At 49.9% G+C, this 287,078-nt stretch overlaps 2 protein-coding genes across 29 annotated transcripts; one reads left to right on the plus strand and one right to left on the minus strand.

Annotated features, from left to right (window-relative positions):
• Nucleotides 1-13,030: 13,030 nt before the first annotated feature.
• LOC146335856 (cholesterol 7-desaturase nvd-like) lies at nucleotides 13,031-41,274 on the plus strand. The gene is made up of 7 exons (XM_084821502.1): nucleotides 13,031-13,416; nucleotides 31,738-31,926; nucleotides 33,641-33,819; nucleotides 34,355-34,480; nucleotides 35,468-35,587; nucleotides 36,212-36,388; nucleotides 37,362-41,274. The coding sequence occupies exons 1-7, from the start codon at nucleotides 13,047-13,049 to the stop codon at nucleotides 37,521-37,523; spliced, it is 1,323 nt and encodes a 440-aa protein (XP_084677628.1). The 5' UTR covers nucleotides 13,031-13,046; the 3' UTR covers nucleotides 37,524-41,274.
• Nucleotides 41,275-41,374: 100 nt separating this feature from the next.
• On the minus strand, nucleotides 41,375-187,186 carry ZNF618 (zinc finger protein 618). 28 transcript variants are annotated; one of them, XM_084821494.1, is made up of 17 exons: nucleotides 186,758-186,838; nucleotides 132,610-132,777; nucleotides 115,438-115,477; nucleotides 99,647-99,918; nucleotides 90,876-90,953; nucleotides 89,298-89,336; nucleotides 85,263-85,352; nucleotides 82,921-82,956; nucleotides 79,278-79,382; nucleotides 76,708-76,894; nucleotides 76,456-76,545; nucleotides 70,607-70,824; nucleotides 65,669-65,752; nucleotides 59,885-59,929; nucleotides 52,636-52,713; nucleotides 48,480-48,581; nucleotides 41,375-47,043 (listed from the first exon to the last, which is right to left on the minus strand). In XM_084821494.1, exons 4-17 carry the CDS (start codon nucleotides 99,888-99,890, stop codon nucleotides 45,530-45,532), a joined length of 2,910 nt encoding a protein of 969 aa, XP_084677620.1. In that variant the 5' UTR covers nucleotides 99,891-99,918; nucleotides 115,438-115,477; nucleotides 132,610-132,777; nucleotides 186,758-186,838; the 3' UTR covers nucleotides 41,375-45,529. The 28 variants fall into 28 exon arrangements, with proteins under 28 accessions (XP_084677620.1, XP_084677619.1, XP_084677600.1 ...); XM_084821493.1 differs by having other exon boundaries at nucleotides 115,434-115,477; XM_084821474.1 differs by lacking the exon at nucleotides 132,610-132,777 and having other exon boundaries at nucleotides 99,656-99,918; nucleotides 115,434-115,477; nucleotides 186,758-187,186.
• Nucleotides 187,187-287,078: the final 99,892 nt, after the last annotated feature.

The raw sequence follows: 287,078 nt of genomic DNA on the forward strand, positions 1-287,078 counted from the left end.
GCAGGCAGTACAAATGCCCTGGCTTGGCCAGGCCTGGTGTCAGTAGCAGGCACATGGCTTTTACTCTTGTATGCTCAACAGAGTGGTGCGTTTCTGCCCACTGTGCCTCAGGCTCTGGGCCTTGTGACTGACCCAAGGGGCCTGGGTTGAAGAGCACCTCCTGCAGGCCACCCACAGCCCTGGCCTGCCCTGACAGGGCACCGCATGTGTGTTGCATGGACTCATTGCCAGTGGTCTTGCACATACTCAGTGGGTTTTGCATAACTAGGTTGTTCTTTGATAGAAGAGTGGGAAATCAAGCTAATGAACAAAAGGCAGAAGTCAACTGAAGAAGCCAATGTGGCTTCACAAAAAGCTTAGGGATGACCTGAAAACAAAAAAGGACACATAGGAATGCAGCTTGAGATCGATAGGCATATGGTCAAGGAACACCTAATTACTTTGAATGAGTTCAGATGTCCAGGGCCAGATGAACTACATCCTACAGTAAGAAAGGAACTGGCAGAAGAACTCTCAGAACCGCTGTCTATTCTCTTTGAGAAATCACGGAGGACGGGGGAAGTGCCAGATGACTGGAGGAGGGCGAATGTTGTCCCCATCTTCAAAAAGGGTAAAAAGGAGGAACCTGGGAACTACAGACCAGTCAGTCTGACATGTATCCCTGGGAAAATTCTGGAGCAGATGATAAAGCAATCCATCTGGAAGCACCTTGAAAACAATGCCATGATTACTCGAAGCCAACATGGATTTGTCAAGAACAAGTCCTGCCAGACGAATCTGATCTCATTTTTTGATCAAGAAACCTCCCTTGTGGACTGTGGGAATGCTGTGGACATCATATACCTCGACTTCAGCAAAGCTTTTGACAAAGCGCCCCATGATACCTTGATGAGCAAACTAGCTCAAAGTGGGCTAGATGAAACAACGACCTGGTGGATCCACAGTTGGCTACAGAATCGGACTCAAAGAGTGCTTATCAATGGGACCTTCTCAAGCTGGGGAGAGGTAACGAGTGGGGTACCGCAGGGCTCAGTCCTGGGCCCAGTGCTCTTCAACATTTTTATGAATGAGTTGGAGGAGGAGGTGCAGGGAATGCTGATCAAATTTGCAGATGACACAAAATTGGGCGGGATAGCTAATACTTTGGGAGACAGAAATAGAATTCAAAGTGATCTTGATAGACTGGAGTGCTGGGCAGAAAACACCAGAATGACATTTAATAGGGATAAATGCCAAGTTCTGCACCTAGGAAAAAGAAACCAAATGCACAGTTAGAAGATGGGGGATACGTGGTTCAACAACACTACAAGTGAGAAGGATCTTGTAATTGTTGTCGATCACAAGCTGAATATGAGCCAACAATGGGATGTGGCTGCAAAAAAGGCAAATGCTCTTTTGAGCTGCATTAATAGAAGCATAGCTTCCAAATCCCAGGAAGTACTAGTTCCCCTCTACTCAGCACTGGTTAGGCCTCACCTGGAGTACTGTGTCCAGTTCTGGGCACCACACTTTAAGAAGGATGCAGACAAACTGGAGAGGGTTCAGAGGAGGGCAACAAAGATGATGAGAGGGCTGGAAACAAAGCCCCTGAGGACAGACTGAAAGAACTGGGCATGTTTAGCCTTGAGAAGACTGAGGGGAGATAAGGTAGCGCTCTTCAAGTACTTGAAAGGTTGTCCCAGAGAGGAAGGCCAGGATCTCTTCTCAATCATCCCAGAGTGCAGGACATGGAATAATGGGCTCAGGTGACAGGAAGCCAGATTCCGGCTGAACATCAGGAAAAACGTCCCGACTGTCAGAGCAATACGACAATGGAACCCATGACCTAGGGAGGTGGAGGGCTCTCCCACACTGGAGGCCTTCAAGATGAGGCTGGACAGCCATCTGTCAGGGATGCTCTGACTTGGATTCCTGCATTGAGCAGGGGGTTGGACTCGATGGCCTTGTAGGCACCTTCCAACCCTTCTATTCTATTCTATTCTATTCTAATTCTAAGGATCATGCAGAGAACCCTTGGGCAGGCAAAGAAAACCTGCTGAGATCCCCACAATATTATCTCACTGACACCCATTTAATTTCATATTGATCTGTAGCTCTTTCTAACAGAAAATGTCAGCTGCATTGTAAAAAACAGCCATTCTGCCCATCCCCTATTAAGAGGTTCACTAGGAGCAGGAAGGTGGGATTGGGGGGGGGGGGCGGAATCCATTCAGTCTTTCTTTGAAGCAAGAAGTGGGCCACAAGGCTTAGCCCCAGAACCTATTTCCTATGCTAAACCTCAGACCTGGAAAATAAGTAGTGATAAAAATGGAGAGCTTACCAGAGTCTACAGAGTAGGGGGGATTGATTTAAATCAAGTTTCCCATTTGTACTTCATGTATTTTCTAAACACTGGTGCAAATCTGACCAGTAAACCACGTTAATGCATAACTGTTATTGAACACTGATACTTGTTTTATTCTTTCAACCAGACCTTGTGTCTGCTTGTCACACTGTGTCTGTTTTGCACACTTTCCTTTTAAACATCTGTCTGGGGAGTGCCTTTAAAATACTTCCATAGGGTCTCCTTACAACCAGCGCCTGTGTCCACGTTTGTTTGGCAGGCGAGAGTGTTAACATTGGTACCTTATAAGTATCACAGTGGTCCTCCATGCACATCAGGGGTGGGGAACCTCACGCCTCGGGGCCCAATCTGCCTGCCCCCCCAGGTCCCAATCTGGGCTTCCCCTTCCCTTTCCCACAACCACCCATTGCTTGGTGGTTTCCTGGCTTTTTGTGCAGGTTTCCCCAGTTCTAAACGTTTGACATGCACCCCTGAGCCTTGGGCAATGAGAGCTTTAAGCTACAATATACTCGCATTTTTTGTATGTTTGGCCCCGCCCTGTTTGCCTTCGGCCCCGCCCACCACTGGAATGTGGCCCCCAAGAGCTTCTTGGAAGAGGAAGTCGGCCCTCAGCCAGACAGAGATCCCCCCCCCAATGTGCATAGCAAGACCTCCTTTGACTCAGTCCATCTGGTAGGGGCATTGGTTCCATTTAGATATTCACTGTAGAGTTAACATGCTTATATCCAGATTATGAAATACTAAACTTATTATTTAAGGGAAATGTAATATTTACTGTTTTTTAAAATATAAATCTGATTTTAAAAATCAGATTTTAATGAATTAAGGGAGCAATCCTATGGCCACTGCCATAGGATTTTTCAGTTTCTGGGAACTGAGGTCAGAGCTAGGGCTCCAAACACAGTTCCCCCAATCTGCGCCCCTCGCTCCCTCCCCTGCAGCCAGCACTGTTCTCTCCACACCGGCTATGACTCTGTGCTCAGAAAGGGGGTGTGAAGATGAGGAAAGGGGGCTAGTTCCAGTGGCAAGGAGGCAAGGTGGCTGTGGAAGCCACGTTATGCAGCTTCCTATGTGCCACAGGCCTCCCTCCCTCCCCTTTGCCAGAGCTGTGGCAAGATGGCCAAAATCAGCTGTCTAGCCAAAATATTCAGCAGCCTCTGACTTTGGAGGCTACCAACAATCTCAATAGGATTGTGCTCTAAATCTGATTTTTGAGAAGTATTCATTTTAAATCACTGATATGTTTTTTTTTAAAAACCCAGCCTGGTGCAGACTGCATTTCAGTTCTCACTCCCGAGGACCTAGCCAAGGGACAGTCATGGGTCTGAGAGCATGGCACAGACCTGCTGGTGTGACTGAGGCTGGGTTATTTCCAGACTGGAAATATTTCCCCTGTGTGTGTAGGATCTGGTGCTTTTATCCAAATGTAGACAAATCCATTGATGTGTCTTTCAAGTGGAGCTGAAACAAAGTAGCTTCTTCGAACCCTGTGGATTTCGGTATGAAATATTTTCTCAGATGATGTTTGAGTGCTTGAATATTTGCAGAATATTCACTCACTATTTGATATCAGTGTTAGATGATACCGCTTTTTGATATTTGGTTACGATATTGGTTACAATATTTGGTTACAATATTCACCATTTGATATCTGATATGCAATTTCAGTATTTGATTTTTATGGTTCACTTAGGTAACTGTTTTCAATCAATCTGAATGTGACTTTGATGTTTAAATTATTACACAAATGTGGTTTTTGATTTAGAGATTAGATAGTATTGGATTTCTGGCACATATCAGATGGTGCCAATAACGAAAAATGTTGCAGTGGATCTCCAGCCTGGAAGACACACAGTTTGAACCTGGCTGTTTGCCCCAAACCTCTCTACTTTACTACATAAAATGAGTTTGCAATAAAGTAATTTTCAAAGCATGAAAAACCGCTCTTGCTATGGAGAGGGGCGTGCATCACGTTCCACAATCATCGTGGGGGCACAGTAGAACCAGAGTAAATGCCCCATGTAGAGGGGGTACTAGTGTGTGTGTGGGGCACGGGGAGGCAGTGGTTTCTGGTGAGTGGAAAAAGGAGTGGCTCCCCCCAAGCCCCCATTTAGTACAGCCTTGAGCCCTCCTCCAACAGCCTGTACACTGTTAGGGGTTCAAGCAGGTTAAATCCTCCTCCCCGCTTCTTTCTTTTTTTCAGTGGAGACTCTCAGCATCCCATGCCTCCAGGAGTCACAGAGTGCGCTTAGGTATCTGCATGCTGTTTTCTTCTTCTAATTCAAAACTTGCATTTAGCATCCAATGACAGTTGGCAATATTGTCACCAAAACAGGTATGGCAGGGTCTCAAATATTCGGTGAACACTGGCAAATATTTGAAAATATTCAACATCAAAATTTGCAGAGGATTTTTTCTGTGGGGGTGGGGGAATTGTTTCAGTTCTATTACTTGCTTAAGCCCCCTCCCCGTAAGTTTATTTCTCTGCTTGGGAGCCATAATTCCAATCTGGGCATTCCAGCGCATTCCCGTTGAACGTTTTCATCACCAGCAGTAAATTAAAAGGTTTTGTAAATGAGGCACAGAGAATGGAAGGTCTTCTAAAAGCCTGACAAACGCTGCTAAGTGGCTGGTGGGCGGACTGCTATAAATACCTTTTGCCATTCCCAAATTTTGACAGAACCCACACCATTCCCCTTGTTTGAAACAAAAGAACTGCAGGAGATTATTCCACCCCCTCCCAGAATCCATCCATGCAAATGTGTCTTGCTGACGTCTTTCGAAAGTGCATGTCACTATGGCAACGGTGCAGTGTCCCACATTCTCCAAATGTGCTGTGAGAACAAAAAATGGAAGTGGAAAAAGCGCCCCAAACCTCGGAGGGCCCTTGGTGGTAGAGCAGAGGGGCTCCTCTGCTCAGCAGCAAGCCAGAGCGCCCGAGGCCCTGAAAGCTAGCGTGAGCAGCAGCAGCATGAAACAAGGCAGCTCTCCGCCATTCTCCCTTCACCTTGCAACGATGTTAGCACGTTACCAAAACTGATTGCAAAACAGGGAGAGCCCAGATCCTATTCGCCCTCCCTGCTGGAGAGTGCCCCCCCCCGCAGGCATCCCTCTCCGTGAAAATTGAAGGATGCCTCAGAATGGGCTGGATGAGGGCCAATAAACTGAGGCGGAGGTGCTTGTTGAGGGACTTTGTGTGTCCGGCAAAGTGGCATTCAGCCTGTTCTGGAGAGGGTAGCACGAGGAGCAGCCTTGCAGTTTGGGGTGCTCTTGGATCCAGCATTGTCACTAGAAGCTCAGGTGGCCTCAGTGGCTTGGAGCACCGTTTATCTGCTTAGGCCAATATACCAGCAAAGACCCTGCCTGGACAGAGAAAGCCTTGCGACAGTTAATGGCGGTTTGAATTACTGCAGCACTGGGCTGCCTTGAAAATGGTCTGGAAACTTTAGCCCAAAATACAGCAGCTAGACTGCTAAGCAGGACTGGCCAATGGGGTCACATTATACAAGTACTTTATCTGCACTGGCTGCCAGTCTGTTTCGGGGCCCAATTCGAAGTGCTGGTTTTAACCTTTATGCCCTGGGGCCTGGTTACCTGGAGGAACATCTCCTCCCATATTTACCTACCTAGACATTGAGATCATCAGCTGAGGCTCTCCTCCAGGTGCCTCCGCCAAATGAGGCAAGGCAGATGGCTACTAAGGACAGGGCCTTTTCAGTGGTGGCACCTGGTGGTGGAATGCTCTCCCCAGAGAGGCTCTCTTGGCACCTACAATATGAACTTTCCAGCACCAGGTGAAGACATTTTCATTCTCCCTCACTTAAAAAAAAACTGTTTTTAGTGCTTTTAGAACTTTATCCTGCTGCTGGTTTTAATTGTGTGTGTGTGTGTTGGAATGGTTTTATTCTTTGCTGGTGGTTTTCTCTTAGTTTTATTCCATGCTGTTTTCATTCCTTGTTTCAATGTTTGGATTCTATATTTTCAATATATTGTACACAGCCCAGAGAACTTTGGTTATTGGGTGGTTTAAAAATGACAGGGAGAGAAAGGAATGTCCCCCCCACCCCAAGCTACTCAGGGCTCACAATATTCCCTCCTTCCACTCCCCCAAAACTGGCATTCCAGCAAAATATGAGCAGGCACACGGTGGATCTGGAGGTGTTTTCTCATATTGCACTGGGAAGATGCCAAGTTCTTCACCCTGGGGGGGGACTAATCTCTGTGTCTGGGGGGCACCATCTGAGCTGTAGCACTAGCCTTGCTGGGCCTCAAGCGCCAAGTGCTGTCTCCTGGGTGCTATAAAGGCTTGGCCTCCAGAACTGGCTCCTTAGTTTGAGCTCCCTGCTTTGATCCCTGCTCCTTTTTCTGGCTGCCTTGGATTGTTATATTGACCTGACTGACTACACGTCTGCTTCTGGCCCCTTGAATCTCTGTGTAGGAGCTTGATTTTTGCCCAGCTTTGCCAGTGCACCTGTCTCTGACCCCTGGCATGCTGGTCTGCCTTCTGTCCTGCTACAGACAGTGCTTCGTGGGGCAAAGCCACACCACAAGGTCAAAAACAGGCCACAGTCAGAAACACAGCGCGGCGGCCCCCAAAGCAAGGTCTTCAGTGGAGCTGGGGCCAAAGCACAGTGAAGCAGCCGGAGGCAAGCAGAGTCTGAAGAGGGGTCCAGGAGTCAGCAGCAAGGACGCCAGTCCACAGCCAGCCAGCTTGCAAGAGCCTGGGACCTGGCGACGTGGGCCGCTTCAGCCGCTGAGGGCTTGTGCAGCTGGTCTCCTGGGCCCTGCCCAGGTCTAGCTGCAAGCACTTTGGTCTGCTCTCAAGGAGCCCCTTCCTCACAAGGAGCTCTGTTCCTTTGGGCTTTCAGGCACATCTGCTCCCCACCCCCACTAGGGAGCCACTGAGCCTGCTCTTTCTGATGCCTACACTCTCTGGGGCTGGGAGGCAGTTCAGCCGCCTCCTCTGGCTTGGAGGAAGGGGTTCCTGTAGTGTAGGTGAGCCGGGGACCTGCCTCAAGGGCCCTTCCAGGGCATCCTGTGGAGCCCTGCCTGATGCGGTCTCTCCCTTGATACGTCTGGTCACTGCCAGAGTTGAGGGCTCAGTCCGCCTCCCTGGCAGAGTCTCCTGGCTCTGCTGGAGGAGCAGTCATCCTGGGCACAGCCAGAGTTCTTCGGAACTCGAGCCCGAGGCGCAACAAACAGAGTTTCCCGGCTGGTGCCTGTGCGAGTCTCGCCTTCTTGGCCTCTGGACGAGTCTAAAGACTCTGGATGCAGTCTAACACCAGAACTTGCCCCAGACAAGGTGCCCTCCTCAGTTCCACCCACAGAAGCTGACCAGCACCTCCTCGCTGCTCCTCACCCCTCCACATCTGCTGCCTGGGAGGGCCGGCCCTGTGCAGCAGCAACACAAAGCCACTGAGGCAGCAGGCCATCTGGGGATTTGGGGCCAAGAAATGGTGAACAGGTGCCTGGACTCAATTGTGGGGAAGTGTCCACAACATGAGGTCCATTCCTGAGGCCTTCCTCCTATCCAAGATGGGGCAGGTGGTGACCAGATCCAAAACCAGTGGGTTTGGGTGGGGGAAGGGGTGTGAGGCACGCACAGACCCTAGGCAGGTGTGTGTGTGTGTGTGCATGCTCTAGCACCAGTGTGGAGAAGCACGGCACGCCTTGGAAGGGCCCTTGCTGAGAGAGCTGGCGTCATGGAGTGGCTCAGAGGGTGAGGTGGGAGCCACCGGCTCAGCCACCCCTCAGACCTTATTATTCATCTTTCTAGAGTGCCATCCACGGCTGTGGTGCTTTACAGTAACATAAGCGAGAGAGACAGGCCCCTGCCCTAGCTGACTCACAACCGAAGCCACGGGGGCAAAGCTGTTGCCCTCCCACACACTCCATCAGCAAGGTGGGGCCAGTTGTGCAGGGCTGTTGGGAACATTCCTGCGACAGGGGATGTGAAGCGTTAGGAACTCTCCAAATGTGATGGGAAAAGCCTTGTCAGGATGGATACTGAGCCCATAGAGCCCCAGAGTAGTTCTGATTCTGAGGAGGACCAACCACCCGTGGGAGAGGAGATCGCTCATCTCTCACAGGCACAGCGGCAGGGAGATTCCTCCTGCCTGCATTCCTGAGATAGATAGTGACCCAAGCAGTGAGAAAGCGGGGGATGGGATTTTGCTGGACGCTCGGCGGAGACGGAGGAGGGCCTGATGGAGGGCACCGAGAGGCGGCGCTCTGCCAGCTTGGCGCTAAAACAACGGTTGCATCCTGAGGATCCCCGGGTGAGAGGGAGGACCTCTCCATAGCCCATAAGTTCAGAGTTTTCCCACTCTTCCCCTTCAAACGGGGACCAACTGCCTTACCCCTACTCTGCTAAGTACCCCAGTGCGTTTCCTCGCTTAGTCGCTGGTGATGAGCATCTGAAAGAGTCATTAAGTTGTAATGGAATACAGCCTTGGAAAGAATCCCTTTCGTCTGTGTCTTGAGTTGGCTATTAGAGGGGACTTAAAGAGGCAGCTAGGGTGCTCCTGACAGACCTTTCTTCTGCACATGCTGGCCTTCTCCTTCTCCTTCTGCTCCTCTTCCTCCTTCTCCTCCTCCTCTTCCTCCCTTGCCAGCAGCAGTTTCCGGTTGGCCATTCCTGGAGGGGGCTGGATCAGGCCAATATAAGTCATGATCCAGGAAGCGACGATGCAGGACTTCTTCCCTGCTGCTCTGAGCCTGGCCTTCAGCAAAGCAGAGCGTCCGCAGCATCAGAGCTGGGCGAGAGAACGGGCAGCACACGGCGCAACACGCACTGAAGTGAGCCATCACAGCACCATGGCTGGCCCTCAGTGCTCTTGGTCCTGGGAAGGGCATGCTGGCAAAGTCCTCCCACGGGGATGCTGGCCTTCATGGCCACCTCCCACAAGCCTCCCTCAGGGCTTCCATGGGGGAGCCAGGGCTTAGTCCGGAATAGACATGTAACTTTGGAATGCGCAAAATCACCAGAAAGAGTGCTTCTGACCATGTACAGAGCTCCTTCCTTTCCCTCCCACCCCAAGGTGGATGTTTTCATGCTGTGGTTGTTGTGTTAATAGTATCCTGGTGTGGGAGGGCGGCTGAGAGGAAAGCCCCGTGCCTCAGTTCATGGCTTCTGCTGTTGGCTCCTCAGGCGAGGTCCCTCAGTCTTCCGCTGACCTGATTCTGTCACTGCGCTGTCATCCGTTTTAGAAGATGAAAGCAATGGCTGATTTGAGCTGGGTGTTTCCTGCCTCCCCCTCTCAGCGACTCCACAAAGCCATCTCCTGTTGCTCATGACATGACTTAACAGAAGCATTTCCAAACAGAAGCCTCATCAGAGGGTGCAACAGCGGCACCTGTCAGAAGATAAGCCATTATTGAACAAAGAGATTAAAGCTTCCCCAAAGTCCCAGGGCATAGCCCCATGCATCTTTGGCTGGAGAATGCTGGGGGGTGTGTGCGCCAGATTTTCGCCGTCTGAGCATGCCTAGGATTGTGCCTTACCAATGCTAACATCTGTGGCCAGGCTGGTGAACTTGCTGGAGCTGCAGGGCCTGGAGTCCAGAGTATGGGAAACAAACAGAACGAACTTGAACTCTTAACACAGGAGGGAAATTATGACTTGATAGGTGTAACTGAGACTTGGTGGGATGAATCTCATGACTGGAATACAGCAATTGAAGGATATAACTTGTTCCAAAAGAACAGGAGGAACAGAAAGGGAGGTGGGGTTGCACTGTATGTGAAAAATACATATCTCTGCACAGAAATACAGGAGGAGGAGCCTGGTAGCCCCATCGAGAGCATCTGGATCAAAATAAATGCAGTAAAGAATAAAAGGAACCTGGTGGTCGGAGTCTACTACTGCGCACCCAACCAAGGAGAAGATGAGGATGAAACTTTTGGAATGCAAATTTATTTATTTATTGCATTTATACCCCGCCTTTTTTCCTCTTGCAAGGAACCCAAGGTGGCTTACATTATCCTCCTCCTCTCCATTTTATCCTCACAACAACAACCCTGTGAGGTGGGTTGGGCTGAGAGTGTGTGACTGGCCCAAAGTCACCCAGTGAGCTTCCATGGCCAAGTGGGGACTAGAACCCGGATCTCCCAGCTCCTAGTCCAACACTCTTGCCACTACACCACACTGGCTCATCCAGTGTGCAAACTGCAGTGTGCAAACTGCCAGTGTTTCAAGGAAGCATGATGTAGTAGTAATGGGGGACTTCGATTTCCCTGATATTTGCTGGGAAACAAATTCTGCAAAACATGGCCCCTCCAGGAAATTCCTGACTTGTGTGGTGGACAGCTTCCTCCTACAGACAGTAGAGGAAGGAACTAGACTAGAAGGAACTAGGAACTAGGCTGATCCTAACCAACAGAGATGACTTAGAGTTCTTGGTTCTAAAGGAAGCAAAAGCAGAGTGTAGCCAAACGCATACCCTGGATTTTAGGAAAGCCGATTTTAATAAACTCAGAACAATGATACATAAGGTCCCATGGCAAGCGACTCTAACAAGAAAAGGAGTCCAAGATGGGTGGGAGTTTTCAAAAATTCTAAAGGCACAATTACAAACAATTCCAACAAGAAAAAAAGGCGGAAGACAACAGAAGAAGCCAATGTGGCTTCACAAAAAGCTTAGAAATGACCTGAAAACAAAAAAGGACACATACAGGAAGTGGAAAGAAGGCCAAGTAACAAAGGAAGAGTACAGGCAGGTAGCACAGAATTGCAGGGATGGCGTCAGGAAGGCTAAAGCTGAGAACGAGCTGAGGTTAGCGAGGGATGCTCAAAGCAACACAAAGGCTTTCTTCAGCTACATCCATAGTAAAAGACAAAGGAAAGAAATGGTTGTTCAGTTATTAAATGAGGATGGCAAAATGATAACAGATGACACAGAAAAGGCAGAAGTGCTCAATCCCTACTTTGGCTCAGACTTCTCCCACAGGATGGCCCATGAACCCCCTGGCAAAGGCAAAGTACAGGTTGAAGGGGCAGGAGTGCAGCTTGAGATCAATAGGCATGTGGTCAAGGAACACCTAATTACTCTGAATGAGTTCAGATCTCCAGGGCCAGATGAACTGCATCCTAGAGTAACAAAGGAACTGGCAGAAGAACTCTCAGAACCGCTGTCTATTTTCTTGGAGCAATCATGGAGGACGGGGGAAGTGCCAGATGATTGGAGGAGGGCTAATGTTGTCCCTATCTTCAAAAAGGGCAAAAAGGAGGAACCTGGGATCTACAGATCAGTCACCCTGACATGTATCCCTGGGAAAATTCTGGAGCAGATTATAAAGCAATCATTCTGTAAGCACCTTGAAAACAATGCAGTGATGACTCAAAGCCAACATGGATTTGTCAAGAACAAATCCTGCCAGATGAATCTGATCTCATTTTTTTTTATCAGGTAACCTCCCTTGTGGACTGTGGGAATGCTGTGGACATAATATACCTCGACTTCAGCAAAGCTTTCAACAAAGTGCCCCATGATACCCTGATGAGCAAAGTAGCTCAAAGTGGGCTAGATAAAACAACCATCAGGTAGATCCACAGCTGGCTACAGAATCGGACTCAAAGAGTGCTTCTCAATGGGATCTTCTCAAACTGGGGAGAGGTAACAAGCGGGGTACCGCATGGCTCAGTCCTGGGCCCAGTGCTCTTCAACATTTTTATGAATGACTTGGAGGAGGAGGTACAGGGAATGCTGATCAAATTTGCAGATGATACAAAATTGGACGGGATAGCTAATACCCTGGAAGACAGAAACAAAATTCAAAGTGATCTTGATAGACTGGAGCGCTGGGGAGAAAACAATTGAATTTAAATTGAATTTAATAGGGATAAATGCCAAGTTCTGCACCTAGGAAAAAGAAACCAAATGCACAGTTACAAGATGGGGGATACTTGGCTCAACAATACTACAAGTGAGAAGGATCTTGGAATTGTCGTCGATCACAAGCTCAATATGAGCCAACAATGTGATCATAGAATCATAGAATAGTAGGGTTGGAAGGGGCCTACAAGGCCATCGAGTCCAACCCCCTGCTCAATGCAGGAATCCAAGTCAGAGCATCCCTGACAGGCGGCTGTCCAGCCTCGTCTTGAAGGCCTCCAGTGTGGGAGAGCCCACCGCCTCCCTAGGGAATGGGTTCCACTGTGGTATTGCTCTAACAGTCAGGAAGTTTTTCCTGATGTTCAGCCGGAATCTGGCTTCCTGTAACTTGAGCCCATGATTCCGTGTCCTGCACTCTGGGATACCAAGAAGAGATCCTGGTCTTCCTCTCTGGGACAACCTTTCAAGTCCTTGAAGAGCGCTATCCTGTCTCCCCTCAGTCTTCTCCCCTCAAGGCTAAACATGCCCAGTTCCTTCAGTCTCTCCTCCTAGGGCTTTGTTTCCAGTCCCTTGATGTGGCTGCAAATAAGGCCAATGCTCTTTTGGGCTGCATTAAGAGAAGCATCGCTTCCAAATCCCAGAAAGTACCAGTTGGGCCTCATCTGGAGTACTGGGTCCAGTTCTGGGCACCGCACTTACGAAGGACGCGGAGGGTTCAGAGGCGGCTGCGGCTCCCTGCCGCGCGGAAGGGTGCGGCGGGCGAGCTCCGCTGCGTCCTCCCGGAGGAGCCGCCCCGCCCCGCCCCGCCCCCCGCCAGGCGACGCCTATAACCGCGGCCAGGCCGGGGCGGGGCGGGAGTCGCGAGCGCGATGGGGCTGGACGCGCTCCTGGCCCTCGCCGCCGCCGCCGCGCTGCTGTCGCTGGCCGTCCCGCTCCCGGAGGCAGCGCGCTGGGCGGCGGCGATGCTGCCTCCGCCGCTCTTGGCCCCGCAGCTGCTGCTCCTGGTGGCGGCCGCCGCGGCGGGCCTCTGGCTGGCGCTGCGGCCGCTGCGGCTGCTCCGGACCGCGGACCAGGTGGGCTACTTGCCCGAGGCCGGCCGGAGCCGCGCACAGGCCGCCCGCCGGATGCGCAGGAGCCGGCGCGCCGGGCTGCTGCCGCCCGCCTACCCCAACGGCTGGTTCCGCCTCCTGGACTCGGCCCAGCTGCCCCGCGGGGAGGTCCGCAGCGTGGCGGCGCTGGGTGAGTAGCGGCAGCGGCGGCCGGGCGCCGGCGAGCGTGTGCGCAGCGCCGCGGGCGTCCCGCGCCCACCCGCGCGGCGGCGTGAGCAAGCGGCGCCGGGCGGGGCGCGGAGGCCCGAGCCGCCGGCGCCGCTCCCCGGACTGCCCGGCGCGAGCGGCGGCGCGCCCGGCCCCGGCCCGGCCCGGCCCCGGGCAGCGGCGAGGCGAGGCGAGGCGAGGCGAGGCGAGGCGAGGCGGCCTGGCGGGCCAAGCCGCGCGCCGGGCTCGAGGCGCTGCGGGGCGGAGCTCGCGGCGCCGTTCGCGGCCTGGGCGCGGGCTGCCCGGGGCGGGCGGGGCGGGCGGGCGGCCTTCTGCCTCCGCCGCAGCCGCGCGATGCGCGCAGGCTTCCCGGGGGCGAGTCCCGCCGGCCTCGGGGGCGCGCAGTCCGGCAGACGCGCTGGCGCGGCCGGGCTGCCGGCGGGCGACGCAGCGGCCGCTGCGCTGCGCTGCGCTGCGCGAGGCGGGCGGGGCCGTGGCGGGCTGCCGGGGTCCGGCATGCGGCCGAGCGTCGCGTCGCGTCGCGGGCTCCGCTCGAGCGTCGCCGCGCGGCCGCAGCCGCAAGTCAACGCAGCGGGGGGGGGGGGGTTGCGGTGTGCGCGCAGCGCGGCCCCGCGTGTGCCGTAAGGGTGCGGACGTCCTGGTACCTCGAGATCTTCAGTTTGGCTGCAGAGATGTGCATGTGATCCTCAGAATTCAAAATCTTGACCCCCCCCACACATTGGACGTGATGGAAACAAGCTGCGGGATGGTGCATCTGACCAGTTAACATAATGCACTAGTTTGTGAAGGGCTGTTTTCAAAGCTAAATTCAAAATGTGCACTTTTGAAAGCGACATGCAAGCTCTACTGAGTCTTGAGCTTGTGCACTTAAAAAAAAGGCGTAACTGCATGTGCCTCACCCGTGTGCACACCTTCCCTGAATATCGCCAGCAGCCATTTGCCTCATCCCTGTGGTGCTGCCACGTGGTGAGAAGCCTGCCTGCTTCTGCCCTCCAGGCCCCCAAAGCAGAGAGGTGCTGCTGGCATGATTGGCAGGCGCTTGGCGCATAGCAGAGTGCTTCTTGCAGCCTTGTTGCATTCTGAGCCAAGCAGCTTCTGCCCCGGTTCTGGGGGTGCCTCAGGTTGCACTCAGCAAAGAGGAAGCCAGAACCCACCAACAGGGGCCCTGGCCCAGTGCAGGACCAGCCCATCACTGCTCCCCCGGACTGTCCCCAGCTTGCCAAAGCAGTCGACTGCCTCAGCGTGGCCATCGCTGTGCCTCGTGACCGTGAGCTCCATGGCTCAATCACAGCTCCACCAAATGCATACTCCAGTCAGCCCTGGACAACTGCCTGCCACCTTCCTTGGGCAACCCCCAGGCCTCGCACTGTGGTGGGGGAGTTGGGGATCTCTCTCTCCACCCCATTCATGATCTGACTGGATTCCTGCACTGAGCAGGGGGTTGTACTCAATGGTCTTGGAGGCCCCTTCCAGCCCTCCTATGATTCTCTGGCTGTTTTGTTACGTCCTCTTCTGCACCCCGCAGTTACACTTCTCTAAACTGAGGACCCTTCAGCCTTTCTTTAGAGGAAAGATGCTTCTGTCTGATTTGCTTACCCTTTTCTGATACTGCTTTTTAGAAACTAGAGGCAACCAGAACAGTACCTGCCAGCATTATAAATGTGGGAGTTTCTTCTGTTGACTTTGCCTTTTCTTTGTCTGCCTGTCTTTTTCTTCAGGCCTGATTTACAGACCTGTAAGTGAAAAGGCAAATCTGCTTTTGCCTTTTGGCAACCCTGTTCCACCTCTTCGCTGCTGTCAAAGTCTTGTATGGGCTTCTTGATGTGCTCAAACAGAGTGTGTGTGTGTGTGTGTGTGTGTGAAACTGACAAATGGCCCACCATGGCCAAAATAAAAAAAAATAAATGTGCTCTGCTCTTGGCTGAACCACAGGCATCCCTTTGCAATCAAAGGGATAATCTGCCCTATGCTATAAACTCTACAGCAGTCTCAAAGTGGCTTAGCACCATATCCTGGGTCCTAGGCTGCCTCCACAATGTTAGGGTTTAGGAATGCCCTGTTGCTTGGAGGAGGGGAGTCCTAGGGCAGCCTCCCCAATCTGGACTCCTCCAGATGTCTTGAACTATAACGCCTATCTTCCCCAGCCAGCAGAACCATCCATGATGGCTGGGGGTGATACGAGTTGCAGGTCAACACCTCTGGAGGGCCCCCGGGTAGGGAAGGCTGTAGGGGCAGAGGGAGGAAGGGTAGCTGCTGGGAGGGGCAGTATTGCACCCGCTGCTGGGGTAAGTTTTGCCCCACCCCCAATATAACCAAAGTGTTTTTATATTAAGATTTTAGAACTCTTAACACTGAATTTTTAGAATTAGAATTTCTAATTCTAATTCTTTAACAGAAGCAAAGCTCAAGAGTCCCAGCCTCTCTTCCTAAAAATTGGGTACTCCCCCTTCAGTTCCCTTGACATTCTGAGGATAGAGTAAAAATGCCTCTCTTTGCTGCTTCTGCAACTTGTTCTTGGTTATATCCCTGGGCCTTGCTGAATTTCACACCAATCCTGACTGTCTTATGTTGTATTTGCCAGCTGGCCTGCTCCCTCTGGCTAGGCTGAGTTGACCACCCAGAAGTCTGATGTGTTTTCTGATCTGTCTCTTTTGCCCATTGTAGCAGAAATCTGCAAACCAGTTTGGCTACCAGGAACTCCGCATCTTTTCTTCCGGGGGTGGCCTTGGAGATACTTTGGCCTTGGAGATACTTTGAAAGGTCAAACAAGTGCAGCCATTGTTTTTAGTGCCTGTGCGCGCGTGCGTTTGTGTAAGAATAGCCTAGGTTTGCCTACAATTAAATAGGCCCTTTGAAAACTATTACTGAAATTAATAGGCTCCCTTTTTCTAGTGAGTTTCTTCATTAAACAGAGGAGCCATTTGGGAAGACTCACCAGGAGCCTCCACGAGCTGCCCCTCCGCTGGCCAAGGGGCGCGGGGCTGCATGCAAGTGCGGGCCAGTTGTGCTGCTCCAGCCGAGGACCTCTTGGCTCTCGGAGCGCCTTCCTGCTCGCGGCCGCTGGCTCTCCAGCCAGGAGGGGCACCCAAGCCAGCGTCCATGCAGGAGGCGGGGGAGCAGAGAGGGCAGCTCCTCTCTAGGCAGGTCAGTTCTTATAACCCAACGTGCACCTCCAGCTGTTGAGGCCGAGGTGTTTCCGCTTTCCAGGTCCCTGTCTTGGTTTCCCCAAGCTGTGCCTCTGATCTGGTCCAGCTGCCTTGGGAGAACCAGAAAACAGAACCCTGCAGCAAATGGCCAACCTGTCTAGGAAGCGGGATTGAAATGCAAGAGGCCAACGTGGCAAGGAGAGGAGCTGAACTCCTGGAGAGAGGTCTGGATAGGAGTGGTGCAAACAAGCCGCTGTGGGCTTGTTTGGTGGCAGCGGTGTGGCAGCTGTTGCCAGTGCGGAGCGCAGCCCAGAGCTGGTCTGTAGGGGGGTGAGGGACAGCCCCTGGCTTGCCCTGTCCTCTCCCTGCCTCCATCTCCCCTCTGCCGCCCTCTTAAGAACATCTCAGTGGATTGATCAGATGGCTCTCATCACTTTGATTAAATCTCTGTAAGCTTGCCTATAGATGGAAACACCAAGTTCTGAAGAGAGAGTTTCTGTCTGGGGGGATGCAAGCACCTCTCATGGCAGGCAGGCATCACTTTAAAAGAGGCCTTCCTCCCCCCCCCACCACACAAAGGAGGGAATGCCTCTTCTAATGCAACACACGCTAAATTGATTAAGCATCACAGCCCTCATATTGGTGCAGGCAGAGTTTCTGGCCTGCTTAGGAGCTTTGCTGCATTGCAGAATGAGTCCTGGGTTTATGAAATTAAGGTTTTTAAAGTCTCTTTTTAGGGCTACACCTTCACAAAGCACTGTACAACCAAGAGGAAATGTTTGTAAGTGTATGGGCATACCTGCAGTTCATGATCACACACCTTATCCTGGTAACACTTAACAGCAGTCCAGTAAGGTAGGCCTGTGGTTCGGTCCTGATACTGTAGCTAGTGGTGGGCCTAAGGCCACTTACAGCATGGCCCTGTGGCTGTTGGCCTGATGTGAAGTCCTGCTTATTCCCAGCTATGCTGAGCAAGACTGCAGCCGTGGTGAGTTGATGGGTCAAATCTCACCTTGGCCAGGAACTTCAGTTTCTGCTACATTGCCTCTCACGCCTCTCAAATGTCCCTGTTTTTCAGTTGCATATGCAGAAATATGCAACTGAATTTTTGGTGACATTGAATAATGTCTGCTCTCTTGTGCTCCTATACAGGGGTTGATGTAGGTGAGAAATGCAATGCCAGGGCAGCATTTCAGGCTTGGCATTGCTATTGTAAACCAGTGTAGGGACAAACTGGCTTACGCCTTGGGCATGAAAATGAAATCCTGGGTTGCGGGTTTGTTGAAGAGGCTGAGCTTTCCAAAGTGGTTCTGCTACCTGGTGCAGCCCCTGGACTCTGCTTCCTTTTCTCCGGCTACTGTTGACTGGTCAGTGGCACTCCCTAGAGCGGCAGCCTCCTCCTGCCACTCCCTGGGGAGGTGCTCACAGCAGCTTCCTCGGTGACCCTTTCTCCAATTCCTTGCCCCATGTGGCAGGGCAAGAAAAGCTGGTTGCAGAGAAAAACAGTGCGCCAAAGAAGGACACAGGACCCTAGAGGGCCTCCTCTGTCACTCTTGTTTTCCCTTTAGCACAGATCAGGTCCCAGTACTGAGGGCTCCACCCTTAAAGGCTACCCCAAAGTATGTTGGAGTGAATGAGTGAATGCCAGCCTGCTTGGACAGTGAGGCCTGGGCAAAATGTCCTGAGATCCCTTGCCCAGCATTCTTCTCTTTTTACAGTTGGCTCCATGTTGCCAGCAACTCTGGTAGCTACCTGAAGGGCAAAACTGATGCCTCATTGCTTTCTCCTGAAGCTTCTCCCATGAGGAACAGTGAAACGCACCGCGTGTTCTTTAGGGTAGGAATAAGTAAGTGGTGGTGACCTACAGGCCTAGGCATGGTATGGAGAAGGTGGAGAGGGTTTGCTCTTCCTCTCTCAGGGTTTGGGGCAAAATAGACAAGATGTGCAAATAGGTTCTGCTGTGGGTTTTTAATGCGGGGGAGATCCAATCCAGATTGGGACTGCAGTGCTGCGTGTATGTTAACCTGCCCCCCCCCCCACAACTCTCCCTGTCCGATTAAAGGCACATGGAGCTGCTCACGAAACCTGCCTTGCTATCAGGACAGCTGGCGGCGCAGCTGTTGGAGGGCAGCATGGCAGAGCAGCCAGAGCTAAGTCCTCCCATCTCGTCTCTGCCGTGGCCGTACTTCGTGGCCACAGGGGAGTGGCTGCACTTCCAGCGCTTACAGGGAGCGTGCCCAGAGGTCCTGGAATCACTGCAACCTGCTGCAGCTGGGGGTGGGCTGAGAGCAGAGAGCCCCAGGGAAGGCTTGCCCAAGACGGCTGCTTGTGTTTGTGGCGAGGAGCAGATGGGCCTGGGGACATTCTGGCGCATGCTTTGGCTCCCTGCCCCTCTGTGGTGCACTGAGGGTCCTGAGGAAAGCATTTTGTGACCATGGGCGTGAAACACTTGCGGCAGCTATGCAAAGAACCCTCCACCCCATAGTCAGAACTAGGCTTTCTATGGATAAGATCTGTCTTCTGAAATCATTTCCCCTGCTTACCTCTTCTTCCCTCACTCTTTAAAAACTATTATTTGTGCTAAGCTTATCAATACGCAGTACCTGAATTAGAGTGGCCACATATTTATTTATATTTATTTATTTATTTCATTTCTATACCGCCCAATAGCTGAAGCTCTCTGGGCGGTTCACAAAAATTAAAACCAAACAACACACAATAAAACAATGTAAAATATATAGAACATTAAAACCACAATATAACAATACAACCACAATAAAACCTAGCAGCAGTGTAGGAGTTTAAAATACAGATTTAAAACAGCAAAGATAAAAATTTAGAAAGCTAAAATGCTAAAATGCCTGGGAAAATAAAAAGGTCTTCACCTGGCGCCGAAAGGAATACAATGTAGGCGCCAGGCGAACCTCACTAGGGAGCTCGTTCCAGAGCCGGGGTGCCACAGCAGAAAAAGCCCTCCTCCTAATAGCCACCCGCCTCATTTCCTTTGGCAGGGGCTCATGGAGAAGGGCCGCTGACGATGATCTTAAGGTCCGGGCAGGCACATATGGGAGGAGGTGATCCTTCAGGTAACCTGGCCCCAAGCCGTTAAGGGCTTTGAATGTTAACACCAGCGCTTTGAATCGGGCCCGGAAATGGACTGGCAGCCAGTGCAGCTGGAAAAGTACTGGCGTAATATGAGCTCACAGGCCAGTCCCTGTTAACAATCTTGCTGCCCTATTTTGGACCAGCTGAAGTTTCCAGACCGTTTTCAAAGGCAGCCCCACGTATAACGCATTGCAGTAATCCAGACGAGAAGTTATCAGGGCATGGATAACTGTAGCTAGGCTATCTCTGTCCAGATAAGGACGTAGTTGGTATACCAGCCTAAGCTGATAAAAAGTGCTCCGTGCCACTGAGTTCACCTGTGCCTCAAGTGACAGTTCTGGATCCAAGAGCACCCCCAAACTACGAACTTGATCCTTTAGGGGGAGTGCAACCCCCTCCAGAACAGGTTGAATATCACCTAGCCAGGCAGACAAACCACCCACTAACAGTACCTCTGTCTTGTCTGGATTGAGTTTCAGTTTATTAGCCCTCATCCAGTCCATTACCGTGCCCAGGCACTGATTCAGAACAGCCACTGCCTCACCTGGTTTTGATGAGAAAGAGAGGTAGAGCTGGGTGTCATCTGCATATTGATGGCACCTCAGCCCACACCTCCGGATAACCTCCCCCAGCGGTTTCATGTAGATGTTAAACAGCATGGGGGATAGAATAGAGCCCTGTGGAACCCCATGGCACAATTGCCATGGCACAGAGCAATAATCCCCCAGCACCACCTTCTGGAATCGGCCATCCAAGTAGGACTGCAACCACTGTAGTGCACTGCCTCCAACTCCTAACCCAGACAACCTATCCAGAAGGATACCATGGTTGATGGTATCAAAAGCTGCTGAGAAGTCCAGGAGAATCAACAGGGTCGCACTCCCCCTGTCCCTCTCCCGGCAGAGGTCATCCCACAGGGCAACCAAGGCAGTTTCCGTTCCAAAACCAGGCCTGAAGCCCGATTGAAATGGATCTAGATAATCCGTTTCATTCAAGAGTGCCTGGAGCTGTCCTACAACCACCCGCTCAAGCACCTTGCCCAGGAAGGGGATGTTGGCCACTGGCCTATAATTGTTAACATCCTCTGGGTCCAGGTCAGGCTTTTTCAGGAGTGGTCTAATTACTGCCTCTTTTAAAGCGGCAGGCACCACTCCCTCTCTCAAGGAGGAATTTACAACCTCCTGGACCCAGCCAGACAACCCCTCCTTGTTTGACAGGTCCCTGTCTGTAAGGAGACCACAATCTAAAATAAGCAACAAGGAAACAATGTAGGGTGAGGCCAGGATCCAGAGGGAAGAATATGGCCAAGAGTATCCGCTACGCACCCTGCAAACTTTGTTACCCTTGGGAACGGAGGCTAAGAGGATGAGGAGAGGCCAGGTGGGTGTTTTGAGGACGGGAGAGAACCTGCCTTGCTCCAGGTTCATCATAAGTAGTCTTTATAGTGCAAGCTTAAATTTATTAATAATCCCCTCTACAGTGCCTTTATAGGTAATCCTTAACAACAATCCTGTAAGGTAGGCCAGTATTCTCACTTTGCAGATGGCAGGCTGAGAGGACAGTGGTTTAGGCCATCAGCTAAGTTTGGGGCTGAAGTGCAATTTAAACTACAGACTTCTGCATCCTTAAGCATCCATTTACAGAACTCTAAAGCCTATAGCCTGCCCAGAGCCTGCAATATAGGCTGGGACATAAAATGGGACACTAGAGTTTATAAAAAAAAGCTACAGGAGGCTGGAGCATTCTAGGTGGGGACAGGCAGTGAATGCCATGAGCTCCACTGAATGGAAAAGAGGCCTGTGTGCTGATCACCGCGTTGCATCCCAGGAAACATGCTTGGATCGGGTGGCTGGCTGAGGGGCTGGGCTTGAAGTGGGAAAGCAGCTTGGGTGAAGGGAGCCCAGTGGAGGAGATTCGCCACAGCCCAGTTTAGCCAGTCCTGTTTTCCCCGCTTGTAAATCCAGCAGCATTGGTGGATGTCATGAAGGCGCTGCATTCCTAAGGCTGCCAGAGATGTCTCTCGCTGCTTCTCTGATCTGGCAGCACGGTGGCTTTCTAACTGTATGGCACCTCGGAACTCTGTCCTGGGCTTGGTGATAGTGCATCTTTTTATCAGTGACTTAGATAAAAGGGATGGGGGGCGGCGGAGAGTTATCAGTTTTGCAGCTGACACAGAACTGGGAGGGATAGCAGCAAACACCTCAGAAGATTGGAACAATGTTCACATTGACCCTGAGAGAATGGAAAGTTGAGCCGAAATGAACAAAACGAAATTCAACAGACAAATGCAAAGTTCTGCAATTGGGAGTGGAAGTCCCAAAAGCACTGGTATAGGATCGGGGAAGCCCGGCTTGGCAGGAGTACGTGTGAGAAGGATCTCAGGATTGCAGTGGAACTTGAGTCAGCCATGTGCTGTGGCTGCAAAAAACCCTACTGCAATTTTAGGCAGCATTGATAGAATCCTAGTTCCCAAGTCGCAGGAAGTCAGAGTTCCACTTCATTCCACACTGGGCAGGCCTTTTCTGGAGCCTGTGTCCAGGTGTGGGTGCCACCCTTTAAGAAGGCTGGGGACCGAATGGAATAGTCTTCGGAGGAGGGCAGTGAAGATGGTCTGGGGAATGAGGGAAGCGGCTGGGGTGGTTTAGCCTGGAAAAGCAAAGACTCGGGCAGGACACGCTCCCCGAAGGGCTGACACAGACAAGAGGGCAAAGACTCGCTGTTTGCTGCCCTAGAGCAGGACTAGATCAAGTGCGGGTCTTGGCTGAACATTGGGAGAAACTTCTCAGCAGTAGGAGCAGTTTGACCATGGAATCGGTTGCCTGGACAGTGGACTCTCCCTCACTGGAGGTCTTCCAGGTGGCCATCGCGCCACAGCAGCCTCCCCAACCTGGGGCCCTCCAGATGTGGTGCTCCACATGGACCAAGTACAGCCAGAGTGGGCAGTGGGCACATGCAGATGGACCCCAGTTCACATCACATCACTAGTCATTGATAACATTACACATTTTTCTTTTCCATAAGGAAAAGAAAGCTTATTGCTCAGAGGCTTGGTAAGGGCAGTAGGCCGGACAGAGGAGCACAGCTGCAACTACTCATTGGTCGCTCTGCAGCTTAATGCAGTAAAATGCTTAACCACGATTGAAAACAGCTGGGATGAAAATTAACGTATTGCACAGGAAAGCAGAAGCCAGGCTTTTAAATTTGCGTAACTTTCATTTGCATACCCATAAGGGCGAGAAATAATTGTGTGTGTTTTTTTTTAAACACCACTAGCAAGCCCAATTCTCTCGGCCAGTCCCACTTTCTATGGCATTTCTGCCTGCCTGTGCAGCCACGATAGACATGCCCACTGCTGCCTTGGTGCGTCTTTCTGCTTGCCCTGAAAGAAGAGCTGTCATTTGTAGCCATACCTTTCTGCAGCAGCTGGAATTGCAGCTGGGCTGGGAGGATGGTAAGGATGTGGCCTGGGCACGCTGAGCAGGCTGGGCCTAGGGCCCTGGGCCCACCGTCCAGGATCCACCAGAGCTGGCAAGATATGCAACAGGCGAGGCGAGCTGGACTTAACCCACAGGCAGTCTCTCGTTTAAATTGGGTGTTTATCCAAATTGTGGCTGTGGGCAGAAATACTGTTTTGCATTCCTTGGGGCTTCTCCTTAAGTCACCCTTTCAAACAGATTTCATAGATCATAGAATAGTAGGGTTGGAAGGGGCCTACAACGCCATCGAGTCCAACCCCCTGCTCAACGCAGGAAGCCCGATTCCCAGGCGGTCTCCCATCCAAGTACCAATCAGGGCTGACCCTGCTTAGCTTCCGAGATGGGGTGCATCCAGCCCTTTTTCATATTCCATCCTGTGTTGCCCGGCTGCTGGTATCTTGCTAGTCTGAGCAGTAAATCCTGGTTTTGCTGGATAACCAGGTTGGAGGTTTTGCAAAGCTAATAATGGCCAGACGTCGCTTCACCCAGCCCTGTCCATGGGGCCTGTATCTCCTAAATAAGCATTCTCTCATCCTGTTGGTGCCAGTATGGAAGTATTCCACAGTTCTGGCAATGGGAGCACGTCACAAGGCCTGGCCACACATTCTTCCTAGCCCGCCCGCCCGCCCATACAGAACCCTTTTAAAATCCTTTGTAACCCGAAAGGAGAGGAAGAACCCACTTCTTTCCACTTTCTGCTTGGGCAGTCATGAGTGTTTATTGTGAAGACGCCTGCCGTGGTGGTGGTTAGTGTGAGGGTGTGTAATAATTGTGTTTGTGTGTGGTGTGTGAGAATGGCAGCAAGATTAAATCTGAGCCTTCTGGTATCCAAGAGCTGAGTTACAGTTGGCAAAGCTGAATGGGTTAGACTGGGGGTGGGGGATGTGTTGCCTTCCAAATGTTGTTGGACTCCAGCTCCCATCAGCTCTAGCCAGCATAGCCAATGGTGAGGGCTCCGTGGTGGAGTTGCAGTCCAACATCTGGGGGGCCACATGTTTGCCACCCACGGTTTAAACCTTACAGGACTGTATCAGTTGCAGGGCAGGGGGGATGGCATTCTTCTTCAGGCTCTGCCACATTTCACAGACCGCACATGACAACTAGCATGTTGGGGAGAGATCTATCTTGTGAGCCTGATGTCTGCAAGCAGGGGGTTCATATATGTAAAAACGTGCGTGCTCCAGTAGGTCAATGACAAGGGTGCAAGCCAAGAATTCCACATTTCAAGTCCCTCCCCAGCCATGAACTTGCAAGGTTGCCCGGGGGAAGCAACTATTCTGTTGGCCTCCCTGCCCCTTTTTGCAGTATGGAGGCAGTACCGACCTGCCCTATGGTTTGCCGAGATTTTGAGCTCTCGAAAGCGCTCAATGTACAAATATATTAAAACTTCTAAAATCTTAGTGGAAAATGCACAATTGTTCTGTGAAACAGAGGAAAAAACCAACACTATTATTTAATATATTTCTGTGCTGCTGGCCTATTAGATTTCCTTCTCCCAATTGTCTTAATTATAGCAGCAGATAAAAAGCTCCCCACCTCCAAATGGTCCTGAAAAACTACCAGAGTGTGTGTGTGGAACCAGGAGTGGGTTTTTGTACTTGTGTGCTTGGTTCTTGTTCCAACCCCAAATTCCTGGGCTTAGCACCAGGAATTTGCTCCTTCCCTCTCCCCAGCTTGAGAAGGTCCCATGGATAAGCACTCTTTGAGTCCGATTCTGTAGCCAACTGTGGATCCCCCGGATCGTTGTTTCCTCTAGCCCACTTCGAGCTAGTTTGCTCATCAGGATATCATGGGGCACTTGGTCGAAAGCTTTGCTGAAGTCGAGGTATATGATGTCTACAGCATTCCCACGGTCCACAAGGGAGGTTCCCTGATCAAAAAATGAGATCGAATTTGTCTGGCAGGATTTGTTCTTGACAAATCCATGTTGGCTTTGAGTCATCACTGCATTGTTTTCAAGGTGTTTTCAATGTCAGAGATCTAGTCCAACCCCTTGCTCAACACAGGGTCTACAATGCAGGCGCAGCTACAGCATCCCTGACAGGCAGCCGCCCAACCTCTTCCTCAATCCCCCCAGCGAAGGACAGCCCACCTCCTCCTGAGGCAGAGTTCGTTCCATTGCGGAACAGCTTCCCTCCCAGGACGTTTCTCTTGATGCTCTGCTGAAATCTGCTTCTCTGCAATTTCCACCCGTTGGCTCCAGTCCGGCCCTCAGGAGCTACAGAGAACAAGTCTGCTCCATCTTCTGCATGGCAGCCTTTCAGATATTTGAAAAACTCTATCATGTCTCTACTTAATCTTCTCCTGCCTGGGCTAAACATACTCCGCTCTTTCAACCATTCCTTATAGGACTTGGTTTCCCAGACCCCTCACCATCCTGGGCTCCACCTACATGGAGACAGAATGAGAAGCGCTTTCTGGTTATATCCAGATTTTCATGAAATCACTTTGGTCTGTCAGGGGCAGACGAAGCAAGAAAAGTGGAGTATACACCACCTAAACCCCGCTTTTGCAGGTCACACAGCACTTGCAATCCCCATACTTCGGGGCTGGGTGGGCGGAGCAGAACCGAATATCATCAACCCTGTAAGTGCTGCTCAGCGAACGAGAGGGGCTTGTTCCCCACCCGTCCATGCTCCCCTGCTCAGGGAAGTTTACTGGAAGTGCTGAATTAAGCCCCTGTAGTTTCCCCACACCTCTCCCCTCGCATCCAGCATTGGGATATTGTGAAAGATTAAAAGATACCGCGCTATTGTGAATGGGAAAACTGGCTGCATAATCTCAATGGGTGAAGCACCTACTGCCCTATTGTGAATGCTTGAAACAGTGCGACTGCACTATTCTGAATGGGAAATGGAGGCTACATACTGTAAATGGGGAAAGCAGCTACTGTGCTGTTGCAAATGCCCCAAACAGTGCTACTGCAGTACTGCGAATGGGGAAAAGAGGCTAGATACCGTGAATGGGAAAGCAGCCCTACTGTGAAGGGGGGGAGGGAATGGGAGGAGAAAAGGGGGCAGCCTCACCCCTTGCCCAGGTCACTGCCAGGTCACAGAAATAGGCATGCCCAGGAGTTAATGCGAGGGGATGGGGCACACTGCAGCAGAACTGCACAGGAGCTGCATTTACGGAAAAAAGACTCACTCAAAGGACTTGACGAAAATGTGCCTTTTCCAGAGGGAAGCTGTGGGGTTGTTGTGGATTGGCGACAGCATCTTCTGTCACGCAGCTACCCTGATAGCTGTCACGCCACACTAAATTGGCCGTGTAGATTGGGCCTTGGTCACTCTTCTCTGCATGTGCTCTAGTTTGTCTTTCTTAAATTATGGCGCTCAGAACTGGACACATTACTCTAAATGTGGCCTAACACAGAATAGAGCAGAACTATTACTTCAGATGGCCTGGATACTACACTTCTGTTTATGCAATCCAAGATTGCATTAGCTTTTTTAGCAGCTGCATCACACTGCTGGCTCATATTCATCTTGAATATCACAGGGCCTAGGGCAGAGCCCTGTGGCATCCTATAAACCTCCCTCCAGGAGGATGGCGAGCTATTAGTGTTTGTTGAGTACAGTTGCTCAACTAACTGTGGATCCACCTAAACGTAGTATTGTGCAATCCACATTTTATCATCTTGTCAACAAGGATATCATGGGAAAACTTGTCAGATGCTTTGCTGAAATTAAGATATTCTATGTCCACAACGTTCCCACAATCTACCAAACTAGTAACTGCTCTCCGAAAAGACAGAAGCCAACGAGTTCTCCACTGGGACAATGTTGCAGAACTGCAGTGCCACCACTGAGAAGGCCCTGATTGCAATTCAAACATGTTTTCCTACTACTGTCTGGAAGCGATGAGATCACCTCTGTATTTGGGTGGCTCTACTGCTGTAACAACTCTAGACATACTAAAGTAGGTGCCTTGTCAATCTCTACTCCTTTCAGTGCTTTCCTTGTCCATTCAATAAATGCAGGAATTTGAGGTGGAATTTGCATTCCAAGCAATCTCCATTTTGGCATTGAGCACCCTTGTCCCGATTCTGCACAGGGTCCATCCTGGGCTTGGCTTGGAGGCTGCACACAGGTGTGTTGTGGGTTGGTCCACAAGAACCACAATCCAGTATTTGGTCCACAAGAACCACAATCCAGTATTGGCTGGTTACTGGGCAGAGCCGCTAGGTGCAAGGGTGCACGTACGTGCACCTTTACAGGAAATGTCGCAGGATGGCGGCTGCTTTTCAGTGTTTGGGGAGAAGCTTTTGTGGATCCGGAGTTGTGGCAGGTCTTCCAGTGTGCGCTGTGTGATAAACTGGATTTTTAAATGAGCTGGGTCATGTGCAGGAGCAGCTTCCAGTCCCTGCACAGGGGTCTCCTCCTCTCCCCATGTCCAGTGCAACTGCCTGCACCTTGTCTGGGTCTGGACAGAAGCTCTGGGCAGCAAGAGCAGAACTTGATGGGAGGCTCTGGTGGCTCTGTGGCCTGGCCGCTCCATGTGTCTCGGCCCCTGGGTCTTTTTGACCACCCCTGTGACAGTGAGATTTCTGCCCCGGCTGCTCCTTAAGAGTGCAACTCCCTTACAGGGGCCTATCAGACCCCAGTGCAATGCTCCCCCCACCCTTCCCCTTAATCCTCCTCCCCAAATAGGCATAACTCGCCCACGTCTGCATCCCCACTGGCCAAACCTCGCACTTGGTAAGCTCTCTGGGGCAGAGACTGTTCCTGCTTGCCCTGGCCCCACTTTTTCAGCTCCCTGCCAGTGGAGTTCCGCTGCGCCCTCTCTGTGTGGCCAGCCAAGGCCTTCTTGCTTGCATCCCGGACTTGAACCAGGAGAGAATGGGCCAGCAGGTTCTGGGTGGCCCTTGAGCAAGATGCCCTCTTAAGTGCCCCCACCAACCAGGAGGCCCAGCTCCTCACTGCTGCTGCCCACGCGCTTCCCCGGCCTCCAGCCAGCCAGGAGGAGCGGCAAGCGGAAGCCCAGCGGCGCGCTCCTGCGTGGAGGAGCCGGCGGGCAGCGGCCCCCGCTGGGATGTGGCCTCGCGGGTGCCTGCTGTGGGCAGGCCCAGGAAGGGCGCGGGCCCTCGGCCGGCCGGCCCGGGGCCCGAGCGCGAGGCCCGAGCGCGGTCTGCCCAGCCCAAGCCTGGCCGGGCAGCTGGAGCCGGCCCGCCCTTGGCGGAGCGGCGGCTCCCGCTCGGCGAACTTCGCTCCCGGCGCTCTGGCTGCTTTGCGCACGCGTCCCCTGGCCCGGGAGCGCGCAGACCGGCCGGAGTTCTCGGCCCCGGCCGGGCAGTCCCGGCGCCTCGGCTGGGCCGGCTTCCCAAGGCCGGGGCGCGCGGCGCGGTGGCGCAGCCTGGGACCAGCGGGGCCGGCCGGCCGGCCGCGCGCGGCGCCTCCCCGCGCGACCGCCAAGCCCGCACCGGCGCGGGGCGCGCCGCCGGTGCGGGAGGCGGGGAGGCGGCTCGGGGGCCTCCCGCGCGGGCGCTCCCCCTCGGGGGCCGGCGGAGGCAGCGCGGCGCGAGCTCGCGGGCCGCGTCCCTCGGGGAGGCCGGATGCCCCAGGACGGCGGACGGCGGTGCCGGCCTGCAGGCAGCGGCTGTCAGCGCCGCGCTCAAGGCTTCTCCGTGCTGGCGCGCCGCCGCCCGCAAACGAAGCGTCAGCTCGGAGCAGCGGCGGGGAGCTGCTCCGAGAGGGGCGCCTGTCGGCCCACGCGGCCGCTAGGTTGGCTCGCCGGGAAGCCGCGCCTGTCGCCCCCGGAGCTAGTTCCGTCAGCGACAGCCCCCGATGCCTTTGTTTCCTCGCCGTCGCCGGCCAGGGCCGCCGCTTTGCCTGGGGAAATGCCCCAAGAACATCTTCGAGCTATCTCCGGATGGAGAGCAAATCCTGATTATAATCCACAGGTGCTCCTTTGAAGTGTTGTTAGGATTTTTATGTTGCTCTCTGTTATATTTTTAAAGGAGTGGTATTGTTATTCATTGCTTTGTTTCAGTTTTTTGTAGCATCCTGTCTCATTTCAAAAAGGGAGATCTAAATAAGACAGATAGTCAGGCTAAGGCTTGTCTTAGCCCCACATTTTTGAGTCAATATTCTCAGGCCTGCCTGCCCCTCTGAGATCTGAGTTGCTGGGTGGGGAGGCAGGGAGAGGTAAAACACAAAAGGGGGAAGGGCCTTGGCCCAGTGGTGGAGCAGCTGCCTTGTGTGCAGGAGCTCCCAGGGTCAGTCCTTGGCAATTCCTGATGGGCTGGGAAAGGCCCTTCTCTGGCTGGACCTCTGGGGACTCACTTCTGCCGTGTGTGTGTGTGGGGGGGCAGTCCTGAGGTAGAGAGACCACAGGGATGACTCAGGGATGGCAGCTTTTTATATCACTATTTAAACCAGCCCGTTATTCAGAACCATGAGGACTGGGATCTTGTTTTGTTTTTAAGGGAAATACCATAGCTCATAGTAGAGCACCTCCTTTCCATGCAGAAAGTGCCAGGGACCAATCCTTGGCAGCACCTCTAGATAGGGCTGGGAAAGACCCACCACCACTACATCAGCCCTGGAACCCCAAGTAGCCACTGCCAGTCAGTATGCGGACAACATTGGGCCAGATGGACGAAGGCTCTGACTTGGTAGTGTTGAGGGAATGTCCAAGGCGGGGTGGGTTGAACAGTCAGACATCTGTAAAGCACATCACGGCCGTGGGAGAGACAGGCGGAACGGTGTCTCTCCCCGCAAAAGAAAACAGGATGCATTTATACAGACCGAAAGTTGGAGAACAAAGAAAAACGCACTACGCCTGCTCAGAAACCAGTCAGTACTCCGCACAGTCTTAGCAGCACAGAAGCCTTCTTGTCTTTAGGGGTGAGTTACTTTGGTGGATAGGAATGTCTTGCTCATGAGCAAGTTACAATTACCTCCTCCTGGTCACACACACGCACTCTCAATCCCATCAGGCACCTCGCCTGAACCAAGCTACTTACACGGCCTGGCCAGGCCCACCTTCACAGTAGAAGCCAACTGCCTGTGTTCCTCTTTAAATCCACTGTTCATTCAGGACTGGGACCTTCGTCTGTTTTTAGGGTAACAGACATAGCTGAAGCCCTGGAGAGCCACTGCTTCCAGTCAGCGTAGGCAATACTTCTCCAGCTGCACTGGCTGCCAGTCCATTTCCGGGCCCGATTCAAAGTGCTGGTGTTAACATTCAAAGCCCTGAACGGCTTGGGGCCAGGTTACCTGAAGGATCGCCTCCTCCCATATGCGCCTGCCCGGACCTTAAGTTCATCCTCAGCGGCCCTTCTCCGTGAGCCCCTGCCAAAGGAAGTGAGGCGGGTGGCTACTAGGAGGAGGGCTTTTTCTGCTGTGGCACCCCGGCTCTGGAATGAGCTCCCTAGTGAGGTTCGCCTGGCGCCTACATTGTACTCCTTTCGGCGCCAGGTGAAGACCTTTTTATTTTCCCAGGCATTTTAGCTTTCTAAATTTTTATCTTTGCTGTTTTAAATCTGTATTTTAACCTCCTGCACTGCTGCTAGGTTTTACTGTGGTTGTATTGTTATATTGTGGTTTTGATGTTCTGTATATTTTAAATTGTTTTATTGTGTGCTGTTTGGTTTTAGTTTTTGTGAACCGCCCAGAGAGCTTCGGCCATTGGGCGGTATAGAAATGAAATGAATGAATGAATAATAAATGAATCGTGCCGAGCTAGAGGGGACGGCAGTCTGACCCGGCGCAAGGCGGCTTCCCCGTGTACCCCCCCCCCCCAGCTGGGAAGTCCGTCAGAGACCTCGGCCCAGTCTCTGGCTGACCTTCCCCGCAGGGCCGGGATGCTTCCTTGGGGCAGGTCTGGAAAGCGCTGTCTGGTGCTCTCGGCCCTGAAGGCACCCTTGTGCCCCCCGCCCCATACGCCTTCCTTGGGGCCCGCCGGGGACCCCCACTCCCCCCGATCTTTGTTGCGAATCGTTCCCCGGTTTTCTTTCTGGCGGCTGGGATCGCTTTGGAGCAAAGCGGGAGCCTCTAGCTGCGGGCGCCGCGGCCCCCGGGCAGGCGGCCAGTCCCTGGGGCCGAGGCGCGCCCCCCAGGGCGAGGGCGCCCTCCGCGCGGTTGCGGCGGGGCGCCACCTGGGGGCTGCCGCTGCCTCGGCCGGCGCGGCTGCTCCGCCCCTCGGGCGCTGCCCCGCGCTGCTCCAAGGCCCGGGCGCCCGTCCTCGCCGCCGCGCCGAGCCCGCTGCGGGACCGGCCCTGCTGGCGGGCCGGGAGGGGCGCTGGAGCTCAGCGGCGGAGCGTGGGCTGGCGAGGCCGCCGCTCCCCCGCCCTGGCCACGGGGCTGTCTGCGCGTGAGAGCCGTTTAAGCCGGGGTGCCCCGCCTCTGCCGGCATCGGGGCCCGCAAGTAGCGCGCGTGTGTGCGGGGGCGCTTTTTGCCCCCGTGCTCCCCTGGGCATGTGATGAAGAGTGATGCTCCTCACCCGTGACTCGCAGATGCCGCTTCAGACCAGCGCAGTAGCTGTCCCTTAGTGGAGCGAATCCATCCGCGCGTCGACTTCTGCTGGCCTAATTCCGCCCTTTCTCCACACTACAGGGGAGCAATTTGCTGTGTTCCGGGGCTCAGATGGGAAAGTCCACGTGGTCGAGGCCTACTGCCCACACCTTGGGGCCAACCTTGCTGTTGGTGGCCAGGTGGTGGGTAGTTGCATTGAGTGCCCCTTCCACGGCTGGCAGTTCCACGGAGAGGACGGCAAGTGTGTCCGGATCCCATATGCGGAAAAAGGTGACTGGCTTTGCCATTCTATTTCCCCGTAGGAGGATCTAGAGGCTGTGTGGATGCGGTTCCTGCCATGTGAGAGCTGTTGGGGTTTAGGAGCTGGGCTGGAATCTTGGCAGGCACTTAAACTGGCCTTTGGTCACAGCCCATCACTGGGAAGCAAGAAGCAAATGTTGGCCATGCGTCATCCAACATCTTCTTCCACCTGTTGGAGAGAGATGATTGCCAGCCTTTCTAGATGGCACATGACACCTGCAGTCTAAGCACTGACGTGGTTTCTTTAAAACTCTGGTGTCTGACTGGGGGCACTTTTCCTGTTGGCTAAAAGCCAGGCTGGGCCCCCACCATGTGCTGATTAAAGTGCGGATTTGACCTTTTAAAGCCGTAATACTTTGAGACCAAATTACTTGTCTTCACCCGTATCAGCCTGCCTGCACTTTAAGATCAGTAACAGATGCCCTTCTCACTTGAAAGTATGAGAGAACTGGAAGGCATCCACAGTAGATCCAAAAAGAGAGAGCTACTCTCAAGATGCTGAAGAAATAGTCTTTAAGAAGCCCAATGTGTTTTGGCCCAATGTATTAGTAAGGACTTCCTCAGAGGCTATAAAAAGAGATAATACATTTGTTTAGTATGTCATCTAGAACATTACAGAGATGGCATAATACAATACATATTGCAAAAATTGCCTGCGTATCCTTACAATTCTTTAAGAAGCCTTCGGAGAACTCCGTCAGGACTGTCTCATGCGTCTGAGGAGAGGCAGGTCAAAAGATGGTTGAAGGCATTTTATACCATACAGTAGAGATGATCAATCTACTACACAGGTATTAGTCATATCTCTCATGATTAAATGCCAGGGACAAACAGGGTGCATTGCTACCTAGAGGGGCATGTATCTTGACGCAAGGTCTTAGTTACACAGGAGGAAAAATATCTTCCTCCTCATTGAGGCCTTGTGGAGCCAAGGGTTTAAGTCTCACATTTCCTTTCGGCTCAAGATCTTACCATTATCTGTGTTTATCATGGCTACTGGTCAGAATTTATTTTTATTTATCCCGCTTATATCTCACCCTTCTTCCACTGTGGAACTCAGATTTAATGTCTGTTTCTATTCTGCAAAGTGACTGACTCATGGGATGCCTATCCTGCTATTCCTGATACTGCAAAGGTTCTCCCCAATTCTCCTTTTGAGAGCCTGAGATGCCCGCATAGAATTTTTTACATGGGCACTGGATAACATGCACCACATTTCTCACTTGCCCACCTTTGAGGGCTGTTAGGTAGGCTTCCCTTGACTTTGTTGTACTGGACTGTTCTGGTTGGTTGATGCAACTACGTTGTAGGTTTTCAATACTGTCTAGGGTAAACGTTTTAACACCAGCAATTTTAATGAATTTTTACTGTTTTATTAGAGTATCTGTTTGCATTCTATTGGATTTTATTGTTGCGAGTGGCCTTGGGGGGGCTCCCGCCCTGAAAGGCGGCCTAGAAATATTTTAAATAAAATAAAGCCCCCCCCATTTTGTAGATAACCCAGTTAAGCAGCGCAGCTCTCTTTCAATGAAAACATCTGTGCCAACGTAATGAGGTTATTTCAAGCTGTGGGCCAGCGTGGTCATGAGGGGCTGTTGGTGCGCCCTGCGCCTTCCGGGACTGCGCAGCTGTGGAGTGCCTGGGCCCTCTTCCGCCTGGGCCTCACCCATGCTCCCTCTTCCAGCGCCCGACTTCGCAAAGGTCAAGGTTTGGCCCTCCTGTGAGCTTGGCGGCATGATCATTGTCTGGTACCACTGTGATGGCGCCAGCCCCACGTGGCAGGTTCCCGAGCAAGAGGAGATCTCGTCCCACACATGGGTCTTCCGCGGCATCACCGAACACTTTGTCAGTGCGCACATTGAGGTAGGAGCTGGGCTGCAGCTGGCGCTTTGTTGACTTAAGTTGGCTCCTTGGGGCACTAACTGTGGGGTTGGGGTGGTGGGAGAAACCTGCGGAGATGGGGGATGGTGGCCAGGGAGGGAGGTGGCCAGAGGCCATTGTGTGGTCTCTGGGCTTTGCTAGGCCAAGAGCCAGTTTGGTGCAGGGCATGAGGCAACTGTGGTCCTTGCAGGTGGGAAAGTATTGGGTGTGGACTGCAGTGGTTTCTTGGAATGCCCCTTGGTCGCAGATGCCCCAGTATCTTCCCGTTGGCCCCTTGTTCCTGCCCTGCGGTTTTGTCTCTCCTGCTTCCTCTTGCCTCATCTGTCCTCAGGCTGCTTGGGATTACTGGGGACGTCCTGTTGGCCTGGGGAGAGCTCACAGCTGGGTGGTGAAGCCCCCGCTTGGCCCCAGGTCCAGTCCCTAGGGGCAGCTGAACGGGTCTTTCACAGCGGGGCTGGGCAGGGACTGGTCGGGCAGCAGCCTTGTAACAAACACACCCCTTTCCCTGCGGTGGCAGGAGATCCCGGAGAACGCTGCTGACATGGCCCACCTCACCTTCCTCCACGGCCCCTCGATCCTAAGCGGAATGGACCTGCGCTACATCAAGTCGTCACTCTGGGCGTTCTTCAAGCACCACTGGCAGGTAACGGGGCTCTTCCGGGACCCTGGCACCACACGTGCAGCCTGCCGGCGAGTTGTCCTGAATCTGCCCTCGTGGCTGCAGTGGGACTGGCCAGCCACCCTGGGCATTTCTGCAGCCTCCTGGCTGCCCCGAGCCACCGCCGTTGAATTGGCTTTAAATGGATGCACTCTTATGCGTAGTCTGTGATGGCTGAGAGCAGGAAGCAAGCCAGTGTAAGGGGCAGGGGCCTTGCTAATCTAAGGGCTGACAGGACAAGAAGCCAGTGGGTGCTTCTGGCCAGGGGAGCAAGGGTTGATTGTGGGACTGGAGCTGCACATGCCAAGACTGGTTTCAGCTGGCTGTGAGGATGAACAGGATTTGCAGCAAAGGAGGGTTCACACCGGAATTCTGGGAAGGAAGCAGTCGAAGGGTGCTAAAAACTAAAGCTCCGCAGAGCGCTCCAAGAGGCCGGGGGCTGGTATGAAGAGCTGCCTCTGTAGCTCTGTGGCAGCAGCCCTGCTTCGCCCACCAAAGGTCCCCGAGTGAGTCCCCCTCCAGGAGCAGGCGATGGGGAGACCGCCCCACACGCTGTCTCGGCCTGAGACCTGGGGGAGCTGGTGCAGGGCAGGAGGATGACCCTGGGCTGGAGGGGCCTTGGCGCTCTCGCTTCTCCATGTGCTTCTCTCATCTGGCGCTCTTGCACTGAGTCCTGGGATCTGTAGCGTGGCAAGGCCGCTCTGAATTCCTTTGGAGACTTCTAGGAGGATGCCGGGGCCCTTCAGCAGTGCCCCGGCCCTCCAGAGCTGCAGGTCTGGCCTCATTTTGTTTTCCCTGCAGAGGGGTGCGCTTGGGCTGAGAAGCAGGGCTGGTGCCTCTTGGGCAGCTCCCAGACCCCAGTGTCCCCAGAGACCAGCTAATTCCCCTGTTGTTTTTTCTTGGGGGTGGGGGGGTCTTTGACCCAAGAACCCGAGGGGACATTGCCTGTGCATTTCCTCTTCTCTCTCCTAGGCAGAATGGCACCCGGAGGCAGAGCCCCACGCACACTGTTCCTGCATGCACGTGCACCATAGTGTAACTGTGTTTGGCAAACGTTTCTCTTTGCTGGATCTGACCGTCTCAGCCAGGCAGGTATGCTGTCCTGGTTGCAGGGCTCTGCCGCCGATGGCTGACCAGAAAAGCACGCGGGAAAGGGGAGCTCAGCTGCTCGAAAAGGCTTGTTCGGCGTAAGGCCGCAACTCGGTGGGAGCAGCGTCTGTTTTGCGTGCAGACGGGCCCCGACCCCAGCCTCCCTCTCCGGGGGTCCCTGGTTTGGAGGGCTGCCCTGCTGCCGTTTGGGGAGATGGTTATGGGGCAGATGGACCGATGGCTTGACTCAGCCTCAGGCAACCTCATCGGTTCGATGGGATTTCCCCCGTCGCACCCTGCCACGACCCATTGCCGGGCGGCGAGCACCAGCTTTGCCCGCAGAGGCTCCATCCCGGCGTCTGCAGCTGAGCGTATCTCTTGCCAGATGCTTTCCTGCCAGGGCACCTGGAGAGCTCCTGTGGGCCAGTAAAGGGCTCAGTGGGCCGATGGTTCGACTCGGGCCACAGCAGCTTTGTAGGGTCACCGCGCGGCGCCCCCTTCGGCTACAGAGGGTCGTTCTGCCTCTGGACAGGGCGGTCCCCGCAGCGGAATGCATGCACATGCTCTTCCCTCGTGGGGCCTCGTCGGCACTGGCTGACCGTGACCCCCGTCCCACATGTGTGCCAGGTTGGGCCGGGGTTGGTCTTCCTGGCCCTCGAGCACCCGTTCCTGGGCCGCGGGGTCATCATCCACACCGTCACGCCCGTGGAGCCTCTTCTGCAGCACGTGGTCCACCAGATGTACTACCAGAGGAACGTGCCGGCCTTGATTCCGAAGCTCATCCTGTGGGCCGAAAGTGTCCAGGTGAGGGAGGCGGAGACCTGTCTCTGGGGCGCCAGTGGCCGGACATCATGTTGTGGAGGGGCAGGATGTGTCTGGACAGGTGTTTTCCTGCATGCAGTGGGCAGTCGGCAAGTCAACGCATGCCCCACCCCACGCCCAGGGTGCCCCTTTCCAGTTCCCCAGCGTTGCTCTGTTAAGCGTGGGGGGGGGGGGAGGCGTGTGCACACCAGCTCCGCCTTCTGGGGCCCCTCAGTCCTGCTTCATCCATGTGGGGTGGGGTGCCTGCACTTGCAGGCCCCTGGGAAAGGCACTGTGGAGTCCAAAGGCACTGAGCATTCACAGGGCTCTGGATGCTCCAGTGCTGTGGAACCACAGCATGAGCCCTGGAGGGTGAACCCCAGCGTCCTGTAAATCCTTTTTAAAAGAAGAAAAAGAAACAAGCGCGAGAAAGCGGGAACTCCCATTGAAATCTCAGAAGGCAGAGGAAGGGCTGAGCCGGTTTTCCCGTCCCCAGCTGGTTAAACATGTTGTTGTTGTTGTTCAGTCGTGTCCGACTCTTTGTGACCCCATGGACCAGAGCACACCAGGCCTTCCTGTCCTCCGCTCTCTCCCGGAGTGTGCTCAAGTTCATATTCATTCATATTCATATTCATCCCCTTCATGGATCACTGCCTTGTTGTGGCGAAGGGGCTTGCGTAACTCAGTGAAGCCATAAGCTGTGCTGTGCAGGGCCACCCAAGACGGACAGGTCATGGCAGAGAGTTCTGACAAAATGTGGTCCACTGGAGAAGGAAATGGCAACCCACTCCGGTATTCTTGCCAAGAAAACCCCATGGTTAAACATATCGTCATGTAAACATGTTCTGGTTTTTATAGTGTGTTTTACTGTTTCTTGATACTCGGTTCTTGGGATGTTAGTTGCTTGGTCCTTGGGGAAGTGTGCTGCACAATAGCCCTGGTCTTCTGTGCTTGAGTTTCCCCCTTTCTCCCCCAGTTTGAGCGGGATGTTATGATCTGGAACAACAAGCAGTACCTCTCCAGGCCGCTGCTGGTGAAAGAGGACGCTGCTGTCCAGAGGCACCGGCGCTGGTATTCCCAGTTCTACAGCAAGGGCAGCGTGAGATGTGCGAGCCAGAAGGATGGTCTAGACTGGTGACTGACCCCCTCCCGCCACTGGTGCTCTTTCCTCTAGCTTGGGGTGATCACAGCATGGGGGGGGGGACATTTAAGCAGTGCTGTATTGCTTTTTGCATGGGAGCAAGATCTGTTGCTGGCCAGCTGAAGCAAAGGCGGACGGTGCTTTCACAAGCGCAGTGACAGAACACGGAGCACGCGCACGGGCTCGCCCTCTCCCTGCCCTAACTTGACCGTGCGGGAACTTGGATGGTGGTGTGCAAATCCTGTTGTTCCTAGAAGGGCTTTCCTTCTCCCCACACCCTTTGCTTAAACCACTAGGAGATCCCAAGGGGTAGCACCACTGCACCTTTTCGGGGAACCCAGTCTGGCCCCTCAACCCATTTTGGCTTTTGCCCATATGCTGTTAAAAAACCTAGGCTGAGTGGCTGTGGACTGGGATGCGTGCCCTGGAGCCCGTGCAACAACGCAAAGCACTTCCAGCCTTTTGCGGCATGTGGGGCAGGCGTTCTGCTCCAGGGCCACGGCGCTTCTTCCCTGGCAAGCTGCCCCTGCAGCTGCTGAGAGCAACGCATACCAGCTCCTTTACTTAAGCTCTTGCGGTAGTGTCTTTGCTAGGTGACCGTTAATGACTTGCAGTTGTAGACGTGCCCCTCGGACTCCAAGTGCAGCGCCATGGGGCGATGGTGATCTGGTGCGCCTCTGCAGTCTCTGTGTTACAACACTCTCCTGCGCCAATGGAGGCAAAGCTCTTAAGTTTCAATAGGGGCACTCAACAAACTCCTGGTTCAAGAGGTGCTCAAAAGATGCCTCCAGAGGAGGGGTGTTTGCACCCCCATGGGTTTTGCAGGATGGGGGGTGTGTGGACAAAGCACTGTATTTCCCCCCAGGACTGCCTCTTGAGCACAGTGTCTCTCTGGTCCCTCTAAGCAAGAGTCCTGTGGATATGCTGCTCCCCAACATTCAAAACGCTCCTCTTTTGCTAGAGCCAGGCAGAGGGCTTTTATTTGGTAGGGTGGCTTTATCTACCCGTGAATACCTGTGCGGGGTGTTGCACCAGCTGAAAGTAGAGAAGGCACCCAGCTCACCTCCTTGCCATCCTGGCAGAGACCGCAAGATCTCTCCGGTGCCTTCAGACCAGAGCACACCCAGAGCTGCCACTGGGGATAGAGTCTCAGGCCAGCTGGCTCTAGCCTTGCCAAGGACACTTTTAAACATTTGTGTGTGTCTTTTGTATCTTGTGTGGCTAAATAAATAAATGTCAGAAGTAATTTTGCTCTTTGCTTTGATGACTTAAAGCTTCCAGGGCTGAAAATGGGCAAAGGAGACACATGCTGTTTTCCAAAGGCAGTTTCCTTGTAAAATCCAGCCCCCACAACGACGCCCCCTCTTGTGGGTGCTTCCAGACAGAGGGCTCTTAGCGCTAGCAAGCAGAAGGCTCTGTGCAGCTGTTGTCTTTTTCTTAATAGATTTTCTGCATTACAGGAAAAGATGGAAGAAGCTGCAAGAAAACATGGTAAAGTCACAAGCAGATGTTACCTGGACTCTCCATCCTGGGCCTCATTTATGATGGTACCTCCAGGTCTCTGCCTCATTGTGTGTGTCTGTGCCTCTTAAGACGGGCTCGTTACACACACACACACACACACACACACACACACACACAGGTTGGTGAGTGAGTGGGGACTGGACAATCAGTTTGGGGGCCACGTGCCAGTTCCCCCTGCCCCTGGGCATGTGGCCCCTGACATGCTTGCCCAGTCAGTCCACTCAAGTGAAGATGGTTCTGCACCTGTTATACGGGAACTTCAGATCAGAGGTGTGTCTGCTCTGCACTAGCCCAGGCAAATTCTGGCCCAAGTTAAGTCTTTCTGGGGGGAAAAATGAGGATTACGTTTGTATACATTATCCAAGCTTGACATAAATTTCTCCTTTTTTGTGTAATTCAGGTTCTGCTAGTTATGGGAGGAGCAATGACACTCGAGCCCTATCCCTCAGCCACCTGAACTCTTATTCAGCCCAAATTAAAGTGTAGCAACAAAACAAATCTGAAAGCTCAGTGTCAAGAATTGCTGTGAATCTGTTCAGGAATCCCACCAAACTGCAGATATGGGGGCCCTTACAGCTCTGCGCTAGTTTCTATGCCACATGGGGAATTGAGGACTCTCTACTTCAGAGGGGGACAACTGTCAGAGGTCTGGGGGCCATTCCCCCCCCCCCCCGGGCCACACTGTGGGAGGTACCCCGAGTCTACTTGGATTTTGAGTACCTCCAACCAGATACCAAAGGGTTGGCTAGAAACAGCAAAGATTATGAAAATGGCCATATGGTGCCTAAATCTCTTCTTGACAGAAGCCAGCCAAACTTCTGAAGCACTATGAACTTGTATTCTGAAATTGAAAGCATATTCCTATGCAGGGTTACTCAGAAGTAAGTCCAACGGCGTTCAGCGGTGCTTGCTCCCGGATGAGTGTGCATTGGTCTGCATCTGCAGCCTCTGCTCTCCCATGACCTGCAAAGGCTGAGAATGCACAGTGATGTTTCTTTGAAGGAAAGAAAACACTAGTGGTGAATGTTGTCAACACCAACACAGAACACTCCAAACAAGAGTTTTTCTTTCTTTCTTGTTTATTAACACACAGCAAGCGTGACAGTAGATAACTTTTTTCTCTTTTTAAATACAGTACGTGGTTCAGCAGGAGGCGCCCTCACACAATCCCCCCCCCCCCATCATGAAGACAAGCCAGTGGTGGCATTTTTATAAAAATAGTGTGTCGCTACAAAAGTATAAATTAATGCTACCGGTATTAAGAAATATTAAACACAGTAAAACTTATAAGGATTAAGAAAAATATTCATTAATACCTGTAGAAAACTCTGGCCTAAAAAATATTTTTGTATATATTTTTTAAACTTTTTTTCTGTAATCTTTTCTTTAAAGATGCCGTTTAGATTTCTGTAACTCTCTCAGGTAGAGAGATGCAACCTCGTGCATCTCTTGGTATTGCCTGGAACACTGAACTGTGACGCAGGTAATGCACATGTCTCTGCAGGGGGAGACGGGCGACTGGTTCTTCCAAAAAGCAGGCTCCTCTTTCCTCCCCCCACCCCCAAGCTGAGGAGGAGGAGGAAGGGGTGGCGGCTGCAGGGCAGGGTTGCCAACTTTTTTGCAGACTTTGGCTCCTATGCCTTAAAGCATCTCTACACAAGCTGTATCTCCACACCTGAAGCTTCAGCTGCTAACATCTGAACTCAAGCGGCTGCTGAAGGCACAAGGACAAACAAACCCATTTTCTGCAAGACAGCTGGCACCCGGGGGGCAGGGGAAGCAGCCGAGGGAGGGGAAGGGGCCACGTGCCCAGGCGGCCAGCATCTACCTTTGATGCGCTCCGGGGCTAGTCGTGGTGGAGGCAGGCAAGGCCGTCCGCCGAGAGCTGACATCCAGGGGCTGCTTCAGCAGAGGCTGGCCGTGCAGAGACGGTGCTGCTGCTGCTCCTGGTCTGCGTGGCCGCCCGCTCCCTGCGGGGTCTTGGGCCTCAGCACAAGATGGACACAGGGGAGTAAGAACTGGCCCTAGCACCACGCCTCACCACCTCCCCCCATGGGGCTGCAGCGGGGCCCTCTTGCGGGAAGGCTGGCTAGAGGGGCCTTTGGCATGCGGGAGGACGACGCATCCTGCTGGTCATCCACCATCCCACACCGCCGCCACAGCCCCGGGGGCCACGCAACGGTCAGTGGGCTGATGGCTTAGGTGAATAAATCTGATTCCTCGTCGTTTTTTTCAAAAAGGTGCCCCAACCAATCAAAAAATGTTCCTCAAAGTTTTTTTTAACATTTCAACTAAGTACTTACAAAACACTGGCCAAGCGCTTCTTCCTATGGGCGAGAGAAGGGGGGGTGTGGCGCGGGCAAATGCCTGCTGCAATTTGTGCATCACCTGAACCCATGCAGGATGCCTCCTTCCAGCTCGGAACCATTTTCTTGAGCTGCAGACTGACGCACCCAATCGCCTGAATGTGTTCCAAAGGCACGGTAGCCCTCAACCCTGTTAGCCTCATGGCTGCCCTCCAGCTCTGGTCAGGTTGCAGAGGCCAATCTCCCTATGGGGCCTCAAAATATTTGCGCTGAGCTGCAACGGGACAAGAGCAGAAGAGCTGCACCCATTCTCCTCGCAGGGTGGAATGGCAGGGCAAGAGCTGCTCCGGAGGCGCGCCCCCACAGCCAGCCACAGCATTTGTTCTGAAGCTGCCGGGAACCAGGGCCAGGTCTGGAGGGCAGCTGATACAGTCAAGCAGTCGCATGGTGCAAGGGGGGGGGGCTCCCGGTGCAGCGTCCAGTGGAGAGAGGATCGTTCTCAGCTGCGTGGGCCAGCCATGTGGTCCTAACCCTGTGATTAAACATCACAGCCTAGCCTCATCCATGCTCCATTGCCAGTGGGTTGGGTCCAGATTTATGCCGCGCCTGGGGAAGTGGACTTCCCTCCTTCCTTCCCACGGAAGCCCCTCCAGCCCCCTAAAAATGCTACACAGACTTAGGAGGCCCTACTGAATGGAGTGCACCGCAGTGTGTGGGCGAGGGGGGCATCCCCCCAAATTGGAGCCCTCCAACCTGGCCTCTCTGATGCCTTGGTGGGCTAGGTCATTCTTCAGCGCAATCTGTAGCTATCACTCCTTGCTGGTGCCTCTGAAGGCAAGGCAAAGGGGGTGGTCTTTAAGATGAGTCCGAGGGTCCCTCTCCTTGTGCTCTGCCCAAAGCCACCGCTGGAAGGAGCTTGCGGGGGGGCGGGACTGGTTTTGCCCTGGTTTCAGAAACCTGCCCACAGTAGAACCGCCTCCCCACACCTGGGGTCCCCCAGATATGTTGGCCTACAACTCCCATCATCCCCAGCCAACATAGCTATTGGCTAGGGAAAGGCTGAAGCAGAAATTGGTTCCACTCAAGCTGCCACAGCCACAGCAATTGGGCATGGCACACTGGACCTCAGAACCGATACGGTTAAGGGCCTGTAAAGGTGCAACCTCGAAACTGGTTCTCTAGCAGCCTGCTCCCACCTCTCTTCACACACGTTCCCCACGCGGGCAGATCCTTGGTTGCTGTGAGCTGTTGAGACAGCCCACAAAGGCCTTCTGCTCTTCAGGGCGGAAGCTCTCCTACTGCCTTGGTGGGCAAGCAAGGAAGCCGCTTTCACGAGAAGCTCCTGCCCTTAAAGAGCTCCCCCTTCTGACGGGGCAGCGGCCATGATGGGCAGATGGGGCCCTGTGGCCCAGCCTGGTGGCGCCTTGGCTGGAATTGAAATGCTGCTCAGCAGACTGGCAGCCCCGCGGGTCCTGGCACCTCTGCTGGGCAGAGCCACCACGGTGCGCCAGGATGCTGGCACACGCCTGGGGCAGCAGCTCGCCCGCTCCCGGGTGCAGCACTACACAGCCCATGGGGAGGGACCCAGCACACAGGGCAGGAGGCCCGCGGCCCTCTCCTGCTCTGGCTCCCCAGCAACGGCCTCTATGCCGCTTGCTTCACGACCAGAAGCTGCTGACCGCCACGTCCTCCAAGACGCTCCAAGGATGAGATGCCGTGCTGGAAGGTGCCCCCACCCGCCTCTGCTCAGTCTGCCGCACTCAGCTGCAGGGGGTGGCGACTGTTCCCCAGTGCAGATGCAGAAGCATTCCACCTCGCCCCAAACACTGCAGGCCTCATTTCCAGCCACTTCCAAACCGCCTTCAAACCGCTCCTGCCCTGAGGGGGTGCGGGGAGAGGATACACGGCAACCCCTCTCCCACCATACACGGGGAAGGGCTCTGCTCTGTGCACCTCCGCCGACGGCCAAGCTAGCCGCGCAGAACGGGTGGCGAGAGTGACCGCTGCGGTGCTCCTGCTCCTGGAGCAGCGGCAGGCACACGAGGGGGAAAGGGAGCTCTGGCCCACGGAGGGGCCTCTCTGCCTTCTCCTCACGCCACCCCCCCCAGCTGGGGGCGGACCAGTCTGCCTGTGGCAGATGGCGTTTCTTGCAGGCAGTGCAGCGAAGGGAGGAGAGAGAACTGCAGCGAGAGGCGAACAGGGAGGAGGACAGGCTTTGCACTCTGGGCTTCGAATGCTTCTGGGGGGCAGGAGCCTACACCTTGGCATCAAGCCACGAGGCCCTCAGGAACAGGTAGGCAACCTTTTGGGCCTGTGGGCACTTTTGGAAATATAAAACACTGTCCTTGGGCACAGCTCTAAAATGGCTGCCATGGGTGGGCTCCTCACAAGGGTCAAGTCACCCGCACAGAGGCTTTCCTGGGAAGTTAAAATGGCAGCAGCTAGAGGTTCCCATTTCTCCTTGAAGCAATGCCAGCTGCCAGAAAGAACATCTAAAAATATCTTAACATAAAATGGGGAGGAGCAAGGGGTCTTGGTGGGTACCAAGGAAGGTGTATGGGGGGCACAGTGGTGCCCGCAGGCACGGTGTTGCCTGCCCCTGCGCTAGAGCCAATAGCTGGTCATCTTTCAAAACTAAACACAATACCCAGAGCACCCCCTGCCTGGCTGCAGAGAGCCAAGGACCACTCCAAACCACCCCCGCCATGACGTTCCAGCAACAGCCATGAGCTTTGAGCTGCCTTGCCAGAATTGTGGCCGCATGCTGCGAAACAGCCACACGCAGCATAAAGGGAGACCGCTGGAGCTAGCTGGCAGGACCGAACCACCTGCCCACGCGGCCTCTCCCAGGTGAGGGCTCTCGGGCCACCATGCTCACCTTCCCTTCTGCCACCTCCCCAGGAAGAGGGAAGCCAGGAATGGGTTTGCTTGAAGAACAACGGCCTTGAGGTCAACTATTGCTTTGAATGTGGATATTGTATAGGAATACAGAAGTAAAAGTTCTTACGTTGCAACGTGTTTCTTGGAGGTCATAAGGAGGAAGGTGCTGCTGTGAGGGCAGCTCAATGGTAAGATTCCTGACAAGGTTTCACCACTGGAATCACGTTCCCTGTGAGCAAGAAGCCCAGGAGCCCCTTCCCACAAGGCCCCTCTGTGTCGTGAGGGTGGAGTCCACATGCTCAAGACCAAATGGCGGCCATCTGCGAGACACAAGGAGTGGAGAGAGCCTGCCATGGATCCTGACAAGATGAGGGAGGGGAGGGAACAGCGGGCAAGGTGTGGAGGGGTAAAACCTACAAAAGAGCCCAGAGTAGTTACAGACACTCTTTGCTGCAATACATTCTCAGGGCTAAATCATCCCCCCTTTTTTTAGAAAGGTAAAGGTCACTCATTATCAAACTCAAAGACAAGAGACAGACAGACCAACAGGCATAAAAAGGGATTTCTCTTGGAAAAAAAACAACGAAAACAAAACAAAAATGCTTATTTTAAAAAATCCTTCAAGTCTCTGTTTCTGATTTCTAAGAGACACTGGTGTTTCTGAAACACAGCTGCCTGCAAACTTGCAACATTTTAGATTCTGAAGGCCAAGATGAAAATGCGCTTGTGGCATACAGTTTACTCTCAGGAGCAAAGTCCAGTGTGGATCAGGGGCTGCAGAAGGCAGGGTTGATTGTCCCTGGCAAGAGGGCCCAGGAAAGGGGGCAGGTAAAACAGAAGGGTGGAGGGGGAAGGAAGGAGAGAGAGAATATTTTAAAAAAGGATAATAATAATAATAAAAACCACCATTCAAGTCAAGTGAGAAACTGAGCTGCCTGAAGACATCAGAATGTACGCATCCCATCGGTCTGCACTCATGAAAAATATCAGTACGTTTTGTCAAGTTCACACACTAGAGAAAGGAGTTGCATCCCTAGCAGAGATCCTTGCACACCCCCAGCATATTCCCTTCAAATGTAGCTTTTTATATACATATTAATATATATCTATATATCTATAAAAAGCACTTTTTTGTTTCCCAGGGCGTTCAGAATGAGGTCCACAGTGTTTAGAACTTAAATTGGATCCTTGGTTTGGAACAGTGTTTTGTGAGTGGTGGGGGCTTGTTTTGGAGGGACATCGTTTCCCTGCCAGTTCCCACCCCCCACCCCTCTCCCACCCCCACCCCGAGTTTTAAAGCATGTTGGACTTCAAGAACATGAGTTTGTTCATATCCTCCGGACTCAGCAGCCGCCGCCTCTTGATTAAGAGCGCTTGTTCACACATATTTACACAATTGCTCCTGGCTCCCACGGCAGGCACCGCCAGGAGCCAGAAGGCCAGCTTGGCGAGCTTGGTATGCTTCTGTGTCACACAGGACCAGTACTGAAAGAGGTCAGGGGGCGCTTGGAAGAGGGGCTCCTGCAGGTAGTCATAGACTTCGTTTTTACCGGAACGGTCTTCCTCCTGAGTCGGCGAGCTCTCGCTCGACGTCCGTGGCTTTTTGGGGGAAGGCTCAAACTCTGGCTCCTCTGCCCAAGACTCCTTCACCTCATTGATCAACTCGCACACCTTGCCAATGATCTCCTCGTGCTGGTATGGCGGGACTGGGCGCAGCTTCTGCTGAGGGTCCAGGATCATGGCCACCTTGTGCGCCGAGTGGACCTTGAAGTTCTCCTTCAGCGCTTCCAAGAAAAGGTGGCACAGCTTGCTGACAATGCCCGCGTCATTGGCCTTGGAGGTGAAGAGCTTCTCCAGCTTCACGTATGTGGGCAGCACCAGCTGCAGGGTGGGCCGGCTCTCGCTGCTCAGCTCGACGACGGCTTGCTTCACGGGGGCCAAGATGGCTGCCAGGTTGCTCAGCAGGTGCTTGTTGAGGTTCTGGATGAGGCTTGTCTTCCTGGCCCGGCTGTAGAACTCACAGATCTGCTCGTAGCGCTCGTGGACCAGCAGCAGGGAGTCTGTGACGGAGTTCCAGCAGGGCGGGGGCGACATCTCCTCCAGGGAGCCAAAGGTCTCCTTCGAGATCCCCGCTGAGCCTGCCAGGTCCTCGCAGACGTTGAGCAGCTCCGTGACCTCATGCATGCTGCGTGCCTGCAGGGTCCGCTTGTTGAGCACGCTCTGCACAACCGAGCTCAAGGCACATGCCGAGCAGCGCAAGCACATGCCCGCCTTGGAGAAGGCGGAGGAGTTCACTTTGCAGTCCGTCACGTACACCGTCCGGATCTCCGGCATCACAAACTCGGACAGCACATTCTGCACCCAGTGGTGGACCAGGTCCCCGCTGTCGCGGACGTCCACTCCCTTGATGCCCAGGACGTAGCTCTTGATGCTGTTGCCTTCTGCCTGGTAGGCCGTCAGGATGTAGCACGAATCGGGACCAACGCTCTGCGAGTGGCAGGTGACCCCAATCCCCAGGCAGGCGTTGCTACCAAGGGCACAGGTCACCTTCACCTTCACCTGGTTGTACATCCGGGGCAAATGCTTGAGGGCCAGCGTGTTGAAGTTGCCGAGGATTTCAGTGACCGAGAAGGCACCGTAACGGGCGCCGCTGTCAACAAGGGTCTGCGCCAGCTTGAGGAATTCTTTGCCACTCACTACGCTCAGCGTCCCCAGGTCGGCACACATCACCCGCAGCAGCCTCTCTGCGATGTTCTGCCGCTCCTTCTCAGGGATGGCACTATTGGCTAGTGAGCTGCTGGCCGATGCTGTAGGAAAGGGCGGGGAAAGTGTCTGTATTAGTTTTTAACATTACTTTCTCTCTTCATGAGGGGTGAGAGGGAATGCCTCTTCAGTGGATGCAGTTGCTATCTGCAGAGATCTTATTTAAAAGATTTTATTTAAAAATATTCTTAAATCTGTTTCCCAATTAATAAGGGCACCTTATTAGTCAAGTATATATATTTATGTGTATATACACACGTAAATATATCAAGTGTCTTAATATATTAATCTAACCGTGTAACCAATTAAATGTGATAGCCCAAATTTTTATCCCACCTTTCCTCCAAGGAATTCAGGGCACCTGCCCATTTGATCCTCACATTCCCCTGAGAAGCAACTTAGGGTGAGAGCGAGTGAGCAAGAGAGGACTGGCCAAGGGCCACACTACGCTTTGTGCCAAGTGGTCACTTGAACCCAAAAGAGGAATATTGGAGACTGGCAGATAATTTGCTAGGGTGGTGAGATGCTGTGATCGCTTTTTCAACAGAGGCCTTACCACAGCTTTGAGAAGAGGGGTGGGGACACAGCCCTCCCTTACAGAAGCATCTACAACCCCACTGGTCAACTGGGCAGTCCCCCTCAGACAGCTTTTACTACCCAGGATGGATATGGGTTCAAGACGCATGGGGCTGCCCCCACCTCTCCAAGCAGTGTGTCCTCATCTTCAGGCTGAACAGGAGGAAACACATCCCTCCAGACTGTACAAGCAGCTGCCTCCATCACTACTCCACAACCTGATCTCAACACAGAGTCCAAGTCAGAGTGGGTATGAGGGATTTTATCAGGAAAGTGTTTTGCAGACTTATCACAGCAGGTTGCCAAGAACTCCCTCTCACTACTCTGGGACCCAGAAGGCCATAGCCCCTTTACAACAGTGGCAGAGAAGGACAGCGTCTAAGCTGCCATCACCACCACAGAATGGACCTTAAAATGGGCTCTAGCCCGTGTTTAGTTGGATTTGTCCTGAGCCTCCTTCCACAGATGCTGTAGTCGGCGACTCAATTGCTTCCTTGTCCTAAAACCAGTGGCTCCGAGGGGGCCCTTAGAAATGATTGTGTCAACCACCTGGGTCATCACCTCCCCGTTCCACAGATTGACCAGGGCTTTGGCAGGATCGCCAGCTCTAGCAGCTGGAAAATCCTCCAGAGCATTCGGGAATCCTTCTAGGTTGGCCAGTCTCCTGACAGGGACCATTTTATGTGTGAGAGTGAGCAGCCAAGGGCCACAGGGCGCGCTGTTCACTTTAGGTTGCACAAGAGCCCCGTGGCCTGTCTGGCTGGTCCACGGTGAAGCGGAGAGCCCTCGCAGCACCTCGTAGGGACAGCCCTTGGGCTAGTAGGTCAGCCTGGAGCCAGACGGAGCGGAGCCTCTGGGCCACCTGTTCCCTATTCCTCCCCTGGAGGTGCTTATAGGTACCCACTGTTGTTGGTGTTGTTCCTGTGGGGCTGTGGCTTCCACTTTTCTTCCACCACTGCTGGAGGTGACCTGGGTTGGTTTGAGGCCATGCTGTTCTCATTGTCAGCTGAGGGCATGAAATAGAAACGCTTTAGGAGGTTAAAGGATGTGCTATTTACACTCATTGCTTCATTTACTTTAAAGGCATTTCTACTGGTAAGAGACTGAAAAGGTGGCAGGAATCCCCCCTTCTCCAGCTTCCAACATTCCGGGGATGGATCTGTGGAGTAACAACAATCCCAACATTTTGAGTTCTGCTCTGGTAAACATATCCACTACAAGGCAACCACAATCCCTGGAAGGAGACTGGCACTATAGACCACCCTACGGATCTGCCGTGGAGTTCTGCAGCTCCCGTTCCATAGCTCAGCCTCCCACCAACACCCTCATCACTTCTCCGCATTGCACAACTCTCCCATTGGCCTGCTCGGTGTTCCTAATTACCTGGTTCCCTCCAGGCAAAAAACTGAGCACTAGCTGGGCTCTGCCCATGCCTTCATGGGGCTCTAGCAGCCCCAATTCCCGTAACTCACACAGAACAACCTGGGGAAACTAATTTCCTGACCAAGCAAGGGCCAACCTGCATATTCCATGGAATGGTGGGAGCAAAGCAAAACCCACCGGGGGTGCGGGCTAAGCAGCTCTGCCTGCCCACAACTTCTCCACTCACAATCGCTCTGTTAAAAATCAGCTTCTCCTCTCCAGAAAGGGACATTGGGCTCTTTGTTTATTATTATTTTAAAATTTAAAAATTGTAACAAATAATATTTTTTGCAATTACAAAACAACATCAACACTAACAAAAAAGTTACAAAAAGTGTATCCATTCACAGTAACTTTTCAAAACACCATTAATTAAAACAAGATAAAAATGTATATACTTCTGTTTCAAATATATACATCAATATAAGCAGTCCATATATCTAAATAAACATCCAGAGGAAATTAACGACTGTAAGATATATATTCAAATGCAGCAAGAGTAGTAAGATCTTCTGTACTGGATTTGGTTCCAGAATAATGGTGGGCAGTCAGGTGTGCCCAGAGATATGCAGTATATAATGCAGTAATTAACAGCATACATACACTAATCTGCTAGGGCAGTTGGCAATTTTCTTGGCTTTAGAGTCAGTTCTCATAGCTGTATTCCCAAACAGTGAAGGCCATGCTTTTTGCTACAAACAGAAGCTAAAACAGTTCACAGTAGTCGCTCTTCCCACTGTGTACTTCTAGCTGATAAAGGATGCTCTTTCTGTACTGTGAGAAACTTATTTTGCTGCCAAGAGAGAAAGGCCTTGGTAAAGGGAGGGATGTGTGTGTGTGTGTTTTCTGACAGTCTGAACTAAACGATGAGAGCCCTATAAAATCCTGAGCATATTGGCCTGGTATCTGTTCTCGTCTGAGATGGGGCAGGCACACCACGTGCTCAGATAACTAGCCTCATGGGATGCTGCCCGTCGCTCCCCTGGGAACCACACAGCGACTGAACAGAGAGTTAAGGGTGTGTGTACGCTCTCTTTGCTTTTGCTTTCTCTGCATCCATTCTCCATCAATAAACTGTGTCATTCTTCCACACAAGTGGACTTGAGTCATACTGATATCCTGAAATATGGTTAATGTGGGTCCTGAGTGCGCCAAGCCCCAGTTTAAGACATCGTCATTCCATTGAATGAAAGGTGGTAGGTGTTTATCCTTCCAGACTTGGAGCAGAAGTTTTGCTGCAATTGTTAGGGCTCTCAAGAGTCCACTGTTAATCCCCACATCACAGGAATAGAATTTAATAGCACATGAGCATCCACAATTATCACAGATTTTTCAAAAACAAAAGCTATGTAGGTAGTAATTTCCGTCCAAAAAGAAGCCACCACAGGGCATGCCCACAATGTATGCCTCAGCGATGCATTATCTGCATTGCGATGCCAGCATCTACCAGGTTCTTCTTAACCAGCCTCTGTGGTGTCCAATATATATGAAACATCAATTTTTGTTGAATCAGCCTCAGTTTCAAATCTACAGAAAGAGTACATTAGGAAGCTAGGGCAACTTTCCATTGATTGGCTGCATAGAGCATTCCAATTCCCTATTCCATTCCTCTCTAACATGCTGCATATCCACTTTATTACCTTCCAAAAGACGTTTATAAACAACTATTTAATTTTTGTGAACCACCCAGACAGCTTCAGCTATATGGCGGGATAGAAATGAAATAAATAAATACGTAATACTGTAGGCTTAGCTTTCTGTCAAGACTGAGTTAATTCCTCCAACAGTACAGGAGGTGCTGAGGCACTCAGTGCTGCTGGCACGTATGCAGACACCAGAAGGCGCTGTAACTGAATATACCGCCAACCAGCACTAGATGGCAAGTGACATCTAGGTCAAAATACTGAAAATCATGGACACTCGTCGTCTGATCCTATCAACTGATTAAAAGCACAGAATACACTGTCAACCCAGTTCCTCCACACAAAGGGCTGCGTCTCTATTTTCAAAGCCGGATTCCCCCATAACGTTAATTTATTGCATGAGATATGGATCAAACTGTGGTGGCGACACATCACGCGCCATGACTGTCTAGCTGCTGAAATCGTAGGTAGAACCATTCCTCTCTGTTTAATATGCCTGGGTCCTAACACCATCCAGCTGGAAAGAGATGTGAAATAAATTGACGCCAAAACAACCGACAGAAGAGTATTAAAGGAAAAAGTTATCTTCCAATCATTGGCATGAGATAAGAGATAAGCCTCATGAGATAAACTAAGATCTGGAAAATTAAATCCTCCTTCCCTGATTACCAACTGCATCCTCTTAAGCGAAAACTGGGGAGGAACCCCGCCCCCATAAATTTCCAAAATGCTGCATAGAATTTTTTAAAATACGTTTGGGGAATCTCCCACACTGGAGGCATTCAAGATGAGGCTGGACAGAGTCCTGCATTGAGCAGGGGGTTGGACTCGATGACCTTGTAGGCCCCTTCCAACCCTACTATTCAATGATTCTACAGCCATAAATTTATCTGCTCTGCCTAGCTGCATACGCTAAGTGTTCCAAGCACAAATCAAATTATCAATGGAGAAAGAGAACAGCCCTGCCTTGTGCCCCTCTCTAAACAAAAGAGACTGGAAAGAACTCCATTTGTCATCATTTGTTACACAAGAGAGAGATATAGACTGGTTTATTTAACCCATCATGGGTTATTGTGTCGTCTGTCGGGATTTTTTAAATCCACGATGGCTTCTTTGCCCAAAATAACCCACTGTGATAACCCATGGTCTACTGTAAGGGTTATTTAACCCATCATGAGTTATCATGTTGTTTAGCGCTCCACCATGGCTGAAGGGCATCGGAAAAACAGAAAAAAACAGATTTCTGGGAAAACAGAAGAAAAAAAAGGGCAGACCCTTACTTCCCCAATGCAAGTCAGTGGAGATCACCTCCACTGACTTGCATCAGGGATTCAGAGGTGCCTCGTGAGGAAAATCAAGGGAGGGGCAAAATCCCAAGTGCCTCCCCACCTGGGCATGAAGTGGGAAACTGCTGGGAAGGGGGTGTTTCAGAGTGGAGTGGAAGGAAACCAAAGGGGCTGTCCACCACCCCACTTTGAAACCCCCCTTCCCAGCAGGATCCCCCTTCATGCAGGGTGGGTCAGCAGCACCCTAAGGAGCTGCCCCAAGTGGGGATCCACTCACCCCCTGCCCCCAATTTTGAAGTGCTTTCTCTCAGTTCCCATAAGGGACCACCATCCTCACACCATGCTTGGGAAGCCTCCAGGAATGCTGGACCAGGGAAGCCAGCTCAGATAAGGCTGTTAGGTGGGTCTGACTTCCATCAGTGAGCTACATTCAAAGGCATATGAGCATAGCCCTCTTGGAAGTGGACCCACAGTGGAATTCCATCTCCTCTTTGAAAAGGGGACACAGGTATTTTCAACGGAAAAGAGCCACAGATGAAGACCCCAAATCCCTGCCATGGAACCTTCCAGGAGAACTCACATGGATCGCTCTGTCGCAACAAACACTCCCTAAACACTCCCAAAGGGAAGCATGAAATCTGACGCATCCAACGTGCACTATTGAATCAGAGCTCATTGCTGGGTTTGTAAGAGCAACCAATTGATTTACCTGCATGGGACTGCATGTGTTCCAGTAGATTGTTGTAGAACTGGAACTGGATGCCGCAGGCCCCACAGGTGTATGGTTCTGAAAGAAAGAGGGGGGGGGGGTCAGACACTGCCAGAAAGCAACCTGCCCACACAGTGGCTAAGTCCAAAGAGATGGGTAGCTGGAGCCTGCAACCTTCAGTGCCTTTACTTGCTGAAGTCAACTGGGCAACAGTGATCTGGATTTGCTGTTCTAACCACAAAGTCGTTTATGAACAAAAGTATAGTTGAAGTTCTCCTGTTTATCCTGAGTTGCAGACTGGGGATTGCCTTTCCCAGGCTCACAGAGAAATCTAGAAGCTGAGAAGGGAAGGAATTGTGAGGAATAATGCCCCCCCCCCCCCCGCCGGTTTAAGAAACTAGAACTTCCTGCAAGGATGAGAAAGGGTGTGTGTGTGTGTGTGTGTGTGTGTGAAAGAGAGAGAGAGAGAGAAAACAAGGGCAAGAGAAGGTTGTGCTGTCTGCAAAGCTTCCTCATTAGCACAGTGATGGCGGAGGTGGGATGACCTTTCCTCATTGCTGGCCCTTATGCCTGGAGCTCCCTCCAGAATTCCCATGCGATTCTCTCTCTCCTGCTTCCTTCACCCCCCAGCTCATAACTTGCCTTTTCTATGATGCCTTTAATCCACCCTCCCCCACTGAAAGGCAGCCTTGATGGATCAAGCGAAAGATCCAGAGTCCAGCATTTCCATTTCCTGCAGTGACCAGTGGCCCAGCAGTGCAGCACGGAGGCCTGAACCTTTACCTGATGTTACCCTCCAGCCAGCAACTGGTATTCAGAGGTACACTGCCTCTGAGCCAGGAGGCTTCATTTAGCTAACATGCTAACAGCCACTGACAGCTACATGTGCTCTGCAGGAACAAGGCCTATGAGGCCTTAATAAAGAGTACTCATAAAACCAAGAGGCTGCAGCCTGAGGCAAGCAAGGAAACCCACCCAAGACAGAGAAATAAACTCATATGACAAGAAGGTGCCATAAAATGCCGGTTGGAGCCATGTTGTCCTGGCAGTGACTTGTGGAGCTCCGCAGGTTGCTTATCTCAAACAGCTATGAAAAGGTTGAGAAACCTTTTTAACTTCCCCTGGAATTAAAAGGGGAAGCTTACAGTACCATCCCGATGAAATCTGGGAAGAACAGCTGCTTTTGCAGAGGAGCAGAAGGGCTGGAATCTAAGGTTAGTAGCCAGAGTATCATCTACTGAATGCTGTTTGAAACTCCTAAGCAATTAGGAGACTCAAGGACAGACGAGCTCCAATTTTAGCTAGTATTTGTGAATTTAAACTACCAGCAATATCCGAGGACTTGCAATTAAATCTGCCTAAGTGTTTGTTTTTCTGTTTCTGCAATTATACTGGCTTGTGCTTTGGAGAGTGGAGGATGGCAATACCAAAGGGAAAAAAGAAAGGTCTGGGAACGCCACCTACTCCCCCAATTGCTCTCCCAGCAAAGGTTTCTAGAAATGCCGGAGATGAAGAGGAGTTGCTTGCTTTGATAAAAACTATGTCTTCTCAGATATCAGTGCAGTCAAAGAAGCTTGAAACAATTCAGGACTCAATCACTGTCCTTCATATTAATTAATATCTCTTTTCAAAAGATGGAATCGAAGGTTAATGTTCTCGAAGATCAGGTTACTGCTCATGAAACTGCTATGGAAGCTTCTCATAATATTTTGTCTGCTCGAATTTCTCAACTGGAGGCCTTCACACGCAGAGTGAATCTTCGTATCCTTGGTATTAAAGATATGGCTACTGATATATGTCTGGCTGAATTTATGGATAAACTTTTGCATGAGCTATTGGTTTTACCATCTGATTTTCTACTTGATATTGAGCATGCATATCGTGTTCATGGTTTAATACGTGGCACTAAAGGGACTTTTGGGACTGTTATTGTTCAATTTTCATGAGTCTCTACAAAAAATTATCTTATGCAACTGGCAAGAGAACGAGGTGAGCTTCGGTGGGGACGAGTAAATGACAAGGTTATGCTCTTTCCTGATTATACTAAAGAAATCGCTGACAAAAGACAGCAATTTACCAAGGCGAGAAGTTTGGCAAAGCAAATTAACTTGCAATATCATATTAAATATCCGGCTACATTTTGCATTCTTTTTGAAGGCCAGATGAAAAGGTTATTAAATCCTGATGCTGCAGAGTCATTCCTCACTGGTATTAAAATTAAAACAAGGGAACCAACTCTCTCAGTCTCCTGAGTTGGAATTTAGCCATTTTTTACTATTTTTCCGAAGTGCTGTTTGGGTGATAGTTGATAAAATGTCTAGGCAGTATGCCAGAGTAAATGTCTGCATATTTCTGTTTTCTTTCTCCTTTTTTATGTTATACTGTAATAAAATTCTTGTTTGTGTGTGTATGTGTGTGTACACATATAAATATATTTTCAGATACGATATTACTTAAAATATACAAATGGTTTTTTTGCTTTTTATCTTTTTCTTAATTTTTTTCTTTTTATCATCATCATCATCATCATCATCATCATGGGATTATGATTATGACTATTCCTTGCTGGTTAAACCTTTAATATTTATTAATACATGTTAATTGAATGGTAATATATGGCCAATGGAAATGGATTGTTTGCTCCCGTTCCTTTGATATAAGACTGAGGTTATGACACTGAAAGGTAAGGCTCACCGTTTATGGTGCAGCAGATTGAAGATTTAATAATACCTGCAATGTTTGGAAGAGTGCTGTATAGGTATAATCTGCAACTGGATGGGTATTTGGTTTGCTTTTATTGAAGTTTAGATATAATCCCCCCCCCTTTTGCTTTCCTCCCTTTTTCTTCCTCAGAATACTGTAATGCTGGAGACTGAAGATTTTGATTATGTTGCTGGTATTGTCTATTTCATTTATATCAAAAAAAGAAAAATAGATTAAAAAAAGAAGAAAAAAAGAAGGTGCCATAAAATGCCATCCCATCAGGATAGAATATTCTGGAAGCCACAGAACTCCAAGCTAATGGCAAAAAGGGACATATTTGGATCATAGGATGCAGTGCATTTTAGGGGTTAACAGCCCATTTGAAAGGCAGTATATCCCTGATGAATATACAGTGGAGGTGAGGAATAGATTTCAGGGATTAGACCTGATAGACAGAGTGCCTGAGGAACTATGGACAGAGGTCCGTAACATTGTTCAGGAGGCAGCAACGAAATCCATCCCAAAGAAAAAGAAACGCAAGAAAGCAAAGTGGCTGTCTGATGAGGCTTTACAAGTAGCTCACGAAAGAAGGGAAGTGAAAAGCAAGGGAGAAAGGGGAAGATATACCCAACTGAATGCAGAGTTCCAGAGAATAGCAAGGAGAGACAAGAAGGCCTTCTTAAATGAACAATGCAAAGAAATGGAGGAAAACAACAGAATGGGAAAGACTAGAGATCTCTTCAAGAAAATTGGAGATCTCAAGGGAACGTTTTGTGCAAAGACGGGCATGATAAAGGACAAAGAAGGCAGGGACCTCACAGAAGCAGATGAGATTAAGAAGAGGTGGCAAGAATACACAGAAGAACTATACAGGAAAGATCTGAATGTCCCTGATAGCCATGATAGTGCGGTCACTGAACTTGAGCCGGACATCCTAGAGAGTGAAGTCAAGTGGGCCTTAGGAAGCATTACTAACAACAAAGCTAGTGGAGATGACAGTATTCCAGCCGAGCTATTTAAAATCCTAAAAGATGATGCCGTTAAAGTGCTGCATTCAATATGCCAACAAATCTGGAACACTCAACAGTGGCCACAAGACTGGAAAAGGTCAGTTTACATTCCAATTCCAAAGAAGGGCAACGCCAAAGAGTGTTCAAACTACCGCACCATTGCGCTCATTTCACATGCCAGCAAGGTGATGCGCAAAATCCTACAAGCTAGGCTTCAGCAGTATGCGAACCGAGAACTACCGGAAGTACAAGCTGGGTTTCGAAGAGGCAGAGGAACTAGAGATCAAATCGCCAACATTCGCTGCATCATGGAGAAAGCAAGAGAATTCCAGAAAAACGTCTATTTCTGCTTCATTGACTACGCTAAAGCCTTTGATTGTGTGGATCACAACAAACTGTGGCAAATTCTGAAAGTGATGGGAGTACCAGACCACCTTACCTGTCTCCTGAGAAACCTGTACGAGGGTCAAGAAGCAACAGTAAGAACCAGACATGGAACAACCGAGTGGTTCAAAATTGGGAAAGGAGTACGACAAGGCTGCATATTGTCACCCTGCTTATTTAACTTATATGCAGAGTACATCATGAGAAATGCCGGGTTGGATGAATCAGAGGTCGGAATTAAGATTGCTGGGAGAATTATCAACAACCTCCGATATGCAGACGATACCACCCTAATGGCAGAAAGCGAAGAGGATCTCAAGAGCCTCTTGTTGAGGGTGAAAGAGGAGAGTGCAAAAGCTGGTTTGAAACTCAACATTAAAAAAACTAAGATCATGGCATCTGGCCCCATCACTTCCTGGCATATAGAAGGGGAAGAAATGGAAGCAGTGACAGATTTTACTTTCTTGGGCTCCAAGATCACCGCAGACGGTGACTGTAGCCATGAAATTAAAAGACGCTTGCTCCTTGGGAGGAAAGCTATGGCCAACCTAGACAGCATAGTAAGAAGCAGAGACATCACCTTGCCGACAAAGGTCCGTCTAATCAAAGCTATGGTTTTCCCAGTAGTAATGTATGGCTGTGAGAGCTGGACTGTAAGGAAGGCTGAGCGCCGAAGAATTGATGCTTTCGAACTGTGGTGCTGGAGAAGACTCTTACGAGTCCCCTGGACTGCAAGGAGGTCAAATCAGTCCATCCTAAAGGAAATCAACCCTGAGTGCTCATTGGAAGGACAGATGCTGAAGCTGAAGCTCCAATATTTTGGCCACCTAATGCGAAGAGAAAACTCCCTGGAAAAGACCCTGATGCTGGGAAAGACTGAAGGCAAAAGGAGAAGGGGACGGCAGAGGATGAGATGGCTAGATAGCATCACGGATGCAATGAATATGAACTTGAGCATGCTCCGGGAGAGAGCGGAGGACAGGAAGGCCTGGCGTGCTATGGTCCATGGGGTCACGAAGAGTCGGACACGACTGAACGACTGAACAACAAACTGGAAGACAAGATAAAACATTGCAAATATTTTAGCTATTTAAATTGCTTTAAAATGTGTATGTTAGAGATTTTATATTATGTTTTTATTTTCTTGTATTATGATGTGTTTTGTTTTGTGAACTGCCCGGGCAGCTTTGGCTGTTGGGCAGTATAGTAATGTAATACACCATAACAACAACAAACCCCAAGCAGGTCTTGGTAGCATCAAGTCCTGGGTCCAGCATGGATTCAACTGAAGTGTGTGTGTGGGGGTGTTGGCAAAGACATTTGGGAAGAGGAATTTAGCATTCAATCTCAACAGCATGGGGGCCAGATTAATCATCATAATAAAGAAACCCAACAAGGGGAAATGTAAACCGCTACACAAAAGGAAGCCCAAAGTGTGCGAGTATAAGACTGGGGTAAGCGGGTGGGCAGTTGCATTGCTGAGAAGGATTTTGGAGGCCGAGAGAGCAGGGCCTTCGCATCCAGGGCCAAGCGGCACACATGCCCCAGTCACTACACCTGAATCTGTTCAGCAGTGATCAGACCTCACCGGGAGGAGGAGGAGCAGTGTGATTTGTTGCCAGTTCCCTAATTCAAGAGCAAAGACCGCAAAGCTGAGAGAAAGCTTCAAATGCGATGGTGCACCTAGGAGTGAGGAAGCCCCACATGGACCGGCTGAAGTCTCTTCACCCTGGGGAGAAGCTGATCGAGGGGAAGCCAGCACTTGGTGCAAGCCTTCACGTGGAAGGGAGCACCCAGGGGAAACCACCAACAGAGGAATGTGTGGCCAGTCAACCCACGGAGGCCTCCACGGCGTGGGGCCCCCTGCATGCTTTCACGCCCTGCAGATGTCCTCCTACTGGCACAAGGGTGCCCAGCAAAACTGGGGTCGTGCTTGGGGAACTGATGCAACTAAGCGAGGTGGATACTTCTGAGAAATGCTGGACATATGCAAGCAATAGCACCTGCACATTGCTTCTTACTGGGGTGTTTTAGCTCCAGCAACATTCCCCTATTTCAGTGTAAGCCACTTTGAAACCAGAGAAGTTTAAAAAAGCGGCTCGTGGGAATGACAAAGGAACCACTGGAGGAACAGCACCAGGCTCGCGGTGCACGTGTTGCAAGTGCACAACAAAGCGCACCACTGGATTGTGGCCATTAGCTAACGGAGAGAACGCTCATCTCCCTCATCAGTAACTAGGTGATTATGCACACCTTCTGCTTCAGAACTACGCAACTGAGTTAACACTGTGCGTGTTTATTCGCTCAGTCGCTTCCGACTCTTTGCGATTGCACGGACCGGCCCGTGCCAGAGCTTCCTGTCGGCCGTCGCCACCCCCAGCTCCCCCAAGGTCGAGCCCAGCACCTCCAGAACATCCTCCATCCACCTTGCCCTCGGTCGGCCCCTCTTCCTTTGGCCCTCCGCTTCCCCTAGCACCAGCATCTTCTCCAGGGTGTCCTGTCTTCTCGTTACGTGGCCAAAGTGCTTCGGTTTTGCCTTCCACACTACCACTTAGTCAAGGGTTGGTGTTTTTCGGTCTCAGAACCCTAAGCCCTGCGGAGCACCATGATGGCTCCTCATCATGCTGACTCTCCAAGGGACGCTTCCAGCGATGAGCAGGCACAGGTCAGGCGCAGAGAACACCCCGCAAGGAAGTTCAGCAGCAGGTAAGAATACTGGCCTCCCTTAAAGGGTGTTGTAAGGATCGCAACAAGAACACGCACGTGCGGCACTTTGAAATTCAAGACCACCGTTGTAAAATGCTGCTTCTGAAGACTGCCACGCGGCCTATCGGGGTGGAGTTCAGTGGTTTCTTTAAGAGGAAAAAAAGGGGCGCCGCCAACAGTTCAAGGCACAGTACGAAAGGGGGATAACTAAAGTAGAGCGGGGGGGAGGGTACAATACTGACAAAAGCAGCGGCAAGAGATTTCTTTTCTACTTACACCCCTGCTAACAATACAATACAAGTGGAATCGGTCCTTTAAGGTGCATAACTGTGGAGTGGCCAAACATCTGTGGGCGGGGTGGGTGGGAGTCTAGCTGGGTGGGATTTAAAAGAGGCTGGAAAGAAGCAGCCCCCAGGCGCAGCAGTACAGACATCCATCACACTTACTTTGCAAAAGCGGTAAAGGATTTGAAACCAGGGGACTGGCCGTTTCTGCAAAAAAGAAAGAGATGCAGACATTGAGACCAAGGAGAGTATCCGTGCCACCCACAAGCGCTCGGGGGCCTGCTCATCTGCTCAGCCAGGCTGGCCTTGAGACACGTGGGTGCAGAAAGACAGCGCCCGCAGGAGCGCGTGCCCAGGGCCCTTCAGCTAAGCCCCTGTGGCTGTGGCGCAGCAGCCAATGTCATGGGTGTCTGGGGAAGTATTTCTGTCCTGGCTTAGGCTGCGCTCCTAGGGCTGCGTTCGTTTTACTGTTATCGTAAGCTGCTTGGAAGTCACTTGGTGAGAAGTGGTACATCAGTCCAGTAAATAAGCAGGAAAAGAAACACTGCCGCTGCTGGCTGTCCACACAGTTGCTGCCACAACGATGGGAGAGGAAGCCACCTTGGCAGCACAAAAAAAGATGTATTTAGCCCAGTGCACTTTGGACCGCATTTCATGATTCTGGAATCCCTTTGTGAGAGAGTGTTGCTTTTTTCCTTTTTACCAGCGCCCCTGACAAACAGTATTCAAAAACCGCTGGACTGAATCCATGGTATTTCTGTATACTTCAGTGGCTCTCTCTTCTCATAGCACCTTCTCTCCTTCTTCACTCCCGTGGGGGAACTAACGGCACTCAGTTGGTTGCCCAAGATCAGGGTGTGGATTGCTGGGAGACCGGGGTGATGCTCCCCTTACTACTCTTTGTGGAGGGACGCCGGGCTCGTGGTGCTACTTTGGCTAAACTCGGGGGGAGCCAGGCAGTGGGCCACGAGGACCTCATTAAGGAAATCCCTCTCCCCTTTCGCCTCCTCCGTGTTCGATCTCAGGCTGAGAGGGAGGAGTCTGCATCTCTTCCATCTCAGAGGCTGGCATGGAGGTGAGTGCCAGACATGGGAGGTGCACGACCTTGTCCCACGCTGAGAAACTGGCCGCCGGGTGCTTCAGTCCCCGGGAAGGGGAGGTGGCGCCAGCAACAGCAGCCAGAGAAGATCCCAGTGTGGGATCTGCTGGTGGGCCACAGCCACGTGTAAGTTCGAAAGAAGCCCCTTGCCCCATGGGAGCCCTCTGGAGCTCACCTGCCCCATCTCGTCTGCACGCAACCCTGCAGGACCAAGTGCCAAGAAGAATGCCAAGATGCTGGAAGGCTGCTCTGAAACACTGCCACTGGGGAGAACAGAGAGCAGCTGCTCAGGGGGGGCCTTGTCCTGAGGCAGACTGAACAGTCTGTCTGGGCTGTCTCGGGGGGTGGGGGGGCTGCCCCAGTCCTGCTCCCTGGAGCAGCTGGGACCAGACCTGGATCTGCCGCTTGCAAAGCATGCCCTTGCCCAAGAAACGAAGACTTCTTGCCCACAGGCCTGCCGAGACCAACGTGAAGCTTAGAAGGCTTAGCTACCAGACAGACAGAATATAATCAGAGGAAAACCTCCAACGGGATCAGTTTTTAGTGGCACGGACTTTAAGGCCCACGTTGAGAAAAGGCAATGTTTGAAGCATCCTTTGGGAACTTGGAAAGAATCCACCCTGAAATTAACTGCATTCTCTCTTCCACTACTACAGGAAGAAGGACACAATTACCATGGAGGCCATACTCCTTCATGTGTGTGTGTCTGTGTGTTTTGTGGGTGGAGGGAGACATGTTTACAGCCGGATTAGCCTAAAGGCTTTACTTGGCGCAACATGGAAAAGGGGAGGTATTTTCATTGGATGGGGTGGGACAGCTGAAAGGAACCTCCCTGCTCAGAGGCTGCCTACCTGCGAATTCCAGGGCCTGGGAACAGACCCAGTGAGGAGAGGCTGCTGCTCCTGCCTTGCTTGTGGGGTTTCCAGGAGTCCCTGACTGGAGGCGGCTGCATGGATCTAGAGCCTGACTGAGACGGGCTATTTCTCTCCCTCGGTCGTCTGCCTTTCTCTGCTGGCCTTCTATGAAGGAGAGGGCTCTGCACATCTTGTGGCAGCACATTCCATCCATGAATGCCTACGTATTACTGTCCACCTACTTGATTCTCTAGATCCCCACAACTATCTGTAAGTTAGTCCCAATCTCAGAGAGCGGCCATCAATACGGAGTCTTCTGCTTCAGAACTGTCGTGAGTTTTGGGGGCTTAGTTATCACAAGCAGGAGAGCAAAGCTGGCAAGGAGGAGGAAAAAGTACGACTTTCAGTAGTCATGGAGGTCACCGCTACACACTTGAAGAAGTCAACTAGTGGGTGTGCTTTTTATCTGGAGAGATTCACAGCCGTCACAGCTATGACGGAAATGGATGGGCAGATGGAGGAGCAGCACAAGCTAGCCTGCTGGCCCCCTGCACCCCCGCCAAGCCATGACTAATGCTGGGTCCCAGAAAGGAGCCCTTTCAGCCTGCTGCAGTCCATAGAAGACGACAAGAGTCCTCCTCTCACGCATCTGGCCAAGGCTCCATCGAGCTACTCTCAACTGGCTGCAATGGTTCTCCAGGGTCTCAGGCGGAGCGGGGGGGGTGTGTGCTCCCCCATCAGTCTCTACCTGGAATACTGTTTTACCTGGAGATGCTCTCAGGGACTGAACCAGGGACATTCTGTGTGCCAAGCAGACGCTCCCCCACAGGGTGAGGGATGGTGCTCCTGATGAACACAGAAGCTCCCCTAGGCGGTGGCTCATCGGCACCTTGGCCCATCTCACCCAGCGCTATCTACTCTGACTGGCAGCCCGAGAGAGAGGTCCTTCTCAGCCCTGCCACCAGAGACTGGGCCTGGGGCCTCCCCCATTTGAGACCTCCAGAGATTTGGGGGCTTAGATGAACATCCAGCAATCAGGAGGAGGCAGTGAACTGTCACCCCCTGGCGGTCTTTACCTATGGCTTTTGGTCACCCTCACCAAGTCCTATGAATGATCAATTCAGAGTTTGCCTACTCATAGGGAGACATGGCACGGAAGCCTCAATCTCTTCTCTAAGTCCTATCCACCCTACCCTCTGGCTTCTTGGCAGCTCACCTGGCCCTGTCCACCCAACTTTCAAGCCTCTCTTTGCATTTGTTAAGGTGCAGAAATGTGCTTAAAAGAAAACTGAAATTCTCAGGATGTCAGGTGTGATTGCACAATACACAGACATGAATATACACGTGTGTGTACCATGAGCACCAATGCTTTCAAGCTTGTTTATAGAAATGCAAAGGGAAAAAAATGTCATTTTCTGCATTTAGGTTCTAACTGGTATAACTGGACATTGGTTTCATTTTTTGTTTCAATTCTGCTACAACCTTAGTCCCCAATTCCTGCCACCCCCAAGACTAAGTCAAAAAAACAAATGAACCAACCCAAACCATTAGCAGCCTAGAATGTCACTGAGAAAGCGGTGTGGCAAGTTTTGGGAATGTCCTCTAGCTCACGTTGTGGTGCACAGAGGTTTCTGCAGAAGTCTGAGACGTCAGAAGGCATGCTAAGTAGGTAGAGGGAGTAGCTTGAGAGAGACTTTTAAGGTGGTTCTTACTGCATACATTATTTAGAACCAGGGCTGCAATGTTTAGCTCATTAACCAGTTAGATTTTTAAAAAATTGTGAATTAACTAACTCAAAAGATGCTCTTGTAATTTAAAAACAAAACAAAACCCAACTGGTAGAGTGCAATCCTATACATGTCTATTCAGAAGCAATTGTTTTCAATGAGGTTTACTCCCAGGGAATTAACTGTGCATAGGGCGACAGCCTTCATTATTCCAACAGCAGAACATCTAAAACCTGCAGGTAGCAACAGGCATCCCCCCGCCCCTCTCGCACACTGCCCGGCAGCCTGCTGCAACACAAACAGCACACTTGTGCTCATCTCAAAGCAAGGAAAGCGCACTCTCTGGCTGGAAAGGGCTGTTTTATTTGCAGGCAAATTTACAGTGATCCATCACCTAAAAGCCAGGAAGATCTGTAAAAATCAGGCAAGTGCCTTGTTTAAGACCACAGAAAGAACATCACAGAATGCAGAAAGACCCATTCTCCCTTGTATTTTAGCTTACATTCTGTCAAGCTCCTTTGCTTGCATGCTATGGTTCCCCCCAGCCCCATACATCAGAACAGTCCCCACGATGCACCCCCTTCCTTCTCACGGGCGAGGGCTCTTTCCTCTCTTCCTCTCCCCAACAACTGGCACTCACCCAGCGCCTCTTACTCTACACTGACTGAGCGGGGAGGGCGGTCTGAGGTCAACCGGCTTCTCCAACTCTTTGTCTGCCACGAACCAGCACAGGGAAGATGGACAATTGGCCAGGGGTGTATCGAACAGCCCAGCCCATGCCGGTCCTCACACGGTGAGGGGGTGCTGGCACGGGTGAAGGGGGTGTGTGTCGAAACTATATGAGTGAGAAGCAGGACAGCTTCTGCTTCCCGAAAAGTATCTCCACCCACCACACCCCCACTTCTGCTGTGGTCCGAAAGCATCAATGTCCAGGGATGATCTACACATTCAGAGCAGGTGTGTGGTACAGCTGGTCCTCCTGGGACTACATCACTTTAAAATGTAGGTGAAATGAATGACTGAATGCTTCTCCATGCTAGTAAACACCTTACCTGTGGAAAGCTCGCATGTCAGGGAGAAGCGTGCTAGTCTTCAGTCATGGGCTGGTCGTCCCCCCCCCCCCCCCGCACACACATTCTGAAACGGGGATATAGCGTGGGCTTTTTCTGAGTGGGTCCCCATGGGACTCTGTTACGGCGAAGCGTACCTCTGACCCATCTTGCCTGCTGAACAGGCAGGAGCTCAATCCAGGAACATCCACAAAGAAGGGAAATCCCTCTATGGAAACCATGACACAAGTATCATGGAATCATAGAATAGTAGGGGTGGAAGGGGCCTACAAGGCCATCGAGTCCAACCCCCTGCTCAATGCAGGAATCCAAGTCAGAGCATCCCTGGCAGGTGGCTGTCCAGCCTCGTCTTGAAGGCCTCCAGTGTGGGAGAGCCCACCACCTCCCTAGGAAATGGGTTCCACTGTCGCATTGCTCTAACAGTCAGGAAGTTTCTCCTGAAGTTCACCCAGAATCTGGCTTCCTGTCACTTGAGCCCATTCTTCCGTGTCCTGCACTCTGGGATGACCAAGAAGAGATCCTGGCCTTCCTCTCTGTGACAGCCTTTGAGGTACTTGAAGAGCGCTCTCCTATCTCCCCTCAGTCTTCTCTTCTCAAGGCTAAACATGCCCAGTTCTTTCAGTCTCTCCTCATAGGGCTTTGTTTCCAGTCCCCTGATCATCTTCGTTGCCTTCATCTGAACCCTCTCCAGCTTGTCTGCATCCTTCTTAAAGTGCGGTGCCCAGAACTGGACACAGTACTCCAGATGAGGCCTAACCAGTGCTGAGCAGAGGGGAACTAGTACTTCCGGGAATTTGGAAGCTGTGCTTCTATTAACGCAGCCCAAAACAGCATTGGCCTTTTTTGCAGCCACATCACATTGTTGGCTCATATTCAAGTAGCCTTTATGATGCCCAACAAATGCTGTGCCACCTCCCATTGGCTATCTTCCTGTAGAGATATGTGTGTTGGGCCTGATGAAGAGGTAAGACCTCTGACACTAGGCCAGTCCGCAAAGTGGAAAGGAAGCCAGGATGTTTGGGAAATGGCAGCATGACAGGAAACCGGCCAGAGCTTGTCTCCCCCACCCCGCTGCCCCCAGATTACTGCTCCAAGCCCAATTTAACCACAGCCCCTCCTCCTCTTGCTCACACTTTGGAAAAAAGGGACCACTGCAAGATAACAGCAGCAGCATCCACATATGTACAAGTACTTACCACTAGAGTTTTGAGAGCTGCTGTTAGTTTCTTCGAAGTTGTTTTGCAATTTGCTTTCCACTCTCCGACTGAAAGCGCTTTCTGCTGGGTGGGAGAATAAGGAAAGACACAGAGGGGCTTGTGAGTGCTGATCCAAGACAGGTTTTCACCAGGGGATGGGGAAGGTGGGGGAGAAAGCAAAGGTTCTCTCTCTTTGGCCACTGAAATGCATGCTGAGCGATGCTTCCCCGCACGCTGGGGAACAGAGTTGCTTCCAGGGCTTTAAGAGGCAGAGGATTCCCACTCCTGGGTCAAAAGACCCACAAGGGCTGGATCTACTTGAACAGCAAAGCAAACTAGCCAAGGTCTGCCATGGCAGAGCTGATCACATCACTTTCAAATGGCAGAGGGCTGCATTTTTAAACAATCCCTTATGGTTTCTTTGTTTGTTTTCAGTTCCCCAAAAGGAGAAGATCCAGCCTATCCCCTCCTTGCTGGCTACTTTTCTCCTTGAAGACCATTTCCCTCTCCACCACCTCATTTTGCTGGGTGCCTAAAAAGTACAGGTCACTGAGCTCTGGCAAGAGAACTGCTAGGCCCCGCTGCCCCACGCCATGTGGACTGGAGTGCAAGCCAAGGCAAGGCCAGCCCCCCCCCCCCCCTTTCCATACTGTCTCTGTCCGAAGAGCAGATCCCACTGGGGCGGGGCCTGAAAGGAGGGTGGCCTGGCACCACCCATAGTCCTGTCCTCAGGACGAGCCAGGAGGCCTCCCCTGCCATCCTCCAAAGATGAGCACGCCCTCCACAGGCCCTCGAGGGAGTCCCCCTGAGGCACTCCTGGCGTTTAAAGCAGCACCTCCAACACTCAGGGCCAGAAAGGTCTCCGCTCCCTGTTTGCGCTTAAGACCAAGCCATGTTGAGACAACCTTAAGTCCCCTGTGAGAGGCGAACTCACTTCGGCTAGTTTCTCCACTGATGCTACCGGCCGTCTTAGAAGTTCGATGATGCCAGGTTTCCCTGCTACACATGTCTCTGTTATGGTGAGACTGACTCCACTGAGGATCTTCCTCATGATTTCATTGTCCACAGACACAGGGTGATATCAAAAAGAGCCACCATTAAAAAAAAATTGTACTAGTGGAATTAACAAGCTAAATGTGATTCATTGTGTCTGTTCTTAATGAACGTTCTTAAAACTGTGAATGTTCTTAAAACAAGCTTACTGTTGGATTCCTTTTTTAAAATGTTTTTTCTGAGGTTACTGCAATGGCCAGACACACAGAGCCAGAACTGGCAGCTCAAGCAAAGCAACCCCTTTGCCCCCCACTTCTAAGGCAGCAGACAGCACAGCGCGCGCACATGCTAGAAGCCCCAGACACCGACTCGAGAAGACAGGCCAAGGAGCAGGCCCCCGCAGCAGCCCTAGAATCTTTCACGGTGCTTCTTTTAACGGATTCGATGGGCCCATGCAAGGCAGGTTCTGCAGCATCTGCTCCACACAACGCCCCTTTCCCCAAAAGCAGCTTACATCCAGTGGCCAGATGCTGGGGGGCTCATGACCAAGGGATGGCTCTCTCCCACCCTGTCCAGCTTGTGAGCATCCGGATGGTCACTGACTGGGGGAGGGTCTTCTCTCTCCTGCTTCCCTCTGAGGGATCATCCAGGATTCAAGGCCACCAGAAGCTTGGAAAGAAACAGAGTTTCCTTTCCATAACTATGTCCAAGCTGCCCACCCCTCCTTAAAAAGCTTTACCCCTCCCTCCTCGTTCCTTTATATTTCCAGTTTGTTGCATCCTCATCTCCTTCCTCTCTGCCTAGCATTCCGCAATCCCTCCACTATTTCCTGCAGTCTTTCCAAGACCAGGTTGAGCACAGAAAGGTAAAAGACCCCCCCCCCCCCACGCACACACTGCTGAAAGTGCTCTGGCTCCTGCAGCAAAGCAGCCTTCAAGACTCTGCCTCCCACCGAGACTGATCCGTAGGAGGCTCCTGAGGAGGAACGAGGCTCACAGCTCCACCGGTGAACACAGAGGCACCAGACGCTTCTGTCCATCTCCAGAGAGAAGCCTCCCTACCAGGAGCCAGGCTCCCGCAGGAGGCCAAGGATCACGGTTTCCAGCCACTGTGAGTGTGAAACTGCATGAGATCAGCCAGGTTACAGCCATTCTGAATGGATCAGGGACTTACATTTGTGCCCAGAGCCGTTTTGCTGATGGAAGCTAGCCTCTCCTCCAAGTCCCAGGGGTCAGCATCCATCTGCCCAGTGCCCCATAATGAGGGATGTGGGGTGGAAATGCTTCCAGAAAGTGGATGCTATGCCATGTCTTAAAATATTGATGCAGCTTCCAATAAAACTAATTTCCAAGTAAACAACTTTCCAGAAATTTATACAGCTCGTCAAATTAACATGGAACACCTCTTTAGCTTTGTTTGCTAAATTAAATCAAGCTAAATTGGGTAAGAACATTTCCCAAGTGAAAATTTTCCTGACACGTCCCCCCCGCCCCCCGGTCGCTGTCATTAATGACTATTAACCTTCCTATTCCCCAGATATTCTGTGTCTGCTCACTCATCCGCATGTTGCAATACTGACTGAAGACTCTGAGGCCCAAAAGGATGAATCCCACCCCAGGCGTGTTTTGGGGTGGGGGGTGGGGAGATGAGACAATTTCTTTCTGAAACCTTTCGAAAAGCCACAGGCACAAAATGACAAGTAAGCTTTTCTTTCTCTTCATCTGTGCAAGGTTATCAGTTGATTGCTGTGATGAAATTGAAAGTCTGAATTTTTGTGTCTACTCTGCAAGGCCCTTGTGGATTTCCTTATGACCGAGAATCATAATGTGTGACAAAACGTCACAAGAGCTGGGTGAAGGGGCTGATGCCAGGACGTTCGGCCCCCAGCTTCTGGAGCGCTTTTAGGGCTCCCTGTGTGCCCCAGGGAGATGGAGGCAGCCTCATCTCAGCATGTTGCCATACCAGGCTGAAGGCTGCCAGCTCTGTTCTGGCTTGTCTTGTCTGGAGAATAAATCAAGATGGTGGAGATGGCTCTTGACTTTAAAAGGGGGTTCAACAGACCTCCACACCCTCCATGGATTGATCAGTGGCTACTGGCGCTAAATGAAGCTCCCAGGTTCAGAGGAAGATGCTGGGGGAGACCCCAGGGGGACAGCTCTTGCCTTCAAGCTTCTGGGAAGCATCTGGCTGACCACTGTGGGAGCTGGGGTCTGGGCTGGATCTGGCCACAAGGCTCTTCCCATGACACATGGGTCCCATGAGAGCTGTCAGGCCCCAGCAACAGCCTGATCCTGCCACCCTCAACGCCAGCTGTGAACGCAATGCAGGTGCCTTCTACACATGAATAACAAAACACCTTTCAGAAAATCACGAATACACGCCAGGATTCAAGACATCGTTCTAGAATTCACACTGGCCTCATCCTCTCCATCCAGCATTTTCCCATTACCTTGGGGGACACCTGAGCATCTTTAAAAAGTAACCCAGGAAGAGGCCTTGAACCACCCAACAAAGCCATGCAGAGATTTCTCCCCAACATGCACAGCAGTCCTGTCCCCGCACTTTTTTTGTCGCCCCCCCCCAGCCCCCATGCTGCCACCTACTCATGCGAACCACTGCCCTGCACCAGACACAACTGAAGGGGCAGTCAAGGAAGCACCTCACATCCTCCAGAGCTGGGAAAAGCACCTTTCCCAGCCCCAGGAAAGCCTGGCACGTGGGAACTGAAAGTGAGCAAATGTACTCCCCCCCTCCCCCAGCATAGTTGTTTTATATTTAGACACACTTAGAAGAGAGGTAGAGAAGGAAGCTGCAAGCAAAATGTTCTCTCTCACACATATACCACTATGCTCCTAGTCCTGATGGAGGAGGATCTCCTGGAGGCCTAAATAAACTGAATTCCACACTATTATTTATTTATTTGATTCATACCCTGCCTTTCTACCAAAAAATGGCACTCAAGGAGGCTTACAGGCACAATTAAAACTGATTAAAACAATAAAGTAAAATGCAATAAAATACAACAATTACAAATAAAAAATAAGAAAATAAAAAACAGCACACAACTGAACAGACCCACTTAGGCCAAAGGCCTTCTTGAATAAAGTGGTCTTTGCCTGCCTGTGGAAAGACAGCAGAGAGGGCATGATCTAGCCTCCCTTGGAGGGAGTTCCACAGCCTGGGAGCAGCCACCAAAAACGCCCTCTCTTGTGTTACTACCAAACACACCTCTGAAGGCGGGGCTCTCAAAAGAAGGGTCTCTCCAGAGGATCTTAAGGCAGGCTCGTGTGGGAGAAGGCGGTCTTTTAGGTAGCCTGGTCCTGAGCCGTGCAGGGCTTTAGGTCATAACCAGCACTTTGAATTCTGCCCAGAAACAGACCAGTAGCCAGTGATGCCAGTAACAGTCTGACCACAGCATTCTGGACCAGCTGAAGTTTCTGAAGAATTTCCTAAGGGAGCCTCACACACAGCATGTCACAGTAGTCCAAATTAGATGTAACGAGGCATGCGTGACTGTGGCCAGATCAGACATCCCCAGGAACAGCTGCAGTTGGCGCACTAGCCTCAGCTGCGCAAATGCACTCCTAGCCACTGCCAAGACCTGGGCATCCAGGCTCAGGGCCGGGTCCAGAAGTACCCCCAGATGGCGAGACTGAGTCTCCAGTGTAACCCCATCCAGCACAGGCTGAATCCCTATTCCCTGATCAGCCTTTCAACTGACCAGGAGCTGGTCAGCTTCCATTTGTTTGCCCTCATCCGAGGGATTTACTGGACTCTGCTTATCCCTGTCAAAAGGTCACGCCCCCCTCCCCTCACTCCCTCGCGGTGATGGCACAGCCACAGGTGGCAAACAACCCAGGAGAGGGAGAGTCTTTTGGGCACGGGAGGGCTCCAGGGCAGGGGTCAAACTCATAAAAAATGGACGGAAGAAAGTGCAATTGGTACCTGTGGTGGCCTTGCTTCCCGGGGATCCAGAATTTGGAGCGCGGAACATCTGGGCCTGGGATGCCGGTGGGACACCGGAGGGAGTGCGATGGAGGAGGGTGGAACACCGGATTATGGACGCCGCCGGCGTTTTTTTGCCCGACTGGCTCGCTTGGGTCTTCACAGCCACGAAGAGTGGAGATCGAGAGTACTCTGGATATGAACACTCAGAACTAGTGCTGGGATAGACAAGTCAATGCCCAGAATCTGTGCCTGCTGGGAGCTCTTCCCCTCTCTATGCACTGTGCATGGTCCCCATTAAAAACTGGGAGCCTCACTTTGGTCAACGTAAACTCTTGGCCTTCCCCCAACACAGCAGAATCTCTCACTTGCTCTAGGGGGGCAACTCCTCAGAGAACGCTTGCGTCCCCCTCAGTCCTCCTCGACAGCCCGATCCATGTGTGCAAGAGGGCTGGACAGCTGGAAAACTTTAATCAGCTTTGGGGTGGGCTGACTAACAGCCCCTGAGCCCAGAGGAAGGCTCCCTAATGGGCCACGCCCAGGGCAGTTCCACCTGCTCTTATCTGATGCCTCTAAAGAAGCTAATTTTGGGATTTCTTTTTAAATAACTAGGGCGTCCCCCTTTAATCAACTCATTGATTAGATAAACAGATCAAAAGCCTTCTTCACAGACATGCACCATCTAAAAAACAAAGGAGTCATATGCAAATATATGCAGTTTTAACCAATTGATTCATCAATATGATTGAACAACTAAGAATTCTTTAACTAGGTGAGAGCCCTAAAAATAAACTGGGCCACCCTTATTTAGCCTTCAAATAAAGGAGGAAGGGGGAAGAGCGAGAGAGAGGTGCAGGTCCCCCACCTCACAGTCTTGGTAAGAATAACTTCACATGGCATCTTGTGTACTTTTAGGTCTTGTAAAAGTGAGTCACACAAGCTGCAGAGGACAGAACTTATCCAGGGAGGGGCAGGGGGGGAGCACAGAAGATCATCAGTAGCTCCCAAAGCCAATTTTGGGGGGAGGCAGCTACACATAAGGTTGTATTAATCCATTTCCCCTTCTTTACTTTCAACTGAGCCACCTTTCGGACACAGCCCTTCTGAAGGAAAATATCCATGCGTGCCTAGGAATTCTCAAGGGAAAGATTCTATCTAGTTCAGAGTCTGCGCAATAAGCCATGTCTAACTGTGAGCTGGTACTATTTATTTTTACAGCAAAAGACCACTTCATGATGACATTTCCTCGCTCATCTTTCCATCTTTAATGATATTTTCAGCTCGCACCCACATGATGAAAAACAAGGTAATAAACATGTAAAATTCAACCCGTGAACATCTAAGTTATGCCTTCCATTTTGTCACCCTCTAAATACCTGCCGCCGCCATTATCCTCATCTTGTAAGTGGCACTGCAGTTGTGGAACTTTCCAGCCTCACCTCTCAGATACCTGCCCTTGTTTGGGGTAAGACCTGTTCAGTCACAACGCAGAAGAGCAGCCGGGCGGGTGTGATGTTGGCAGCCTGGCTCAGCTCCCCCACCCCCTCCCCAGCACTCAGAGCTTCTGTCCAGCATGGCCTCATCCATTTCCACTGCTCACCCTTCTCCCATCACCACCATTACGCCTGACCACCAAATCATCACCGTGGCCGTGCTGCTGTTGCACAAAAAGACCCACCTGTGCAAAGGACAAAGAAATCTTTCAGGTGTGCAACATGGCTCATGAAAGTGCTGCTCCCCAATCCTACAGCTAAACCATTCGGGGATTTTTAATTTTTGAAAAAGGTCAACTTAAGGAGTAATCCTATGCATGTTGAGGCAGAAAAAAGTCCTACAATGTCTAAACATGCGTAGGATTGCCTCTTTAGGCTGCAAACCTATCCCTGCTTCCCTAGGAGTAAGCCCTGCTGAACACCATTGGGCTTCCTTTTGGGTAGACATGTAGAGGATGGCACCATGAAGGGGGAAGAGCAGAGGTGAATAAATCAGGCACAGCATGGAGAATAGAAAGTATTTTTCTCTCTCATAACATTAGAATGTGGGGTCTCCCAAGAAAACCTGACAGGAGATTCAGGACACATATGAGAAAGGACTTCATACAATGTGCCTGTGATTTATGGAATTTGCTGCCACAAGGTGCCCCCCCCCCTTTAAAAGGGTACGAGACACATTCATGGAGGCAGAAAATTCCGTCGGTGGCTACTGGCCATGGTAAGGGCTATGCGGAACCTCCAGCTTCAAAGGCAGTCCACCTCTGATTCCAGGAGCTGGGGGCGGGGTGATGACAGCAGCAGAGAGGTGGTCTTGCCTTCATGCCTGCCTTGTGACCCTCCCAGGCCAGTGTTGGAAACAGAGGCTGGGCGACATGGGCCTCCAGTCTGATGCGGCACAGGCTCTTCTCACACAAGCAGAACAAACACACAGTCCTAGTCTCCAAAGCACCAGTGACTCTCTTGGCCTCCCTCCCTGACTGGCCTCCCTCACTTGCAGCTCAGAAAATGGTAAACTCCGCCCCAAATCAAACTACTGGATTCACAGCCCCCCCTTGCCCCGACCCTCCTGCTCAAGCACAAAGACACCCTCATGTCTGAAGAACCCACACGGTAATCTCCCTCCACCACACACACGCAGGTTTTTAAACCTCCTCCAACAAACCCACGCAGGCAATCCGCACAACCCCCCACCCCAGACAAACAATCCCACAAGCGATCATTTTATTGCCCCCCGCCCCCCAATCTGGCTTTGCTACTGCCTGAATGGACCAGTTCACACTTCAAGGCAGCAAATTGTGGGTTAATTAATTAATTAACCCACGATTTGCTGAGATGTGCATGAACCGCTTCTGCTTTGCATAAATAACCTACGAACGCCCCTTTCATAGATTGTTGTGTGACATGCGAACCTGGACACAATGGGTTGTTCATGGGTAAAACAATCCAAAGTTAACCTATGATTTGTTTTTAGGATATGTTTTTAGGATTTGTTTTAGGCATTTGTAGTTTGTTTTTCAAACCAGAAACATCTCTGCGCATCCCCAGCAAATTATGGGTTAATTATCCCATGGTTTGCTGATGTGATGTGTGAACCAGGTCAATGCCTGTGGGTCTCTTTGTGGAGTTCAGAGGAGAAGGTTTCAAATGGGCTTTGCCCAACATGTCTCCTTGCCTATTCCTTCCCCCTCCTGCTACCCTTCCCCCAGTCCACTGGCTCTGACATGTGCCTAGAGACGATTTGGATCTGCACGCCTGACCCTGGAGGGTGCTCTGCTCAACTTCCCCTCTCACAAGATGATCTAGGAAGCTCGGACCCACCTAGCCAAGTGTCATCTCTTCTGATTGACAGCGGCTGACCCAGGTCTCAGGCAGAGAGCGCGCGCGCGCGTGTGTCTCTCTCCAACCCAGATCCTTTCAAGATGGAAGTTGGACAGCCATCTGTCAGGGATGCTCTGACTTGGATTCCTGCATTGAGCAGGGGGCTGGACTCGATGGTCTTATAGGCCCCCTCCAACCCTACTATTCTATGATTCTATGATTCAGCGGAGATGTTGCATTTCAAGACAAGTGATGCACACTGGGGCAAAAAATCCTAACTTCACATATATATGCTGATGGAGTCTGAGCTGGCAGTGAGTGACCAGGAAAGAGATCTGAGGCTGTTGTGGATGGCAAGATGACATTGCTGACCCAGGGTGAAAAAGGTGAATTCCATGTGAAGAACTCAGGAAGCTGCCTGGTTCCCCACCAGACACTGACTGGCAGCAATGGCTCTCCAAGGTTTCAGGCAGGAATTTTTCCCAGCCCTGCCTGAAGATGCTGCTGGGATTTGAACCTGGGACTTTCTGCAGGCAAAGCAGGGGCTCCACCACCGAGCCATGGCACCTTCCCAGTGATACTGGGGTTTGTCAGGAATCAAAAATAAAACAGCCAATAACATACTGCCCTTATACAAATCTATGATATAACCACACTTGGAATACTGTATACAGTTCTAGTCACCGCACCTCAAAATCACCTTGGCACACTGCCTTGAGTGCTATTTTTCTTGGTCGAAAGGCAGGATACAAATCAAATCAATCAATCAATCAATCAATCAATAAATGGGTATTTCAGAGCTGGAGAAGGTGCAGGAAAGGACAACCAAAATTATCAAGGGCTTGGAGCAACTCTCCCAGGAGGAATGGTTACATTTGAGGCTGGTTAGTTTTTTTAAAAAGGTGAGAAAGTTAAAACAATGGATTTTGCTACCTGAAGATGTAGTGTTGGCCATGAACTCTGACAGCTTGAAAAGGAGATTAGAAAAATTCACGGAGGATAAAGCTGTCGATAGCTACTAGTCATGTTGATGGATATATATTACCTCCAGTATCAGATCCAGTGTGCCTCTGAACACCACTTGCTGGGGAACATGAGTGAGAGGGTGCTACTGCACTCATGTCCCTCTTTCTTTCTTTCTTTCTTTCTTTCTTTCTTTCTTTCTTTCTTTCAATCAATTAATTTAATTTAATTTAATTTAATTTAATTTATTATTAACATTTATATAGTGCTTTATCTGCTAAAAGCCATCAAGGCGGCGTACAACTGCCTCTTCTTGTGGGTTTCCCAGAAGCAGCTGGTTGGCTGGTGTGTGAACAAAATGCTGGACTAGAGAGGCCTTTGGTCCAGCCCAGCATGGCTCTTCTCATGATCTAGGAGGCAACAGTTCTCCAAGGCCCCGTGCAAAGAGAGGGTTTTCTGACTGTGCTACTTGAGACCCTTTTAACCAGAGATGCTGGAACTGAACTGGACCTTCTGCATACAAAACAGAGGTTCTGCCACTGAGGAACGGGGCCCGAGGCCCTTCGGTTGCTTACATAGAATATCTGACTGGCCCACAGCAACCACTATTGGCAGTCAGCCTTGATCCACCCCTTCATGCATGCACATGCACAAAGGGGTGGAGGGAGAGCAAGAAACCAGCCACAGGAAGGATGAGGAGACAAGGGGTCCCACACTCCCTGGGAGACTGCCTCTGTGGAGGTGACCAAGTCCAACAGAAGCTTCTTTACTGTCAAACACATCTAGGAGTTAACTGCTTGCAGAAGTGATGCCCAAGTACATGGCTTCCCCCTCTCTGTTGTCCCCCCACCCCGAGCCAATTTAGATGGCAAGCTGCTCAGGGCAGGGATCTCTCTTTTTGCTCATTTTACTATGAAAGAGCACTGGGGAAACCGGGGTGGGGAACCACAGGCTTGGGAGCCAAATCCAGTCCTCCTGGATCCCACATCTTCCACACAAGGCCCCACCTCTTTCCCCCAACCACCAATTTGTGTGGTGGCATCCTGGCTCTTGTGGGGTCTCCCCATTCGGAAAGGGTGGAATGCTGCTCCCGAGGCTGCGCTTCTGGCAGGAAGGGCTGTGAGCAAAAATACGCTGGCCGTTTTGGCCCCGCCCCTTATGTGCTTGGCCCCGCCCACCACTGGACCGTGGTCCTCAAGAGCTTCTCCAAAATGGAATTTGGCCCTCAGGCTGAAAGAGGTTCCAGGCGGAGCAATAACAGTTACGGAATGGTAGTAACATGAATGGCCACAGCCCAGCCAGCAGGGGCAGGCCGACACTTGCATTTAAACACACGCCAGCACATGGTGTCCGAATGCACAACGGGTTGAGCCGGGCACTTGCAAAACGCAAAGCGGAAAGGCAAATGCCAGCCTTCTGAGACGGCACCCGCTTGGCCTTTCCAAGCCTCCTCTGTCGCCTCTCTGCATTGCCTGGCCAGCAACTCCTTGCTGTGAGTGGCCTTTGCTTCCAATCCCACAAAGAGGCTGGATCCCAGGCCCTCCCCCACATGTTTTGTTGTGGCCGGGTACTCACTGATGGGGGCGTGAAGCGCCACGTGCTCCTGGTAGGGAGTGTAGTACTTGTACTGCTTGCCACAGAACTCGCAGGTGTAGTTGCCCGTTTCTGCAATGAAAAAAGACTCTCTTGAGACTCTCTGAGGAGGGAGGGAGGGAGGCCAGCCCCCACACTGGGACCCCCCCCCCCAGCTTCTGCACCCAAACATGGACTTCACTTGATAACATGGATGTGGGGTAGAAAACCTTCCACCATGTTTCGTAAAATTACCTCAGGGGCTTGTTGCTGGAAAGAGCCTGTGGGTGCCGTCTAAAGGCAGAGCACCTTTGTCTATTTGACCCACTCCTCTTTCCTGGAGAGCAAAAGAAGAGGCTGCCAAAGCGACCCCTTTGCAGGGGGCCCTTCAGGGGGAGCCAAGGCCCAGAAACGCGGCTTGCCTGTTGGTGCATCATGGATTCTAAGTTGGAAGCAAGATCGGGTATGTGTGTGTGATACACGCCCTGGTAAAAATGGTGCTCACAAGGAGCAGCTATCATATCTTGGGGCCTTCACCAAAGACGACACTTGTTCAGGCTCAGTTTGCATTTTATCCCCAATCAAAAATGGCAACTTTTTCTCCTATACTGGAAGACAAGGTAATTAGTAGCATAATAAATGCATAGAATACCAGTCAAATCAGGCCACTGCACAGCTGTAATTTACTTTTTTTCAGATGGCGTTCTCTCTCTCTCTCTAATGTACAGCTCTTTGGAGCGTACTAAGATCAGCATGTTGTTGTTTTCAGTGCCTTTGTGCTATTCTTAAAATTAAAGAATGATTCAGTTCACACATCACGGCAGCAATTCCTGGGCTGTTTAACCCTAGGAAAAAGAAACCAAATGCACAGTTACAAGATGGGGGATACGTGGCACAACAACACTACAAGCGAGAAGGATCTTGGAATTGTTGTCGATCACAAGCTGAAGATGAGCCAACAATGGGATGTGGCTGCAAAAAAGGCAAATGCTCTTTTGGGCTGCATTCATAGAAGCATCGCTTCCAAATCCCGAGAAGTACTAGTTCCCCTCTACTCAGCACTGGTTAGGCCTCATCTGGAGTACTGTGTCCAGTTCTGGGCATCACACTTTAAGAAGGATGCAGACAAACTGGAGGGGGTTCAGAGGAGGGCAACAAAGATGATCAGCGGACTGGAAACAAAGCCCTATGAAGAGAGACTGAAAGAACTGGGCATGTTTAGTCTTGAGAAGAGAAGACTGAGGGGAGATATGATAGCACTCTTCAAGTCCTTGAAAGGTTGTCCCAGAGAGGAAGGCTAGGATCTCTTCTCGATCATCCCAGAGTGCAGGACATGGAATAATGGGCTCAAATGACAGGAAGTAGATTCCGGCTGAACATCAGGAAAAACTTCCTCACTGTTAGAGCAATACGACAATGGAACCAATTACCTGGGGAGGTGGTGGGCTCTCCCACACGGGAGGCCTTCAAGACAAGGCTGGACAGCCATCTGTCAGGGATGCTCTGACTTGGATTCCTGCATTGAGCAGGAGGTTGGGCTCGATGGCCTTGTAGGCCCCTTCCAACCCTACTAGTCTTATGATTCTATAACCCAGGAATTCTGGGGACAAGCAGGGCGCACGAGTTGCACACATGCCATTTAATTAACAATGCAAGAACACCCCAGTCCTGGGTTGTTTCATGACTTGCAAACCCAGAAACTCTGGGTTGTTTATGAGTTAAACAACCCAGAGTTAACCCAACAACAAACCATGGGCAGTTGTGTGCTCATGGGGCGTTCCCTGAAAGTGGAAATGACACTCGTGCACTCTGCTTGTCTCCGAAATTTCTGGGTTAAACAACCCGGGAATTGCCATCATGATGTGTCAGCTGAGTCATGTCTTAAATATTTACAATTAATCCAATAAAAATAACCTCCAAATAAATTTAGAATGTGTTTGAACAATTAAACAACATTCGGCGTGCTTGACTGATTCCCCACTCCGCCCCTAATTAAACATTTCAGTTCAAAATACACTTTCAGAGATATTTATATGAGCACATACAATTAATATAGAATCTCTGGTTGCTGTTGCTCTATTTCTGCTTACAAAATATTGGTCGAACCAATGGGGCAGATGAGATCCTAATTGCCTGAGGGCACCAGAAAGTCTTCTAATGGAGAACACCCACATCAGAGGCACCAAGATTATGGAATTCCTTCCTCGGCGCTTCAAAGACGTTTCTATTCAGGAAGGCCCTTCATGATGAGTTGGCCTTGGGTATGCTGACCAGCCATCGCCTCATGGCCGAGCGTGTGCAGAGGTCCCCGACAGCATCTCCAGGGAGGGCTGGGGAAGACCTCCTTCCACCAGAAGAGCCGTGACTGCCGGTCTGATGCCATGTAGGTCAGCGTCCTATGCTGTGTTTAGCTTTGATGTGCTATTCTGTGCTTTTTAGTGTGGTTTTGTTGTCATGTTTATTCTAAGTTCTTTTGTGAGCCAGTTTGTGAGGAAGGGTTTTTTTCCCTGAAGTGTGGGGGATCAGTAACTTTATAAATTAGAGGAACGTCTTTCCCAGTCATGAAACTGGAGATCAGCCCTGGGACCTCCTGCATGCGAAGTGTCTGCTCTCCCTTGGGGCTGTGGTCCCCCCTCTGCTAAACGATCTTATTCTGCTTGGGCTTGCAACAGATAGAAGCATCCATTCATTCAGGCTGCCCATGGGGAATTGAATGCACAGCCCAACCTCAGCCACAGCTTCTAGATTTCTAAACAGCTCAATCCCTTTCTAAAACCCAGCAGGTAACTTTGGCACACAGTATACATCGAAACCTGGTTATTTACTTAAGTTGCAAACTCGGTAAGTCATACTTGGACCAATCTTCTGAAACGGCTCTGGCTCCTCTTCCTTCACTTCTTCCTTCGCGATCATTGCTTGGTCATAAGGGTCTGCGAGAGGAGAGGAGAGAAGAGAAACAGGACAGAGCTGATGACAACAGCAACCACCCCGTGATCAACCTCCAAGGGTAGTCTGAGTTTGAGCTGAGAACTTTGAAATCTGCCCCTTCTCGCTTATTCAAAGCAGGACCCACTCCCATACTCTGGCACAGATTAAATCTGGAGTAGAAGTGGTTAAGGAAAAGAACGAACCTGGAAAACAAACTTCTCGCAGTCCATTTTCCCTTGCATCGTTTTTTTAGCTTGTTTGAACTTGGGCCATCAACAGATAAAAAGCAAAAAAGGAAACTCTTGAAATCTAGACCATTTATTGCAGTATTTGTCTCTTCTGCAGACTTCATCCCACTTCATCAGACACAAAGTATTTTATGCTGATTAACTAAAGACCTATTTGTTCAGCCAAGCTTCTGACTGAATTTGTTTTGATGCATTGTCATTTATCTGTTCTCTTGTTTGATTGGGGTTTTTTGGTCTATGCTGTATGCTTTTATTGTGTTTTTTTATTGGTTGCACCTCATTTTGGGATTATTTTATAATGAAAAATGTGTAATAAATTTCACAAATAAGGTATTTTTAGCTGATCATTCATCTACCTGCTAATCAATTAACTGACCAATTTAAATGTAAATAAAACCTGCATATTAACAGTGCAGGATAGATAGATAGATAGATAGATAGATAGATAGATAGATAGATATAAATTAATTACATTTATATCTCGTTTTTTCCTCCAAGGCAGCGTACATGATCCTCCTCCTCTGCATTTTATCCTCACAACAACCTATTATTATTATTATTATTAAATTTATTAATTGCCTATCTGGCTGGGGACCTAGCCACTCTGGGTGACGGACAAAGCGTATAATAGAACAATTAAAAAAAATAAAATTCTACAGTAAAAACGTATTTCTAAAAATACCCTAACCCACCCCAAATGCCTGCCTGAACAACCACGTTTTTAATGCGCGGCGGAAGCTCATTAAAGAGGGGGCATGGCGGAGTTCCCTAAGGAGGGAGTTCCACAGAGTGGAGGCCACCACAGAGAAGGCCCTCTCCCTCGTCCCCACCAGTCTAGCTGTCCTGGCTGATGGGACAGAGAGAAGGCCATCCGAGGCTGATCTTGTTAAGCCTGGTGTTGCTGGAGGCACTCCTTAAGATAGGCTGGGCCGGAACCATATAGGGTTTTAAAGGTCAAGACCAACAACTTGAATTTGGTCTGGAAAACAAATGGTAACCAGTGCAACTCCTTCAACACTGGAGTGATATGATCTCGCCGGCAGCTGCCTTTAATCAGGCAAGCCGCCATGTTCTGTACCAGCTGCAGCTTCCAAACTGCCTTCAAGGGTAACCCCACGTAGAGTGCATTACAGTAGTCTAAACGAGAGGAGACCAGGGCATGTACTACCAAATAAACAGGTTCAAAATACATAACAAGTTTAAAATACATACAAGGAGTAGGAAATGAGAACTATGGTCGGGAAGGGAGATGGTCAGGAAGGGAGGGGCGCAGCCGCCGTATCAGATGGAGTTGGTACAGCGCTGTCCAGCTCACAGCTGACACCTGAGCCTCCAGCTGGGAGTCCAAAATGCCCCCCCGGCTGCAGACCTGGTCTTTCAAGGGTAGCCGTACCCCATTCAACACCAGGTCAACATCCCCCAGCCTCCTCTTGTCTCCCACCAAAAGTACCTCGGGCTTGTCAGGGTTCAGCTTCAGCTCATTCCTCCCCATCCAGCCACTCACCGTCTCCAGACATTTGGACAGGGATTCTACGGCCAACCTTGGTGAAGATTTGAACGAGAGGTAGAGCTGCGTGTCATCCGCATATTGATCACACCGCACCCCAAACCTCCTGATGATAGCCCCCAGCGGCTTCACATAGATGTTAAATAGCACCGGGGAGAGGATGGAACCCTGTGGCACCCCAGAAGTGAGTGGCCACGGGTCTGACATCTCCTCTCCCAGTGCTACCCTCTGGTACCTGCCGGAGAGGAAGGACTGGAACCACCACAATATGGTGTCTCCAATGCCCAACCCCTCCAGGCAGTCCAGGAGGATACCGTGGTCAATGGTATCAAACACCGCTGAGAGGTCGAGAAGAACAAGGAAGGAGCATTCACCCCTACCCAGAGCACTCCTCATATCATCCACCAAGACGACCTAGTGAGGGAGGTTAGGCTGAAAGCCAGTAATTGTCCCAGTGACACCCAGTGAGCTTCATGGCTGAGTGGGGACTTGAACCTGGGTTGCCCCAGTTGCAGCCCACTAAACCACACTAGGTCTCATTACCATATTAACATGGATTAAAGACATTTGGTGTTTTTTAAAAAAAAGATATCAAAGAAAGAATGAGATACCTTGAAACCTAATACGCAAAACCTACCAGTCATGGTTAGAAAGTCAAACTTTTAGTGTTTTCCTCTCATTTCCTAGCACAATAACTCCCCGGAATCAAAGAAACTTCAAAAAACAAACAAAGCAAGCCCCTAATTCTGTGTCCCATCAATTAAAATTTCTCCCTAACAATTAAACTGATTAAAGCTTGCAAGTACAAATTTGCCCCAAATTCCAGTAATGGAGGGCTTCCAGCCAGGCAAAGCTGCTGCAGCTGTGACTGAATGAGAGCTCTCTATCCTTCCTGACACCCACAAAACCCACAACAGAAGCCAGGCATCACGTTACTCATCATATGCAGGTTACCCAAGGGTGGGCATCTGTACAGGGCTTTTTCAGGGGCCTGCTGTGCTGATTTGGTACATGCAGCCCTGCCTGTGCTCAGCCAATATGGAGAGAGAGACCTGGAGCAAGAGCAGTGGGTGACACGGCCCACCCAGGAGAAGGAGCAATGCTGATCCAGGAAAATGTTCGGTTGCGTTGTGCTTTCTCTTTTACTCTTAAAATACTGCTTCGTGTACTTTAGGATTTTTGCTGAAGAGCCAGGCTCAAATCACAGGTTGTCCTGATGTACATCACAGACATTCGGCAGAGACCTGGATCTATGAACTGAGATCGCCATCCAACATCTAAAGAGCAGGGTGCAATGCAGGGAGAAGCAGCAGCCAGTTGCTTCTCCCGCCACATCAGCTGGTTTTCTCCCAGCCACAGCACGCACGCACACCTGGGAATTCTGCTGGGGAAAGCGCTGGGGGTGGGGGGAGAGGAGGAGTAGCCAGCAGGGGAAGGATCACACACCCCTCGCCAGGCCATAGCTTCTCTCGCACTCCCCTCCCCCAGCCAATTCTCTTGTCAACTGTGGCAAAAACGGACCTGGGAATCCTGCTATGTGGGGGAACAAGAGGCAGAGCGAACAACTCATCCGGCTTCCCCTCTCCACATTGTGCTCTCCCTTGTTTTTCAATTCTTGGCAGAGAAACTTTTCCTGGACTCTGAATTTCAGTCCCCTCCTGAGTGAAGGCCATGCCATAACACCATGCGCCCTGTGGGCAAGTCTCCTGGATGCCAGGCTAAAAAAAGGAAAGGGCTATGCGTGTGAGTGTGAAGACGAAGGACACAAAAGGGTCTCAAGCTTACCTGCCCGGCCGTCTGGGGCCCCATCCACACTAAAAACTAACATGGAATAGAAGAGGGTTGGGGGAGAAAGAAGAGAGAAATTACGTTCCCGCTGATGGCTTTGCAGAAACTCCTCACACACCACTGGGTCAAAATTTCTCCCTTCTCTCACAGGCAGCGGTGATGTGGTAGTGGTGGTGATGTTGGGAAACAATACATGAGCTAAGCATGTCCAGCCCTGAAGAACCGAGATCCTCAAAAGGCCTCTGCCGCTGCCCTGGTGCCCCAGGCACCACGACATGGTTCAGCGGCTGCGTCAGATGCCCCACGACTCTCCAGCGGGCGCGAAGCTCCACGCCTGGCTCGGCCGTTCAAGGGGCACTCAGGAGCTGCCTGTCCTCCAAAGCAAAACCACCACTGGCCTTACGCAGAAGCAGAGGTGCGACCTTCCACTCCTCCCAACTCCAGTAACTATACGCAAGGAAGGCGGTATTCCATTTCTGGTGAGGTTGGAACCCGGTCACCTGGGAACATGCGCTGGAGCAAACCTTTACACAGCCTTCCCCAATCAGATGTTGTGGACTACAACTCCCAGCATTCCAGACCACTGGCCATGCTGGCTAGGGCTGATGGAAGTTGAAGTCCCAAACATCTGGAGGGTACCAGACTGGGGAAGGCTGTTTTACAGTCAACACTGGGCCAGGGTCCAACTGAACACGGCCTTGGCTATTGAAGCAAGATCTCCATGTCCCGTAGCTGATCACCAGGATATGTACGTCGGATGGGCCGGAACATCTGTGCAAAGGCAACTGCTCCACACGCAGGAAGGCTGCTGACAAGGGGTCACTGCTGACCCCTTTCCAAAGGCAGCCCAGGCATTTCCCGGCTAGTCCAAGCCACTGCCAGGAACTCAAGCACACTCTGCCTGCCTGAGTTTCCACTCTCCTGGCTGACTTTTCCTATTTGCCTAGATGACTTATTTGGCTAAGAGCAGCTAGGGAAGAAATAGTTTATTTAAAGCAGTAGGTACAAATGGATGCTAACAATTACATTTACCACATATTTCCTACATGATCTTGAAAGGAAGAGAAAGAATCTAGCCTGAAGTGTCTGTTGCCTTCTGCTAGAATTCACACCAGGGGGAAAAAATCCACAGGGCTTCTCCACATGGGGCTTTTATCCTGAAATTGAGAGCGGTTACTCATGGAAGTTTGCAGGTTCTTTACATGTCAGTCATCAACCTCCAGCACTTCTCTCGTGGTTTCCGACCATTTCCGTGGCTTAATTTGAAACAGAAATAATGAGCTAATAAAAAGAAGCGGCTTGAATCACTTTGAATTTGTCCATGTAAATAGGAAGAAGTGCTGTAACAGTGCCATCTAGTGGCTGTATAATGAAACATATAGAACTTGCAGATAAAGCCAATCCTCCGGAAAAAACAGGAAGTGTGTGTGAAGGAGCTGATCTTAATCCCACATAGAATCTGGAAGCAGAAGCCCTGGTAAAGTTGTGGGACAAAAAACTTGATGTGGAGAAGCCCACATTTGCATTGTAAGTGCTTTTCACACCTACTGGGCTCAGATATCCTTCCCAAACTCTCTTCAGCCAATGTTCTTCCTGGATTATGTAGGTTCTAGTTACTTGGTCTTGTTTGTGAAGTGGAACCAATACTGTAAGAATTCCAGTGTTTAATTTCTGGATTGTGTACAGAGTACCGTGCATTTGCAGTTTACTGCACCTTCAGTTCTGTCATGTCTTTCCCCCTCCTTTACATTAATGAGGTACACCAATAAAACTCTACAAAGTGATTCTGATGGGATCATATGTCAGACTGCATCAAGGTTCTTTTCCTGTGGGGTTTTACCAAAGCTCAAGAGCAGACATGGAAATCAGTAAACAGCGTCACTGCACAAAACAGTGATCCCAGCTTATGCCAAATGCTGGTTCAGTTTGGACACTCACATTGAATCAATGAGCTAATGAGCCTGGCTGAGCCAGGGACTCATGTGATCCCCCCTGCCCTCTCCTGGTGCAACCACAAGGAGAGTGGAAGCACTCAGTGGTTTAGAACAACTGCTGTTTGTGATTACGTCCAAACTGGGCCGCACCATGTTCTGTTTAAGCTATGGTTTTATTGAAACAGGCCAAGATCAGACTATGGTTTCTGATCCTGATCTGTTTCAAGTCATAGTTTAAACTAACCATGAATGCTTCCAATCTCCTCCACGCTGAAGGAGGAGAGGGGAGAGCACAGCGTGCAAGCCAAAGTCATGTAGCCCTAAACTCCCATTTGGCATTATGTCTGAACCGGGCCATGACCTTTGCCCCATTACTGCTCAGCGGCCCAAGACAACAATACTCACCATCCACAGCATGCAGATCTCTGTGCTCTTGGAAACAACTGTAGTATTTGTACTTCTTCCCACAAATGTCACATGTGTACCTAAAATTGTCTGTAAGGAAGAGAGAATGTAGGGATTGAGAAACTCCATGAAAAAGCCAGTCCTTCCCCAACGTGTCCCCATAGCACAGGCACTCTTGTAGTGTCTGTACTTTCAACACATCACACAGATCTGTCCAGGCACATTTTACCTCAACCACAGTAGCAAGATGGTCACCAGTTCTAATCAGAAGCAGGGGCAGGAAATAGCCCGGGGGCAAAACATCTCTTTCCAGCACCTACAGACTTTGACTTCTCCCCTAACCTTGTGGGGGCAGGTGGAATCTGACAGTCTTAATACTCAAGAACTGCGGGGGGGGGGGGCAGCCCCAAATCAAGAAAACTAGTTGTGGGCACTTTTTCTTCTGTTTTGTTATTGTTGGGGATGGAGTTAACGGGAAATCTATTTTTATAAGGCTAGAAAGCCCTCACTGCCCCTGTTTATGAGAAGAACGCCACTATTTTCTGATAACCCACCCTGGTGGGAATTTTTTCCATGTTTTGCTTTTAAAAATATGTTTTTCTTAGCACACACAAGACGGCATTAGCTTCACTTCAGTCCTCCCCCCGCCCCCCTGCCCCAACAGAACTGCCTATCCAGACAAGGTAAATTGCTGGATGTGTTTTGAGTGGCCTAATAAGGACAATAAGGGCTAATAAGGATAATAAGATCAATTGACAGGTTTAACTAGGGATGACCAGAAAGTTCAGGGGCAATTTGGGAGGTGTCTGAGAGCAAGATCTCCCCTGATTTACTTCCTAAGCGCCAGTTCAGTTTCCTCTGTGACATTTTGCAGCCACCTTGCTAGAAGACCAGAAAGGATGCCTGGTTGTTGAAGTGGAAAGACCACAATGGCCATAATCACTGTGGCTGGGAACAGCCACCAAAGAAGTAAATATGAAGGGAAAGGCAGGCAGCTACCCAAAAGGGGGCCTTCTTAGTGGGAGTGCCCAAATCCCTCTCGTCAAGCATACAAGAAAAGGTGGAAGACAACAGAAGAAGCCAATGTGGCTTCACAAAAAGCTTAGAGATGACCTGAAAACAAAAAAAGACACATATAGGAAGTGGAAAGGAGGCAAAGTAACAAAGGAAGAGTACAGGCAGATAGCACAGAATTGCAGGGATGGCGTCAGGAGGGCTAAAGCTGAGAACGAGCTGAGGTTAGCGAGGGATGCTCAAAGCAACACAAAGGCTTTATTCAGCTACGTGCATAGTAAAAGACAGAGGAAAGGGTTGTTCAGCTATTAAATAAGGATGGCATAACAATAACAGATGACAAAGAAAAGGCAGAGGTGCTCAATTCCTACTTTGGCTCAGTCTTCTCCCAAAAGAGGGTCTATGACCCCCCTGGCAAAGGCGAAGTACAGGCTGAAGGGGCAGGATTGCAGCTTGAGATCGATAGGCATATGGTCAAGGAACACCTAATTACTTTGAATGAGTTCACATCTCCAGGGCCAGATGAACTGCATCCTAAAGTAATAAAGGAACTGGCAGAAGAACTCTCAGAACCGCTGTCTATTTACTTTGAGAAATCATGGAGGACGGGGGAAGTGCCGGATGACTGGAGGAGGGCTAATGTTGTCCCTATCTTCAAAAAGGGTAAGAAGGAGGAACCTGGGAACTACAGACCAGTCAGTCTGACATCAATCCCTGGGAAAATTCTGGAGCAGATCATAAAGGAATCCATCTGGAAGCACCTGGACAACAATGCCGTGATTATTCGAAGCCAACATGGATTTGTCAAAAACAAGTCCTGCCAGACAAATCTGATCTCATTTTTGATCAAGTAACCTCCCTTGTAGACCGTGGGCATGCTGTAGACATCATATACCTCGACTTCAGCAAAGCTTTCGACAAAGTGCCCCATGATATCCTGAGGAGCAAACTAGCTCAAAGTGGGCTAGATGAAACAACGATCCGGTGGATCCACAGTTGGCTACAGAATCGGACTCAGAGAGTGCTTATCAATGGGATCTTCTCAAACTGGGGAGAGGTAACGAGTGGGGTACTGCAGGGCTCAGTCCTGGGCCCAGTGCTCTTCCACAGTTTTATGAATGACTTGGAGGAGGAGGTGCAGGGAATGCTGATCAAATTTGCAGATGACACAAAATTGGGCGGGATAGCTAAGACTTTGGAAGACAGAAACAAAATTCAAAGTGATCTGGATAGACTGGAGCGCTGGGCAGAAAACAACAGAATGACATTTAATAGGGATAAATGTCAAGTTCTGCACCTAGGAAAAAGAAACCAAATGTGCAGTTACAAGATGGGGGATACATGGCTCAACAACACTACAAGCGAGAAGGATCTTGGAATTGTTGTCGATCACAAGCTGAAGATGAGCAAACAATGGGATGTGGCTGCAAAAAAGGCAAATGCTCTTTTGGGCTGCATTAAGAGAAGCATGGCTTCCAAATCCTGGGATGTACTAGTTCCCCTCTACTCAGCACTGGTTAGACCTCATCTGGAGTACTGTGTCCAGTTCTGGGCACCACACTTTAAGAAGGATGCAGACAAACTGGAGAGGGTTCAGAGGAGGGCAAGAAGGATGATCAGGGAACTGGAAACAAAGCCCTATGAAGAGAGACTGAAAGAACTGGGCATGTTGAGCCTTGAGAAGAGAAGACTGAGGGGAGATAGGATAGCGCTCTTCAAGTACTTGAAAGGTTGTCACAGAGAAGAAGGCCAGGATCTCTTCTTGATCATCCCAGAGTGCAGGACATGGAATCATGGGCTCAAGTTACAGGAAGCCAGATTCCGGCTGAACATCAGGAAAAACTTCCTGACTGTCAGAGCAATACGACCATGGAACCAATTACCTGGGGAGGTGGTGGGCTCTCCCACACTGGAGGTGTTCAAGACGAGGCTGGACAGCCATCTGTCAGGGATACTCTGACCTGGATTCCTGCATTGAGCAGGGGGCTGGACTCGATGGCCTCGTAGGCCCCTTCCAACCCTACTATTCTATGATTCATGCTGGGCACCCTCTTAGCATTCTTTTAGGACACATGCGAACGCCACCCAGGTCTCCCACACTCTTAATCCTACCAGAGAGCCTTTTATGCTGCCTTTATTGGGCTATTAACTGCTGGGTCTGTTGGTTTTATCTGCTGTTTTTATTTACAGATTTTCATTGGCATGGTTGTGTATTCCGTATATTTTTAACTTCATATTGTAAAACCATCTGGTGGAAAGTGAGATAGAAATACAATACATAAATGATTATAAATCACATCCCACTTTTCCTCCAAGGAACTCAAAGTGGTTCCTTACATGGTTCTCCCCCATCCATTTTTATCCTTATCCTTTTATCCCTTGAGGTCAATTAGACGGAGAGGTGGTGACTGGACCATGGTCACCCAGGCAGCATCATGGCTGAGCAGGGATTTGAGCCTGGGTCTCCAAGGCCCTAGCCTGTAACTACTGCACCAAACTGGTAAAGTATACATCTTGCTTTCTATGGACTCTTTTTATGTAGGCCGCTTCAATCATCATTGTGGTGGAAAGGCAGAATATGTATCGTTTTCAATCAATCAGTAGTGAGGGAGGAGGGAGAGAGAGAGAGAGAGGAAGAGAGAGAAAGGGCACTAGTGCAACCATGTCTTTCCCGGATGAAGAACGGCCGCTGCAATGGGTTGGTCATCACTGTGGTTGGTGACGCACTTGACCGCTGCTCAGCCAGAGGCTCAGGCTGGGCACGTTCCCTGTGGAGGACTTGGGGCACAGGGAACCCTTCTTTCTTCAGAGCATGGAACAGCACTGCCTTCTTTGTCCACCCAGCCCAGCACCGTGTGCTCTGACCGGCAGCAACAGCTCTCCAGGTTCCCTGGCAGACACTTTTCTTCCCCTTTGCTGGGGGCTGAATCTGGGGCCTTCGGCACGCAAAGCATGTCCTCTGCTGTGACGGAGCTATGGACCCCTCCCCTACACACATACAGGGAGTTTGTTTGTACTTACTGCCTTGGGAGACTCCTTCGCCCGACGCAGCTTCCGTGTCTACGCAGAGAGAAAGCCTGACTTTAGAAACTACATCAAACCTCTGAACAGCACATTACTAGGAGACAAGGCCCTCAATCGCTGCCTTTTCTCACGTGCTACTGGCAAGGAGGCTCCTTCCCCAGGACCAAGGCCAAAATGTGGCTGGAAGGATTCTTCCTCTGTCTGGGCTGAACTGGGCACAGGCCTTGCAGGGTTCCCGTACAGCCGGGGTGGGCAACTTGTGGCCCTCCAGATGTTATTGGCTTACAGCTCCCATCAGCCCTAGCCAGCATAGCCGATGGTGGGGGATGGGAACGGTAGGCCAAAACAAATACAGGGCCACAAGTTGCCCACGTCCTACAGCATGTGGCTTGGCTTTGTATCCCGAGTCGCCTGGAGGCAAAGTTCAAATGGCAGTTCCTAAATCATCCCTGCACAAAATGACCACATGCCCTGGCAAGATGAGGGGTTCTTCACTAGATTTGTGTTTATGCCATGATTCTGTTGCAATACAGAAAACATGGAGGAGGTGCTATATCAGGCCCAGAACTGAGCCTCCTGAGGATCTCTGCTTTCTTTTTCTTTTTAAGGAGGTTTCTAGACCTTAAGATTGCAAAGATATGCTTGAAATGGAGGGCAACGCTTGCTGACATCTCTAGAAGCCAGAGAAGCAGCTGGCAAAGATCTGCAATGACTAAGGGTGGGACTGCAGCATCCTTGCCCCCAAACCAAAATGAAATTATGCAACAGCATAAGAGTGGCAGATCATGCAACATTTTAATGTCCCTTTTGGCATTTGAATTACATGCAGCCCTGATCCCTCTATTTTGGGCTATGGAATCATGCACAAAGAAGGAAGGCTGCTCTTTGGGGTGCAGCATGCAACATCCCAGAGGAAAACAGCAACCTGACCAAGTGATCAGCAAACAGGGTGCCACAGAAGTCGCTCGCCAGCTTTGCTGACCAAGTGATCAGCAAAGAGGGGCCACCACCACAATTCTCTTGACCTCTCTTGCTCTCTGCCTGCCTGACAAGGGAGTGGCGTGTTCCAATCAGTGCTGGAGATAGATCCAACGAATGGCAGGCTTTGGTATTTTGAAAGATGGGAGGAACGCCCTGATGGCCTTTTGTCTTTGTAGTGCTTGGTGCAACCGGAACTGCACCCACAGCCTAGTCTAATTCCGTAAGGTCTGCCTTGCACCTTCTGCACTCCATCTCCAGGCCATTACAAATTGCAGACCTTGGAGCTTTTCTACAATGCCCAGCTTTGTCTCTCTCTTCTCTCCCCCACCCCCTTTGGCAATTTAGCATCCATCATGACGAAGCATTCTGTCAAATTCAAAAATGTGCTCACTGTTTTGCAATATGTTTACTTGACCTTAACAAAAGTATTCGCCCTGCCATGGTTTCTGAGCAAGGGTGTGTGGCTGGAGGAACATCCTGAGACCCCCCCCCCGAACATGAACACAAATCCTCTCTTAGCATAACAGCAGAATCCTTAGAAAAAAATCACTATGATCATTTGAGCTGCACAAGGGGAGAACAGGAGACCAGTACCTCGGTGCGCTCGCACATGGGTCTGGAAACAGTTGTAGTACTTATATTTCTTTCCACATATCCCACACTCGTAGGATCCTGAAAAACAAACACATGGCCATATGAGATTAGATACAAGCAGACAGAACTCTAGGACTCCCAAGTCACCCAAACCTAAACCCAGGAGCCCTGAGAAAATTAACACTGTTAAATGCTTGGGTGTCTGCAGCCCTATGAAGAAGGGCTGGAGCAAGCTTCCCCAACTCAATGCTCTCCAGATGTGCTGATACTACAACTCCCATCATCTCTAACCAGCATGGACAATTAGTGTGTTTGGAGCTTTATAGACAACTGAGGGGAGAACATGGGAAGAGGTGGATAAGACTGCGCAGCAGGTGGCGAAAGCAGAAAGACAGATGAGGTCTTCTTCCCCTCGCGTAATACCAGAACTTGGGGCCATCCGATTAAACTGGGTGGCTGCAGTTTCAGGACAGACAAGAGAAAGGGCTCCTTTACAATAAAAATATTTGCATTTTCAAGACATAACAATACAACAAACATTAAATAACTTGAACACAACAAATGTGAGTCATGTGATTCTTGAGTTAACAACTAATTTCATATAGCCAAAGAAAAAAATCCTCTTCACACAACACAGATTTATGGAACTCACTGCTACAAGATGTGGCAAGGGCTACTGGCTTAGCTAGCTTTAAAAGCGGTGGGGTGGGGGTGGGGGATGAAAAGTCCACCAATGGCTATTAGCCATGGTGGCTACATAGAGCCTCCATGTTCAGAGGTAGTATGCCAGAGATAGGGCATCTCTGGCCCGCAGCTGGACTGGTTCCCCATCCAGCCCACAGAGCCCTCTTGGATTCCTCTGGGGTGTCCAAGGGACATCCTCCCAGAACGCCCCCGGAGGAGTCCTGGCTGTCACCTCTGATCTCTCGGGCTGCTCCTCCCAGTGCTGGCCACGTCCGCTTGCACACCAGCCCTCGGGAGCGACGTGCACGGGTGAGGCCAGGGACTTGCCTGCACCGCACATTTCCCACAGCGGAGAGGACGCAGCACGGGCGAAGCCCCCTGACCTAGGTGGCTTCACCGCACGCAAGCTTTCCCCAGCGGGAGCTCGCTCCTCAGCCAAAGTGCCGGCCTCCCCGTCATCACCTGGCCTGCGAAGATCCATCCCCCCAATCCGAATGTGTCCCCCACCCCTGCAGCATGGCACTGCATTCTGGTTGTGGGAGGGCAACAGCAGGGGACGGCCACCGAAAGTCCACCAGGATGACCAGGGCTGTTCTGTCCCCAGATTAGCCCTATTAACGATTAGGCTGTCAAACGGATTGATTTTTTTTTTTTAAGTGAGAAGCCATCTGGCTTTTAACTGTTTCAATATAAAATACACTGGCGTATCACCAACTGATGATGATAATACTAACAACAACAACATTTCTTGGTCGTCTTTCAAGGCAGGAGCCCTCCAGGATGGCGCACAACAATAGAACACACAATAAAAACTGATGGAGTAACAAAAACAGTAAAACCACAATAAAAACAGTGACAGTGACAAACATCTAAAACAACCAACACCATTTATATCCCACCATTTTTCCTCTTGCAAAGAACCCAAGGCAGCACTCACATGGTCCTCTCCACTTTATCCTCACAACAACCCTGTGAGGTAGGTTAGGCTGAGAGTCTGGGACTGCCCCGAAGTCACACAGGGAGCGTCATGGCTGAGCGGGGACTGGAACCCGGCTCTCCCCAGTCCCAGCCCAGCACTCTCGCCGCTACACCACACCGGCTCTCACTTGGTGGACAAAAGGACGTCCCAGTTGTTGCAATGCAGAATGAGAACTTATAGCATCTGTTGCCACACATTGCTGTAATTGTTAGTGGTGAAGATGGCTAAATGGATAAGATGACTACTAGCCATTCATGGAGCACCAGCCCACTGATGGCTCTCAGCAGATGGATCCTGCAGGAAAAAGAACGCAGGGCTAAAAAGGTCCATTGGTCTGATCCAGCAGGGCTCCGAGTTTCTGACTTTTAAGAAACACAGAACCAAATTTCTCCCGACTTGTGCAGATGTCACAAAACTGTTTAGACTGCTCCACAGCAACTGTGAAAAAGGAAGGGCTAGGCCTGCCACGTCTTTGGCCCACAGCAAGCCGTCAAGTCCCAGCCAACCCATCCCTCAAGCACCTGTACTTGCCGCGCCTGGGCATTGCAGCGATGCCCTAACGTCTCGCAAATTTCTTCAGGAAGAGAAGACCCGAGGTTGTTCAGGGCCGGCCTGCCCCATCGCACGACGAGCCTTCGCGGCGCAGGCGCCTGCACTGGACCACTTGCAGACCAAACCCAGAAGGACAAGGCGTAGTGGGGGGGGGGGGGGAGAAGTGCCTCAGAGAGGAGACCCCAGCAGAGCACCGGCTGGCTTGCGGAGGTTCCAATTTCCATGCCTGTCACATGCAGGTAAAGGGCCAGGCAGCAGCTGATGGGAAGACGCCCCTGCCCCCTCTGCCTGAGAGGCAGCAGCCCTGGGTTAGATGGACTGAGGGCCAGGTACGACGTGTCTCAGTATGTTTAGAAAGACAGTGTGGCCTGGTGGTCAGATTAGTACAGTGAGACCCAGGTTCAAATACCCACTCAGCCCTGAAGCTGACAGGGTGACCTTGGGCCAGTCTCCTTCTCTCTCTCTCTCTCTCTCTCTCTCTCTCAGCCTAACCTACCTCACAGGGTTGTTGGGAGGGTAAAAAGGAAAATCTGACCGTACAGTGGATTTGCATTTCCCAGGGGCAGGGCAGCCTTGACTTTCAGGGAGCTCCTTCTCTGGGGTGACAGTCAGAGCTTGCAGTGAGAAGGGCGCGCCGGGGAGGAAGGGGCATCCCCTCATCCCCCAGACCATGCCCAGAGCTGGGAAGAAAGCCCCTTAGTCCTAATACGCACAAAGGATAGATAAATATACAAGGGGAAAAAGCATTCCATTGTGTAAGTCCATTCAACTAAGAGGCACACCCTGAAGACAAAAGAAACATTAGGAGATGCTACTGGACTCCAAGTTGGAGGCTGGTAATTCAGACCTCCAAAAACAAACCCTCAGAGGCTACTGGCTGAGGGCTCTGCCTCAGACTGTCAGCTTCTCTCTCACACTTCTAAACAAAAGACAAGGGTAGGAAAGCTGCCCCACTCCAGACCCCCTGAGAATGGGCATTTATGGTAAGCGCGAATGTTCTGTTCTCTGGACGTTCCAGGTGGGGCTGGCAAGTCGAAAAACAGATCACCTCCAGGGTGGGACTGCGACACACAGCCTTTCGGGGGACACATCAGCCAAAGGCTGATGTGGGAAGGGAAGTGGACTGAGGCGACAGGGGCCCAATGAACGGAAAGGCAGCTTCAGAGCACTAATGCAGGTGCTGCAAACTGTGGAACGGGTGAAAAGCCTCAAGGAATGCACTGTCGTACCTTCTGGTGGGATTGATATGCCGGGCAAATACAATCTTACCCCATTTATCACTATGGAAGTGGAAATCCTGGAACTGAAGGAAAGTTGTACAACAGGTATGGACAAGATTCAGACTTTTTCTAGAACCCTAGGTCTGGAAAAGCAGAAAACCAAGAGCTCTTCTAACATCCACATACTGCAAGCCTTTCTCCTCTGGATGAGGGAGATTTAGGCAAGTCCATCTCCTCAGACTTGTAGAATGCATTGGACTCGCTCTGATGCGGGGGGTGCTTGAAAGTCACCCTCTCCTTGTCAGGTACCAGGCTGGCAGCTAAGGCAGACACCTAGCACTCTCAGGTGCTTGTGCTGAGCCCTTATTTCTTTATTCTTGAACTCAGCACTTACTGAACCACACTTCAGTTTTTGAATTCACCCTTTTCCCATGACACCAGTCTTCACAGAACGGACAATCACTTCGTGGATCCTGAGTGGAACAGCTCACTCAGATGTCTTTGGCACACGCAGCACTACACTGCAGTATAACAACATATCTTACACTGGCTGGGGCATAGTGGGAATCCGCCACTCAGCCAAAAGAAAAGAAAAGAAAAGAAAAGAAAAGAAAAGAAAAGAAAAGAAAAGAAAAGAGCTTCTCTAACAGGAGGTGGGTTTTTTGGTGGTGGGGAATGGGATTACGAAAAAGCTGGGGACGCTGTCTGGTCCCAAGAATTCTAGTTCTAAGGTCTCATTCATTTTACCCAAGTGCTTGAAAAACTTGGTCCCTGGGCCTGAGAGCATGCCATTCTCTAATTCTCTGAGGAGAAATCGGAGTAAACTTTCTTTGAAACTGCTTTGTTGTGGAAGTTCTATAGGACCATTTTCCTTTCTTGACAGACCTATACTAGGTCTACTAGTCAGGTCTACTCTAGGCTGCTAACTTGTCCTCCATTTCTCAGGAGATTTGTGAAGAGAAGGGAAGGGAAGGCAGAGGATCCTGCCCAGTCTCTGTGGGGGGCTAGAGAGAGAGACCAGCCTGCAGGCCTGGGAAAACCTTTCCCAGGGCGGGAGGGAGCCTCTCTGCTTGGACCCTTCCCAGCAGGATGTGCCTCAGCTCCTCCTGGGCAGCAGGCAGTCAGCCACCAGCAGCACAACCAAGCTGAATATGAGTCGACAATGTATTGTGGCTGCAAAAAAGGCAAATGCTCTTTTGGGCTGCATTAATAGAAGCGTAGCTTCCAAATCTTGGGAAGTACTAATTCCCCACTACTCAGCACTAGTCAGGCCTCATCTGGAGTACTGTGTCTTCTATTAATCCAGCCCAAAAGAGCATTTGCCTTTTTTGCAGCCAGATCACACTGTTGGCTCATATTCAGCTTGTGATTGACAACAATTCCAAGATCCTTCTTGCTTGTAGTGTTGCTGAGCCACGTATCCCCCATCTTGTAACTGTGCATTTTGGTTCTTTTTCCAAGGTGCAGAACTTGGCATTTATCCCTATTAAATGTCATTCTGTTGTTCTCTGCCCAGCGCTCCACTCTATCAAGGTCACTTTGAATTCTGTTTCTGTCTTCCAGGGTATTAGCTATCCCACCCACTTTTGTGTCATCTGAAAATTTGATAGGCATCCCCTGCACCTCCTCCTCCAAGTCATTCATAAAAATGTTGAAGAGCACTGGGCCCAGGACTGAGCCCGCTCGTTACCTCTCCCCAGTTTGAGAAGGTCCCATTGATAAGCACTCTTTGAGTCCAATTCTGTAGCCAACTGTGGATCCACCGGATCGTTGCTTCATCTAGCCCACTTTGAGCTAGTTTGCTCATCAGGATATCATGGGGCACTTTGTCGAAAGCTTTGCTGAAGTCGAGGTACATGATGTCCACAGCATTCCCACAGTCCACAAGGGAGGTGACCGGATCAAAAACTGGGATCAGATTTGTCTGGCAGGACTTGCTCTTGACAAATCCATGTTGGCTTCGAGTAATCACTGCATTGTTGTCAAGGTGCTTACAGATGGATTGCTTTATCATCTGCTCCAGAATTTTCTCAGGCATTGATGTCAGACTGACTGGTCTGTAGTTCCCAGGTTCCTCCTTTTTACCCTTTTTGAAGATAGGAACAACATTAGCCCTCCTCCAGTCATCTGGCACCGTCCTCCATGATTGCTCAAACAGCAATCCAGCATTCTGTTCTCACAGTGGCTATCCGGATGCGCCCATGGGAAGCCCGCAAGCAGAACATTGACGCCACAGCACCCTCCTGCTCCCGTTCCCCTGCAACTGGCATACTGCCCCTGACAACAGAGGCATCATATAGCCGCCAGGACTAGTAGCCATCAACAGCCTCATCCTCCTCCATGAATTTGTCTGACCCCCTTTTAAAGTCATCCATGTCTACTGTAGGAAGCCGCATGCTACCCTCCTCACCCCAAATATCTGGACTGGTCATTTTGAGGCATGGTCAAATTCAGTGGAATGTACTCATGTGCGCGCAGACGCACCCCCGCCCTCCATTTTCCCTCTGACATGCTAGAATCCCTACAATGTCCATAAGATCTCTGTTATCTCCAGCTCTGGGCCTCTGGAGTTGGGCCAGAAGAGGGAGCTCACGTACAGCTTTGAGGCAAACAACGCTGTCTCACCACATGACTTTCCCTACAGGAAGCGGGACTTCGGCACCCACGCACCCACATTTCTTTCTCTCCAAGCTTTGAAATCGAGCTTGAGAAAGGCCGCCATGGCTGAAAGTGGTGCAGCCAGAGAGAGATGGATTCACGTGGCCTCAGCGATCGCTGCTGAGCTAAACTGCTGCCAGCATCTTCAGGTGCTCACCAGAACATACATACGTTGCAGGGCTGGGAAGTTATCTCAGATTTCTAGTTGCCAGCATCAGAAAACCCTACGCAGCAGTGAGCAGAAGGGAGACTTGGATCTGCTAGTAGATCTCTGAGAGATCTGCAGTAGATTGGCAAGGATTTCTGACCCCCTTCACAATATCAGCAACAAAATTACTCTGCTCCCCCCCGCCCCCGTGCATACCAAATTATACTGCTGAAGTGAAGGAAGCTTGGAGCTGTGTGGCAGTGAGTGCCGGATGTTAATTGTGTGAAGCGTATTTTCTTTTCCTTGGCCTGAACCTCCATTTGCCTGAATCCATGGGAGGGAGATAAGGGGAGAACTAGCAGGGCCTCTGTAGCTGTTTGCGCGCACGTGTATGTGTGTGCATGGGCGGAGGGGGAAAGGTGGCAGCATTAAAGGGCTCCCTGCCTTGGAAGCAGGGTTATTTTTAGAGCCAGCTGGGAAGCCCCTGGGGGCCGGGTGAGGCTCCAGGACCGCCCCACATCGCCTACTGTCTACTCTATGCTTTTCCTCAGCAGATATTAAAGCAAAGGAGGTTCACAAAAAGTGGCACATATCAAGATACACATAAATCAATTCTTTCCACTCCCCCGGACCCCAGTGCTTTCTGCAGTTGATTATAGACTGAGCTGGAGACTGCGGGGAGGGAGGAAAAAGGGGCTGCTAAACCCTTTCCTTCTGAGCCATATGCCCACTCCAGATCCATGGGCGCATACGCACACATCGCTCCCCCCGTTTTTCTTCCAAAGAGAGAAAAGGTGGTGGTCTTTGTGAGTTTTTCTGCAAAAGGCTGTTATTCCACTGTATCTACTTTCAGTTTCATTGCAGAATTGAGATCCGAGCACTACACAAGAGCATTTCCATTTCTGCTTTTCCACTACATAACCTCTAGGTGGCACTGTGGTATAGGGGAACAGCACAAATGCAAAAGTGAAAGAAGTGGTTTCTTTAGCTTTCACAATTAAACGCTTCATTTTCCTTGCTCTAAAAAAACTAGATGAAAGAGCTGGTTAGACACAGAGGCGAAACAGGAGGGTCATGTTGTCTAAAGAACCCGTAAAGAACCCATAGGGAATTATGAGTGCACAATAAATGCCTCGTGTAGAAAAGCCCTGTATCTTTTCTCTCTCCAAATGAAAATCAGCTGGGGATGAGGAGAGATTTTCAGCAGACAAATGGATCGAATGGAAAAGGATTCAGCTGTTTCCACAGACACATGCTGGTCCTCTGCTCACTCCAAACTCACCTGCAGCTGCTTCACTTGAGATAAGGGGGGAGCTTCAGAAGGTGGGGGGAAGAATCAGGGAACGACAAGTAAAGTGCAATTCCACCCTCACGGAGGAATCTGTCCTTTTAGGTATCTTAATAAAAAGCATACACACTGAAAACTAAAGTGGTAACCTGCAACTTGATTAATTTAATCAATGTAAAATCTTTTTAAATCAACTACAAAGGAATCTCCAATTAATTGGGCAACACACACACACACGCATATGAAGTATGTGTGTGTATGTGTGTGTGTGTGTTAAAAGCACAGCTACCGATGAGGGTGGAAGCCGAAAAATTTAGCTTAAAATTATATATTTTTAATAGGGGTGTGCAAGATTCTGAAGCGTGGCACTTCATGGTGGTTATTCAGTAACAAAGAGCGTCGAATGAAATTTTCCCATGCTCCTGACTGCCCCCTTGTGGCCAGGATGAGTCATGACAGCCCCTCCAGAATCTGAGTCCCCAGCCAGCACTGACTTCCCAGCAAGCATTACAAAAGGGAGCATGCACTGCTAGGGGGAGCTTCCTCCTTGGAGCGTCACAAAGCGGGGGAAGTTCACAAAATAGCTGCCATGCTTCGGAAATCCAAATCCGAAGCTTGCACACACCTAATTTTTAATATTCTGTTGTTAGTCTTTCTATCTTTCTTATACATTTTACCTTAAGACTAACCACATCCATAGTGGATCCAGAGCCCCCTTGTTGCTTTGCTGTTGTGCCGCTTTACACCAACACACACACACACACAATAAATGTTCATATAAGTACTTAACAAAAACTGCCAGTGGCAGGCACTGTCTTAGAAGAGGCATTCCGCTTTCTCTCTCATTTAGGAAGGGTTGCCTCTTCTAAAATGGTTCCTTCTGCACCATAGATAAGAGCCCATCAGATAAAGGAAGGATGCTTCCTCCCCGCCACACCTGCTTCTAAACCTATGCAAGACTATACTAATTTGACTGACAGTTAGATCCAAACTCGTTCGATGAATCAACTAAGATTTCCTTAGTCAAGGAACATCCATACTCAAAACATGCTGGGAGGGGCTGGTTCCCTTCTTTCAAACAGTCTTGGACCCACTTTTCCACTTGGCTCCTCTCTGCAGTGGCAATGAGACGCCCCATTTCCAAAACTATGCTGACACAGCCTACAAGAGGGCAAGCTTCCCCTCCGCACCCCAGCCAGCCCCCTTTCCCTGAAAAGGAAAAGCCAAGCAGCGACCACCGACCTAGCTTACCGAGCGTCTGCTGGTTGCGGACACCGCCGATCACCACGCAGATCTCTGCCGGCACCTCTCCTGCCCCATCTTTCACGTTCTTCTTGGAATCTTTGGCATCGTCCTGCCAGATCACTTCCTGAATGTAGTCATCCGGTATCTCTGTCTTCACCTTCACCTCGGCCATTGTTGCCATTGTCGCCTCCTCACTGGGCGAGCACGGGGACGCCGCTGAATCGGAGCCTTCTGCCTTCATGCTCTTCTGGGATCTCTTCAGGCGTTCCCTTGGTTGGGGAAGGAGTGGCAGCAGCGGGGGGTGGGGGAGAGCACAGAAAGCAAAAACTCTGGCATCAAACGCTTAGCTATCAAATACCATGCTCACTGGCGTTTTAATATCATTAACAGAGCTTTAGTTAAAAACCACAACCAAAGCAACTGGTAAGTTAGTACAACACATTAAATTTAGCACCTGCAACCGCTAAAAGTGGTGATCTTAAATGTGTCATTGGAGGAATTTACTGTCAGTCCTGAAGATCCATCTGACTCAATAATCTGAATAATTGCCTAGACAATCTCTCGGGGGGGGGGGGGGGCTCTCCTCCACCCCATCAGTTAAGGTAGGAGAGGTCCCACTCAAGATCAAGGGAGCATTTAGGTTGGGGGGGGGGTAGGAAAACATGGAGGAGACTTTTCTGCGATCGACCAAAGGCTCTTGGAATGAACTTTGTGGAGGACTGTTGCTGCACCCTGTACAGCCCACCTTTTCAAGCAGGGGAGGGCAACTGCGGCCCTCCAGGTGTTTTGGCCTAGAACTCCCATCAGCCCTAGCCAGCACAGCCAATGGTGAGGGCTGATGGGAGTTCTAGGCCAAAACATCCGAAGGGCCACAAGGCGCCCGCCCCTGCTTCCCACAACCTTTCAGTTAGTGAATCTACGGGACTGTGAGGGGGCGCAGACGTGTTCATAAGTGACCTGGGTTGAGCACTGTGGTGGCCAAGTCTGCTGATGACATCAAATTATTTAGGGTGTTTTAAAAAAAAGGGCATTGCAAAGAGTTCCAAAAGGATCTCTCTAAACTGGGCATTAAAACGGCAATGTGGCTCAACGTAAGCAAGTGTAGAGTGATTCATGTTGGGGCAAAAAAATCCTAATTTCATGTATACAGTGATGGGATCTTAGTGAGCGGCGACTGACTAAGAAAGAGATCTTGGGGTTGTGGTGGATAGCTTGATGAAAATATTGACCTAGCATGCTGCTGCAGTGAGAAAGACAAATTCCATGTTGGACATCATTAGAAAAGGCATTGAAAATAAAACAGCCAAGGTCATACTGCTCTTATACAAATCTACAGTGTGACTACACTTGGAATATGGTGTACAGTCTTGGTCACCTAAAAAGGAATATTGTAGAGCTGGAAAAGGTGTGGAAAAGGGGAGCCAAATAATCAAGGGGGTAGAACAACTCCCCTGTGACAAGAGGGTACATCTGGGGCTTCTTTGCTTTGAAAAAAGGCAAGTAGTAAGAGGGGTCAAGACAGAGGTGTCCAAAATTATGCATGGTATGGAGAAAGCAGAGAGGGAGATTATTTTCTCCCTCTCTCATAATACTAGAACCCAATGGGGTCATCCCATGAAGGTGGGAGTGTCAGGAGAGATAAACGAAAGGACTTCTTCACAAAGCTCAGTTAAGTTGTGGAATTCACAAGATGTGATGATGGCCACCAATTTGGATGGCTTTAAAAGGGGATCAGAACAAATTCATGGAGGAGGAGGAGGCTACCAATGGCTACTAGTCCTGATGGCCATGTGTTACTTCCAGTATCAGAGACCCACACTGCTGGAGATCATGGGTGGGAGGGTGCTCTAATTTCACTCCTGTCCCACTCGTGGGCTTCCCACTGGGGCATCTGGTTGGCCACTGTAGGAACAGAATGCTGGATTTGGTGGACCCTCAGTCTGATCCAGCATCAGGGCTCTGCTTATATTCCCGATACGAGCAATGGCTCCACTGTCAGCCCAGCAGAATGAACTCTGGGCTTTGAGGGCACTACCTTGCTGCAGTACCAACCTGCCTGGGCCTCCTGTCAGCTGACCCTCAAGGGCCAGCCCTGGCACCCCATGCCCTAGGAAGTCCCCGCCTCAGAGCTAGCACCTCCATCCATGCAACTCTTCTCTGGTGTCAAGAAGCTGCCTAAGTGCCTGCTCCCTTTCCCTGCTTGCTGCCTTGGGTCCTGACCATGCACCTTCCTCTAGATCCTCAGTTGCTGCTCTGGACCCTTATTATTTAATAACCACCTAAAACTGTTGGTGTAAATTTATTGCCGCACTTTACACATTTTCTGAAGGGTGCCTTCAGAGCCATACGCAGCCTGCTTCTTGATCTCCAATTGCCTCAATGAGTGAAGAAAAAACACAGAAAACACTACCTTTTTTTGTAGACAGACGAGAAACAGACAAAAATAGTAAAGAGGCGATTGAAGAAAAACAAAACCTCAGCAAAAATAGCTAACAGCACTCTCTGAGAGAGAGAAGTTCCCTAAGGGGCAACCACTGTGGTGGTCAAAAAGGAACTGCGGGAGCAGGCGGGAGCCCATTAGGGCATGCACAGTGGACGGTGGGGGAGGGCTCCTGCCAAAACATTCCTCAGCTACAGAAGTTTCCTGAAACTAGGCTCCGCGCAGGCGCTGAGCCCATGTGCGTGATGCACAGAGACCACAAAGACGCACCGCCTAAAACTGCAGGGTGCTGTACAGGCTCCCCCGCCCACCCCTAGGCTGACTGTCTAAAGGTAAGGACAAGACACATTAGGAAGGGAGAAAAGCAACAGTAGAAGTGGGTTACTGGGGGCGAACCCAGAGCAAACCAAGGTGTCTTAAGGAGGCGCCCGGATGCAATAACAGAGGAAGGGAGTCAGATAATATTTCAGGGAAGGGCCCTAGCTAAGTGCGGTTGAGCATAGGATCTGCAGGTTTTGGTGGCTACCCTGAATTATTGCAGTTTGGCGGAAGCCCTTTTACACCAGCTCTGTTATGTGCCAGTAAAATAGTTCTGCAAATTTACTGTCTGATTTCAACATTTGTCTGTACGCCACCTAGAGTTGTGGGAGAGGCAGGATAAAAACATCTTAAATAATTATGTGTTTGACTTAATTATTCCTTACCTCCTCCCCACCAAAAGTTTCCTTTATCATGCAATACTGTTGGATTTGTACTTAATATACTTCAGCTTCACTCACGAGATCAGAGCAGGGGAGCTCCCTCAACCTGCCCATCCTCTGTTCCATGTTCCTGGGATTCAATATCCTTCACAATTATGGATACACACGCGCACCAGCCCTCTCTCGGAAAGTGCAAGGACAGGTCTGCTGTCCACAGGCAAGCTGAGGTAAGGACTAATTTCTGGCACTGGCCAAGTCACAACCCCACACCACAACTCACATCATCTGAAAAATGGGGACAGTGGCCCTACCGTATAGGGTTGCTGCAAGGATCAATAAAACATGGCATAAAGATGGAAACATGGTGCGCTAGAATGGCTACAGAGTCAAATGGGGATAATGGAGCCACAGGAAAAATGTAGTTTGCAAGTTGCCAATAACAAAACATTTTCTGTTTAAATGTGTTAACACAACCACAACAGCGAACATCTGTCGGAAGAAGCAGCCATGGAGGCTGGACACACATCAGGGCATAGATGCTGCTGTCAGGGCTGAACGTGTCAGCAGTTGATCTAATTCAGGGGCACAGAAACTCAAGCAGGGATCACTGACTATTTGGCAAACTCCCAGCTTTTGTGCAGCTTCTTCCCTGTTCTGAAAGCTTGACCTGACTCTCCGGTGGCTGTGCTCCTGGCCGGGAGGGCTGGGAGCGCCAAAGTGAGGGCATTTGGGGCATTCTGGCCCCACCCCTCTGCCCCTGCTCCTTTTGCCTCTGGCCCCACTAACCGCTGGAACATGGCCCCCAGAGTTTCTCTGAAATGGAATTTGGCCTGTGGGCTGAAAGAGGTTCTGCATCCCTGATCTAACTGACTGAAATATACCTCGACTTCAGTAAAGTTTTCAACAAAGTGCCCATGATATCCTGATGAGCAAACTAGCTCAAAGTGGGCTAGAGGAAACAACGATCCGGTGGATCCACAGCTGGCTACAGAATCGGACTCAAAGAGTGCTTATCAATGGGATCTTCTCAAACTGGGGAGAGGTAACGAGTGGGGTACCGCAGGGCTCAGTCCTGGGCCCAGTGCTCTCCAACATTTTTATTAATGACTTGGAGGAGGAGGTGCAGGGAATGCTGATCACATTTGCAGATGACACAAAATTGGGCAGGACAGTTAATATTCTGGAAGACAGAAACAAAATTCAAAGTGATCCTGCTAGACTGGAGCGCTGGGCAGAAAACAACAGAATGACATTTAATAGGGATACATGCCAAGTTCTGCTCCTAGGAAAAGAAACCAAATGCACAGTTACAAGTTGGGGGATACTTGGCTCAACAATACTACAAGCGAGAAGGATCTTGGAATTGTTGTCGATCACAAGCTGAATATGAGCCAACAATGGGATGTGGCTGCAAAAAAGGCAAATGCTCTTTTGGGCTGCAATAACAGAAGCATAGCTTCCAAATCCCAGGAAGTACTAATTCCCCTCTACTCAGCACTGGTTAGGCCTCATCTGGAGTACTGCGTCCAGTTCTGGGCACCACATTTTAAGAAGGATGCAGACAAGCTGGAGAGGATTCAGAGGAGGGCAACAAAGATGATCAGGGGACTGGAAATAAAGCCGTATGAAGAGAGACTGAAAAAACTGGGCATGTTTAGCCTTGAGAAGACTGAGAAGAGAAGACTGAGGGGAGATAGGATAGTGCTCTTCAAGTACTGGAAAGGCTGTCACAGAGAGGAAGGCCAGGATCTCTTCTCGATCATCCCAGAGTGCAGGACACGGAATCATGGGCTCAAGTGACAGGAAGCCAGATTCCGGCTGAACATCAGGAAAAACTTCCTGACTGTTTGAGCAATACGACAATTGAACCCATTCCTGAGGGAGGCGGTGGGCTTTCCCACACTGGAGGCATTCAAGACAGAGGCTGGACAGCCATCTGTCAGGGATGCTCTGACTTGGATTCCTGCATTGAGCAGGGGGTTGGACTCGAAGGTCTTCTAGGCCCCTTCCAACCCTACTATTCTATGATTCTATGAAAAAAACCATTCCGGGCAACCCGATATGTTAGGCCACAGATTTTTAAAATATGTATAATTTTTAATACAACTACTGTCAAAACTGCAGGTGGCAGGCAAGCACTCAGAGTCACCCAATGACACCAATTGGCAGGAAATTCAGGATGAACATCAGAAAGGACTTCTTCATGCAAGGAAGAACTAATTGATGGAACTCCCTGCTGCAGGATGTGGTGAGGCCACTGACTTAGATGGCTTTAAAAGGGGTTAGACACATTTGAAATGGATAAGGCTATTTCACGGAGGATAAAGCTATCAATGGCTACTAGTCCTGATGGCTATATGCTACCTTCAGTACCAGAGGCCGTATGCCTGTCTATGCCAGTTGCTGTGGAACATGGCCAGGAGGGTGCTGTTGCACTCGTGTCCTGCTTGTGGGTTTCCTGTGGGCAGCTGGTTGGCCAGTGTGTGAACAGAATGCTGGACTAGATGGACCCTTGGTCTGATCCAGCATGGCCATCTACCTCTGCATTCCAGTTGCTGGGGGCGGGGGGAGAAATGGAGGAGGGCTACTGCCCTTGCACCCCAACAGAGGGCTTCCTGGAGGCATCTGACTGGCCAGGAGGCTGGGCCAGATGGACCCACTTTGGCCTGATCCAGCCTCAGGGCTCTTCTTATGTTCAAGTTCTGTTCCAACTCTTTTCATTCATGTATGTTTAAGTAATGGAATTCCCCGATTTTATTTTACCACTGCTCTGGGACTCTGGCTTAAGCACTAGTTACCAGAAAAGAACCTTGATTTTACAGAGAAAATTGAAATATCAGGAAGACGCCCCCACACCTAGATTGCTGGATCGTTGTGCTAAATACAGATGCATTTGGGCTAAGTAGGTCGGAATTGCTGCTTAAAAATTCCAGCAGATGAGAGTGACTGAACCATGCAGGCAGGCAGGCAGGCAAGTGGGCGAAGGCCCGTTGCTGGCGACCTTCTCAACAGAAGGGAGAGGGCGCAAGTGGCCTGGCTTGCAAACCACCCCCTACGGAATGACCTGGGTGGCGTGAAGGCCCGCCTGAGGAAAGAGGCCTGGAGGCTCTGGTCTTCCTGCAGTGCCCCCGTCTTCCAGGCATGCAGGCTGAGCAGGCAGGCCTCTCCAGGAGAGGGCCACAGCTCATGGCAGAGCCCTTGCTTTGCCTGCAGAGGGCCCTGGATTCCATTCCTGGCAGAACAGGCCTCCGCCTGAAGCCCTAGAGAGCCACTGCTGCCAGTCGGTCCTGAGCCGGATGGACCAGTGGTCCGGCTCAGCGCAAGGTAGCTTCTTCTATTCTGAATGCTACTCGGGCCGTGTGAAAGCACAGGCGAGCCCCTTCCTGGGATTCATCTATGGGGTTCAAGCTACAGATGCAGGAAATTCAAATTCAGTTCTCCGCATCAATAATGAAGACAGGCACTACTGGTAACGCCGTTCTTCGAGTGGTCATCTGTGCACTGACACGCACGGGTTCTGCGCCTGCGTGGAGACTCGATTAAGGGAACTTCCGTCACTGTGGAATTTTGGCGGCAACCCTTCCCCCACTGTCCCAGGGCGCACGTCCCTAGCAGGTTCCTGCGTGTTCCCTCAGTTCCTTGAGTCCAGCGTTGTGGCTCTGGAACCCAACACCGAACCTGAGCATGACACTGAAGGGGGGACGGGGGGTGGAGGGGTGAATGCACAGATGGCCACTCAGAGAAGCACAGTGACAGGCAACAACCCGACTTTCTTCTTCGTGGTGTCTGTGCAGCACACAGACGGGCGAGCAGCAAGCTGACTTACAAGGAGGTGGGTCGGTGTCCTATTACAACGCGGAGGGCAGGACGGCACGACCAAGAGCACAGCCAGCTCTAGCCCGAGCATCCAGTCTGCGACGTCTCGCAAAGGCAGACGGTGTCGACCAGGTCGCAGTGCGGCACAGTTCAGGGATGGCAACCCCCCGGCGAATGCGGCCAGTGTTGCTACCGCACGAGTAGAGAGCGCTCGGACTGGGGCAGACAGCTCGAGTCCAGACAGCTCATACGATAGCTTGAGAGTCCTGACGGCCAGGAAGCGAAGCGCTGAGTCGAGAGCAGCTGGCCTTTCTGCTTGCCCCCGCAGCAGACGAACCGGTGAGGTGAAAGTCGAAAATACTCTGTCCTCAGCTTGTAAAAGGCCGGTGCGTGTCAAACATCGAGTGAATGCAGGCTCGACTCCGAGGGCGTAGATGGAGAAGCGAAGAACGCGGGCAGAATAATGTCCTGATTCAAATGAAATTCCGATACGTCTTCAGGTAAGGAAGAGGGGCCTGGTCTGAGGATGACCTTGTCCTGGTGAAAGGTAAGGTGAGGCTGGCCTACTCTGACGGCATACAGCTCGCTTGCGCGTTGTGCAGACCTAACGGCCACCAGAAAGGGAACCTTCCAGCAGAGAGGCACAAGCCCAGGGTCGCCAAGGGCTCGAAGGGCTCGGGTGCCAGCACCTTCAGCACCACAGGCAGGCTCTAGCTAGGCGCCGCGGAACAACCGGGTGGTGCCAGATTCCGAATCCCTTTTACGGATCTCTTCGCTGTCAGATGCAAGAAGACTGGAAACCCCTCAGCGGGAGGGTGGGAAGCAGACAGCAGACAGACAAACTCCTAAAGGTGACAACCTGAGTCCTTTCTCAAAAAGGGACAGAAGAACCTGGAGGATCTGGTGCAAGGAGCACTGGACCGGATGAAGACCTTGAGCGTGAGCGGAAGTTGTGAACGCAGCCCATTTCCTTGTGTAGGAGCACTGTGTAGAAGGCTTCCGAGTGGCACCAAGGATTCTCTGTATCAATGCAGGAATGGAGTCAATCCCAGTCACCTGACCTTCCAGACTGGCAAGCGAAGAGTTGCGAGGTCTGGATAAGAGACCTTCCCGGTCTCCCTGGTGAGGAGGGATGGGCACGACGGGAGATGATGATATCACTAGAGCTATTTTGAGTAGCAGAGCGAACCATGGCTGGCAAGGCCACCATGGTGTCACGATGACGCACTCGGTACTATCCATCCCGATCTTTGCCAGAACCCTTGTAATCAAGGGAAAAGGAGTGAAAAGGTCACACAGCACTGACATTTGTCCACTGGAGAACAAAGGCATCTCTCAACGAACCGGTGCCATGGCCCTCCTGACTGCAGAAGGCTTGGCAAACAGTTGTGTGGCAAAAAAAATCCAGCTCTACTGTGCCCCAGAGGTGAAACAAGCCCCTCAGGTCCGATCTGTCCAGCTCCCGTTCATGGGACGTCAGCTTGGTTTGGCTGAGTTGGTTGGCCAAAACAGTGTCCGCTCTGGCAACATGGACTGCGACCAGTCCAATCAGATGAGATGAACACCACCAAAAGATCTTGAGAGTTAAGTCAAGGAGCGGAAGCAATCTCATATCCCCTTCCTTGTTGAGGTATGCATTGACTCTAGTGTTGTCTGACGTAACCTGGGCCAGACTGCCCATCAGGCCCAGTTCAAACATCCGAAGATGTTTTTTTATGGCTCTGAGCTCTAGAAGATTGATACGTTGTGTTGCCTCCGAGGCTGGCCATTGCCTGTGGATTGTGAGGCGCAAGCAGTGGGCTCCCCATCCCGAAAGCAATGCATCCATAATTATTACTCGGGATGGAGAGGGTTGAAGGAAGGGCACGCCCTTTGAGAGATTTGCTGGCACCATCCACCACCGTAAAGAGTTTTCCTGATGTTCCAAAGAAGCTGGAGTTTGGTCTGGCAGGTGTCCTGCTTAGTAATGAAGTTGCGTATGAGCCAGTGCTGGAGAAGTCTCATATTCAACTGAGCATAGTGGACCACAGATGCTGTCTCAGCCATAAGGCCTAATAGCCAATGAATCATGAAGGCTGAAATGGACCTGTTCAGCTCCGCTGCCAACAAGATCAACACCTCCATTCACTCCTGAGGAAGAAACGCTCTGCCCGAGTGAGAGTCTAGCAGCACTCCAATGAACTGCCATGCTTGGGTAGGTTGCAGATGAGACTTTGAGATTGAGGCAAAGTCCCAGACTCTTGAGGAAATTGTAGGTCACCTCTATTGACCAAAGAAGATGGCTCCGCACTGATGCCACCAGAAGCCAATTGTTAATATTGTACACTTTGACACCTCGCATTCAGAGATGGGAACAGACCACTGCCATGCATTTGGTGACTACCCTCAAAGTGGTGACTAGGCTGAAAGGTAGCACCCAGAACAGGTAGGCATCACTACTGATGACAAAGCTGAGGAAACACTGGTATAATTCTTCTGTGGCCATGTGGAAGTATGCTTCCTTGAGGTCAATAGAGGCAGACCAATCTCCTCTGGATAGGAGTATCAACACTAGAGAAATCATATGGAACTTCTTGGGAGAGATGTAGAGGTTTAATTCCCATACATCCAGGATTGGTCGAACTCCCCTATCTTTCTTTGGTACCGGGTAAAAACCATCCCAAATTGGATGTGTGAGACTTGCTGAATTGCTCTTTTCTCCAGGAGCATCCGAATTACAAGGTGGAGGACGTGGGATGGAGTGGTAACACACTCGGTACCGAGAAGAGGAAGGGTGTCAAACATGATCCTGTAGCCCCTGCGGACTATGGAAAGCATCCAGGAATCCAATGTGATGTTGTGCCAAGCCAGATGATAGGAGGACAGAAGAGTTCCAAAGACGGGGAAATGAGCAGGGGGCCAAAAAAGAAGGGAGTCTGAGTCAAAGCTGCCATTTGTTTCTGCTGTCAGTTTTGCCGCGATATCCACGAAATTTCAAACTCAAGAAAGACTTTTCCGATGCTGTTGGTTGAGGAAGATGCTGCTGCGAAGACCCAGGTTGTTGAGGTTGGTACCTAGCAGTAGAGGGTTGGAACCAACGCCATTGTCTGGGTGAGATCTGGGGCAAACCCATTTGATGCACTGTGGCATGGGCCTTTTGACCGAGTCCAATGCATAGTCAATTTTTGCACTGAACAGTCCCTGACCACTGAAGGGTAGATCGTCGATATGTGCTCTAGTTTCTTGAGGAAGGCCAGCTGACCTCAACCAGGTGTGGCAGCATAGAGCAATGGACCCGATAAGAACCTCTGAATTGCAATTGACTTGATGGCGAAATATATTTATTTGTTGCCTTGACCACTTCATTGCCTCAGTTTGGAAAAGGCAGCCTACTTCCTTCTTATCATATAGTAGATGTTCAGAGAGGCGGCCAGCTTTATCCTACATCAGTAGTTGATATCCTGACATCGCTGCCTGTAATTTGAGATTGTTAGGTCCATCACTGCAGAGAAATATAGCCTCCTCTGAAGTAGGTCATCTGCCTTCTTTATCAGTTGGAGAAGAAGGTGATCTCCAAGACTTTCCCTGTGCAGCCTCTACCACCATCGAGTTTGGAGCAGGGTGCTTGAATAGGAATTCCGCGTTGGCTTCTTGCAAACAAAGCATTCCCTCCAAGCACTTTGATGTTGGTGGCACAGTGGATGGGGCTTTCCAGGACTGTTTTATAGTCTCATCCAGGGCAGGAAGGAGGGGTGTGGCAACAGTTCAAGACAGTTCAGCATCCACTGCATCCAAAACTGGATCCTGCACTGTGGAGGTTACTGGTTGGGTTTCCAAACCCAAAGATGGAGTCATTCTCATCATCTGACTAGAAAATTGTCCAAGGTCCTCTGATGGCAAGATGGCATCATTCGACCCAACAACAGCGTAAGGAGAGGAAATGGACATTGGGCAAGAGGACGTGGTGCCAGACTGATAACCTTCCATAACAGAGAATGGTAATTCCCCTGGTGGTGTCTGTGGCGGGACTTAATTGTTGCTTTCCTTGCAAGGAAGTGAAGACTCATCACCAGCATTAAGCCACAACTGTGGCTTAATGTGGCCAGTGGTTGCAGCAATGGCTGTAATGTAGTCAGTGGTTACACTGGTGGCTGTAGCATGGCCAGCAGTTGGTCATGAAGCAAGGGTGTTGGTACCTGGATTGCGTAGTGCAATCAGGAATGGGATTAGGGACCAAAGGACACACTCAAAAGGTATCCTCTCGATCCAGAGGTCTCAACAAGGTAGCTGATGAACGCTGATGGTAACGACTCTCACCCCAATATGGAAGGTCAGGATTGGGAGGGAGGTAGTACAGATCATACCAATCCTTATCCCAATCATGGGGTCTCCTGTATCAAGAATCCCATATTGGATGTCTCTCCCAATCAGAGAAAGAAGATCTTCACCGATCTCTATCCCAGCTCCACTCGTAAAGACTAGGGGATGATCTCTGTTGAAGGAGGCAACCACATATAGTGAATCCAGAGATCCCTGATGTTGGTCTCGAGATGTCCCGTACCATTGTGGCTGGTACAGACAAGGTGGCAAAATGGATGAACCAGCTGGAGATTGATCCCTGATCTCATCCTCCGAGGATGAAGTTAGGGGAATAGGGTCTGCCAGAGGCGTCGGGTTCACCACTGGGTGAGAATAACATCAGTAGTGTGGGAGATGCGGTCGTTGGTACAGGTGACCGCATTCGGTCCCGAGCCACTGGTGTAGCAATGGGAGATGTGGCCAGTACTAGAGATCACTGTTGATCCTGAGATGCCGAGCCAGAACTCAGAGGAGCAGTTGGAAGCAAAGAACATGCTCCATCCCGAGGTGGTCTGCTGGGAGACGCAGCCAATGCTGGAGGTCACTGCTGACTGGAGATGACTGAGCAGGATCAGGGAGAGCGACAAGGCGTGAGGGACATGCTAGATCCTGAGTAAAGTCATCTGACTTTTTAGAAGACTTTTTCTTCTTTTTAGGTTCCAAAGAAGACAGACTCACCTGTTTTGAAGCTTTAGCCTTTTCAGTTAGCTTCTTAGCCAGTGAGAATGTCAAAGGCCGGCCCAGAGTGGGGGGATCTCGTGTACTCAGAGGAATACGACGTTGAGGGGAAGACATCCCCAATGCTGGGACAGACTCTTGCATGGCAAGCAAATCTCCTGGTGGGGGAGCTGACTTCTCCCACCATACCCTTTGGTTCCTCCACCACTTCCAGTGCTCATTTCCAAAGAGTGGCTTTCAACCGGGTCAGAACGATCCCACCTCATCTGTTTCGAGAAGGCTTGGCAAGGAGGAGAAGCCTCAATAACATGCCCTTCTCTTATAGGTCTTATAGGCCCCTTCCAACCCTACTATTTTATGATTCTCCAAGGGAGAAAAGGCAAAGAGCCTGTTGGATGGAGGTAATATTGCCCCACAACAGACACGCTTAACAAATGGTGCCTTAGGGGCCACATGCCCATGAGGTGATTGCGAGATCACGAAAAACAAACAGAAAGAAAAACAATGCAAAGATTAAACAAAGAAATACTTTGATAAATAATAAGATAGAATAAAACCTCAGCTTTGAAAACGCTTTCAGACTGAACCGTACACAGAAGAGAACTGAGGGAATAAGTGGGAACCTGCTAGGAATATGCGCACTGGGATGGTTGGGGAGGGGTTCCCTGCAAAATTCCTCAGCTACAGAAGTTTCCCGAATCAAGGTTCCACGCAGGTGCAGAGCCCATATGTGACAATGCACAGAGACCACGAAGAAAAAGATAAGCTTAAACATTAGCCAAGAATCATTCTGGACTCCTCCTGACTACAAGGATGAGACACAAACAGCAACAGCATGAAAGAAATGGATCTCATGGCATCAGGAGTTTGTATTTTTCAGATGCAGAGCAACATTCCATGAATAATAAAACAAGGGTGTAAAAGCTGTTTAAAAACACACACTCCTTCCTTATGAAGGTGAATCGGGGGGGGGGCAATTATAAGAGGCCATTTCTTCTAGCTAGGAATAATTTGTCACACAATTCTCAGAAGACAGCTACAGAAGTAACACACACACCCCGCCTCCACCTTGATTTTATGTGAACTCAAATGCAAAGCTACAGGGCGGGGGGGGGGGGATACTTTAAAAGCTCCCAGGCGATGGCATCACATTTCTGGAAAATTTGCAACAGAATTTTATTGAATTAAAAACAATTTTTATTCTGGCACTCAAGCGGCTCACAAAATTACACTCAATGACAAAACAGCTGAGTTCTAAAAATGACAAAACTCTTAAATAATAATTGCAACAGCAAACCAGGCAGAGAAGAGGCAGAAGGCAAAAGGCGGTTCCATCTTTCCCAGTACTACCCAAAGGTCCAAGAGCAGCTGATGCAGGATTACTGCTCTGTTCCATGGCAAGTACGTCATGGGGTCCTTTGGGGTTCAATCTGATCCCTGCCATGCTGTTCAACATCTACACTAAACTGCCGGGAGAGGTTATCTGGACTGAGGTGCCATCGCTATGCAAACAACACCCCACTCTGCCTCTCCTTTCATCTAATCCAGGGGAGGTAGGGCAAGTCTTCAATTGGCACCTGAACGAGGTACGTCTGGATGAGGGCAAGCAAACTGAAGCTCAGTCCAGGCAAGGAAGAGGCGCTGTTAGTGGATGGTCTGTCTGCTCGGCTGAGTGGTGTTCAACCTGTCCTAGAAGGGGTTGCACTCCCCGCTCCCCCGTGAAGGAGCAGGTTCAGAGTTTGAGGGTGCTCTTAGGTCTACCATTGACACTGGAGGCACAGATGGCCTCAGTGGCTCAGATCCCCTTTTATCAATTTAGGCTGATATGCCAACTACAACCCTACCTGGACGGAAATATGGCCAGTTCGCATGATCGAACAACCCACAGCTTATTTAAGGCACGGTGGGTTGTGGCATGTGTGGGCAGCCATTTTGAACATCCAACCTCCGGCCGTGGCTTGTCGTGCCACACGAACCCAGGGACTGTGGGTTATACGAGGGTTAAACAACATAACCTTGCATAAACCACAGTCCCCGGGTTCACACGACAAGTGTGGTCAGGCACTGAATATGCAAATCCTGCCTGGCAGACGCCACAGCCCACTGTGGCTGAAACAACCCATGATGGGCTGTTTGCATCATGCAAAACAGGTCATAGCCTGGTGTCAGTTATCCATGGACTGGTAACCTCTTGGTTGGATTACTGCAGGGCGTTGTACATTGTGCTACCATTGAAAATGGTTCAGAAACTTCAACTAGTCCAAAACGGAGCTGCTAGGCTACTAACCGGGTCTGGTCCAAATGATTGTGTCAGTTGCCCTGATGCCCAGTCTGCTTCCAGGCCCAATGCAAAATGCTGGTGCTGCCTTTTCATGCCCTCAAGGGCTCAAGGCCAGAGTATCTAAAAGACTGTCTTCTTTTGTAAAGCTCTTTCTCCTCCCGGGAGAAGCGTGGGGGGGGGGGCTACAAGAGGAGGGCCTTCTCCACTGTGGCCCCCGCTTATGGGATGCCCTCTTCGGACAGGCCTGCCTGGCACCCACACAGTTCTCTTTTTGGCACCAGGCAAAGACATTGCTCTTCTCCACCCCTGGCCTTTTGGATTTCTATGATTATGATTCAAATTTTCCAAGGCCTTTCTAACCTTTATTGTCTAATTTATTGTTGGTGTTCTAATCTGTTTTATTGTGTGAGCAGTTCGAGCAGTTATTTCGTAACAATGAGTTCTGTTTGTCATAAGTTCATTTGTACTTATGGTGTGGTATTGGTTTTAGTGTTTTTATTAACGATAAATAAATGTTGTAGCAAATATTATTTATTTTAATTGTACTTAATGTACATCACGTATTTTAATCTTTAATTTTGCAGTAAACTGCTTAGAGATATTTCTAAATAGAGTCAGAGGTATATAAATCTATTAAATAAATACATGAGTGACGTATGACAGACAAACTAACAGTGTAAGAGTGCACATGCTTCAGAGGTGCTCCAGGGCCCACTCTTGGCCCACAGCGGGCGACAGAGAGACCTAGCCAGAAGTCCATGTGAACCCAGTGTGCATCTTCGAACACCCCCATCAAATATTTACACATACAGATTCCTCAATCTGCTGAAGGGTGGCAGTTTGAAAGCCATCGTACCAGGCGAAATAGGGTTTCAGAGATTTTGTATAATTTTGTATAATTTGGCGCCCCAGGCGGGGGCTGGGGCGGGGGGCTTGGAGCCTCTCTCAGGAGTACAAATCACTCCCTACAGAAACAGTATTCTTCACTGAGCAGGGGGCAGGGGAGATGCAGTAGTTAGAGCAGCTTTCCCTGACCTGATGCCCTCCAGATATGTTGGACAACTCTCATCATTCCCAAACAGGGGTTATGGGAGTTGTAGTCCAGGATACCTGGCAGGCACCAACGGCTAGGTTAGGATGCCAGGTTCAGGGAGGCCTTGGGTCCCATCCCCTGATCTGCCTTGACATCCACTGTGTGACTTTGGCCCAGTCATCCTCTCTCAGCCTAAGCTACCTCACAGGGTTGTTGTGAGGATAACATAGCAGGAGGAAAACCAGGTACTGTACCCTGAGCTCCCTGGAGAGACGGCCGGATACAAATCTAATAAATAAAATTATAAACAGATTTATGAAGATCAACTTTGCCTGGGCCTCATTCCCTTCTACCCCTTCTCTGGGGTAGGGTGGAAATTCATTATTTACAATTTCAACTAAATTAGTTAAAAACCAACTGGAGCCTGTCTTCACCATCACCCACCAAAGCAATTATTCAGCTCTCACAAAGTGAGAGACACCCAGCAGCCCCCTTACCTGCCTGCAGAAGCTCTTGTCCCAATGCTGCTGCTCACCTCAGCCTGGGGAAAGAACAGAAGCGGGGCAAGGTTAGGTTTCTTGAGTTGGTAGCTTCCTCTGGCTTAAAATAAAAAATACATAAATAAGTTGAAATGTTGCAGGGACGGCAAAACACACGTTGAAAATGCACAAAAGCGATTAAGATGGGACACGGTGAGCCCACGGCAGCCGGTAGCCACCTCGTTGTAGAACACCTGCCCTCCACGATGTGTGGGTTTCGTGCAGTATGAAGAATGCGCCTTCTTCCTCTTGAAATAGGAAATGCGCAGGCTAATCCTCAAGGCTGCCAAGCAGCCTGAAAATGCATGGCTGACAGTGGGTGAACTGGGGGTGGGAGGGGCTTAGCCAGACTTCCACGGCTCAGGTGTGGCGAGGAAGCCCTGTGGCACGGCTTGCCCCACTCCGTGACTAGGCAGCACAAAAGCACGGACAACATCACCCTCCCCCCACAAAAAAACACCCAGGTCTGGCCAGAATCTGAATGGAAAGAGAGCACTCTGAGCTGCCTTGCAAATTCACGCACAAAATAGTTACTCGCCCATAAACCTGGATATGAGCCAATTGTCCCAAACCGCACGGCGCCTTAAAGACTAACAGATTTACAATGGCAGACGCGTTTGTGGACTTTGCCAGATGCAATACCTGTCAAACACAGGAGAGGAAGGGGACACCCCAAAGTAAATCAAGAAAACAGAGGAAAAGGGGAGCCCAACAAGGACACCATGGAACGAAAAGGCGTTTATGTATTTGCGCGTGTGTGCAAGTGTGCACACCCAGGGGGAACTTGGAGGAAGCGAGGAGGGCCACGGGCAGGGTGGCGAGGGCTTGCTTTGCCGGCAGAAGGCTGCCAGTTCAGTCCCCAGCAGCACCTCCAGGGAGGAAGGGCCTTCTCTGCCTGAGCCAGCACGGCCAGTTAGGGGAGAAGGGCAACACTGAGCCAGGTGGCCCCACGCTGTGCTCAGGAGAAGGCCGCTCCATGGGTCCCCGCATGATCACGAAGCCCACAAAGTATGCCAGAAAATGCGTTTCAGTGGCTTCTGAGCAGAAACCGCCTTCCAGGGCAAGGACCTTCCAACAGTGGGACAAGGCGTTTGGGGGAAGGACAGGATTGTGCAGCAGGCAGAGAAACTCTCCTGCCAGAGACAGAGGCACAGCTCTGCAATGTGAGTCATGGAAGCTGCGGAGAGGGACGGAAGATACAGGAGTGCACCGCAGCGGCTTCACCAGCAGCAGTTTTGGGAGGGAGATGCCTGGTTCCAGGTCTTTCCTGGCCCCTGTGATGCCCCTGTGCCCAATCCACAGTTCTTTCTGCTTTCTACCACACGTCGTGCAGTGGTCAAGGATCATGTGCGCCCACAGTGCCTGCCAAAGAGACGGTTGCCAGTGCATTGTGAAGCTCAGGAAGGCTACTGGGCCAGCAACAACCCGTAATGGGCCAGGCCAATGAACCTGTAGGGGATCCGGCCCCAGAGAACATGCTGCTGTACAGCTTGTGCTTCAGCAACCCTGTTTGAAATAGCCACGGCAGACAAGAATGGATGGGAGGGCTGCCATGGTGTTGCCATACGGACCCGAGGCCTCTCGAGAGCTCCTGGTCAGACACAGCCTGCAGCAAAGGCCCGGGAAGGACAGCCAGAGCGCCAGCACGGCACTTAGGGAAGGTAGAAGCCAGGAGCACAGATGTCCTTTAGGGCTTGGGAGGGAAACTCCAAGGGAGGGGTCAAGCAGGGGACGCCCAGCAGGTGCAGCCACCCAGCTTCTGAGGTTTCACAGGGCGCTGCCCACACCCTTTCAAGCCTACCTTTCAAAACCATAAGGGCTAGAAACTTTAAAATGAAAGCTGAGCATCTCAGCATAAGGAAATCTGCAAGGCCAATACCAAATTCAGCACTCATGGGGTAGAATCCCTTCCATGCTGAGGTGCACACACCCACACAGACACACCCCACGCCCAAATGTATATCCAGTCTATGCAGCACCACAAACCATACAATCCAGGCTGGAGCCTGACAAAACCCGACATAGCACTGCTCTCTCCACCCCTCACATGCAAACCTCTCCCTAAATGCTAATGGCCTCTTTGCCGATAAAACTGCCTTTTCTACTAACTGCCTAAATAATGTGAAATTCCCTCTTCCCTTAAAAAAAAATAAAAAATTGCAGAGTGCCCTTAAAAAAATCTTGGAGGAAAAGGATTTCCTCAAAACCACAACATTATTTCAAACCCGATTTTTTTCTTTATTCTAGAATTTGTGTAAATGTATATTAAGAGACATTGGCTGCATTTCACACTTCTTTTTTGCACGAATGGCAGGAACCAACCAATTCAGGGCTGTGGGGAGAGCGAGTTCGATAAAATAACCCCCCTTTTTAATTTAAATGCTAATGCACTGAATTAAAATTTAATAACGGAGGAAATTGAAAAGCCAAGCAGGAATATTGGAAATAAATCCAAGCAAAAACAGCTAAAATTAAAAATTCTAGAGAGTGGGAGGATAGAAGCTAAGCTGTCTTATACGATTACATTTTTCCCCCCAGAAAGAACTGGGGGGAGAAAAATCCTATCTCTGGCCGGCCTCAGGGCAGTAAATTGAAAGCTGGGTGATTTATTGTTCAATTTTCCTGAGGGGGAAAAAAGGCTCTCTTTCATGCTGAAATATTTCATAAATTTCTAGCTGGCATAAATTCTTAATTTAAAAGTTATGGAGGTCACATTCAGTGCATCGGTGCAATTCCAAAATCTTAAAGGAATACCAGCAACAGAAAGAAAGAAATCACAATTTCAGTTATTATTTTTAATTCTTCCCATGAAAAACTTCTCCAGACTTTGCAAGCAGAGATCTCTCCATTACAAAACAACACAACACAACAAAGGCTACAGCAGGCTAGAACAGAAGGAGAGATAAAGATTGTCATAATTACGAAAGGAACCGCTGCCCCCTTTTAAGTTTGTTTCTTATACAGCGGTTGGCTGCAGAAATGCCATTGCAGCACCCATAACTCACAGCAATCCATCAAAAATTAAGCATTTGTCCTGCTTACACAAAGAAGGAGAAATGGGGCTTCTGTGGACACTTAAAATGGGGTTAGACTGCCCAAACCTTCAGGATATTCTGTGTAAGATCAGAAAAACACATAAAAATGAAGCCTTAAGCAAGCAGCACTGGCCCCAAAACCATGACATGAAGGGATGGAAAGCCGCAACAGGTAAGGGGCATAATGATTAACATAGTTAAGAGGAATAAAAACAGCCTCCCAGATGTGTGCATTTTAAGTCCTGGCCGAGCTCCTGCGATTTATCAGAAGGTTCATGCTATCCAATCTGGGAAAGGTTCAGTCACAGAATGTTGCTGACAACCAGGGAAGGGAAGGTGGATTGGGTAAAAGGCTGGCGAAGAACTTCTTAGGGGGAGGCTGTGGCCAGGTGAGTAAAGAGGCCACAGGAGAATGTAGCAGAAATTTGTTTCTATTTGTTCAGTCCTAAATCGGGACAATGGCTGCCTCTCCCACCAAAGGTGTTATCTAAACATAACAAAGCCAGGATGAATACATTGTCCCACTATTGCTGTTGTGGTCACTGAGCTTCTCATGCACGCACTGAAGATTCCCATAAAATTGTCACTGACGGGACCTCCGACAGTCCATGGCCATTTGGCCCCACATTTTCCAGTTTCTCTCCTTAGACTTGTACATATCTGCCAACTGAGGACGTCGCTTCCTGCATCTGATGCAGCCACTGCCACAAGATGTTTTGAAATATTCAGTGCTATCGGCTGGAGGTTTTATTTTTGTGCTACTGTTTAATAATATTTCAGCTGCTACCATTTGATAGTTTCAGCTTCCACCTTCTTCAGCTGCTCTGAATTGTATTTCCCTACTTTTATCCTAAGCTGCTTTGATTCTGAGGTCTGGCCAGTGAAAACTGGGGAGAAGCACTTCTCAGTGGCAGCCCCCCAACCTCGGAAGGCTCGTCTGGCACTTACTCTGATGTCATTTCAGCACCAAGGAAAAGTCGTTATATATCTTCTTCCTAGGCTTCCTAATCCTGCCAGTTTTCTTTCTTTTTTTTTATGAGGCTCTTTTATACTGTCTTGTCTTAAATCTTTTGGTTTAAATTTGATGCTATTATAAATGGTGATTCTTTGCAAACTACCCTGGGCACTCATTGAAGGATTTGGTATAAATCCCTAATATAAATTAATATTTATAAATTATCTGAATTAATAATATGCATTAATTATTTGAAACAGAAACTCAGGATACAAATTAGTATTGATCTAATACTCTTGTTAAGGTAGCAGAAGACTTTGTTTTGCTGCAAAAGACTAACATGATTTTCGCCCTGGAGGGGCTCTGGTGTGGGCTGCTCGGCTCTTCTGGTGCCCCCCCAGCAACATGCGGAAAGGAAGGGAGGCTGAATTGCACAAACTGAAAGTTGCCCAGCGAGCCCTTGGCAGCAGGCAGGCCTTTCGCACTCTTGCTGCGAGCAGATACTGAACGTTGCAGCCCTTCGGCCAAAGAGCTGCTACAAGACATATCGGGCTCTCACTCTGGCCTACCTAGCAAGCCAGGTGCAAAAGGGAATCTGCCTCAGAGGTTTAAAGCCACAGTGGTTGAAACAAGCTTGACTCAAGTCAGAGAGAGAGACCCTCCCTGTTGCAAAAATCACAGAAGTCTTACAGCGCATACGTTTGTCAACATTCGCCATCACTATTTATTTCTTTGTTTGGGTTTGTTTCGATACCACCCAGAGAGCTTTGGCTTTTGAGTGTATAAATGTAATAAATAAAATACCACCCAAGTGTTGAGGCTCTCTATAGGTTCAGACCAGGAACCTGGCAAGTGGTGGCTTAGAACATCCCTGTCCAAACACCTTGGACACCTGAACATTAGGGGAAGCCAACCTGGTTCCCTCCAGCTATTTTGGACTACAAATCCCATAAGCCTCAGCCAGCATGGCCAATAGTCAGGGATTATAGGAGTGGCAGTTCAAGAACATCCGGAGGATGACAGACTGCCCACCCCTGGTCTAGAGCTGCCATGGACTGCAAATTTAGGCCTCATCAGGCATGGAAGGGAACACCAGCCCCTGTGATTGGCCAGCAGTACAAGGCCTCTTGATTGGATGAGCTTTGTATAATTGGTAGGTGCCTGACCTTCTGCCCCAACCCAGCCAATGGGGTGAATAAGCTTCTGAAGCTGGCTCTGTATGCACCCAAGCTCCAGCTGCCATGACTGAGCCTGGTCTGGAGGACCCACCCTCCTCCCACAGTGCCAGCCTGGCCATCTCTGGCAAGCCGAACACCACGGAAGGTGGCCTTAAGACCATGGGAAGAGCCCTGCCAGATCAGACCAAAGGTCCAGAATAAGTCAAGCCCCCAGCACTCCCCAGTGGCCAGCTGTCCTGCGTATTTCTACCCTGTTGTTCTGCAAAAAATAACTGAAGTGGCGTACAAGCAAGTTAAGACACAAATCGGACACAAAACCATACAAATACTTGGCAGAAACATGGAGGCGGGTAGTGGCTCCTTAACACAGATTAACTGATTTCCTGTATTTGCCTAGCAGCAGGCCTCAAAGCTTCCCAAGAAACATTTCTTTATAAGATCCATTATCTACTTTCCCATAAAATGTGCAAAGAAGTCTAGAAGGGTAAAAAACAAAGAAAACCCGTGCATTTTAAATGTTAAGTCTGGAACAATTAAAAACAACCACTAGAAATAATCAGATGGGAGGTGTTAAAGCAAAGGTAAGAACTAAGAAGAGCCCTCAGGCATTTAGCTCAGCATTTGGTTCACACAGTGGCCAACCAGATGGCCCCATGGGAAGCCCACAAGCAGGACATTAGCACAAGGGCGCCCCGCCTCTCATGTTCCTCTGATACTGGAGGCAATATAGAGCCACGCGGACTAGTAGCCATTGACAGCCTTCTCCTCCAGGAATTTGCCTGACCCCCTTTTAAAGCATCTAAGTTGGTGGCCATCACTACATGTTGTGGTAGCAAATTCCGTAGTTTGACTACGTGCTGTGTGAGGAACTCTTTCCTTTTATCTGTCCTGAATCTCCCACCAATCAGCTTCATAGGAAGACCCCATTGGGTTCTAGTATTATGGGAGAAGGAGAAAAATGTCTCCTTCTCCACACCAGGCATAATTTTGTACAGCTCTATCGTGTCTCCCTTACTCGCCTTTTCCCTCAGCTGAACAGCCCCAGATGTTATAACCTTTCCTTATAGGGGAGTTGCTGCAGCCCTTTGATCATTTCGCCTGCCCTTTTCTGTACCTTTTCCAACTCTCCTGTGAAAGGTAAGTCACTGGCACCAGCCATACTCTACGTATGAGCCACTGTGTTCAAGAATTTAGGCTATTTCTTTGTTTACTTGCTGGCTGCACCCTTCTGGGTTATCCTGCCCAAATTGTACCGTTGCAACCCGATGCCTTGAGGATGCCCACAAGCAGGACAACAGGCAACAGTGAGAGCTAGTGTGGTGTAGTAGTTAGAGTGTTGGACTGGGACGCAGGAGATCCGGGTTCTAGTCGCCACCTGACCATGAAGCTCATGGGGTGACCTTGGCCAGCCCCTGACTCTTACTACCTCACAGGGTTGTGAGGATAAAATGGAGAGGAGGAATCACAGAATCATAGAATAGTAGGGCTGGAAGGGGCCTACAAGGCCATCGAGTCCAATCCCCTGCTCAGTGCAGGAATCCAAGTCAGAGCATCCCTGACAAATGGCTGTCCAGCCTCATCTTGAAGGCCTGCAGTGTGGGAGAGCCCACCGCCTCCCCAGGGAATGGGTTCCATTGTCGTATTGCTCTTACAGTTGGGAAGTTTTTCCTGATGCTCAGCCGGAATCCGGCTTCCTGTCACTTGAGCCCATGATTCTGTGTCCTGCACTCTGGGAAGACTGAGAAGAGATCCTAGCCTTCCTCTCTGGGACAACCTTTCAAGTACTTGAAGAGCGCCGTTCTATCTCCCCCCAGTCTTCTCTTCTCAAGGCTAAACATGCCCAGTTCTTTCAGTCTCTCCTCATAGGGCTTTGTTTCCAGTCCCCTGATCATCTTCGTTGCCCTCCTCTGAACCCTCTCCAGTTTGTCTGCATCCTTCTTAAAGTGCGATGCCCAGAACTGGACACAGTACTTCAGATGAGGCCTAACCAGTGCTGAGTAGAAGAACCACGTAAGCCATCTTGAGTTCCTTCCAAGAGGGAAAGAAGGCAGGATAAAAAACACCCCCCCACACAGCTGCCCCCCCCCCCACAGCTAATATTCAGGCACACTGCCACAGGAACATAGGAAGCTGCCCATAGTCCAACTACACGGACTGGCAGCCGTGGCTCTCCAGAGTTGCAGGCAGGGCTTTTTCCTGCCTTATCTGGAGATGCTGCGGTGGATTGAACCCAGGACCTTCTGCACACAGAGCAGGGGCTCTGCCTTTGAGCCATGGACGCTGCCTCTGAGTCTGGAGGTTCTGCGGAGCCATCATGGCTAACGCTCATTGGATATGCCCCACCCACCCCTTCTCCCACATGAATTGGTTTCACCCCCTTTTAAAGCCATCACCACACCCTATGGCAGCAGGTTTCAAAACTTATGTATTTTGCAATACTTCCTGCATTTGTCGCATTCAGTGTTTGCTGGGAAAAAGTTAAAGGCTTTGCTAGTCTTCACAACACCAAAACAATCAGATAAGCTGACGTTGCAGGGCCGCTGAAAGAGGGCTCAACCATCAACTGAGGAACACGTCTGAACATAACAGCGATTCAAAGCTTGGGCCATTTGTTAGCTGCTGCAATTCTGTATGTACATCCACAAGTTCAAGAGTCTCACAGATTTGAAGGGCTGGCATTTGTTTTATGTGGTTTGCGGAGGTGCTACCCTAAACAAAGACCGCTCCTTCCCTCTCCCCCAAATGTTTGGCTAATGTTCCTATCTAGCACCAAGGAAACCTGTGTATTCGATACAAATCAAGCAGATACTTGGAAATTTATTTTGCATCACTCAACATCAGCAGACACACTGCATGGTGCCCCCGCCCGCCGCCAATCCTGGCTCCAGGCACAATTCAAAGAGATGGCTCTGATCGGGAGCAGACGTGTGTCACCATTCCACAACCAGCCCACGCAAAAAAAGGCATCGGCACTGGATGCAGAATTAGCGCCTCCGCTTTCCAGGCGAGGGCATGCAAATTATTTTTAAAGCCAGGTGAAAAAATGAGTGATAGCACAGAAGCTGCAGGGGGAGAACTTGGAAAGGTTCCTTGGTGGCCCACCTCGGCAAATAAACCCACAGGACTTCCCAGTCCACTGAAGACTAACCTGCTACATAGGCAAGTGACAATATACAAGCCTCCTGTGCCACGCATTCATTGCTCAGAATTATGCCACAGATTAAAAATATGAACATTATGCTATTTGCACACATTGAAGAATCTCATTTTTCTTGGCAAAGTACCTGCAATAAAGGGCCCAGGCAAAAGGTGGAGGTTATACAGAACAGGAGCTGAAACAGTTAAGATTTTGGCAAACAATCCGGTTTGTCTTGGGCACCCATCTCCAACCCAGCACCCTCCAGACATGTTAGGATGACTAGGGCAGAGCACCAGGTTACAGAAGGCTTGCCTAGGGCTTCCCATTTTACCAGGGCATTCCAGGGAAAACTCACCACTGGCAGTTGCTCTTCCACTTGTAAAATTAATGGTGTTTTTTTAAATGAAATCAAATGCATGTATGAACGTTTGAGTTGCCTTTAAGCCCAAACAGGACCCCCAAGGTGACTTACAATTAAAACTTAAAGCAACTTAAAACAATGAAAAAACTTGAAAGCATCGCCCATAGCACAATTAAGAGCAGGAGGCAATCTTAAAAACAGAGTGTGCTGCTAATACATTTAAAATATTAAAAAGCCATGTGGAACAAAAAAGTATGAACTGCCTAACACTGAACAAAGAAGGGGCCAGTCTAACCTGCCTTGGGAGAGAGTTCCACAAGTGGAGAGCTGCCACAAAGAAGGCCCTGTCCCATCTTCCCATCAACCTAGCCTTTCTTGGTGGCAGCACATGTAGAAGGGCGTCCAAAGAGGATCTTCTTTTTTTAAAATATATTTTTATTTATTTTATCTTTATAAATGAAATAAACAATACCCAAATTACCAACAACCTGATCAATACTACAATTTCCCGACAATACAATATTCTGATGAGGACACCACAATAACAAAAAGAGAAGGAAAAAGAAAAAGAAAAGGAAAAGGGAGGAAGGAAGTGAAGAAAAAAGAAGATTCTTTCCCCTTCCCTCCCCTTTAAAGAATTAAGTTTAAACTCCCAATACCCCCCGGCCACTGATGCCATTCTATTTTAAAAACTGTATCTATAACCTTAACAATCTTACAGTTTAATAAACAACCTTATATTTCATTATCATATCGTCAATCTTATATCAAAGAAACAGGTCTACAGTTCATTCCCAGTAGCTTACATAAATAATAATAATAATAATAATAATAATAATAATAATAATTAGTGTTATATAATAATGTAACTTAAAATAAATCTTCAACAATCAGTAATATATTTTATATATAAATGCATGTGCACAATTACCCTCAAACAATAAATTTAAATACAGCATACCATATCTATTTTGAAATAAAAAATATAAAGAAAAGCAAGAAAAAAAAGGATGAAAGAGAATAAATGAATATATGTATAATCATTTATCTTCTGACCTAGCCTGGATCATGTAGACTAAACACAAGCAGTTAACAAAGCTTGTTTAAGGATTCTAGTTCATGGGGTTGTAACAGAATTCTCACGCATTTTTACGTTCAGCCATGCCTCCGCCATTTCATGATTTAGAAACTTCTTCATCTGACCTTCAGACACGATACAAAGTGTAGCAGGGTATTTTAAGCAATATTGTAAGTTCATTTGTTTTACTGTATTTTTTGCTTTGATAAATTGCCTTCTTTTATTCGCCACCTCTTTGATGTAGTCTGGAAATAATATAACTTTATCTTGTTTCCAGGAAAGGCTTCCACCCTCTCTTGCCAAACGCAGGATATAATTCTTTGTGGAGACTTTTGCAAATTGGACTATGATTGTGTAGTCAGTCCCTTTCGCATTTGGCACACGAAATGCCTGCTGAATATCAAGTAAATAATCAGATGGGATAGGGAGTATCTCATGAAAAGTTTATCCACAAAAATAGGCAATTTTACATCATTAGACAGATTTTTAATCCCAATAATATGTACATTGGATCTTCTCGTGAAGGCCTCCAGTTGAGAAATTCTATCAGGCATTTTTAAAACAAATTTGTGTCGTAGTTTCATTTCCTGCCACTCGGTCTTCTAGTCGTCTCCATTTTTTGCCATGACGCATTAATTAAATCTACAGCTCCTTGCAAGGCAGTAATGGAATTTTAGATTAAATCCAACCTTTCGGCTTGCTCCGTAAATTGAGAAGATAAAGTGTTTATCAGAGTAAATAATTCCCCTATATCTTCTGTTCCCGAAACTTTTGACACAGGGGATGCGGGGGGAGTTGATGCCAGTTCCTTTCTTCTCCTCGGCGCAGACATGTTTCTCTCAAACAGATCTTGAAGGTCCTCAGATGTTCTCAAATACTGTTAACATTTCTTAAATCATCCCTCAGAAGCTGCTGATATTTCTTAAAGCATATATTATTATGGAACACATCAGCCCTGTTTTCTCCTATGAAATAGGAGTCTCAGTACAGCTTTTTGCGTTGGTAAAGCTCTGGGGAGATAATCCTGGAATCCAGCCCCACCACTATCTTGAGGGGGGTACTTTTCTTCAAGATATTATCCAGATGTTGCCTTGCCCCCCCTTTAATTCCAGGGGGGAATGAAAAGGTTTTTCAACCCTTTAAAAAGCTGTTTGAGAAAGCTCCCACAGAGCGCCCGTGGGATGCTACCAGAGCGACATTGGTTCGAACCGGAAGTCCGGGCGTCCAAAGAGGATCTTAAACTATGGGCAGGTTGAAGTTTCACCCCGAGGTGTTCCTGGTCCATCCAAAGGCAGATCAACCTGTGTTGGAGGGGGTTACACTCCCCTTGAAGCCGCAGGCTCGGTGCTCCTGAAGTCAGCCCTGAGCCTGGATGCCCATGTCTCGGCGGTGGCCAGCAGTGCATTTGCACAGCTGAGGCTAGTGCGCCAGCTGCGCCTATTCCAAGAGATGTCTGATCTGGCCGCAGTGACCCACGCTTTAGTTACATCCAAGGCAAACCATTCAACATCACAGTAATTCAAGTCTATGCCCCAACCACTGAGGCCGGAGAAGCTGAGGTTGATCAGTTCTATGAAGACCTACAACACCTTCTAGAACTAACACCAAAAAAAGACGTCCTCTTCATCATAGGGGATTGGAATGCTAAAGTAGGAAGTCAAGGATAACAGGCAGGCATGGCCTTGGTGTACAAAATGAAGCAGGACAAAAGCTAATAGAGTTTTGCCAAGAGAACATGCTGATCATAGCAAACACTCTTTTCCAACAGCACAAGAGGCGACTCTACACATGGACATCACCAGATGGTCAATATCGAAATCAGATTGATTATGTCCTTTGCAGCCAAAGATGGAGAAGCTCCATACAGTCAGTAAAAACAAGACCTGGAGCTGACTGTGGCTCAGATCATGAGCTGCTTCTTGCAAAATTTCGGCTTAAATTGAAGAACGTCGGGAAAACCACTAAACCGTTCAGGTATGACCTAAATCATATCCCTGATGAATATACAGTGGAGGTGAGGAATAGATTTCAGGGATTAGACCTGATAGACAGAGTGCCTGAGGAACTATGGACGGAGGTCCGTAACATTGTTCAGGAGGCAGCAACGAAATCCATCCCAAAGAAAAAGAATTGCAAGAAAGCAAAGTGGCTGTCTGATGAGGCTTTACAAGTAGCTCACGAAAGAAGGGAAGCGAAAAGCAAGGGAGAAAGGGGAAGATATACCCAACTGAATGCAGAGTTCCAGAGAATAGCAAGGAGAGACAAGAAGGCCTTCTTAAGTGAACAATGCAAAGAAATCGAAGAAAACAACAGAATGGGAAAGACTAGAGATCTCTTCAAGAAAATCGGAGATCTCAAGGGAACATTTTGTGCAAAGATGGGCATGATAAAGGACAAAGAAGGCAGGGACCTAACAGAAGCAGATGAGATTAAGAAGAGGTGGCAAGAATACACAGAAGAACTATACAGGAAAGAGCTGAATGTCCCTGATAGCCATGATAGTGCGGTCACTGAACTTGAGCCGGACATCCTAGAGAGTGAAGTCAAGTGGGCCTTAGGAAGCATTAGTAACAATAAAGCTAGCGGAGATGACAGTATTCCAGCCGAGCTATTTAAAATCCTAAAAGATGATGCTGTTAAAGTGCTGCATTCAATATGCCAACAAATCTGGAACACTCAACAGTGGCCACAAGACTGGAAAAGATCAGTTTACATTCCAATTCCAAAGAAGGGCAACGCCAAAGAGTGTTCAAACTACCGCACCATTGCGCTCATTTCACATGCCAGGAAGGTGATGCTCAAAATCCTACAAGCTAGGCTTCAGCAGTATGCGAACCGAGAACTACCGGAAGTACAAGCTGGGTTTAGAAGAGGCAGAGGAACTAGAGATCAAATCGCCAACATTCGCTGCATCATGGAGAAAGCAAGAGAATTCCAGAAAAACGTCTATTTCTGCTTCATTGACTACGCTAAAGCCTTTGATTGTGTGGATCACAACAAACTGTGGCAAATTCTTAAAGTGATGGGAGTACCAGACCACCTTACCTGTCTCCTGAGAAACCTGTACGAGGGTCAAGAAGCAACAGTAAGAACCAGACATGGAACAACCGAGTGGTTCAAAATTGGGAAAGGAGTACGACAAGGCTGCATATTGTCACCCTGCTTATTTAACTTATATGCAGAGTACATCATGAGAAATGCCGGGTTGGATGAATCAGAGGTCGGAATTAAGATTGCTGGGAGAATTATCAACAACCTCCGATATGCAGACGATACCACCCTAATGGCAGAAAGCGAAGAGGATCTCAAGAGCCTCTTGTTGAGGGTGAAAGAGGAGAGTGCAAAAGCTGGTTTGAAACTCAACATTAAAAAAACTAAGATCATGGCATCTGGCCCCATCACTTCCTGGCATATAGAAGGGGAAGAAATGGAAGCAGTGACAGATTTTACTTTCTTGGGCTCCAAGATCACCGCAGACGGTGACTGTAGCCATGAAATTAAAAGACGCTTGCTCCTTGGGAGGAAAGCTATGGCCAACCTAGACAGCATAGTAAGAAGCAGAGACATCACCTTGCCGACAAAGGTCCGTCTAATCAAAGCTATGGTTTTCCCAGTAGTAATGTATGGATGTGAGAGCTGGACTATAAGGAAGGCTGAGCGCCGAAGAATTGATGCTTTCGAACTGTGGTGCTGGAGAAGACTGTTACGAGTCTCCTGGACTGCAAGGAGGTCCAATCAGTCCATCCTAAAGGAAATCAACCCTGAGTGCTCATTGGAAGGACAGATAATGAAGCTGAAGCGCCAATATTTTGGCCACCTAATGCGAAGAGAAAACTCCCTGGAAAAGACCCTGATGCTGGGAAAGACTGAAGGCAAAAGGAGAAGGGGACGGCAGAGGATGAGATGGCTAGATAGCATCACGGATGCAATGAATATGAACTTGAGCACGCTCCGGGAGAGAGCGCAGGACAGGAAGGCCTGGCGTGCTATGGTCCATGGGGTCACGAAGAGTCGGACACGACTGAACGACTGAACAACAATGGACTCTACATGGGGCTGCCTCTTTCCCACTCTTCAATTTTTCTACAGAAAATAGAACTCATGCAATGAAACAGAAGGTGCCCCAACAACCTTAGTGGAAAAGAGCTGATCTCTAGTGAAACAGACTAGTGGCAGTCAGCACATCGCAGCCAGTTCTTTGGGTTACTAAAATTTATTAGTGTGTCAACCGTTTTCAGTACCTTTGCTATTTCCCCTTAAATTTAAGCAATGTAAGGGAAGTGCATGCCATTATTTTGGTAATAATGCAGTATATAAAGCAAATAAATAAATAAAATGGGAAGTGGCAGTCTTTCAGATGTTCTGCTACCAAGCCATACAAGGGCACATTGAAACAGACTGGCAGCCAGTGGAGTTGATATACAAGCAATGCAACATGGTCAACGAAGTGTGCACCAGAAAGCAATCTGGCTGCTGCATTTTGCGCTAGCTGCAATTTCTGAACAGTCTTCAAGGCCAGCCCCATGTAGAGCATGTTGCAATAATCTGAAGAGGAGGTGATTAAGGCATGGATCACTGTAGCCATATCTGCATTCTCCAAAAAGGGGTGCTACATGTACTTGACTTTCTAACCCAGGGTTTGTTAATGCTCACAGAAGAAGCACAACCAGAACTCAAATTCATCTGGGACTTGTTCAGCTGTTTTTAAAAATACAAAAGAACTTTTTCATACATACACCAAGTCAGACCATGCCTCCATCTAATCCAGCATTATCTCCTCCGACTGCAGTCAAGCTGTGGCTCTCTCAGGCAGACCAAGGGTGGCTGAGAAAGGGTCTTTTCTGTCACCTGCTCCCTGAACCTCTTTAACTGGACATGTGGGGGATGGGAACCCGGGACTGTCGGTGTGTATTTTTGTTTAGCGTAAAGCAAAACAGAGCTGAAATTAACAGTTTTGAAAAACGGAAATATGGATTTCTGGTAAGAAGAAATTCTGGCATCTGTCAAAAATGAATGTTGCACCACCTTCTGAAATTCTCGACGAGTTACAAGAACTGCATGCCCCATGTTCCTGCAAACTCAATCCATCCTAACGGGCTCCCAATGGGCAGGAGAAGCAATCCTGGCAGCATTCAGTCCACAACTGCGGAGATCAGTGGATATGGTAGCCCTTCGACCCAAACACCAGAGAAAGAACCAACAAGGAAGTGGGGCTGCATAAGGGGGGGGGGCATTCAGGCATAGATATCAACGTGAAATCTTAAAATGAAGTGGGGCTATCAACCAATTCAAGAATTTTAGCTGATCAACTGGCTGGTTTTTTTTAACAAGCCAAAAGAGAACGCATTATTACATTTACACCCCGTCACAGGTTCTAACCCAGGGACAGGGAACCTTCTTCCTATGAAGGGCCGTTACCTAGGGGAAAAGTGGGGGGGGGCCTGTGGGTGATGGTGGGCGGAGCCAGACTGGTGGTGGGCGGAGCCAGAGTACATAGCCGGCACCACTTGCAGCACTGCAAGGCTGCGCTCGCTCTGCCCCTGCCGCCTCTCAGACCACATGGAATTAGGCCAAGGGATTCCCCACCCACAGGGATGCTCAGGGGGGCCGCGGAAGCTACCTTATTATTCCGAGCCAAACCACGGACCATGCCCCAGCCCAAGGGGGGACTCAGGCCAGAGCCAACCCTGCCGTCCAGGATTCCCCAGGAGGCCCCCCCCGTGCCCCAATCGCCGGGTGGCCCCCCGCTTTTGTGCAGCTCTTTCTCTATTCCAGAAGGTGGAGATGCCTCTCCCAAGGCGGAGTGGCTGCCAGCAAGAGCTTTAATCCGTAACATGCTGTAAGTTTTCATACTCCGGGCCCCTCCCATCCCTGGAATCCCAACCCCACCCCCAACAGGCAGCATCTCTCCAAGTCCTGGGGATGGCTGTCCCTGGGTCCTCCTGCACGCAAGGCCACGGAGCAAGGACCCAACCACCTCCAAGAGCACACGTGGAGATCAGCCCGATGCAAATGGTGCCATAAGTAAAGCAAAATAAGCCCCCCCCCTTGCAGGCACGAGCGGCTTGTGGCGCTCACTAAGACACCAGCGGAAGGGGCTCCTGCCTGCACCAAGAGAATCTGAACCCCCTCCTGGAAGGGAAGAGCCAACCTCGCTGTCTTCCCCGGGGAGGATGTCCCAAAGAAAAGGAGCTGCAGAGATGAAGACAAGCAAGGGCCAGGGGACGGGCTTCCTGGAGGCCTCACAGCTGGCTCCTTCAAAGGCGGCAGGACAACCCTCCCCTGACGAGAGCCACCAACCTCCAGGTCCACAACAGCCAGCCCGGCCCAGCCCAGCCCAGCAAGCTAAAACCACCCAAGGAGGGCAGGTGGCACACGAGCAGCCCGCTAAGTGCCTCAAAGAACTCCAGTCCACATCCTCGGGTAAAAGCAAGCTGAGCCACAACCAAGGGTGCAACACTCTCATGAGGCTTCTCAATGGAAAGGATGCCGAAAGGGGGAGTCGAGAGGGTTAACCCCCTCCAGAATGCTTGGAGGTTGCTCAAAACCACAATGACAAAAGCCCAGCTAAAATGCATGCCACAGGTTAGGGAAGGAAGCTCCACGTCCAAGAGGCCACTGGCATGGTTGACGAGCAGCATCAGGGAAGCTATTGGAGAAATGAGGGCTTCCTTCAGAAAATGGAGGCCTTGCCCAAGTGAGGAAAAGAAAAGGCAGCACAAGCTTGCACAGAGGCGATGCCAGCAGAGAATAAGAGATGCCAAAAAGCATGTTGAGGAGCATATAGCTAACAACATCAAGGCCAACAATAAAGAATTCTTTAAATGTATCAGAAGCAGGAAACCAGCTAGGGAGGCAGTTGGACCGTTGGATGACAAGGGAGTTCAAGGAGTACTGAAGGAGGACAGGGAGATTGGAGAGAAGCTGAATGAATTCTTTTCATCCGTCTTCACTGCAGAAGATATGGGACAGTTACCTGTGCCTGACCTGATGTTTTCAGGAAGGGAGTCTGAAGAACTGAAGCAAATAATGGTGGCAAAAGATGAAGTTCTCAGCTTTATTGATAAATTGAAAGCAAATAAATCATCTGGCCCAGATGGAATCCATCCCAGAGTTCTTAAAGAACTCAGATGTGAAATTGCTGATCTTCTGACAACAATATGCAACATGTCCCTAAGATCAGCCTCTGAACCAGAGGACTGGAAGATGGCCAACGTAACACCAATTTTTACAAAGGGATCTAAGAAATTACAGGCCGGTTAGCTTAACATCTGTTCTGGGTAAACTGATGGAAAGCACTACTAAAGATTAAATTAATACGCATATAGAAGGACAAGCACTGCTGAAAAAGAATCAACATGGCTTCCACAAAGTCCTGTCTCACTAACCTCTTAGAGTTCTTTGAGAGTGTCAATGCATCATGTGGACAGCGGTGATCCGGTAGACAGTGTTTACTTGGACTTCCAAAAGGCTTTTGATAAAGTCCCTCAGCAACAGTTCCTGAGCAAACTCAGCAGTCATGGAATAAGAGGAGAGGCCCTCTCATGGATCAGTAACTGGTTAAAGAACAGAAAGCAGAGAGCAGGAATAAATGGTAAATATTCCCAATGGGGGGAAGTAAATAGTGGGATCCCACAGAGAACTGTATTGGGACCAATGCTTTTCAACATGTTCATAAATGATCAGGAATTAGGAGTGAGCAGTGAAGTGGCCAAGTCTGCCGATGACACCAAATTATTTAGGGTGGTTAAAACAAAAAGGGATTGTGAGGAGCTCCAAAAGGATCTCTCCAAACTGGGAGAATCAGCAGACAAGTGGCAAATGCAGTTCAATGTAAGCAAGTGTAAAGTGATGCATGTTCGTAGAAAAATAGAATAGTAGGGTTGGAAGGGGCCTATAAGACCACTGAGTCCAATGTTGGGGCAAAACATCCCAACTTCAAGTATAACCTGATGGGATCTGGCTAGCAGTCACCAACCAAGAAGAGATCTTGTGGTTGTGGTGGAGAGCTAGAAGAAAATGCCAGCTCAGTGTGCAGCCACTGTAAAAAAAGGCAAACTCCAGAGAATAAAACTGCCAATGTCATACTGCCTTTACACAAATCTATGGTGCAGACACACTTGGAATACTGTGTCCAGTTCTGGTCACCACACGTTAAAAAAGATATTGTAGAGCTGGATTAAAGGACAACTAAAACGATCAAGGGGCTGGAGCATCTCCCTATGAGAGAAGGTTACAACAGCTGGGATTGCTTAGCTTGGAAAAATGGCAAGTAAGGGGAGACATGATGGAGGTGTACAAAATTATGCATGATGTAGAGAATGTGGATAGGGAGACATTTTTCTCCCTCTCTCATCATACTAGAACCCAACGGGGTCCTCCTATGAAGCTGATTGGTGAGAGATTCAGGACAGATAGTCAAACTATGGAATTTGCTATCACAAGACATAGTGATGGCCACCAGTCTGGATGGCTTTAAAAGGGGGTTAGACAAATTCCTGGAGAAGAAGGCAATCAGTGGCTACTACTCCTGATGGCTATGTGCTACCACCAGTACCAAAGGCAGTATGCCTATGTCCATCAGTTGCTGGGGTACATGGGCAGGAGGGGGCTCTTTCACTCACATCTCACTTGTGGGTTTCCGTTGGCATCTGGTTGGCCACTGTGTGAGCAGAATGCTGGACTAGATGGACCCTTTGGTCTGATCCCGCATGGCTCATCTTAGGTTCTTATGTTCTTAATGGGGAGGAGCCATTGTTGAGGGCGGAGCCCCTTCTGCTTGGCACACAGAAGGCCGCATGTTCAATCCCTCCAACATCTCCAGGTAGCTGGCAAGGACACCTGCCCCAAAATCTGGAGAGCCATTGCTGCCAATCGGTGTAGACAATACTGAGCTAGAAGGACTAGGAATCTGACTCAGCGGAAGGCAGCTTTTTCTGCTTGACTGTCAAAGCAGATGCAAGTGATGGTAGCCACCATGTGTCCAGCTAATGCCACCGGATTGTTTTGTCCATCTCTGTGGCCACACGGGTCACAGGCCTTTCACCATGCAGGAAAGCTACGCCGGCTGGCACCACATGGACACAACAGTGGCATTAGTTCTTCTTCGCTGCCCTCATAGCCTACAAAACAGGCCCTAACAGGCTCCACTGACTTTGTTCTACCAGAAGCCATCGTCCCTGCTACCAGTGTTGTCTGCAGATGCCTTAAGTCTGGCAAGCGAGAGGGGCGCTTGGAGGCTATTGGGTCACGCTGCTGAGTCCAGTGCTCAAATCACAAAGGGGTAGCTGGGGGCGGGCACCCTTTTGCGACCTACTGTCTTTTAGAAGGCTACTGGGGGGGGGCAGGTTGGACAAAAACGAGTTGAGTCACAGGGTGGTGGAGTGTGAACTTCATTAAGGCCCACACACCATTTGTACCCATAACTGCCCAAGTCAATATAGCCTCTGGAACACAGACAAGGAGTTGGGTTTCCTCAGGGTGTGCTGCTTTCCGTGAGGTGTACTGGAAATGCCTTCTGGGTCCATGGTGCTGGGCCATTCCTCATGGAGACAGCCACAGCCCCACATGACATTCTCTGGCCGTGACCATGATGGAGGCATAGGTAGCTCCCACATCCACACAGCACCACCAGGCCCAAATCCAGGGCATGGCCTGCCACACAGCCCTACGCTGGGGTTTGGCATAATACATATTGGTTATATCAACAGATGTGCACATTTGCAAAATAACAACTGGGCAGACTTTGAGAGATAGTGAAGGAATGGTAAAATAAACACACAACTAAATACATCAAAGCCCAGGGGATACATCACACACACCATCCCCGCCCCCAACACACACACGCACACTGCAGGCAAAAAACGCCACCTCTTTTTTCATTCCCTGTTAAGAGCGACACATGAGAAACATTTTTATTTACTTGGTCACTTACTAGATTTGTATACCATCCCTCAACCAAGTTTCCAAAAATGAGCAAACATGTCCATATATCACACCAGCACCGATTGAAATTTGCAAACATAAAAGTAAAATTGGCCCCTGCCCAATAATCAATTAGCTGAAGTGTTGCTCACTGAATCTACTGATTAAAGGCTGTTTGTTTTAAAACTAACCAACTTCATCCAAAGGATTACTTTCGGTAGAAATCCCAGGCCACAACAACAGGGCTGCAACATTTAGTTGATTTATCAGTAAGAGTAATTAATTAAAAACATTCTGATCAGTTAAAATCACCGTCAACAAATAAGGCTGCAAACAAGCTTAAATTTTTAAATTATTAATATAAGTATGCACAATAACTATAGACCACAGGGTCCACCTTGGAAGAGGCATCCCACCTTCTCTGTCACAAAGGAGAGAATGCCTCTTCCGTGATTTATTTAACATCATCTGTGTTCCTGCCACTTTACTGAGTGGACAGATCCCTGCCCAAAGGGTCTGACAATGCATATATTGCAACGCAAGGGGGAAAACAGAGGACAAAGAAGAAAGTGGAAATTGAGTAAGACCTATGCATTTATTTCAGTTACAAATACTTTGAGCATAGTTACAATCCTAAGAAAATAAGAGGAGCTGCGCTGGATCAGACCGAAACCTATCTGGTCCTGCATTCTGTTTCCACAGTGGCAATCAAAGGAGTTGAGGGAGATAAGAGGGAGAGCAGGACCATTCCACCAGCCCTGCTCCAAGTATTTTTGTCCCCCCCTTCTCTCCCCATCCCTTTTTCCTTGTGTGTTGTGTCTTTTTAGATTGTACGTCTACAGGCAGGGACTGTCATTTTTTACTGATTGCTTGGAAGCTGCTCTGGGAGACTTTTTGGCTGAAGAGCACCAGAAAAATGCTTCAAATAAAATAAATACACCAGATGCCTATGGGAAGCCTGGACAGGACATGAGGGTAACAGCCCCCTCCTACTTGTGTTCCCTAGCCACTAGTATTGAGAGGCACACTGCCTCTAATACTGGAGGTAGCATACAGCCATCAGTAGCCACCACCGCCGCCACCTCAGATTTGTCCAATCCCCTTTTAAGGCCCTCCAAAAGTTGGTGGCCATCACTACATCTCGTAGTGGCAAATTCCAGAGTTTAAGTATGCGCTGTGTGAAGAAAGACTTCCTTCCCTCTTCCTGAATCTTCCACCTCTCAGCTTCCTATGCTCAGGCTGCAATCCTATGCTCGCTTAATTCAAAGTAACTCCCACTGAACACAGGGGAGCTTATTGCTGAATAGATATGTAGAATTGTGCTTAGGCTCTTCTGAGACAGAGCATCATCCAAAAAAAAAAAACAGAAAAAAGGAAGCATCACCAAAACTATTGCTTTCAATCACAGTCCAATTCATGCAGATTAAAACATGTAAGATTAAATCAACTAAGATTTCTTGATTTTCACATAAAATAACGCTTTCAAAGAGAGAACTGTTCAAATAAGATCAAATAAGATTTCATTCAAATGCTTTTTAATGCGGCCTTCTCTACAGCACTTTCCAGAATGCACTAGATTTTTTACCCTCAATACCACGTTAGATTTCTCCCTCTGTGAATTCCTCAGATGGGTCTATCCAGCCAGTAAGATCAGGACTTACGTCAAGGGTGTAACGTGTCCTTACACACAGTAGTGGCACATTGCGTTGGTGAGCATCAACACATAAAATCACATGGGTTGAAACAGTGAATGGCTTGGTGTTGATGTTAGCACCTCGTAGTGTCATCACTTCAATATAGCAGTACGGCAGTGTTGACCAGGCTATTTGAAATGCAGATAAAAATGAACATTCCTAGTTTTCTACCCATCAAATCCCCCAAAACAAACAGCGAATTTCAATCAGGATGAAAATGAACTTGACCATAGGCAAGTACTTTTCAGTGTTCTAATGTAAATCTATAATGAGGTAAAAAAACCCTAACAATTTGAGAGTGTAGTGTTCAAAAATATTATTAATACATCATATTAATGGCATGCCCAATTAGCCAAATGCAATACACTAATACCAACTTAGCAGTACTGTCACTGGCAAACCAGACTAACAAAAATTACTTGTTAAAAATTATTGAAAAACTAATGCTGGTGCCTTACATTTGGCTAATTAGGCTGAGAGGCAGGGTACTGTCTCTTAATATAATATATGAGCATTGAGATTATTAACATTATATGAAGACTACTGCAGAAGACCATATATGACCAATGGCCATTTGGTTAGTTGTTATATACAGTTCGTCCAGAGGTGTGTGGAGGGGGTAGGGGCTGTTTCCGATGGAGAGATCATAGAATCATAGAATAGTAGGGTTGGAAGGGGCCTACAAGGCCATCGAGTCCAACCCCTGCTCAATGCAGGAATCCATGTCAGAGCATCCCTGACAAATGGCTGTCCAGCCTCATCTTGAAGGCCTCCAGTGTGGGAGAGCCCACCGCCTCTGCAGGTAATTGGTTCCATTGTCGTATTGCTCTTACAGTCAGGAAGTTTTCCCGATGTTCAGCCGGAACCTGGCTTCCTGTAACTTGAGCCCATTATTCCATGTCCTGCACTCTGGGATGATCAAGAAGAGATCCTGGCCTTCCTCTCTGTGACAACCTTTCAAATACTTTAAGAGTGCTATCATATCTCCCCTCAATCTTCTCTTCTCAAGGCTAAACATGCCCAGTTCTTTCAGTCTCTCTTCAGAGGGCTTTGTTTCCAGTCCCCGATCATCTTTGTTGCCCTCCTCTGAACCGTCTCCAGTTTCTCTGCATCCTTCTAAAAGTGTGGTACCCAGAACTGGACACAGTACTCCAGATGAGGCCTAACCAGTGCTGAGTAGAGGGGAACTACTACTTTCCGGGATTTGGAAGCTATGCTTCTCTTAATGCAGCCCAAAACAGCATTTGCCTTTTTTGCAGCCACATCCCATTGTTGGCTCATATTCAGCTTGTGATCGACAACAGTTCCTTCTCGCTTGTAGTGTGGTTGAGCCACATATCCCCCATCTTGTAACTGTGCACTGGGTTTCTTTTTCCTAGGTGCAGAACTTGGCATTTATCCCTATTAAATGTCATTCTGTTGTTTTCTGCCCAGTGCTCCAGTCTATCCAGATCACTTTGAACTTTGTTTCTGTCTTCCAAAGTATTAGCTATCCGCCCAATTTTGTGTCATCTGCAAATCTGATCCACATTCCCTGCACCAAGTCATTAATAAAAATGTGGAAGAGCACTGGGATCAGGACTGAGCCCTGCGGTGCCCCACTTGTTACCTCTCCCCAGTTTGAGAAGATAAACACTCTTTGAGTCCGATTCTGTAGCCAACTGTGGAACCACGGGATCGTTGTTTCCTCTAGCCCACTTTGAGCTAGTTTGCTCATCAGGGTATCATGGGGCACTTTGTCGAAAGCTTTGCTGAAGTCGAAGTATATGATGTCTACAGCATTCCCACCGTCTATAAGGGAGGTTACTTGATCAAAAAATGAGATCAGATTTGTCTGGCAGGACTTGTTTTTGACAAATCCATGTTGGCTTCGAGTAATCACTGCATTGTTGTCAAGGTGCTTCCAGATGGATTGCTTGATCATCTGCTCCAGAATGTTCCCAGGGATTGATGTCAGACTGACTGGTCTGTAGTTCCCAGGTTCCTCCTTTTTACCCTTTTTGAAGATAGGGACAACATGAGCCTTTCATCTGGCGCTTCACCTGTCCTCCATGATTTCTCAAAGAGAATAGACAGCGGTTCTGAGAGTTCTTCTGCCAGTTCCTTTATGACTCTAGGATGCAGTTCATCTGGCCCTGGAGATGTGAACTCATTCAAAGTCATTAGGTGTTCCTTGACCATCTGCCTATCGATCTCAAGCTGCAACCCTGCCCCTTCAGCCTGTACTTTGCCTTTGCCAGGGGGGTCATAGACCCTCTTCTGGGAGAAGACTGAGCCAAAGTAGGAATTGAGCACCTCTGCCTTTTCTTTGTCATCTGTTATCATTTTGCCATCCTTATTTAATAGCTGAACCACCCTTTCTTTCCTCTGCCTTTTACTATGCACGTAGCTGAAGAAAGCCTTTTTGTTGTTTTTAGCATCCCTTGCTAACCTCAGCTCATTCTCAGCTTTAGCCTTCCTAACGCCATCCCTGCAATTCTGTGCTACCTGCCTGTACTCTTCCTTTGTTACCTGGCCTTCTTTCCACTTCCTATATGTGTCCTTTTTTGTTTTCACGTCATCTCTAAGCTTTTTGTGAAGCCACACTGGCTTCTTCTGTCTTCCACCTTTTCTTCTTGTTGGAATTGTTTGTGATTGTGCCTTGAGAATTTCCTTTTTTAAAAGCTCCCACCCATCTTGGACTCCTTTTCTCGTTAGCGTCGCTTGCCATGGGACCTTACTGATCATTGTTCTGGGTTTATTAAAATCAGCTTTCCTAAAATCCAGGGTACGCGTTTGACTACACTCGGCTTTTGCTTCCCTTAGAACCAAGAACTCAAGTATATAATGGTCGCTTTCCCCCAGAGTTCCTGTTACTGCTACTTTATCCACTAAGTCATCTCTGTTGGTTAGGATCAAGTCAAGGATAGCCGATCCTCTAGTTCCTTCCTCTACTTTCTGTAGGAGGAAGTTATCCGCCACACAAGTCAGGAATTTCCTGGAGGGGCCATGTTTTGCAGAATTTGTCTCCCAACAATATCGGGGAAATTGAAGTCCCCCATTACTACTACATCATGCTTCCTTAAAACATTGGCTATTTGCTTTTCAAAAGTTTCATCCTTGTCTTCTCCTTGATTGGGTGGCCGGTAGTAGACTCCGACCACCAGATTCCTTTTATTCTTTGCTCCATTTATTTTGATCCAGATGCTCTCGATGGGGCTACCAAGCTCCTCCTCCTGTATTTCTGTGCAGAGATATGTATTTTTCACATACAGTGCAACCCCACCTCCCTTTCTGTTCCTCCTGTTCTTTTTGAACAAGTTATATCCTTCAATTGCTGTATTCCAGTCATGAGAGTCATCCCACCAAGTCTCAGTTATACCTATCAGGTCATAATTTCCCTCCTGTATTAAGAGTTCAAGTTTGTTCTGTTTGTTTCCCATACTCTGGGCATTAGTATATAGACATCGAGGACCATGTGCTTCATAGTCTGGCTTTCTTCCTACATGTGTCTGAAGACTATTATTGGGTGCTATCAGAGCTGTTCTCTCCGTTGCGGTGCATGCGCCTACGTCCATTGTTACCCCAACATTACATCTCCCTTCCCTGTAGGATTCAGTTTAAAGCCCTGCTGATGAAGTTCTTCATGCTGTGGCCAAACACATTCTTCCCATCCTTTGTGAGGTGCAACCCATCCCTAGCCAACAGCCCATCTTCCAGGAAGTATAGCCCGTGGTCCCAGAATCCAAATCTCTCTCGTCGGCACCACCTTCGTAGCCAGTCATTCACCCAGAGCATTTTTCATTCTTTCTATCCCTCTTCTAACTACTGGAAGGATGAATGAGAAAACTATCTGGGCCCCAAAGTTCTGGAGTTTCCTTCCCAAAGGTTCAAAGTCTGACGTGATCTCTTCATAGCTCCGCTTGGCGGTATCATTTGTTCCCACATGGATGAGAAGAAAGGGATACCTGTCAGTGGGCTTTATGAGTGCAGGCAACCTTTCAGTCACGTCTCTAATCTGTCCTCCCGGGTGACAACATACCTGGCGAGTCCACAGGTCTTTGCGACATACTTGGGTCTCAATCCCACGCAGCAAGGAGTCTCCTACTACTACCACTCTTCTCTTCTTCTTCTTGTAGGCCTGGGTTTCATCGCCTCTGTTTGACTGACCTTCAGCCTCTTGCTCGCTCTCATGCAGGTTCCCCTGTGATTCTTCCTCTGCAGGCTGTCCTCCAGTCTCATCCGCAAGTACCTGGAATCGGTTCCACAGCTCCACTGCTTCCACTGGTGCAGAGTGGCGTCTAGTTCTTCTTCTCCTAAATGTCACCCTTTTCCAAGGAGTCTCCTCTACTCCATTTTTCTTCACCTCAGCATTTCCCACTGCCTCATCTTGCTGTTGCTCGTCAAGCTTCTGGTCTGCCCTTTGCTGCTGTAGTTCCCCCATTCTGTCCAAGAACTCTTCGTGTTCTCTTATTCCCCGGAGGGTCGACAGTCGCCGCTCCAGTCCACTTACCTTTTCTTCCAGCAGCGTGATCGACTTGCACTTGTTGCAGGTGTAGGCCATGTTGTTCTCAGGCAAGAAAACAAACATTGCACACACCTTGCAGGTCACCACCACTGGAGAGTCTTGTCCTTCCATAGCCTCTTTTCCCTTTTTGTGTCTAGCTTTGTGATTGTTCTAGACTAGCCTGTACCTGCTCTTCTACTCAGTAGAGTTTAAAAGCAGAGCCCCACTGGTGTGAAAGTGTGTGTTGCAAGACAAATAAATGGAAAAAAGTTAGTTAAAAAAATAAAAATAAATAAAAAAATGTTAGGGGCCTCCCCCTTGCCCTCCCCTGCTGAACTCCCCTGGCCAACTCCTGTTTGCTCCCCCTGTCCGCTCGCTCTGTTCGCTCGCTCTCTGGGAGCTTGCCTGCTTCTGTAGTCCCTGGACCAGCTGGAGCAGCTTGCTCTGCTCTGCTCAGCTGGGAGGCGGGAAAAAGATGTAGGAAGAGTTGTCCTAGAGTGGCCACGAGCCCTGTGTCTCTATTTTTTAATATAATTTTTGTTATAAAATAATATTACGTGAATTTGTGGGTTTTACTTTTTTCTATTTTTGAAAGTTAGACAACCCAAATTATTATATTTAGCTGTTTGTGATGCTTTTGGGTGCAACTGGTTGCAAAAGCTTTGCAGTGTAGCTTTTGGGTACAATTTCCTTCAGTGGGTTCAATCTACAACCAGGCAACCACAAAGGGATCCAAACAGCAAAGGGTTCCTCAAGAACGTGCAACAGAAAGAAGCAAGCAAGCAGTCGGACAGTGAAGGCCAACAGGGGGACAGCAGCCTTCTTCACCCTGGGCCCCACTGGGTCTTTTGGCCAACAACTCTCATCAGTCCTGACCACTGGGCATGCTGGACTGGACTATAAAAGGAAGACTGGGAAATTTGCAGAGACGCAGAATGAATTCTTTACCAAGTAGTCACTAACTGCGTGAGGTGTTGGAGGAAGATTCATACCTGAGCAGGGTTTTTTCCCTATCCGCAGAATAGGGAAAAAGCTACATCTGCAGAACTTTGCCAAAATACAATTGACAAAGGATGACATTTTAGATCTGGCAAGTTAAAAAGTAACAAGCCCCAGGGCCAGACAGCGTTCACCTCAAGAGTTCCTAAGGGAACTCAAATGTGAACTTGCTGAACTATTAACTGAAATACATAACTTATCACCAAAACCAGCCACGTTGCCAGAGGACTGGAAGGCAGCCAATTTAAACACCTGGGGATTTTTCACCTCAAAAGGATCCAGGAAGTTATAGCTGTTGTAGCTCTGACTTGACCATAGTGGGAGGAAAGCATCAGTAAGGCTAGAGCTGAATGTACAGAAGAAGCCCTGATGAGGGGAAATGGGCCAATGGAGCCGTACTAGCAGTCTTTTCGGTCTCTTGGAGGCTCAAGCCCCCAGCCCCAAAACACAGAACTCACAAGATAAAAGACAGCCACATCTTCTTAGAGGTTCCAAGTGGACTGACCTAAATCAAAACTATTTACATCCGGATTTCAAATCACCAAGGGAAAAAAGAGAGGCAGATTTAAATTTTTTCTTTAAAAAAAAGGTTTCTTATTTTGAAATTCATATACTGCTTCATTGGGCAGACACATTCACTGGCTGCTTTAACAATTAGAACATCGCGGTTTGAAATGACATACAGCTTCTGTACTGCCTAGGATCATCACTCCAAACTTCCTGTTGTCCAGCTCACACACACTGCAGAATTGGATCCCCTTAGGAAGTAGTAGTGGGGGGGATAGTGGGAAAACCATGCACGAAACTTTCCATAGGTGCTCTATACTTATGCAATTTTTGAAGTAGGGCCCAAACATAATGGCTGCCGCTTTCAAAATGGTGGCCATAGATGGCAAATATATAAAAAATGGCCATAAATAAAACTTTAAATGTTTTGATTTATTTTTAGCTTATTTAAAAATATGCATTTTTACAATTAAACATTAATCAATGTAAATAACTAATCTAATGTTCATTTAACATTGTTAATAAATAATCAGGGAGATCTTGTTTACTGGTTTGTGAAGTAAATAGGTTTCATTGTATTGGCTGGGAACTACATGTTTTCTTTACTTTTCAAACACATCATCAACATGTTCACAGTTACTGCACTGGCACAGCATTGTACATTTCAGTAATGCCTTTTTGCACTTGCACCAGCTGTTACTGCAGCGCTTACAGGAACAGCTTAATAATTCCTTGCATACTGTGGAAGCTTCAGGAAGATTTGTTCATGTAGGTTTCCAAGTTGATTTGTCAACTTTGTGCCAGCCCCGGGCTCCTGGATCTGGCAACGTAGGTTGCTTGACCAAACACTGTCCCCAGCAATATCCAGCTTGATATACAGACCTCAATGCATGTTGCTCTAAGGTTGCTTTGGCTGGTGGTATCCTGTCAATGGACCCGCTCCTTTTTGGTAAAGAGCTCCTTTCTACACTCAGCTACGCTTGAACTGGATGATGATTTGTCATGTAACAGGACAACAAATGTTTCTAAATCACTAGTTGAGCCTTTTATGTCTTTGAGTTGTTCCGACAAACATTTAAATGTTAGGGTAATTTCAGGAGGCGTATTAAGCGCTTCCCATGCAGACTTTTTTCCATGGCCTCCAAAGGATGATTTGGTGTCACATCCTGTGAATGCATGGAAGAATGGTAGAGCAGCTGCCTTATCCACACCAACTGCACTATAAACTAAGTGCACTGGAATGTAATGGAACTGCTTCCTTACGCCAAATGCAAGCCACAACAGGTAAAGAACAACTTGTAAAGCATTGAAGATGGATCATGATAGGACTGTGACATCTGTGTCTACTGTCCGAATGATAACTGGCTTGTGTCCATGTCAGCTGGCTTCTTTCACATGTAACAGAATTCTTGTGTCAGCTTCTTCATGAGAGCATGGCTCCAACTCCTCATGAACGCACCTGTTGCATCTTATTTGCTTTTCTTGAATAGTTACTGTCTCTTTATCATGATGGGGTGTGAACTTTTCTGCTTATAGTTTGAAGAACTCAGTTTTGTTTTCAACAATAGACAGAAAATTGTTCCAGTTCTTTGAACTGTGTCATTAAGTGCACGACATGTTGGGCCAGCACCTCAAGATGTTTGGGTTTCTGACTTTAAATTATCTGGATGATAGTCATCCCAGATGACATTGATTCAGCAAGCTTTACTCCATGCCCAAAGAATTGAGTCCACAAACTTCTCACCATACTCATCGAAAGTCTTCGCTTCTCCGGGAAGTAACATATGAACTATAGCTGGTCCATCAAGAACCACAGTTGAGGCCATCGGCTTTTCACTGGGATAATCTGCCAAGTTTCTGAAGCATTGCAGGAGATTTGTTAGTTTTTCTTAGCTGCCCATATTCCGATAAGGATGGAGGGAATGGTTGATTCTTAAGTTTAAAGAAGTCGTGTAAATCAGCACAATTAGTTTTGTAGTGTACACTGTAGTGTAGCCAATGTAGTTTTGCAAATAAACTTGCATCATTTTTGGCTAGTTTTAACTGTGGGCTTGCTTTCCCCCCCTAATTGTTGGGTAAATAATTTAAACTGATTTCGCTTGATTGGTGACTCAATTGGTACAATTTGCCCAAGTCTCAGGTGCATATAGACCTTGAACTACTGAATTCCGCTTGCTCAAAGTTCTTGTAAGTCCTTAAATGCTGCTTGCGAAGTTATTACCTTATTGTGTATGTTCATGAGGTCTTGATTCTGTTCTTCAAAAGGATTGCCCAAACTTTCGATCTTATGTATCAGCCCCTCGAAGTGTTTAAAGAATGAAAGTTGTATGCCGGATATGCATTCATGGTGCTGAACTGAAAAGGGTTTTCTTTGTGTGAAATCCTGTTTCAAAAACATGTATCAGTTGTGCTGCTTCAGGCCCCGTCACCATCCATCTTCAAGGCATTTGGATTCTCGGTTAAACAAATAGTGCCTCCATCACCCTTCACAAGTGCATTGTATTGTTTGTGTGCTTGGTCTAAGGCCATTGCAGAGAACATTTTCCCACTAATGCTTGCTGTGAACATCCCAGCAGTGAATTCAGATTGTATCTCAGGGTGCAGTCTCGCCAAATTTGTCATATCTCGAAGATGCACAGGAAGCCATCTTGTATAGTTGGTGCAATTCAAGGAGAAGAACCAAGGTGCAATTCTCATCAGAGCTTTCATGTACAAACTGAAATTGAATCCTGTTAAGAACTCGAATGGAGTATCTTCTGCTTCCATAACTGTGCTCCAAAATGCAAAATGTGGAATAATCGTGCACTGATTTTCATACCATGCTTCAAAAGTAAGAGATTTGTTTCCTCCATCATACTCTTCAACATACCATTTGTAGGCTTGTTTTCTTAAACAGTACAATGCACAGATTGTTACTTGATGTGCATATCTTGTTCTTCTTATGTATGAATCTGCTCTACCACATAATATGATGCCAACTTCAACAAGAGCTTCAACCCATCCACTTTGATCAAGTAAATGTCCAGGAATGCTTATCAAGGTCCTTTTCCAAACGAAGACCTCCCATCATAACAAATTTGTCTTCACCAAATATGTAAGGGGATGTCCACTGTATATGTTTAGCAATTGCATACAAGGGGGTATCTCATGTAACGACTGGCGTTTGGCCCGGAATTAGACCATTAGTTGCCTCTGATATGAGACCCATTGCATGTCTTATCATTACTGCTGAATGGGCAACATCAGGAAACATAGGTAGGAATACACATTTTGTTGCACACATGCCCATCTTTTCTTTGTAGCTTGTACTGGCATGAAAAGCACCCCATGAAACATACTCAGCTGCTTTCAAAGAATCTTGTTCTGTAAATTATTTGATGTGTTGTAGCCAATTTTCACTATACTTAGGTAAATTATTCGACATGGCTGTGACCACCAGGCTGGTGATACTTTGGAATGGAAATGGGTGATTGTTCATTTTGAAACCATGGAAGTATGTGCATATATTTATGAAGTAGATGATACTTTCTTTGTAACTGGTGTGCTTTGGTAAGTAGTTTTTGTTCTATCGATTCCATGTTCACCAATCAGTGCTTACAATCAAAGTGATATAGCTGTATCCAATTGCCGTTGTTGATGATGGATTGTGGTCAATGTTATTGGCAGCTCCTGTAGTAAAAATTCCTCCATGAAGACTTTGAGGTCTTTACCTCAACACCAATTTCTTCATCATAGTCACAAACTGATTTGAGTAAGTTGGACAAAATTTGTAGGATCCCGTCATATGATATTCCTAATCCCAAAGCATGAACCTTATCTACTATTTCCTTCTTTCTGGTTCTTCAGTGCAACATCAGTGACAGATAAACAGGCACAGGAGTTTCTCAGGAGTGCTCATGATGTACAACTTCACCACAAGGAACATGCCTGAGCATATTGTAGCTGACTAATTGTGCTATTGTTAGAGCGTCTTTTCTGGCATTGTTATCCGACAGCTGCTGACTATTCGGGCCATAAAATATCATTTTAATCAATTCTATTAAAATGTCTGGAACACTTTGTTCTTGGGAAGTTTGGTCAAGCCTGCCACTAAATTCCGAATTTGTTTTCAGAGTGACTGATTGTATCTTCTTTACAATGCGTAATACATTCATAATATCAGCCTCAGCGTCAAACTCGCAGGTTTTGCGCATTGCATTACCCATACCTTCCTTGACAGTTAGCAGCACATCACAACCTTTGCTGTAAGAATTCTGGAATTTATTCGAGCAGCACATCTTTCATGCGAGTTGAATGAGCAATTTGCTTTTCTCCCGTAAGTTGTCCCAAATGCATTTCAAAGAGTGTTACTAAGCCTTTCAATTTGAAAACAGGCGTTACTTCACTGCCTATGATTGTATCTTCAGCATAAGACACCAACATAAGGCAATGGCAAAGATTTCTTTGCTAGTGTTGGAAACATTTGCTGCTTTCCAACCAATGGCCGCTTCTGATTAAAGGACTTACTCAGGCATCTCACATGGTACTGGGCTCCTATTGTAATCATATCACCTTCACTCATTTTCATCAAAATTTTCTGACCCTGAAGTGCAGTTGCAAATTCACTAAGCTTGTCAGACACTGCCTTTGTCGTTACTTTATGAATTTGTGATGTTCCTTCTGCCTCTTGCCCACAAAAAACCACGGGCTTTTGAAGGTAGAGTTTTGCCTTGCCTCTTCGTCAGTTGTTGATAGATGGTTTTTTGTTGCCAACAACCTGCTGCTGCAGGAGCACAGGGATCTACTATAATAAATTTCTTCTCCATGGCTATTATTCATGTAATGTAACCTAAAAAAATAAACGAAGATTTTATATAATTTTAAAATATAAAATGTAAATTTTATTTACATAATTTTATATAAAAGTAAATTTTAGTTGGTAGTTAGATATTCCTCATGAGTCAGACGCTTTGATTCATGAATATAAGTATATGGTAAAAATATGAGTATATTTTTACACATTTCTTGTATAGCCACCATTTTGAAAATGACGGCCATTCTTTTGAGCCGTACCTCAAAAGTTAAACCTACATTTACATGGATACAGATCATTTGTGGAAGGTTTCATGTTCTTTCCAAAAATACATGATTTCCATGATTTAGGGAGCAATCGTATGGCTGCTAGTCAGTGGCTAGACAGCCATAGGATATCTTGTTTTCTGGGAACTGATCTCGGAGCCCGTGCTCTGAGATCGGCTCCTGGAGAACTGACCTTCCCCATTGCCTTGCAGGCAGCGTAGAACGGCTCTGTGCTCCGCGTTCACAAGAGGAGCATGGAGCGGCCAAAACAGGGCATTCCAGGGCGGGGAGGGTAGAAATGATGGTATGACACATCCAGTGTGTCATCCAGCAGCCTCCTCCCCTGCTCCACCGTCCTGCGGCCAGACAGCCGAAATTGTCTAGCCGAAAATGCAGGGCAGGAGAAGCGCGGAGGGAACGATCCCCTCTGTGCTTCTCCTGCCCTGCACTGGATAGGCAGTCACCTCTGAGTTCCAAGGTAGCCGCCTATCTGCATACGATCGCACCTTAAGTTGTTTTATCCACCTTCCTAAAGAGGGAGATTCTGGTTCGTCTCTCTCCACATGCACAGCTACTAACCAAGATCACTTACTCAAAGGTGAAGGCTGCAATCCTATTTGGAACCAAATCCCCTCGATCAAAATGGGACTGACTTCTGAGTAAACATGCATCAGACTGGGGTGTTAAGCATCCAGAACTTTGCATAAGCAACAGCTGACAGCGTTTTATCATGAGATGAAGAATATATCTCTGAGCTGTGTGATTAATAGGTTAGGACCTGGCTAGATCTGTGGGGGAGGAGGAAAAGGAGGAGGAGGAGTTGACCAATGGACACATGGACCCTCCATCACGTCTGAATGCCAGTTGCTGGGCCAACAGGAGGTGAGGGCTACTGCCTGCCAGCCCTGCTGATGGGCATCTGGGCTCCCTGTTTGGGCATCTAGTCAGCTAGGCGGGCCTGCTCTCCGGTCCAGCTTCAGGGCTCTTCTTCGGCCCTTCATGTGGATCCTCTGGGAGACTGGGTGGACCTCTGGACTTGAGCGAGTCCTGGAAGGCCCGGCCAGGGCCCACTGGGAAGCATCCCTGAACAGGTGTGCAGCACTGAAGAGCTCTGCAGGGCAGCCTTACGTATCCCTAGGGAGAAGCAAGTCCTGCCCAGCCCAGTGGGGCTCACCCCACAGATGTAGGTCTAGGATTGCCGCTTGAAAGCTCCAAAACATATTGCGAGCAAGGTATTGAAACGTTTGGATTTTCTCATTCTATAGAATGGCAGCAGCAGTTTTTAAAACCAGTTTTTAAAACAAGGGGCCAAGGAACAAACTAAGGCAATTCTGAATGTTCTTCTTCCCCCTAAATCTCAAGATGGAACAATAATTGTAGGGCAATAGAAAGACTAAGATAGCCTTTTTTAAAAAAATTCAAAAATGAGTAGGGGGAAAAAAGCACCAGGCTTTATGTGGAAATCTAGAAATTCTTGTTGCAAAATAACTCCCTTCAGCTGACCACAAAGGCTATAAATACTCCTTGATTAATTTCCCAAGCATGTATAAAAATAAACAACTCAAAAGTTTACCAAAAGAAAAAAAAATCAGAATTATTTTTACATCAAGAAAGGGTATTTGTATCCTACATTGGTTAGTAAAATGTGAAAAATGAGGAGTGTGCAAAAATGGAATTGCAAGATATGTTGTAGCCCAACCAAAACACACTTATTTCTGCTGAATTTGTTTCCCATTTTTAATTTCTGTATACTGCATTTTTAACATTGCATCTTGCTTTTAATTTTGCTCTGCAAGCCACCCAAAGAATATTTGTTGATGAGTGGCCATATACATTTACATAACACCACCAGTAACCATTGGTGTTTATTTTGCTTTTGCAGTTCAAACACCGCCCGCTGGGCCAAAAGACCCTCAAAGCAACTTACACCAATTCGAAAAGACGCCCCCATCCCCACCCCAGCTCCATCCAGGCGTGCGCTCTCAGCCATGGAGGGTCGGAGTTCTGCCCCAGGCCCCAACACCATCACGCACACCGCCACTGGCCCAGCCACAACCCTCACCCTGCGGTGCCTGTGGTGGTGGGCTACTAGCCATTGCCGGGGGGCCATATCTGGATTCAAGCCTGGGAACCATGAAGCTGAGCTGCTCCACCTGCCCGGGCTCCTGCTGCACCCTGGCTGGGCCTGCCGGACATGACTGGGGAGCTGCAGCCTTTAGTCCACTCAGGCGGTGCGATGAATCAATGAAAAGCCTTCTGAGCCAATTCAGTGGTGGTGGGGAAACCATTTTGGAAGAGGCATCCCCTTGTGTGCGAGAGAGGGCGGGCAGGCAGGCAGGCTTCTGCAACATCGCTTATATCCGTGTGAGTTTATGTGTGTGTATATCTCTACACACACTCACATGCATGCACGCACATCAGCTAAAGACAGAGGACGCTGCCTTTTTTCTTCAAAACTATTTTTTTCATCCTTTGCAAATTAAATTGATCATTTGATTAAGACACATTTGATTAATTGGCTACATTACTTGATGTCAGGTGACCATAAAACAAAAAAGATACAAACAAAACACGAAGTGGCTAGCAAAGGTGGCCTCAGCTGGGACCGAAGCTTCCCTATTAGACTCGGCGAAGCCTGCTCCATCAGGTTTTCTGCACTCTTTCTTGTTCACAACTGGCTAGGGATTCGGAATCTGCTTCAGGCCCCAAATTTGGGGGAGGGGCCATGGGGAGAAATCTCATTGCTACGTTTTTGCGGCTGCCGCCTGTGTGTGTCACCCGGCACTGAGAGAAGGCCCAGGGAAGGGCATGGGTGAGAGTAGTGCTTGCCTGCCCCTGGCAAGAGGCATCACATCTTTGCTTTCACAGTCTGGCCAGAAAGGGGGACCAAAAGCCACCATTTTGTCACGGGGGAGAAAAAGAGGGAAGGGAGACAAAGAGAGATAGGTGCAGCCCCACTGGATCAGCCGGGAGGGTGGGGTTCACCTAGTTCAGCATCTTACTAGCCATGGTGGCCAACCAAGTAACTCCGGGAAGCCCACAGAGGACAGGAGGGCAAGGCTCTCCCAAGCCTCTGGGCACCACACTCTAAGAAGGATGCAGACAAGCTGGAGAGGGTTCAGAGGAGGGCAGCAAAGATGATCAGGGGACTGGACACAAAGCCCTATGAAGAGAGACTGAAAGCGCTGGGCATGTTTAGCCTTGAGAAGAGAAGACTGAGGGGAGATAGGATAGCGCTCTTCAAGTCTTCAGGGATGCTCTGACCTGGATTCCTGCATTGAGCAGGGGGTTGGACTCGATGGCCTTGTAGGCCCCTTCCAACCCTACGGTTCTATGATTCTATGACAGACACAGCAGTGACACAAAAGGGTTGGAAACATGGCTGGTCTGCTTTTGTATCCTCACAAATTCTGGCTGAACAAACCCCGTTTTGACAGGATATTTTTATTTTTAAAGGAAAATATTTTTCAAACAAGAGAAGAAAACAAATCACCCATGTGAGCAGATGCTGTTTTCAATCACACCCCGCACCCCCACCGAATATCCTAGGTATGGCAAAGCTTCTGATAAACAATTTGGCAGCTTGAAGGAGGCTTCATCCTTAACACACACACACAATTAAAACAATATAACAGAAAAACTATCTAGATCAACATGTGCTTATTGCAAAGGGTACAAACGGACAAAAAAAATCACACAAGGCCTCATTAACCGCTGGGATTTTGTTGCTACAGGATGCTGCAAGAGAATTCGGGGGGGGGGGAGGATTAGAGAAATTCCTGGAGGAGGAGGAAGGAAGACAGTCTCACAATGGCTATTAGGCAGAGCCTCCATGTGGAGAGGCAGTCTACCTTGAAGTCTCCACTGCTGGAGGGCTTCCTGAGGCATCCAGCTGGCCACTGTTGCAGAAAAGAGGCTGGACTAAAGAGACCTGGCCTAAGCCAACACAGACACTGTTCTGTAAATCCTACTAAAAACAGCCATTTTTGTAATACTTTCATAATACATGCAAAATGGTTTATAATCTGCAGGTCAGACAAACCCACAATCATAATATATAGCTATGTACATAATCACTAGTACAGAACAACACTGAAAGAGCCCCAACACTGGATCAGACCAAGAGTCCACCTTGCCCAGCACCCTGGTCTCACAGTGGCCCACCAGCTGCCCCAGTGGACACAAGCGCAGCGGCACCCTCCCGCCCATGTTCCTCTGCAACTGGAGTGCTGGAGGAAGCACAGAGCCATTGACAGCCTCATCCTCTTCCACGAATGTGTCCAACCCCCTTTTAAAGCTGTCCAAGTTGGGGACCATCACTACATCTGGTGGTGGAAAGTTCCACAGTTGACTTATGCACCATGCAGATCACAACCAGGGCTGGTCAAAACTCCGGGGGGCTGATCAACGAAGATCCAACCAGCACCTGCCTCCTCCGAGAGCAGCTGCTCTGGTGCTGGGGGTCTTTCCTGTTGCCTGCTCCCTGGCCCTTTTGTGAAAGGCTGGAGTCGCCAAGGAGCGCTCCTAGGATTCTCCGCATCCACGCTACAGGCCCTCCCTGTGACAATATCTCACCTGTCTTCAACAGACCACAAGGCGGCATGCATATCTCAGGGGTTCCCATCCAGGCACTGACCAGCATCAGCTACCCTCAGATCAGGCAGCAAAAGAGGGATAAAATTACACTACACGCACAAATATAGACAAATGTGCAAATGTGTTGGAGAAATACATTGATATTTTAGGTGCAGGATTTGAATTTGGTTTTAATCCACATACTGTACACAGCTCTTCTCTCAAGGATGCAGTCTGGGGAAAATCCTCCCCATTTCCCCGTCGGATAAAAGACCGTCAAGACTCCAAGGCAAGAGACCTGGGAAAGAAAAGACAAATCCCCCCCCCCTTGCCTGCCCCTCCCGGTCAACTTGCCTTTATCAAAAGATTAGCCCATCAGGACCCTGGGCAACTGCCGAGTGCCTGAACAGCAGAGGCAGCCAAGCCAGGGGTTATTGACTTTACACCGTCCCCTTGGGGGTCGCTCTGCCCCCCAGCCTCACCTCGGAGCCCAGTGTTGTCTTTGCTGGTGGATTTCCTTGCTTTGCGTTCCTCCCCCTCTGCCAGCAACTCTAATTTAAGATCACTGAAATGAAAACACTTAACCTTTGGGAGAGCTGCTTTCTCTTAATGAATACACAGCAGCTCCCTGTTCATTACAGCCACAAGGAAAAAACACAGGCAAATCCATTTCAGCTGCATTAGGCCAAGGGAAGAAGGCCGCTAAAAGCCAGGCATGGGGAGAGGAGGAACAAAATCTTCAGCAGCCCCTGCCAGAAAGGAGGCCCAGACCCTCAGCAGATTCGCTGTGGTTCGTCCCCGAAATCAGAAGGCCGGATGTAAGTTTAGATGGCTATTTTCGGAGCTCGCTTGCCTGCTCAGGCAGTCAGCCACGGGGCTCCTTCAGCTCAGGCCCAGTCAGTGATGTGGCTTTTCCGGGAGATTTTGAATTGGAAATATTCCTATGCAAATTAGGCTAATTTGCATAGGGTCGTTTGCATAGGAACATTTTCAGTTTGCATCGGAAAATTTTCTGATGCCCTAGAAGGTGATCTAAATTAGCTTGTTTATTTTACTTGCATTTAGTAAACAACCCTAAAAAGAAGTACCCCGTGCTAATTTTTTGTCCCAATATGTCACATTTGACTTGAAATATCTGAGCACACATGTAGAATGTTTTTAGTGAAATACGTGTAAACCTTTAAAGACAACAGCATGTGCTTCCTTTACATTGTTTACATACACCTGCAGTCAGCTGGAAAACTTGTGGAAATTTTGAAGCTGGGGGGGTCTTTTCAGGGGGGCTTGGAAAACCCCAGGCCTTCTGGGGAAAACGGAAATATTATTTTTTTAAGCAGTCTTTTCAGATCTAAAGTCACTTTTTTACTTTTAGCAACATAAAATGTATCCTGTATAACTTGGCTTGCTCATAAAATCATCATTAAAATTAAAAACATTTAAAAGTAAACGCAGTAATTTTTTAATTACTGCCTGAATAAACTATACTTTTACATTTAATATACCAAACATGTTAATTTCATCAGCAAACCAAGTTATACATAGTATGTTTTAAGAATCTCAGCAAGCATTCCCTGGAACATCGAGATCATCCTAGAAGCCAGAAGCAGGAAGAGCTAGAGGCAGAGGAAGGACAGACGGGACACAGTATCTGGTCCTGCTTGTGAGGAATTGGTTGGAGTGGAGTTAAGGGAAATCTGCTCTGCATGAAAGGCTACTGAAAGCTTATTAAGCTGGGGGAAGACTCTCTTACCTATTAGGAATGGCAACCAAGGAACTTTACTCAATCTCAACTTATTACTAAAGAGCGACATTTTATTCCCTTTTGTAAAACTTTCCCCTTAATAAACATCTTAGTTTTTGTTCATTTTGAAAGGTTATGTCTAGTGGTGTCATTTATCCCATGCCTACACCATAGGAACCAGGCTACTGAGCTTCTTTTAGGTAGAGAGGATTCATTTTGTTGGCAGCAGTTAAAAGTTTTATAGCTGAGGCGCCATTTCATAACAGTGAGGTCCAACTGGGAACTTTATTAAAAACTGTGGCAGTGAGTTCCATAGAACCAAACCTCAAAGCTTTGATTTTTTTTTAACAAGAAACAGGTGAGATAACCCACATGTTGTTCCATTCCATGCGCTAGCGGTTGTGGGATAAGCTACAGTGTTTCTCTCACTTATATTCATTGACTGCTACAGCATCTCACCGGACAAGCCCAGCAAACAAAGCCCAAACTGACAAGAATGCACATTTTCTCCACATAGTATGATATGGTGACTCCAGTCACATGCTGGGAAACTGAGCATGACTTGGAGCATCCCTAAATGTCCATCAGTAAAATATATATTATACCAACGATTTTAATAAATCTTACATGGTTTATGGTGGGAATCTTACAGAGAAGATTAAAAATGGTTTCAACATTTCCACAAATTCCACGAAACAGCTTCTCAGTCTGAAGGCCTGGATCCTGGCGTGGCTGACACATGCCTCTACTGGCCTGCAAATCTCCAGTCTTCCTATAAAACTCCTCCCTGGTACGTAGTTTTTAGAAATCATTTTCTGGGAGTGAAAGCTGAGTAGCATCATATAAACATCTTGTCTTAAAACATTTTATTCATAATTATAAAAGAAAACATTTCATAATACAAAATGTTCCATTTTTCCATGTAAAGCAGAAAGGGTCCTTGGGAGTGTTTCCTGTGTTTTTCCCCGGGGGGGGGGGGTATGGGCCTTCGCATCTCATAGGGACCACAGCAGCTGTGGCATCCTGAGCCAGATGGGCTCTTGGCCCCCTAGCCCTTGGCAGCAGCGGCTCTCTCCAGGGTCTCAGGCAGGGGTCTTTCCCAGCTCTGGCTGGAGATGCTGTGGGGACTGACTCTGTGGGGACCCCCTGCATGCAAAGCAGCTGCTCGGCCCCGAGCTACAGTCTGTTCGGTTCATGCGGAGGCAGCAGGAAGAAAGGCCCGCTCTCTTGGACAGCCCCGGCCCAAAGGCCTGGCTCCAAAGGCCTGGCTCCAAGGGCAGCCAAGGCAGAGGCCTCTGCCTCCCGGCAAAGGGCAGGGCCCAGTGTGACACAACCTCCTGTGTCCTGAGAGGGTGCCGAGGCGGACCATGGACCATCCCCTCGGCTAGGCCCCAGCCTCACTCCAGGGAGGTTCCAAGTTCAGGACCCAAAATCCCAGGCAATGAGATCAGCCCATTTCTACTTCCTCATGAATCAAAGCACTTGAGTGAGTCCAAAGAGCAATTAAGAAGCTCCAGGGAGGCAGATTCCAAAACATGTGCGCGCAGACCCAGGCAATCTGCAATAGCGCAAGAGGTGAACAAAACCGCAATGCAGGGAGAGCCCTGCAAATGCGTCAAAGCCCAACGTCCGGCACGCCACTCTCATCCAGCACCCCTTGCCACTGGCACCCAAGCCTGAGCTCCGGCTGCCCAGGCAGTGCAGGCAGTCCTCCTCTTTTAGGCTGCAACAGCCAATTTTAATTTTTTTTATTTATTTCATTTCTATACCGCCCCATAGCTGAAGCTCTGAGGTGGAAAGGCTGATAAAAGTTGCTCCAGACTAATCCATGCCCCCGACTCCCTTGTGCGGTGGGTGTGCAGGGTGGTGCATCGCTCCCACTCCTCCCAAACCCCTAGCGACTCATACAAAGCACCGAGGGCATGCGCTGGCTTGCAACCAGCCTTCCTGCGCAAGCATAAACTTCTCTCTTTATGCAAGTTAAGTTAAAAGAGGGAGGGGAGAGAAGAGCGCATGCTCTCTTCCCCGCAGGGCCAAGTTAACTTCAGTCCCTGCAACGGAGAAGGCTCCCCTTTCCTTTTCAGGGCAAAGAAGCCTTTGCTGTCAAAGGGAAACAGAAACTAAAACGCTGGGCCATGAAGCCTTCAGCCACCTCTCCAGAAGGCCTGGGCACTCTTCGAACGAATGGATGAGTAAGGAGATGGAAGGCTCTCCCACAGAATGATTGTGGCTCCGAGTGGCTATGATGCTTGTGGCAGGGGGCCCTGGGGAATCATCTTGTGAGTGCTGAGACAGGAATCCATGTTTAAAGGGAGCGGCACCTTAAGGAGGGACAAATAAATCCAGGACAACACGTGAGCGGAACAGGCATTCTCCCTCCTGTTCTCTTGAAAATCTCATCACCTCCCAGAGAGTTACTGTTTATATACTGCTACCGATGTACACTGCACTTTGCAGAGTTGACGTAAGCGTAAGACAGAGGTTTACAGTCTAAACAAGAGCACCGAGGGAAGGAAGACAGAGGAACAGATGAACAGGGTGCCACCACATTCAGATGCAGTCAGATGTACTTGGATTCTGTGTCAAAAGCAGGTACAAAAGGCCAAACACAGGTTTTAATTCCAATGCTCACTGAACTTTCTTATGGGCTGAGGTTTATACAATCAGCAGAAATCAAGTGGTAAGGCTTCTTCTAGACGGCACCATTTGGGAATGTATATAGATGCAGGAGGCTAAATATTTCCATGCTAGCTCCTTGGAAACTCCCTGCACATAAAAAACTAGCTCATCAGGTAGAAGACAAGGCTGTTAGCTTTCTATGGGCATGTGTTTTGTTTTTCTTAGGGGAGCATTCAATCCTACAGCACTCCCCCACAGACGCAGTCTAAAGTGGTACAGGCCAGGAACAGTTTCACCATACAAAGGGACTTATGTGTAGAGAGAGCTCCACACCCACGGAAGATGGGGGAATTGTTTCAAAATGGTCGTCAGGGCCTAGCTCCTGCACTGCAGTGGGCCTTGCAGGTGATGGCCAGGATCCGATTAGCAGTCGCCTGGAAGGGCCTGGGCCTAGTCAGCCTCTGGAATGTCATTCTGTGAGCGCGACTCTTGTCAGGGTGCTCAGAGCAGAGCCAGGGGGGTCACCCGACTCCCTGTCCACCTGCAGGCCTGGCAGAGGTGGGGTGGGGTCTGCAGGAGGGTCGCCGGGCTGAGTGGTCTCTGCTGGAGGCCGGAGCAGCTGCCCTGTTCAGATGGGCCTTGCTGAAAGGCTCAAGGCCCATGTCTGTCAAGGGGTCCGGAGGGGTGTCCTACAGTCATGCCTGCCCTTTTAAGCTGATGCAAAGGCAACGAGCCTTTGCTAGGAACATCTCGTCTTCCTTGCCTGAAGCCTTCTCTGTTTGGATCCATCATCGCCTGGGCTTTTGGAGGCACTCTGCACATGGACTGGAACTTTGGATTGTTAAGGACTTGCCATGAAAAGTCCTGTGAGGCTTTTCATAGACTTGAACTCTCGTTGCTGCGGATCGTGTGTCTGTTTGTCGTCAGCTCAGCGTACCGGCAGGCTGGGTTTGATCTACGACTTTTGGACTTTCCTCTGCCTGGATGCACGCAGTATGGAGTTACCAATGCGAACGTGGTGGCACGGAACTCCTTGCGTGTCTGGGTTTACCCTTCCCTTGGTCCTGATGGGCCTCGACCATGTAGCCTGGAGTTACCAGCAAAAGATCTGAAGTTGGACCAACTCTCTATGGGTGTGGCTTTGTTTAGGCCTTTCAAGAATTTACCCTGTGATTGCCTGAGGGATCATCCCAATTCCTTGTCCGTGGTTTGGGACCCCATGCATGGACTGCCTGGGTTAGATACACCGGGAATCCTGAGCCCCTTCCCTTGTGTTCAGAGCTGTGGAGATGGCAACGGGGAAAGTAACGTTTAAGCCAAATTAGGTGTGCTTTATGGACTTCCCCCTTCCTCCGCTTCAAATATTTCAGATCAACGACTCTTGGTTATTGGAAAAATGCTGAAGTATTTATACAGCACATCAAATTAATATGGTATACCTTAAAAATACCTTGTTTACTAACACAAGTCACCATTTAATGTGCTAAACATGTTTGGGGGGACGGGAGCTGCCTTAAGAATATCTTTAAATTGAAAGGTGGGATATAAATGTTTCAGATTAAACAGTAAATAAATGAGATCCCAATGGATTTAAAGAATTGGGAAAGTGTACCAAAACTTACAAGGCTGCTGTACAAATGAGTGAGATAATATAAATGAAATGGTTTGAAATATGGCACAGAGCGTCATCTTCTAAGCATGACTCAGAATTTTAGCAAGAGACACAGAAATTGTGGTGGCCACCAGACACATTGCAAGTTGGGCAAGAGCGTCTGTGGCAGCTGACAGCAGAAAAAGGCACAACACTCGTCTTCTGGAATACTCCAGCCAGCTCCCCTATTTATTTTCAAAGGCCAAACTGAGGCACCCTATTATTATATCCCAGCAATTTCCATTTTTGATTTGTTTCACGCGAACAGCAATGACAACAAAAATAATCCACCGAGAGGATCAGAAGACGAGTACGCCTATTTTGCAATCTCTGAAAACCAGAAAATTGGATGTGGCACCTTTGCAATGAACAAATAAGTTTCAAAAATGGGAAAATGCAGCTCTGAAATCTGTTTTCCGTCCACATTAGGCCTGTCATGTCTCAGCAAGAGTGAAATGCTGAAAGCGATAAAGCAGCACAGGTACCTCAGCTGGCCATCACAGGCCCAAAAAGGCTTTTTAGGGGGAAGAAAAGATTCACTAGGTGTTTAAGTGTGCTTAAAAGGCATTTAATCTAACTACTTAAAGATAGCTATGCCAGAATATTCTTGTTGTTGTTGTTGTCCAATGGCCATGAGAAGATGAGAGTGGCTCTTCCAAGTCATCGCCAGGCCTGCTCCTGGGAGGAGCCACCTTCAGACATTGACAGTCCTGCGCCTCGCAAGGGCCTTGGGCCGGCAGGACAGGCGGGGATCTAGAGGTTCAAGCAGAAATGGATCGGAGCAAGAGGTCCCTACTCCAGACAGGACCACCCTCCAAGCAAACACAGACCAATGGCCCACAACAGACAGGAATGAAGAGAACCCAACTCCCCTGCTGGACAGACCACCCAGTCTGGCCAGGGGCAGCCACAGGCCTGCGCACGGCTCACAAACTGCCGCTTGCCCGCCCCTCCGCGCCCCAGGGGATCCTGCCTCGGAAGGGGAGGCGCCCGGGCCAGGGCCTCTGCTCAGACCTGCTGCCCATGGGCACACCCGGCCCTTCTCCAGAGCACTGAGCGACTGGCGGCCGCAGCCCCCTCTCCTGGGCAGCCTGAGCTGGGCACAGCATGCAGCATGGCGAAGCCCCAAACCCCCGACCGGCGCCACCGCCAGCTTTGTGGGAGAAAAGACGCTGCCTGCTGGAAGGAGCAGCAGCCACGGGCAGCCCGAGGGCAGGGAAACCGCCTCGCTGGCCCTCCTCCTCCTCGGGCACAGCGCCTCTGCGGCAACCCCCAGGGGGCCGGCCAGGGCTGGAAGGGGGGAGGCAGAGCGGGAGGGCGGCAGGGTGCTGTGCAGAGTGGGCCAAAGGGGGCTTGGCGCTTCCTAACTACCCCATAGAGCTGGGTCACGATGTCCAGGGAAGTCAGGGTGCGGGCTGCCAGTCTCTGGACCTGCCCCCTGCTGCATTTTAGACTCCAGGTAGCAGGCTGCCTGGGGCAGAGGCCTGATCGGGAGCCCCTTGCCCTGCTCCCCCAGTCCAACCCAGCCTGGGGACGTGCAATTCTAATAACCCCACCTTCCTCTCCTGTCTACCCTGCCTCCTAATTAATTAATTCCATTAAATCATCCACCTACTCATAGGTACCTTTAGAAATGAAAATTTTTCTGTGGAACATGATAGCCATGGAAATGCTTCCAGAAGGTGGTCCATCACAGAGAAATTCCACCCATGAGAGGAGAGGGCAGCACGAGCAAGCCTGGCAGGGGTCTAAGCCAGCTCCAGCAAGTCACCTCAAGCGCCTGGGCTGAAGCCCCGCACACCCTCCTGGCTGGCCTCCAAGGCGCTCCTCGGCCGGCCCACAGCTGCCTGACCCCACCTGTCGCCGTCGGCACTCTCCGTCAGGCTGGCCTTTCCCACCCATTCTCCACCTTGAGGCTCCTGCGTACACACAAGAGAGACTGTGCCATGGAGCCAACTCCCACGCTCTTCCCCCAGGCCTGCGCAGAAGATGCTCCCAGTGAAGCGTGCCCAAGGGCAAGTGCTCACCCCACCTGGCTTTCAGATCCCTAGGTCGGATCCAGATGAGGATCTTAACACACCATCACCCTGCCTCGCAGAATTTTACAGGGTTGTCCGGACAGCGACATCTTCCACTCATAATTCTCCTGGGTTTCTCACCACTTCTTCTGTCTTTTTGCTTACCAATGAAAACCCATAAAGAAGAAAAAGACGGGCTAGCTGCGCAGGGCCTTCCGAGTGGCTGCGTCGTGAGGCACCCTTGTCATGCTTAGAGCAGACCCAATGAAATCAATGGGACAAGTTAGTCATGACCAACAAGATTTCAACAGGTCTACTCTAAGCATGACTAAGTCTGCATCCGACCCATTAACTCCTGTGAACAAATTTCCTCAGCCTCCCGTCCAAATATACTGAAGGATCTCCAATGACTGAATACCCTCAGCAATTAGATTGTTTGCAACTTCCTTTGTAGGTTCTCCAGTTATCCCTTTAACTGCCTTCGTCCACCCACCTCACAATTGTTTGCACTTTTAGAAAGCCGGCTGCTGGCGGCATCACTGTTCGCAACACCATTTTGAGCAGGGTGCTTGGTTCTTTTTAGGTCTCCTCATTTTCTTTCCTCTCAGTTCCCAAATTTCAAAAGTTCTCAGGATACTTTCACATATCATTTTGCACTGCAGGCGATGTAACAAGTTATCTTATCCAACAGACTGCCGGTCCCAAGACACGCACACACATCTTTTAGGTGCATTTATGGATGCATGAGGGCCTGGGAGCGGGGGGATGCTTTCACCCATGCCAAATTACTTACTAATTCGAATTTACTGATAAAGCCATCTCTCTCACTAGGAGGGGGGCATTAAGCAACACCCTACAGGCCAATAAGTGTGCCTTTCAGTATTTCCCATTTCTCATAATGGGGTTGACTCTGCAACATTCAGAAATGGATGAAGCCACATCAGAGGAACATTGGAAGCTGCCTTAGGCCAGGTCAGAGCATCAGTCCAGCTTCTACCCATAACTGTCTCCTGTGACTGGCAGCAATGGCCCGCCAGCACTGGGGGGGGGCTTCGCATTTTACACCCACAGATCTGTAGCTTGTTTGTAATGTTTCACAAGGTCATCTTCCCTTGCTTCAATCAACTTATTTTTTAAATTTATCATTTTCCTTTTGTTATGGGTGAGTTCGGGCCAACCACACTACCTGATCAGCAGGAGCAACTAAACCAGTTTATTGTGACATGCAACCCGGAACGCTAGCTTGTTTCTCCACAGGGTCATAAGCCAACAACAAGCGACGGGTTATGACTCCGGCTTGTCAGGGAGAGACAAGACAGAGTTCCAGGTCATGGTAAACAAATGTTTATTTACGCTGGGGCTGGCAACATGTGTCCCATGAGCTGCATATGGCGCCCACCTGCCCCCCAAATTTCTTTAAAAAAACAACCTTTTTTCCAAAACAAATTGGTGTCCACAGCCACCATGGAGTGCTAAAAGGGTTTTTAAAAACTTCATATTTCTAAAAATACCCTAACCCACCCCAAATGCCTGCCTGAACAACCACGTTTTCAAAGTGTGATGGAAGCTCATTAAAGAGGGGGCATGGCAGAGTTCCCTAGGGAGGGACTTCCACAGAGTGGGGGCCACCACACAGAAGGCCCTCTCCCTCATCCTCACCAGCCTAGCTGCCCTGGCTGATGGGACAGACAGAAGGCCATCTGAGGCTGATCTTGTTAAGCGGCCTGTCTGGTGTTGCTGGAGGCGCTCCTTAAGATAGGCTGGGCTGGAACCATATAGGGTTTTAAAGGTCAAAACCAACACCTTGAATATGGCCCGGAAAACAACTGGTAACCAGTGCAACTCCTTCAGCACTGGAGTGATGTGATCTCGCCAGCGGCTGCTTTAATCTGGTGAGCCGCCGCATTCTGGACCAGCTGCAGCTTCCAAACTATCTTCGAGGGTAACCCCACGTAGAGCACATTACAGTAGTCTGAACGAGAGGAGACCAGGGCATGTACTACCGACGGGAGCAGATGGTCGGGAAGGGAGGGGCGCAGCCGCTGTATCAGATAGAGTGCTCACAGCTGACACCTGAGCCTCCATGGACAGCTGGGAGTCTAAAATGACCCCCAGACTGCAGACCTGGTCTTTCAAGGGTAGCCGTACCCCATTCAACACCAGGTCAACATCCCCCAGCCTCCTCTTGTCTCCCACCAAAAGTACCTCGGGCTTGTCAGGGTTCAGCTTCAGCTCATTCCTCCCCATCCAGCCACTCACAGTCTCTGGACATTTGGACAGGGATTCTACGGCCAACCTTGGTGAAGATTTGAACGAGGTAGAGCTGCGTGTCATCCGCATACTGATGACACTGCACCCCAAACCTCCTGCTGATAGCCCCCAGCAGCTTCACATAGATGTTAAATAGCACCAGGGAGAGGATGGAACCCTGTGGCACCCCACAAGTGCATGTCCACGGGTCCGAAACCTCCTCTCCCAGTGCTACCCTCTGGTACCTGCTGGAGAGGAACCACCGCAATACAGCGTCTCCAATGCCTAACCCCTCCAGGTGGTCCAGGAGGATACCGTGGTCAACAGTATCAAAAGCCGCTGAGAGGTCGAAGAGAACAAGGAAGAAGCATTCACCCCTATCCAGAGCCCTCCTCATACCGCTGACCCTTGTCCAGAGCCCTCCTCATATCATCCACCAAGACGACCGAGGCCGTTTCTGTCCCATGCCCAGGCCTGAAGCCCGACTGAAATGGATTAACTTTAGCTTGGAAACAAACTAAACGTAACCCCCGTAACACGCTGGAGTGCTATGGAGTGGTTTGGCAGCAAACCAGCACTTGGACACCCCGCAGCACTGTGGCCTGCGCCAGGGATCGAAATGGCTCTTGGACCTCCCGAAGTTGCCCACCAGATTTAGCCGCTCCCACCTGAAGGGGGAACTATCAGGCCGCTGTTGCACCAGGATGCCATCTTGTTCACACAATAAGGTAGGATTTGTTGCTGCGCAAACAGGGCCTCTGAAGAAGCAGTGCAATAAAAGACAAAAGTATTGGATGCGTGAGGATATTTGCAACATGAGCCAGAGTTTGATTTACCCATTGCTTGAGGCACCCTGAGGATCAGAAAATCTATGATTAGGATATTTGGACATTTCTTACCCAAAACAGAGGGCTCAAAATGTACCCCAAAATAATTCAATAGTTTCCAGAGTAGGGGAACAGGCAAAAACTGGTAGACACATAGGCCAAGATGGTTACATTTGCTCTAAAGTGTAGAGGTGCTGGGGTTCCGAATGGATCTCCTAGATCCAATCATGTTACACTGATCTTTTACCAGCTTCACTGATTGCCAATTTGTTCCTAGGTTCAATTCCTGGGGTCTGACTCTGGGACCAGAGTCACTCATGAATCTCCTACGTCCTCTTCCTGTACAAACCAAACATAAGCACTACAATCCTCATCTGAGGCCTTTCCCCAATCTTGGAACCAATTAATTAGACACATAGAAGATTACAAACTTAACAAAGGGAGACATTTCTTAGTCAATTCCTAGAAACAAGGGATTAAGCGTACTCAAAAATGGTTACGGCACTTCCAGGATATCCATAGCGCTAGCATTTGGCCGATGCATTGTCCACAGTCAATTGATGGAGAAATCAGGAGAACAGGACATTTTGACCCCTAATTGTCAGAATGTGGGGCCTGAATTTTACCTCTTAACGGCAGCCAGCCGCACACAGGCCAGAGCACCGGAGGACAGCTGAGGGCGCTTCTGCTGCCTCTTCAGGCATGGTTTGGGCGGGGAGGGGAGGGCTAGCCGGGGCAGCCAGGAATGTGTGTCCAAGATTGAAAAATGCAAGCTGAATGTCCCCATTTTGCAAACAAGCGAAGTGCATGGCACAAAATATCCGCATCACATCCATTTCCTTTCTTCCTTGCTTTTACGAAGAACAGGATTTTAATGCCTCTTTGGTATGATTCAACAGAATTAAAAAAAACAGGAAGGCCGCATACATTTAAACGACACCAACTGTCAACGTTACAAACTCAAATCATCCATTAATTGATTTCTGCCACATTAAAAAACAACCACCACCAAAACCACCAGACATAAAAATCCTTCAGCCACGACACTTGGGCTTCTGAGAAGAAGAGCCGCTGGCGATGGAGAAATCTGCCTGTCTGCTGTGGAAATTGTGACTTGGAAGTTACACCAGCAGGGGCGACAGGCTTCAGGGACTAAATGGCTGAGTTAGCTGGAACCAATGGGTTGAATCCAATCATTAAGTTCCCTTCATTTCAATGGGTCTACTCTAAGTAGGACTAACATTGGACGCAACCCATGGTTTGCAGCAAGAATACACACAGCCCAGCGCAAGCAGGCCCCCCAAGGAGCACAGGAGGGTTTCAACTTCAGGGGCACCCTTTTCTGATCCCTATATGGTGAAGAGGATTTTTGTCCAACCTGAAGGAGCTGCACAGACCTCCTCCATACTAGCAGGAGCATAGGCCATTTCCCAACCATCACCTGGTAACACACTGTGCCGTCCAAGGCATCTTGACTTGGAAGTCAGTCTAACTGAGCTTAATGGGGCTCTCCTCCAAGGAGCGTGCACAGCTGTGCAGTCTGAGGCATGCGGGCTTCCCAAATCAAAATGGACTTTTAGAGGATGGGAAAAGGAGCCCACGTCCTGCATTTCTGTAGGAATTGCCACTCTGGGCCAGCCAAGAACAGTGACTCTTCCAGAGACACTCAACCACCAGTCAATCCTCCTTCCTCGGCAGGGGTGGCAGGACCCAAACCCTGCCGGAAATGCTGGCAGTTCTGCCCCTGCTGTGGGGTGAGGCTGAATGGAAGGAGGGGACGTCAGAGAAGTGGGAAGATCCCCTCCTGAGAGGGGCACTGGCAAAGAGGAAAAGGGGGGGGGCCTCCAGACTCAGAATCATAGAATAGTAGGGTTGGAAGGGGCCTACAAGGCCATCGAGTCCAACCCCTGCTCAATGCAGGAATCCAAGTCGGAGCATCCCTGACAGGTGGCTGCCTGCCCTTGCTTTGAATGCCTCCAGTGTGGGAGAGCCCACCACCTCCCTAGGGAATCGGTTCCACTGTCATATTGCTCTAACAGTCAGGAAGTTTCTCCTGATGTTCAGCCGGAATCTGGCTTCCTGTCACTTGAGCCCATGATTCCTGTCCTGTATTCTGGGATGATCCAGAAGAGATCTTGGCCTTCCTCTCTGGGACAGCCTTTCCAGTCCTTGAAGAGCACTATCCTATCTCCCCTCAGTCTTCTCTTCGCAAGGCTAAACATGCCCGGTTCTTTCAGTCTCTCCTCATAGAGCTTTGTTTCCAGTCCCCTGATCATCTTGGTTGCCCTCCTCTGAACCCTCTCCAGTTTGTCTGCATCCTTCTTAAAGTGTGGTGCCCAGAACTGGACACAGTACTCCAGATGAGGCCTAACCAGTGCTGAGTAGAAGAGAACGAGTACTTCCTGGGATTTGGAAGCTATGCTTCTCTTAATACAGCCCAAAAGAGCATTTGCCTTTTTTGCAGCCACATCACATTGCTGGCTCATATTCAGCCTGTGTTCTACAACAATTCCAAGATCCTTCTTGCTTGTAGTGTTGTTGAGCCATGTATCCCCCATCTTGTCACTGTGCATTTGGTCTCTTTTTCCTAGGTGCAGAACTTGGCATTTATCCCTATTAAATTTCATTCTGTTGTTTTCTGCCCAGCGCTCCAGCATATCAAGATCACTTTGAATTTTGTTTGTCTTCCAGGGTATTAGCTATCCCACCCAATTTTGTGTCATCTGCAGGTTTGATCAGCATTCCCTGCACCTCCTCCTCCAAGTCATTCATAAAAATGTTGAAGAGCACCGGGCCCAGGACTGAGCCCTGCGGTACCCCACTCGTTACCTCTCCCCACTTTGAGAAGGTCCCATTGATAAGCACTTTTTGAGTCCGATTCTGTAGCCAACTGTGGATCCACCGGATCATTGTTTCATCTAGCCCACTTTGAGCTAGTTTGCTCAACAGGATATCATGGGGCACTTTGTCAAAAGCTTTGCTGAAGTCGAGGTATATGATGTCCACAGCATTCCCACAGTCCACAAGGGAGGTTACTTGATCAAAAAATGAGATCAGATTTGTCTGGCAGGATTTGTTCTTGACAAATCCATGTTGACTTCAAATGGACCACTGGTCCATCCAGCTCTGCAACGTGTGTATCCAGGGCAGGCAACCTGGTGTCTTCTCGATGTCTTGGACTACAACTCCCCATAAGCCCCAGCCAGCATGACTAATGGTCAGGGAACATGGGAATTACAGTCAGTGATGTGGGGTGAAAAATTTCCCCATTTTCCCCCAGTGCTTTCTTTTTCCGTGGAAAACATTCCATGTCATGGGTTCATTAGTAACAATGAATGGATGCCCATTGCAAATACAGTATCAGGCAGGCTTGGCAGTTTTAAAGTTGTAACAAATGTTTTTTCAGTTTATTATTTCCAGTAGGAAGTAGGTGTGAGGATACAAATATGTCACTGAAAGGTCTCAGTGTGAAATGGAACTATTAAGAAGTGACAGCGAAACTGAAAGGGCCCCAACAACCTCTGTGGAAGAAAGCTGAACCCCTGAAACAGAGACGTGCTTGCCAGCACATCACACACAGTTCTCTGGGTTGCTAAAATGCATTTCTTTGTCAACGGTTTTAACTGCTTTTGTTTTTTTCTTTAATTTAAACAATATAAGGGAAGTACATGCTCTTGGCTTTATATTTTTACAAGTATTTCAGTAAAAATTCTACGTAATATAACATTTAAATCAAATTATGTGTGCTTTAATGTTTTCCTCAACTATTTTAGGTCAAATTCTTGTGGTGTATTGGGACAACAAATTAACATGGAGAACTTCCTTTAGCTTTGTTTAGTAAATGCAAGGAAAAGCAAATACGCTAAATTAGATCACTCTTAAGGGCATCAGAAAATTTGCCCTATGCCAACCAGCCTACTCAATTTGAATCTGGAAATTTTCCTATGCAAATTATGGAATCTGCAAAGGAAATTTTTCCAATTCAATTTTTTCAAGAAAACCCACATCATTCAATGTAGTGTCTCTAACTAGACTATGTTATCTCAGCACACGGTTCAGGAATCAGGTGAGCAGTGAGGTGGCCATGTTTGCAGAAGATCCCAAATTATTTAGAGGACAATCCTATGGCCCCCAGACAGCTCCAGGGGGTGGGGGCATGGGATGCGTTGTATTCCTTGATCCAATGTTGGAGACAGCGTTCCTGGCCCCTGCTCCCTCGCAGCCAGCATGGAGAGAAGTGTGCTGGCTGCCTCTCCAAGGTCAGAAAGCAACCTTGGAGTGTGGGTAGAGCAGGTATTCTGGTGGGCCGGGAGGGGACTGGAGAGGCCAGGATAAGACCCCTCTCCAGCCTCCTTCCTGCCCCCTCCAACATGCCCCAGAAAAAGCTCACCTACTTAAAATGCAGAGTGCTTGTAAGACTCAGAGTTTGGAGGTTTACGAGCATCAGGTGTGGAAGTAAATGGATTGTGCCCCTAGGGTGGTTAGACAAAAAGGGACAGCAGAGAGATCCAAAAAGTTCTCCACGTTGAACAAAAAGGGCCAGCAGAGTGATCTCCACGTTGGGGGATGGGCAAATGGCAAACGTGGTTCAACGTAAGCAAGCGTAAAATGATGCAGCTGGGGCAAAAAAATCCCAGCTTCACATAGCTGATGGGATCCAAGCTGGCAGCGACTGACCAAGAAAGAGATCTGGGGATTGTGATGAACAGCTAGATGAAAATCTCAGCCCAGTGTGCAGCTGCTATGAAAGAAGCAAATTCCATTTTGGGAATAGGCAGATTGCTTACCTGTAACAGTGGTTCTTCGAGTGGTCCTCTGTTCATTCACACATACAGGCTCTGAGCCTGCGTGGAGCCTCAACTCATGAAACTTCCACAGCTGAGAAACATTTTGGGGGAACCCTCCCGCACCGTCCTACCACGCATGTCTTTAGCAGGTTCCCGCCTAGCTCCTCAGTTCCTTGAGACCACCAAATAAGGCCTCAGGTCTGAGGATGCATTTTACACCTTGGTACCAACGTTGCTATTGACCCTGACACTGAAGCGGGGATGGGGGTTGATGGAACCACAGTTGCAGGTAGGCAACCCGCCTTTCTTCTTCGTGATCTCTGTGCACCACATATATGGGCGATTCACAAGCTAACTTACCGGAGGCGGGCGGACAGGTTCATGTCGTCTCTACTGCAGCAGTGCTGACGAAATGGCCCGTCCAAAACTGCAATCCTGTCGGGCCCAACCGTCCAGTCTATAATGTGAAATACACGTGGAGGGCTTCAACCACGTTGCAGCCCTACAGAGTTCCGGTATTAAAACGCCTCCCCCAAAGGCTGTCGACGTGGCTATACCCCTTGTAGAATGAGCTCTGATCGAGCTAGGCAATTGGAGTCTGGCGATTTGTTTAATTGTGTCCACTGGACACACATTCCAGGCCTTCCTTGAAGAGTGAATTCAAAGATGGAATACCAGCAACCGGGCATTTAACTGGGTTGACACCAGAGGTGACAGCAAAAGCGACAAAAGCCTTCCACTTACTGGAGTACAACTTCCTCAAAAGCCTTGCCGGCTTTCTGGCAACCTCTAAAATAGATTTTAGTTGCTGCGGAAGGGATGATACCTCTCTGTCCCGAAAATCCTCCATGCCATTAGCTTGAGCACTGTCTTTCAATATGAGGTTTGGTGTTGACGGTAGATGAAGGGAAAACCCTCAGGCTAGCTTGAGCAGGGTTATGAACTGGGGTTGCCTTGGCCACCATGGAACTATAAGAATGCAGTCTGTCTGTTCCTCCCTGATCTTGGTAATCACCCTCGCAAGAAGGGGAAATGGAGGAAACAGGTAGAAAAAGTCTCCCGTCCACAGCCGAAAAAAAGCATCTCCCAGGGAGCACCTGCCCACGCCCACTCTCGTGCAGAATCATGCAGAATCTGGGCCACACTGCATTTGTCTCGGATGCTAAGAGATCTGTCAACAGAAAACCCCACCAGAGGAAGAGGCGTCAGAGGACAGGACAAGACATCTGCCATTGATGGGTTGACATGTAGGTTCGGCTCAAGGTGTCTGCTAATAAATTGTATTTTCTGGCAATATGGAGAGCTGTCAACACGACCTGTCATGAGATTTCCCAATCGAAGATGTCTAGTATTAGAGTAAGCAGGCAGGGTAAGCGCGTCCCACCCTGCTTGTTCAGGTACCACACTACAGTGGTATTGTCTGTAAGTATCTGGATTAGTTGGTTCTGAAGGTCGACCTCGAATGCCTGCAGGGCTTTCTTTACTGCCAGTAATTCCAAGAAGTCTATGTGTCAACGCTTCTCGACTCTGGACCACAAACCTTGTATTCTTCATTGGCCGCAATGCACTCCGCATCCTCTCAGAGATGTGTCTGTTACCAAAACCCGAGAGGGGGTCAGTTGGGTAAAAGGGACGCCCTGTAAACGTCTTCAATCCATCTACCAGCAAAGCGTATGTGCAATCTTGGTTGGGATCATCAAGAGAACCGTGCAAGCGTTCACAATTCTGTTGAACGCCTGGAGAAACCTCTTCTGTAGTAGTCTCATTCGTAGTCTCACCCAGGTGACTACGGAAACTGTAGCTGCCAAAAGTCCTAGTAGTCTCTGGATCAGAAAGGCCATGGTTGCTCTCTTGTGGTACAAATCCATCGCCAGGTTGGACAAAACTGCAGAGCGATCCTGTGGTATCGATCCTGTGGAGCGATCCTGCACCTTGCCCTTTATCGAATTTAGTACTGCGCCTATGAATGGAATCTCCTGCGTCGGAAGCCATCTGGATTTCTCTGTGTTGATAAACAGGCTGAGATTTTCTAGAAGGTTGCAGACAGTCATTGTAGCCTTCTTCACCTGTTCCTGAGATGATACAACTATTAGCCAGTTGTCGAGATAGGGGCATATATTGATCCCCATTGTCTGACGGTGTCCCACACACTGCTGCCATGCAGTTTGTGAACACCCTTGGGTCTGCAGATAGCGATGTGAAAATAGGCATCTTTTACGTCCACCATTGTAAACCAGAGACCTTTCTTCAACAGAAGGAGGAGTACTGAGGCGGCTCTAGACTGCTCAAGAGAGAGTCAAAGTCAACGCTTGGAGGCAGCATCTGATGTCACCCTAGACTGGCAGAACTGGCCTGCATAAGATCGTTTTAGCTGCTGCTGAACATTTTGGTGGCGAAAAGGACGTTCTTGCCTTTGACGGGGCTGAAACTGCAGAGATTGACAATACCAACGGCAAGGTTTATAAGGTGGCTATTGCTGGCCATGTTGTTGACCTAACACCCCCCCCCCCTTTGCAGTGGTCTTGGCCTTCTGAATAGTATCCATCACTTCATCCATCTTTGAACTGAATAACCCTTCCCTCTCAAATAGGAGGTCCTCAATACAGCAGCACACCTCTGGAGTCAGACCCACTGACCTGAGCCAGGCATGTTTGCACAGGGCAACTGCTCCCACCGTAGCTTTAGCCCTGCAGTCATCTTGATGTCGAGACATATTGATCTGTTGCTTGGAGCATTGTAGTGCTTCATCCTGGAACACCCTGGCTAACTCCCACTGATCATCAGATAAGTATGCACACAGGGAGGTCATCTTGTCCCATAAAAATAGTTGATAGCGAGACATTGTGGCCTGGTAATTTGCTACATGGAGGCCCAGGGCTGCCGATGAATAGATGCGATGCCCCAACATATATAGTCTTCCCCCCTCCTTGTCTACTGGGGAAGTGTGGATCTTTGGTGAGCGTCTTTTTGCTGTACTCTGTATACAGACTCCAGTCTTCTTGATGTGGGTGTCACAGACAACAGCTCTTCCCATGACAGTTGCACCATCTGGAGAACCATCGGTAAGAATGGAATAGAAATGGGAGCCGAGGCCTTGGTGAACACTGCATCGAAGACTGGGTCCTGGATACATGCCGTGGGTTGCTGAGTGTCAATACCCAACAACTACGCCATTCACAGGCCTTGCTTGGTAAAGTGAGCCGGGTCTTCAGACAAAGAGGCTTGATCCTGTGCACTGACAATACCAGCAGGGGGACGCACAGAAGGCAGCACCAATGAATGCGAGGAGTCAGACTGGTAATCGTCAGCAGACTGGAACAACTTTTTAACAACTGCGCATTTGACATCGTATTATTAACTCCATGAAAGTTAATAATAACCAGCTATCTTCCAACAAATGGATTTTATTTCTCTCTTTTTCTTCCTCTGAACCCATCTAGTCATGGAGGGCAACTTCTGGGCGGGCGGGCGTAGCACTGTGAGTGCTCAGAAGCCCTCAATGATTTATTTCTTGCTGCACGTGAGCAAGCCCCAGCGGGCCATCTAGGATTACGGAGTCAAACATCACACTGACCTGGGCCCAGAGGGAGCTAAAGCAACCTCGCAAAGGAGCAAACATGATGGGGAAAGCAGAAGCCATGGATGGACATGTGCGGGCACACGAACAACAAACAAAAAAGAGGTGAGTGTGCATGGTGTAGTGGTTAGAGAGTCCAACTAGGACAAGGGAGACCCAAATTCAAATCCCTACTCAGCCATGAAACTCACTGGGTGACCATGGGGCCAGCCTAGCCTACCTCACAGGTTTGTTGAGAAGATAACATGGGGGTGGAAGTGGGGAAAGAAAAAGGACGGTATTACACCAGTTTGTGCTCCTTGGCTAATTCATTCATTTTTATACTGCCCAAAAGCCAAAGCTCTCTGGGCAGTTTACAGCATGATAAAACATAATATAAAACTTTAAATGTTCAAGAATTTAAAACAGTTTAAAAACAAGTTAAGAACAATTAACAATAAAACTACCAGGATCTGATAAAAAACTAAAACGCCCCATCCTGTGCTGTAAAATGCCTGGAAGTAGAGCAACATCTTAACCTGTCACTGAAAAGGTGACAATGTTGGTCCCAGATGGACCTCACTAGGGAGACTATTCCACAATCAGGGGGCTACCACCAAGAAGGCCCCCTCCTTTGTTGCCACCCTCTGAACCTCCCTCAGATGTTGATCCTAGCATACAGGCAGGTTCGTATTGGGAAAGGTGCTCCATCAGATATTGTGGTCTCAAGCCATGTAAGGCTTTATAGGTCAAAACCATCACTTTGAATTGGACTCACAAATGTACAGGCAGCCTGTGCAAGGAGGCCAAGTTCTGTGTTATATGCTCAGACCTCTTGGTCCCTGCTATCAATCAGGCCACTGCATTTTGCACAAGGTGCAGCTTCCAAAACATCTTCAAGTACAGTACCACATAGAGTGGATTGCAATAGTCTAGCCTGGAGACTACCAGAGCATAGACAACTGAAGCCAGGTTATCCCTGTCCAGATAGGGGCACAGCTGGGCCACCAGCCGAAGTGGGTAGAAGGCACTCCGTGCCACTGAGGCCACCTGAGCCTCAAGTGACACAGACGGCTCCAGGAGGGCCCCCAAGCTACAAGCCCGCTCCTTCAGGAGGAGGGCAAACCCATCCAGAACAATTGCTGATAGTATCAAAAGCTGCCAAGGAATCAAGGAGGATCAACAGAGTCACTCTCCCCTGTCTCTCCCCCAACATGGCAATCAAGGCTGTTTCCATGCCCAAACCCAGCTGCAGCCCCAACTGAGCTGGATCCAGATCATCGCTCTTATCCACGAGCACCTGGAGCTGGTCAGCAACCAGCCACTCAAGGACTCTGCCCAGGAAAGGAACATTTGCCACCAGCCTGAAGTTGTTATAATCCTCTAGGTCCAGGGAGGATTTCTTCGGGAGTGGCCTTACCACTGCCTCTTCCAGGCAGCCCAGGACCACAGAATCGGACTCAAAGAGTGCTTATCAATGGGATCTTCTCAAACTGGGGAGAGGTAATGAGTGGGGTACCGCAGGGCTCAGTCCTGGGCCCAGTGCTTTTCAACATTTGTATGAATGACTTAGAGGAGGAGGTGCAGGGGATGCTGATCAGATTTGCAGATGACACAAAATTGGGCAGGACAGCTAATACCCTGGAAGACAGAAACAACATTCAAAGTGATCTGGATATGCTGGAGCACTGGGCAGAAAACAACAGAATGACAATTCATAGGGATACATGCCACGTTCTGCACCTAGGAAAAAGAAACCCAATGCACCGTTACAAGTTGGGGGATACGTGGCTCAACAACACTACAAGCAAGAAGGATCTTGGAATTGTTGTAGAACACAGGCTCAATATGAGCCAACAATGGGATGTGGCTGCAAAAAAGGCCAATGCTCTTTTGGGCTGCATTAACAGAAGCACAGCTTCCAAATCCCGGGAAGTCCTAGTTCCCCTCTACTCAGCACTGGTTAGGCCTCATCTGGAGTACTGCGTCCAGTTCTGGGCACCACACTTTAAGAAGGATACAAGCTGGAGAGGGTTCAGAGGAGGGCAGCAACGATGATCAGGGGACTGGAAACAAAGAGACTGATCAGGAACTGACCCTTCTCCGTTGCTTCCAAGGCTTTCCACTCATAGCCCCATGGTACTTTATGTTTAAATGATAGTGTTCATATTCTCTGCTCTTCAATGGAATTTATCCAGGATTTCTTTTCAACTGCTATGATGTTCTAGAACTTTCACGCAATTTATTGTAGTATGCATTTTAGTTTTGTATATATCTTTTGCAAGCTCAAGATCTCTTGGACTTTTTTTCATGATCCACCTGCAAAAACAATGATGTCTAAGTCCTAGCGGATGCAAGAGATTTTGTCCTCAAAGAGCCTTGCAAACCTGTCACAGCAGGCATTAGATAGTTCCATAACCTCCTTAGGGCCCACAAATAAGCCCCAAACTACCCTGAAAAGCTCCACTGGAGGACACACAGAAGATGCAATGGAGGCAGAGAGGTAATGTTTCTTTGCTGCCATCACCGCCCCTGAGTAAGTGCAAATATGGGCCACACCACTGTCCAACTGCATCCGCTGGGAGTTCTCCTCCATCTGCACTCAATCTGTCTCCCTGCCCGTGTCATCACTCTCAGCTCCAGTATACACCACGGAGCCCTAGGAGCTGCCCCAGACAAAGCACCTTCAACATGAAGGTTGATGTCCCCCAATAACAGCAGACTGGGGGGCCTCAGCATTACATCACCTCTGTCAGCTCAGGTGGAGAGCCTGCAGGGCAGTGGGTGGCTGGCACACCAGCAGAATCCCCAATCTCTCCCTCTCATTCAACCCAAGGTGCAAAAACTCCAGACCAGTAGTCAGACAGCCAGGGACCTGGAGAGAGACGGAATCCCTGGCGTGCATGCTGTCAAGCCTACCCTGATGTTTAACCAAGTACCATGGTGGGCATCACCGGGACAGACTGACTCCTCCCTGCTCACCCACTCAGGTCCTGATTATACATGCCAGATCGGTCTGCCTCATCCACTATTTAGTCATGAATGAGGAAGATCTTATTTTGAACCAATCTGGCATTTAAGAGCAGCACCTAGAGACCCAAAAACAGGCAACCACTGAACCTCCATCTGAGATGGCCAGAGCATGGCACAGCTGTTAACTGCCTGGGCTGCATTCCCCTTCCCTGGCCAGCCCAGGTCTCTTCACTATGCTTCCCCTACCCATCACCACACTCATTGGAAAAACCCCCCCCCAAGGTATACAATCAGGCCCTAAGAAGAAAGCCAATTCCCTGACAAATACTCTGAAGACCAGATTGGCCGGGTGTTGGGAGGGAGGGCTTGCCCTTGTGTCCCCCCCCCCCCGTTCAACCCCTTTTTGGTGTTGCCCCTTTGGTGGTGACCCCACCGGGCCTCAGCTCCAGAAAGCTGATGCAAGATATTCCAAGGTTGGCAAAAAAAGCTCCCTGGGGAAGTGCTGAATCAGGGACCTGATCCTGCAAAGAGGCAGAACTCTCTGCCTTCCAGGAGACTCTCTTGGGTGGCACAGGGAGCTGGCATAGAATCACAGAATCATAGAATAGTAGGGTTGGAAGGGGCCTACAAGGCCATCGAGTCCAACCCCCTGCTCAATGCAGCAATCCAAGTCGGAGCATCCCTGACAAATGGCTGTCCAGCCTCATCTTGAATGCCTCCAATGTGGGAGAGCCCACCACCTCCCCAGGGAATGGGTTCCATTGTCGTATTGCTCAAACAGTCAGGAGGTTTTTCCTGATGTTCAGCCGGAATCTGGCTTCCTGTAACTTGAGCCCATGATTCCGTGTCCTGCACTCTGGGATGATCAAGAAGAGATCCTGGCCTTCCTCTCTGGCAGGCAGCAAGATGGCTACCTGGGAAGCTGGTCTCGCTGTCCTCCTCTCCAAGCAGGGTGTAATTCATACACACACACACACACACACACACACTTTTAAAAATTACACCCAGACTGAGATTGTCCAACCTGGAACAAGATTCCAAGGTCTTTAGATCCAGCTGCAAACATCCTTCATAGCTGGGTAGAGAGTATTGCCGATTGCCTCACCAAACATCAGAACGCACCATGCTGCCAGAGCCCAGCACCGTCTGCTCTGACTAGGTCTTGGGCAGAAGCCCTTGCCAGGAGCTTGGTCGCTCAAGGAGTGAGCTGAGAGCCAAGGAAGCGCTCCCCCAGTGGGGTGCAGCCCCCACCCCCAGGCAGTCATGCCAAGGGACAATGAAGGTTTTGTGGAGAAGCCCCCTTCTTCCGTATGGATGGCTTTAAAAGGGGTTGGACAAATTCCTGGAGAAGGCCATCCATGGCAACCAGTCCCAATGGCTATATGTTATCTTCAGGATCAGAGGCAGTGAGCCCATGTGCACTAGTTGCTGGGGAGCATGGGTAGGAGGGGGCTGTTGCACTCCCATCCTGTGTGTGGGTTTCCCGTGGGCAGCTGGTTGGCCGCTATGTGAACAGGATGGTGGGCTGGAAGGACACTAGGGCTGATCCAGCATCAGGGCTCTGCTTAGGTTCTTATGTTATGCTTGTGCTAACATTGCAGGCCAATTTCACAAGCGCCTTGGGGGGGGGGGGGATTTGCACACTCTTCCTCCGCTGCCCCGGCAGCCCCACACCCTCACTCAGCAATTCATGCAAATTAATTGCCTCCTTGGTACGCTTTCCTCTCCCGCTATTACAGAAACACACGCACACAAAACCCATGTCCCCAAAGCTTTAAAAAAGGGTTGAGAAGACCCCGTGTGCCACCAAAGACAGCAATGGAGATCAGAGCGTCCCCTAACAGCTATTGCTTGCATAATGAGTGGGATAAAAAGCATCGCCAATTACTGTTCCCTCGTCCCAAACAAACCCCCCAAACTAGAATCCATGTCCGTTAATGCAAAGTCAGCACCTCCAGCTTGCTACCAAATTGCTTTTCACAACATAACAATGGGAGGAAGAGAAGCAAAAAGAAATTCTTGAGAAAGATCTGAATCCGTTAACTTTTTATATTTTACAAATGTATACATTGTTGTTAAAAAGTCAGGTTGCCGTTTCATATCCTCAAGAGAAGAAAAGGGCATTTTAATTTTGTTTTGTTTAAAGTGCCTATTTCCATGGATGTCATGGCAGACTCCCAAATTTGCATAATCAAAAATTTATTTAACTGCCTATCAAATGCAATAGCGAGGCTTCCTGTTAAGCAAGCGAGGACTGAATTAGGGAGAAAGCAGCGCAGAATTGCAGAACTGCAGCACAGCATCTGGTTGGCAGTTTCGAGGGAATGAACCCCACCCTGGTCTGTGAGCCCAGACACGGCCTTCCCCTAACCCTAAGCAGGCTTTTCCACTTCAGGCGCTGATTTTCTAACACTGAATGACTGCGCCTTCCGCTCAGAAACTGCAGTCGGCACAAATGTTCTGCGGCATCGAAGCACTTGCAGGGAGGCGGCAGCTTCTTCTTTCTAAAAGAACACGGACAGGGCTGCAAGGAAGCCATCAAGCTTGACCTCTAACCTAAGCGAGGCTCCTGCAAAGATCACCCCCCGCCCCCCACACATGCAGACACGTCCTCCATCATTAACTGACATACTCCATGCTATGTGCTGCCAAAGAAAGGAGCAAGAAGCACAGAAAGGTGAACCACGTCAAATTGCCTCTGAGCCAGCTGGCTCGTGCAAATCCGCACGCTGCTTCCAGCCTCCCAACCCTGCTGAATCGCTTTGGGGAGGGACCGTCCAGCCCCAAAGGTGGGGCCAGCTGCCCCGCGAACAGGACGCTGCCTTCCACGGAGTCAGGCCAACTGGCAAGAAGCCTCTAAAGCCTCAAGCGGAGCGGGGCCCTTCCCAGTTCAGGATCGGGGGGAGGCACCTCCTGCGAGCGGGGCAGGCCTGCTTCCGTTCATCCAGGGGCGCCCGCCAGCTCTCTGCACACCCCACAAGAGACCACGAGCCCTTCCAGCGCCGTGCTGGGGGAGCCCCACGCCAGACGCCGGCCTTGACCCCAGGGCTCAGGGCCGCTGGGCCAGGGGCTGGCTGCCAAGCAAGGCCTCCTACAGGGAAGGGAAGACCAGCCCGGCCCGCCCAGGCAGGAACGACCAGGCCGCGCTTGGCTCTGGCCTGGCCAGCGTCCTCTCGCTCGACTGCCCTGTCCTAGGGGACTCATCCTTTGCGCTTCAGCACCAGAGGGCAGGACCCGTCTCCTGCCGTCCAGGGATGCAAGCTGCTCTGGGAGACTACGCTGTCTTGAAAGGCGGGATGAAATAAAATAAAGGAATATTCTCCACGTCTCCAACTGTCAGGCACAGCATGCTCCCTCCCCCAGCCTGTCCTTTAGCTAGAGGTGCTGCTGGAGACTGAACCAGGGACCTTGCACATGTAAAGTACCACAGTCTACCACACACCAACAGCCCCACGGCGCCTCCCCTCCTTCATAGGCTTGCCTAGGATTAGATCCCAGGACCGCTTGTATCCTCAGGGTCTGCGTGATTCTCCGGATAGCAGGTCAGGGACCCGACATGTCCTTCGCCACACAATGGGCCAGTCTGCGCAATCGAATAAGCCACTGTGGCGTATTTAAGCCACAGTGAGCTGTGGTGTGTGCTGGGCAGCCATTTTGAATATTCAAGCTGTGGGTTGTCATGTCATCCGAACCTTGGCAGTGTGGATTGTGCAAGGAATAGACAGCCCTCACATAACCCATGGCCTGTTCTAGGGTTATGCGAGCATTATTTAGCCCTTGCACAGCCAGGCCACCTGGGTTCCAATGACACAATAAGCCATGCAAGATATTTAGCATGACTGGATTGTGTACTTTTTGCTTTAATCTGCACTCCTGTTTACCATCAATACCACATTTACAAACGAATGGAGTGTGAACGTGTTCACCCGTGTGCCAGAGAAATATACCTGCGTCCTAGGAATGATCACCAGGGGGAAAAAAATCATTGCAGTTTTGAAATTTGACTAGCTCTGTATGCGTTCATTATGTTATTAATTAATTTTATGAAACAATGCATTTGTAGAAACAGAACATTTTCCCATGGAAAAAAGTTGCCATCACAGGGAGTTCCCTGCCCGACATCAGCAGCTGGAACAAACAGAACTAGGAAGCAGCATGACATGGACAGATTCAGCTGGTTAAGAGGCTTCCTTCACCTCGTGGGATCAGAGGCCAGTGGACCACCAAAGGCCACCAAGCCAAGTGCTCCAGCTGCTCCCAGCCCTGTAATCCAGTCTTCCCCAGCAGAGACCGGGTGGCCGGAAAGAGGTACGGACAGAACTGACAGCTCCAGCAAGTGAGCCAAGCTACATGCAGAGGTGGGAAACTTGTGGTCCTCCAAATGTTTTGACCTACAACTTACATCAGCGCTAGCCAGCATAGCCAGTGGTAAGGGATGATGGGAGTTGTAGGCCAAAACACCTGGAAAGCCACAAGTTGCCCACCCCACTATACATTACATGGGAAAGAAAAAAACACACCAGCCAGAGTCCACTCCCAATCTGACGTTTGGGGAATAGCAGACTTCTTTCCTAACGGTGGCGCTTGCCTGGCCCTGGCACAGGGTTGGATCCCAAACGGCCTTTGTCCTCAGCTGCCTCATGAGGCGGAAGGCCCGGTTCGCGCTCAGCGGCAACCGCGGCAGTTTTTAAAGCTCGCGCCCGCGGCTCAGTCGCTCCCGCTTGGCTCCTCCTGCCAGGGGGAGGGAGTGGCAAAACATGGCAGGACATCTCTGTCCTGGGCTTGGCTGGCGCTATGTCTAAACCAGGGACTTGGCAAGCCAGAACATACGGAGCCAGACGGACTCCGTGTGAGGCCGCTCCCTATGTTCCGAAGAACACACCTCAAACTAGTGCTGCAACCCAATTAAATATATTAATCATACTAATATAATGTTATAATATATATCAGTCATACAAGTTTTAGTTGATTCATCTATCAGTCAAATCTGCATGCACTTGCATAGGAGTAACAACAGTATTTCTGATGCAAGAACTATACGTTGCTTTCAGATGATGCCTGCGTGGGTTATAGAAGAGGACATCTTAGAAGAGGCATCACCTTCCTATGGTGAGTAAGACTGTCTCTTCAGAGGGTGCAGTGGCCACCCGCACCTTGTAGAAGTCCTCTAAGTGGCAATCAAAATGCCGAGCTGTTTCCCAACTGATCAGGGCAGCTTTTGAGTTGATTAACAACGCAATGCACGCCTAATCAGAAGTCAGCACCACTGCATTCAACAGAGCTTGTTCCTAGGCAAGCGTGTACAGAATCTAACGGGGTTTTCCACCAATTTAACCAACGGAGTAATCAATGAAATGCTGCAGCTCTGCTTCAAACATTTTGTGGGCAAACCAACAGAGCTGGGGCTCAAAATCCATGACTCTCCTCAGGATTTCAGGGAGTGCTGGATACAGCCCAGGGACCCAAGTTCCCAGCGCACCTGAGCCATGGACTACACCTGTATATTGCCATCTGTGACATGGGCACAGCGACAACCCGCCTTGCAGGACTGCGGGGTGTGTGATCAGGGACTGTGCGAGGCACTCAGCATACACAATTGTGCTGCTTCAGAGGGACGTCCTTTGTCCACAGAACCCAAACATCTCCCCCAAATCTCTCCTGCAGGACCGAAACAGCCTTCCAACCTAGCTGGAAATAGTTCAGATTGCCAGGAGCCAAATGCTGCCCTGCTCCAACAGTCGAGTTATCCAGAATGTCCCAACCTGCCTCTGAGTTAGCAACATTCACACACGGGTGAAAACTTGGAAGCAGGGAGACGGAGGAAACCACCTTCAGAGCCAGCACAGGTTGGTGGGAACAACTGGACTAGCACAGATTTTGGTGGGCTAGTACATTTAGGAAATGGGCATTCCTTCTAGCCCTTGGGAAGTATTAAATCTGCCCTGCCGGATCAGACAAAAGGTCACCCTAGTCCAGAACCCTTGGGCCATCAAGCGCTGAGAAACCCACAAGAGCCCAAAGGCAACAGACCACTCTGGCTCATCCCCAGCACCTGGCATGAGGAGGCAGCCTGCTCCCTCGGAACCGGGAGGCTCCCTTTCCCCAGCAAGGCTAACGGCTGCCCATGGATCTCTTCTTCACGAATGCACAGAGCTTGTGGTGACAGCCACTTATCCAGTGTGGCTGAAAAAACAGTTTGGGGGAACAAACTCCATTTCCTATTCCTACCTGCCCAAAGCAGAGACTGAAGACCTGCCTGCCACAGGCATAGGCACCAGCCCCGGGGACTGATGCGAGGGGCACGGCGGCATTCTACCCCTCGCACCTGCCACCTGCCCATTCTTCAGCAGTCACGCCGCAGGGCGGCCTTCACAGCCATGCTCGGAAGAGCACTTTTTAACAAAAGGATAATTTTCCAGTCCTCCAGGTAAATGAAATAAATATCCAGTGTAATTTTTAAAATGGTGCCATGAGAATTGCATATAATACATGTGCAAACCTTAGTTATCTGCAAACAAGATGAGCTTGGCAGCAATCATAAAGCATACTTATAGGGATAAAGTGCCAATGAATGAAATGGGACTTACTTACCTTTGCGTAAGCACCCATACTGGAAAAAGATGTCATGGATCTAATTAGCCATGAGCAGGTATTTATCAGCATAATGATGGACTCGACCTCCCAAGCTTGGAAGGGTGGGTGCTCTGCCTTTATTAACGCTTTCAACTCAGAATAAAAGTGGCTTGTGAGACTGAAACACAACGCTGGGGCCTCATGTCTAACCTGGACGGGGGAGACCCAGGCTCATGTTTCCATGTGGCTGTGAAGCTCTGCGGCAGCTCAATCCTATGCATGCTTACTCCCAAGTCAGACCCACTCCCCTAAGCCAGCCTGTTTCGGATCACAGCCTCACAGCCAAATCCAGTGTGCAGAAATCAGTCCTACCCTGTGCGGTGAGGTTTACTCAAAGGCACACAGGACGGCAGCCAGAGGCCTTGTGCACCCTCTCAGGGTTGTTGCGAGGACAACATGGTACAGAGCCACCACATCCACTGCCCTCAGCCCCTGGTAGGAAATAGGGCAGATTATTATTCATGTAATAATAAGAGTAAAGACCTTTCCTGCCCCACGTCCATCACCTCCTCCACAGAGCAGGCCGAGAGCTCAAGGATGGACGTGGCATCGGCTCCCCTAGAATGGTGGCTAGGCCTGGAGGCCTTAAGGGCAAGCGAAGCCTCTCTTCTGCCCGCCTCCCCCCACACACACACCGGGGGGGACTGGCAAGCACTGGCCCGGCGCACCCGCCATTACTGACCTCATCTCGCCAGAAACTTAGTGCCGCCCAAAACATAGTTTAAAGACCGCTGGCACTGCGAAGAGAGCAGCGGCCACAGGAAATGTGGGTTCAAATCCCTGCTCAGTCAGTAACGAGCCACACACTTTTGTTCTTTCTCTATCTTCCTTCCTTGCAGGTGTTCTTCAGATAAAACAGGATAACCTGCTGGACTAGATAGACCCTTGGTCTGATCCAGCATGGCTCTTCTTATGTTAACCTGATGCATGCCAGTACATTAAAGTAAGCTTAAAAAGGTAAAGGTAAAGGTGTCCCCAACCAGTCGTGTCCGACTCTAGGGTGCGGTGCTCATCCCCGTTTCTAAGCCCAAGAGCCAGCGCTGCCCGAAGACGCTTCCGTGATCATGTGGCCGGCATGACTGAACATCGAGGTGCACGGAACGCTGTTACCTTTCCCGCCGAGGCAGTACCTATTTATCTACTTGCAATTTCTTGCTTTCGAACTGCTAGGTTGGCAGGAGCTGGGACTGAAGACGGGAGCTCACTCTGTCACGCAGCACTTGGGTCTCGAACTGCTGACCTGCCGACCTTCCAGTCTGCAGTTCAGCGTCTTAACCACTAAGCCACCGCAGCCCCTAAAAAAGTAAGCTTAACGTGCAAGGAAAACGCACAGCCACAATTTGAACCTATTTGGAAAAGATTATTTATTTCTTAAATTCCTTAATTGCCCATCTGGCCGATTACCCGGCCACTCTGGGCGATGTACAAAAATACAACAGTTTAAAACAATAACATTCCACATTAAAACATCGTATTTCTAAAAATACCCTAACCCACCGCAAATGCCTGCCTGAACAACCACGTTTTTAATGCATGATGGAAGCTCATTAAAGAGGGGACATGGCAGAGTTCCCTAGGGAGGGAGTTCCACAGAGTGGGGCCACCACAGAGAAGGTCCCCTCCCTCGTCCTCACCAGCCTAGCTGTCCTGGCTGATGGGGCAGCCAGAAGGCCATCCAAGGCTGATCTTGTTGAGCGGCCTGTCTGGTGTTGCTAGAGGCGCTCCTTGAGATAGGCTGGGCGGGAACCATATAGGGCTTTAAAGGTCAAAACCAACACCTTGAATTTGGCCTGGAAAACAGCTGGTAGCCAGTACAACTCCTTCAGCACCCGAGTGATGTGATCACGCCGGCGGCTGCCTTTAATCAGGCGAGCCGCCATGTTCTGCACCAGCTGCAGCTTCTGAATCATCTTCAAAGGTAACCCCATGTAGAGCGCAGTACAGTAGTCTAGACGAGAGGAGACCAGGGCATGTACTACAGATGGGAGTAGATGGTCGGGAAGGGAGGGGCGCAGCTGCCGTATCAGATAGAGTTGGTACAGTGCTGTCCTGCTCGGAGCTGACACGTGAGCCTCCGTGGACAGCTGGGACTCTAAAATGATTATGGTTATCAGCCTTCAAAATAATAAAAAATGATATTAGTAATATTTTAAGGTATCTTATTAATGATGTTAATACTATTAATCATGATATTTAAACTGTGTGTATTCACACTAATACTATTTGCGATATTGCAATAGCAGTTATAATGATCATGTTAACACTGAAACCATTATGGTATCCACATTGCTAAGGTGGCGCTTTAGAAGGTTCAATGTGCTTCATGACTCAGTATTCATTACAACAAGCTTGCAAGGTAGACAGTGTTGTTGTTTCCCACGCAATGGGGGGTGCAGGCACGAGGAGAAGGAAGGGTGCACGTGCGGGCACGAATATCGCCCACCGTGAGGGGTGGCTCTGTGGCCGAGGCCGTGGTCGGCCCAGCTTGCAGCCAAGGCAGGAAGGTAAAAAAAAGCCACAGCGGCTGCCACTGGAATGACAGCCTCTCCCCAAAGGCGGCAGGTTCAAGCGCAGCCGCTGCGGGAAAGAAACCAACCCCACATTTTCAGCTGAAAGGCTGCATCACCTCAGTGCTGTTGGCAACTAATTTTATCACAGCCCACCTTGAGGGAAGAGTGGTGGGCCAGGGTCTCACCACTGCTGCAATGGAATGGAGCCGAGCCACTGGCCCCTAGGCAGATGCTGCTCCCCCCTGTGCTGGAAAATGGGGAGGGGCAGACAGCACCCCCATGGGCCTGTGTTTCACCCGCCGGCTGCTGACCCCTCCTAAGGAGATCCACGCTGCAAACTGCAGTGTCTTTTTAAATGTCTTTTTTTTTTTAATCTAAATTTTCATAGGAAATAGCTCCCCCTCTGATACATTCCATTAGCACTTTGGGGTGCCGCATTCGCTGTCAACGGGGTTCTGCCGCTTCCAACTCTTTTGAATTCCCTTTGGCACAGCCACGTAAAACATCCAAGAGATCCTAACATAGCTCAACATGGCCTCTTCTCCCAAGTACCAGAACTAGCAGAATTGCGCATTTCGACCAAAATGAAACTGCTCACAGTGCATCTCCATCCCATGGACATCCGAAAGTCTCTCCCCGACCCCTTTTTCCACCACCGCCCTCAAACTCCAGTAGATCCTTCCAAAGGCAACGAGGGAGAGGCAGGCAAGTAAAACTAAAGTAAATGATCACACGGCACAAGCTATTATTCTTTTTAAAATTGGAAATTTCAGATCAGCTTCCAAATCCTCTTACAATCTTAAAATCAATTTAATGCTTGCAGCCTGGCCCATCCAGAAATCCTGTTGCAGGAAACTGTGAATACACCAGCAACCCAATGCCTTTTTAGTCCACAGCAAATACCCAATGCCAATCTCTGAGGAGTTAAATATTCTTGCATTCCCCCCCACATTAATATTCTCAAAAGTGTTGGCCTCCTCTTGCACAAAGGAGGACTCTTCCTAACTCCTGAAAAATTATGACCACTTGGCTGTTTTTAAAAATTTCTTCTTTTACTGTTGTTCCAGAAGCTTCCATAAAATCTAGCATTCCCCTCCCATATTGGGAGGGGGGGGGAGAGAACAGGATTGGTTAGAGATGAAATCTTTAATTGCAGCCCTCTCCACTTACCACTGAAAACCCCCTGAATTTTCAAATAAATATTCAATTGCAATTTAGATTACAATTAAACAAAATTAACAAGTCATCAACTTTTTTCAGATTTTTTTTCTTTCAAATTCTGCTTTTATATATTTTTTTAAAATCAGGCTGGAAAAACTTAAAAATTTTCTAAAACATTTGCCTGAATTGAGGTTCCTGGACTGGGGGGAAAGGATTTAAGCCGCAGAACACAGTTCTGTTCTAACACAGAAATGCCCTTTTCAAATTCACTGCTGCAGCTGTGTGGTCGGCCATCTTGATATTTTGTTCCCATTTTAAAGTAGAGACTCTGCAAGATTTGCTCTTTCCTTTTTTTTCCTTTCAAATTCAGTGTTGACCTGGTATTTTTCTCCCTCCCCCCTTCTGCCAGAGATACAGAGGCTGCACGTCTTTCTCTTCACAGAGATTTTAAGCAAAAAATTCAAAAATTAGAGACTCTCAATCTCTTTTTAAAATGCAAAACAGAAAAAAGCACCTAGAAGCAACGACCAAAAACGCAAAAGGCAATTTTAACACAACAAATTCCTGAGAGTAACCCAAATAAGATACACTGCTAAATGCAAAGTAAGTGTTTATTAGAAAGAACATTTTCAGCATACAGGAAACGGGGGGGGAAGGATTGTTTTAAAATTTCCTAAGGAAATATGACTCAATTTTGCAATTTCTCCTTTAAAAAAATCAGCAACTTCATCCCCGCAGTTTTTCCAACGATTAGTATTTTGCATACATAATTAATGTAATTGCGCATTTTCTATGTAAACTACTACACAGACAGAACTCTTCCAGAGAGCTCTGCAGTCGTGCCAGTGCGGAGGCAGAGCGCCCACAAAGCGCCCCCCACGCGCGCAGTGGCGCGAGGGCTGCGAATGAGCGCGCGAGGGTCGTGGGCTGAATTCTGCCAGCGGCAAAGGGCGCCCAAATCTGTCTGGCATTCCAGAACAAAAGGCTCCCCTGGAATCTCAATTTCACCCCCAGTGACGTTTCAGGCTCCTGTTTAAAAACAAGGTTCTTCAATTCAGATTTGTGCAAACCCCCCCCCCCGCGCACACGCCAGTCCGGGGTGTGTCCGCACAAAATTTCCGCGAGCCCCTGGCTGAAACCCAAAAAGCCCGAAGAGAAACTTCCAAGCGGAGCCAAAGAAAGCCGCGGCGCGCGGCGCAGGAACCGGCCGGGCGCCCCCAGCCCAGCGCCCGGGCCCGTCCCGCTCCTGCGGCGGAGCCCCGCGGGCCGGCTCGGGCGCCCGCCCCCGCCGCGGAGGCGCCCCGACTCCGTCCAAGCGCGGGCTGGGCTCGCCGCGGGCCGCGACGGCGCCGCGGGGTTCGGCCGGGGCGGCCCGCCGCGGCGCCCGCGCGGGCCGCCCGCAGGAGCCTCCAGTAGGGGGCGCCGTCCGCCGCCCGCCTGCGGGCCGCGGCGGAGCGCGCGGGCCGCGCGAAACCCGGGCGGGACGCGCCGCAGCCCCGCGGCGGGCGGGCGGGCGGCCGAGGGGCGCCTCGGGCGGGCGGGCGCGCGCGCGCGCGGCGGCTCTTACCTGCGCCGGCGGGGCGGCGGCGGCCCCCGCTGCTGCGTCCGCGGCGGCGCCGGCCGGCCCGGGGCCGCCCGGCTCCTGCATGGGGCTGGGCTCGCGGCAGGGCGGCGGCGGCGGCTCCTCCCGCGCCGGCCCGCCGCTGTCGCTCTCGCTGGCGCGGCGCGGCGCACAATGCGGCGCGCCGGCCGGGGCCGCCTCCCTCGTCGCTGCGGCTGCGGCCCCCGGCGCGGGGGCGCGGCTGGGCGGCGCGGGCTCGTCCGCCCCCCGGGAGGACATGGGCCGCCGCCCGCCGCCGCGCGAGACTCCGCCGCCGTCAGCGCCGCCCGGCCGAGGCGCGCCGGGGCCGAGCGCGCGCCGCCGCCCGCGCCGCCACAGCCCGCGCCGCCGCCATCGCAGGAGGAGGGGCGGGCCGGCGCCGCCCCCTGCCGCCCGAGCCGGCCGGCCGCACGCAGGAGCGCGCTGCGCCCGCCCGCCCCGCCCCCGGCCCGGGCCTCCTGCCGACCTGCCCAGCCGGCCCGGCCGCGCGGGAGTGGGCGGCGAGGCCCGGGCGCCCCGCGCGCCTGCCCGCCTGGGCGCGCTTCCCTGGAGCCTCCCCGATGTTGGGGGCGCGGCGCCCTTCGCCCCCAGGCCTGCGGCCGCGCTGGCCGTGGCTGACGGGAGCCGGAGCCCAAGCGTCGCGGCGGCCCCAGGTGGGGAAGGCTGCCCAGGCGAAGCGCCGCGGCCAGGAAGCGCCGGGCGTCCCCCAGAGGAGCGGGACTACAAATCCCATCAGCCCCAGCCGGCCCGGCCCAACGGGGCTGCAAAGTTCCCAGCCCTCCGATGCAACAGGGTCCGAGCGGGGCGCTCTCCAAGCCGGCCCCTTCCCCATCCCGCCCGTTGACTCCGGAGTGCCTCATCCGGAGGGGCTCCGCTCGCTTGCCCCGGCCCCGCCGCCATCTTGCGGGAGCTTCTGCTAGTCCCCTTGTGTCACGGAAGCAGATGCCGGCTCTGCGGAGTGGCGCGGGCCACCGCCAGGCCTCCCCCCAGCAGCGTGCAGTCGCCCCATTTCAGTCAGGCTTTATGACGCAAAAGAGCGCCTGTGCGCAACCCCCCGGAATCACTGCGGCGCCAGTGTTCCCTTCGGGCCAGCTGGTACCCTAGATGGGTTCTGTTCTCTGCATGTTGCAGCAGGCAGGGGTGGGGACCAAGGAAGGGGGGACTCTCCGCCCTCATGACCAGAGAGCAGCAAAGCACAGGACCCAGCAGCTGATGTGTCCCAGCCCTCGAGGAAGCAAGCCGGTGGGCTACCAGCTGGGCCAGTGGGGCCACCTAGGTCACCTGACTGGCTGTCTACTGGCACTTTGTCTCTTGGTCGCTCACTCTAACCAGCCCCTTAAAAGTTGTTTGGAGCAAATGTTTTCCCGCGTGCCGCGATTGTCCGGCCCGCTTCGCTGGGAGCAAATCCTGTGGAACTTCAGCGTTGGCCCGCTTGGGACTGCAGGGCTGGGCTGTGCTCCTGTTCTCTGGCCCCTCGGTGATGCAGCTCGGGGTAAACGCAGGGCTGTCCCTCCCCAATTTGTGCTGACAGAGGCGTATGAGGTGGTAGGCCGAGAGATGGTGACTGGCCCATGGCCAGCCAGGAGCCTCATGGCCAAGCAGGGATGTGCACCTGAGTCTCCACAGCCCGACTGACGCCACGCCACACCAGCTGTATTGAAGGCCAAGCAAAGCAAGAAGACGGCGGGGGAAATCTGAGTGCAGCTTGCCACTGAAGTGAGTATGGAATCCAGAGCGCTGCCAGTTTGGGGGGGGCGGGGTTCGGGGGGTGGGTGCAGGCTCTGGAAGTTCCCTTCTGTTGCTCTCTACTATAGATGTACATCTCCTGATATATACTATATGAACATCCGTCTTTACACAAATATCAAGATCTGCTCCCTCTCCGGAAAGCTCTTGGCTTAGGCTGCAGTCGTATTTATTTTATTTTATTTACGAAATTTATTAATCGCCCACCAGCCGCTCTGGGCGATGTACAACAACAAAACAGTTAAAACAATAAAATTCTACATTAAAAACATCATAAAAAATACCCTAACCCACCCCAAATGCCTGCCTGAACAACCACGTTTTTAATGCGCGGCGGAAGCTCATTAAAGAGGGGGCATGGCGGAGTTCCCTAGGGAGGGAGTTCCACAGAGTGGGGGCCACCACAGAGAACGCCCTCTCCCTCGTCCTCACCAGCCTAGCTGTCCTGGCTGATGGGACAGAGAGAAGGCCATCCGAGGCTGATCTTGTTAAGCAGCCAGTCTGGTGTTGCTAGAGGCGCTCCTTGAGATAGGCTGGGCCGGAACTGTATAGGGTTTTAAAGGTCAAAACCAACACCTTGAATTTGGCCCGGAAAACAACTGGTAACCTGTGCAACTCCATCAGCACTGGAGTGATGTGATCTCGCTGCAGCTTCCGAACGGTCTTCAAGGGTAACCCCACGTAGAGCACATTACAGTAGTCTGAACGAGAGGAGACCAGGGCATGTACTGCCGATGGGAGCAGATGGTCGGGAAGGAAGGGGCGCAGCCGCCGTATCAGATGGAGTTGGTACAGCGCTGTCCGGCTCACAGCTGACACCTGAGCCTCCATGGACAGCTGGGAGTCCAAAATGACCCCCAGGCTGCGGACCTGGTCTTTCAAGGGTAGCCGTACCCCATTCAACACCAGGTCAACATCCCCCAGCCTCCTCTTGTCTCCCACCAAAAGTACCTCGGGCTTGTCAGGGTTCAGCTTCAGCTCATTCCTCCCCATCCAGCCACTCACCGTCTCCAGACATTTGGACAGGGATTCTACGGCCAACCTTGGTGAAGATTTGAACGAGAGGTAGAGCTGTGTGTCATCCGCATATTGATGCCACCGCACCCCAAACCTCCTGATGATAGCCCCCAGCGGCTTCACATAGATGTTAAATAGCACCGGGGAGAGGATGGAACCTTCTGGCACCCCACAAGTGAGTGGCCACGGGTCCGACACCTCCTCTCCCAGTGCTACCCTCTGGTACCTGCCGGAGAGGAAGGACCGGAACCACCGCAATACAGTGTCTCCAATGCCCAATCCCTCCAGGCGGTCCAGGAGGATACCGTGGTCAACAGTATCAAAAGTCACTGAGAGGTCGGGGAGAACAAGGAGCATTCGCCCCCATCCAGAGCCCTCCTCATATGCCTTATTTCCTGGGAGTAAGCTCCATCGAACTTAGTGGAACTTTGGCGTGGACGTGCCTGGGGAATGGCACTGTTAAGCTGCTAGACCTCATCATCACTCAAAACAAGGCCTACCTACATGTCACTTGCTCTTATGCATTCCTTGTGAGATTCCTGTAGCTGAGTTATTAGCATAAAACCCACAGGCATACTGGTTTAACACAGAGGATCTTGTTTTTCCACGGCTAAACACACACAGGCCATCACTTTCAGCGCAAAAGTCTCTCGCTCTCCGGTCATGCCACGACCAGATAAGGAACCCATAAATCACTCTACAGTGGGGGAGGGGCAATTGTTTCTTACCTAGATACCACTCATTAGCCGTGAGTGGCAAATTTTAAAATGATAAGAGGACTAAAATTCATTGCATTATCTGCTCATTTTGATCGATTTTTAAAACCTTGCTTTTGCCAGGCTGTGGGTTGTTTGCAAATCCCACTGCCAGCTCCACTCTAACCACATAGAGGTTATCATATCAGCGATAGAATGCCAGCAAACTGGAGCTTTGGCAAGAGGAGAGAAGGGCTGTTGGGCTGGGGAAAACCTCGCCTAGGAGCTGTAGGACAGGGGGAGCAACGGCCTGTGTGCAGGGCACACGTGGAAAACAAGCCGCTACACTTGCGTGTGCAGAGGGCACCTGATCCGTCTGGATTCACATTAATTGACTAACACATTAATGCTGAGTTGATTCCATGTTATGGATATTTTTAAAGGTATTTCCAAATCTGGTGACAGACTGGGAGAGGCATCTGAGAAGGAAACAATTTGTCCTGGAGGCATCTGCTTGGCCACACTAGGACGTGGGATCATGCTGGACCCAAAGCATAATCCCATGCATGTAAACTCAGACATAAGTCCCACTGAGTTCGACAGGGCTTCCTCCCAGATAAGTGGGTACAGCACTGGGCCTAAACAGCAATAGCAGGGATGAACCAGCGAGTGGGACGCAGGGCGCTGAGCCCTTCCAGTGCCAGCAATCCTACCCCGCAAATCCCCTTCCCTTGACCATCTGTAGTCTTGCAGTCCAATGGGGGAAACAGGTTAAAAACAGCTGGCCAGGTGGGCATGGCCAAGGAAAGAAAAGTGGGAGGCCGGAGGCTGAAGTGGGAAAAGTGGGAGGCTTGCCCACGAATTGTTCCCACTGGAGACATAGACGGGTGAGAACTCTGCAGATGCCACAGGAAACGGCCGTAACTATTTCAGACTAAACACAAAACATTCAGTTCTTTGGTTCACGGCAGTCTCAAGAGTAGTCTAAATGAGCCACCTGAAACACCCAATTTTTGCTGTGCTGACCCTTAACAAGCAACTACTACAACCATAATATTGCTAACCAGTCCCTTCCTGTTGGTTGGGTTCAAAGAGCAGGCAGAACCTAAGTAAGGAGCCCATGCAGAGCCCAGCAGATGTAGCAGGGCGATATATATTTTATATGAGATATATGTAATTAATTGGGGTTTTCCAAGAATGCAGGGCTTATTCTTTTGAAATGTGTTAATAATCTGAGGGGAAATGATCAGGTGATAAAACTGATGGTTATTTGTTTTATATATTTACAACATTTGTATGCCACTCTACTTCTAAATAATTTCTGGACTGGTGAACAACAAAAGATAAAATGAACAGAAAGTAAAAAGAAGAAACATGATATTAAGATTATTCTTTAAAAAAACAGTGCCAATAAAACCAAGGCTGGTCAGCCAAGGAAGTCTTCCTGGAAAAGAGCTGTTTTCAGGAGGCACCAAAAGCAACCCAGTGTTGGCACCTGCTGAACCTCCAAAGGCAGGGAGTTCCACAGGACGGGAACCACCATGCGGAAGGCTCTTCTCTGGGTAGACTCCATTTGGGCCATGGGCCCATGTGGAACCACCAGGAGCATGCCCTCCAATGACCTCAGTGACCAGGCAGGTTGGTAAGGGAGGAGGCGCTCTCTCAGGTATCCTGATCCCAAGTTGTTTAGGGTTTTGTAAACTAGTACCAATACCTTAAACCTGGCCCAGTAGTGAATAGGCAGCCAGTGCAGTTCCCTCAGCACAGGAGTTGCCTGCTGAAACGGGGCAGCTCCCGACAGCAGCCGAGCTGCTGTGTTCTGTACTAGCTCCAGCTCCTGACCAGCCTCAGCCCCACGTAGAGCACGTTGCAGTAATCCAGCCATGAGGTTACTAGCGCCTGGATCGCTGTGGCCAAGCTAGCCCTGCCCAGGAGAGGCCATAGCTGGTGAACCAGCAGAAGCTGGTAAAAGGCACTCCGAGCTGCCATGGCCACTTGGGCCTCCAACGACAGTGATGGATCTTGGAGTACCCCCAAACTACGGACCTGATCTTCCAGAGGGAATGCAGCCCTGCCCAGAGCATGCAATGAGCCTCTCTCCTGGACCCGGGAACCACTCACCCGCAGGGCTTCCATCTCGGCAGGATTCAGCTTCAGTTTATTGGCCCACATCCAGCCCATTACTGAGTCTAGGCACTGATCAGGACTTGCACAGCCTCACCTGATGTAGATGTCACAGAGAGATAGATACTGATGACACTTGGCTTCAAGACACCTAATGACCTCTTCCATTGGCTTCATATAGATGTTAAATAACACTGGGGACAGGATGGTACCCCGCAGCACCCCATAGGTCAGTTGCCAAGGGGCCGAGGCCTAACCCAGTGTTACACCCTGAAATCGGATCCATAGGTAGGACCAGAACCACTGTGGCACAGTGCCGAGGCCTAACCCAGTGTTACACCCTGACATCGGATCCATAGGTAGGACCGGAACCACTGTGGCACAGTGCCTCCAACGCCCATCCCATGGAGTCGATCCAGGAGGATACCACAGTCAATGGTATCAAAAGCCATTTTTTTCTCTCGATGAGAGATGGAGCAGAATTAGCAGGGTTGCGCTCCCCCTGGCCCTCTTCGATAAAGGTCATCATCAGGGCATCCAAGGCTGATTCCGTCCCAAAACCAGACTGGAGCGGGTCTCGATAATCCGTATCCTCCAAGGGTGCCTGCGGTGTTGAGCCGCGACCCTCTCCAGAACCTTCCCCAGGAAAGGGGCATTTGCAACTGGGCGGTAGTTGCCTAATTCCATTTGGTCCAGAGTGGGCTTCTTCAGGAGTGGGCGCGCTGCTGTCTCCTGAAGGACAGCAGGAACCACCCCTCCCGTAGAGAAGCGGTCACCACACCCGGGACCCACCCAGTCATGCCCCCTCAGCCAGCTTTTACTAGCCAGAGGGGCAGGGATCGAGAGGGCACGTGGCCGGTCGCATTGCTGCAAGCACCTCGTCCATGTCATCAGGCTGCAGCAGCTGAAACTGATCCCACAACATTGCGCCGATGGTGGCGTCAGACACCTCGAATGGAACTGTGTTGGCAGCGGCGGCAAGTTCGCTATGGAGACGAGAGATTTTGTCCTCAAGGTGCGATGCAAAAGGGTCACAGTGGGTCCTTGAGGGGACCAGGGCCCCACTTGTTGCGGACAGCGTTAGCCCCCAGACCACCTGAAAGAGCCCCGCTGGATGGCTACTTGAAGATGCAGTGGAGGCAGCAAAGTCAGCCTTCTTTGCTGCCCACACCGCCATGCAATAGGCACGATTCCGTGCTCTAGCGCATGCTTGGTCATCTTTGCTTGAGACTGGTGCCATTTGTGCTCTAGCTGACGTCCAGCCTGTTTCATTGACCGTAGCTCCCTAGTATACCAGGGAGCACAACGGGCTCCACAGCGCTGGAGAAGGCACTCGGGTGCGATCAAGTCGATGGCCTTCCACATCTCACTGTCCCACAACGAGACAAGGGCCTTGGCTGGAGCTTTCTCCACTGGCAAATCACCAAGAGCTTTCAGAAATCCATTGGATTCCATCAATCTCCTAGGGCAGACCATCCGAATGTGTCCCCTACAGGGGGAAGTAATGCCTTAAGTACAAATCTCACCAGGGAATGGTCTGACCATGACAATGGGGTTATTTGCCCGCCCCCCATCTTCAGATTACCCATCTCACAACTTGGAGCAAAAACCAAATCCAGAGGGTGCCTGCTTCATGTGTTGGGCCAATGACAGACTGAGGGCTCCTTCACACACAGCTTTTATCCTGCTATTGAGATTGCTCAATCACGGAAGTTTGCAGGTCCTTTACATGATGTCATGAACCTCCAGGGCCTCTCCTGCACTAAATGACCTTTATTCTGTTTTTAAATAGATCAGAGATAATGAACTGTCAAATTACCCTGCTTGTGTTCCGCCTGAATTCCCTCCATGAAAAAGGAAAAGATGCAAGAAGAGGAGCTAGAGCAATGAAACACACGGAAGACTCAGATAAGGGGGAGGAGAAGGAGGAAACCTTGGAGGAAACCTGGGTTCCTTGGAGGAAAAAAGGCGGGATATAAATGTAATAAATAAATAAGGAAACACGTGTAAAGGGAGTCCGTTGTGATCCTGCATTTAAAATGGAAGCTGAAAGCCCCGTTTCAAATGCAGGATTTTAGGCTGGTGTAGAGATGCTCTGAGACAGCCCTGTGGTTATCATGGAGGCCATGAAGTCCTGAGCTGGAACTTCAGAGACAGCCTCAGTGTGGAAGTTGAAGTCATCCAGAACCACCATTCTGGGTTCCTCCAACACCACACTTGATTCAAAATGCTAAAAGTCCTGGGATAAATGTCCCCAGCTGCAGTCTCACCTTGGCCAGGCCCTGCTTGGTGCACTCAGCACCACCCACCACCTAACCCCCTCTGCAAGAGGGAGGAAAATAGTTGTCAGCCTACAATATGGGGTGGTTGTTGGATTACAAAAATAAGATGTTCAAACACTCAAAACCCAGGACATCAACCTACATTATTAGTAGCATTACTACAGATGGTTGCAAAGACAGGTAACCTAATTCTAAAAATGTTTACTCAGAAGGAAATCCCACAAGTCTATGGGACCTAATGCTAGGAGAGAGAACCTGCCTATATACGAATACTCTAAGCAGTGTACAAAGTCAAAATCAATTTAACAAAAGATCCAACAATAAAATCAACATAGCATAAGAACAGTCTACAAGAGTCAACAAAAAGGAACAAGAGTTCTCAAAAGGGAAGGCCTGCTGGAAGAATAGAGTCCTTAACTCCTGCTTAAAGACCTTCAAGGAGGTCAGCAGGTGCATTTCAGCCGGCAGGCCATTCCGCAACGGAGGGGTGGGGAAGGGAAGGGTCCTCTGGCGTGCGGCTGCCAGTCTCGCGCTAGGCAGCCACGGCAGGGAGCCCTCCAAGGACCTGAGGTGGCAGACTGGCACGCAGGGAAGGAGGCGCTTCCTGAGGTAAAGGCAACCTGCGGGGTGCAACCCTACGGATTCCAGAGGAGGTGCAATCCTAGGGACAGTTACTCGCAAGTAGGTCTCAGAGTAAAGCCAGACTGACTTCTGAGTAAGCATACATAGGGTTGGCCTGTTCATTTGGGGTCTGGGCCACATATAGCTAACACGACTCGACAGTGGGGATTGCAGAAAGCAACACTCACAGCACGTCTCAATGTAAGTAACTCAGTTTGCCACATGTTACCCGTTGCAACACATAGAGTCAGAAGAGAGTTCTCCAAAGACGTGACCTTTGGGCACGGAAGTGGTTCAGAAACGGGCAGGCAAAGTTACAATTGATTAAAAGAGGAAGAGAAAGTGAGGGGGGGGGCAGGGGATGCTGTAATGCCACTATGTAAATTCAGGGTGATCCATCCACCCACACGTGGAATACTCAGAAGTTCTCTTCCGTTTTTACTTTGCAAAAAAACAGTAAAATGGAAAGAAACTTAGATAAGTGCAACAAAACTGGTAAGACAACTGCGAACAACATATAACTAGTGTGGGAAATGTACATCATTGGTTTTATTCCAGTTTAACTGCCATAGCTGCCCTCAAGGAATCTGGCGGGGGGGCAGTTTGGGGCAAAGTATTAAGAACACTGGCCACAATCCTGGGCCCACCCAACCCCCAACACAGATTTCTTCAAAACCAAAGGTTTATGCCACTTTTCCAAGCCATTCAAAGCAGTCCAAACACCAAGAATCAGACTAATACCTAATAGAACAAGACTACATTTCCCAGAGTTCTCTGGGAAGACGAAACTCTGATTTAGGCCTCAGGATGTACCTGCTGCTACAGGCTTCATCCCCCCAGACATGACCCAGCTGCCTCAGGGCTAGACCATGTCATGCTGCAGGTGGGTTCCTGCTCTGTTGAACACTCCCCTATCCCCAAACAGTCCCCTGCCAATAGGGAATGAGGCCAGAGCCCTTCTGCCCAACACACTCATTGTCTAGAGGTAAGAATTATTATTAGTGACATGGGGGAGCCCGCGTGGCAACCATGTCATCCCTGCCTGCACTCTAGCACAACAGAGTGCAGCCACCTTGGTCAAGATGAGGCCTCCCTCATGACGATCGCAAGAGATCCATCCTAGAGTCCTCAAAGAATTCAAATATGAAATTGCTGATCTTCTAACTAAAATATGCAACATGTCCCTAAGATCAGCCTCTGTTCCAGGGACCGGAAGATGGCCAATGTAACACCAGTTCTCAAAAAGGGATCCAGGGGGGATCCGGGAAATTACATGCCCGTTAGCTTAACATCTGTTCCGGGTAAATTGATTGAAGGCATTATTAAAAATAAAATTAGTAAGCATATAGAAGGACAAGCCCTGCTGAAAAAGAATCAACACGACTTCTGCAAAGGTAAGGCCTGTCTCACTAACCTCTTAAGAGTTCTTTGAGAGTGTCAATGAACATGTAGACAGGGGTGATCCAGTAGACATTGTTTACTTGGACTTCCAAAAGGGTTTTGACAAAATCCCTCAACAAAGACTCCTGAGTCTTTTCTTAGCAGTTATGGAATAAGAGGACACGTCCTCTTATGGATCAGTAACTGATTAAAGAACAGAAAGCAGAGGGTAGGAATATATGGTAAATTCTCCCAATGGAGGGAAGTAAACAGTGGGATCCCAGAGGGATCTGTATTGGGACCAACGCTTTTCAACCTGTTTATAAATGATCTGGAATTATTTATTTATATTATTAAATTTATTAATCGCCCATCTGGCTGGTCACCCAGCCACTCTGGGAGATGTACAGCATACAATAAAACAGTTTAAAACAATAAAATTCTACAATAAAAACATTTTCTAAAATACCCTAACCCACCCCAAATGCCTGCCTGAACAGCCACGTTTTTAATGCACGACGGAAGCTCATTAAAGAGGGGGCATGACGGAGTTCCCTAGGGAGGGAGTTCCACAGAGTGGGGGCCACCACAGAAAAGGCCCTCTCCCTCGTCCCCATCAGTCTAGCTGTCCTGGCTGATGGGACAGAGAGAAGGCCATCCGAGGCTGATCTTGTTAAGTGACCTGTCTGGTGCTGCTGGAGGCGCTCCTTAAGACAGGCTCACTCAATTAGGAGTGAGCAGTGAAGTGGCCAAGTTTGCTGATGACACCAAATTATTTAGGGTGGTTAAAACAAAAAGGGATTGTGAAGAGCTCCAAAAGGATCTCTCCAAACTGGGAGAATGGGCACCTAATGGGAAATGTGGTTCAATGTAAGCAAGTGTAAAGTGATGCACGTTGGGGCAAAAAATCCCACCTTCAAGTATAGCCTGATGGGATCTGAGCTGGCGGTGACCTACCAGGAAAGAGATCTTGGGGCTGTGGTGGACAGGTCGATGAAGATGTCAACCCACTGTGCAGCTGCTGTAAAAAGAGTCAAACTCCATATTAGGCATAATTAGAAAAGGAATTGAGAATAAAACTGCCAATATCATACTGCCCCTATACAAATCTATGGTGCCGCCACACTTGGAATACTGTGTCCAGTTCTGGTCATCACACCTTAAAAAGGGTATTGTAGAGCTGGAAAAAGTGCAGAAAAGGGCAACGAAAATGATCAAGGGGCTGGAGCATCTCCCTATGAGAGGTTACAACAGCTGGGATTGTTTAGCTTGGAAAAAAATAGGGTAAGGAGAGACATGATAGAGGTCTACCAAATTATGCCCGGTGTGGAGAATCTGGATAGGGAGACATTTTTCCCCCTCCCATAATACTAGGACACACTGGGATCATCCCATGAAGCTGATGGGTGGGATATTCAGGACAGGTAAAGTCCTTCACACAGCGCGCAGTCAAACTATGGAATTCACTATCACAGGATGTAGTGATGGCCACCAGTTTGGATGGCTTTAAAAGGGGATTGGACAAATTCCTGGAGGAAAAGGCTATTGATGGCTACTAATCTTGAAGGCTCTGTGCTACCTCCAGCACCAGAGGCAATGAGGCTATGTACACCAGTTGCTGGGGAACATGGGTGGGAAGGTGCTATTGCGCTCATGCCCTGTTTGTGGATTCCTGGCCAACAGCTGGTTGGCCACTGTGTGAACAGAGTGCTGGACTGGATGGACCCATGGTCTGATCCAGCAGGGCTCGTCTTATGTTCTTAAGAGTCTCCGGAAAGCGTGTTGGTTACCACCACTGTCCTAGGAAGGCGAGCCAGTAAAGAAGTGGGTTGCAGCCCCCGCCTCAGTCAACATGTTTGGAGCACAAGGGAGGTGCATCTGGGCAAAATGCGTCCAGAATATGCCCCTCCCCAGTTGGCGTCATCTTCAGGCAGCAACACAGAGTGGGGGTGGGGAGAAGCCTGCGCTTCTGGGGCCCCGCTGGACATGAGCATCACACAGGCCTCCTACTTGGGTGCTCTGTGGCAACAGACTGGGTCTGACGTGGCGCCACCCTGGAGCAACTGCTCTAGGGCGCCAGTGTGCGGCACGCAGAGCTGCTGTTCTCTTGGGAGGCACTATCCCATTTCCAAAAGAAGAGCCTGGGGGTGGGGGTAAATTAGCATGCGCCGGGGTAAATTAGCCTTTTCAACCCCAAAGGTGAAAAGATGTGGGCCAGCTCTGGTTTAAATCTGCCAAAGATGCGAAAAGAGGTTACTAGCTGACAAAACATTTGACGAAGGCAAGTCACAGGTTTCAGGCAAGAGTGGGGCTTTCCCAGCCCGCCCTGGTGACTGAACCTGGGACCTCCTGCATGCCAAGCTGGTGCTCTGCCACTGAGCTGCAGCCCGTTCCCCCAAGAAAGCAGGCCAAGTGGCTGTTTTACAAGCATTGGGGTACAGCCATGTTGGGGAATGGATGTGCCATTCTGTTGATTCCACACTCACCATCTGATGAAACACCCTGTTTTCATTTCCTGCTACATAAAACGCTCACACAATAAAGGGGTCTGCTCTGTCTGCACATTATGATGACTGCTTATGATTATTTGCATAGCGCAATCTGTGTACTTTAAGAGGGAAGTGTCAGCTCTCTGCCCCAAGGAGCTTACAGTCTAAATTTAGATGGGTATGGAGAACCGCACCCATTAAAATTTGTCCTCACTAGTTAATAGGTGGAAGAAAATAAGTTGACTGACACCACAAAACTAAATATGTTTACTCAGAAGTAGGTTCCATTAAGTTAAATGGAAATTATTCCCTAGTTAAATATGTTTAGGATTACAGTCTAAAGCTTTAGGTGCCTGACCTCCTGATTAATGCTTGCAGCCATAAATGTCACTCAGTGGAGGTTAATACCCCATAAACACACTTGGATCACTTGGTCTTTCTCAACAGGCGCTTCCAAAAGAAGTGAATTTTTTAAGCACACCTTTACAAAAACAAATTAGTGAATTAGCTCTGAGAATTTCTTGCAGCTTTGGGCTGTGATGAGAGTATTCATCTTAAATGGGGATTTGCTGAAGCCACAAACAGACACTAATCCACAAATGAGGGATAGAATAGAATATATAAATTCAAATTTCCTTCTAATGATTAGTGGAAGCTTTGGTTTATTGTAATTGTGTAAATGACCATAAACGTCCTTAAGTTTCTCAAGAAGGGACAGCCTAATGAAAGTCTGGAGTTGGGGGGGGCAATATACGCATTTAAAATTTAAAAACCTTTACATTATTTGATGAATCAGTTAAAAGACATTTAAAACATGAGCTTAAATTTCTATAAGGCTAGCAGGCAGAGCATCTTTTTCTGCTGCAAAATCAGTGGCTGCCTGTCTGAGTGATAGAAATGATTTTAATAGGCAGTTGAGGTGCCCTGTATTTTGTATTCACATTGTTCCTGTGTGTGGACAATGTGGCCACCCCAAACTGAAGCCAATAAAAAACTTGCACCATCAACTACTGTTGCTAAATATGGGCCATAATGGCCTATGGGTACTTTGGAAAGAACATGCATAGATCATTCGCTCCTCTGCCGGGGCTGCTGACCCATCTAGAGCTGCGTGGCCACTCAGTGACTCAAGGAGACCCAGCAACACTATTCTGTCTTGATCTAGCCTGAACAGGAGGTGGACAGGGCTCTACACAGCGTAGGCGCCATGCCGGACCTGGTCCTGCTCAGACTGAGACTGGAGTTCACTGAAAACAGAGGCAAATGTGTTTAGGGAAACATTTATAGTAATTAGGGGAGCTGAAATAATTTCTTAAGGCCAGCAAAACTGGGGGCTGGGGTCTTTCCTCATCTCCAGCCAGGCATGCCAAAAACATGCAGTTCTTTTGCTAAAAGCAAGGAATGGGTGATATCAAGTTGGCTGACAAATGCCAAAAATCTATTGCCAAAATTCAAGATTTCCACATTGGATTTCCCACACAAGTCCGCTGCCCATAGAGGCCAGGAGCTAGAAGGGGGTTCATTGGCGCTCTATTGTACCCACCCCCTGATCCCAAATGACTTGACCCCGCACACCACCCAGCGAAAAACCAACCCCCTGACCTCAATTCTGCTGATTGACGACATATTTCAAAAGTCACAAGTTTGTTTTCAGCCCTACAGAGCAACCCAGTGTTGAATGTCTCCAGCAGGCTATGCACCTGCTAGATGAGTCCCCTCAACAGTGGAGACTTTTCCTATGAGGGTGAGGACATGCCTCAACTTTTCACTAGTTTTGTGAACACGTCATTAAAAGAGGAGCAAATAAAATGCATTCGGCAGTTCTACTGGAACACCAAAAGCATCGTTAGCTCTTGGGCATGTTTCAAAATGCTGCTTAGGGCGCAATCCTCTGCATTATTTAGACAGAAAAAGTGCTACATCTCCCAGCATTCCCCAGCCAGCATGGCTGTCTGAGGAATGCTGGGAGTTGTAGAACTGTTTTCTGTCTAAACATGCAGAGGATTGCGCCCTCAAGTTTCTTTCTAAAAAATGTCAATGCCAGTGAACGTTGCAACTTCATCATCCCATTGATGTGAAAGTGGCATGCCTCTTGCAGAGGGCTATGTGCTTCTTTAAAAAAAATCCTTGCATTATTATCTTCACAGCTTAATTTTATGATCTAAAATAGCAACACCTAATAAGTTAAGCAGCCTAAGAAAAGATTCTCCTGGAAGATTAAAACTATATGTTTAAGAAGGTTGGAGCAAACCTGAAACAGTCTGTGGGGTTCTATTATATGAAAAATCTGACACATTGAATATCCACTTCTTTAGTATAGTAATTAAAAAACAAAAAACAAATCCCTAACACACGAGTCTTACTGCCCAGAGAAAGTGGCTCCACTGTGCTCTGCGCTCACCGTCCTTTTCAATGAGCAGTGCAAGCAGAAACCTTTCAGGAGAATAATATTATTAAAGGTAATAAAATCAATTATTAGTGTATTGTATTAGGGAGTGGAGATTAATCCTGACACAATTAGAGTGGAATAATGTTCTTTCTTTTTTTGTTGTTTCTTCCTTTTTGCAAATCACAGGTGTTTTAGCATTACAATTCTGGCATCTTTCAACCTGTACAGGGCTAATCTCACATATGTTGGCTGCCTTTGCAACCCTCCCTCTGCCGCCTTGTTTCCTGGGCTTTTAATATGTGGAGTGTAGGACTTGGGGTGGGGGGTGAGCTTGTTTGCTTTTTAAGATTGAAATTGAAGGCACAGTTCACTCTTACACTAAGATTATACACACACACACACACATTTATATCAGACCCCCACACAGGCAAGTGCCCCCTTTGCAACTGCTGGATGACCCAGGGGATGTCTTCACAGGGGATTTCCTGAAGATTGGAAGTGTTGTGTTTTTGTTGGAATATATTTTTTATTTATTTTATCTTTATAAATGAAATAAACAATACCAAGAATACCAACAACCTGATCAATACTACAATTTCCCAGCAATACAATATTCTTATGAGGACACAACAATAACGAAAAGAAAAGGGAAAAGAAAAAAAAGGGGGGGGAGAGGAAAAGAAGTAAAGAAAAAGAAATTTCTTGCCCCTTCCCCCTCTCTTTTAAAGGATTAAGTTTAAACTCCAAAACCCCGGGGCCTCTGATGCCATTCTATTTATTTATTTATTTATTTATTTCTATACTGCCCAATAGCCGAAGCTCTCTGGGCGGTTCACAAAAACTAAAACCAAACAACACACAATAAAACAATTTAAAATATATAGAACATTAAAACCACAATATAACAATACAACCACAATAAAACCTAGCAGCAGTACAAGAGTTTAAAATACAGATTTAAAACAGCAAAGGTAAAAATTTAGGAAGCTAAAATGCCTGGGAAAATAAAAAGGTCTTCACCTGGCGCCGAAAGGAGTACAATGTATGCGCCAGGCGAACCTCACTAGGGAGCTCATTCCAGAGCCGGGGTGCCACAACAGAAAAAGCCCTCCTCCTAGTAGCCACCTGCCTCACTTCCTTTGGCAGGGGCTCACGGAGAAGGGCTGCTGATGATGATCTTAAGGTCCGGGCAGGCGCATATGGGAGGAGGCGATCCTTCAGGTAACCTGGCCCCAAGCCGTTCAGGGCTTTGAATGTTAACACCAGCACTTTGAATCGGGCCCGGAAATGGACTGGCAGCCAGTGCAGCTGGAAAAGTACTGGCGTAATATGAGCTCGCAGGCCAGTCCCTGTTAACAATCTTGCTGCCCTATTTTGGACCAGCTGAAGTTTCCGGACCGTTTTCAAAGGCAGCCCCACGTATAACGCATTGCAGTAATCCAGACGAGAAGTTATCAGAGCATGGATAACTGTAGCTAGGCTATCTCTGTCCAGATAAGGACGTAGTTGGTATACCAGCCTAAGCTGATAAAAAGTGCTCCGTGCCACTGAGTTCACCTGTACCTCAAGTGACAGTTCTGGATCCAAGAGCACCCCCAAACTACGAACCTGATCCTTTAGGGGGAGTGCAACCCCCTCCAGAACAGGTTGAATATCACCTAGCCGGGCAGACGAACCACCCACTAACAGTACCTCCGTCTTGTCTGGATTGAGTTTCAGTTTATTAGCCCTCATCCAGTCCATTACCGTGCCCAGGCAGTGGTTCAGAACAGCCACTGCCTCACCTGGGTTTGATGAGAAAGAGAGGTAGAGCTGGGTGTCATCCGCATATTGATGGCACCTCAGCCCACACCTCCGGATAACCTCCCCCAGCGGTTTCATGTAGATGTTAAACAGCATGGGGAATAGAATAGAGCCCTGTGGAACCCCATGGCACAATTGCCATGGCACAGAGCAATAATCCCCCAGCGCCACCTTCTGGAATCGGCCATCCAAGTAGGAGCGGAACCACTGTAGTGCAGTGCCTCCAACTCCCAACCCAGACAACCTATCCAGAAGGATACCATGGTCGATGGTATGGAAAGCCGCTGAGAGGTCCAGGAGAATCAACAGGGTCGCACTCCCCCTGTCCCTCTCCCGGCAGAGGTCATCCCACAGGGCGACCAAGGCAGTTGCCGTTCCAAAACCAGGCCTGAAGCCCGATTGAAATGGATCTAGATAATCCGTTTCATTCAAGAGTGCCTGGAGCTGTCCTACAACCACCCGCTCAAGCACCTTGCCCAGGAAGGGGATGTTGGCCACTGGCCTATAATTGTTAACATCCTCTGGGTCCAGGTCAGGCTTTTTCAGGAGTGGTCTAATTACTGCCTCTTTTAAAGCGGCAGTCACCACTCCCTCTCTCAAGGAGGAATTTACAACCTCCTGGACCCAGCCGGACAACCCCTCCTTGTTTGATTTAATAAGCCATGAAGGGCAAGGGTCAAGCACACAAGTGGTCCATCGGACTTGGCCAAGCACCTTGTCCGCATCCTCAGGCCTCAGTAACTGAAACTCATCCAATAAAACTGGACCAGACGGTGCTCTGAACGCCTCTACCAATGGAACTGCATTAATGGTGGTGTCCAATTCATGACGAATCTGAGCGACTTTATCCTCAAAGTGCCGTGCAAACTTGTCACAGCGTGCTACCGAGGGTTCCACCGTCTCTCTCCCTGGCCCAGAATGTAACAGGCCGCGAACCACTCGGAAAAGCTCCGCTGGACGACACTGAGAAGATGCAATGCTGGTGGAAAAGAACTGCCTCTTTGCCACCCTCACCGCCACAGAGTAGGCTCAATAGTGGGCTCTTACCTGTGTTCGGTCAGACTCAGCACGAGTTTTCCTCCACCTGCGTTCTAGCCGTCTCCCCTCTTGCTTCATTGCCCTCAGCTCAGGTGTATACCAAGGAGCTGGCCGGGCTCTGCTCAGAGGGAGAGGGCGCTTGGGTGTGATCGTGTCAACCGCCCGAGTCATCTCTGCATTCCACAGAGCGACCTGGACTTCGACAGGAGCACCAGCCATACCAGCAGGAAAATCCCCCAGAGCCCTCTGGAATCCATCGGAATCCATTAATCTCCGGGGGCGGACCATTTTAATAGGTCCCCCACCCTTGCAGAGGGGGAAGGCTGCCGAGAGTCTAAACCTCAGCAGGAAGTGATCTGACCATGACAAAGGGACAGATGTTAATTCCTCCACTTTCAGATCACCATCCACCTGCCCAGTCGAGAAGACCAGATCAAGCGTGTGTCCTTTTATATGCGTTGGGCCGATGACATGTTGGGACAGCCCCATGGTTGTCATGGCGGCCATGAAGTCCTGAGCCGCCCCGGATACAGCGGCCTCGGCATGGAAGTTGAGATCCCCCAGGACCATCATCCTGGGGGTCCTCGACACCAAGTCCGAGACCACCTCCGTCAGCTCAGGCAGGGAGTCTGATGGGCAGCGGGGTGGGCGGTACACCAACAGAATCCCTAATCTGTCCCGGGTACCCAACCCCCCCTCCCTGACCCTCAAGTCGGTGTTGGTGCTGCACCGAGTACCCAGGAGGGCACAGCTGGGAGAGAGTGAGGGAGGGCGTCAGGAAGGCTAAAGCTGAGAATGAGCTGAGGTTAGCGAGGGATGCTAAAAACAATAAAAGGGCTTTCTTCAGCTACGTGCATAGTCAAAGGCAGAGGAAAGAAATGGTGGTTCAGCTATTAAATCAGGATGGCAAAACGATAACAGAGGACAAAGAAAAGGCAGAGGTGCTCAATTCCTACTTTGGCTCAGTCTTCTCCCAAAAGAGGGTCTATGACCCCCCTGGCAAAGGCGAAGTGCAGGCTGAAGGGGCAGGATTGCAGCTTGAGATCGATAGGCATGTGGTCAAGGAACACCTGCCTTTGAATGAGTTAAAATCTCCAGGGCCACGTGAACTGCATCCTAGAGTAATAAAGGAACTGGCAGAAGAACTCTCAGAACCGCTGTCTATTCTCTTTGAGAAATCATGGAGGACGGGGGAAGTGCCAGATGACTGGAGGAGGGCTAATGTTGTCCCTATCTTCCAAAAGGGCAAAAAGGAGGAACCTGGGAACTACAGACCAGTCAGTCTGACATCAATCCCTGGGAACATTCTGGAGCAGATGATAAAGCAATCCATCTGGAAGCACCTTGACAACAATGCCGTGATTACTCGAAGCTAACATGGATTTATCAAAAACAAGTCCTGCCAGACAAATCTGATCTCATTTTTTGATCAAGTAACCTCCCTTGTAGACCGTGGGCATGCTGTAGACATCATATACCTCGACTTCAGCAAAGCTTTCGACAAAGTGCCCCATGATATCCTGAGGAGCAAACTAGCTCAAAGTGGGCTAGAGGAAACAACCATCAGGTGGATCCACAGTTGGCTACAGAATCAGACTCAAAAAGTGCTTATCAATGGGACCTTCTCAAACTGGGGAGAGGTAACGAGTGGGGCACCGCAGGGCTCAGTCCTGGGCCCAGTGCTCTTCCACATTTTTATGAATGACTTGGAGGAGGAGGTGCAGGGAATGCTGATCACATTTGCAGATGACACAAAATTGGGCGGGATAGCTAATACCCTGGAAGACAGAAACAGAATTCAAAGTGATCTGGATAGAGAGCGCTGGGCAGAAAACAACAGAATGACATTTAATAGGGATAAATGCCAAGTTCTGCACCTAGGAAAAAGAAACCAAAGGCACAGTTAGAAGATGGGGGATACGTGGCTCAACCACACTACAAGCAAGAAGGATCTTGGAATTGTTGTCGATCACAAGCTGAATATGAGCCAACAATGTGATGTGGCTGCAAAAGAGGCAAATGCTATTTTGGGCTGCATTAATAGAAGCATAGCTTCCACATCCCGGGAAGTACTAGTTCCCCTCTACTCAGCACTGGTTAGGCCTCATCTGGAGTACTGTGTCCAGTTCTGGGCACCACACTTGAAGAAGGATGCAGACAAACTGGAGAGGGTTCAGGGGAGGGCAGCAAAGATGATCAGGGGACTGGAAACAAAGCCCTATGAAGAGAGACTGAAAGAACTGGGCATATTTCGCCTTGGGAAGACTGAGGGGAGATATGATAGCACTCTTCAAGTACTTGGAAGGTTGTCACAGAGAAGAAGGCCAGGATCTCTTCTTGATCATCCCAGAGTGCAGGACACGGAATCATGGGCTCAAGTGACAGGAAGCCAGATTCCGGCTGAACGTCAGGAAAAACTTCCTGACTGTAAGAGCAATACGACAATGGAACCAATTACCTGGGGAGGCGGTGGGCTCTCCCACACTGGAGGCCTTCAAGACGAGGCTGGACAGCCATTTGTCAGGGATGCTCTGACTTGGATTCCTGCATTGAGCAGGGGGTTGGACTCGTTGGCCTTGTAGGCCCCTTCCAACCCTACTATTCTATGATTCTATGAACTCTGTGACAGTTTGCTGAAATGGGGCAACATTGCGGGGGGGTGCTCTCAGGGGGAACCTCCAGATGCTGCACTGGAGAATTAGAGATTAGGGCTTCTTCTTGGAAAAGTGAGGGAACAGTGAGCTTATACTCTTTCCTTTGGCATTAAACAAAAGCACCTTAGGGCTTTATCACAGTAGCAGTCAGCTGAAGTATTGGGATCACAAAGCAGAGAAGCCTTTCATTGCAAGTAGGGAGAAAGTGCCCAGAGAAGGAGAATGAAGGGGGTTGGAAGCTATAACCCTGCCATAGTTTGTTGGAATGGGGCAAAATAGGGGGGGGGGTGCTGTCATAGTAAGCCTTCAGATGCTGCACTTGAGAATCAGGGATTTTGGCTTCTTCAGGCAAAAGTGTGCACATTGGGGAAACAGGGAGAGGAATAACTCCATGACAGTTTGCTGGAATGGGGCAAAACTGTGGTAGTGGAATGGTCTCATAGGGAGCCTTCAAATGTTGTATGGGATAATTGGGTTGTTTATAGAGAATTGTGAATTAGTCATTCTACATTCATAACAATGTAGTAGCAGGGGGGAGCCTGGACACGGGCCAGGAAACAAGCCTCTCTCGTTGGTTGAGCAGCCCCTGCCAGTTTGATGACGTTCAGCTCTGCTTCCCCCACCCAACCCAGAAGCATGGAACTTTCAAGCACTGCGTGGCCGATGAAATCTGGATTTTAAAGGTACAGTACACTTGGCTTTTCTTGCTTCGTGTGTCCCTGATGGACCAAAGCTGATTCCATGAAAAGCCGGATAATATTCCAATGCGCTTCTCATTCCGCTGTCATGAAGATCCCCCCCCCCCCATTGAGCCTGCCCACTGGTGCCCGGCCCTCCAGTCCCCACCCAGCCTTCGGGATGGTTGTGAGCAGTGTGGCTCAAGGGGATCCTTCTGGAATTCCCCCCAGTCCTGCTAGCTGTTGTTCTGGCCACCCCAGGGAATCAATGCTTCTTTCAACACACAGATTAGAAGAGACTGGGGTGGGGGTGGGAAGACAGACACTGCAGAGGGCCTCCCTTCTGGGAGGGGGGAGAATGGCGGGCCCGTCCGACTTAGCGCTGAACTTTGCCAAGGCTCCCCGCGCATGTGGCCCAGGAAAGGCACTGGAGCAGAACATGTCCTGCTTGGGAAGCAACGCTTCTACTGGCCCGGCCCCCGTGGGTGTGTGTGGAGGGGAGAAAGGGGAGTCTTATGTCACTCTTTTGTCCCCCCACCCCTAAGCAATTGTCCTTGCATAGTGTGGTAAAAGTGGGCAGAGGGACATTTTCCTCCCTCTCCTCGCACTCTGGCCAACCAACGGGGCCGTCTAACGAATGGGATGGACAGGCAGTTCAGGGGAATGGGAGGAAGGGCGCATTAACACAGTATGGGGCTCCTGTATAGAATTCACTGCCACAAGGTGCAGCAGTGGGCACTGGCTTTGAGGCTTCATGAGGAATGGAGGGCAGGACTAGCCATGGCGGCTTGGTCAGGGTGGTTCTATGGAGCCTCCATGCTCACAGGCAGTGGACTGGCCAGTGTGGGAAGCAGGGTACTGGCTAACAGGGCTCCCCCTGGCCTGATCCAGCTGCAACGCTCCTCCTCCTCTTGGGCCTCTTGAGTTTTTCACCCGCCCCACCCTGATGGCTCACGACGGACGGTGCTTTGCATGCCCGAAGCAGCGCAGAAGAGAAAGGCGCCCCGACAGCTCCCTGACCCAAGCGTGAGCCTGAAGCTGGCCTCCAGCTCCAGAAGGGGCTCGCCCTTGGCCTCTGGCAATCTCCCTTGGGAGGGAAGGTCCACCTGGAGAGGGCCCAGCCCAGGAATACCCGGACACACGGGCAGGCTCATTGAGAGAGGCAGTTGCAGATACAAGGGTCAAGCCCTCTGCCCCGCGATCCCGGGGCAAAGGGGGGGCTTTGCCAGGTGGGGGCAGCAGCCTGAGTTACGCCCGGAAGAGACACCAGCGGCAGGACCCCCCGCCAGACAGCTGCCAGCCCCGGGATCGGGAGGCGAAGGCTAAACCTCCCCGCCCAGCAGGCCCCGGCCCCGGCCCCGGCGGCTCGCCGCCCTTGCGCGCCCTGATGGCGCGGCCCGCTAACGAGGCTTTCAGCGCCGTGCGGAGCTCGGCCGCAGCGACGGGGGGGGGGGGGGGGCGAGGGCGGCCAGGCCGCGCCGCGCCGCTCCAAGGGCGAGGCGTCCCGGGGCTGGCCGCGCGCGCGCCAGCCTGCCCGCGGGGGCTGCCGCGCGGGGCCGAGAGCCCCCCGGCTTCTCGGCGCGCGCCCAGCCGACAGCTGGAGGCGCCGGCCGGCTCTGCGGCGGCTCCGCGCCGGGGGCGCGCGAGCAGGCGGCCCCGCCGCAGCAGAGGCGGCCCCGCGTGACACGCCCGAGGGGCGACGCCGGAAGCTCCCCGCTCGCGCGGCCAGCCCTCCCGGCTCCGGGCGCCCCCCGCACGGCCGCCCCGGCCCGGCCCGGCCAGCCTTTCCGCGCCCGAGCCGCGGGAGCAAGACGCGGGCCGGGCCCGGGGAAGCGACGCGCCCCAGCGTGCGGCGCCCCGCCAGCCCGTTCCCGGCGGCCTGGCGACAGCCGGCCTCGGGCGCCGCGCGCGGCCGCTTCCCCTGGCCCGCCGGGCGGAGGCGCTCCCCCGCGCCCGCGCCGCCGCCGCCCGCGGGGCCTCCGTGTGCAGGGCGCCTCCAAGCCCGCGCGGGGCGGGGTCGCGGAGCCAAATGAGGCGGGCGGGGCGCGAAGCCTCCCGGGAGCCCCGCCGGCAGCCAGCCGCCTTCCTCCCGGCGCCCGGCGCGCGCGGCGCCGCCGCAGGCCCCGCCGCCGGTGGTCAGGCCCCCTCCGTCCGCGGCCCCTGCCAGCCCCCGGCCGCAGCGGCAGCCCTCGGCGCGCTCCGGGCAGCAGGCCGCGGCAGCGCCCGTGCGGCAGGCTGGGGCGGGGAAGCGGCGCGGCGCGGCGGGGCTCCGGGCGGGCGGGCGGAGCCGCTGTTCCCCGCAGGTGCCGGGAGGCCCGCGGGCCCAGCGCGCCACGCGGGGGAGGGGGCGGCCTGCCCGCGCAGCGAGCGTTCGCGGGCCGGGCCGGCAGCGCCTCCGGACGGAGGCCGCCCTCGCCCCGCAGCGAGGCCCCTGGCGCAGCGGCCGCGGCGAGCGCCGGGAGCTGCCCTGCCCCCGCCCCCGCCCCCGCCCCGGTGCTCCGCGCGCGAGGGCTCCGCCGGGCGTCTCCGCTTCTCCCCGGCAAAGCGTGGGCGGGCGGAGCGGCGCAGCGTGCCCCGCCGCCTCGCCCGAAGATCTCCCGGGCGGCAAGGCGAGACTCACGAGCCGACCGTTCCGGGCAGGGCGGCGGACGCGGCTCCGGGCCGTCCTGCCCGGCGGGGCCCGTCGAAGGGCGCGGGCGTGCCCGGGTCACGGCGCTCAGCCCGCCGCGACGCTCAGCCCGTTCCTCGGCCGGCGGGCGAGGCGCGCGTGGCTGGGCTGGGCTGGGCTGGGCTTTGGACGGCCGGCTTAAAAATGGTTCCTAAGGCAATGCTTGGAAAACGGCAGGTGGCGGGAAGAGGGACACAATTAAAGGGAAAAGAAGGTGCCGCCCCCCCCCAGTGAGGCACTTCCAGAGGGTTTGGACTACAACCCCCGCATCACCGCCCAGCTGGGAGTTGCAGTCCGGCCCCTCTGGAGGGTGCCAGAGAGGAAGGCTGGCGTGAGGCAATGGGGAATGCTCCTCCCGGAGGGCCACACGCAGCCCGAGGTGCAGGCCTTGCCCCTGCTTTGGAAGGGGGGGCTTCCCCGTGCAGGCTTGCAGACTCACAGCCCAGGCTTACTTCGGATCATGTCCCGGCACCGTCACTGGGGCTCACTGCCCGGTAAACATGGACGCGCCTGAAGCCTTGGAGCGCAATCTGACGCTTCAGCTGCGCTGGCTGAGAACGCGGGAACGTCGGAAGCTACTGTCTACGGAGTCAGATCCTGGCTCCATCTTGCCCAGTAGGGTCAGCACTGACTGGCAGCCATGGCTCTCCAGGGTTCGGGGCAGGATCCCTTCCCAGCCCTAACTTGGAGATGCTTCTGGGGGTTCAACCGGGGCCCTCCTGCATGCAGAGCAGGGGCTCTGCTGCTGCACCACAGCCCTTCCCCAAGGACAACCAGCTCTGGAGAGAGCCCCGGTATGCCAGTGCAATTGTGAGAGACGCTGGCCCCCTCCTCGGATGCAACGGCAGGCCTCTCTGCCACAGCAGCTGCTGCACGGGCCGCTATATGCCAGTGGGACAGCTCAAACAGGATAGATGGGGGGGGGGAGCAACAGGCACCTTATCCAGCCCTCCTCCAGACCACGGCCACGGGCGAGACCAGGGCACAACTGTGCAGCAGCCCCAGGCCTGGCAGAAGGAGTTTCCCTTTCGCTGAGTTTCATGGGTGGGGGAAGTGGCTCTCAAAAGACACCCCCATGGCAAGGAACTCCATATGGCCACAGCAGAGGTGGGGGTTGGCTCTGGCCAGATCTTACACACATCCCCACCACCCCATGCAGGGCAACCACAACTCAGGTGACAGGGTGCAGGGCAGGACCTCCCCCTTCGCATCCACTCAAGACAGGCCAGGGAAAATCCAGCTGGAGCGCCAGGGGCAAGGACTGAGCCCAGCATCACGTCTGTCTAATCAAGCTGAATATGAGCCAACAATGGGATGTGGCTGCAAAAAAGGCAAATGCCATTTTGGGCTGTATTAATAGAAGCATAGCTTCCAAATCCCAGAAAATACTAGTTTCCCTCTACTCAGCACTGGTTAGGCCTCATCTGGAGTACTGTGTCCAGTTCTGGGCACCGCCCTTTAAGAAGGATACAAGCTGGAGATGTTCAGAGGAGGGCAACAAAGATGATCAGGGGACTGGACACAAAGCCCTATGAGGAGAGACTGAAAGAACTGGGCATGTTTAGCCTTGAGAAGAGACGACTGAGGGGAGATAGGACAGCGCTCTTCAAGTCCTTGAAAGGTTGTCCCAGAGAGGAAGGCCAGGATCTCTTCTTGATCATCCCAGAGCGCAGGACACGGAATCATGGGCTCAAGTGACAGGGAGCCGGATTCCGGCTGAACATCAGGAAAAACCTCCTGACTGTTAGAGCGATACAGCAACGGAACCCATTCCCTGGGGAGGTGGAGGGCTCCCCCACACTGGAGGCCTTCAAGACGAGGCTGGACAGCCACCTGTCAGTGATGCTCCAACTTGGATTCCTGCACTGCATGGGGGGTTGGACGCGATGGCCTTGTGGGCCCCTTCCAACCTGACTATTCTATGATTCTATGAATCCAGCTATCTTTCACATTTCTATACCGCCCAATAGCCGGAGCTCTCTGTGTGGTTCACAACAATTAAAACTATAAAATATAAAATGTAAACATTTAAAACTACAGCATGAAAGTAAAACTAAAAACCTAGCAGCAGTGCAGAGATTTAAAGTACAGTAACAGATGTAAAACAACAGAACTAAAAGACTAAAGTGCCTGGGAAAATAAGGTCTTCGCCTGGCACCAAAGAGAACACAACATAGGTGCCAGGTGAGCGTCTCTGGGAAGCTCATTCTATAACCAGGGTGCCACAGCAGAAAAGACCTGCTTCTTGGTAGCCACCCAGCTCACTTCCTTTGGCAGGGGCTCCTGGAAAAGGGCCACTGAAGCTGAACCTAGGGTCCAGGCAGGTATATATGGGCAGAGACCATCAGGTAGCCTGGCCCCAAGCTGTTTAGGGCTTTGAATGGTAATGCAAGGCAACACAACCTCCTGCTTTCTCCTAGGACACAGCCTTGGTCCACCCAGCCCAGGATGGCCAGTACTGACGGGCAGCTTCTCTTCAGGGTTTCAGACAGGGCTCTTTTCCAGGCAGGCCTAGAGACTGAACCTTCTGCCACTGAGCTACAGGCCTCATCCTGAACTTGTCACCCACCCTAACCTGAAGCCTCAGACTCTTTTGCCGCAAGATCCTCAGTGGAACAGGACCAAATGCTTGTCTGTCTGCCAATGTTCCCTGCTTTACCTACATGACATCTACCATCCTGTTTCCCCCTTCCAACTGAGCAGAGCAGAGCAGAGCAAGCTGCTCCAGCTGGTCCAGGGACTACAGAAGCAGGCAAGCTCCCAGAGCGACCAGAGCGAGCGAGCAGGGGGAGCAAACAGGAGTTGGCCAGGGGAGGTCAAGGGGGAGGCCCCTAACATTTTTATTTTATCTTATAACTAACTTTTTTCCCATGCATTTGTCTTGTAACACACACTTCCACACCAGTGGGCTTTTAACCTCTACTGAGTAGAGGAGCAGGCACAGGCTAGTCTAGAACAATGACAAAGCTAGACACAAAACGGGAAAAGAGGCAATGGAGGGACAGGACTCTCCAGTGGTGGTGACCTGCAAGGTGTGTGCAATGTTTGTTTTCTTGCCTGAGAACAACATGGCCTACACCTGCAACAAGTGCAAGTTGATCACGCTGCTGGAAGAAAAAGTTAGTGGACTGGAGTGGCAACTGTTGTCCCTCCGGGGAATAAAATAACACGAAGACTTCTTGGACAGAATGGGGGAACTACAGCAGCAAAGGGAAGACCAGAAGCTTGAAGAGCAACAGCAAGCTGAGGCAGAAGTGGGAAATGCTGAGGTGAGGAAAAATGCAGTAGAGGATATGCCTTGGAAAAGGGTGACAGGAGGAGAAGAACTAGATGCCACTCTGCACCAGTGGAAGCAGTGGAGCTGTGGAACCGATTCCAGGTACTTGCGGATGAGACTGGAGGACAGCTTGCAGAGGAAGAATCACAGGGGAACCTGCATGAGAGCAAGCAAGAGGCTGAAGGTCAGTCAAATAGAGGCGATGAAACCAAGGCCTACAACAAGAAGAGTGGTAGTAGCGGGAGACTCCTTGCTGCGTGGGATTGAGACCCAAGTATGTCGTGAAGACCCGTGGACTCGCCAGGTATGTTGTCTCCTGGGAGGACAGATTAGAGACGTGACTGAAAGGTTGCCTGCACTCATAAAGCCCACTGACAGGTATCCCTTTCTTCTCAACCATGTGGGAACAAATGATACGGCCAAGCGGCGCTACGAAGAAATCACATCAGACTTTGAAGCTTTGGGAAGGAAACTCAATAATTTGGGAGCCCATAGTTTTCTCATCCATCCTTCCAGTAGTTAGAAGAGGGATAGAAAGGGAACGAAAAATACTCCCTCCGGGTGAATGACTGGCTACGAAGGTGGTGCCGACGAGAGAGATTTGGATTCTGGGACCACGGGCTATGCTTCCTGGAAGATGGGCTGTTGGCAAGGGACGGGTTGCACCTCACAAGGGCTGGGAAGAATGTGTTTGGCCACAGCATGAAGAACTTCATCAGGAGGGCTTTAAACTGAATCCTAGGGGGAATGGAGAGGTAAAGTTGGGGGTAACAATGGACGTAGGCGCATGCACTGCAACGGAGAGAACAGCTCTGATAGCGCCCAATAATAGTCTTCAGACACATGTAGGAAGAAAGCCAGACTATGAAGCACATGGTCTTCGATGTCTATATACTAATGCCCAGAGTATGGGAAACAAACAGAACGAACTTGAACTCTTAATACAGGAGGGAAATTATGACTTGATAGGTATAGCTGAGACTTGGTGGGATGATTCTTATGCCTGGAATACAGCAGTTGAAGGATATAACTTGTTCAAAAAGAGGAGGAGGAACAGAAAGGGAGGTGGGGTTGCACTGTATGTGAAAAATACATATCTCTGCACAAAAATACAGGAGGAGGAGCTTGGTAGCCCCATCGAGAGCATCTGGATCAAAATAAATGGAGCAAAGAATAAAGGGAACCTGGTGGTTGGAGTCTACTACCGGCCACCCAACCAAGGAGAAGACGAGGATGAAACTTTTGAAAAGCAAATAGCCAATGTTTTAAGGAAGCATGATGTAGTAGTAATGGGGGACTTCAATTTCCCCGATATTTGTTGGGAGACAAATTCTGCAAAACATGGCCCCTCCAGGAAATTCTTGACTTGTGTGGTGGATAACTTCCTCCTACAGAAAGTAGAGGAAGGAACTAGGGGATCGGCTATCCTTGACTGGATCCTAACCAACAGAGATGACTTAGTGGATAAAGTAGCAGTTACAGGAACTCTGGGGGAAAGCGACCATGTTGCACTTGAGTTCTTGGTTCTAAGGGAAGCAATAGCTGAGTGTAGTCAAACGCGTACCCTGGATTTTAGGAAAGCTGATTTTAATAAACTCAGAACAATGATCAGTAAGGTCCCATGGCAAGTGACTCTAACAAGAAAAGGAGTCCAAGATGGGTGGGAGCTTTTAAAAAAGGAAATTCTTAAGGCACAATCACAAACAATTCCAACAAGAAGAAAAGGTGGAAGACAACAGAAGAAGCCAATGTGGCTTCACAAAAAGCTTAGGGATGACCTGATAACAAAAAAAGGACACATATAGGAAGTGGAAAGAAGGCCAAGTAACAAAGGAAGAGTACAGGCAGATAGCACAGAGTTGCAGGGATGGCGTCAGGAAGGCTAAAGCTGAGAACGAGCGGAGGTTAGCAAGGGATGCTAAAAGCAACAAAAAGTATTTCTTCAGCTACATGCATAGTAAAAGGCAGAGAAAAGAAATGGTGGTTCAGCTATTAAATCAGGATGGCAAAATGATAACAGATGACAAAGAAAAGGCAGAGGTGCTCAATTCCTACTTTGGCTCAGTCTTCTCCCAAAAGAGGGTCTATGACCCCCCTGGCAAAGGTGAAGTACAGGCTGAAGGGGCAGGATTGCAGCTTGAGATAGATAGGCATATGGTCAAGGAACACCTCATTACTTTGAATGAGTTCAGATCTCCAGGGCCAGATGAACTGTATCCTAGAGTAATAAAGGAACTGGCAGAAGAAGTCTCAGAACCGCTGTCTATTCTCTTTGAGAAATCATGGAGGACAGGGGAAGTGCCGGATGACTGGAGGAGGGCGAATGTTGTCCCTATCTTCAAAAAGGGTAAAAAGGAGGAACCTGGGAACTACAGACCAGTCAGTCTGACATCAATCCCTGGGAACATTCTGGAGCAGATGATAAAGCAATCCATCTGGAAGCACCTTGACAACAATGCCGTGATTACTCGAAGGCAACATGGATTTGTCAAAAACAAGTCCTGCCAGACGAATCTGATCTCATTTTTTGATCAAGTCACCTCCCTTGTGGACTGTGGGAATGCTGTAGACATCATATACCTCGACTTCAGCAAAGCTTTCGACAAAGTGCCCCATCATGAGCAAACTTGCTCAAAGTGGGCTAGAGGAAACAACTATCAGGTGCATCCACAGTTGGCTACAGGATCGGACTCAAAGAGTGCTTATCAGTGGGACCTTCTCAAACTGGGGAGAGGTAACGAGTGGGGTACCTCAGGGCTCAGTCCTGGGCCCAGTGCTCTTCCACATTTTTATGAATGACTTGGAGGAGGAGGTGCAGGGAATGCTGATCACATTTGCAGATGACACAAAATTGGGCGGGATAGCTAAGACTTTGGAAGACAGAAACAGAATTCAAAGTGATCTGGATATGCTGGAGCGCTGGGCAGAAAACATCAGAATGACACTGAATAGGGATAAATGCCAAGTTCTGCACCTAGGAAAAAGAAACCAAATGCACAGTTACAAGATGGGGAATACGTGGCTAAACAACACTACAAGCGAGACGGATCTTGGAATTGTTGTTGTTCACCAGCTGAATATGAGCCTACAATGTGATGTGGCTGCAAAAAAGGCAAATGCTCTTTTGGGCTGCATTAATAGAAGCATAGCTTCCAAGTCCCGGGAAGTAGTAGTTCCCCTCTACTCAGCACTGGTTAGGCCTCATCTGGAGTACTGTGTCCAGTTCTGGGCACCACACTTTAAGAAGGATGCAGACAAACTGGAGAGGGTTCAGAGGAGGGCAACGAAGATGATCAGGGGACTGGAAACAAAGCCCTATGAAGAGAGACTCAAAGAACTGGGCATGTTTAGCCTTGAGGAGAGATGACTGAGGGGAGATAGGATAGCGCTGTTCAAGGATTTGAAAGGTTGTCACAGAGAGGAAGTCCAGGATCTCTTCTTGATCATGCCAGAGTGCAGGACATGGAATAATGGGCTCAAGTGACAGGAAGCCAGATTCCGGCTGAACATCAGGAAACTTCCCGACTGTCAGAGCAATACAACAATGGAACCAGTTACCTAGGGAGGCGGTGGGCTCTCCTGCACTGGAGGCCTTCAAGACAAGGCTGGACAGCCATCTGTCAGGGATGCTCTGACTTGGATTGCTGCATTGAGCAGGGGGTTGGACTTGATGGCCTTGTAGGCCCCTTCCAACCCTACTATTCTATGATTCTATGATCCCTTTTAAGTTGTCTCGCTGTTGACAATGCTGGTGTGTAATCTCCCCACTTTCCTCCCTATCCCCATCAAAAGTTCTGGCAAGCGCCTCATGCAAGGAGGAGGTGAATGTGCCCTTTGGATTGCTGCCAGTTTGCACAGATCCATTTGTCACCTCTACAGAAAAATGGGGCTGGTGGAGCGTGAGCAGGTTGAGGCTGGGTTGGAAAGAAGGGCTACCAGCAGCTACTCCGCAGGCCACTAGGAGGCCCCCTCGTCCCATACACCAGCAGCACACATCCTGGAGGAGGTCCTAGAATTCTTCTGCAGCAGGTGAACGTCCCTCTCACCATCCAGGCGCCATCAGGAGTGTTGTTTTGGAGAAATTCCCAAATCATGTTCAAAATGTGCACTTAAAATGCACTTTTTAAAAAAGGATTGTCATGCTTGCATGTTTCCAAGTCTCAGCGTTCCCCCAAAGCAAAATAGGACTGGATGACGCAGAGGGTGGGCACAAGGAACAGCAAGCTGTGTGTCAGCACCCTTAAGTGCCATGTCCCGTTTCACATCTGGGGCTCTGCAGTCGAGCTGCATCTGCCACGGTGGGCCTCGGGCAAGGGGCTTGGCACGCCGCCCTCGTGTGCAGCAGCTGCAGCCCTGGGGGTTCCTCCCCAGCTCCCTGGCTACTCTCTTCTGCGGACAGACGGAGCTGGGTGTGCCCAGACTCATCCGCCAGCCCGGTCAGGTTCTGTACACGGAATGGGGAAACGCCATCTTGTCCTCTGCCCCAGGCAGCAAAACGTCCTCACCTGTAAAACAGGGGTATGTTCCAGGGGCCTGTTCCACCGTGAGGAATTTGCCTGCCACAGGATATCTGGTTGTGCTCCATCACAGCTGAGGAACTTGCTTTATCTGCTTTTTATGCAGATTTATCTGCATATGTTTATTCTTATTTAGCCCAGGCTCTCTTTCATGTTCTTGCTGCTTTGTGTGTGTTATTTATCTGTTTCTATCTGGTGGCATATTATCATTTTATGGATTTTGACAAGAATGATGGCCTGTTTTCCACCATAAGATTAGGCCAGGCGGTCACGACCGATGTGAGCACCTGGGACTGTGTGTTATGTGGAGGCTCCTCGGCCCTCGCTCCAGGCTGGGCGCAGCCCCTGCTAATCGGGGAGGGGGAACAGCTGGGGGGGCGTTCCACCTCTTGGAGGCCGGAGGCTGGGCCCCCTCCAGGGGCTGGGCCAGTGGCTGGCCGGAGGAAAATCTGCCCTGGGTGGCCAGGGCCGGCTTTACAAGAGGGCTGAGGGCGAGGCATGGGGTCTCCCTTCGTCCTGGTGGTTCTGGACCCGCAGAAGGCTGGTTCTATCCAGGGAGATTCGTGCTTAGGTATGTGAGGACAGGCCAGGCAGCTTTATTATTTGGCTTGGGTGTGCGATCATGAAGCGCGCCATGTACAGTTCAGAGGCTTGGCTTTGTGCCCTCTTGCGTAACTTGCTACTTCCATTCTTCCCTTTCCCTCGACCCCTTTATTTGATTTTAATATACCCTTATCCAACCTTTAGTTAGTGTGATCTCTCTGCATAACCTCAGTGCTGATTTCAGTGCCTCTTGGCTTAGGAGGGTGGCTACTGGGTATTTGCGGGGCCTGGAAGGCCAGGTTTGGCCAGTCCTATTTTTGCAGAGGGATCCCAGGATTGGGTCCTGAGCAGTCCTACCTCACAGGGAGGTTGGGGCTGGTCCCAGTGGATCCTTCACAGATTTCTTAAAATGTGAGCTGCTGATGGGGGGTGGGGGAGGAAGAGAGAGAAAACCTTGTATCCATAAATATTGATTGGTTGCCTTTGACTAGCTTTTTCTGCAGCTTGATTGGCTGGTTGTAAGAGTTTTTCTGATAAAAATCTCTGATCTAATGCAGGTTTTCCTGTGAATATGCAGATCGCCCATGTGTGGGGCTTGTGGGATGCAGGAAAATCCTGGCTCGCGCTCCTGAGATGTGGCCAGACTCTGCATCCTGGGTCTGCTCTGCTCCACCCAGGCGATGATTTTGCACCAGTCAAAGTAGACCTCGAGAGTTCTAGTTAAAAAAACAAAGCAGCTTTCTTCACAAGCCATGGCTGGTGTCCCCTTTCTGGAGCCTCGGACAGGCTCCCCTCAACCAGGGAGAGCATGTGGCTGGCACAGGTGCTGCGCACTGCAGGGAGGGAGGAGTGTGTACGCATATGTGTCTTTGTCACAGAAAAGGCTGTTATCCCCACATCTTCCCAGAAATTCAACAATCCCAATTAGATAACAATAAAATATACATAACCTGCTCTATGTGGTGTCTGCATTTTTAATCCTCCCTCACCACCTCAAGACAGAGAGAAAATGATAATAATTCCATCATTTTGGGTAAAAGATGCTGCATTGCATTTTTTAAAATTTCCTTTTAAGTGTCAGTTGAAGAAGCTGGCAACAAATAAATATTCCAAGCTGGCTTCCAGGCCTCTTTCTGCAAAAAAAAAAAAAAAAGAAGCCAGAGACGGGGAGGGGGTCCCCTCAAATGGAAGCGCCTGGAAGGGACCTAGAATGATCCTGCTGGTAGTGCTCAAATTACAGGAGGGAGCCCCCCCCCCCCGCTGCTATTCTTAGAAGGCTACTGCGGAGTGGGGAGATGATTCACCTAGATTTGGTTGGAATCAAGGCATAGGGCTTCCGGAATTCATCAAGGCCCCCGGTTCTTTCTTCATAGTTCGGGCATCAAGCCCTGGAATTAGTCCTGTAGGCAAGTCTACACCCGCCCCGCCCCGCGGTTGTGGCTTTGTTGCACATGAGCATCATCTTCAGCTCTCTCAGCAGCACACCTGGCCTCTGCTTGTGGCTTTTCTTAATCTGCATGGCGTGTCAGTGGGAGAGTCTGGCCTCCTAGCCATGAGTGAGACCAGATGGCCGTGTGGTACCTTCAGGAAATCCACTTTCAGTTCTATGACTGCATCTTCTAAATCCAGCAATTCAATTAACAAAGCCTCTCTGTGCTGTGAGAAACTTCACCTGATCACCCCTGCAGAAGAAGCTGCTGCTCCAGGTATAGGAGCAGGCCAAGGTTTAGCAGGTGGCCATCCAAGGCCTCGGGGGATGACGGGGAGGACTTGGATCTTCACAGGGTGGTGGGACAAGGTGCAGGAGAGGAGAGGGGAGTTCCTTCCAAAGGAGTGCTGAGCCAGTGATGACAAAGTCTGCAAGCTGCCACTGCTGCTTGTAGCACAGAAGGATTCCCACAGGAAGTGGACGTGGTACGTAGAGAGGGAGAAGGGAGGCCAATGGCCAATCCCAGTGGAAGGGGCTGGAGGGAGTGGCCATGGCTCATGGTCATAGCTCCATCCTTCAAACAAGGTGAAAATGTTTCGGATCATCCAAGTGGGAATGGGACAGAACTAGGCCACGAGCATGTGGCCGGGTTCTATGACCCCCCTGGCAAAGGCAAAGTACAGGCTGAAGGGGCAGGAGCGCAGCTTGAGATCGATAGGCGTATGGTCAAGGAACACCTGATTACTTTGAATGAGTTCAAATGTCCAGGGCCGGATGAACTGCATCCTAGAGTAATAAAGGAACTGGCAGAAGAACTCTCAGAACTGCTGTCTATTGTCTTTGAGAAATCGTGGAGGACGGTGCCAGATAACCGGAGGAGGGCTAATGTCCCTATCTTCAAAAAGGGAAAAAAGGGGGAACCTGGGAACTACAGACCAGTCGGTCTGACATGTATCCCTGGAAAATGCTGGAGCAGATTATCAAGCAATCCATCTGTAAGCACCTTGATAACAATGCCGTGATTACTCGAAGCCAACATGGATTTGTCAAGAACAAATCCTGCCAGACGAATCTGATCTCATTTTTTGATCAGGTCAGCTCCCTTGTGGACTGTGGGAATGCTGTGGACATAATATACCTCAGCTTCAGCAAAGCTTTCAACAAGGTGCCCCATAATATCCTGATGAGCAAAGTAGCTCAAAGTGGGCTAGATGAACCAATGGATCCACAGCTGGCTACAGAATCGGACTCAAAGAGTGCTTCTCAATGGGGCCTTCTCAAACTGGGGAGAGGTAACGAGTGGGGCACCGCAGGGCTCAGTCCTGGGCCCAGTGCTCTTCCACATTTTTATGAATGACTTGGAGGAGGAGGTGCAGGGAATGCTGATCAAATTTGCAGATGACACAAAATTGGGAGGGATAGCTAATACTGTGGAAGACAGAAACAAAATTCAAAGTGACCTTGATAGAGTGGAGCGCTGGGCAGAGAACAACAGACTGACATTGAATAGGGATAAATGCCAAGTTCTGCACCTAGGAAAAAGAAACCAAATGCACAGTTACAAGATGGGGGATACGTGGCTCAGCAACACTACAAGCGAGAAGGGTCTTGGAATTGTTGTCGATCACAAGCTGAATATGAGCCAACAATGTGATGTGGCTGCAAAAAAGGCAAATGCTCTTTTGGGCTGCATTAATAGAAGCATAGCTTCCACATCCTGGGAAGTACTAGTTCCCAGTACTAGTGCTGGGAAGTACTAGTTCCCCTCTATTCAGCACTGGTTAAGCCTCATCTGGAGTACTGTGTCCAGTTCTGGGCACCACACTTTAAGAAGGATGCAGACAAACTGGAGAGGTTTCAGAGGAGGGCAACCAAGATGATCAGGGGACTGGAAAAAAAGCCCTATGCGGAGAGACTGAAGGAACTGGGCATGTTTCGCCTTGAGAAGAAACGACTGAGGGGAGATAGGATAGCGCTCTTCAAGTCCTTGAAAGGTTGTCCCAGAGAGGAAGGCTTGATCATCCCAGAGTGCAGGACATGGAATAATGGGCTCAAGTGACAGGAAGCCAGATTCCAGCTGAGCATCAGGAAAAACAGAGCAATGCGACAATGGAACCCATTCCCTGCGGAGGTGGTGGGCTCTCCCACACTGGAGGTGTTCAAGACAAGGCTGGACAGCCACCTGACTTGGATTCCTGCTCTGACTTGGATTCCTGCATTGAGCAGGGGGTTGGACTCGATGGCCTTGTAGGCCCCTTCCAACCCGACTATTCTATTATTCTACATGGTGCATGAGAGCCACTGAATGGGCCACAGGGTGAAATGCCCATGCCAGAGACACTGGACAGGAGGACCCCACATAAAAGAGTTTCTCCACTCAAGCAAGAAGCCTCTGAGCCAAGATGGTTTGAATTGCAGCGCTTGCTTCCAAAGGAGAATAGATATTGCGGGCAGAACGGAAATCTGGTGGAATGGAGGGCTCTTCTTCGCTTATGTTCTTGTAAGCCCTGTGCCTGGATCAGACCAAGTTCGGGCCATCTCATCCAGTATCTGGTTCTCACAGTGGCCAACCAGGCCCCTCCAAAAAGTCCTCTGGCTGCTGACACTCGAGGCATCCTGCCTCTGAGCGTGGAGGCTCCACATGACTGTCACAAAAAGCACCAATGCTAGAAGCATGCGCGCACACACACACTTCCTGCTGGTGTGGTGTGGTGTGAGAGACAATGAATGGTTTCCTTTAGAGCATTCCTGGAAAGGTTAAATGTTCTGGTTCGCCAGAGGCAGTAGTTCTATGTTTTCAAAGACAACATTTCTGAAAGTGTTATTAATAAAATATTTATTAAAGCCTCATATTTATACCTTCAGACACCTGTTTCGACTTCTGATGGCTTGTGATTTTCATCAGAAATTTATATTTGCATATTGTGCTGATTTGTGAGTCTTGCAAGTCTTTACGTGTTTATATTTTAGATATGTATGCATGCATCTATTATATATAAACTAGGCACATTATAGTTGTTTCTGCAAATTTATATCTTTCTACAGCAAAGCTTGGTTTATCCAGACAGAACTGGAGCTACCCAAAGCAGTCATCCTAGAAGCCACTTTCTGGCCTCGGTTTGTCGTCACTCTCCTGGGGAACCGAGAGACCGGAACCACCTTGCAGCTGGTCGGATCACAGCTGACTTGGTTTGGTTCTCAGCTGCACATCATGAGTCCTGCAAGACAAAGTCAGCAGACTGCACTTTGGGCCATTTGGGGAGCGGGGCGGACCCCTCCTCCATTCCTGCCCCGGCAAATGCCGCTCCCTGGCAGGCCGCCCGCCCCTCCCTCCGCACAGAGGGCCCACGTGGCCCTCAGGACCCGCTGCTGCTGACTGGCCTGCCTGTCCTCCAGCCAGCCCCGTCCTCCGCGGCCCTCGGCAACGTCCTTCATGGAGTGGGGGGAGCAAGAGCGCCCTTTTGCCACTCTCCACTCTTTCCTGTAAGGTAGCCGAGCTGGCTTTCCTGAGGAAGCCCGTCCAGGTTTTCCAAAGAGTTTCCCATGAATTTTGGGCCAGGTATCAAAAGCAATTTGATCCTAAGAGCTGCAGGTGGGTGGAGGATGCGCCAAGAGCCGGGTGCCCTCTTCCCTCGGGTTGATCCAAGTCTCTTGCAGTCACACAGCTGCAGAGTTCGTCTGGGACAGGGAGGGGGAGGCGCCCCGCCTTTTGCTTAGGTTAGCAGAATGCAACCCTCTGCAAATAGGCTACAGAAATGCGGTTCACTTTTCTCCTTGAAAGCTGCAATTGGAGCTGTGGAGAGGCGGGGGGGGCTTGTCTTGGGGTGAGGGCACAGCCTGGCTGGGAAGGGGGGCCTGGGGGGTGAAGCAGCGTGCCTTGGGAGAAGGCAACCGCTTGGCTGGGAACTGGGGGTTAGGCTGCATTGCGGGGGGAGGCGGGGGCATATACCGTGGAGGGCTATGGGTGTGGAAGTCCGAATTGAGGTTGCAAGGTGAAGGGAAACCTTGGGGTATCCCCACAGAGTGCCCAGTGTCCGATGATTTACGCCTCAAGTACCACCTTTCCCCAAACACGGTATGATTTAAGTCGCTAAATCAGGATAGTGCATTATTGGCCTTTTGCGGGAATGGAGCAAGTACATTAGCTGAACAGACTGTGGGCTTTACTGATGGCAAGCGGAAGATCGCTTTTGCGATATGTGGCACCGATCTTCCTTAGGATACAACTGGGATGACGCATTCCACAGAGAGGCGGCCCCATGTGAATGTGTGAACCCGCACGCGCAGGAATACGCTATTTCGCTTTCGTGCCCCCTCCGTGCTTCCCAGGGTGAGTTAGTGATTGCTGAGGGAGGTTTTCCCATGTTAGCGACTTCTGCAGGTTGCTAAAAGCACACCTTGTCCCTGTTTCCAACTCAAGCAGCCCATTAGAAGTCGCTGGGTCATGTGTTTCTTTCGGAACAGGCCTTGCATTCCTGCTTCTGCTATGATGCTTGCCCAAGTTTTCAGATGGCAGGTTGCATTTCCCTCTGCACAGCAGTGGACGGCTATGGTGAGACCGCCTTTGGCTTCCTCGCCTGACACTGTTCCTCTGGCGGGCAGAGTGGCCTTCCTGGGGTGGATGCCTGCTGCGGGGTCCAGCGGCTGCAGGTGCGGGCAGACGGAGTGGCGGCGGAAGAGTGGGGAAGCCGGGGTGAGAGGGAATGCTGCATCCTTCTCTACCACCACGCTCAGGGCAGGGGTCGCTTCCTCTGGCTCGGGCTGAACACACCCTGCCCCCTCCCCCAGGGCCCCCCAGCGTGGATTCGTGCCTGGCGCACATTGGCTCCTCCTGCACTCTGCACCATCTGCACGTTGCTCCCTCCCCGGCGCCTCCTCATCCGCTGCTGCTGGCTCATTTTCACGCACAATACATGGGCACATCCGGCGCTCTCCGTGGCGGTGTGCCGTGGCAGCCGATCCAGGTCGAGCAAGGAAGAGCATCCAGCCCCCCCCATTCCTGGCCATTGCCAGCCGTGTTGCAGGCGACCGTGTGGCTGGGCGGCCTGGGACGCCGGGGTCTGGAACACGAAGGGAAACTGGGAGCGTCAGTGTCTTCCCATGTTGCTCTACCAGTGGGGTCTTGGCTTGGGGGAGGGACTTCCCCAAGGGCATGTCAGCAGCCTGGGTGAGAACTGGGGCTTGGGCTGAGGCCGCGGTAGGGGGATTCAAGGGCCTCCAGGGTACTCAAGTGAGAAAGTCGTCTTCCTTGCAAGAAGGGCCGGAGTCACGCACCACGGGTGGGACAAATCAGACAGCGCAGCCCACAGAGAAGTACCCCCGGAGACCACAAGGTATCCAGGCACGCAGGGACACACATGCACCAAAAAGGCAGTCGCACAGAGAGATGCGCCATCGCCCCCTTGCCCTGCGGCTTCTGCTCTATGCGTCGTCACATGACAGTGAGCCCCACCGAATCCAGTCAGAGCTACGTCTCCTGGGACCTGCTCCAGATGCCTGCATATAAACACACACAGAGACATTCTCTGCTGTCACCAGACCTTGGAAGCATGCCGGAAAGGTTCTTCTTGCAGAGTCCAGACTTTCAGCAAAAGGGGATGGAAGGGGGGGAGGAGAGGGAATCTCATCACTAATACTAATGCTGAGTATAATTACGATCATTCCAGCAATAATAGTTACAACTACAAAAATGAAATGAATCCCCGCACCCCCATTTAACACTGCCCGTTTGGGGCATGCCCAGCCTGGCTCCTCACAGCAAACCTAGAAATTGCCAGCAAGCACGAGCACAGAGGCAGACGCACACCCCGAGGCACGCGTGTTCTTTTTGGTCCACCGGCGTGCTCACCTGGGGGGCGTCTCTTTGGGCTGGGCCCTTCAGCATTCATGGGGGCATGATCGTCTTCAGCCCCACCCATGTCTACGGCTGAAGACGATATAGCAGCTGCGGGTCATAAAGGCGGTTAGAGCAGGGGTGGGAGGGTGGCCTTGCCACGGGGCACCTGTCTCGCGTGAAGGCCAGTGCCTCCGAGTGCTGCAGAGTGTGCAGGCCAAGGCCGTGGGCATCCACTCACCTCGGCAGGCCTCCCCTCCCCTCTGCAGAGTCTGCTTAGACTCTGCAGAGTCTAAGCCAAGACAGAAATGAGCAGCGGCAGCTCACGGAGGTGGGGGCCAAATGCTGGAGAGGAGTCCTCACCCATGTCCTCCTCAACTGGTATCCAGGTATCCCTCCCCATTAACAGTCTGGAGGTCGTGGGTGAAGAGCTCCTCCAATCCTTCGGGCAGAGGTGCTGGGGAAGCAGCTGGGCAGCTGGCGTGCCATGAATGGCGATGCTCCTGCAGGCTCGCTTGGGCTGCAGGGTAGCTTCCCCTCTAAGGATGCTGTGGAGCTCCTCCCAGAAGGGGCAGGCTGCTGCATCCCTCCTGGAGCGGGAGTTGGGTGTCGCCCCCCTTCCGTATTCCAGCCACAGCGCTTTGGTCTTTGTCCCGCACTCGACCGCGCTGCGTCTGAACCCCAGAGGGTCATTTGGCGGGCGATGTGCTCTTAGGGATCTATGATCTGGTGGCTGGAGCGAAGCTGCTCCTGGACCTTCTGCTCCCCCATATGTCCAGTAGATCCATCACCTCCTCATACCTCCATGACACTCCATGCCCCTTGCTGGCAAACTCTGCCAAAGCCGTGAAACCTGGGGTGCTCACACCAGCCCTGGGGGAGAAAGACGTGGCACTGTTAGAGTCATTCACCCTAGGGGACTGCAGTCTTTGGGGAGGCACTATGAATTCTGGTAATTTCCAGAAGGGAGGAATTCCCCTGCTCTTCCTTTGTATCGCTGCAGGAAAGTGGGGCAGAAATTGGGCAGTGTAGGGTGGTGACACAGTGTCTCTGTATGTTCTAAAGACACAGGCTCTGGTGCTCTCTAGCCCCTCAGAGAGCCCGAATACCAGCGTGTCATTCTGGATGACATCAAGGTGATCCAGAATGCTCTCTAGATTGCCCATAGCCCAGCATCACAACTCCATGTTTCCCGAAGCTGCCTCCTTGGGCCTGGAGTCCAGGGCTGCTAGCCATGGCCAGGCACAAAGCAAGTGGTGAGCGGCCACCCGCTGTCCCATCCAGACTTTGCTCTGAGGAAACGTGATTGAGAGTTGGCACGAAGAGATTTTTCACACTCTGGGAATTAGACTCCAAAATGGCACGTCCAAAGACGCTGGACTTCTGAAAGAGGGCCCTTCGTAAAATGGAGGTCATTTTGACACATCCTCAAAACCGTAGGAAAAATGATGAAGACAGCTGCCCAAATTAACCCATCATGGTATGTTAAGACTACATTTGCTGCATACATTTTTCACAAGTAATAATGAGCAACCAAAATGACTGACCTAGTTACTGCACCACAAAATACCTGTAATTTGCATTCAGTGGGGCTCAAGTCAGCAGGGAGGCAGGGAGGACAAGTCGGTTCTTGAAACCCTATTTTGATTAAACCTACATTGAATTATTCTAATTTGGGTACCGTAGAGAGTCATTTTTCTCAGCATCTTGCAAAAAAGCCTCCCCTTTGCTGGAAATGACAAACTCTCCTCTGGCGTACAGCACCTCAGAGTTCCTTACTAGTCCTGATGTGGGCCCCTGCCTTCAAGAAAAGAATGGCTTTCTGTGCTTTGAACTCCTTGGTTATGATAGGCTTGCTACCAAAAATACGCAAACACTGGTGCTGCCCCCATGTTCCCGAGAAATCTGCCACTTGTTCCTGCTGGACCATAAAGCTTTCCTTGTTGCTTCTCTTGTATCCTTGGAATCCCTTTTTCACCAAGCAACCCACGTTCTCATGAGCTGTGAACTTGTAACTGTAGTCCTTCGAGTGGTCATCTTTGTACTCAGACGTCCGGGTCCTGCACCTGTCTAGAGCAACATTCAGAACATTCTAGAGCCGAGCGGTTTGGGTGTGAGCCTGTCCCCCCCGGGTCCATTTGGGTGTGAGCCTGCCCCCCCCCGGGTCCATTGTGCATGCTCCTGGGCCCTGCCATTGCTCCTCAGTCCACTGCAGATGTAGGATGAAGACATCACAAACAGGAAGGAGTTTGTGATGTCTTCTGACTTGCTCTGAAGCAGAGATGCTCTCTGAATCAGAGATGCTCTGACTTGGATTCCTGCATTGAGCAGGGGGATGGACTTGATGGTCTTATAGGCCCCTTCCAACCCTACTGTTCTATGATTCTATGACCCTTGGACTGATCCAGCATAACTACAAGTCATGTAATCTGAACCATCTAAAGAAGAACATTATAAATAGTTTGGCTCTTAGGATAAAATGCGTTTGCAATAATGAAGAAAACTTCTCAGAAAGATGTAATGAACTTAAAGAACATCTCCAGTACTGTGGATACCCTAGTCACATTACTGACTACAACATCAATCGAACATCAGTAATATCCAGGGACACTTGTGAAGTGAAGGCTAACTCTTTGAAAGAAAGTCGCATTCTTTGAAAGAAAGTCGCATTCTGTTTGCTGTGGACAACCATCCTGCTGTCCCTCGTTACCACCAGATAATGGAAGATAGTTTCCCTATTGTATACTATTAGGCTTGTTTAATGGAAGCCATTAACTCTCTCTGTTCAGAAAACCACCCTATTTGGGTAAATTGTTAGTTAAAGCAACACTTAAACAAGAAATTTGCAACCCAGCTTTACTTGCAGTTACCTCAAGGAAACCAATTCTTTTAGGAGCACCGTTACTAACAAAACTTATCGCATTAGACATTCTGGAGGTGACGGACTCGACCTGGGGGGAGCTGGGGGTGGCAACGGCCGACAGGAAGCTCTGGCGTGGGCTGGTCCATGAAGTCACGAAGAGTCAGAAGCGACTGACCAAATAAACAACAACAAACATGCCCTTCCACTAATGTGATTTTTTTTTAACTGAATGTAAAAAAATGGATTTGTATGCAATATGTAGGAAAAACTACAACGTACCTAAGAACAAGGTTCCATAACCAGAAGTCTGCAATTCTTACCAAAAAACTAGAGCAGCCTGTTGCAAGACATTTAAATAAACCTGCACGCAGTCTCTCAGATTCACAGTTGCTTCCAAATGACCAAACAAAGGACTCTGACATGCTGGACAGAAAGGGGAACTTCTGGATTTGCAGATTTAGAACTCTTAATCCATATGAAGCCAATTCATACACTTTATACCACTCACACCTCTGCCTTCTTCTCTTTAGGAATTCCAGTCTGCCATCTTGGCATCCTTTTAACTTCACAGCTACTGATGAGGGCGGAAGCTGGAACGTTTAGCTCTAAATGTATTTTGAGGCTGCTCTGTGTCAGTCTGCCTGTCTGCCTGTCTGTCAGCCTGTCGATCGGCCTGTCCGCCTGCCTGTCCATCGGCCTGTCGGCCTGTCCATCGGCCTGTCCGCCAGCCTGTCCGTCGTCGGCCTGTCCGCCTGCCTGTCCATCGGCCTGTCAGCCTGTCCATCGGCCTGTCCGCCAGCCTGTCCGTCGTCGGCCTGTCCGCCTGCCTGTCCATCGGCCTGTCGGCCTGTCCATCGGCCTGTCCGCCAGCCTGTCCGTCGTCGGCCTGTCCGCCTGCCTGTCCATCGGCCTGTCGGCCTGTCCATCGGCCTGTCCGCCAGCCTGTCCGTCGTCGGCCTGTCCGCCTGCCTGTCCATCGGCCTGTCGGCCTGTCCATCGGCCTGTCCGCCAGCCTGTCCGTCGTCGGCCTGTCCGCCTGTCTTTCATATATACAGTTCTAAGAGGTTAACAACACTGGCTGGCGGTAGTGACGCCCTCTAGTGGCTGAGGGGAAGAACTAAATGCAAAATAAGTTCGGAAGCCAAGTTTAAATCGTGTGCACCAGTGGAGGCTGGTGGCTCCGATTTTGGGGGGGGGTGTAATTCCATTCTAGTTTCGGTCAGAACTAGCCAGAACTCTAAATGAGCTACATAAGGTGCTGAACCCAATCGCCAAAATGGGTTCAGCACCTTGGATAGCTCCTGTAGAGGTCTGTTTGGTTCTGACTGAAACTCAGAATGGAATCACAGCCCCACTGAAATCGGAGCCACCAGCCTCCACTGGTGCATGCACACGCACAGATCCCAGGTTCGATGCCTGACACCCCCAGTTAAGAGTAGTGGGTGACAGGAGAGCCCCCAGCTCTGGCAGAGACCCTGAAGAGCCACTGCTGCCAGTCGGAGTGGAGAGGTGGACCGGGGGCCTGACTTGGTCTACAGCAGCTTCCTATGGAGGGATGACTGGGAGTTAGGTGGCACCTCTGTGTCCAAGGCAGTTGCTGCGGGGAGGAACCACACAGCCCCAGGGTCCCCCGTGTGGCGCTCATGGGCACCAGTGTGCCTGTGAACACCTCTCTTGGACCCGCCAGGCTCCCTGCCCCTCCTGGTTTCTACTTCTTAATATTTCAAAACAATTGTTTTTTAACTGGGAGGCTGGCATGCTGCAAAGCAAAGTGCTGCCCCCATCACCATCTTCACTTGGGTTCCAAAGCGTGGTTTTGTGTTTCGCAGCTCGGATCCCACCTCTGCCTTGGACGTGGGTTCTTGGGCAAGTGACTTTTCATAGAATCATAGAATAGTAGGGTTGGAAGGGGCCTACAAGGCCATCGAGTCCAACCCCCTGCTCAATGCAGCAATCCAAGTCAGAGCATCCCTGACAGGCGGCTGTCCAGCCTCGTCTTGAAGGCCTCCAGTGTGGGAGAGCCCACCGCCTCCCCAGGTAATTGGTTCCATTGTCGTATTGCTCTGACAGTCAGGAAGTTTTTCCTGAGGTTCAGCCAGAATCTGGCTTCCTGTAACTTGAGCCCATGATTCTGTGTCCTGCACTCTGGGATGATCGAGAAGAGATCCTGGCCTTCTTCTCTGTGACAACCTTTCAAGTACTTGAAGAGTGCTATCATATCTCCCCTCAGTCTTCTGTTCTCAAAGCGAAACATGCCCAGTTCTTTCAGTAGGGCTTTGTTTCCAGTCCCCTGATCATCTTTGCTGCCCTCCTCTGAACCCTCTCCAGTTTGTCTGCATCCTTCTTAAAGTGTGGTGCCCAGAACTGGACACAGTACTCCAGAAGAGGCCTAACCAGTGCTGAGTAGAGGGGAACTAGTACTTCCCAGGATTTTTCTTTTAGCCTCACCCATTTGCCTTCTGGGAAATGAGTGTTTTGTGACTGGCCATGCCCACCATGGCAGCCATTTTGAGAATGCACATGACACACCCGCAAAATTACAGATGTGCCCACCAGCCCAAAAAGGTTGGGTCCCCCGGGCACAGCCTAGCCTGGCCTCGCATAAGAGCAGTCCAGGGTATACAAGCATGCCAGCAAGGCCCATCCGTGGGCCATCCTCTCTGCGGAGACCCAGCAGGCAGGAACTGACCCTTCTCCGTTGCTTCCAAGGCTTTCCACTCACAGCCTCATGGTACTTTATGTTTAAATCATAGAATCATAGAATAGTAGGGTTGGAAGGGGCCTACAAGGCCATCGAGTCCAACCCCCTGCTCAATGCAGGAATCCAAGTCAGAGCATCCCTGACAAATGGCTGTCCAGCCTCGTCTTAAAGGCCTCCAGTGTGGGAGAGCCCACCACCTCCCCAGGTAATTGGTTCCATTGCCGTATTGCTCTGACACTCAGGAAGTTTTTCCTGATGTTCAGCCGGAATCTGGCTTCCTGTAACTTGAGCCCATTATTCCGTGTCCTGCACTCTGGGATGATCAAGAAGAGATCCTGGCCTTCTTCTCTGTGACAACCTTTCAAGTACTTGAAGAGTGCTATCATATCTCCCCTCAGTCTTCTCTTCTCAAGGCTAAACATGCCCAGTTCTTTCAGTCTCTCTTCATAGGGCTTTGTTTCCAGTCCCCTGATCATCTTTGTTGCCCTCCTTTGAACCCTCTCCAGCTTGTCTGCATCCTTCTTAAAGTGTGGTGCCCAGAACTGGACACAGTACTCCAGATGAGGCCTAACCAGTGCTGAGTAGAGGGGAACTAGTACTTCCCGGGATTTGGAAGCGATGCTTCTATTAATGCAGCCCAAAATAGCATTTGCCTTTTTTGCAGCCACATCACATTGTTGGCTCATATTCAGCTTGTGATCGACAACAATTCCAAGATCCTTCTCGCTCGTAGTGTGGTTGAGCCACGTATCCCCCATCTTGTAACTGTGCATTTGGTTTCTTTTTCCTAGGTGCAGAACTTGGCATTTGTCCCTATTAAATGCCATTCTGTTGTTTTCTGCCCAGCACTCCAGTCTATCCAGATCACTTTGAATTTTGTTTCTGTCTTCCAAAGTATTAGCTATCCCTCCCAATTTTGTGTCATCTGCAAATTTGATCAGCATTCCCTGCACCTCCTCCTCCAAGTCATTAATAAAAATGTTGAAGAGCACTGGGCCCAGGACTGAGCCCTGCGGTACCCCACTCGTTACCTCTCCCCAGCTTGAGAAGGTCCCATTGATAAGCACTCTTTGAGTCCGATTCTGTAGCCAACTGTGGATCCACATGATCGTTGTTTCATCTAGCCCACTTCGAGCTAGTTTGCTCATCAGGATATCATGGGGCACTTTGTCGAAAGCTTTGCTGAAGTCGAGGTATATGATGTCTACAGCATTCCCACGGTCTACAAGGGAGGTGACTTGATCAAAAAATGAGATCAGATTTGTCTGGCAGGACTTGTTTTTGACAAATCCATGTTGGCTTCGAGTAATCACGGCATTGATGTCAAGGTGCTTCCAGATGGATTGCTTTATGATCTGCTCCAGAATTTTCCCAGGGATTGATGTCAGACTGACTGGTCTGTAGTTCCCAGGTTCCTCCTTTTTACCCTTTTTGAAGATAGGGACAACGTTAGCCCTCCTCCAGTCATCTGGCACTTCCCCGGTCCTCCATGATTTCTCAAAGAGAATAGACAGCGGTTCTGAGAGTTCTTCTGCCAGTTTCTTTATTACTCTAGGATGCAGTTCATCTGGCCCTGGAGATTTGAACTCATTCAAAGTAATGAGGTGTTCCTTGACCATATGCCTGTCGATCTCAAGCTGCAATCCTGCCCCTTCAGCCTGTACTTCGCCTTTGCCAGGGGGGTCATAGACCCTCTTTTGGGAGAAGACTGAGCCAAAGTAGGAATTGAGCACCTCTGCCTTTTCTTTGTCATCTGTTATCATTTTGCCATCCTTATTTAATAGCTGAACAACCATTTCTTTCCTCTGCCTTTTACTATGCACGTAGCTGAAGAAAGCCTTTTTGTTGTTTTTAGCATCCCTCGCTAACCTCACCTCGTTCTCCGCTTTAGCCTTCCTGACGCCATCCCTGCAATTCTGTGCTACCTGCCTGTACTCTTCCTTTGTTACTTGGCCTTCTTTCCACTTCCTATATGTGTCCTTTTTTGTTTTCAGGTCATCCCTAAGCTTTTTGTGAAGCCACATTGGCTTCTTCTGTTGTCTTCCACCTTTTCTTCTTGTTGGAATTGTTTGTGATTGTGCCTTGAGAATTTCCTTTTTTAAAAGTTCCCACCCATCTTGGACTCCTTTTCTCGCTAGCATTGTTTGCCATGGGACCTTACTGATCATTGTTCTGAGTTTATTAAAATCAGCTTTCCTAAAATCCAGGGTACGCGTTTGAGTACACTCGGCTTTTGCTTCCCTTAGAACCAAGAACTCAAGTACAACATGGTCGCTTTCCCCCAGAGTTCCTGTAACTGCTACTTTATCCACTAAGTCATCTCTGTTGGTTAGGATCAAGTCAAGGATAGCCGATCCTCTAGTTCCCTTTCTGTAGGAGGAAGTGATCCGCCACACAAGTCAGGAATTTCCTGGAGGGGCCATGTTTTGCAGAATTTGTCTCCCAACAAATATCGGGGAAATTGAAGTCCCCCATTACTACTACATCATGCTTCCTTAAAACATTGGCTATTTGCTTTTCAAAAGTTTCATCCTTGGCTTCTCCTTGATTGGGTGGCCGGTAGTAGACTCCGACCACCAGGTTCCTTTTATTCTTTGCTCCATTTATTTCATTCCAGATGCTCTCGATGGGGCTACCAAGCTCCTCCTCCTGTATTTCTGTGCAGAGATATGTATTTTTCACATACAGTGCAACCCCGCCTCCCTTTCTGTTCCTCCTGTTCTTTTTGAACAAGTTATATCCTTCAACTGCTGTATTCCAGTCATGAGAGTCATCCCACCAAGTCTCAGTTATACCTATCAAGTCATAATTTCCCTCTTGTATTAAGAGTTCAAGTTCGTTCTGTTTGTTTCCCATACTCTGGGCATTAGTATATAGACATCGAAGACCATGTGCTTCATAGTCTGGCTTTCTTCCTACATGTGTCTGAAGACTATTATTGGGCGCTATCAGCGCTGTTCTCTCCGTTGCAGTGCATGCGCCTACGTCCATTGTTACCCCCAACATTACATCTCCCTTCCCCGTAGGATTCAGTTTAAAGCCCTCCTGATGAAGTTCTTCATGCTGTGGCCAAACACATTCTTCCCAGCCTTTGTGAGGTGCAACCCATCCCTAGCCAACAGCCCATCTTCCAGGAAGTATAGCCCGTGGTCCCAGAATCTAAATCTCTCTCGTCGGCACCACCTTTGTAGCCAGTCATTCACCCGGAGTATTTTTCGTTCCCTTTCTATCCCTCTTCTAACTACTGGAAGGATGGATGAGAAAACTATCTGGGCCCCAAAGTTCTTGAGTTTCCTTCCCAAAGCTTCAAAGTCTGACGTGATCTCTTCATAGCTCCGCTTGGCGCTATCATTTGTTCCCACATGGATGAGAAGAAAGGGATACCTGTCAGTGGGCTTTATGAGTGCAGGTAACCTTTCAGTCACGTCTCTAATCTGTCCTCCCGGGAGACAACATACCTGGCGAGTCCACGGGTCTTCGCGACATACTTGGGTCTCGATCCCACGCAGCAAGGAGTCTCCCACTACTACCACTCTTCTCTTCTTCTTCTTGTAGGCCTGGGTTTCATCGCCTCTGTTTGACTGACCTTCAGCCTCTTGCTCACTCTCATGCAGGTTCCCCTGTGATTCCTCCTCTGCAGGCTGTCCTCCAGTCTCATCTGCAAGTACCTGGAATCGGTTCCACAGCTCCACCGTTTCCACTGGTGCAGAGTGGCGTCTAGTTCTTCTTCTCCTAACTGTCACCGTTTTCCAAGGAGTATCCTCTACTCCATTTTTCTTCTCCTCAGCATTTCCCACTTCTGCCTCATCTTGCTGTTGCTCTTCAAGCTTCTGGTCTGCCCTTTGCTGCTGTAGTTCCCCCATTCTGTCCAAGAACTCTTCGTGTTCTCTTATTCCCCGGAGGGTTGACAGTCGCCGCTCCAGTCCACTTACTTTTTCCTCCAGCAGCGTGATCAACTTGCACTTGTTGCAGGTGTAGGCCATGTTGTTCTCAGGCAAGAAAACAAACATGGCACACACCTTGAAGGTCACCACCACTGGAGAGTCTTGTCCTTCCATAGCCCCATTTCCCTTTTTGTGTCTAGCTTTGTGATTGTTCTAGACTAGTCTGTGCCTGCTCCTCTACTCAGTAGAGGTTAAAAGCAGAGTCCCACTGGTGTGGAAGTGTGTGTTACAAGACAAATAAATGGAAAAAAGTTAGTAAAAAAAAATTAAAAAATGATAGTGTTCATATTCTCTGCTTTTCAATGGAATTTATCCAGGATTTCTTTTCAACTGCTACGATGTTCCGGAACTTTCACACAATTTATTGTAGTATGCATTTTAGTTTTGTATATATCTTTTGCAAACTCTCTTGGAGTTGTTTTTGAGAGGCAAACTATGAATCCACCAGACAAATAGAAGAAAGATGCTGCTGCGTGATTTGGCAGGAAGTCGCCTTTCCCTAACATAGCCTGCTCCCTCCCTCCCTCCCTCCCCTCTCTGCTCCAGTTATCTTTGCTAACCAGACGATGGCACTCCAGGGCCACTTTGCTGCCCAATCTGAGCAGAGAGGGAGGCGAGACCTTCACCAGGTAGGCCAACTGGGGAGCAAGCAGAGCCAGGACTCCCTTGTCCATCTGCCCCATCCAGCGGAAGAGGCCCTGCTAAGAAGCGCGCTGGTGGATCACAGCAAAAGGAGTCTCTCTGGGCCAGCATGGTGTTTGCCAGAGCGGCCAGCTAAAGCCCCCCGAGAAGCCCTCAAGCAGCACAGGAAGGCAGCGGCCAACACTGATGCTTGACCCCAAGTGGCTGAACGGAGAGGGGCGCTGCCCTGACCACAGAGCTCCGTGGACAGCCCTGTCCTCCTCCTCCAGGGCCGTGTCCAGCCCCCTTGCGAAGCCAGCCTGGGGAGCAGCCACCAGCACCACCTCTGGTTCCAGCATTCCCATAATTCATTCTGCGGCATCAAGTGGGAAAATGGCACAGGGGGCGCCCGTCCGTGCAGACTTGCTCACAGGCGGGCGCCCCACGGGGTCATGTCAAGGGGTAAGCTGGAAGGTGACTGTCCCTCAGGAAGTCTGCCCAGCCACCAGTAGGAATTCTGCTGCACAGTAAAACAATCGAATGGCAGAATCCTTCTGAGAAACTTATCATTTCAGATTTCAGGGGTTGGACTTGATGGCCTTGTAGGCCCCTTCCAACCCTACTATTCTATGATTCTATTCTATGATTATACTGAAGTCTGAATCAACCCCCCGTGGTCAGTAGCCACAGATGCAGACAAACCACACTCGAGTGGTGGGTTAGGAACAGACTTTACTGGGGATACAGCAAGCTTACATCTCAGGGTAAGCTGGCTGAGGTCAGCCCCATGGTCAGCATCCCTTGCAGGAGGAAGTAGGAAGAAGAATAGGAGAGTAGGTAGCGGGAGGAGACAAGGAAAAGGCCACACATCTCCCAGAGCCCCCTCCCACCTGACTCAGGTACATATTAACCGTTCAAGTCCAGGTTAAGGGACTCATGGCCCGAGTCCCTCCAACACCCTTCTTGAGAGCAATGGGTCACTGCGCTAATCCCATGCCCATCGGGTGGCGCTGGTGCAGTTCCCTTGGCGGAGGCTTTGTCAGCACATCCGCCGCCATTTCTTCAGGCGGGTGATGCTGCAGGTCAGTCTCCTAAGTCCCTGATCGTCGATGTGCTTCGCCCGTGGCCTCAGCTTCTCACTCGATGCCAGCTGTAGGCACCCCTGGTTGCCCTCGTGTAGCACTGCGGCTTGCGTGTTCTCCAGTCTCATGTCCGTGAATAACTGTTTGAGCTAAATCACTTCCTGACATGCACTGGCTGCTGCCACACACTCTGCCTCTGTGGGAGACGTGGCCACAACTGCCCGCCTCTTACTGGCCCAACGGATAGTCCCGCCATTGTATATGAACAGGTTTCCTGATGCGGACTTGCGGTCTGGCTCATCGCCAGCCCAGTCTGCATCCACAAACCGATCACCCCTGCATGTGTGCTGCTGGGCAGCGTGAGCTGTGAATGTGCGGTGCCTCTCAAGGCGCGCATCACACGCGTCCCTCCGTTCCAGTCGCGCCGAGACAGCTGGGCCACTGTCCTGGTCAGGACGCCCACGGCTGCAGCCATGTCTGGCCTGGTCACTGTCGCAATGAAGAGCAGCTTGCCAGGGCCCTCCGGTACTGCCAAATCTCTCTGGAGATTTGGCATTCATCCCCTTCAAAAAGTAGGAGAAATCCGTTGGCTGTGAGCTTTCTTGCTGAGAGCAAGTCCCCTTCCAGGTCTGGCACAAATAAGACATCTTTTAGCTTTGTTTTCCTGCCATGTGGTGGTGCTATACAGTCTATGGTGCCTTCTCCTATTCCAGCTACTTTTATCTGTTTCCCATTAGCCAGGCAAACATAACTCTGCCTTTGGTGATCCAGTTCCTCAAAGAACTCCTCCGGCTAGTCACGTGGCTGCTAGCTCCCGAGTCCAGCACCCAAACTAGGTTGTGCCTCTGAGCTCTGGTTACTCCGAGGTGAACAGACAGGCCGGCATGGGCCCCTCGTGGCTCCCAGTTGACTCTGCCTTGCCCTCCGTTACACTTTGGCTTCCTCTTGTGGCCGGTTTCAGGACTGTCTCTCTTGGAATGTGTCCTGGCCCCACACTTGTAGCATTCTTTTCTCTTTGCCTTAAGGGCTTGTTCTGATTCCCTTGTGGCCTTTGTTTCTGGCCTAGCCTTTGTCCTCTTACATGAGGTGTTGGCCATGTTTTCCATCCTGCAATTCCACTCACGAATCGTCCTTGCCTTTACATAGTCCAATTTTAGCTCTGCTACAGGGGGAGCTTCCAAGGCTGTTATGAGGGGTTCATAGGAGTCATCTAGGCTGCACAAGATGATGGCCACGACATCCTCCTCTGGGGTCTCTGAGCCAATTGCCCGCAGCTCCTCGACAACTTTCAAGACTGCATTTATATGGTCTGGCAAGATGGCTCCTTTCTCGAGCCTCATTTTAGAATCATAGAATCATAGAATAGTAGGGTTGGAAGGGGCCTACAAGGCCATCGAGTCCAACCCCCTGCTCAATGCAGGAATCCAAGTCAGAGCATCCCTGACAAATGGCTGTCCAGCCTCGTCTTGAAGGCCTCCAGTGTGGGAGAGCCCACCACCTCCCCAGGTAATTGGTTCCATTGCCGTATTGCTCTGACACTCAGGAAGTTTTTCCTGATGTTCAGCCGGAATCTGGCTTCCTGTAACTTCACCCCATTATTCTATGTCCTGCACTCTGGCATGATCAAGAAGAGATCCTGGCCTTCTTCTCTGTGACAACCTTTCAAGTACTTGAAGAGTGCTATCATATCTCCCCTCAGTCTTCTCTTCTCAAGGCTAAACATGCCCAGTTCTTTGAGTCTCTCTTCATAGGGCTTTGTTTCCAGTCCCCTGATCATCTTTGTTGCCCTCCTCTGAAACCTCTCCAGTTTGTCTGCATCCTTCTTAAAGTGTGGTGCCCAGAACTGGACACAGTACTCTAGATGAGGCCTCACCAGTGCTGAGTAGAGCGGAACTAGCACTTCCTGGGATGTGGAAGCTATGCTTCTATTAATGCAGCCCAAAATAGCATTTGCCTGTTTTGCAGCCACGTCCCATTGTTAGCTCATCTTCAGCTTGTGATCGACAACAATTCCAAGATCCTTCTCGCTTGTAGTGTTGTTGAGCCATGTATCCCCCATCTTGTAACTGTGCATTTGGTCTCTTTTTCCTAGATGCAGAATTTGGCATTTATCCCTATTCAATGTCATTCTGTTGTTTTCTGCCCAGCGTTCCAGTCTATCCAGATCACTTTGAATTCTGTTTCTGTCTTCCAAAGTATTAGCTATCCCGCCCAATTTTGTGTCATCTGCAAATGTGATCAGCATTCCCTGCACCTCCTCCTCCAAGTCATTCATAAAAATGTGGAAGAGCACTGGGCCCAGGACTGAGCCCTGCGGTACCCCGCTCATTACCTCTCCCCAGTTTGAGAAGGTCCCATTGATAAGCACTCTTTGAGTCCGATCCTGTAGCCAACTGTGGATCCACCGGATTGTTGTTTCCTCTAGCCTACTTTGAGCTAGTTTGCTCATCAGGAGATTATCATGGGGCACTTTGTCGAAAGCTTTGCTGAAGTCGAGGTATATGATGTCTACAGCATTCCCACGGTCTACAAGGGAGGTCACTTGATCAAAAAATTAGATCAGTTTTGTCTGGCAGGACTTGTTTTTGACAAATCCATGTTGGCTTCAAGTAATCACGGCATTGTTGTCAAGGTGCTTCCAGATGGATTCCTTTATGATCTGCTCCAGAATTTTCCCAGGGATTGATGTCAGACTGACTGGTCTGTAGTTCCCAGGTTCCTCCTTTTTACCCTTTTTGAAGATAGGGACAACGTTAGCCCTCCTCCAGTCATCTGGCACTTCCCCCGTCCTCCATGATTTCTCAAAGAGAATAGACAGCGGTTCTGAGACTTCTTCTGCCAGTTCCTTTATTACTCTAGGATGCAGTTCATCTGGCCCTGGAGATTTGAACTCATTCAAAGTCATTAGGTGTTCCCTGACCATATGCCTATCAATCTCAAGCTGCAATCCTGCCTCTTCAGCCTGTACTTCGCCTTTGCTAGGGGGGTCATAGACCCTCTTTTGGGAGAAGATGGAGCCAAAGTAGGAATTGAGCACCTCTGCCTTTTCTTTGTCATCTGTTATCATTTTGCCATCCTGATTTAATAGCTGAACCACCATTTCTTTTCTCTGCCTTTTACTATGCATGTAGCTGAAGAAATACTTTTTGTTGCTTTTAGCATCCCTCGCTAACCTCAGCTCGTTCTCAGCTTTAGCCTTCCTGACGCCATCCCTGCAACTCTGTGCTATCTGCCTGTACTCTTCCTTTGTTACTTGGCCTTCTTTCCACTTCCTATATGTGTCCTTTTTTGTTTTCAGGTCATCCCTAAGCTTTTTGTGAAGCCACATTGGCTTCTTCTGTTGTCTTCCACCTTTTCTTCTTGTTGGAATTGTTTGTGATTGTGCCTTCAGAATTTCCTTTTTTAAAAGCTCCCACCCACCTTGGACTCCTTTTCTCGTTAGCGTTACTCGTTACTGATCATCGTTCTGAGTTTATTAAAATCAGCTTTCCTAAAATCCAGGGTGTGCGTTTGACTACACTCGGCTTTTGCTTCCCTTAGAACCAAGAACTCAAGTACAACATGGTCGCTTTCCCCCAGAGTTCCTGTAACAGCTACTTTATCCACTAAGCCATCTCTGTTGGTTAGGATCAAGTCAAGGATAGCCGATCCTCTAGTTCCTTCCTCTACTTTCTGTAGGAGAAAGTTATCCGCCACACAAGTCAGGAATTTCCTGGAGGGGCCATGTTTTGCAGAATTTGTCTCCCAACAAATATCGGGGAAATTGAAGTCCCCCATTACTACTACATCATGCTTCCTTAAAACATTGGCTATTTGCTTTTCAAAAGTTTCATCCTTGTCTTCTCCTTGATTGGGTGGCTGGTAGTAGACTCCGACCACCAGGTTCCCTTTATTCTTTGCTCCATTTATTTCATCCCAGATGCTCTCGATGGGGCTACCAAGCTCCTCCTCCTGTATTTTTGTGCAGAGATATGTATTTTTCACATACAGTGCAACCCCACCTCCCTTTCTGTTCCTCCTGTTCTTTTTGAACAAGTTATATCCTTCAGTTGCTGTATTCCAGTCATGAGAGTCATCCCACCAAGTCTTCAGATTTACCTATCAAGTCATCATTTCCCTCCTGTATGAAGAGCTCAAGTTCGTTCTGTTTGTTTCCCATACTCTGGGCATTAGTATGTAGACATCGAAGACCATGTGCTTCATAGTCTGGCTTTCTTCCTACATGTGTCTGAAGACTATTATTGGGCGCTATCAGAGCTGTTCTCTCCATTGCAGTGCATGCGCCTACGTCCATTGTTACCCCCAACATTACATCTCCCTTCCCCATAGGATTCAGTTTAAAGCCCTCCTGATGAAGTTCTTCATGCTGTGGCCAAACACATTCTTCCCATTGTAGCAGCCATATCGGGGGTCAGACTAAGTAGCCTCATGCAGTCTCATGCTTCATGTTCTTGCTGAGCTCTTTCTCCCTTGAATATATTGTTGTAAGCTGACGAGACACAGGAATTCCTTATCTTGTCAAAGGTCATGCAATTGTATATCTTGTTCTCTGCTGTTCTCTTCTGTTCTCTCCTTATCATGGCTACCCTATAACCCAGTTCTTGTATTATAAACAATGGTGCTAAGAGAAGAAATGTTGAGGACTGCAACCCCACGCGGGAGGGGGAGGAGGAGCCATTTCATATGTGTCACAATGTCTATAAAAACAATGTGCTGATGTATTTCGGGGCTTCTGGCTCTTTGGAAACGATTCCAGCCTTAAGCCCGCGCGTTAAATAAAGAATCTCTTTTTCCTTCACTCCGTGGTCTCTCTGACTCTGGGTTCTGCAACATAAATGGTGCCGTGACTCGGATGTGGCGGGCTCTGGGCCAGACAGGTGGCAGTTGCCTGCTCTTGATCGCTGCACCGGGAGGACGAGCTCGGCGCATGCCTCCCTTTCTTGGCGCCACCGACCTTTTTGTCGAGTGAATGGGAGAAAGCCTGCACCGGGATCGCCCAAACGGCAGCGAGCAGCAAGAGAACCTTGGGAAGCGGAGGAAGGAACTTGAGCCCTGCCTGTATCGCAGCTGCAATTGAGTTGAAACCCACATTGGAAGCCTTCAGGAGAAAGGCAAGTATATGGGAAAAAGAGGGCCCCGCCTTTAGGGAGAAAGGCCACCGGGCAGAAAAAAAGAGGGCCCCGCCTTATGAAGAAGGTCAGTGTTGGTGGTATACGTATACAAAAGAACCTACTCCTTGCGAGTAGAAGGGGGGCCTGATCACACCCCCGAGTGGGCGCCAGTACCTAGCACGCCAGTACTCAGTAGGAAGCTGGGGAAGCTGGGGAAGCCGCTTTCCGCTCTGGTAAAAAGTGAGAAAAGTGGGTGGCAGGGACATATGGATGCAGTGGAGAGATTGATGATTGTGTGAGTGGCTACTGCGGTTTCTGAAGCATACCGTTGACCGTCCGGGTGCCCAGGCCAGTAGCAAAGTGCATGGTGTGAAAAATCCTCTTGTGTCGGCCAGTGAGACCCCTTACTCACTGACCAATTCCCATTCCCTAATTGTGTCTGTCTTCAATTTAGGAGGGAGGCTATGGGTGGTGGGGGAAGCAAACCTTGCACCCCCTTGAGATGTATGTCAAACAAAGAAGGAAAAAGGTTTTTTTTAAAAGATTCAGAACAGAGAGAGAAAACAGCAAAAAGCTCAAGGTCGAGCTGAGAGGAAAAAAAGAACAAGATCTAAGGCTGTTAATTAGAAAAATGTTGCAAGACAGTCTGGCTTTTAACAAAGCGTGGGAGCGTGGGAGTGTAAGGCCAAAGAAGTAGCTCGTAGCCAAGCGCGCCGAGGGGGGGGGCAGGAAAATTGCCCACAATGTTCTGAGTTGTACAACATCATCACCTCGCCTAATTGAAATAAAATCCCTAAGAAATGGAAACTGAAAATGAAGACCCAGAAGATGAAGGCAAAATAGAAAATAAAGGTGAAGAATCAGCCCCCAGAGCACAGGCTAGACCCCTCTTGGAGTGAAAAGTGTGCCATAAGACTGTCCCAAGGCAGAATGAAGCGGAAAGACCACGTTGAAGATCTCTGTCAAGGCAGCCGTGTTTAGCTTTGAACTGTGCTAGAATTTCATAGAGCCTGTAGACCATCAGCTATATGATTTCTGAAGAGCATAACCAGTAAGCTTTTGCCGTGGGATTCCCTGCAATGAAGAAATCTCACTGATTCGAGTGTCCAGTGTTGGACTGCCTGAGTGTGTGTGCTGAAGAGACCGAGAAACCAGACAGCATGTTCCTGGCCAAGCCAAAATCGCACTACTGCCATGCTCCTGGAAGCTGCAATAAACTGTGTAAGCTGGGAGACCCAACCTGATTGAGAAGAAAAGAAGATATTGGAGCAACTGTCTTAAAAAACAATGAGATCTGTGTAGCTGGCTGGCTGACGCTGTCAGTGATGTTACAACTTTAAATTAAGACTGTTTTCCTGTTTGAGACCCCAGCGAAGAAAGCTGACCTGAGTTATTTGTTGCCTGTGCCAAAGCAAGAATTTGGCTGCCCTGTACCTCATCGTGTCCTGTTTTGAGCTTGGGATTTACAAATACAAACAAACTGAGAAGCTTGCCTTTGAAGTCCTGCAAATCACCCCACCGCCTCCCCGAAGATTAATGGCTGCCTGAAAAATGCAAGTATAAGGCGATGCCCATCACCCCCCAGCGTCCTGAGTTTCGGCACTCAGTGTTTCAGTGCTTTCGTGTACCAGGTTAGAAGAGAAAAAAAAAAAAGAGTAAGTTTTTAAAATGTCTGTGAGAGAACCTGACAGAAGTAAAATAAAATTTACAGAGGAGTTGCCCAAGTTAAAGCGTCACGGCTAGAGAGCTGAGCTGTGCCGCTCTGTTTAGACAGAGGCCTTGCTAAAAAGTTAAAGGCCCTTGTCTGTCAGAAGGGGTGTAGGGCCACACTTCCCCTTTTTAAACTGATGCAAAAGTAGAGAGCCTTTGCTGGAAACATCGCACCTTCTTTGCCCAGAGCCTTCTCTGGTTGCCTCCATCATCATCTGGTCTTTTTAGAGACACTCTGCACACAGACTAAAATTTTAAATTGTCAAAGACTTGCCATGGACAGTGCTGTGAAGCTTTTGATAAACTTGAACTCTCATCGCTGTGGACTGTGTGTCTGTGTTTGTAGTCAGCTCAGTGTACAGCAGGCTGAGTTTGATCTGTGACTTTTAGATTTCCTTCTGCCAGAACTCATGCAGCGTAGAGTTGCCAATGCAAAAATGGTGACCTAGAACTCTGCGTGTGTGGGTATGCCCGTCCCTTGATTTTAATGAGCCCTGAGCTTTCAGCCAGAAGAGCAGTATAATTGCTGGATCTGCTCCATCATGCCTTACCATGCAAAAAGTGTTTTCCATTCATTGTGTTAAATTGCAGAAAAAGTTTGTTGTGTATATTTTATGATTTCTTAAATATCATAAAGTATATGTGATATTTGCAGATTAGTGTTAGTTGCAACTCCAAATAATACTAAGTGTGGTTCCCAATGGATGACAAAGAAAAAAGACAAAGGCAAGTAAAAAAGAAGGAATAGAGAAAGTAGAAGACAGAGGGGGAGAAAAAAAAGAAGAAAGAAAAGGCAACAGGCAAAGAAAAAAAAAACATTTGTAGAAAAAAAGCGTGGCCACAGTTGCCCCCAGGGTAAATTAAAAGCAGCTGATTGTGCCTGGAGCTTATTACCTGGGATAAAGTAGCCACAATAATGTAATAGTTCTTTAAGATAAAGAAAATGTAACTAGAAGGAGAAGAAGAGCCTATCCCAAATGTGTGTCATTGGGACTAGTGTAAGGCAGAAAGGTTTAAGTAAGTGAGTTTAACGTGAAAAAGATAAATAAAGAGACAAAGCTGGTGCATGGATCAGAAAGTTTTATATAAAAAGTTTGAAACATGATCTGCAATACAGACAGATCAGCAAAAAAAAAGAAAGCAAAAGAAAGAGAAAAAATTTGTCTTCCCATACTAATGAATAAAAGTGTTATCAAGCACTTTGGGAAGCGAAGTTGTTTACAGGAAGCTGTGCCTGAGAACCAAACACTTCTAGCCTATGCTGAAAATGCTTGCTAGTGTTGTGCTGCCTCATGGGTAACATGTATGGTATAAAACCCATTTAGCCCAATAGCTTGTGGTTCAGAGAAGCTGTCTGATCCAACCATTAAGTACGCCTGTGTGCTGTAAGTTACCCAATAAAGTCTCCTTGTAAGTACCCCCCCCCCGCTGAAATCCCAAAACACAAGTGGGGCTAGAGCGCCTCACCCAGTATCAAACCCTGCTGTTAAAAGCCATGAAAGCAGGTATGAAGAAGTCAGTTAATATGACCAAAGTGTCTAAAGTGCTGCAAGGTGCCACCGAGGCCCCAGAGCGTACTTGGAGCGTCTTTCAAATGCCTATCGCCAGTATACCTCCCTCAACCCAGAGGCCCAAGAAGACATGGATGAAAGAAGAAAAGAAGAAGACCCGGCAGAGGCAGAAGATTCTTAAAAAAGAACCAGTGTGCCCAGTGTGGACAAGATAGACATTAGTGGCATGAATGCCCAAATAAAATAAATCAAATACACAAAGGAAAAAACCAAAGAGGCCAGAATGGGCGAAGAGGGAGACAGCTTGAGAAGGGCCGTAACATTGACTGTGAGGGGCCGTGACATTGACTTCATAATTGACACTGGAGCAGCATCAAAAGCAAGCAAACGTTAGCCTTAAACAAGAAATTCAAACACTGAGCAAAGTTCTTCAAGCCCAGCGTCGCTTTGTCTTAAAAAAATAAGCCATTCCCATCACAGAAGCTCATCCTTTCCAACCAAGAGTTAAAGTATAAGTTAAAGAGGGAAAAATAACCCTTTGACTCCCAAATGGAGAGGACTGAAAACTGTCATACTTTCCACCCCCGCAGCTATGAAAGCAGCTAGAATTAAACCCTGGATACATTAGACACGAGTCAAGAGAGCGAGAGGAGGAAAGTAGACTGTAAACAGAAATCCTGAAAATCCTTTAAAAATCATTCTAAAAAAGCAGTAAAAAGACTCAGGCTAGACCTTACTGTGGACACACCGGGAGACTGTCCCCCTGCGTACGGTCAGACCTGCAACTGGAGAATTGAAAAAGGGGACTAGACCCTACTGCAGCTTGCCAGGTAAATAGCTGCCCAGCGTACGGTCAGATCCCAAAGAAGATCAAACATGCGTGTTGTAGTGTTGTAGTGTTAGTAGTGTTGCATTGTGTCTCCTTAATGAGGTGCAAAAAGGGGGGTCTGCCCCTGGAAAAAGAAGTTTGTCCCAGTGATTTGCTGATAATTACTGGCTTCACCTGGCTAACATCATGAGAGTAAAACATTTTTGTTTGCCAAGAGGTATACCTGCAAACAGGCTTATTAGCTCTTGCCTAATACCTGTCTGTAGACATCCTGGGAAAATTCAAAAAGATACCATGTTAAGAGTTTATAGTGTAAGTTTAACTTATTCCCAAAATGCTAATTGGGGCGTGGTTGCAAAGATCCTACCCCCTACAGAGTTCACTCTACGCACTCCCATCATTGCTGAAACAAATGCTACATGTGCACAAATGCTTAATTGTCAAAAATTTTCCAGAAAATATAAAGCTATCCCTGGCCCCCTTCCACTGTAATAAAATTCAAAACATATCTTTTAATGATGCCCACATACTTTTGCCTCATAAATGGTTTTAGACATATAGTTCCCGCACTTGGTCATTCATTCCTGCCAACTTGTCTAATAACCACCCATGTTGCCTCAGCCGCCACTTGAACTGGTGCCAATTCTTCCCCTGTAGCCCGAGAAAATCCGTCGACGGCAGCCTCGAGCACTCCAACTAACTAAAAATTGTAATAGTCATGTGCAGTTATATTTTGACTCAGAAAAATTGGCCTTAACAATGTCACTGGTTAAGGTTCCAGGTTTAGCCTTGGCTGATGGTCTGGAAATCAACCGGTTAGCTTGCAGCTTAGCCAAAAGCATAAATGCCACCTCACAAGCATTGTCATTGTTAAATAAAGAGTTGCGTGATCTAAGAGGTGCAGTTCTAGAAAACAGAGCTGGTATAGATTACCTCTTCCTTCTTCATCATTTAAGTTGTGAGACACACCAAAAGCTCTGTTCTTTTAACTTAACTGATAATGGCAATGCTGTAGATAAACAGATCAACAAGCTGCACAATATAGTAGCTAACAAAACAATAAGACAAAACAATTAGCTAAATTAATTAACCCCTTGGCTTCCAGATCTTAGCTAGCTTAAAAGCATTGTTCATCCTAATTCTACCAGTGTTGTTCATAAAAGTTCTGTTATGTCTCTGCGTTCCTTGTCTTATGCGCTGTTTAACCAATCTGTTTTATGTCTCAGCTAGTAAAACTGCTGCCCTCTACATTCTAATAGCCCAACAAAAGGCTAAGTAATATGTATGTCACAAAAAGCTTTGTATAGTTATCAGAAATGCTATAATTGTAATGAAATTATGCATTTAAGGGGGGAATGTAGCAGCCATATCGGGGGTCAGACTAAGTAGCCTCATGCAGTCTCATGCTTCATGTTCTTGCTGAGCTCTTTCTCCCTTGAATATATTGTTGTAAGCTGACGAGACACAGGAATTCCTTATCTTGTCAAAGGTCATGCAATTGTATATCTTGTTCTCTGCTGTTCTCTTCTGTTCTCTCCTTATCATGGCTACCCTATAACCCAGTTCTTGTATTATAAACAATGGTGCTAAGAGAAGAAATGTTGAGGACTGCAACCCCACGCGGGAGGGGGAGGAGGAGCCATTTCATATGTGTCACAATGTCTATAAAAACAATGTGCTAATGTAAATCGGGGCTTCTGGCTCTTTGGAAACGATTCCAGCCTTAAGCCCGCGCGTTAAATAAAGAATCTCTTTTTCCTTCACTCCGTGGTCTCTCTCACTCTGGGTTCTGCAACACCATCCTTTGTGAGGTGCAATCCGTCCCTAGCCAACAGCCCATCTTCCAGGAAGTATAGCCTGTGGTCCCAGAATCCAAATCTCTCTCGTCGGCACCACCTTCGTAGCCAGTCATTCACCCGGAGTATTTTTCTTTCCCTTTCTATCCCTCTTCTAACTACTGGAAGGATGGATAAAACTATCTGGGCCCCCAAGTTCTTGAGTTTCCTTCCCAAAGCTTCAAAGTCTGACGTGATCTCTTCGTAGCTCTGCTTGGCGGTATCATTTGTTCCCACATGGATGAGAAGAAAGGGATACCTGTCAGTGGGCTTTATGAGTGCAGGCAACCTTTCAGTCACGTCTCTAATCTGTCCTCCCGGGAGACAACATACCTGGCGAGTCCACGGGTCTTTGCGACATACTTGGGTCTCAATCCCACGCAGCAAGGAGTCTCCCACTACTACCACTCTTCTCTTCTTCTTCTTGTAGGCCTGGGTTTCATCGCCTCTGTTTGACTGACCTTCAGCCTCTTGCTCACTCTCATGCAGGTTCCCCTGTGATTCTTCCTCTGCAGGCTGGCCTCCAGTCTCATCTGCAAGTACCTGGAATCGGTTCCACAGCTCCACCGCTTCCACTGGTGCACAGTGGCGTCTAGTTCTTCTTCTCCTAACTGTCACCCTTTTCCAAGGAGTATCCTCTACTGCATTTTTCTTCACCTCAGCATTTCCCACTGCCTCATCTTGTTGTTGCTCTTCAAGCTTCTGGTCTGCCCTTTGCTGCTGTACTTCCCCCATTCTGTCCAAGAACTCTTCGTGTTCTCTTATTCCCCGGAGTGTCGACAGTCGCCGCTCCAGTCCACTTACTTTTTCTTCCAGCAGCGTGATCAACTTGCACTTGTTGCAGGTGTAGGCCATGCTGATCTCAGGCAAGAAAACAAACATTGCACACAACTTGCAGGTCACCACCACTGGAGAGTCTTGTCCTTCCATAGCCTCTTTTCCCGTTTTGTGTCTAGCTTTGTGATTGTTCTAGACTAGCCTGTGCCTGCTCCTCTGCTCAGTAGAGGTTAAAAGGAGAGTCCCACTGGTGTGGAAGTGTGTGTTACAAGACAAATAAATGGAAAAAAGTTAGTTAAAAAAATAAAAAAAATAAAAAAATGTTAGGGGCCTCCCCCTTGCCCCCCCCTGCCGAGCTCCCCTGGACAACTCCTGTTTGCTCCCCCTGCTCGCTCGCTCTGTTCGCTCCCTCTCTGGGAGCTTGCCTGCTTCTGTAGTCCCTGGACCAGCTGGAGCAGCTTGCTCTGCTCTGCTCAGCTGGGAGGCGGGAAACAGACTGAAGCTTCCCGCCCACCCAGCTGCTGGGAGTCCTCAGGCCACACCCCTCCAATTCAGTTGGAGCTCTCAGAAGCACCTGGTGAGCTCACAGCCAATCAGAAGGATAAAGGGCAGCCCCCTGGGCTTCCCGCAGCCCACTTACCTCTTAGCCTCTGTCTTCTTTGTCTCCTTTGTCTCCTTTGTCTCTTCAACCACTGCAACTCCCCTGGCCAACTCCTGTTTGCTCCCGGTTTGCTCGCTCTGTTCGCTCGCTCTCTGGGAGCTTGCCTTCTTCTGTAGTCCCTGGACCAGCTGGAGCAGCTTGCTCTGCTCTGCTCTGGAGCAGCTTGCTCTGCATTTTGAACATCTTCCTCTTCAAAAAGAACTTTGCATTTATGCTGGTCGGCTGGTGCACTATCCGCAGAGCCTCCCACATTTGCTTAGCTACTTTCTCATTTCTGATGTGGAGCAACTGGTCAGTTTGGACTGATAGAGCAATTGTTGCCCTTGCTTTTCTGTCCTTTTTTGTCCCAGTCCTGGGGGGTTTCTGCAGGGCAAGCCAATTCCAGATCCTCCCACAAGTCCCCTTTCACGAGCACCATTTCCATTCTGAACTTACATATCTGGTAGTTCCCAGTGCCTAGTTTTTCCATGGGTGCGTGTACATTTCCTTCAGCCATTATTTCACCCTCTGAGATATTTTTTATCCTTGGTCTATCAGATGGGCAGTACTCACAGTTTTCCAGGTGGTTCCTTGCAAAAGCCTTTTTCTTCTTTATTGGCTGGTGGGCCCATAACCTGAAATCCGAATCAGTTCCCCCGGTCAGTAGCCACGGATGTAGAGAAAAGGCTCAAGTGGTGGGTTAGGAACAGACTTTACTGGGATACAACAAGCTTACATCTCAGGTTAAGCTGGCTGAGGTCAGCATCCCTAGCAGGAGGAAGTAGGAAGAAGAAAAGGAGAGTGGGGGGAGGAGACAAGGAAAAGGCAATACAATCTCCCAGAGATCCCCCCCCACCTGACTTAGGTACATATTAACCCTTCAAGTTCCGGTTAAGTGACTCATAGAATCATAGAATAGTCAGGTTGGAGGGGGCCTACAAGGCCATCGAGTCCAACCCCCTGCTCAATGCAGGAATCCAAGCCAGAGCATCTCTGACAGACGGCTGTCCAGCCTCATCTTGAAGGCCTCCAGTGTGGGAGAGCCCACCACCTCCCTAGGTCATCAGTTCCATTGTCGTATTGCTCTAACAGTCAGGAAGTTTTTCCTGATGTTCAGCCGGAATCTGGCTTCCTGTAACCTGAGCCCATTCTTCCGTGTCCTGCACTCTGGCATGATCGAGAAGAGATCCTGGCCTTCCTCTCTGGGACAACCTTTCAAATACTTGAAGCGCACTATCATATCTCCCCTCAGTCTTCTCTTCTCAAGGCTAAATATGCCCAGTTCTTTCAGTCTCTCTTCATAGGGCTTTGTTTCCAGTCAATCATCTTGGTTGCCCTCCTCTGAACCCTCTCCAGTTTGTCTGCATCCTTCTTCAAGTGTGGTGCCCAGAACTGGACACAGTACTCCAGATGAGGCCTAACCAGTGCTGAGTAGAGGGGAACTAGTACTTCCCGGGATTTGGAAGCTTGTTGTTGTTGTTCAGTCATTAAGTCGTGTCCGACTCTTCGTGACCCCATGGACCATAGCACACCAGGCCTTCCTGTCCTGCGCTCTCTCCCGGAGCGTGCTCAAGTCCATATTCATTGCATCGGTGATGCTATCTCGCCATCTCATCCTCTGCCGTCCCCTTCTCCTTTTGCCTTCAGTCTTTTCCAGCATCAGGGACTTTTCCAGGGAGTTTTCTCTTCGCATTAGGTGGCCAAAATATTTGCGCTTCAGCTTCAGTATCTGTCCTTCCAATGAGCACTCAGGGTTGATTTCCTTTAGGTTGGACTGATTTGACCTCCTTGCAGTCCAGGGGACTCGTAACAGTCTTCTCCAGCACCACAGTTCGAAAGCATCGATTCTTCGGTGCTCAGCCTTCCTTATAGTCCAGCTCTCGCAGCCATACATTACTACTGGGAAAACCATAGCTTTGATTATACGGACCTTTGTCGGCAAGGTGATGCTTCTTACTATGCTGTCTAGGTTTGCCATAGCTTTCCCCCCAAGGAGCAAGCGTCTTTTAAGTTCATGGCTGCAGTCACCGTCTGCGGTGATCTCGGAGCCCAAGAAAATAAAATCTGTCACTGCTTCCATTTCTTCCCCTTCCATATGCCAGGAAGTGATGGGGCCAGATGCCATGATCTTAGTTTTTTTAATGTTGAGTTTCAAGCCAGCTTTTGCACTCTCCACTTTCACCCTCAACAAGAGGCTCTTGAGATCCTCTTCGCTTTCTGCCATTAGGGTGGTATCGTCTGCGTATCTGAGGTTGTTGATAATTCTCCTGGCAATCTTAATTCCGACCTGTGATTCATCCAGCCCCACGTTTCTCATGATGTACTCTGCATATAAGTTAAATAAGCAGGGCGACAATATGCAGCCTTGTCGTACTCCTTTCCCAATTTTGAACCAATTGTAGCAGCCATATCGGGGGTCAGACTAAGTAGCCTTATGCTTCATGTTCTTGCTGAGCTCTTGCTCTCTGAAATATATGTTTGTAAGCTGACGAGACACAGGAATTTCTTATCTTGTCAACAAAGGCTAAGGTCATAGAATTGTATATCTTGTTCTCTGCTGTTCTCTTCTGTTCTCTGCTTATCATGGCTACCCTATAATCCATTTCTTGTATTATAAACAATGGTGCTAGGAGAAGAAATGTTGAGGACTGCAACCCCACACGGGAGGGAGAGGAGGAGCCGTTTCCTATGTGTCACAATATCTATAAAAACAATGTGCTGATGTAAATCGGGGCTTCTGGCTCTTTGGAAGTGATTCCAGCCTTAAGCCCACGCGTTAAAGAAACTCTTTTTCCTTCACTCCGTGGTCTCTCTGACTCTGAGTTCTGCAACATAAATGGTGCCGTGACTCGGATGTGGCAGGCTCTGAGACAGAGAGGTGGCAGTTGCCTGCTCTTTATCGCCGCACCGGGAGAGCTCGGCGCACGCCTCCCTTTCTTGGCGCCACCGACCTTTTTGTCGGGTGAACGGGAGAAAGCCTGCGCCGAGCCTGCCCGAACGGCTGTGAGCGGCAATAGAACCTTGGGAAGCGGAGGAAGGAACTTGAGCCCTGCCTGTACATGTAGCTGCAATTGAGTTGAAACCCACATTGGAAGCCTTCAGGAGAAAGGCAAGTATATGGAGTAAAAAGAGGGCCCCGCCTTTAGGAGAAAGGCCACTGGGTAGAAAAAAAGAGGGCCCCGCCTTCGGAAGTAAGGTCAGTGTTTGTATACGTATACAAAAGGTGACCCACCCGATTGGGGGTGGAGGGGGGACTTGATCACTCCCCCGAGCAGGCACTAATACTCAGCAAGGCGCTGAGGAAACTGCTTCGCTCTAGTGGAAAAGTGGGAAAGTGGGTGGCAGGGACATATGAATGAAGTGGTGAAAAGTGATGATTGTGTGAGTGGCTACTGCGGTTTCTGTCGCATACCGCTGACCGTCCGGGTGCCCAGGCCAGTAGCAAAGTGCGTGGTGTGAAATTCCTTTTGTGTCGGTCAGTGAGAGCCCTTACTCGCTGACCTCTTTGTGTCCGTCTTCATCTTAGGAGGGAGGCTATGGGAGGTGGGGGAAGCAAGACTTGCACCCCCTTGAGATGTATGTTAAAAAAGAAGGAAAAAGATTTTTTAAAAAAGGATTCAGAATAGAGAGAGGAAACAGCAAAAAGCTCCAGGTCGAGCTGAGAGAAAAAAAGAACAAGATCTGAGGCTGTTAATCAGAGAAATGTTGCAGGACAGCCTGGCTTTTAACGAAACGTGGGAGTGTGAGGCCGAAGAAGTAGCCGTTAGCCTAGTGCGCCGGGAGGGGGGGCAGGAGAATTGCCCACAACGTTCTGAGTTGTGCAACATCATCACCTCGCCTAATTGGGATGAAATCCCTAAGAAATGGAAACTGAAACTGAAAACCCAGAAGATGAAGGCGCAAAATGGAGAATAAAAGTGAAGAATCAGCCCCCAGAGCACAGGCTAGACCCCTCTTGGAGTGAAAAGTGTGCCATAAGACTGTCCCAAGGCAGAATGAAGCGGAAAGACCACGATGAAGATCTCTGTCAAGGCAGCCGTGTTTAGCTTTGAACTGTGCTAGAATTTCATAGAGCCTGTAGACCATCAGCTATATGATTTCTGAAGAGCATAACCAGTAAGCTTTTGCCGTGGGATTCCCTGCAATGAAGAAATCTCACTGATTCGAGTGTCCAGTGTTGGACTGCCTGAGTGTGTGTGCTGAAGAGACCGAGAAACCAGACAGCATGTTCCTGGCCAAGCCAAAATCGCGCTACTGCCATGCTCCTGGAAGCTGCAATAAACTGTGTAAGCTGGGAGACCCAACCTGATTGAGAAGAAAAGAAGATATTGGAGCAACTGTCTTAAAAAACAATGAGATCTGTGTAGCTGGCTGGCTGACGCTGTCAGTGATGTTACAACTTTAAATTAAGACTGTTTTCCTGTTTGAGACCCCAGCGAAGAAAGCTGACCTGAGTTATTTGTTGCCTGTGCCAAAGCAAGAATTTGGCTGCCCTGTACCTCATCGTGTCCTGTTTTGAGCTTGGGATTTACAAATACAAACAAACTGGGAAGCTTGCCTTTGAAGTCCTGCAAATCACCCCACCGCCTCCCCAAAGAAGATTAATGGCTGCCTGAAAAATGCAAGTATAAGGCGATGCCCATCACCCCCCAGCGTCCTGAGTTTCAGCACTTTGCTTTCGTGTACCAAGTTGAAGGGGAAGAGAAGAGGGGAGTGTGTGTGTGTGTGATGCTGTAAATCCCTGGCTAGCTTGTCTAGTGATAGATAGCCCCGAGAGCTTTCTCCCCCCTAATTGCTGGATCTGCTCCATCATGCCTTACCATGCAAAAAGTGTTTTCCATTCATTGTGTTAAATTGCAGAAAAAGTTTGTTGTGTATATTTTATGATTTCTTAGATATCATAAAATATGTGATATTTGCAGATTAGTGTTAATTGCAACTCCAAATGATACTGAGTGTGGTTCCCAGTGGATGACAAGAGAAAAGACAAAGACAAGTAGAGAAAGACAGAGACAAGTAGAAAAAGACAGAGAAATAGAGAAAGTGGCAGACAGATAGAGAAGGGGGGAAAAAGAAGAAAGAGAAGGCAAGAGGCAAAGAGAAAGAACATTTGTAGAGAAGAAGCGTGGCCATAGTTGCCCCCAGGGTGAATTAGAAGCAGCTAATTATGCCTTGGAGCTTATTACCTGGGGTAAAGTAGCCACAATAATGTAATAGTTCTTTAAGATGAAGAAAATGTAACTAGAAGGAGAAGAAGAGCCTATCCCAAATGTGCGTCATTGGGACTAGTGTAGGGCAGAAAGGTTTAAGTAAGTGAGTTTTACGTGAAAAAGACAAATGAAGAGACAAGGCTGGTGCATAGAGAGGAAAGTTTTATATAAAAAGTTTGAAACATGATCTGCAATACAGGCAGATCAGCAAGAAAAAGAAAGCAAAAGAAAGAGAGAGAAATTTCTCTTCCCATACTAATGAATAAAAGTGTTATCAAGTACTTTGCTTGGGAAGCGAAGTTTGTGTACAGAAAGCTGTGACTGAGAACCAAACACTTCTAGCCTATGCTGAAAATGCTTGCTAGTGTTGTGCTGCCTCATGGGTAACATGTATGGTATAAAACCCATTTAGCCCAATAGCTCGTGGTTCAGAGAAGCTGTCTGATCCAACCATTAGGTACGCCTGTGTGCTGTAAGTTACCCAATAAAGTCTCCTTGTAAGTAAACCCCCTGCTGGAATCCCAAAACACAAGTGGGGCTAGAGCGCCTCACCCAGTATTAAACCCTGCTGTTAGAAGCCATGAAGGCAGGTATGAAGAAGTCAGTTAATATGACCAAAGTGTCTAAAGTGCTGCAAGGTGCCACCGAGGCCCCAGAGCGTGCTTGGAGCGTCTTTCAAATGCCTATCGCCAGTACACCCCCCTCGACCCAGAGGCCCAAGAAGACGTGGACGAAAGAAGAAAAGAAGAAGACCCGGCAGAGGCAGAAGATTCTTAAAAAAGAACCAGTGTGCCCAGTGTGGACAAGATAGACATTAGTGGCATGAATGCCCAAATAAAATAAATCAAATACACAAAGGAAAAAACCAAAGAGGCCAGAATGGGCGAAGAGGGAGACAGCTTGAGAAGGGCCGTAACATTGACTGTGAGGGGCCGTGACATTGACTTCATAATTGACACTGGAGAATGCTTATCAATGGGGCCTTCTCAAACTGGGGAGAGGTAACGAGTGGGGTACTGCAGGGCTTAGTCCTGGGCCCAGTGCTCTTCAACATTTTTATGAATGACTTGGAGGAGGAGGTGCAGGGAATGCTGATCAAATTTGCAGGTGACACAAAATTGGGAGGGATAGCTAATACTTTGGAAGACAGAAACAAAATTCAAAGTGATCTGGATAGACTGGAGTGCTGGGCAGAAAACAACAGAATGACATTTAATAGGGACAAATGCCAAGTTCTGCACCTAGGAAAAAGAAACCAAATGCACAGTTACAAGATGGGGGATACGTGGCTCAACCACACGACAAGCGAGAAGGATCTTGGAATTGTTGTCGATCACAAGCTGAATATGAGCCAACAATGGGATGTGGCTGCAAAAAAGGCAAATGCTCTTTTGGGCTGCATTCATAGAAGCATCGCTTCCAAATCCCGGGAAGTACTAGTTCCCCTCTACTCAGCACTGGTTAGGCCTCATCTGGAGTACTGTGTCCAGTTCTGGGCACCACACTTTAAGAAGGATGCAGACACACTGGAGAGGGTTCAGAGGAGGGCAACAAAGATGATCAGGGGACTGGAAACAAAGCCCTATGAAGAGAGACTGAAAGAACTGGGCATGTTTAGCCTTGAGAAGAGAAGACTGAGGGGAGATATGATAGCACTCTTCAAGTACTTGAAAGGTTGTCACAGAGAAGAAGGCCAGGATCTCTTCTTGATCATCCCAGAGTGCAGGACACGGAATAATGGGCTGAAGTTACAGGAAGCCAGATTCTGGCTGAACATCAGGAAAAACTTCCTGACTGTCAGAGCAATACGACAATGGAACCAATTACCTGGGGAGGTGGTGGACTCTCCCACACTGGAGGCCTTCAAGACGAGGCTGGACAGCCATTTGTCAGGGAAGCTCTGACTTTGATTCCTGCATTGAGCAGGGGGTTGGACTCGATGGCCTTGTAGGCCCCTTCCAACCCTACTATTCTATGATTCTATGATCAAAAACTGGGATCAGATTCGTCCGGCAAGATGTGATCCAAGCAGGCATCCACTGTATCATTTTGCTGCACCTGTAGCCCAGGCTGGTTTCACAAGGAACACTTCTCTTTTCTTTTTAAAAATCTCCTGTGTCTGCTTCATGAAGTGTCACTGACCCGTGAGCACATTAACTCTGTAAAGTTTTCAGACGATTAGAAATTTCACTTCAACCATTGATGCTCAAGGTGACAACTGGGAAGCCACAAAAGTCTCTCTTAAGAACTGCAATGCTCCAAAAGGAGCAGAGGCTGGATGCCAACCCTGTCACCTGAATCACTAGCTGAGTTTCTATGGCCTCCTGTTTTCCACTTTCCCCAGTCCCTGCAATTGTTCCTGGTTTCAAAGCCAAATCATGAATGTCCAGCATGGTGTAAATACAGGGAGACCCCAGGCCCATCTACATGGAGATGCTTTATGATAGAAACCGGATCGTCATGAATTCGAATTTGCTCCTACTGGGTCATACCTAGCCAGTATACATTAAAAAAAAAAAAGCTTTCATGGGGCACACGGCACCTGAACCAGCACCCGTTCAGGGCTGGGTGGGTGGAGTCCCGCAAGTAGAACGGAACGTCCTCAGCTGTGTGGGTGCGGTGCAGCTGATGGGCCAAGGCTCGCTCCCGGCCCTCTCCCCACTCCTAAGAAGAGAAGACTGAGGGGAGATATGATAGCACTTTTCAAGTCCTTGCAAGGTTGTCACAGAGAGGAAGGCAGGATCTCTTCTTGATCATCCCAGAGTGCAGGACACGGAATCATGGGCTCAAGTTATGGGTAGCCAGATTCCGGCTGAACATCAGGAAAAACTTCCTGACTGTTAGAGCAATACGACAATGGAACCCATTCCCTGGGGAGGCGGTGGGCTCTCCCACACTGGAGGCGTTCAAGACGAGGCTGGACAGCCATCTGTCAGGGATGCTCTGACTTGGATTCCTGCATTGAGCAGGGGGTTGGACTCGATGGCCTTGTAGGCCCCTTCCAACCCTACGATTCTATGATTCTATGATGCAACTTTCCATCCTGCCAATCAGCACTGCTCCCCACAGCCCACACTGAAGACAGTTGGGGTCACACAGACTCCCAAACCACAATGAAGCTGCCGAGACAGGAAAATCCATCAGAAAACCAGATTGCAAAAAAGCGGGTTTTACGGCCTGAAAGCTCGCGCTTGCTACTGCGAGGGGTGTGCGCCACGTGCCACATCCGTCTGTGAGGCTCAGCAGGAATGGGATGAATCCCCTGTGGGGAGCAGAGGTTATCCTCAAATCTTTGCTCCCCATGAAGCTGCGTGGGCGCCCTCGAGCCAGTCCCTCCCCCCTGCCTCTCCTATCTCAGTGGGCTGTTCTGAGGGTAACGCTGGAGGTGGGGTGGGAGGGCCACGTCTGCTGCTTAGAGCTCTCTGGAGGAAGGGGGAGAAACAGAGCGATGGTTGCTGCCGTCGCTGCCTCAATACAGCACTGTGGATGTCCGGTGGTCCAAGAGCCGTTTTCTCCTGAATTGGGCCAGTTTGGTTTGCTAGGGGCTAAAAGTGATGGCCCGCAGAGGCTGCCGCAAGGACGACGAGAGTGCCTGCTGGATGACATGTGGACGTCCGATGCTAGATGCTGGCACTCCTGCTGAATGGCCAAGTCTGGGGTGGGAACGTGAGATGCCATTTAGTCTGACCCTCTGCTCAAGGGCAGAGCCAGGCAGGAGATGCCTTCGGTGCTTCTGGTGGTGGCATGCCCGCTCCCGGAGCCCTTACCAGACAGGCTGCAGCAGGTCAATCCACAGTGCAATCCTCTTCACGTCTGCTCAGAAGAAAACCCTGCCGAGTTTGGTGGGGCTGAGCCCCAATCAGCGTGCCTGGGCTGCAGCCTTAGTCTCCGGCACCTCCTGGTGGGGCTGGAAAAGACCCCTGGATGCTGGAGCCCCTGCCAGTTAGTGAGGCAGTGCTGAGTGAGACGGACCCGCCGTCCAGGCCCCGTCCTTGCCCCTGGCAACACCTTGCCACAAAGAGGTGGCGCTGCTGGCCCTGGCGCTCATCAGGGCTCCATGCCCTCTTGACGTCCCCAGGAGTGGCGCTCGAGTGGGTGGCGGGTGCACATGCAGCGCGCTTGCGTGGGGCACGGACGGCTACGTGCAGTGCACAGCCCGCCGTTTCACACTCTGCAGTGGCCTAGATGGATTTCTCGTAGCTTGTTGCAGGCCAGTAATCTCGTCTCATCTATTTAACATGAACACACACAGAGCTCACTTCCGCTCGTCCCATCAGTTCGAGCTGCTGACTGCAGAGCACGTGGGCCTGGGCAACGGTCCTCAGGGTGATCATGGGGGCGTGGTTACAAGGACCTCCCCATTTTCGTCTGAAATGTTGGGGGGCGGGGGGGCGAAACACGGGAAAGAGCACGCCCGCCCCCCCCGAGTGTATAAGGAGAGAACGAAAGAGGGAGCGGGGCTCCTGTCCTCCCCGCCCCCACTGCATGGGCCAGAGCGCATCACCCCAGAAGGGCGACAGCTTTGCTGGACACTACTTTGCTTCCAGAAAAGAGAGAAAGGCGCTGCTTTCGGCCCATTTACTGCCCGAAGCTGCCTTTGCAAGTCCAGGGCTCACTCAGCATCTCCAGTTCAACATGGAACAGGCAGCTGGTGAGGCAGAAGGGCTGCCTTTGCTGAGGGCTGCTGGACATCAGGACAAGCTGCGAGGCCCAGAGTCACCAGCAGTGCCTCTTCCCATGCCAGCCTGCTTTGGAGAACAGGCATGTTGGTGGGGAAGCGGGACGGAACGCAGAGCAGCAGGAGCCACCCCCCGCCCTGTCCTCTCCCAGTGGGAAAGCCGAGAGGGTCTTTGCTCCCTTGGCTCAACATCTGTTTCAAGCATGCAGGGCAACACTTACAAGTAACCCCCGGCAGCTGCAGCACACGTAGAATGATGGGCTGTGCATTGTGCAAGCATTTGCCTAAATATGCACTAGAAACATCTTAAAAAACAACTTTCTAGTCCTCTTTCCTAGTGGAGATAAGGAAAAGCATGACAGCACGATCTGCCCAAGTACTTGGCAAGCCTTCTCCTCCCACCTTTCAGCATTCTTTGCCCACCCAGTGAGTACACTGGGGGGGGGAGGACAACCAGCACCAGGCCCCGGTGGGTCTGAAAAAGACTGACAGAGTGTCGTTTCATTTGTACTCCGTGCAATTCAATCACAGTGAAGACATGAGGTGGCCCGTGTCGCGGCTCTGACTGCTCTGCGCGGATTTCCCACCCAGCCCTCCGCACCCCACGCCGCAGCAGACCTGCTCCGGATGCGCTCTGCAGGGAGGGGTGGGGCACAGAGCGGGCGGATGCCTCCCGCCTCCCGCCTGCCGCCCACCCCGGCCCCGATGCCTCCAGGGCTGTCACCACTGAGCGGGAGCACGCCCACGGGCCAGCCTCGGCTGGCCTCCCGGAGCACCGCGGAAGGGCTCCTCCTCTTCCAAGGCCAGCTGCCCTCCTGGGCCAGGGCTGGGCCCGTCCACCCCCTCCGCTGAGCATGTGCCCAGCACACGTGCCCCTGGGCTTTGGAAGAGTTCAGCCGCTGGATTCTTGGTCTGTTTCAAGGCGGGGGGGGGGGGGGCTCAGGCTGGGTCATGAGATGCTGCTTCCCCCCCCCCGCTCCACCCCGCCTGGATTTATTAGGGTTTTCCGATACATCAGTAGGGGCGGGGAGGGGGGCTTGCGGGGAGAGCCAAGGAAAAGGAGGAACTGCCATGGGGGCGCTGAGCCAATACGGGCAAGGGGGCTTTAACCTTGCCAGGAGATCTATCACCACAATGCAAAAACTAGAGATGGTGTGGGGCAGTGTGTGTGTGTGTGTGGGTCAACTGGCAAGCCCCGGGCCCAAATCCTCACTCGGCCACAGGGCTCACGTGCTGGGGAGCCCCATTCCACCATTCAGCACAGCAGGCCTAACTTTGGAGTAACACCCAGCACAATCCTAGGCAAGTGGCCTGCTCTGCCCCCAGCCTCACAGGGCTGTTGTGCAAGCACCTCCCACAGTGCCCAGAGCAGCAGCCGCGGCAGCAACCCCCCACCTTTCTGCCCCCCTGGCTCCCCAAGCCACCATGGGCCCAGGGGTCTGGCACTGTCTTCAGAGGAGGAGCCAGAACCGTCAGAGCCAGTTGGGCCCTCTGGAGACCCAGCACCGGCCAAGATGGTCTGGGCCCTCCGGAGCAATGCCTTTGAATCTGCCTCCTCGAGAGGCAGAGAGCTCAGCCGCTGAGGCAGTGGGAGAGGCCAGGGCACGGCACGGCCCCCGAGACTGCTGGTGCCTCAAGATCCATGATAGGATGGTGGCCGGCGAAGGAGTGCTCGCTTCCAGGAGAGGACTACTTGTGAGTCAGGCGCTCCTCATGAGGAGGGCATCTGACAAGCCTCCAATGGGATGCAGCTGAGCACTGGGTGGGGCTCTAGCACAGCAGCTCTGTAACCGGAGAGCTGGCAGAAACAGTGCCTCTGTGAGCGCCAGCGCTGGTCGCGCGCTCTGTGACTGAAGCTCTGCACCACTGGCCCTTGGGCTGCTTCTTGGCCCTGCTTCTGGACGCGTGATGCATCTGACGGCCTCGCTGTGTTTTGATCTCTGCCTGCTGCCCTGACCCCTGCTGCCTTAGCCTGAAGCCCATCTATTGTCGGCCTCCCTGAATTTGCTTTGCGAAGAGCCAGGACTCAGTCTAGAGCAGGACAAAGGCGTTTGCAAGGACTGGCTAAAGCACACCTTGTGTTTTCCCCGCCCCAGACTCACTGACAAGCGACAGAGCGGGTGGGGGTGGGGGAACACAAGGAGATCCATGATTCCCCCCCCCCCCCGCTCCCCTTGCTGGCAGGGATTGCTGTTTGGCGAGCTGGACTGTTGCCAGGAAGGATTCTTCTGTTCATCGTGGGGTGTGGTGGGCCTATTAAACAGTCTTAAGGGGGTGGGGTTGCAAAAGACCCCCTTGTGCTATGCTGGACTTGATGGTCTTATAGGCCCCTTCCCACCCCACTATTCTATGATTCTATGACAGTAGAGCAGCTTTCTGGCCCAGACATGCCTTCAAGAACAGCCCTTGGCAGGTGACGGGTGGGGGCAGATCCTGACACAAATGCATGGCCTGGGAGTCCTGGATCCTTCTGGCACTCTTAAGAGCAAGGGAGGTGCCCGGAGGCCAGCGTGGCTGTGTGGCCCTCCTCACTCTGCAGCCCTTTCTCTACACCCACTTTCCGAGCCCCTCCCTCTGTCCATCTCCAAACAAAAGTGGCCCCCACTGGTTTGGTCCTGTGTTTTGTTTTGTTTTGTTTTTTAACACAGATTCTGTTCTCGAGCCTCTCACAGCAGCCTGAGCCGTAGATATTGTAGCTGGTAGGCCTTCCCCAGCCACCCACCTCCTCCTCCGTGCCAGGAAAAACTTTACCAGCACTGAGCTGCTGTTGAGGAAGAGAGCCAGGAAATAAATGGCCATCTTCCAGCACTCCAATCCTAGGCTTGCCAACTTTTCATTCAGACGCTGTCACCACGCCTTTCACAAGAGCCTGATTTGCCAGAAGGAGCAACACTCTGAACTGGGGCACGGCAGCTTTGTACATCCCTACGCCTGTTCACATCTGGCTGGTTGCCCTTGCTAAGCCTCCAACCAAGCCAATACTTGGCTTTTCATCAACCACCTTAAAAATGTGACAAATGATCCCCAACTGGCAAGGGAGCATTAAGAGGGTGTAACATTATTTTAACTTGAGCGCGCTCCGGGAGAGAGCGCAGGGCAGGAAGGCCTGGCGTGCTGTGGCCCACGGGGTCACAAGGAGTCGGACGCGACTGAACAACGGCAACATTATTTTAGTAAGTGCCAACACACTTACTGATTCTTTATGCTCTCTTTGCATCTCTGTTCCAGATTTCCCCTCAGGTAGGACCCCTCTCGACCCACAACGAACTATAAAACGTCTAAAATTCAAAATTCTGTTTTTCTTTTTTAAAAATATTTCAATGTGGTGTTTTTACTCTTTGTCCTGTTTGCTGTTCACTGCTCCGAGGTCTTTGGATGTGGAGTGGTATACAAATACTGCAAATAAATACAATAAATAATACAAAGCAACACCGAGCAGGGTGCGCTCCCAGATCTCAGCGAACGGGAGGAAACCCACTGGTGGGGGGGGGGGGGCGCTGTTTTCAGACGCAGTCAGAACTGAAACACTGTGGTGGATTTTCTCTGTCTTTACACTGTAGAGTAATGAGCACCACATTTACATCCGGCCTTCCGCAGGGCGCAGCTGCACAGGTATTCCCTGGCCCGTTCAGGAGCGTCCCTTGCTTTCTGTGGTGCTTCTTCAGCTGACTTGCAGAGTCAGCAATATTAGCCCAGCACCAGGGATGACTCAGCCCCACCATCCGCCCTCCCGCTTCAGGAAGCAGACTGCCCTAATTAACAGATGAAACCCACAACACTGGAAGATTCGTATTAGCCACCTCGATAACAGAGCATGAAGTTTAAAAATAGACGCAGGGTTCTAACTTTAACTCTCTCTTTTTTTGGTACAGCAGGAAGACTGAACCTTTGCAGACTCACCTCCTCTGGGAAACCAGAGATGAGGAGGTTATTTCTGTACCTGCTGACTTCTGCATAATTTGTACTGAAAAAGAAAGGACACAAATAGCTTGTGTAGGTTTACCGGGGGGGGGGGGATTCATAGCAGAGACCCACCCCTTGCAGAATCACTGTCCCTATTTAGGGATGCCTTATTAACATCTTCAGCGGAGTCATAATTCTTCAGAGGTCAAATAGAACTATGAGTGGATGGCAATGCACATGAACTGCTGATAGCTGGTTCTAAGGGAAGCAAAAGCCGAGTGTACTCAAACGCGTACCCTGGATTTTAGGAAAGCTGATTTTAATAAACTCAGAACAATGATCAGTAAGGTCCCATGGCAAACAATGCTAGCGAGAAAAGGAGTCCAAGATGGGTGGGAACTTTTAAAAAAGGAAATTCTCAAGGCACAATCACAAACAATTCCAACAAGAAGAAAAGGTGGAAGACAACAGAAGAAGCCAATGTGGCTTCACAAAAAGCTTAGGGATGACCTGAAAACAAAAAAGGACACATATAAGAAGTGGAAAGAAGGCCAAGTAACAAAGGAAGAGTACAGGCAGGTAGCACAGAATTGCAGGGATGGCGTCAGGAAGGCTAAAGCGGAGAACGAGGTGAGGTTAGCGAGGGATGCTAAAAACAACAAAAAGGCTTTCTTCAGCTACGTCCATAGTACAAGGCAGAGGAAAGAAATGGTTGTTCAGCTATTAAATAAGGATGGCAAAATGATAACAGATGACAAAGAAAAGGCAGAGGTGCTCAATTCCTACTTTGGCTCAGTCTTCTCCCAAAAGAGGGTCTATGACCCCCCTGGCAAAGGCGAAGTACAGGCTGAAGGGGCAGGATTGCAGCTTGAGATCGACAGGCATATGGTCAAGGAACACCTCATTACTTTGAATGAGTTCAAATCTCCAGGGCCAGATGAACTGCATCCTAGAGTAATAAAGGAACTGGCAGAAGAACTCTCAGAACCGCTGTCTATTCTCTTTGAGAAATCATGGAGGACCGGGGAAGTGCCAGATGACTGGAGGAGGGCTAACGTTGTCCCTATCTTCAAAAAGGGTAAAAAGGAGGAACCTGGGAACTACAGACCAGTCAGTCTGACATCAATCCCTGGGAAAATTCTGGAGCAGATCATAAAGCAATCCATCTGGAAGCACCTTGACAACAATGCCGTGATTACTCGAAGCCAACATGGATTTGTCAAAAACAAGTCCTGCCAGACAAATCTGATCTCATTTTTTGATCAAGTCACCTCCCTTGTAGACCGTGGGAATGCTGTAGACATCATATACCTCGACTTCAGCAAAGCTTTCGACAAAGTGCCCCATGATATCCTGATGAGCAAACTTGCTCGAAGTGGGCTAGATGAAACAACGATCATGTGGATCCACAGTTGGCTACAGAATCGGACTCAAAGAGTGCTTATCAATGGGACCTTCTCAAGCTGGGGAGAGGTAACGAGCGGGGTACCGCAGGGCTCAGTCCTGGGCCCAGTGCTCTTCAACATTTTTATTAATGACTTGGAGGAGGAGGTGCAGGGAATGCTGATCAAATTTGCAGATGACACAAAATTGGGAGGGATAGCTAATACTTTGGAAGACAGAAACAAAATTCAAAGTGATCTGGATAGACTGGAGTGCTGGGCAGAAAACAACAGAATGGCATTTAATAGGGACAAATGCCAAGTTCTGCACCTAGGAAAAAGAAACCAAATGCACAGTTACAAGATGGGGGATACGTGGCTCAACCACACTACGAGCGAGAAGGATCTTGGAATTGTCGTCGATCACAAGCTGAATATGAGCCAACAATGTGATGTGGCTGCAAAAAAGGCAAATGCTATTTTGGGCTGCATTAATAGAAGCATCGCTTCCAAATCCCGGGAAGTACTAGTTCCCCTCTACTCAGCACTGGTTAGGCCTCATCTGGAGTACTGTGTCCAGTTCTGGGCACCACACTTTAAGAAGGATGCAGACAAGCTGGAGAGGGTTCAAAGGAGGGCAACAAAGATGATCAGGGGACTGGAAACAAAGCCCTATGAAGAGAGACTGAAAGAACTGGGCATGTTTAGCCTTGAGAAGAGAAGACTGAGGGGAGATATGATAGCACTCTTCAAGTACTTGAAAGGTTGTCACAGAGAAGAAGGCCAGGATCTCTTCTTGATCATCCCAGAGTGCAGGACACGGAATAATGGGCTCAAGTTACAGGAAGCCAGATTCCGGCTGAACATCAGGAAAAACTTCCTGAGTGTCAGAGCAATACGGCAATGGAACCAATTACCTGGGGAGGTGGTGGGCTCTCCCACACTGGAGGCCTTTAAGACGAGGCTGGACAGCCATTTGTCAGGGATGCTCTGACTTGGATTCCTGCATTGAGCAGGGGGTTGGACTCGATGGCCTTGTAGGCCCCTTCCAACCCTACTATTCTATGATTCTATTCTATGATTCTATGAGGGAGATTCTGCTTTTCTAATGTATTTTTAATCCAAAGAAAAAACACCCTGCTGGAGTTTAACTCTGTGGAGGAGAGGCTATCAAAGAGAAACAAATACAACATATGGTGGAGCAGGGAGCAGAGTGTACAAGAGGTGGCAATGAGCAACCGGGCCGTCATCCTCCTTGGAGCAGGGATGTGACCAGGGTGTCCTGTTTCCATCTGTGAAGTGCTGGAGGACGTGGAGGCTGCAGCCAAAGGACAGAAGAACTGCCCTCCTCGATGGGAGCCCATCCCCCCAACGGAGCGCCAGATGCAGCCGCGGCTATGCACAGAACTATCTCGACTCCTCTCCCATGGGTGTGTGGGCCCCCAGCCTCAACTCACCTACTTCACACAATGGCTGCTCATACCAAGGGTCAAAAGGAGCCACGGGTGGAAACAGCCACGCAAGGTGGACGTGCAGCATTCAAGAGGGAAGCTTCCTACTGGGAGGAGGGAGGAACGCCCCATCCTCAGGCCTTGTCCTCTGTTCCCTCTTTGCAGAACACCCCCCGCCCACAGGCCGGTTTGCGGGAGGGCTGCAGAGCTCGCTCTCTGCGGGGAAAGGGGGCGGGAGTGCGTGACAAGCAGCCCCTCAGCCGCAAGGCCTTCCTGTCCTCAGCGCAGCTGCGCTGTGCGAAGCTCTGTGCTCAGCGTGGCGTGAGAAGTGTGAATGGGCTCCCCATTTTACATTGCTCCGAACGGGGAGGAGGGTCCTTTCGAAGGAATTTAGCAATGAAAGAGGCGCTTCCCCTTTGGGCAGGTCAATGGCAAGGAAGCAAGCAGGCAGGAGAACTTGGCTGGCTGCCTCCTTCCCCCAGCAATAACTTAGGCAGGAGAACCCGAGTCTCTGTGGAACTGGATTGCCCCGCTGGGTTCGCATGATTTCCTGGACCAGGAAGATTCTGCGATGTTGTGCCAGTGTCTCAGCTTGTAGGCAACTGCAGGCCACCAGCAGCCCCAGTCAGATAAATTGCCAGGAAAGTCAGGTTGCTTACCTGTAACTGGAGGGCTTCGAGTGGTCATCCGCGCATTCACACATATGGGCTCTGCGCCTGTGCAGAGCCTCGATTCGGGACACTTCTATAGCTGAGGAAATGTTGGCGGGAGCCCCTCCCCCACCATCCCATTGCGCACACGCCAGCGGTTCCTGTCAATCCCTCAGTTCCAAGGAGACCGCCAATAGTGGCCCCTTACAGACCAGGGACCTCGGTACCTACACCAGGGATGACACTGATGCTGAAGTGGGGATGGTGGGTGAGTTGTGTGAACAGAGAGTGAGTGTTGGCTGAGGATCGTCTGTCTAGTCATGGATTAGCTAACGTGTTTGAACATGTAGGATTTCAAGCTCAACCTTCTGTGTGTACCAGTAAGTGTTACTTCATGTTTGCTGAGAGATGCTGCATGTGCTAGAATGATGCTGCCCAGATGAGAATGAGATTTTAAAGTGGTCTGTACAAGCATAAACCTTTATTAAAAGTCACTGGTGAGATATATTTGTACACTGAAGTAACAGTAGATTAGAAATCCTACATGCTGTGCAGTGTCCCATTGTTGTGTGAGTTGCTTTGTATGTAGCCTAGCTTAATGATAAATGATTTGTTGTAATTGTTTAATAAACAACTGCATATAGAATTTGTGAGAATTCAAGGGAGGAGTGTATTAGATCTAGTTTCAGAAAAATAGCAAGCAGTCAGGTGTGAATTTGCCCAGAATCATAAGCAGTAATAATGCAGTAATCAACAGCACAAGTATACTGATTTGCTAGAAAGTTAGCAGGTTTCATAGAATCATAGAATAGTAGGGCTGGAAGGGGCCTACAAGGCCATTGGGTCCAACCCCCTGCTCCATGCAGGAATCCAAGCCAGAGCATCCCTGACAGATGGCTGTCCAGCCTCGTCTTGAACGCCTCCAGCGTGGGAGAGCCCACCACCTCCCCAGGTCATGGGTTTCATTGCTCTAACAGTCAGGAAGTTTTTCCTGATGTTGACCTGGAATCTGGATTTCTGTAACCTGAGCCCATTCTTCCGTGTCCTGCACTCTGGCATGATCGACCTTCCTTTCTGTGACCACCTTTGAAGTACTTGAAGAGCGCTATCTTATCTCCCCTCAGTCTTCTCCTCTCAAGGCTAAACATGCCCAGTTCTTTCAGTCTCTCCTCACAGGGCTTTGTTTCCAGTCCCCTGATCATCTTTGTTGCCCTCCTCTGAATCCTCTCCAGCTTGTCTGCATCCTTCTTAAAGTGCGGTGCTCAGAACCGGACACAGTACTCCAGATGAGGCCTAACCAGTGATGAGTAGAGGGGAACTAGTACTTCCCGGGATTTGGAAGCGATGCTTCTATTAATGCAGCCCAAAATGGCATTTGCCTTTTTTGCAGCCACATCACATTGTTGGCTCATATTCAGCTTGAAGCACTCTTTGACTCCGATTCTGTTGCCAGCTGTGGATCCACCAGATCGTTGTCTCATCTAGCCCACTTTGAGCTAATTTGCTCATCAGGATATCATGGGGCACTTTGTCGAAAGCTTTGCTAAAGTCGAGGTATGTTATGTCCACAGCATTCCCACAGTCCACAAGGGAGGATACTTCATCAAAACATGAGATCAGATTTGTCTGGCAGGATTTGTTCTTTACAATGGCTTTGAGTAATCACTGCATTGTTGTCAAGGTGCTTACAGATGGATTGCTTTATCATCTGCTCCAGAATGTTCCCAGGGATTGATGTCAGACTGACTGGTCTGTAGTTCCCAGGTTCCTCCTTTTTACCCTTTTTGAAGATAGGGACAACGTTAGCCCTCCTCCAGTCATCTGGCACTTCCCCCGTCCTCCATGATTGCTCCAAGATAATAGACAGCGGTTCTGAGAGTTCTTCTGCCAGTTCCTTTATTACTCTAGGATGCAGTTCATCTGGCCCTGGACATTTGAACTCATTCAACATAATTAGGTGTTCCTTGACCATATGCCTATCGATCTCAAGCTACAATTCTGCCCCTTCAGCCTGTTCTTCGCCTTTGCCAGGGGGGTCATAGACCCCCTTTTGGGAGAAGACTGAGCCAAAGTAGGAATTCAGCACGTCTGCCTTTTCTGTGTCATCTGTTATCATTTTGCCATCCTTATCTAATAGCTGAACCACCAATTCTTTCCTCTGTCTTTTACTATGCACGTAGCTGAAGAAAGCCTTTTTGTTGTCTTTAGCATCCCTCGCTAACCTCAGCTCATTCTCAGCTTTAGCCTTCCTGATGCCATCCCTGCAATTCTGTGCTACCTGCCTGTACTCTTCCTTGGTTGCTTGGCCTTCTTTCCACTTCCTATATGTGTCCTTTTTTGTTTTCAGGTCATCCCTAAGCTTTTTGTGAAGCCACATTGGCTTCTTCTGTTGTCTTCCACCTTTTCTTCTTGTTGGAATTGTTTGTGATTGTGCCTTGAGAATTTCCTTTTTTAAAAGCTCCCACCCATCTTGGACTCCTTTTCTCGTTAGAGTCGCTTGCCATGGGACCTTGCTGATCATTGTTCTGAGTTTATGAAAATCAGCTTTCCTAAAATCCAGGGTACGCGTTTGACTACACTCAGCTTTTGCTTCCCTTAGAACCAAGAACTCAAGTACAACATGGTCGCTTTCCCCCAGAGTTCCTGTAACTGCTACTTTATCCACTAAGCCATCTCTGTTGGTTAGGATCAAGTCAAGGATAGCCGATCCTCTAGTTCCTTCCTCCACTTTCTCTGGGAGGAAGTTATCAGCAACACAAGTCAGGAATTTCCTGGAGGGGCCATGTTTTGCAGAATTTGCCTCCCAACAAATATCGGGGAAATTGAAGTCCCCCATTACTACTACATCATGCTTCCTTGAAACACTGGCAGTTTGCTTTTCAAAAGTTCCATCCTCGTCTTCTCCTTGGTTGGGTGGCCGGTAGTAGACTCTGACCACCAGGTTCCTTTTATTCTTTGCTCCATTTATTTGATCCAGATGCTCTCAATGGGGCTACCAAGCTTCTCTTCCTGTATTTCTGTGCAGAGATCAGTATTTTTAATATATAGTGCAACCCCGCCTCCCTTTCTGTTCCTCCTGTTCTTTTTCAAGTCATGTTTTTAGAGTTTGTTTTTGCGTCTTTCTGTACTGTGAGAAACTACTTTGATGCCAAAAGAGAAAGCCCCTGATGAAAGGGGGGGGGGTAGCAGTATGTGTGTACTTTCTGACAGTTTTCTAACTTGGTGAGACTTGCTCTATAAAATCCTGAGTGAATTAGCCTGTTAATCTGTTCCAGTCTGAGAGAAAGAAGGTGCACCTCCTGCTCAGATAACCAGCCCCAAAGTCACTCCCATGGAAACCAGAGTGACTGAACAGCTTTCTTTTAACATACAAATAGATTTCATTCAAATGGAGAAATGTTGATCTTTTAAATATGTATTAGTGGTTGTGTGTACAAAGCTCTGCAAATTCAACAGCATTTCCACTGTCCCTACCATCCCCAGCCAGCAGGGCTGGTAGAAAAGAAAAAAAGAATGGAGTCTTAAAGAACAAATTAACCAAAATCTGTGCTGAAACTGGACTTATATCGATGGCCAGATGCTCTACCTTTGGCCCTGATAAACACACGTGCCACTTCACACTGACAAACTGTGCTCAGCGCCCATGAGATCCTTCTAAGAAGACCCATGAGACTCTTATCTTCAGCATCTATTAAAGAACATCTTACGAACTTGCACGTAAGTGATGAGACTGTGTCGAACTATTCCCAAGGCTTTCCATTCACAGGTTAAAAAGTGCTTCCAAACTTTCCTACAATAGTGTCACAATCTGTAGCCTGGAGACTGAGGTTGAGTCTCCATCAAAGTCCATCAGAGGAAGTGAGGCTCCCCTTGAGCCTCACTGGAACAGACCCAGTGTCCAGACCATTGTTGTATTAGAGCAATACCACAGTGGAACCCATGACCTAGGGAGGCGGTGGGCTCTCCCACACTGGAGGCCTTCAAGGCGAGGCTGGATCTGGAGCATCTGGAGGCTGGAGCATCTGTCAGGGATGCGCTGACCTGGATTCCTGCATTGAGCAGGGGTTGGACTCGATGGCCTTGTAGGCCCCTTCCAACGCTACTATTCTATGATTCTATGACCCCATCAGGTGCTGTTGACCATCCACACTGCCATGAAGCTGCAAAGACAGCCTACCTGGATCCCTGCATCCCACAGCAAGGAAGTGTTGTCCCCTGGAGATGATGTGCCCCAGAACCCGACAACGCTGGATGTGCCCTAACACAGACTTCAGCCCTTTGAGTCATTTTGGACCTGAAAGAGAAAAACATCTCTGGTTGCCATCGTGGTCTGGCTTGTTGCCGTTTTTCCAGCTACCGTGTGAGATCTTCTTAGACTTTTGGCACTTTGGTGGCCTCCTCTGGATTACAAAATAGCCACTGCAGGACCAGTGGTGAGCCAAGCACTTGCTGGCGAGGTGCGCATAAGCCCAGCAGCGAGCCCAGCTCCTGTTAGTGGAGAAAGAGTGGCCTCGGCAGCCACCAGAGGCGCGGTCTCGTGATGTGGCCCACCTGCATCCTGCTCCTGCTTGACATCTGCAGTTGCACGAAAGCAGAGAACACTTTCCTGAAAGTGGTGAACCAGATTCAAGTAGACTTGAATGTATCCAGCTGCTGGATCTGCAGCCATGCGCCAGTCCATGCCCAGAGAGGCACACCAATGATCCCAATCCCACTAGATCAGGCTAAAATGATTAGACCCCATTACCGAGATCGACCAGAAGCTGCTGCCTAGCAAGGTGTAATAAGCAGAATTGTTGTTTGTGATCAAAGCCATGTGATCATGGCTTTGATTAAATGTTGCCTCAAATTCCTTACTAAAACTTCACATAAAGCTGAACTGCGCCAGGTGGTCAGTAGAATGCAAACAGAAATGTGAAAAGAAGACAAAGAGAGAGGTGAAGAGATTGAACAACTGATAGCAATACAAGCATAGATGGTGAGCCTGACAGGCTCAGAGGGGGGATTGTGAAAGCAGGCCTGGCCAGGCCGTGTAAGTAGCTTGGTTCAGGCGAGGTGCCTGATGGGATTGAGAGTGTGTCTGTGTGACCAGGAGGAGGTAATTGTAACTTGCTCATAAGCAAGACATTCCTATCCACCAAAGTAACTCACCCCTAGAGATAAGAAGGCCGCTGTGCTGATAAGACTGTGCTGAGTACTAACTGGTTTCTGAGCATGTGTCGTGTGTTTTCTTTGTTCTCCAACTTTCAGTCTGTATAAATGCATCCTGTTTTCTTTTTTTGAGAGAGAGAGACACAGTTTCGTCTGTCTCTCCCACGCCCGTGATGTGCTTTAATACATTTCTGACTGTTCAACCTACCCTGCCTTGGATATTTCCTTAACACTGCTACTGTCAGGTTTCCCTTTTGTTCCCACTGAACTCCAATAGCAAAATCAAAACACAGACGAGAGGCTTCTATCCACCACTATTTAATCCTTTTACTTCAATGGGTCATACAGAAGCTAACTGTCAGTAATTCACACTATACAAAGGAAAAGCCTTCAGGGAGTTCAAAGGGTAACCAGAAAGACTGACTTAGGGAAGGGGTGGGGTGGGGTGGGGAGGGGATCTCCCTCTGGCTCAGTAGGTCTCTAGGCGTAGCTGTTCCTGCCGGGCCAGTCAGGCAGATCGCCTCAGCTCCGCCCCGGCCACCTCTCTCTTGGCCCTGCGTCTGCGCCTGGCGTCTAAGAATTCAGGCTGTCCAGGACCCACCTCTCCCTGTTCACTATCTCTCACGGGTGTGTGTGAAAAGAGGCTCTCTCCGTCCAGCTGGACTATGGAAACCTGAGGAGTCTGTCCCTCCCTGTCTGGAAGAGTCTCTCCCCCACGTTTTGTGGTTCCTCTTCTGACTCTGAGCTACTCTGCCACTGCCTATGCTCAGAGGCACCCCTGACAGCTACTGCTCTAGTCGAATGTGCCATCACCGGACCATTCCAGTTCATAAGACAGTTTAATAGCTTGGACTACCCAAGATGCAAGATGCTGGGAAGAGATGGGAAGTCCTTTCTTAGATCCCCCATAACAGATGAACGAACGCTGGGATTGACAAAATGACTCCATTCTAGCTTTATAGAACGCCAAAGCCCTGCGAACATCTAAGGTGTGCAGCGTCTTTTCAATTGCTGTTGAGGGTGAGGCAAAAAAGGCAAGAAGAACTATATCCTGACCCAAATGAAAACTTGAAACAACTTTAGGCAAAAGACAATGTCAGGACGAAGTACCATTTTGTCTCTACGAAAGCGTAAGTATGGAGCATCCTCTCAGAGGGCACGTAACTCTTCAGAGCATCAGGCCAAGGTAATGGCCACTAAAAACACCACTTTCAGGGAGAGAAGAGAAAGATCCACTGTAGCAAGCAGCTCAAAAGGTTTTTTGATAAGTGCATGCACTATTACAGACACATTCCATGCAGGCACCAGAGGTTTCACTGGAGGAGCAAGATTTTTAACTCCCCTCAAAAACTGACGGACCACAGGATGCGAGGAAATGGAGGATCCATCATCACCATGATGGGAGGCTGAAATGGCTAAGTAAACTCCAAGAGAAGAACCTTTAAATCCTTGCTCATGGAGCGACAATAAAAAATCTCAGAATGTCCAGTATAGTACATTGGACAGGGACAAAGTCATTGTCTCTAGTAAAAAGTATAAAACGTTCCCACTTACTTGCATAAGACTTTCTGGTAGCCAGTTTCCTAACTGCTTCAAGAACAGCCTGAAGCAGAGCAGGTATGTTCATTCGATCCACGGGTGGATCCTCCACGCTGCGAGATGCAAGTTAAGTAGGTCAGGATGTCTCACCTTGCCCCTGCCGCTGGACAATAGGGCTGGTGTCGATGGGCGCCAAAGATAATCTCTCCTGGACTGACACAGGAGTTTGGCAAACCAGAGCTGCCTGGGCTACCACGGCACAATCAGGATGCTCTCCACCTTGTCCTTTTCCACCTTCGCTATCACCCAGATGAGAAGAGAGAATGGTGAAAACATATAGAGGAAGCATCTGCTCCAGTCCAGGGCAAATGTGTCTCCTAGAGACCACGTGCCTCTGCCCGCTCAGCTGCTGAAACTGCAGCACACCACGTTCTTCTCAGATGCTAACAAGTCCACGGAGGGACGACCCCAGTGCCGAAACAATCAGTTGCAGTCACTCAGATTGAGCTCCCATTCATGGGAGGCTGGAAAGGAGCGACTCAGATGGTCGGCCAAGGTGTTGTCTGCGCCTGCAATCTGAATCTCTGGAAAGTTGATGGCCTGGGCAATACACCACTCAAAGATCTGTACTGTAAGCCACATCAGCACTGCCGAGGGAGTCCCTCCTCATTTGTGGAGGTGAAACACAACCGTCGTGTTGTCGGAAGCAATCTCGATACGACAACCACAGAGGACCATCTCAAAAGCCTTCTAGGCCCTGTTGACAGCAAGAAACTCCAGGCCACTGATGCCTCTGTCTTTGACCACTGCCCCTGCCCCTTGAGGTGCCCGCAGTGAGCATCTCAACCTAGCATCAAGGTGTCCGTCGTGACTGTTAATGTCAGAGTAGGGATGTACGAAAGTCACTTACCTTCTCACGAAATAGATTCGAGGTGGGGGGGAGGCGCTCCGTCCCTCCCCCCAAAATTCTGGCCGGGGGGGAGGCACTCCATCCCTCCCCCCCCGAATCCTGGCCGGCCGGGTGCGCAAATGGCGGCGGCTGTAGCCGCCGCCATTTGCATCCCTGCAGTCAGCCGTGATAGGCTACGTAAATGTTTACGTAGCCTATCATGGCTGAGTAAAAAACAACAACAACAACCGTGCGTATGCAAATGGCGGCGCCCATGGGCGCCGCCATTTGCGTTCCTTATTTTGGCGCGTCTAGTCTACGTAAACATTTACGTAGACTACGGCGAAAATAAGGGGAACGCAAATAGCGTAGACGCTATGCTATTTGCATTCCCCTTATTTTCGCTGTAATCTACGTAAATGTTTACGTAGACTAGACGTGCCAAAATAAGGAACGCAAATGGCGGCGCCCATGGGCGCCGCCATTTGCGTACATGCGGTTGTTTGTTTTTTTCTCAGCCGTGATAGGCTACATAAACATTTACGTAGCCTATCACGGTATTTTTAAAAAATCTAGCCGTGATAGGCTACATAAATCTTTACGTAGCCTATCACTTTTTTTTTTTTACTGGAAATGGCGGCGGTGGCGGCAGCCGGTCAGAAGACTGGCCGCCACTGCCGAACCGCCGCTGGAGCCGCTGCCGCCAGGAGGATTCGCCCAAGGTAAGTCCCGTCCCAGGGGGGCGGGGGGGTGGCAGACCGTTTTGCCACCGATTTCGGGGGGCCAAATGCGCTGGCATTCGGCCTCCCCGAGATTCGTGGCAAAATTCTCTGACATCCCTATGTCAGAGCGGGAAGCTGGAAAGGCAAACCTTGTAGGAGGTTTGATAACGCTGTCCAGCAGCGAAGAGAAGCCTTGACAACACAAGGGAGCTCTAACCTGACTCTCTGCACATCCTGCTCAGGTCGAATGCCCTGATGAACCAGTTCTGCAATGTCCTCATGCGAAGGCATATAGGACCACCACTGCTGTAGCTGCCATCAGCTCAAGTAGTTTCTGTATCATGTAGGCCCGCACGAAACGGCAAGCCTGAACGTCCATCGCAAGCTTTACTAGCAATAGTGCCCGATCTTGAGGAAGGAACGCCTGCTCCTCCAGAGAATCTATGGAGGCCTCAATAAGCTGGACAACTTGGGATGGCACCAAGACTGACTTCTCCATGTTCATGCACAAGCTGAGGTCTTTCAGCAAATCCAATGTAAGCAGAACAACCTTCTGCAAGCAGCCCCTTCGACTGAGCAGCTAGAATCCAATTGGCTATGTAGGGATAGATCTGGACCCCTTGAAGTCTGAGATGGGTGCACACCACGGCCATGCATTTCGTGAAGACCTGTGGAGCTGTAGCGAGCCCAAAGGCAGCACCCTGAACTGGTAAGCATGACCGTCGACTGTAAATTGGAGAAAATGCTGGCTGAACTCCTATATTGCAATATGGAAATACACATCCTTCAGATCGATGGCTGCAAACCAATCTCCTCTCTGCAGCAAGGGTAGGACTAAAGACAATGTAGTCCTTCTGAACTTTCTGGATGGAATGTATACATTGACCCCTCTGAGATCCAGAATCGGGCAAAGCCCACCGTCCTTTTTGGGCACCACAAAATAACAGGAATAGAACCCTCGTGTGTCTCCAACAGAGGGACCAGTTTGATTGTGCCCTTCAAAATAGCTTGTCTACCTCCTCTAGAAGCACTGGAGATGAAGGTGCGGTCGTGATGCCTGAGAAAGGAGGAAGAACATGGAACTCAGTCCTGTAACCTCGATGAATAATAGCGAGAACCCAAGAATCCATCGTTATTCTCTGCCATGCTGGAAAAAAGGCTGCGAGACAGCAGCCAAAGAGAGGAGGGTGGTCTGGGAGGGGGCGCAGGCAGAAAAGGACAATCGAAGACGTTGTTTCTTTGCATAGTTCCATCTCCTACACTGAGCAGGGGGTTGGACTCGATGGTCTTGTAGGCCCCTTCCAACCCTACTATTCTATGATTCTATGATACTGGAAATGTGACGCTGAAGCAAACTGGCACTTCTGCTGGGAGCCTTGTTGTTGTCGCACTGGTCGATCCGGATGAAGTCAAGACCGGGGGGAAATTGACTCATGGTACCAATGGCCTTGTCTAAAATGTGGCTGAACCTGTGACAGACCCATCTTCCTTGCTGCAGTCGTGGCCTTCTGAATAGCGTCCATGGCCTTGTCAGTCTTGGAATTAAATAAACCTTCACCGTTGAATGGAAGATCCTCCATTCAAGAATGTGCCTCCTGTGCAAGACCCACCCATCTCAACCAGGCATGTCTGTGGAGTGCGGTAGCCCCCACCATGGCTTTGGCATCGCAATTGGCTTGGTGCCTGGCAGTGTTAATTCATTGTCTCACTACCTTCGTGGCCTCAGACTGAAACACCCGTGCCAGTTCACGCTGATCATTGGGAAAGTAGTCACACAGGGAGCCAAACTTCTTCCACAAAAAGAGCTGGTACTGAGCCATAGTTGCTTGATAATTTGTAACCCATAATCCAAGGGAAGCAGAGGAGTTAGATACGCCTGCCCATCAAATCCAGTCTCCTGCCTTCCTTGTCCACCGGAGAGGAATGAACTTGATGAGACCTGCCTTGTGACAACTCCACAATAACTGAATTGGGCGAACAAAAACCTCGCATCTTTCTCCTGGATCCTATACATGGTCTCTAGCCTTTTAGAGGTTGGAGTCATGGAAGATAATACCTTCCAAGAAAGCTGTACCATTTGCAACAAAGCGGGAAGAAATGTAATGGCAACTGGAGTGCTATCGTCCATATACAGAACATCGAATACTGGATCCCTAACTCTCTCCGCAGCTGAAGAGGAGGCAGTGGACACCATGGAGAGGCATCGGCAGCACTGGCGGAGGAGGCCATGGTGGCATGAAAGTCTCCATAAACTGCTTGTGACACAGAAGCCAATGGAGAAACTTCCCGATGGCACCGATAAGCTCCCGGTAGACACCATGTCCATATAGAAAAGGGTGAGGTCAAAAATAATTCCAATCGTTCCACTTGTGGTGACAACCCGGAGGGAAAGGCCAGTCCGATCAATGCTCTCAGTCAGAATGGGGAGAACGAGACCTCTCCCTATACAGTGTTGAGAAACCGGTGCCCCTTCACCCCTACGAGAATAGGTAGAGCAAACTGACTGTGGGGAGAATGCACCATGGCATGCATTGGAGCCATCCTGACATCCCCTCAATCCCGAGTTGCTGTCGAGTCTCTTACCTCCCTCTTCGAAAGAGATGTTATCGGCAGCAGTACTGAGGTTGATACCAAAGGAGTGGAAACCACTGGAATCAGTGAATCTAACACGGGAGAAGGAGACGGCAGCCAGATGGGCGTTTTAGCCAGAGAGACAATCTTTTTTTACTCTTTCCCCTTTTTCTTTTTCTTTTGCACTTTGGAAGAATGAGAAGACCTTGCCTTTTCTGACAATTTCTTAACAAGACAAACTGCCAAGGAGCATTGGAACGGCCCGTGGCTAGTGCTAGAGCTGACTGGGAAGGGAGACCACTGCCTTCTCCACTGCCTCTTTACGAGGATGCTTATCCGTGCCTTCAGGCCCCTGGCACCACAGATTTGGGGGGGCGTCTGCCACCTTCAACGCCTTCTCCCAAAGAATCGCCTTGAGCCTGTCAGTGTGGTTCTCCCTTGCTTGCTTGCTAAACGACAGGCAAGGATGACAAGCTTCCACAATATAACTTCCACCCAGACAGAGAAGGCAGAAGAAGCGACTGTCCATGGGTGGAAGCTTTCCCCCACAACCAAGGCACTTCCCAAACTGGGCCTTAATGGCCACATGCCCAAAAGCGCCGCATGGTCAAAGGATCACAAAAGACTGAAATGAAGTATACCTAAGAACAAATAAACTGTAAAAGGCAGCAAACCTAGGAGAGGAAGGAAGAGAAAGCAAGAGAAAAGAGAAATCTCCTCAGCCAAGTCCAAAACAAGAAGTCCCTACAATCAAGTGCTACCACAATGGCAGTTGACAAAGAGCTGAGGGACTGAGCGGGAGCCGCTGGAGTGTGTGCAGTGGGATGGTGGGGAAGGAGCTTCCGTCCCAATTTCCTCAGCTCGAGAAGTTTCCTGATCAAGGCTCCACGGAGGCGCAGAGCCTTTGTGCGTGATGCACAGAGGCTACGAAGAAGGACCAGCAGCAGACGCACAGAACTCCCAGTTTGAGCACATCAGCGCCTGACACAGGGGCACAACCCTCCCACCATGATGATCAAGAAGAGATCCTGGCCTTCCTCTCTGTGACAACCTTTCAAGTAATGCTCTTTGTCCACACCACTTATCACCTTGCAAGCCTCTCTCAGAAGCCAACAATGGGAAAGAAGCTTTTAATGGACCGTTCATCACCATCCCTCCATTTGCAGACAATTGAGACAAGGTGCTCTTCACCTTGGTCCAGGGTGGGCTATGATGAACACAGATTAAATGGCCAGGAGCCCAAAGAGATGCAGATGCTGTTCCCCTGGCATCCTAAAGGGCAGAAGCCATCTCAGCAGCTCTGGGGAAGGGTGTGTAGGAGCACAGAAATACTTGCTGGGATGGGTGCTTAACGTTTCCCCCACATGCACACTTCGGTCACTTCCTGACGACAAACCTTCTCCCCACCCCACCACTTTTCCTCCTTTCTGGGTTTAAAACACACATTTAGACTGGTAATACATGGCAGGGGAGCACCGAGGGACAAACTGGAGCCAAGAAATGGTCTGTGGGGAAAAGGGTTGCGCACCTGGCCCGACTGTTATTCCTCCACCCCCAATCCCCCTCCCATTTAAAAAAAGCGGCCAAGGGATCACCACTGGCACCTGCAACTCTACCTGCACGGACAAGAGTCACAGTGACTGGCGCCTCACGTCAGGCGGTGTCCTCTGTGCAAAGCGGGTGCTGACGTTGGTCAGGCATGCCCAGAGCTGGATTGAGGGCAGGGTGGTCTCCTTCCAAGCACAGCTCTTCTCCCCAACATGCCTCCCAACATTTCACAGATGAACACAAGGACAGGTTTGCTAACACCTTGATTCTCATCCCAAGGATCATTTTGTGGGCCTCCCCAATCGTGATGACATGTTGCTGAGGCTGTTCATTGCCTGGCTAGCTGCAGGTCTTCTGCCAATCTAAAAGCCAAGAGGGTGTTGGGTCTTGTGGCTAAAGACATGTTTTACAAACACGTGTGTGAAATGGCAAGCTGCTCTGCTCCAGGAGCCCTTAGCATCCATGCGCACGCACTGACACGCTGATGTGCTCAAGACAAAATGCACTCGCTCCAACAGAGCAATGGGAATTCTCGAGACCCTTGTGTGTGAAGACAGAGCTGGGCCATGAAAAAAGATGCTAGCAAATCAGACTAACCACTTTTAACCAGGGCAGCATCTCCAAGTAACAAAGGTAAGAAAGAAAAATAAAGATAAGAGGCAAGAAGAAACAAAAATAGGGACAGTGATGTACTAGGAAAAGAGACCAGACCTAGGCAAACTGGGACAGCAGGAGCGCCGGAACCCCTCAGTGCCAGGAGCCCCGCTTGGTAGTTGCCTCATGATAGTGCTTCAGATGCGTTTTAAGCCGTACGACCCACTAAAAAATGGATCTCCTTTCAGCATCAGCCTCCAGGCTAGTAACAACCCTGAAGTGATCTAACAAGTCTTTTCTGCAAGCAGATTGAAAAGCTATTTCTGCACCAGGCACACCAATGTGTGAGCTAGGGTAGTCTGGAAATTAAAAGTACACATGCAAGCAAGGTATCACAGCTCAAACGAGACACCAGGTATGTGCGCTGCTGCACAGGTAATTGTCTGGCTTGCCTGGTATCACATTTAAAATTGGGGCACTGTGAGTTTGTGGAAGATGCAAAATTTGAATTGGGAACTTCTTACTTCATAGACAGTCTTAGGTGCCGTGCTGCAGCAGCTCTAACAGCCATGCAGTTAGGAGACACTCAAAGCAGCCATAAAATGCAGAAACCTTGCATGGGACCAATAACTTTGCTCAGGACCAACGTTTGCACGTACAAATACAGAGACGATGTGGACTCAAATCCTGCTGCCTTCTGCCACTGGTTCAAAGCTCCCCTTTTGCCTTTTGAATCCCTTCCACCACCACCCTGCCTGGAACGAGGGCCTGGTCTCCCTCTTCAAACGTGGGTTTCGAGCTTCCCTTCCTGTGCTGTGCGTGCTTGTTATTCTACACAAGGGGTTGCGGAAGGGCTGCGGCCACACTGCCAACCAATAACTGGCACGGATTTCAGCAGAGGCAGCTGGTGACACTTCAGGCTGCCTGCTTGGGAATGAAAACACAAACACACAGAGGAACCCAAGGCAGGGCCAGGCTGTGCCCCTTGCAAGCTGCTGCAGCTATAAATAAACCATGTCCCAACAATGGGCGGGGATGAGGGGCAAGCAAACACAGCCTGCATCTGGGCTCCCTCGCCGGCTATTGATTTGCCTGGGATTCTTCTGAAATTCTCCTCCTCCTTCCAATTTCTCTCTAGATCTTGGAGTTCCAAGTCCCCTGGCCCTTGTTTCCGAAGCAAAGCTGAGGCATTAGGAATCTTCCATTGTTCTGGTTTCTTATTTCTGAATTTTGTACAGAGCACCGGGCATGCACCATATACAGCACTGTCAATTCCCTCATCCGTTCCTTCGTGTCTTTGTACATCAGTGGAGATGAACATTGATAGAACACAACAAAAAAAGACAAGAAAAAAGGGCATTTTGATGAGATTGTATGTGCAGTCCCATCAAGATTTTTTTTTTGTAGGGTGTTCTACTAATGCATGTACACACTTGTGCACATTAATGAGAACATCACAATGAAACAAATGTGACACAATTGCACAGATGTGATCTCGTTTACCAGTCCACGTGGACCTCAATGAAACAAAGTACAAAAAGCATCTTGAAGCAACCTACATCCCACCACATCCACACTGCCTTTTGTCAGAGTTTCAGCAGCATCATGCACGCTTCGGTAACGTGGGGGCACTGAGGGGGAAGAGGCAAATTAACTGAAGGAACTGCAGTAAGCTGCACATGAGCCACTTCTGGAACTGAGTGCAGAAATTCGCCTAGTTAACCACAGGAGGAGCGGGGTGCAGGAGCAGAGAGAACCACAAGGGTAAAGACTGCAGTGGGGGGACCCCGTCCTCTGGGCTGCTGAAGGGAGCAGAAGAACCGTTTCTCCCCTTCCTCTGGTGTGGTGCCTGTGTGGCTGGCTGCCACCGCCTCCTCTGCTGTCCTTGACCCTTAATTGTGCCCCATCAGTAGCACAAAGCACACTTGCTCCTGGGCACCATGACCAAAGAAGATAAGGAAGATACACAGACTGATGTTTTGGCTGAGGCAGCGAAGAAGCAAAGGAGATGAACGTCACACACAGATCTCAAATTGCCAGTCAGAACTCTGGACCGAGTGACAGCAGCAGTGCGGCAGAGGAGGCAGCGGCAGAGGAGGCAGCCCCAGCTGCTTTCCCAGGCCTGGTTCCATCATTAGCAGCCGAACCTGCAACACAGCCTCCCAAAACCAGCGTGAGAGCCAGCATGGTGTAGTGGTGGGAGCGTTGGACTGGGAGTCGGGAGATCCGGGTTCTAGTCCCCACTTGGCCATGGAAGCTCACGGGGTGACTTTGGGCCAGTCGCAGACTCTCAGCCCAACCACCTCACGGGGTTGCTGTTGTGAGGATGAAATGGAGAGGAGGAGGGCTATGCACGCCTATGTTCCTTAAGGAGGAAAAAAGGCGGGATATAAATGTAATAAATAAATAATAAAACCAAAGTGAGCCTCCATTAGTCCTTCTCAGGCGCGACTTCTAACTCTGGTTCGGGAACATGAGCTTGTCCCAGAAGCATTGAGGCCCTCCTGGCCAGGGGATGGCCTGTCTGGAAGCTCCACGGGATTGCTGGATAGACTGGAGGTTAAGCACCTCGGTTGGCTTCATATAGGCCTCCTTCACATGTGGGAACTGTGCCTGTGTCATACAATCCCATGCCCCAGAGGTGTGCACATGTGAATAATGCAGTCACATAGCATGATGGGGGAGCTCCACCCTCAAAGGTGGCCTAAAAGTAAGTCCATAAAATAAATCAATTGAGTGGGACTTCTTCCGCAGCCAATCAGCACTCTCCCACCCTCACCAACCACCCTACCCCCACCCCCAGTAAACCCTAATATGTTCTACAACCATTTGGTTGAAAAACCTCTGCTGAGAAAACCTGGATTTTGCAAGCTTAACAGAGTGGAGTTCCATACCAGTGGGACTCTGTTTTTAACCTGCAGTGAGTAGAGAACCAGGCATAGGCTACTCTAGAACAACCAGAAAGCTAGACACAAAAAGGGAATAGAGGCAATGGAAGGACAGGACTCTCCAGTGGTGGTGACCTGCAAGGTGTGTGCAATGTTTGTTTTCTTGCCTGAGAACAACATGGCCTGCAGCTGCAACAAGTGCAAGCTGATCACGCTGCTGGAGGAAAAAGTATGAGACTGGAGAGGCGACTGTTGACCCTTCGCAGAATAAGAGAACACGAAGAGTTCTTGGACAGAATGGGGGAACTACAACAGCAAAGGGAAGACCAGAAGCTTGAAGAGCAACAGCAAGCTGAGGCAGAAGAGAAAACCGCTGAGGTGAGGAACAGTGAAGTAGAGGATACTCCTTGGAAAACAGTGACAGTAAGGAGCAGAAGAACTAGAACACACTCGGCACCAGTGGAGGCAGTGGAACTAGGGAACCGTTTCCAGGTACTTGAGGATGAGAATGGAGGACAGCCTGCAGAGGAAGAATTACAGGGGAACCTGCATGAGAGCGAGCAGCAGACTGAAGATCAGCCAAGCAGAGGCAATGAAACCCAGGCCTACAACAACAAGAAGACTGGTAGTAGTGGGAGACCCCTTGCTGCGTGGGATCAAAACGCAAGTATGTCGCGAAGACCCGTGGACTCGCCAGGTATGCTGTCTCCCAGGAGGATGGATTAGAGACGTATTAGAGACAACCTGATTGTTGTTTCCTCTAGCCCACTTCGGCTAGTTTGCTCATCAGGATATCATGGGGCACATTGTCAACAGCTTTGCTGAAGTTGAGGTATATTATGTCCACAGCATTCCCACAGACCACAAGGGAGGTTACCTGATCCAAAAATGAGATCAGATTCGTCTGGCAGGATTTGTTCTTGTCAAATCCATGCTGGCTTCGAGTAATCACTGCACTGTTGTCAAGGTGCTTCCAGACGGATTGCTTTATCATCTGCTCCAGAATGTTCCCAGGGATTGATGTCAGACTGACTGGTCTGTAGTTCCCAGGTTCCTACTTTTTACCCTTTTTGAAGATAGGGACAACATGAGCCCTCCTCCAGTCATCTGGCACTTCCCCCGTCCTCCATGACTTCTCAAAGAGAATAGACAGCGGTTCTGAGACTTCTTCTGCCAGTTCCTTTGGTACTCTAGGATGCAGTTCATCTGGCCCTGGAGATTTGAACTCATTCAAAGTAATTCGGTGATCCTTGGCCTATCGATCTCAAGCTGCAATCCTGCCCCATCTGCCTGTTCTTCGCCTTTGCCAGGGGGGTCATAGACCCTCTTTTGGGAGAAGACTGAGCCAAAGTAGGAATTGAGCACCTCTGCCTTTTCTTTGTCATCTGTTATCATTTTGCCATCCTGATTTAATAGCTGAACCACCATTTCTTTCCTCTGTCTTTTACTGTGCACATAGCTGAAGAAAGCCTTTTTGTTGCTTTTCGCATCCCGCGCTAACCTCAGCTCGTTCTCAGCTTTCGCCTTCCTGACGCCATCCCTGCAATTCTGTGCTACCTGCCTGTACTCTTCCTTTGTTACTTGGCCTTCCTTCCACTTCCTATATGTGTCCTTTTTTGTTTTCAGGTCATCTCTAAGCTTGTTGTGAAGCCACATTGGCTTTTTCTGTTGTCTACTGCTTCTCCTGTTAGAGTCACTTTCTGAGTTTAGTAAAATCAGCTTTCCTAAAATCCAGGGTATGGGTTTGGCTACACTCGGCTTGTGCTTCCTTTAGAACCATGAACTCAAGTAAAACATGGTCACTTTCCCCCAGAGTTCCTGTAACTGCTACTTTACCCACTAAGTCATCTCTGTTGGTTAGGATCAAGTCAAGGATAGCCGATCCTCTAGTTCCTTCCTCCACTTTCTCTGGGAGGAAGTTATCAACAACACAAGTCAGGAATTTCCTGGAGGGGCCATGTTTTGCAGAATTTGTCTCCCAACAAGTATCACGGAAATTGAAGTCCTCCATTACTACGACATCATGCTTCCTTGAAACACTGGCTATTTGCTTTTCAAAAGTTTCATCCTCGCCTTCTCCGACCACCAGGTTCCTTTTATTCTTTGCTCCGTTTACCCAGATGCTCTCAATGGGGCTACCAAGCTCATCCTCCTGTATTTCTGTGCAGAGATGCGTATTTTTAACATATAGTGCACCCCCCCTTCCTTTCTGTTCCTCCTGTTCTTTTTGAACAAGTTATATCCTTCAATTGCTGTATGCCAGTCATGAGAGTCATCCCACCAAGTCTCAGTTATACCTATCAAGTCATAATTTCCCTCCTGTGTTAAGAGTTCAAGTTCATTTCTGTTTGTTTCCCATACTCTGGGCATTAATATATAGACACTGAAGACCATGTGCTTCATAGTCTGGCTTTCTGGCTACATGTTTGTGAAGACTGGGTACTACTAAAGCTGTTCTCTCCGTTGCGGTGCATGAGCCTTCATCCATTTTTGCCCCCAACTTTACGTCTCCCTTCCCCATAGGATTCAGTTTAAAGCCCTTCTGATGAAGTTCTTCATGCTGTGGCCAAACACATTCTTCCCAGCCCTTGTGAGGTGCAAACCGTCCCTTGACAGCAGTCCATCTTCCAGGAAGTATAGCCCGTGGTCCCAGAATCCAAATCTCTCTCGTCGGCACCACCTTCGTAGCCAGTCATTCACTCGGAGTATTTTTCTCTCCGTTTCTATCCCTCTTCTGGCTATTGGAAGGATGGATGAGAAAACTATCTGGGCCCCAAAGTTCTGGTTTCCTTCCCAAAGCTTCAAAGTCTGACATGATTTTTTTGTAGCTCTGCTTGGCGGTATCATTTGTTCCCACATGGATGAGAAGAAAGGGATACCTGTCAGTGGGCTTTATGAGTGTAGCCAAACCTGGGATAGCATACCTGGTGAGTCCATGGGTCTTCACGACATACTTGGGTTTCAATCCCCTGCAGCAAGGAGTCTCCCATTACTACTACTCTTCTATTCTTGTTGTTGTAGGCCTGGGTTTCATTGCCTCTGCTTAGCTAACCTTCAGCCTCTTGCTTGCTCTCATGAGGGTTCCCCTGTGATTCTTCCTCTGCAAGCTGTCCTCCAGTCTCATCCTCAAGTACCTGGAAATGGTTCCATAGTTCCACTGCTTCCACTGTTGCAGAGTGTCTTCTAGTTCTTCTGCTCCTCACTGTCACCCTTTTCCAAGGAGTATCCTCTACTTCGCTTTTCCTCACCTCAGCAGTTTCCTCTTCTGCCTCAGCTTGCTGTTGCTCTTCTAGCGTCTGTTCTTCACTTTGCCGCTGTAGTTCCACCATTCTGTCCAAGAACTCTTCGGATTCTCTTATTCCCTGGAGGGTTGACACTCGCAGCTCCAACCCTCTTACTTTTTCTTCCAACAGCGTGATCGACTTGCACTTGTTGCAGGTGTAGGCCATGTTGATCTCAGGCAAGAAAACCAACATGGCACAGACCTTGCAGGTCACCACCACTGGAGAGTCTTTTCCTTCCATTGTCTCTATTCCCTTTATGTTTCTAGCTTTCTGATGGTACTGGAATAGCCTGTGCTTTGTCCTCTGTTTACTGGAGATTAAAAACACAGTCTCACTGGTATGGAAGTGTGTGTTACAAGAAAAAGAAATGTTTAAAAAAGGAAAAAAAAGTTAGGGGCCTCCCCCTTGACCTCCTTTGGCCAACTCCTGTTTGCTCTCCCTGTTCGCTCGCTCTGATCGCTCTCTCTCTGGGAGCCTGCTTCCTTGTATAGCACCTAGACCAGCTGGAGCAGCTTCCTCTGCTCTGCTCAGCTAGGAGACAGGAAACAGACTGAAACTTCCTGCCCACACAGCTGCTGGGATTACTGCTGGGATTACTGGGAGGCCATATCCTCTCAATTCAGTTGGAGCTCTCAGGAGCACATGGTGAGCACATGGCAACTCAGAAAGGAAAGGACAGCCCCCTGGACTTACTCCAGCCCACCCACCACTTTGCCTTTGTCTCCTCTTCCACTGCAACTCCCCGGCCAACTCCTGTTTGCTCTCCCTGTTTGCTTGCTCTGATAGCTCGCTCTCTGGGAGCTTGCTTCCTTGTATAGCCCCTAGACCAGCTGCAGCAGCTTCCTCTGCTCTGCTAGGAGACAGGAAACAGACCCTTGGAGGTTGATGCTTGCTTGGTTCTCAAGGCTGGCTCCACGTTTTGGTGGTGCTGGGCTAGCTGGCCTGTTGAATTGCAAACTCTAGTCATTTTATACAGCGCCATGCACACTGATGATGTAGCAGCCATAGCGGGGTCAGACTAA

Source organism: Heloderma suspectum, chromosome 14 (assembly GCF_057233095.1).
Source record: "Heloderma suspectum isolate Gila_16-S chromosome 14, 16-S_ref, whole genome shotgun sequence".
NCBI classification, from domain to species: domain Eukaryota; kingdom Metazoa; phylum Chordata; class Lepidosauria; order Squamata; family Helodermatidae; genus Heloderma; species Heloderma suspectum.

Excerpts from the sequence above, each read along its gene's own strand:
- ZNF618 (XM_084821472.1), bottom strand. The coding sequence starts at position 187,030 with ATGTCCTCCCGGGGGGCGGACGAGCCCGCGCCGCCCAGCCGCGCCCCC. Across the intron at positions 115,478-186,757 it reads CCGCCGCCCCGCCGGCGCAG|GCTGAGGTGAGCAGCAGCAT; the intron begins GTAAGAGCCGCC and ends TTCTTTCCCCAG. Across the intron at positions 48,582-52,635 it reads ACACATGCAGTCCCATGCAG|CTGACAATGAGAACAGCATG; the intron begins GTAAATCAATTG and ends TCATGCCCTCAG.
- LOC146335856 (XM_084821502.1), top strand. The coding sequence starts at position 13,047 with ATGGGGCTGGACGCGCTCCTGGCCCTCGCCGCCGCCGCCGCGCTGCTG. Across the intron at positions 33,820-34,354 it reads TTGTCAGTGCGCACATTGAG|GAGATCCCGGAGAACGCTGC; the intron begins GTAGGAGCTGGG and ends CTGCGGTGGCAG. Across the intron at positions 34,481-35,467 it reads TCTTCAAGCACCACTGGCAG|GCAGAATGGCACCCGGAGGC; the intron begins GTAACGGGGCTC and ends TCTCTCTCCTAG.